Source organism: Equus asinus, chromosome 24 (assembly GCF_041296235.1).
Source record: "Equus asinus isolate D_3611 breed Donkey chromosome 24, EquAss-T2T_v2, whole genome shotgun sequence".
In the NCBI taxonomy this organism is placed as follows: domain Eukaryota; kingdom Metazoa; phylum Chordata; class Mammalia; order Perissodactyla; family Equidae; genus Equus; species Equus asinus.
In genome coordinates, this window is record NC_091813.1 from 52849209 (window position 1) to 53114928 (window position 265720).

General features: G+C 39.4%; 3 protein-coding genes across 17 annotated transcripts; 1 reads left to right on the forward strand and 2 right to left on the reverse strand.

Moving 5' to 3' along the window:
- Nucleotides 1-2875: 2875 nt before the first annotated feature.
- MCM9 (minichromosome maintenance 9 homologous recombination repair factor) lies at nt 2876-88203 on the reverse strand. 5 transcript variants are annotated; one of them, XR_011497900.1, is made up of 14 exons: nt 87866-87999; nt 84902-85220; nt 78349-78665; nt 71138-71219; nt 65864-66064; nt 61955-62080; nt 60162-60281; nt 43150-44493; nt 31928-32102; nt 13590-13792; nt 12774-12977; nt 11634-11716; nt 10796-10941; nt 2876-6293 (listed from the first exon to the last, which is right to left on the reverse strand). XR_011497900.1 is itself a non-coding variant. In XM_044757108.2 (13 exons), exons 2-13 carry the CDS (start codon nt 85203-85205, stop codon nt 4820-4822), a joined length of 3435 nt encoding a protein of 1144 aa, XP_044613043.1. In that variant the 5' UTR covers nt 85206-85220; nt 87866-88203; the 3' UTR covers nt 2876-4819. The 5 variants fall into 5 exon arrangements, 4 of the variants coding, with proteins under 4 accessions (XP_044613043.1, XP_070352897.1, XP_044613046.1 ...); XM_044757108.2 differs by lacking the exon at nt 43150-44493 and having other exon boundaries at nt 87866-88203; XM_070496796.1 differs by lacking the exons at nt 2876-6293; nt 43150-44493 and adding an exon at nt 8225-8366.
- ASF1A (anti-silencing function 1A histone chaperone) lies at nt 43243-57466 on the forward strand. The gene is made up of 4 exons (XM_044757112.2): nt 43243-43646; nt 49675-49790; nt 54220-54396; nt 55703-57466. The coding sequence occupies exons 1-4, from the start codon at nt 43538-43540 to the stop codon at nt 55913-55915; spliced, it is 615 nt and encodes a 204-aa protein (XP_044613047.1). The 5' UTR covers nt 43243-43537; the 3' UTR covers nt 55916-57466.
- Nucleotides 88204-104491: 16288 nt separating the features above from the next.
- FAM184A (family with sequence similarity 184 member A) lies at nt 104492-237875 on the reverse strand. Of its 11 annotated transcripts, XR_011497701.1 has the most exons (20): nt 237390-237703; nt 178209-179063; nt 177108-177243; nt 175284-175465; nt 172816-173013; nt 169282-169404; nt 157749-157910; nt 154550-154671; nt 153745-153895; nt 136433-136474; nt 128043-128255; nt 125584-125737; nt 121187-121314; nt 119614-119798; nt 118774-118920; nt 112552-112669; nt 110415-110519; nt 107214-107416; nt 106253-106347; nt 105277-105624 (listed from the first exon to the last, which is right to left on the reverse strand). XR_011497701.1 is itself a non-coding variant. In XM_070496379.1 (19 exons), exons 1-19 carry the CDS (start codon nt 237555-237557, stop codon nt 105543-105545), a joined length of 3474 nt encoding a protein of 1157 aa, XP_070352480.1. In that variant the 5' UTR covers nt 237558-237703; the 3' UTR covers nt 105277-105542. The 11 variants fall into 11 exon arrangements, 9 of the variants coding, with proteins under 9 accessions (XP_070352485.1, XP_070352488.1, XP_070352480.1 ...); XR_011497702.1 differs by lacking the exon at nt 136433-136474 and having other exon boundaries at nt 237390-237875; XM_070496379.1 differs by lacking the exon at nt 106253-106347.
- Between the last annotated feature and the right edge of the window lie 27845 nt (nt 237876-265720).

The following is a 265720-nucleotide window of genomic DNA, read 5'->3' on the forward strand; positions in this document are numbered from 1 at the left end:
TGCACTTTCACCCTGCCAAAAGGGGCTTGCAATCTCTGAAAAACACCTCGTTGCTGTCAGGCTGGGAATTCAATCTCAGTGCCTTTCGAGGCACGCTCCCTCAAGTTGGTAACCATTACAGAAACAACAAAGGTGGTAGAATTATGGAACCTGTAACCAAGACCCTCTCAAGATGGAAGAGGGGCAGACTGGCCAATCACCGCCTCCCACCTCACACCCTCGGAGACTCTGTCTCCACCCACAGCTCTGGCTGTTGAGTTTGTACCACGTGGCCACTCACCCCACACACACCTCCTCTTGAACCAAGGTGAACACAGCCTGAAGCAGGAAGACGAAGAGGGGTGTATCACCAGGAAAGATCAGAGAAAGGCACTGCTGGAGCCAGGTCCCAAAGCAGAGCAAAGCTACAACGTACCTGGAGCAGAGAAGCCCTGAGTGAGCATAGACAGCGGGGCTGTGGAGGGGACAGTAAAACCGGATCACACTCACTGAGAGGCAGCGCCAGGACCCAGGAGAGGCTGAGAGAACTTTCCGGTTCCAGGGCCATGTAGCCTGGTGAGACTTTGCTTCCCGTCTTTAGTGAGACTCCCCGCCATATCCTTACAGCAAATCTACTTTTATTTCAACTAGCCTCCGAGGCTTCCTTTCTTCTAACTCACCACCACCTGAGTCCGAAACCCTCATCCTTGGCTGCTATGGACGAGATCACTGAGGACAGTGAGGTCACACTGTCGGCTGTGATCAGTCAGTTCTAGGACCCAGTTTGCCTGATTCCCTGTTTTGCTGTGCTACCTGCTCTCCTTTATGTATCAGCGGGCCCTGAAAAAGTTAGATCGGAATATTAAGCAATATTTCAACACTGGCTTGGTTTATTATGAAAGCCTTAAGTTAAACCAAGTCTGTCCCCACAGAAAAATGCACCCAGTACAAATGCTTGCTTTCTGGCGGTTCGACTTGGCCAAGGCTTAACATTCCAAAAAGAAGAGTGGCCGAAAAAACCATTTACATTCACAACATAAATAACTCAGACCCCGCTTCTCGGTGAGATCAGGCCCAGCATGTGCACCCGTTTCCCTTCTCGGACTCCATCTTGCACTGGAGTGTTTACATAGACACATCAACAATTTAATTAAGCCAAATTTAACATTTCTGTCAAGTTGACTTTTACAAATATTACCTTTAGACATATCCTAAGCCTTTAAGAGGGAAGACAGTGGAAGTGATAAGAAAACAGAAGAATGTGTCATAGGGGGCAGTTCCACAGCTTCCTGTGTACGTCCTCTGCGTGACGGTGAAGGGGACGTGTGTGGGTGATGACTCCCCATATACCTGGGGGGCTCTGCCACCTGCAAGACGGGACGCAACAAAACCCCTCTTGTGAGCCAGGAGCCTTTTTAATCTTTCCTGAATGTTAACAATACGGAAAGCAGACACAGAAGATGTTGTTTTGAACACTGAGGAACGTGCACTGGCCTGGCCGTCGGCGCTGTGAGCCTTAGATTTGAAGCTGGGCTGTTTGATCAGCTGCATCTGGGAGGTTAACCTGGTGCCAGATGACCTAGACCGTCAGGGTAGGTTGGTTCTGAACTCCCAAATGTTGTGGATTGGCCAAAAGTGAGCTCTAGGGGTCTTCCTTGGGGTTGACCTGAGATTTTCTCTAGAATTGGTCTTCCAGTAATTCCACCAGCTGGGCAGCTTTAGCAGTTGGAGAAGGCACAGAAATGAAGTACAGTACACACATAAATAATATGTAGGTTTGTTAAAACTTGTCAACCAAGAATAGATCTCTATTATTAAAGTTTTGGTAAACCTTCAGAAAAAGTTTAAAGTTTGGTTGAATTAAGCCAAAGAGTTAAAGATATCAGAATAATATGTTTGTTTTTTCCGTATTTCTAAGAAACACTAAAAATTACAACAATAAAATCTCTATTATAAATTTTAGGATACCACATATACACTGAAGAGTATATCTTTCACAGTGTCAGAAAACCCAACTCTTTTACATAGTTAGAACAGAATTAAAATTCTGGTTTGGTTCTCTCACAAACAAAATTAGGTATAGCATTTATTGTGTTTAAATAGTTTTACATTATTAAAATGTTTTCAAGGAGTCCATTGGCCTGACATAAAAATGTTCTGACATGTTGCTTCACAATGAAATGTATTTATTACACTTTCACTTATTGATCAGAAGTGTGATTTCTGAGACTGTACCTATGTCCCCTCTCTGTGCTTCCCTGGTACACACATTACAGACCAAATGGGGAAAGTCTTCGTCATCGTGAAAGCACACACTGTAAGAAAAGTAGGACACAGTAGGATAAATGTGACCTCAGGACAGTAAACATTTCCCAGCCCTGAAACTATGACAAGGGACCCAACGGCAGTGGTAGTGCTCCTGCCCAGTACTGACCCCCAGCATCCCTGAGACCCGGAGTTCAGTCTGGAATACCAGTGGCCTCTAAAGGAAGTTGAGCGCCTTAGGGGTAGCAGATTCTATGAGTGGGGCAGGAAGAAAAAATCATAATGGGTCTGGAAGATGCAGTTGTTTTCAGATAGCATGGATGCTTTTAGAAACGTCAGAGTCCTAAAAGTACATGGGTGTCAACATCAAGGCACTTCCTACTGACCAAGTTGTGACATTGTGAGCATCAAACATAAGCATAGCAAAGTAGTCATAACTCAAAAGTGGGCGGTGATAGAAGTTTAATTTTTTAATAAGTAGGGGACCATTCATATTGAGTATTTTATTTCTTGTAATAATTATGTCTGTTTATAATATTTACATATATAGTTATTTCTATCTGGGTAAGCACTAAATAATATACACATGGAACTTGTAACTTGACCAAATGATCCCGGCAGAAGAAATTACTAAAATAAAAAATACGGTGGATTTATTAGCACAAATACTAGGATGTATGATGAGTACAATAATAAGCAGGTAGAAGGTAGCATAGGTGGTCATACACAGTAACCAAGGAAGAGAGACAACTCAACACCGCAATTTTAAAATATGAATTACTCAGTGTCCTGAAGAGACAAGTTAACTACATAAACTAAATTCCTCATTACTAAGAAATGAAAGCTCTAGAATCAAGATTCCCAAAAAGGAATACAACCATTTTAAATGATAAAAACAACAGATCAAAATGCCCTAATGACAAGCGAGTAGGTTAGGTACCGTCAGCCATGCAAAGCTTAATATATCATTACGGCAAAAGATACCAAGTTTCAAAGACAAAAATTTATAAGAAAGGGACTTAGAAGTTTACCATAAAAAAAAATAGCTCAACACTGTGGCTCAGGTTTGAATGACCACAGTCTACAGAATCAGATCATGTCCAGACCAAGAATCAACTGGTCAATGACCCAGATCCTTTCCTTTCCTCAGTTCTAGTAAGAACACTGAAACCCAGGAAAGTAGCAACACTGAAAGATTAGGAATATATCACCTTAAGAATCATGCTACACTGGGAAGTTACTAAGTAGAGAAATAATCAAATTACCCTATGTAAACCATACTCTTGATGTTTTAGAATGGGTGTAAGGGAGTGTGCAGTAATAAACTTTATAATCCTTGCTTACGTTTATCTTTTATCAGTTGTGTAAGATGTTTGAAGATTTCAAAAGACTCGCCCATACTAAATTTGCATCATAGTTTAAAATTTTTCAGAAAATTTAATTGGAAAATTCAATTTTGGAATTGATGTTTAAATGCTCAAGAAAAATTGTTTTTTTCTATATGAATTTAATGAAGTGATCATTAAACAGAGTACATATAGTTTTGAGTATTCTTCATGTCTAAAGGTCCCTCAATGAAAGAATCTATTATTATTTTACACATTCACATTTTAGAAGAAAAAGTGTAATTATGGACTCCTAACAGCCCCTGCTAGAATCAAAGGAAGAAGTGATTTTAAGAGGACTTAAGAAAGGCAAAGCTTGAGTCATCTATTCCTCCCAGACACAGTCATCTGCTTGGTTTTAAAGACAAATGAATCATAACTTAGTAGGAATCACGTTTCCATACTAACCACATGGGTAGATGCCACGACACATGATTGAGACTACTGCACACTCTCCTTCCAACCACAGGACTGAGGTTGAAGTTGAAGGTTGAAGGTATGTGGCCAAAAGATAAAAAGAATTGGAAGCACAAAATGTTGGCTCAAGAAAGAAAGGACAACTCAAAAGGTCAATACTTCAGGAAGCTAGTACTTGACCAGCTGCCAGATCTTTAGGAATACCATGAAACTGTGAGGATGCCTCTCAAAGAAAAAAACTTTAGTCACATTTCATCTGACACGAGAATAAACACAGAAAAATTTTAGAAAAATCACATAATTTTTGGCAAATCATGATAAATGTTCACCATACTCAGCACATCTTGGGTGAAAAAAAAAAAGGAAAAGAGTTCACCTGCCTTGTTAGCTTTATGAGCGCCACCTTCCTGGCATCTGTCCCCGACTGAATGAAAGAAGGGATGTAGGGAAGACCTTCCCCCTTAAAAAAGAAACCAAGCCAAAACAAAACAAACAGAAACATCTTTGGGAATATAAGGACTCCGTTTGCAAAATTAAGCACAACGTCAATTAATTCGATTCAAGTGCTGGTATCACACTGACCTACATTGATTATACAACTTTTCAAGTCACGAAGATAAACTTGACATTATAAAACCTGTTGGAGGAGCTGGTACTCAGAATGGCACTCAATGTGGCCAAGGGTTCTGTGCACATACAAACACCACGATGATGCCCTGAAGGCGCTGTGTTGAGTTGGGGAGGGTAAAATTTGACCAGAAAGCTTTTCATGATTATGGCTTTTTTCTCATTTCTTCATCCCAATCAAAATCTAACGTGTCATCATCTAGTTCTGGTAAAGTGAAGAGAGAGTTTTTGGGAAGACACAATCTCGCCGTGGACCCCTCCAGCTGAAATGTTTTCCTTCTCCTGCCGAGCAGTGGAGCTGTGCTGGTAGGAGGGGGGCTTGGGCCTCGCCCCCCGCAGGTCCCCCTTTCAGGAGGAGGAGGGGACTTGGATTTGGATTCAGAGGGGGAAGTGAAGGAGAAGTCTGCCAATCTGGCGAGTGTGCAAGCATGAACCTTGCTGCTCCTATCACTGCACGAAACCTCCTCCTTTTTGTCTCTTTCACAAGTAGGATGAAAACACCCCGTCTCATTCCCAAGCTCTAATTCAGGCTGAGTAACTCTCTTCTCCGGGGCACGGTCCCTCTTCTCTCCTGACCCGTCTCTCTCTGGAGGCTGCCGTGCCACCTCCTTTGTCTTACCCTGCAGCCGATCCGAGCTTCTGCTTCCTGAGGTAGAGGCCAACTTTTCTGGACCCTTCACAGGCAGAGCCGCTCCTTTTCTGGTTTCGTGGTGGGGACTTTTAGGACTCTGAGGTGCTATTTTAGTTGTGCCAGGAGACACTCGGCTGTGGTCTTCAGGGGAGTGGGTCAGTCTGGACTTCCGTTTGAAAGTAAATTTTGCCAGTTTGGCCACTGGGGGACCCGGACTCTCAACACTTTCAAGTTCAGGCTCTTCGGCCTGAGCAACGGCCTTCTGTCTCCTTCTTTTGGGAGTTTCCCGCCTTCCTTCTGGGCAGCGTACAGCAAGCGGCTGCGGGTGAGAAGGGCTTGCGGGCTGTGAAGGCGCCCTGGCGGGATTTCTGCAGGAAGCCTGGGCCCTCTCCTGGCGCAGCCTGTGCAGTTTTCTGGGGACGTGATGAGTCAGTACTGAGTCTGCTTCCTCAGCAGATGCTGCTGCTTCAGAAACCATCGCTGCCTGTTTTGCCTTTTTACCCTCACCGTTGTCTGGCCTCAATGGAGCTTCTGTCTCCCTTGGTGCTGGAAGCTGTTCAGTTTCCAGTTTGCTCCCTTGGCCTGGCTCACTCTTTTCCTTACCCTGAGATTTACTGTTGGAGATTTTCAAAGCCATTTTTCCCCCAGTTGTTTTGGGACGAGGAGACACAGGAACAGTGTTTTGAGGTTCAATCTGATGAGTTGCCATGGAGTCAAACCAGTCCAAACTGTCATCTCTGCTATTTTTGTGCTCAGCTGAATGTTTTCTACTTGCTGATCTATTGGGCCCCAGATGGGATGAGGGATCGAGAAGTGGGCTTCCCCGGGGACTGCCTCCCGCAGAGGGGGCGTGCGTGCCACAATGTATTTCCTGCTGTGTGGATGTTCTGAACTCGGGTTCTTCCCCTGGATCATTTCCCGAGGATCCTGGAGCAGTCTCTCCCTCCACTGCCAGTGGCTGGGATTGGCACGCACTCTGACTCTGTAACCTGCAGCAGAAACACAGAAGGAAAACACGTATTGAAGGGAAGAGCACTCGCTCCTTTCTTTAGTCTCTGAGATACCACCTAAAGGTTTATGTCCAACATAAGCCCAAGGTAACACCAAACACAGTTTCCCAGAGCAGCAGGGGGAAATTATCCTGTCATCAGTATAGGATTTAAGTGCTCTGATAATCACTCTCATTTAGCCCAATACTATAGTAAAATAAAGAAAATGAGGCAGCAGGTTTGTTACATTTTTAGAGCTCTCTGAAAGTCTATTTAATTCATTTAAGATTGTTTGAAGGTCAGTGGAAGATGCTCAGTCTTCTTTCTCATATTAAACGTTCAGCTACAACACAGCCCAGTAGCTGTCTGCACTGTAGCTGACTGCTGATCGAGAAAGTGGCTCTGGTTGTCTGGTAGCCAGTGTGCAGACCAGAACCAAAGTGAAAAACTAGAAACTGTGATCTCTCACCTCTTTCCCTAACCGAGGCACCAAATTTTAGCGCATCTAAAAAGTCACCTTCCTCAGGAGTAGCAGACTGATTCCTCTGTACAGCAGCTCCCGCTGCCCCCTCCGCCATTCACGGGCGTGGCAGACCTATCGCGGGCAATTGTGACATCTTTCATGCAAAGCCCAGCCATGTTTCAACCTGTGTTCTGGGCAGACGCTCTTCATCAAAACCGATACCGAGTTGAAACCCACTGATCCTCCCAGATTGAAGGATCTGATCAGTGATATTCATTTCAAATCTTGGGCATATTGGAAAGTGAAATAATGCCAGAGGACCCGTTTCTACAGGGACTGTAGTTTCTCAGAAGGAGCTCCTCTAGAAAGCCCTTCCTAACAACCTAGAAACGCCTTTTCAATAGAAGGGCAACACGACCCTGCTTCCATCTATGCACTAATACGACCTGCACTAAATCTGAAAAGAACTGCACCAAAAAGCACATGAGTAAATCAGTCTAAAAATCATGTGAAATCATAGAAAAAAGGAATACAAGAAAATACATTAAATTTACATGAATTTTAAATGTAAACATTTAAATACATTAAAATGTTAATGGTAAATCTCTCTGGGAAATAAGATTGTATGTGATTTTTGTTTTCTTAATTCATTACTTTTATTTTTAAAAATACTCTATAAAGAATATGTATTACCTCATAATCAGGGAAAACAAAAAATTACTGTAAAAATATTGGGTTATATTCATTCACAGTACACTTGGAAACATCAGCACAGTAAAATCCATGTTCAGTGTAGTCATAAGCAAACAAAAAACCCAAATACCTTTCAACATTACTACTATCAAGTATGTTTTCAGCATCAAGTTGAGGTCAGAGATACTCATAACTGTTAAAGCTCCTTAACAATGTGCTAAAAGATGGGGAATTTTAAGGGGTAGAATAAATTTAGTCCTAGTATTTCAGTCTAACTCTGACTTTGGGAATTAAATTGTCCCCTACATAAAATATCTAGTATTGGGGGGCTGGCCCACTGGCATAGTGGTTAAGTTTGTGTGCTCTGCTTCAGTGGCCCGGGGTTCACTGGTTCAGATCCTGGGCACAGACCTACACACGGCTCATCAACCTATGCTGTGGCAGCATCCCACATAAAAAGTAGAGGAAGACTGGCACAGATGTTAGCGCTCAGCGACAATCTTCCTCAAGCAAAAAGAGGAAGATTGGCAACAGATGTTGGCTCAGGGCCAATCTTCCTCACCCCCCCCCCAAAAAAAGAGAAAGAAAGAAAAAAGAGAGTCTAGTTTTACTAGACCTTCCTAAAAGACAGCATCTTTGCACTCTGTTTCGAGGTGGGTAGACTAGCCACCACTTGAGGCAGGCTGTCACTAGTAAAGCACTTTCCAGAATAAAAGTGTGATAAAAATACAAATGGTTTTATTATTAATGTGTGATCTCCTTCAGGAATAGAGAACTCTTTCCTAAGGGGATAAACCCACAGGCTGCTGGGGTTTTCTCACTTGATGAGATTAGCTTTTCGTGCTGTTGAGGTAATTCACTTTCACTTGCAGGGCACTGGGTTTTGCTGCTTCGAGGATCAACACCAGAACATGGCCCTGCATGACAAAGAAATACCAGAAGAAAGGAATATTTTAAGGCAGTATCCTATCTTTTAGATCATTACCTACCTTTTTTCTCTTCTTTCCCTCCTGGAGGGTCACTTTGAATCCGGTAAGTCCTATTGCTGTTTCTCTATCACATAACACTGATCTTGAGCCTCACATTCCTTCCCCCTTCCTGATCCAGCATGTCAGTTTCTGGTAGTCAAAATGACCAGTTTCTGGTCAAAGTGAGCAGCCTCTCCAAAAGCCAAGCCTAGCCCAGGGCAGGTGTGAAAAGGACCAGCCACATCAAACACAAAAGAACCAAAGGAACAGCTCTGATCTTAACACCATGTGCTGGATCACTAAAAAGCCAGGAGACCAAAAGAAAAGGGGGTTGGTTTTACACCAAGTGCAAGTTTACTGCAGGCTGGCACCTGGGTATCAGCAGGACAGAGGCAGTCTCCACGCCTCCCCAGGGAGTGCTGAGGTTTTACAAATTCAAAAGAGGATGCTGCTGGAGGAAGAGAGTGAGCAAACAAGAGAGAAACACAGGAAAAGAATACTCAGGGCTTTATTTAATACAGTCACTATCCCGGTGTGGTCCCCAAATCCTCCTGCAGCTGCTCCACTTCCACGGGCACTTGGCTCACCAGACCCCAGCTCCGAGAGCAACACCAACAACCAGGTTCAGGTCAATCATTAAGCCACTCGCACTGATCATGAAGACACCCAACGGATACACTTGCCGTTCCTCATTCCTGTTTCACAGGGACAGACTCAAAGCTTAGCCTTTTAGAAGCTCATGTAGTTGGGGAGCACGAAACACTAAAGTTCAGGGAAAAATTCTTTAGGTAATACACGTGCCATGGTCCTTCCCGTGTGTCCACATTTTAACAAGTCATTAGAAAGTTGAGTTGTGGACACTGCTTTTGTCATTCCTGAGTTGTTACCCTGGAGGATGAAAAACAAATTTCCCTCTTTGACATAAAATACATCGTTCTCACCGGGGATTTTTTTTAGTCTGTTAAATATGTAAATTTTTAAAAGTCATGAACTCGGGCATGTAGAGAAGGAAGATCAGGATGCTGACGGGAGGCTCAGAGCTGCTGCTAAGGAGCCAGCAGGGCCTTGCCCAGGGGAAAGCAAGGCCTGGTTACCTCTAACCAACCCCTAACTCCTCAGCTTACTAGCCTAGGCTGGCCAGAAAGCAGCCTGGGCCTGTCTTCTGCCTGTGATTTTCTGTCACCAGGGTCATATATAGACTACCGATAAATATTTATCAAGCTTGGAAGAAAGCTTTAAAAACAAGAAGAATAAAATTAAAATATTAATAAACACAACAATTCTTTATGTACACTCCCTTGTACATATCCTCTCCTGGTGAGGAAAAATGATAAAGCCAAGTTATCAAAATGTTTTGTGTCCAGGTCTGGCCTGGGGTAGATCACTCTTCTGGTGTCCAACTTCCTCTTTCGTAGCAGCCGTCCCAGCCACCTCTCTGAATAGCACTGCCCTGCTTCTCACACTGAGCCAAAGAAAGAGAAGAGGAAGAAGTGGTGGTAGTAGACAGGATAAAGCCCATTCACTCCGGTTTCTTGATGCTACGGAAACCGTGCATCTTGGGTGTGAACTGTGGGTGGCTGACCTTGGTGCTTCTTATGTAATCGGGACCCAGTGATACCAACTTACTAGATAGTGAATTTATATACAGCTTACTATATAGAGAGAAGGACCAGTCAGTCCGACTTCTCCACGAGGCTCACCAAACCAGCAAGCCAAGGAAACGCAGCTGTGGAAAGCAGTCTCCAGAGATGGCAGCCATCAATTCCCCTATCCTGATAGGTCTATGCCACTCCTCCCGTCAAGAGGTGGTGTCTAGTTCCCTTTATGTTGCATGTGGGCTGGCCCTCTTACTTGCTCTGACTTCCAAAATGTGGCAGAAGTGATGCTGCGCTAGTTCAGGCCCAGCCTGTAAGGGCCCTGGCAGCCTCTACTTTTGCTCTGTTGGAGCCCTAAGCTACCATGTCAAAGCTGTGACTACCCTACAGAGAGAGGGCCCAGCCAACCCCCAGCCATTTAAGCCACTCCAGCTAAGGCACTACACATGTGACAGAAGCCATCTTGGATGCTTCAATCCCATATGAGCTCCCAGCTAAACGCCGGTGTATGAGCGGCCCCAGCTGACGCCATGTGGAGCAGAGACAAGTATCCCCACAGAGCCCCCCTGAATTTCTCCCAGAAGAGCGAGCACTAAAATGGTGGTCGTGTTTTTTTTTAAGCTGTCGAGCTCTGGGGTAGTTGATTACACGGCAAGAGATAACTGAAACAATCCCCTACAGAGAGTACAGACAGATTTTCCATTTCAGTTACACTTTCTGTGTTTCACTAAATGCCAAGCAAGGATTTTCTATTATATGCCATTCTTGGTTTTCTTTTCTCACCTTTCGAGTCTTCTTAGCTCTTCACTCAAGAGGCTGTGCAGCTCCAGCTTTTCCAGAATAAGTTCACACTGCCTCTGGTACTGCTCCAGGGGGTTTTCAGGAAAGGAAGTGTGGAGTGCATTCACACCTCCCAGCAGCGCACCTCCCTGAAGGGGTGAGAAAATGGAGAATACCAGACCCGCCTGCAGAGAGGAAGGACACACTGGGGACCCCTGACCCGGATGGCTAAGACTAGCCCTCTACCCCTCTTGGGTATCGGAATCACCTGGGAGCCTTTTTCAAATTTCAATAGTCCTCTCCCCCAATTCTTGGTGGCAAGCATTGCTCTAGGAAGCCATGTTGTCACTAGTGGGACCATGAGCATCCTTCAGGTGTGTTGAGGAGAAAATGGATTGAGACCCACTACTTCACACCAATGGGCAAAATCAATGCTATTAACGTAGAGAATGTTTCCATGATGATTTTTTCCCTTTTTAAAAATGGTCTCCTTGGGGCCGGCCCCATGGCCGAGTGGTTAAGTTCGCGCACTCCGCTGCAGGTGGCCCAGTGTTTCGTTGGTTCGAATCCTGGGCACGGACATGGCACCGCTCACCGAGCCACATTGAGGCAGCATCCCAAATGCCACAACTAGAAGGACCCACAACTAAGAATATACAACTATGTACTGGGGGGGCTTTGGGGAGAAAAAGGAGAAAAAAAAAAAAGGTTTCCTTTAGATATTTCCAGGAATTATTAGCTCTAGAATATGATCATTTTTATTACTTCCGATATGCTATAAATCATCTTTTTTTCGATGCTTATAAGTAGGGTTCAAATATGAGGTTCAGAATATCCTTACCTGCATCGAGGACTCCATTACTGACACCACTGTAATAGCATCTTCCAGAGTCACAGTGTCACGAAACATCAGGCGAGCATGAGCTAAGAAAGTAAGACACATTTGAAATTTTGAAGATAGGAGTTTTTTAATGAGTATTTGAGGTGATAAATGTAATACCTGATCCTGTCCAAACTGTATTTTATAAATGAGCTACTAATAACAAACTAATTTTACTAGAACAAGCACAGAAGTCGAAGTTCAACTGCCTTTAGGGTTGTTTCTCTAATAATTGGCCTAATCCTTTTGCATAGCCCACGGCAATTCTGTGTACATAGTTTTATATGAAAAAAGTACTCTGAACCACTGAAAAGAAAGGGGCTATATAAACATATATTTAATATTCAACAGCTTTTAATCCTCATTTTCTAGTCTATTATAGAAATACACAAAACTAAAACTCATTTCTCATCTCTGGCACTTCTCTTTATCTGTGAGCTTTTCAAAACTACCAAACTTGCAAACCTGAATTTTCAGTATTTCCTGTCCTCATATTAGCTATAAATCCTTGAAAAATTGAAGTGCATTTGTTTTAAAGAACTCTTTATTAAGCATATGTCATGATATGATACAGTCAGTTCATATGAATTTTTTTTTTAGAATTATTTAAACAAGGGCTAAATGTAAAAGCCAATGTTAAAAAAAAAAACTCTTGAGAGGCACGTGAATTCTGTGTCTCTACGTAAGTCTCATGCCTTGGGGATGGGATAGGGCATGGCATTATTTCGGTGTTGTTACCTTAGCAGCAGGTTGCTATACAGGAAACAATTCCAAACAGGGAAGCATCCCACCCAAAATGCTGATAGACTGCCCTTGAGAAACAGAACATCACTAAGACTTCCAAAATGAATGTTTTAAGTTATAGGAGGTCTTGAGATATCACGAAGATTCCTCTTTCTTAATGACACTACATTTCACTTGACACCCATAATCCGTCCCCAGAAGATGGGGTTTCGTAGCTCAGAGCCTTTACTTTTCAAGCGACTGCGAGCACCTTAGAGTAGGGATTATCCTTCTCATCTCTGAATTCACGGTGCCAGGCCCTAGGCCCTGCACTTATTGGGCCCCCAATGAAAATATTATTTGTTGGATGAAATGAACCTTCTGCTAATCGGATCAAGCTTTCCAGCAGGCGGATGGTTGTCCGGGCAGCGTTCCGGGAATCACTCTGCCTCTGCATCTGGTAGTACCGGAGAAGAACTTGATTACCCACGTCAGACAGCGTGGGCTGCAGGTTCCTGATGAGGCAGAAGTAGGTTTTCATTTTTTCCATGCTCCAGAGTTTCTCTGATTTGCTTGGGTAACCTGTAGAAATCAGGCGTGGGGTCAGTAATTTCTAAGAACAGGTAAACATTTCATTTTAAGGGTTTTGATAAAGCTCTTGTACTAATTTTTAAAAAGGTAACCTTCAGGTTTTGTGGTCATTGAAAGCGTAGCATATAGTTTGAGAATAAGCAGTCTTAGGATCTAAACTTAATAAAGGTAAGCTTCCTATAGGGCTTAGAATTATTCAGAAAAATTCTGGTCTGCCCTATTGTAATAAAATAGTACTTGGGCAAACCTAATTCAATTGAAAGAGAAGCACACATTTAGAGATTTCCGTTTCATAATTCAGTCCAGTTTTCCTTGCATGCAAGAGGTGAGTGGTAATTATATATCGTAAGGTTGCCCCGTTTCATCACAAAGGATGTATTTACCAACTACAATCTCACCCATGGCAGGTAGAGAAAGGCCCTTCTCCTTCTGCTCATTGTTCTGGGCCCACTACCTGCCTCCTCTCACTGCTCCCTGTCTAGGCATCTCTCCAGTGCTCATCTGGTAGGGTACCTTTGGTATTTACATAATCTTCTTCAAGGAGAACTTCATTTGGTTATGTCTATTCTTTCTTTGTCCGTTTGAATGATTGTCTCCACATACCTTTGTTTTCTAGGATAAAGGAGGAAATTATACGATCCCAGTCTTCATTCTTGGTATCAAGCAAAACCAGGATAAGGTCAAAACGACTTAAGAGTGGGCTGCCAAGGGCGATATTCACAGATACGGACTCGCGGGGGTCGTACTGGCCTTTGGGGTTGGTTGCTGCCAGGATGGTGGTCCTTGTGTTCAGCTTGCAGACGAGGCTACCAGAAGAGAGGATACAATTCACTGACCATTGAGATTCAAATAAAAAGCAAGATGAAACTTGTTAATAAAAGGGGCTGTTCTTGCACCTTGAAAATCTGGAGAAACTCGTGTGAAAGAGAATGTGGAATGATACAAGGAGGTGTCACAAACACCAACTTTGACAAAGTACATTTACACTAGCCTTTCTTGAGGAGAAGTAAGTGTTCAACACACACTTCTTACACCCCTATGAGAAGACTCCTCTGCCGAGTGCTAAGAGGCACACAAAATTACACCAAACACGGACACTGCTCTTAATGAGCTTGCAATCCACTAGCGACAATGGTAAGACAAGGCGGAATATGGTAAGTCCTAGAAGTACGAAGTTCCCAGGGGAAGTAAAGATGATGTGTATTCATCTATGTGGATGGAAGAGATGATCAGAGAAACGTTACGCAGTGGCTTTTGAACTGGCCCTTCATGACATCTGGACTTTTTTAAGTGGCGAGAAAGACGTCTTTGCGGAGGAGGTGAAGGTGGGAGTGAGGGTGACTTTGGGGAATGGGGAGTGGTTGAAGCCAAAAATTTCTGTGTTCACTTATTTTGATGTTTCATTGTGAAAGAAACGAGAGAGAGGGAGAGAAAGGAGGAAAAGAGGGAGAGAGGGAAAGGAAATGAGGAAAAATAAGGATTGATTAGCATTACGTTTTTGAGGAGGAACAGTGAAGGGAAGGCTGAAGGGGTCTGGGCATTAGATGAGGATGGACCGAGGACGGGACACATGGGGAAGCTGAGGGCAACAGTCCAGGGAGAGGCAGGAGAGTCCCAAACAGGGCAGTGGCAGGATACATGTGGATGTGACAGAACCTAGATATTGTCTTTAAACTTATTAATGATGGGCAAGTCCTCAAAATAATACAGCATATTCATTGACAATAACCAATGTAAAGTTTTTTTCTCTGTAAATTTGTATGCTTTCCACTCGACAACTGTTTTCAGTAATAGTGGCATGTCTGCCTCTCAGCAGTCACAGCCCTGTGACATCAGCAAACATGTGCCACCTTCGTTAATCCCTGATCTATTTTCAGTTGGCTCTAGCAATTACCTCATGCCCTGAAACTAAAGAAGTTTAAGAATCTTTATTTGTGCTAAATGGCACAAGATGACAATCATTAAAGAAGAGAAAGATAAACAAGCCACTTTCACTGAAAACGAAATCTCCTTTTAAAAAAATTACTGAAAGGGAAAAATTCTGACAGGCCACATCTTATAATTTATGTGCCAAAATAGCTTTGTAAAGGTAGTTGTTTAGAACTCAGAATCCAGTTTGCCATAAAAACAATGTAATAAATGGTTCCTAACTAATTTCACAAAAGCATATTTAATCCATACTCAAGTGAGGCTGTTTGCATTTATCATAAAAAAGGAATATTGCTGCAATACTGGCAATGAAACAAAATACAACTGCATATGTAATAATTTTTAAAAAATTATTTTCAATGTGAGGTAAAATTGTTTTGCCTCTCTCTGATTAGCAAATATTTATAAGCCATTTCCTGTGTGCAAAGAACCGTACTGAGAATTCAGAAAGGTATATGGCTGGTCCCTGCCTTCAATTCGTTTACAAAAGAACTGCTGGAGGATGGGGGGCCCAACACAGCGCCTTCCAGACAGCACGGGTGCAGCAGATGAGGGCGTCAGTATCAGCATTAGTATCAGCAAAGAGAAACTCCTGTGGAGACTCCTGGACCTCTATAAGGTACATAATCTTCAGGCTATCCACAGTATGAGAAGGGAAATGAACAAGCAAAGACAGAAAGAAGGTGGTGAATTATTCCTGACGTAACTGGAAAAAAATGAAAACAATCAGCTTAAGGAATGGGGCTAAGGAAGATTTATACGTGAAGAAAAAAGGCTGCCTGAGGGTCAGTTCGTGGAAATGTGAGCAATGAACAACAGAGGAGCAGGGGAAGAGGAGACTGTGAGGGATAGTGCGTCAGGCAGCTCCCGGCAGCAGAAGAGGAGGATGGACGGTACCAGGAGGGACAGAGCAGTCTCTGGTCATTTGAAAGAGGATATTCTCACAATCCATTATATATTTTTTGGTAAACTTAAATATTAGGTACACACTCCCTCTCTCACTTTTCAAGGTTGATAAAGTCAACAAATTATCTTTCACATCTAGATTGACTCAATGAGCAGTAATGAGATATACAAGCAGTGGGTATAGGAAAGAGGAAGGGGCGAAAGTATTGGTCATATATATTATCTAGAAAGAACAGAAAACTCTCTAAGTGCCCGCTGTGAACTCACGCTTTCACATCCTGGTGGCAAGATTGGATGCCTCTAAGGAACACTTGTCAACCTGTTCCACAGCCCTTCAGGCCCGTAGTGGTCAGAGCCCTCTCAGTGGGGTTGGGTGGAAGGACTTGTTGCCTCCTTTCCCTGCCTCCCCCTCTAACCTGGGGCGAGTCTGTGTAGGATGCCATCAGAGATGCAGCTTCACAAGATCCTGGGAGGAAGAGGCAAGCAGGGTGTGGAGCAATCTTACCCTGGAGCAGCGGTTCCTCAGCCTGGCTTGGCAATGAGAACTGAGGTGACTTTTAATGATACAGATTCCCAGCCTACCTCAGAGATCCTGATCGGCAGGCCTGGTGTGGGCTAGAAATCTGAATACCAGTAGAGAGGGGATCTATGGCTGTTAGAATCGCAGTGTACAATAAATGTTTACCTGTCTGTCTCGCTACTGGGTTGTGAGCCTCTTGAGAACGAAGGCCTTGTCTTTTCATCTTTGTGGTGTTAGTAGCCAGCAGAGAGCATGACGTTGCTTACTGCTACTGAGCAAAACAATAAATTGCCATCTTGCTGTTTTTAAATCTTAGACTGTACTTCCTACCTAGGCATCTGAGTATAATTTAGTAGCACCAAATATATAATTGCAATGTCAAATTTTCTCCTAAAAAGTGTCCTCAGTAAATAGCAAAGGTATCCTCTATTATTTAAGAATCTATGATACCCGGTCCTTGATGAGATGCTATCCTTGTTAAGTTTGAAAAGAACCTTGGAAATAATGAAACATTATCTTTCCCAAATCATTAGTTTAGCATTCCACAGCCTTTAAGATCATCATCAGTGAAAGCTCTCTTACATGACCACCCTGTTGTGTGGCACTGCGCAGCCATTCACCAGGCACATGGAGTGATTCACACAATTTAACAAGGTAGGTAAACTCAAATTTTGTGTGTGAGGAAGACTTGCCCTGAGCTAACATCTGTTGTCAATTGCCAATCTTCTTTTTTTTTTGGCTTGAGGAAGATTAGCCCTGAGCTAACATCCGTGCCAATCCTCCTCTATTCTTGTATGTGGGATGCCTTCACAGCATGGCTGATGAGTGGAGCAGATCTGTACCCAGGATCTGAACCTGTGAACCTGGGCCACCGAAGTGGAGCATGTGGAACTTTAACCACTCGGCCACAGGGGCGGCCCCTAAATTCAAATGGTTTTTAAGCTCATAGTGCATCATTTGCTTCTTGGTTTCCTCCTCTATTTCATTAAGCAGCCAAGACAAAATGTAAGGTATTAAACTCCCAAACTGTAAAAATGTGTTCAGATTTAAGTAACATAAGCAAAGGTCAACAAAATTATTGGTCATCTCAAACCTATACTGATTCAATAAGACCTATATTTTGGTTACGACACCCTAAGTTACATTTTAGTAGACTCTAGGCATCCTGAGTGTTTTAGCATTTTTTTTCTGACTACCCATAACAAGCTTTTATATTGCAGAAATCATACTGACTTGTTCCCTCCCAGCCACGTATGTATCTGAATGGTGGGTGTGTGGCTTACGACATGCCTTTGCAGGCACTGTTCTTATTTTTTAAAAGAATTCTCTCTCAACAATTATATAAAGTGACACATTGAAAAAAATCTGAGAAATTCCCTGCAGCATTCAAGACCAGCCAGATATTCTGATCCAGTGGTTCACACTAAATCCTTACGGAGATTATAATTCAAATCAAAACTCCTCCACAAATCAATCAGACTTTAGTTACTTGAGACATGAAAGAGAGAAAGTAAAAGCAGACATATTCAAGAGTTCCTGAAAACGATGGTATCAAGCATCTCAAAGAAAAACCTGAAGTGGTTCTAGAGGAAGGACTCTGGAAGATCTGGACGATGATGGCTCAGTGAAAGACTCCTATTCTAGGGTATATAGTCATGTGCCACATAACGATGTTTCCGTCAACGACAGACTGTGTATACTATGGTGGTCTTATAAGATTAGTACCACAGAGCCTAAGTGGGTAGTTAGCTATACCATCTAGGTTTGTGTAAGTATACTGGATGATGTTCGCACAATGAAGAAATTGCCTAATGATGCATTTCTCAGAATGTATCCCCCCTGTTGACACGTGACTGTAGAAGCCTTTGTCTTGTTGGCCAAAAGAAAAGTCTTTGAACTGGGGAGTGAGGAGTAGGTAAGGTGTTTTCAGGGTAAAATTCAGTGTCTTTATTTTATTTTGGTAGAATACATGATTAAGTATTCCTTTTTCACACTTAACCCTTCTTATCTGCTATTAATTAACGTCTTGATATGCTTTATGTCTCTAGTGACATTTCCTCAAAAGTCCTGTGTTGGCAATTAACTGCATACTTTGCATCAGGAAGATTAACAGGCTTCTAATTAAGGAGAATGAACTTAAGATTATGAAAACTGTTAGTCAAAAAATTGGATGAGGGGCTGGTCCAGTGGCACAGTGGTTAAGTTCGCATGTTCTGCTTCGGCGGCCCGGGGTTCGCTGGTTCGGATCCCAGGTACAGACCTACGCACCGCTTGTCAAGCCATGCTGTAGCAGGCATCCCACATACAAAGTAGAGGAAAAAGGGCACGGATGTTAGCTCAGGGCCAGTCTTCCTCAGAAAAAGAGGAGGATTGGCGGCAGATGTTAGCTCAGGGCTAACCTTCTTCTTAAAAAAAATGGATGAGCTATTGTCAGAGGCAGATCCAACTTTTTCTAAATTGTCAAGTGACACGCAGAGTAAGTGCTATGAAAAACAAACACATGAGCTAAAGTGGAACTTAAAGAGTGTTTCCATTGGTTCCCACCACACGCAGATGACAGATCTAACTATTAATTGCAGACACACTTAACTGCTGGCCCAAGATCAAAACCAACATACTATTCTCGCATTCTTGCACTTTTCTGTTAGTGATATTATGTCAAAATAAAAGATAAAAAATAAAAAAAAATTAAGAGGACAATTTGGATGGAGGAAAAAAGATCACATACTTGATGGTAAATATGGCCTGGAGAGAAATTGTAAAAATTACTACAGAGCTTGACTAAGAGTCTATAGCTTACGCGTGAGTAAGTACTGTCTTTAAAAACCCTGCCATCCTTTTTGTCTGTCTCTTTGAAACCCACTGAGCTAAAGATTTTTCTCATAAAGAGCTACCTCCTATTTAGGCTGATTCACCATGCCATTCCGTTTGTCTAAACTACTGTTTCTCACCACTGACAAATCTACCAGCAGTGACAACCACTGTATCACTTGTTCTTTGGTATATTCCTTAAGTGATTCTTTTGTCCTCATTATAGTCCTGGACAGGTCAACCACTGGAACCTACCACACACATAACCCCACAATCCCTTCTATATAAACTGCCATACAGGAACAGCTGACAGGACCAGAGATTGGAACATGACCCAAGAGCAGTTGATCCATAAACTGGCCAGAGGCCTCTGAGCTGGTCTTGCATAAATCTTCTCATAGGGACGATACTATCTAACTGGGCCTCTCTTGAGAGTGTTTGAAATGGACACAAGAGGGAGAGCTGAATGAGTCTAAAAGACCCACAAACACACAAAAAAATCAGTGACACAGAAAGTATCTGCATCACAACAATGGAAGAGCAAGTTTGAAGATGAATGCACTTCTGATGCTGAAGTGGGAATGAGACAATATAGCTTTTATTTTATATCTACTTTGAACAAACTCCCATCCCCCAAATTATGTTTCAGTCACCAAAAGATGCAGCTTTTGTGATCCTGCGTACTCAAGCAGACATGGCTTAAGGCCTACTTCGGGAAACTTGAGCTAGTCTCATCCTAACATTAAAAAGCCTCTACACTTATTCCCCCTGTAGCATTCACTACTTCATCCTGGAGCAGAATCGTGTTTGGGCTGACTGCTCAAGGTTCCTAGGATGCAGGAGCCTGATGATGATGATGATGATGATGATGATGATGATGATGATGATAATGGGCCATAGTCACTTCTCACAATTTCAAAATCTAAAAAGCTCTGAAAAAGCAAGTTTTTCATAGTTAATTTGGCAGCAAAATCTGACCTAAATCGATGTGAGTCTTTATCCCACCTAGTGTGAAGTTTCCTAAGTTGCACCACAAAATAATTAAAGTGTTTGATTACAGGGTGCTGCCTCAGACACTGCCAGGAGGTTTCATAACCAGCCAACAGCTGAAATTGTTCGTCAGGGCTGAGTTTGTGGGCCAGCCCAGGGGCACCTTAAAGCTTATTCATTTACTCATTGGATGCTAGAATTCCTTACATACACATTTTCTAGTCTAAACCTGAAGATCTCAGTGACCCTGTAGGCAGTCTACTTGATCTCAAGGCAGCTTTAATCACTGAGAAGTCTTCCCAATGCTGATTCTAAACATGCTTCCCTGGACCTTCCAGCCATTGGATTCTAAAGGACACAGCACAAGTCTAATTCCATTTCTGTATCCGAACCCTTCAAAATAATTGTAGAAAATTATCTCTCCAATTACTTTTTCTAGAAATGGTTCAAGGAAAACATGGGTAATGTTTTTAAAACACACAGCAAAAGTTGGTATTAGAGTTAAAAAGAAAGAGGTTTCCATAGGATAACGACAGCTGCTTGTAGCCAAACCTCTCAATGTATCCTCCAGACACTTTGTGGATAAACAAGGAGAGCAAATAAACCCATAAAACAAACTAAAAGATAATTGAGAGTGAGAGAGAATCCTACGAAATTCAGTTTACATGTAAGTAGATAGACAAAGCGAATCTAGAGCCCAGACAGGAATGGAAAGATCAGTAGAGCCTCAGTGAAAAGGAGGAGAGAGCTGTGGGTCCCTTATGATGTTGGAATATAGACAAAGTCACCCCTGGAAGGAGAGAGTCCCACACGGACTGGGGAAATACTGAGACCCCATAAATCAAGGCAGTGACTTCTGGGGAATAGAAAGAGGGACCTGAAAGTTCCTGGGACCCCAGGCAGCAGTCTTGGGTAGGGTCCTGGAGTAGACGGAGGTGACCGACAAGGGCAGGAGTCCCTTGGAGTCCTGGTGATCAGGGGAAGGAGACAAGCAGTGGACATTAAAGATCCTATGAAACAACTGAGAAATACAAAATCAGAAGACACATCAACCATCCCCCTTAAACCTTAGAAAAAACACTATCTATTAAGTAAAATGCACTCAGCTGAGATTACTCTGAACTAAAAGCTGGTAGACCACCCAAACTTCTGACTATCACCTTACTAGAATAACTATTATTAATGATTCAGAAAAAGATAAGACACTTCAAAATGAATGGAAATAACATCCACATAAAACTACTACAAGAATGAAAATACCTGATGAAACTCCTATCCCACTTCCTCCCCCCAAAAACCCCATAAAGCGGAAGAAATCTGTATATAATATCCTCACTTGAATTAAATATCCTTAAATATTTGCATATGTGAAAAACCACTCCAAATCAGAAATTCAAAAACTCAGAACAGAAAAGTATGAAAAAGAGGAACACGTAGATCCAGAGATGATTCAGGGAAGAAAACGGGGAGAGGGAGGGAGACAAAATAATTTCAGAAACGAACATTCAAATCTGAGGTGCCAAAGAGAGAACAGAAAGGACTGAAAGTACAATAAAGGGAGCTAAGCAGAGGAACAAAAATGCCAAAAGTATAAAAGAAAAAAAATGGTTGCTAGAGAATCTAAGCAAGGAAGACCTAACATACATGTCATTAGAATTTCTGAAAAATAAAAACAAAGAACAGAATATATAATGCAAGAAAAATTTCCAGAAAGAAAAGAAGACTTCTACATTTCAAAGGGCTCTCTAACATCTAGAAAAACTGACCAAGGATAATCAACTGAGACATAGCCTAATAAGAATATTATACTTAAAACACAAAGAAAAAAATCCTTTTGGGCCTTCAGGCAAGAAGACTAAATTACCTACAAGGTGAAGGGCATCAGAATGGCATCAGATTTGTCAACAGCAATGTACAAGGCAAGACTGAAAGGAAGTGTAAAGCTAATGCTTTATAAAACCAGCCAAGCTGTCCATCAAGCATCAAAGCGATGAAAAATAGTTTGAAACACGCACAAATTCAGTACAGTGTTTAGGAGCCCTTCCCAAGCACTTCCCAAGGAATCTGTTAGAGGATGAGCTTCATTCAACTAAGAGATGAAGGCGCCGCTCTGGCAAGAGGACTGATGGTGAGCACTGAACACACTTAACTTCAGATCTAAGACCAAAACAAAGGAAAGGATAAAAGTGGGAGAAGAGTATGTAAGCGCTATTTGTCCTGACAAAGTATACATAATACAACCACTAATAGTAAAGAGAAGGGAGAAAGGGGAAAGTAGAACAAGCCATTGATTACCACACGGGTAACAGACCAGAGTCAAACAGCATTATTTAAATCTCCCAAGTGAAGATGAAGGGGGCTGCCGGCACTATAAAAGGTATTTTTAAAGGTAAGTCCTAGAGCAGGTGTTGTGAAACTACAGGTAGCCCTCAGGTGACATCCAGCTCACCACCTGTTTTTGTAAATAGTTTCATTGGAACACAGCCACGCCCGCTCATTTACATATTGTCTATGGCTTCTTTTGTTCTGTCCTCATCACAGACACACTGATGCAATCATATTGTCTATATCGGCAGAGGTGAGTAGTTGCAATGGAGACTATACAGCCCACAAAGCCTAAAATACTTACTCTCTGGACCTTTATAGAAAAAGTTTGCCAACCCCTAATGTATAACAAAAATGTAAACCTCCCTAAATGCCAAACACATAGAAAAAGAAACATAGTAAATTTTTAATAATGAGACAGTTGACACGAAGCATATTGGTAATACCAACAAACCTAAATGTGCTTAACTCATATATGAAATGAAAAAGATTTTCAGGTTATTTGTAAAGCAAAGTAAAATAAAATAAAACGATGTCTATGCTGTATACAAGAGAACAAACTGAAATAAAAAGGCTAAACATAAAGGAAAGAGAAAAGATATATTAGGAAATGCAAATAATATGAAATCAGGAGCTGTGATCTTGAGAACAGGCAAGGTAAAATTCAGGCCACAAAGCATTGAGAGAAAGAGGCGCAAATGCCAACAACGCCACAGCAACCACCTTCATAAAGCAGAAACTACGAGAAATGAGAAGGGAAACCAACAGATACACAACTTTAACACACCACTCTCAGTCTAAGACACATCAAACATGCAAAAGGTAAGTAAAGATACAGAAGACCTAAACAATATTATTGATAAGGTACAGTTTATGAGTGTGTGTTTATGTGTGTGTGTTACATTCTGATTATAGAGAATATAAGTTTTCAAGTATTCACGGGCCAGTCATGAAATTGTCCTTATATTAGTCCACAAAGAAAAAACCTCACGAAGTTCCTTAAAGTAGAAATAATACAAACAAAATTCTCTGACCACAATGCAATAAAACTAGAAATTAGTAACCATGTCAAAAAACAAATAAATAAAAAAGGTCCTTCTACCTGATGATTTTGGGGGCCAGACTGGTGGCGTAGCAGTTAAGTTTGTGCACTCGGCTTCAGTGGCCCAGGGTTTGCAGGTTTGGATCCCAGGCACGGACCTACACACCGCTCATTAAGCCATGTTGTGGCAGGTGTGCCACATATAAAATAGAGGAAGATGGCTATGGTTGTTAGCTCAGGGCAATCTTTCTCAGTGAAAAGATGATTGGCAGCACATGTCAGCTCAGGGCTAATCTTCCTCAAAAAAAAAAAACTAGTCTTTAAAACAACTCTTGGGAGAAAGGAGATGTACAAACCAAAATTGCAGAATTTCTAAAAAATATATGAAGAAATGATAATGAGAATACTACATATAATAATTATGGGATAACACTGAAGTAGTGTCAAAGAGCATATACACTATGCTATGTTTTGCCTAAGAAAGAGGGGAGATGCATACACGTGTACACACACACACCCCACCCCCTCTGTGTGTTTCTGCTTATTTTTGCAAAAAAAGAAACATAGGAAGGATAAATCAGAAACCAATGAAAAAGGGGATGGGAGGCAACAGAAGGGAAGGAGTAGAGATACGAGTGTGATTTCTTTGGTGTATCTTTTTACATAGTTATGACTTTTGAAATGTTTTACAAATTCAGAAAATAAAATTAAATCAAAAAGATTGAAAAAAGCAAACTCTAAAACTGAACACAAATGTAAGTTTAAAAACTTTTTTCCTAACCGTATACCAAATCAATAATAAGACCACAAAAAGAAAATAATTAGTTCAAATAACCTTTTGGAGTTTAGGTCAGCACTCTGACCATACATAACCTGAGTGGAATATATTCTAAACATAAAAAGAACTGCAAAGGAGGCTTGAATACTACTCAGTTTTTTTTGTGGTTGTTGTTACTAGCAATGCTGTTGGTCTCATAATTTTGAAATTATTCTGGAGACTCAAATGAGTTCAGAAACACAAGGAGTCCTGTGAATACCTTCATATACATGTGAAATAAAATACTTTTGGACAGTCATAAGTATCTTCTCACCCTGGCCTAAGAGGATATGGACTAGAAAACACAGTCTTAAAAAAAAATACATAAATAGTTGCATAACAATGTGAATGTACTTAACACTATTGAACCGTATGCTTAAAAACGGTTAAGACGGTAAGTTTCATGTTATGTTCATTTCACCATATGGCAAGCACTGAGCCAGGACATTGACATATATCAATTCTAAGTTGAGAACCTCCCTGGAAGAAGGATATTGTTATCTTCATTACACAGATGAGTGAACTGAGGCTCCGAGATGACAATTATCTCACACAAGATCAGAAAGTAGTAACAGAGGCTAGAAGTGATTCTGGGTCTCTCTGACCCCAAAGCTTATTCTCTTCCCCTCATAACCACACTGACTTTTCAACAATTTAGCAGTTTACAATTAACTGTACTAACTGTTAATGGATATTAACAATTTAGTTTTGCTTTATTTTATTTTTACACTAGTAAATGTACATTTAATTAATTTTTTTTTATTGAGGTAGCAGTGGTTTATAATGGAAATAGAACAAAGAATCTTAAAATTTATATGGAACAACAGACTGAATAGCTAAAGCAATCCTGAGGGAAAAAAAGCTGTAGTAATCAAAACAGCATGCTTTATTTTAAAAGAAGGAATATTCACTGCTTTTGATATTATTGGATATTTGCTGTTACTAATTAGTGATGGTCTCAGTTGTAAGTAATTTTACCGAGATTTAACAAAGAAGAAAATAATTTCGGAGGAAAAGTGTTTGGTCTCTTGGACAGCAACATGCCCTTCCTGCGGGTTCTTGTTTCAGGCCACATCCTGGGTGTGGAAAACACGGAGCTAACCACTCAAGGTAGAAGAGATTCAAATCCAAGTTGTATGCCTGCTGTTTATAAATAAAATTAAAATTTTTGAAGTGTGTAAGAAATGTGAAGTTTGGCTGAAATACATTTTCAGCCCAGCATGCATTAGAAACGTTATGTTCAGAAGCAAAAGCACCTACGACTAGATGCTTATCAGCATGTGGTGGCCTTGTCACCCTCGGAATAGGCTGGAAGTCGACTGTTAACGTAAGTTCAGAGACCACAGAGACCAAGCTCTGTCGTTACAAGGTACTTAAAAAACATCTTCACAAAATTGACCAAGAAACCCTTTTAAGATGGAGAAATAAAAGGAGCAAATCACTGGATAACATTACATAATAATACAGTTATGCAATGTTTAGGAACTGTGTCTTTAAAAATGCATGATAAAAATAAATGGTATAAATGTCTTTATGAATCCAGAAATAGTTATCTTGGGGAGAGGGAAAAATTGGAATGCCACTAACATCCACACCTTACAGTCAATGGACAAGACCTAGTTTAATGATAATACCTAGAGGGGCACAAAGATCCTATAATTCCTGGAATGCAGTAAATTACAGTATTTTTTTAAATGAAATATATATGCTAAAATGTTTTGCAAAGTAAAAACTCTTACATAAATATAAAGGAGTTGGAAGGCTAATATACTGGTTGTGATCCATGCCACAGTTCAAAGAAACATCAAACCCTGGATAGCGGCCAAGACAAATGAGAAATATTTGAAAAATTTTATCTTGAAAAGATAATTATACAAATGTCTACCATAATAATAACCATGATATCAATGCCTGCTATGGTGCAATGGTCTAAAAAGTAAGCCCTTGAGAAAAGTCCATTAAATCAAAGCATTCAAAGTGCTTCTCAGGCAAAACTCCTTTCCATACATATTATACATTTGATGAATGGTTTAAATGAGAAACAATGAAAAACTGACTGTTACTATGAGAAGCAAACTAAAGTTCAAATCTCTGGTCTCCTAGCACTTCTTTCTCCTTTCTCAATAGACAAAAAATCCAATCTGAAAATTATTCTTTAAAATTATTTCCTTTGGAAGATGTCACTCCAATTTAAAAAAGGGTTTCACTGACAATAAACGTATCCTCTCCCCAGGCACTGTGACCCTTTCCAGCCCCTTCCCATCTATCCTTAGCTGGTGTCTTACTAGGTAAGTCCACCACCAGGGGCAAAGCTTGGGCTGTGAACCTGTACCTGTTTAGACATTGTTACCAGCCAGGGAGGAGATAAGTACAGAAAGAGTTAAGTGTTTACAAACTTCAATAGCAATTTGACAGAATAATTTCATGTCTTTTGCATCTAAAAATAAAGTATATGGGTTTATCAATTTTTTTAATTAAGGATTATTGTGGTATAATTTATGTACAGTAAAATTTAACATTTTTAGGTGCCCCTCTGCAGTCAATTCCCTCCCCTGACCCCAAACCCCTGGCAACCACTGATCTGATTTCTCTCCTTATAATTTTGCCTTTTTTAGAATTTCATGTAAATGGAATCATAAACTATGTAGTCTTTTGTGCCTGGTATCTTTCATTTCACATAGTGCTTTGAAGATTCAGTCATGTTGTTGCATGTATCAATAGTTTGTTCCTTTATATTGCTAGTAGTATTCCATTGCATGAACGTATCAAAATGTATTTATCCACTCACCAGTTGATGGATTTCTGGGTTGCTTTCAACTTGGGTGATTATGAATAGAGTTGCTATAAGCATTTATGTAGAGGTCATTTTTTGTAAATGGATATCCAAGTGTTCTACCACCATGTTTTGAAACGACTATCCTTTCTCCATTGAATTACCTTGGCACCATTCTGAAAAATCCATTAACTTTCTATCTGTGGGTCTATTTCTGGACCTGTATTCTCTTCCATTGACCTATATCTATCCTTACACCAATGCTACACTGTCTCGATTACTGTAGCTTTATAGTAAATTATGAAGTAAATTAAGTCTTCTAAATTTTTCTTTTTCAAAGTCATCTTGGCTTTTCTATTTCCTGTGCTTTTCTATATAAAATTTAAAATCAGCTTGTCAATTTCTGCCAAAAAGTCTGTTGGGCTGTTGATTGGAATTGCACTGATTCTATAGATCACTTTGGAGAGAAGTTACATCTTAATATTAAGTCTTCTGATCAATGAAACTTGGTAGCTCTCCATTTATTTAGATCCTTTAGTTTCATCAATGTTTTGCAATTTTTATCATAAAATCTAGAACATTTTGCTAGATTTATCCCCAAATATTTTATGTGTTTGGATACTATTATAAGCGATATATTTTACTTCAATGTCAGTTGTTCACTGCTAGCAAACAGAAATACAATTGATGTTAATACAGTGACCTTGTATCCTACGACTTCTTAGTTTACTAGCTTATTAGCTCTAACACCTTTTTCAGTGATTCTGAGATTTTCTATGTAGACGATCATGTAGACAGTTTTAACTTCTTCCTTCTCAAACTGAATGTTTTTTATTTCTTTCTCTTGCCTTACTAAACTGATCAGGACTTCCGGTACAACACTGATTAGAAGTGGTAAGCCTGGACATCCTTGACTTGCTCCCAATCTTAAGTGGAAACTATTCGATCTTTCACCATTAAACAGAAGATGTTTCTTGTGCGTTTTTCACAGATGCCATTTAAACAGGCGGAAGGACTTCTCTTCTGGTTTGCCGAGAATTTTTACCATTAACGGGTGTTTATCTTTGTCTGATAATTTTCCCGCATCTATTGGGATATGTTTTTTCTTTTTATTCTGTTAACATTGTGAATTACAATGATTGATTTCAAATGTTACACCAACTTTGTATTCCTGGGATGAGCCCCCACTTGGTTATAATGTATATCCTTTTAATATACTGCTGGATTTAATTCACTAAATTATTGTTAAGAATTTTCGTGTCTCTGTTCATGGGGGATGTCAGTCTGTAGTTTTACTTTCCTGTGATATCTTGCTCAGGTTTTGGCGTCTCCAAGGAATATTTTCCCTTCCTTTTATTTTTAACTTACCTGTGTGTTTAATTTAGTCAGTTTCTTGAGGGCAGCATTTAGCTGGGTCTTGCTTTTGTATCTAGTCTTACAATCTCTTTTAATTGTTTACACGGTTTATTATTAATATAATTATTGATATGCTTGAATTTAAATCTCTCATCTTGCCAATTGCATTCTATTTGTCCTGTCTATTCTTTGCTCCCTTTTCTCCTTTTCCTGCCTTCTTTTAGATTTTTTTTAATGATTCCATTTTATCTCTATAACTGGCTTTTTAATCGGGCCACTTTTATTTTCTAGTAGTTGTTTCAGAGTTTATTAACTTATCATAGTCAACCTTCAAATATTACACCCCTTCGTGTAGAGTGTAAGGCCATCACAGGCGATCCAGGTATTAGCAGTGGGTCACCTTTAGCCTCAGTGCCCACTTCAAATTCTTTCAGTGTCGAGCTGCCCCTTGTGCCTAGTGTGGGGTTGTAGCGCGGGGCTGGAAGATGATTCTCAGCATTTCTGTTCTGCTTCAGCAGTCACTCACACCTGCACCACAGAGGGGCTCTCTTTCACACTCCTGCGCCTCTCCCAGTGGCAGTGCTGTTGGCTGCTGCTATTCAGTGGCTTATTTGGGGGCCAGGTTGGTTCTTGGTCTCCTGGTCTTAGGCAGGGTCTGTGTGCCCACTCTTGGAGGGACGGGCTGGAGAGTCGTAAGCCTTTCTATCCCTCCCACTTGTGTCAGCTAGACCCTGCCAGGTATCTGTGGTGGTTCTCACGTGGGAGGGGTTTTTCTGTCCCTTTCCAGTGGTACAGACCTCTGCTTTGTGATGGCTCAGGGTCCTGGACCTAAGGGCATTTCTCACCCTCCCTTGGGGGGAAGAGGGCTTTTGCTAATACCCTTCTCCTTCTCCGGATGCAGCACTCTGCCTGGCTCCTGCAGAGGGAAGGAAGATTCCTCGACCTTCTCCTGAGGCAGAAGGGCGTGTTTGCCTCTACCCATCCCCCAGAGACCCTGGGGATGAGAGCACTATTGCCCTGTCCCCAGGGATTTAAGGCTTCTGCTTCAGAGGAGAACTGTGTCTGGGGAGGCAGCAGTGTTTCTCACCTGCTCCCCAGCAGCAATCACTTCTCAGGCCTACGTGAGAGATGCGGGCAGGGGAGGGTCTCTCCAGTCTTTTGCCCTGCCCAACTTCTCTTGTGACAACCTTGTGGAGGTCCGTGGAGAAGGGTTTGCAAGTGAGAACTCCCCTTGTGTGGAGCTCCCAGTTATTCTAAATTGATATGTGAGCCCACACTTGGACTTCAGGGAATTTAAAAAAATTTCGTTCTTTCTTCTGATTTGCTTCTATGGCAGCCATGTCTTCCTCCTATCTCTGTCAAAGGTGAACAGTTTGTGTGCCTCATCTCTCCTTGCAAGGGCTTGTCACACTTTGGAATTAAGTTCCCTTGATTTCCCTGTAAACTTAGCTCTCTGATAAGTTTAAGGAAAGTTATGATTTTTGTGAGCAATCTGGATTTTTCTTGTTAGGATGGGAGTGACATGCTCTTACAGCTTTCTACCTCCCAAGTAGAAGACAAACATAGGCTTATGTTTTGTATGTCTTTGCTTTTTAATTTCATTTTTTAAATAATTCTTATTATATTTTATAAAAATATTGATCTGTGACAGATTGGAAAAAAGCATTGTAAAGTAGTTATAGTTCTGACAAGACTGTCTAACCTGCGGGTGCCACAAGAACATTTCTTTTGGAACTTACGGCTACTTGTGGATAGCACAAAAGGTTCACACTGATTCACACTTAGCAGAGGGTAAGGCAGTAGGGGTGGTTAATAAAATATTTTCACTTCCAAAGATTTATTAGTAGCCATGTATGATATAGTGCAGCTGACTTTCTCCCTTTCTTAAAGAGATTCACAGCATTTGTCCCAATTCTCCCTGATGTAAGGGTTAATTATTTAGGAATCTTTCAAAATGTCCCAGATTTCCCCTGGAAAAGGCTTATCAAAAGAAACCACAGATTCTACCAACCAGCAAAGGTGCTAACTAAATGGAGACATAATGAGAAGAGAAAGCAGCCTTGAAGCCACTTAGCAAACTATATCTCTAATTTTCCCTGATAAAGAGTTTAGAAGCAATAGTTATTTTAAAGTATGTTTCCGCATTAACACTTTTATTATGGACTTACCACTTTGTTGCTCTTTTGTCTATCTTTCTCAACAAAACAGTGAACACCTAAGGATGGTGTTGTATTCATCTCTGTACTTCTCAGTGTCTAGCACAGTGCCTGCCATATAGCAGCTCGGAATGAACACATATCGAATGAATACACACTGAATGAAACGAATAGATTGCACAATGGTTCTGCCTAGCATTTTCTTAGTATGTTTTTCCTCTGGGCTATATCTTGCTCTTACCTCCCTCTGCCTTCCTTTTTGGTGAGTGTATATCAATAGATCTCATGTAATCTATATGCACCCAGTGTCTGCCTGGCTCCTAAGTACCCGCTACTGTTTGAAGACTCTGCTAGCAGCCCTACCTACCTGATCAGCTGGCCTTGCACCTGTACAGAATCAGGGCTGAGACAGTTCGGCTCTGTCCGTTGTTTGGATGACCTGGCTGGCCTGGCGGTCAGCCTTTGCAGCCAGATAATTTCCCATATCCATCTCAGGGCCTGGGGTGAATGATTTCTATCTGAACCTGCCTATTTTTCCTCTTTATTGATCATGCGTACAGGGACTCATATACCTCAATCCCTGAGCCTCTTTGAGTCACAAAAGTACTTCATCTTATGCTATTATATGTTTTTTAAGTTTTCACATGCTGTGATCACCCTTCCATTATGATATATAAGGAGAATGCCAACAAAAGCAGAAATTATGTTTTTCCGTTTTGAATCTTTAAAAATTCCTAAGATAGTATTATGCCTAGAGTAGACACACAATTACTGATCGAGACAATGAGCTGAACCCTGTATTGAAAGCCCTTCATAAGTCCCTTCCATGAATTAAGTCAACTGACTTCTATACATTAATTTTCCTAACCACTCATTTCTATTTTCTCACATACCTCCATGGGAAAACTAATGTATGTCTTGAAGGGTGAAAATTTAATACCTAAGAGGACCAAACATACTTAGCAGTTCAATAAGGTTTACATTTTTCCATAATCATATACTAATCTTACTAGTCCCACATATTTTATTTTTTATTTTTTTAATTTTTTAATTAATTTATTTTTTTAAAGATTTTTTTTTCCTTTTTCTCCCCAAAGCCCTCCAGTACATAGTTGTATATTCTTCGTTGTGGGTCCTTCTAGTTGTGGCATTTGGGATGCTGCCTCAGCGTGGTCTGATGAGCAGTGCCATGTCTGCGCCCAGGATTCGAACCAACGAGAAACACTGGGCTGCCTGCAGCAGAGCGCGTGAACTTAACCATTCAGCCACGGGGCCAGCCCCGAGTCCCATATATTTTAAAGAAGAGAAACTCTTACCCAGCCTTAGCAACACTTATGGTTTGTTGCTCCATTGCTTCATGGATACTGGTTCTGTCATGCTCTTTGAGGCTATTAAACTCATCAATACAGCAAAGGCCTGCATCTGCGAGGACTAATGCCCCAGCCTCCAAATTCCACTCTCCAGAGTCTTTTACAGCAGTCACCGTCAGACCTAAGGAAACAAGTGAGTTACGTCAGCGTTTATTTTCAAAAGCATGTCTTATACCTATGAAGGGAAATAAACACCTCTATTTTAAAGGGAAGGACATAGAGTAAGGGTTTTATTTCTAGTCTACAAAGAACGGATAGCATCAGGACAACTACTTCAGGTATCCAGTCACTGGAAGGTCAGGAGATCCTCTGTTCCAAAAATCGAGTATGTGTTACAGAGTATTTTGTGGCAATCAGAATTTCCCAAATTTTCTGTCTCTCCTTGGTAGGTTACCTTCACTGAGTGGTCTACACTTTTAGAAGAAGCAAACAGATCTTCAGAGATCTTATGAGAAGTGCTTCTGTACTATATGCTATTTACAGAGAAGGGGCCAAAGACAGAGAAAAGTGATACTATAATCCAGTGATGAAAATGAAAATTTTGCTCCCCATCACAATGTGAGGGAGAGGATTTCCTTCATATTTCTTATCTGGTTTTGATTCATCCTTTATACCAGTCAATAGCGCAGTGTGGTCAAAAGCAAAGGCTCTAGAGTCACCTAGACTTGGATTTGAATCCTGGATCTGTCATTCTGGCAGCCATATTGTAGGCAAGTTTCCTAATATACCCAGGTCTCAGTTTAATCACCTATAAAAGGGGATAACAATGGAAAATATTTCATAGATTCTTGGATATTCAAATAGAATATAAATAAAGCTCTTTAAAAGGTATATGACACATAATGATTATTTATATTGTTGATAAAAATTGATAAACCTCTGGCTAGACTGATCAAGGGGAAAAAAAAGAGGAGACACAAGTTACAAATATCAGAAATGAAAAAGGGGACATCACTACAGACCCTATAGACATTGAACTAATAATACAGAAATACAATGAACAACTCTATGTCCTAAGTTTGATAACTTAGACAAAATGGTCAAATTCTTTGAAATATGTAAACTGCCAAAGTTTATCTAAATAGGCATAGATAACCTGCACAATCCTATATCTACTTTGAAAATTGACTCTATAGTTAAAAACCTTTCAATACAGAAATTTACAGGTTGGGATGACTTCATGGTGAATTCTACCAAACATTTATTGAACAAATAATACAATTCTACACAAAATTTTCAAAAATATAGGAAAACAAGGAACACTTCCCAACTCATTTAATGAAGCCAGCATTATGATACTAAAAAGCAGATAAAGATATATTAAAAGAAAACTACAGATCATAAACACAGTTGCAAAAAATAAAAGCAAATCAAACAATACATAAAATGATAACAACATAACTAAGTGGGGTTTAATTTGAAATACAAGGCTAATTGAACATTCAAAACTTAATCAACACAATTCACTATATCAACAAACGAAGGAAGAAAAAGCAAATGACCAACTCAATAGATACAGAAAAAACATTTGACAAAACTCAACAATCATTCATGATAAAAACAACTCTCAGAAAACTAGTAATAGAAGGAACTTCTTCAATCTGATAAAGGATATTTATAAAAATCCTACAGCAAATATACTTAATGACAAAAGACTGAATGTTTACCCCCATTGCCACCCTCACCCCCAAGATCGGAATAAGGCAAGGAGAGCTGCTCTCATTACTCTTATTCAAAATCATCCTGGAGATTCTAGCTAGTGGAATAAGGCAAAAAAAAAAGAACAACATACAGATTGAAAAGGAAAAACCAAAATTCTTTATATTTTCAGACAATATGATTATGTAGGAAATTCCAAATAATTTACAAAAAAAGTTACCAGACACAACTAATTAGCGAGTGTAGCAATACTGCAGGATACAAGTCAATATGCAAAAATCAATCATATTTCTATATATTAGAAAAAACAACTACAAATTGCAATTTAAAAACAATACATTTATAATAGCACCCCAAAATATGAAATACTTGCATATAAAGATTAAAGATGTGAAAGATCTGTATGCAAAAACTACAAAACATTGATGAAGGAAATCAAAGATGACCTAATCAAATTGAGAGATATTCTATGTTCATGGAATGAACTGAAAAACTCAATATTTTTAAGATGTTTCCCCAAACTACTCTATAATTCTCCCAAAACTGTTCTACAGATCCAACGCAATTCCAAACAGAATCCTAGCAGGATTTGTCTTTTTATAGAAATTGACAGGGTGATTCTAACATTTATATGCAGAAGAGGGCCGGCCCAGTGGCACAGTGCTTAAGTTTGCAAGTTCCACTTTGGCAGCCTTGGGTTCGTGGGTTCAGACCCTGGGCACAGACCTACACACTGCTTATCAAGCCACGCTGTGGCAGCATTCCACATACAAAATAGAGGAAAATTGGGACAGATTTTAGCTTAGGGACAATCTTCCTCACAAAAAAATAATAATAATCTATGTGCAGAAGCAAAGAAAATAGAAGAGTCAAACCAAAAAACAAAGTAGGAGGTCTCACATGACCCGATTTCCAGATTTACAACAATGCCACAGTAATCAATTCAGTGTGGTATGGGAGAAAGGACATAGACAGAACAATGGAATACAACAGAGTCCAAAAACAGGCTCACACATATATGGTCAAGTAAATTTTGATAAAAATGCAAAAGCAATTCAATGGAGAAAGGATAATCTATTCCATAAATGGTGCTGGAATAACTGGATATCCTTATATCCAGAAAAAAAATCAATCTTGATTCATATCTCGCATCTGATACAAAAATTGACTCATAATGAATTAAAGACCTAAATGAAAAATGTAAAACCTATAGAAGAAAAAACATAGGAGAAAAAGCTATGTAAGTTCTTCTGGTTTCTGGTCCAGCATTTAAGGAGCTTGGAAGTTGCTGCTCTATCCTAACAACAAGTAAAAACCTGAACAAACTGAAAAATCAACAATACTTCTAAGATCTATCAGAGAAATGAGGTCACAGAACAAACCACTGCCCTCAACATTCAAAAGACAGAAAAGGCAGAGAAGCACAACTTACCAGAGCAGAAACCTTCATGGGAACCAGTACTGGGATAGGAAAACCTGAACTGTAATTGACAAACTGCTGGAGACTCTGAAACTCTGAAAATTAAAAACTCCACAGGAACCCAGCCACAGGAGGGTCCCCACACTTTTGTGAGTTTTACTTCCAGGAGCTCTACTAGGTTCTCACATTGAATATAAACAATTTTTCTCTGACAATGTAAGAAGAGAGATGGAAAGTTTAAGGAAGAATTAAAAAGAAATTCTAGAGACCAAAAACACTGAGAAAGAAATGAATGCCTTTTATGGGCTTATTAGTAGACTGGACATGGCTGAGGAAAGAATGTCTGAGAGCAAGAACAGTCAATAGAAACTTCCAAAACTGAAAAGCAAAGGAAAAACAGGATGGAAAATAACAGAATAGAATATGTATCCAAGAACTATGGAAGAACCAGAAAAGGTGTAACTACATGTAATGTATGTAATGAGAATACCAGAAGAAGAAAGAGAGAAGGAACAGAGCAATATTTGAAACAATAATGACTGGGCAATTTCCTAAATTAATGTGAGACAACAAACCACAGATCCAGAAAACTCAGAGAACACAGAGCAGGAAAAATGCTAAAAAAACTACACCTAGACATATCATATTTAAACTTCAGAAAATCAAAGATAAAGAAAAAATCTTGAAAGAAGCCAGAGGAATAAAATACCCTACCTATAGGGGAGCAAAGATAAGAATCATATCCAACTTGCCCCAGAATATTTAAATGCAATCTTAAAAATACGTTAATGCAGGGCCGGCCCAGGGGCCGAGTGGTCAAGTTCATGTGCTCTGCTTCGGTGGCCCAGGTTTTTGCCAGTTTGGATCCTGGGTGCGGACATGGCACCACTCATCAGGCCATGCTGGGGCGGCGTCTGGCGTGCCACAACTAGAAGGACCTACACCTAAAAATACACAACTCTGTACAAGGGGGCTTTGGGAAGAAAAACAAAAAATAAAAAAATCTTTAAAAAAATACGTTAATGCAAGAATAGCATTCACAAGTGAAGATATAATCATTCTAGGTTCTGCACTGGTTAGATAACTTACAGAGCAGGAGTCAGCAAACTGTAATCTGTGGGCAAAATCTGGCCTGGCCACCTGTTTTATAAAAATAGTTTTTTTGGAACACAGTCATGCTCATCATTTACATATTGTCTACGGCTGTTTTCACACTACAATGGTAGAGTTAAGTAGTTGTGACAGACACTGAATGGCCCTCAGTGACTGAAATATTTATATCTGGCCCTTTACAGAAAAAGGCTGCTGACTCCTGATCTACAGTATTAATGTCTACTACAAGATATCAAATTTTAAAAGAAATACTAATTTAAAAAAAGAGTAAACAGGTAATGAAGAACATGGACATAATGCCATTTAAAGGAGAGTTTATAGAATGGGGTATGATTAGCCTGAAGGAAAGATTTGGAGAAGAGAAAGTAATTTTTATGTATTTAGGGAACTATCCTATGGAAGAGGAATCAGACCAATTTGGGGCAGCTCCAAAAGAAATAACTGAGACCAACATGTAAAATTTTACAAGGAACTGATGAATACCTTGAGGTGCTTAAAAAGCAATGGGCTACCTTACAAAGTAGTGAACTTTTCATCAAAGTAACTAGTTGAGCAAAAGTGGAATGTCTATTTGAAGAGAGAGTGTAAAAAACATTCATGCCATGAACAGGTTGCTGGACAAAAGAGAAATTCGAAAACACTGAGATGAAAGAAGAGGCACATACAACATACCACAACTTACAGGAGGCAGCTAAAGCAGTGCTTAGAGAGGAACATAGCAATAAATGCCTACATCAAAAAAGAAGAAATATCTCAAATCAGTAATCTATGCTTCCACCTTAAAACACTGGGAAAAAAGGGAGAGCAAATTAAACTCAGCTCAAGCAGAAGGAAGGAAGGAAATAAACATTAGAGCAGAAATTATTGAAATAGAGAATATAAAAACAATAGAGAAAACAAATGAAATCAAACATGGACAAACTTTTAGCTAGACTGACCAAGCCAAAGAGAGAGAAGAATCAAATTACTAGAATCAGGAATCAAAGATGAGGCATTATTATTGACTTTACAGAAATTAACAGGATTATAAGAGAACACAAAGAATAACTGTATGTCAACTAATCACATAACTTAGATGAAACTGATAAATTTCTAAAGACAATATCAAAACTGAATCAAGAAGAAGAAAACCTGAACAGACCTATAAGAAGTAAAGCGATTGAATTAGTAATTTAAAAACTAGCCACAAAGAAAAACACACACACACATAGCTTCACTGGTGAATTCTACCAAACATTAAAGAATTAAATACCAATTCTTCAAAACTCTTCGTTAGAGGTAGAAGAGGAGGGAACACTTTCTAACTCATTCTATGACAAGAGTATTACCCACATTCTAAAAATCAGACAAAGACATCACAAGAATACTAAAGACTAGTATGTCTTATGACTACAGATACAAAAATCTTCAATATATTAATAAACCAAACCCTGGTAGTTCTTCATAAGGAGTTACCATACGACCCAGCAACTCCACTCTTAAGCATATACCCAGAGAAATGAAAATATATGTCCCCCACAAAAAGTTGTACACAAATGTTCACAGCAGCATAGCTGTTATTAAAAAAAAATCACTGTGTAATCATATCGGGGGTACTCGGAGATGGATTCTTTGTATGCTGGATTCAAGGCCTTAGCAGGCACAAATTGTACCAACCTAAAATCTAACAATGAATTACCTATTAGTGCATTTGTGAAACTTTTCCCCTTCCACTCCTTTCTAGTTTTTGACCTTTTCTAAATGACCCTGCATATAAGGCGTCCAATCTCATGAAGCTTACTTGCCTAGCTTCTGTCAAGCGTGACTCCATCTAATGTCTTTATCTCTATAGTAACCAACTAAAAAAGGTTGCTACGCTTAGCAGTGGTTTTGTGCAAGCAGTGGTCTAGGCTAGAGATGTTTTAAAGATTTGAGTTCTCTCTCTACCTATCACCACGTTTCTCCTGGTATCAGGAAAAGGAGAGAGCCTCTAATGAATGGGAGCAGTGGAGGGTCAGAGAGAAAAAGACGGAATGAAAACATGAAGGAGGGGCCGGCCCCACAGCCCAGTGGTTAAGTTTGTGCACTCTGCTTTGGCAGCCCAGGGTTTAGATCCTGGGTGCGGACCTAGCACCGCTCATCAAGCCATGCTGAGGCGGCGTCCCACACAGCAGAACTAGAAGGACCTACAACTGGAATATACAACTATGTACTGGCGGGCTTTGGGGAGAAGAACAACAACAACAAAACCCCCCAAAAAACCACGAAGGGAGATGGACTACAAGTGGAGACCGAGTTCAAGAGGAAAGGAGTTTAGAAGGAGCTTCATTTACAATAGGACTAAGAACACATGGTACAAAACTAGATACAAGAAACAGAAAATAATTATTAAGCATTTCCATTCATATTCTTCTGGTGAGAAACAACATAATGACATTAATGTCAACAAATTGTCAACAACAAATGTAATTATGGTGCTTCAGAAAGCTGACTGATATCAGTGATAGCTCTCCAGAGGGTGTTTCACAGGATAGTCCAGCCACGGATAAGAGATCAGACACAGCTTGTATCTTCAACAAACGTGTAACCTAATGGTGGGCAGCAACAAACAAAACAGTGAAACTGTTATTAATGAGGTAGAGCATAGAATGGAGGAGGAAGACACATTTCATGTAACAAATATGGTAACCTTATAAAAAGTAGAAGGATGCATGCCATGATGTGTAGTGCCTTCCTCCCCCACCTCCCAGTCATCTCTTCTGCAACAAGAAACTTGACATCTGTAGTGCCTCGATGGGGCTTTGCCTTGGCTGGGGCCTCCTCTAACTCCCAGTATAAACCTGGGCCAACCTCATCCATGGGGCTTTGTTCCTCAAGAGCTCATTATCAAGGCATTACTGCAGTGTCTGTCAGCCTACGGGTTCTTCCAAGAAATGATACCTATTGCTTTTCTACACACCAAGTCCACTATAACTATTATCTGACATAGTGAAGAGAAAGTAGAGAAGCACTAAGTCAGCAAATAAAGGAGTGGGTTTCTGAGCACCAGGGTCCTCATTTGTCATAAGGGGAAGATAAAACCTCTCACCTCTCACCATGTTGCAAAACTCAAAAATAGGTTATGTAAAAGTTCTTTACCAATAGTAAAGAAAACATCATAGGATGTATATATATATATACACACACACACACACACACACACCATATATATATGCATATATAAATATACACACACACACACACACAGAGTCTTTATTGTGGTACCATATTTTGCCTCCCACACAACTTTAATCATAACTAGTTAAAGCTGCATCTAACACTTTCTATTCTGTATCATACTAACTTGATTACAGAGTTTTCTTTCCTACTAGACCATAAGGTTGCTGAGGATAATATCTATGTATGTTTGTCTTGGAATATTCCACAGAGCCTAGCACAATAATTTCACATAATAAATGCTTTTTCTCTACATATAATGAGTTATTACTAAAATCATTACTATAGGATTATTCCTTTTAGAAATGTCTGTAAACTCCAGCATATCTCTACATTCTATATTGATACAGAAAATCTTACTCAAAACTATCATTAAATTTCGACATCCTATAACTAATAATAGGGAGCCCTTTAACAAAAGATCATATTACAACAAGCCTTAAGTGAGAATTTTTTTAAAGATGATGAAAATAATGCAAATGATTCTTCAAAAAGAATTCAACACAGTGATAATGTACCTACAGCAGGTGGAATCCAGGATTGAACAGAGGCAAGAGGTTGACACTGCCATTCCTATGAAAACTTCTGCAGCAGGCAGGGCCTGGGACTCGATTTAATTCTTAGTTCTAACACATTTTAATTCAGTGTATTTTAATTTAGTCCAATTTAACTCTAGTACACTTTAATTCACTCTTTCATCATGTTTTGTGTGTGACCTCAAATTAACTTCAACTGCAAGATTCTTAGAAGTCCTCTGTAGAGGAGCTTTGGATCACAGAAGCAAGCTGCGTCTCGTCTCTTCAGAGACTAAGATGTGCGCCCAACAGTGGGTACTTCCTCTGAAGAACAGCTACAGGACACTGGCAGAGCTCCATAACCACCTCATTTCACACCACAGAAAGCACTCAATAAATGACCGATAATGGATTAAATAAACTTAGATTACCAAATAAGCTTAATTCTGAGGGAAAACAATTACAGCTGTATTAGTTTGCTAGGGCTGCCGTAACAAAACACCAGACTAGGGGGCTTAAACAACAGAAACATCTTTTCTCTCGGTTTGTGGGGGCTAGAAGTACAAGATCAAGGTGTCAGCAGGGTGGGTTTCTTTTGAGGTTTCGCTCCTTGGCTTGCAAATGGCTGCCTTCTTGCTGTGTCCTCACATGGTCTTTCCTCTGTGCATGTGTGCCCTTGGTGTCTCTTCGTATGTCCAAATTTCCTCCTCATGTTAGGATACCAGCTAGATTATGTTAGGGCCCACCCTAAGGGGCTCATTTCAATTTAACCACTTCTTTAATGGCCCTGTCACCCAATACAGTCACATTCTGAGGTACTGAGGGTTAGTGCTCCCACATATGCATGGGGGGCGGCTACAATTCAGCCCATTAACAATAGCTAACTAGGTTCATGTATCTTTGTCCCAGGCACTAATTTAGGCTTTGCTCATCTTAGAGCCAAACAACCTCTTTCAGCTGTCCTTCTCCTCAGTAATCTGAACAGAGAGAAGCCTTTTGGGACCACTCTCCATGTAGCCCTCTAAGCATCATGTGGGCCCCCCTGGGCACTCAATACATGAAGACAGTCATGGTGACCTATCTGTTGCAATATGGTTAGCTGTTTGAGTCACCAAAAAGTTGTTCAACAACAGACCCTACAGACTGCCTCTGAAACCAGAACGATGCTTTTACAATTTTCTCCCCCTATAGCCTGCTGGTTAATTCAGAAACATGCCAGGGCACATCTTGGAACCCCTTTGGTCTTTCCTGTAAAGTAGTGTCAGTGGTGAGGAAACTACTGGAGAGAGCGCTCAAAGGCTCTTCAATATTCTCAAGGAGCAGTAACTAAAGAGCTAGGAGAGGCAATATGAGAGGCCTGGAGCCAATTCTTGTAGTTTCCAGCGAAATATTAGGGAGGGTTTTTCTCCTCTTAAATACTGTTGTATATGACAGTTAAACAAAAGATGTCAAAGAAAATAAGCCAAACTGGTGGTATCTAGGTAGATCTTCTCTGTTCTTGATGCCTCATATTTACCAGAAGTGAGTTTTAGGTAAGACGCACCTTATTACGACACACCTATGGTCAGAATGCAAAGCGCACTTCATTTTACCAAGCTTATACTGCCATTTTTATAAAGCAAGTGAATTAGCATCTCCTCTTAAGAGTGCCTGCAATAATCAGACAACTGCATAAATCATTCTCAAGGGAGTCATGTTTTAATCTTTAAATGGTCATTTATCTTATATATTCAGTGTGTCTTACAGCATACAGCAATTTACACTTCCTCTTAGCTAGTGTTAGGACCAGCACTAATAAGAGTGAACAGAGAACACAGTTTACCGGTGATAGTAATCTGTGTCTATCACCACAATATGACTCCTGTACTCTAATGCATGCAAACAACAGGGCTTGAGGAAACCTTTCCTGGTAGGTTCTACTGACTGTTTAATCCACTGACAATAAAATGGAACCTCCACTCCAAGTAGTTTTCCTAAATGCGGGGAGGCCTGGTATTAGCTGTCCCATATTAACTTTCAAAAGACCATCAGATGAAAAAGTTACATCAAAAGCAACCTACTTAAGTACGAACAATGCCCAAAGAATGCCAACTCAAAATTCTGGGCACCATACTCAGAGAAAACTCTTCCAGCACAGATGATGCTTAACAAGTAATTATTTCTCTGAAATTAGTTAGCCAAGTTGTGGTTCCTTTCACAACACTGAAGGAAAAAATGATGGTTTACGAATACCAGGTAATAAAACAAACCTTTATACCACCCTTACTTAGTAAACAGAAACAGCTCAACCACCTCACACATGTGTTAACAAGCTCTCCCTCTCCCCACAATGCTAGTCAAGCAGCATACGTGAATCGATATTGAATGTTGGTGAATCAAGGAATGGCTCCTCCGAACTTGCTGTGGTGCCCTAAATTTGTACTTACTAACGGTTTAGGTCATGAATTTTTTGAAAATCACGTGTTGATTAGCCCTTGTTTGCTCTACTCTCCTTTTCCTTTCTCTATTGTATCTGTCGCCTTTTGGTCTCCTGACACTTTCATTTTCTTTTTTTCCGTTTCTGCTATGCCTACCAAACGGCAGAAGCCTGGGGTGTAACTGATCAGATCTCTAATAATCTTTTCCTTATTCTAGGACTTTCCAGATGGGAATGGGAGGAAGAAGACCCAGGTGCAGCCAAATATTACCTATTCGGATTTTCCAAGCAAAGTGGGTGTGGAAAAGCGTCTCCTCACCCTTCATTTTCTATGTTTAACTAACGGCGTTGTCGTGCCCAAACGCAGACATTGGCCAAGAACTAGATTTCCAAAATGGCTTTGCTCCTTTCGAGCTGGCATCGGTCTATAAAACGCAATTTATTTCCACTGCAACCAACCCTTCTCTCTACACCAAAATATTACCCAATGCATAGACAGCTGGACCCAACCTAGTGTAGACAACTGAATCACATCTGCTAAATTCAGTAGAGAGGCGCCATAGCCGTTGGACCGATGTAAAAAGAGCGCTAAAAAAAAAAAAAAAAAAACCACACGAAGCAAACGAGAGGCGGCTGTCGCCCGAGATCACGCCCTCCCGCCGCCGGGCCCGCCGCGAGCACGCCTCCAGCAGCGGCCACGCCCCCTCCGCCCCCCGCCCAGCCCCGCCGCGGCCACGCCTGACGTGAGGCGCGGGAGCCGCCGGCCCAGGGGCGGGGCCTGTGCCGCCCCTCCCCCCGCCGGCGGCGGCGGCGGCCTCCGCGCGGGCCTCCCAGCCCGTATTCCACTCACTTTGTTCTCCGCCTTTGTCCTAATCCACACCAGCAGGTGGAGCCGCAGTTAAAGTTTCCGAGTCCATTCCGGGAGCAGGAGCCCATCTTGCTCGCCGCCGAGGCCCTCGCTGGAGGAGGAGGGTCAGAGCTCGGGTGCAGCCAATCGCGGGCAACGCTGCTAGTTATCAGAGCAGAATGGGCTGTAGTTTAGTGAAATAGGAAAGCTGCAAAACACTGTGGAGTGTTCCCGTGTAAATAAAAAGAGGAAAAAAAAGTTTCTCAAGTCGCCGCTGCACGACGTCGGGCCGGCGCCGGGGCGGGGGTCTGCGCTCTCCCGAGCGGCCGCGCGCTGGACTTTATTGTGCCGCAACAAGCCCCGTCCCCATTGTTTGTGTTTTTTTCAAAATATGGCAAAGGTTCAGGTGAACAATGTAGTGGTGCTGGATAACCCTTCTCCGTTCTACAACCCGTTCCAGTTCGAGATCACCTTCGAGTGCATCGAGGACCTGTCTGAAGGTGAGTCGGAGCCAGCCCGCCGCCCGCTGTCAGTTGCGGGCTGCAGACGTTAAAGTTTCCCGGGCCCGGCCTCGCGGGCGGGCGGGCGGGCGGCCGGGACTCAGCGCCGGGCGGCGGGCTCGGCTCGGCGGAGGGAAACTTGAAGTTGATGGACGCCGGCCGCGAGGCGCGCGCGGGTCGGCCGCAGCCGGGGCGCCACCGCAGCTCAACTTGCGAGGAACTTGTGCGAGCGGAGGTAGCCATGTTGTCAGCTTTGTCTGGCGGGCGGGCGGGTCGCGGGACCCGCACTCGCGCCCGCGGCGCCTGCAGGGGATCGCGCCCGGCTGGCCCCGCGCCGCGAACGGCCTCGGCGGCCCCGGCGCGGAGACCGGGAAGGGAGAGGCTCGCGTGTGGTCGCGCCGGCGAGGTAGCAGCGGAGCCATCTTACCCGGAGGAGAGAACTGGGCCACCGACCCGGCGTCACGCCGCCTCCTCTCGGCGGGTGACGAGCGCGGCGCTCCGCCTGCCCACCTTCCTGCCCCCGAGCGCCAGGCAAATCCATTTTTAGAGCTGACGCCGAGCGCAGTCCTCTCCCGGTGGCCGAGCCCGGCCGCGCCGGGGAGGGGAGCGAGCTGTCCTCGCGCTGATTTCTGGCTCCCTCGACCAACCAGCGGGGGAGGCGGGCGCAGGCTCGGCCCCTCGGCGCCGCGGGCCGGGCGCCGACGCTGCCGGGGGCCGCGGGGGCTCGCGGGCCGGTGCTGCTCGGCCGGCGCCCGGGATGCTCGGGGCGCCCGCGGATGCTGGCGCGCAGGCTCGCCCCGACCTGCGTGGACTCCTTTTCCGTAATGACTGAAATCTTCTCTCTTCTCTCTCAGGAAGAAAAATATTGCTAAGCTAGAAAGTTACATTTAACCCAAGAGCAGAAATAAGTAAAATACTTAAGTATAATCACTGACTTCTAAGTAGTCTGAAAGAAGACTTTCTTCAAGAACGTGTTGAAATCTAATTAAAATAACTCCACATCCAAACACCCTGAACATAAAACACAAAAGTGGGCTAGGAAACAAAAGGTAAAGTCCTCATGGCAATGCAAAAATTTTTACTATTTTTTCTAACTTCATTTTAAGGTCTTCACAAAGATAAATTTTTTAATACGTGCAGTAATAAATATTTAGAAAGCTCAAACTTGCCAAGGTCTTATCTTTGCTTCTCTTAGATTTTATTAAAATACTCCAGTGCTTCATTTTTAAAATTTGAGGGGAAAAACGATTAACTTCATCAATGGTAATTTTACAATTAAATATGAAACATACTTCTTTGGACTTACAAGTATATTTAACAAAGTGCATTTCAAATTATTCTAATGGCATGTAAAGCATTTTCACTTTAAAAATTAGTTTTTAATCTCTATAAAATGTATTTTATGTAGGGTAGCTTCTTAAGTTATAAAAGCTATACATGCTCATTGTAATAAAGTTTTTAGAAGTTGTACAGACATATATAAAGTAACAGTTCTCTGTACTCAGTGCCTTCACCCATCTCACTCCTGTATGTAACCATAATTAATACTTTGTGCTCTTCTCAGTTTTAATACATATGTAAAGCATATATGCACATATATGTGGGGCACATTTTGAAAGAGGATTCACTTATTAAACTAATTTCTAAATAGGCCATTGATAATAAAATTGAACGGGATTTTTCTTAGCACTCTGAAACCATTTCATTACTTTCCCATAGTACTACTATAAGAATTTCAGCTACCAGGCCCATTTTTCATACCGAACAGTCAGTAACTTTTCCTTTTGATTGCCAATTGCATATAAAAATGGGTGACTGCAACAGAAACCACTGAATGAAACCAGTCCATTCTAACTTATACTATAGTGTTTTAGGTACTGGAAGTTCTTCAAATGACAGATGTTTCTCAAGTGATGCCTTCCATTTTAGGGGGTAGTTCTGAACAAGGATGACATGATTCAGGATGTTGTTACAGGGCGTCAACATTGGATGGTTGAAACCCGCCATTCATGGAAGCAGAACTGTGTTCCATTTTTAACGGGGACCTATTCAGAACTCAGCTGAATCACATGAGAGTTTTTACAGTACTAATGTCAAGAATATAGCTAGTTCTGCTTGTACACCTCACTTTCCAGGGCATTTATACTGGTCATTTATTTAGTATTTTTGGAAGAGTTTAAGCTGAGTCATACCGAAGCTGCAAAGGAATCTTCCAAAAAGGTGCTGTGCTTGTGTACTCCACCTAGAGGCTGTGTGGATTAAGGAAGTTGAGTTTACTTAGCAAAGGCTTCTTATAGGTTCCATACTTTTATACTGCAGTTCATTTAAAAAATCTGTTCTTGAGATGAAACTACAGAACATTCTGAAGAGAAATTCTCACTCGATAATTTTGTCTCAAGTCCCAAACCAGAGGTGGGCCACTATTTTTCATACTTGTCAAAAGCCCCCCAATATTTCACTTTCCTTTAAAAGTGGTGTAGATTTGCTTCAGAAAAAGCCTTGAGGAGTATTTGCTCTTCAGGTAATTTAGTTTTTTCTAATATAAGGCTTATATCAGTGGCTTGTTGTCCTATCCACTGATTTAAGGAGAGGCTTTCCTGTCGTCTGGGAGATAGGAGACCCTGGATGTGCTGGATGTGATGGTCACCAACCCTGTACAAGCTCTGACTGACCTTCCTGCTACCTTTGTTATACCTTCTGTTAATTGCTGCTTCTCTGCTGAAAGGAGCCGGTTTTTGTTTTTTAAATTGATCAGTATCAATAATTATCGCTCCTGTCAGTTGAATACTTACAATGTACCAGAATGGAGTGTGCTGCTTCATACTTTCAAACTTCAGGCTTGTTCTAATCCTCAAAGATTACATACTTTCCACCAGACCACAGGTCTTCCCAAGTCGTATAATTAGTTTACAATTCCCTTGGTGACTTCCCTCACTCCCACCACAAATGGAGATACTTGCAGGCTGGGATTACCATGATTAAATGAAACAATTAGTTAACTTTTTAAATAAATGAAGAAACTCCTTCAACTGATAAACTGTGTAAAGCACCTGACCCTACCCCTTCCTCCTTCAAATACATGGGGGCAGGAGAATGAAAGCTGGGTTTGAAAAAAAAAAAGTTAAGAAAACAACTGATGCTAATTTATAAATAAGGACTGAGGATTTTTAACTTGGTAGCTAAAGCAAGCATGCCATTAGCATAAAAATTAAGGTACAGGTGCCCCCTGAGTTACAACTTGTGCATCATCTCGCCATGGCTTCTGCACTCTCACCAGCATCCCCCCTGCAATGAAGCTCCTTTATTCCACTGTTCATTTGAGCACTGGAAAGGGAAGAATTAACCCTCCTAGTTATGGTTTTGCAAAGCGCCTAGGCTTAGGAATTGCAGAGGCGTAGCCTGCATTCTGACTCAGATTTATCAGCTGTGTCAATTTGGGTTGATTAGGCTCTCAGAGCCTCAACTTCCTTATTTGCGTAATAGGTATAATTAAATCCATCTGATAAAGCTGTTGAGGTTTAAACAGCAAGTGTGAAGTGGCAAGACCAATGCCCAGCACATAGCAGGTATTTCATAAAAGTAGGTTTACAAATCCTCACTGTTCCTATGCCAGACCACAAATGCCAACTTAACTTACACCGATTAGGAGGCCAAAAGCACTATACATAGCGGTACAAATACATATAAAATGACCAAGATATTACGCAAACCTCCATGTGCCGATTCCCAGTCTTGTCCTCACTTGGCTAGTTCAGTAGTTTCCATTCTCCTTTCTTAAAACAGTTTCTCCACTTGGCTTTTGGGTTACCTCCCTCACTGGCCACTAGTTGTATAACCTAGTTTTATTGATTCTTCCTCATCTTCCTAACCTCTTCACTTTGGAGAGCCCCAAGGCTCATTCCCTAGGACTCTCCCCTATTTTTAAAGCTTTACGTATTGACAGTTTCCAAGTTTTTACCAGACCTATTCGTTATCTCAAGATTTCTAGTAGATATCTCAAATTTAACATGTCCCAAACTAACTCCTGATTGTTTCTATCCCCCAACCCCTGCAAAAAAAATGACTCTTGCTGCGTCTGTCTTCAGGATTTATCTGCTTCTCACCCCCATGGCTCCACATGGTCCAAGCCACCAGAATTTTTTGCCTCAATTGTTGAAATATCCTGTTTCTTCCTCCCTCTTAGTCTATACTGAACACAGCAGCCAAAATGATCCTTCTAAAGTGAAAGTCAGATCATGTCACTCCTCCACTTGAACCAGCCAATGGCTTCCCATGCCACTCAGTGTAAAAGCCAAAAGTCTTTATGAGAGCCTTCAGAGCCTTGCATAATCTGGCCGTGCCCCCCCCAGCGCCCCCAATCTCACAGTTGGTTATTTTCCCCTTTGCTTAGTCTGCACCAGCCCTGGCTTCTTTGGTTTTTCTTGAGCGTGCCAAGCATGGTCCTACCTCCGGGCCTTTGAATTTGCTGTTCCTTCTGACTAGGTATTCAAACTGCTTGTTTCCTCTCAGTCTTCATCAACAAACAGATGATATTGTGAGATGTCAGATCGAGGACCCTACATCTGGAAATGTGCTGGAAGCTGGAAATATAAGTGGTCTAGGTCTAGGACAGAGCCATGACATACATAATGGATCCTCAGAAAATGACTACGGACTTAAAAAGAGAAAGTATAGGGGCTGGCCCGGTGGCGCAGCAGTTAAGTGTGCACGTTCCGCCCTGGCGGCCCGGGGTTCGCCGGTTCGGATCCCAGGTGCAGACATGGCACTGCTTGGCACGCCATGCTGTGGTAGGCCTCCCACACATAAAGTAGAGGAAGATGGACACGGATGTTAGCTCAGGGCCAGTCTTCTGCAGCAAAAAGAGGAGGACTGGCAGTGGATGTTAGCTCAGGACTAATTTTCCTCAAAAAAAAAAAAAAAGCATAAACCTTAAGGATCTCTTAGTTCAATAAACTGCAGCTTAGAATGCAGTATGAATAAGTAGTGTCTGTACTATTTCTGTTACCTTTTTATAGAACAGAAATATCTACACAGTTACACAAAAATAGGCAACACATGGTGGCACTAGCTACCCAGAAGTGCGGGTGTTGTCTTGGGAGTGAATCCAAGAGGCAGACCGCACAATGCTCAACAGCCCAAGGGGACCCGGAGGTCTCAGAGATGATCTGTATTTGTAGAGTTGTCTTCCTGCCCTACTAAAAAGGATGCTCCTTCACAAGAGCAGTCGTTTTACTCATCTCTGGTTCTTTTCAAAGAGCACAATGTAAAAGGTGCTCAATAAAATCTGAATTTCACAGAATGCCCAAATTACACAGTGTGTCTTGTGTTGCACTTGAGAGTGTCTTGTTCCTCCTTGTGCCTGTTCCCACTGTTTAAACTCTATTGTGTCAAGTGGTATACGGATCCTTGGTTTCCTCTTCCTGATTTAAAGATTGTACAACATGAAGTGGTACCATGAGGAAAAAACCCAACTGTGGTCCTTTAACAGTGGATGAGCTGAAGCCCCTCTGAGCCATGAGGGAAGTTTGCTAAAAATGATTTTTCCATGTTGGAGCTCTTTGATGATCTGGATCTGTGTAACATAGCATGGGGCAGCCCTTCCAAAGTGTGTGTTTAGTAGGTTGTTAAGACATGACATATGAAAAAAGGGGGGAGGGATTGTACAGCCAAATAAATTTGGGAAATACTGGATTAACGTTACTGGTGTTCTTTACTGAAGGATGTCTCAGAACACTTACTTTGCCAGTGTGCTTTCTGAATCCTTAAGACAAGGCATTTCCCAAGTTTTTGGTTTCTTTGTGAGGAGACCTGCCCAGGGACCAGTTTTTGACAGAAGAGCACTTTGAGAAACTTTGGTATGAAATCTAAAAATTTTTAAGGAGCAGTTTAGTGCCTTTTTGGATTTTCTGCTAGGAGAAGCCAATTTTAGCAGCCAGTAAATGGTTAAGTGGACATTAAAAGGGTCTTTGATGTCATCTCGTAATGAAATTACTGAATATGAAATAATGTTTTGGTTTCTAACCCCTAGACTTGGAATGGAAAATTATCTATGTGGGCTCTGCAGAAAGTGAAGAATACGATCAAGTTTTAGACTCTGTTTTAGTGGGCCCTGTTCCTGCGGGAAGGCATATGTTTGTATTTCAGGTAAGATTATTCTTGGTAAATATGTATGCCAAATGTGTTTCTAAATAGACTATCTATCATGGTCTGAATCCCCTTCCTTTTGGGTTAAGTCACTCCTGTTCTGCTGCATTCGCTTTTTATCTGCTTCTATTATGTTTGAGGAAGTCTTCCTGTCATAAAGGAGCACCACCTCTTGATTTGTGTGCTGAGAGATGTTAATGTGATGTTTACTACAGGGTTTGCACGGTGTGCAGTAAACCTTATACTGGGTCATGGCATACATGGTGGTTAATTTGGGGATCTTCCTGTGAATAGTCCCTTAGTATCAGACTTTCGGGGTGGCTGTGCAGCAGCGCAAAACATGGATTCAAAATGCATACTACTAACTGATATAGTTAGTAATATGCACCTTCAGTTTATCGTTTCAGCCGCTAGAAGTGATGATGGTATAACAAACAACAGCAGCATAATCAGTAATTAAACCTAGGTTAAAGTTTATATGTATAGATAGAGATTTACTGCATGATCTCGGGTGATTGGAATTGAAGTCCAGTGGTTTACTAAAGTATCTAAACCATACATTTTATAGAAGACTACTGTTACAAATCCTCTACTGTATTATTTGTGAGGGGGAATTCTAATATAAATTATGTGCTTGGATACTACAGACAGCATTTGGGTCTGTGCCAAGGCTTCAGACATCGTCTTCTGTATTCAAAAGTGTTAACTTCTTTTAATCCATATTACATTTTGTATAAAACTAGTGTCACTTCCCAATTATCCATGCTTATTAGAAGGAAATATAATAGTCCAAAGAGTAACTAGCCGTTGGTTTTTAAAAACCTATTATTAATTTCATTACAAGTCTTTCTAGACAGATTCCTATCAGTTAAGTAGAATTCACTGGAAGGACTCCCTCCAGAAAGAAAATAAACTCTTCCTATCCCTGCTCTCCCTTTTTCTTATATCACCCATGGGACCAATTTAAATGAATCCTGTTGGTCAGATAATCCCATCAGATACGGGCCAAGAACCCCTCACATGTGCTATCTCTAGAGCTGCTACTGTCCCTCCCCTCTCCTAAATAGAGAATTCAGAGTCTTGGTCTCCTAGCCTTAGTGCTTTTTACTAAAGAGTAACAAATAATTTACTCTGTCTAAACAAATGGTTAAGGAGAGCTCAAATACATTAATTAGTAAAGTGCTATTAACCTGAGTTGTGCGCGTGCATAACCTTGGTGAGAAAGGTGGATACCAGAGACTGCACAGGTAGACCTGGTTCAAATTCTCCACTGCTTACTAGGCACACGTGACATTGGACAAGCTCCTTAACCTCCCTCAGTCACTCAGTCATCTGTAAAATGTGGATAATGTCCTACCTCCTAAGAATGTTTGAGGAATAGAGCAGTTAAGTACAATTCACTGACAAACAGTGCCCTATTTCTATAATTAGAACTTAATTAGAACTTAATTTTTATTCTCTTAGCTTCTTGAAATTCTTTCATAAAGAAGCAGTTTTTGCGTTGTCCTACAAGCCTGGAGAACTTCACTGATGATAATTCATGATGTAGTAAGAAACTTGGTTTGACATGTAGTAGTGATGTACCTTTTTATGCTACTATAAAAACTTTAACCTAAATCTCATTTTTGAAACAAATCTTAAAAGTTTTGTATGTGTTTGTGTTATTAAGAACACTCCTTATGTTGTAGAAAAAAATTTTATTCAAGAGTATTTCCCTCTAGTGATTTTCCAGTGGTTTTACCTTGGTATCAGTGCACGTTGCCAAAGAGCGCAGAGGAAGCACAGGGTGATTTAGATCATATGGTCAGCCTGTGCAGTTCACAAAGTCCACCGCTATCAGCAGAGAGGGACTAAAATACAGTTCTGTCTTGTGCTTTAAACAAACTGCTGTAGTATTCTCCTGGCCTGCCATGATTTTGCCTCCGAATAAACATGGCTTTCTCATGAGTATGTCAAAGGCTAGCAGGAAGATGTCCAGACATCTGCCTGGTATTGCTGGTTGGAGTCAGATCTCTGCCTATCACTTCTTCATCCTGAATGATCTGAGAGGCCTGCAGGTTTTTCTGCTTGAATTTGCTCAAGCCAAATCCTTTGGCAAACAAATTTTAAAACACAAACATGCCTAGAATCAATTTGCTGAGGGGATGGGAAGCAATATGGGGGAAAAGTTCCCACAGCAGTACTGATTACCTCTTTCCCTTCTCCACCCACTTCTGGGTACATCAGAATCTCTTTGGGTGCCCTGGAAGTAACCTAACCCCCCTGGGGAGGGGTGCACAGGATCTCTAAGACAGCAGCATATTCTCAGGGCAGGCCCTGTGTCCCCATTCTGGTATCTCTCCAGAGAGATTGTAAACCACTCCAGGACAGGAACTAAGTTATGAATGAATTTCAAAATACTAAGTATATACTGTGTGCCCAGAGCTGTGCCAGACTGAAATTAGAAACTGGATGGGACTCCTGCCCTGGATGAGGCTTAGAACTGCAGGGAAGACTGAAGGATAAACATTTACTTAGATTGTTGGACATACATCAGCAGAGGATTGGTGTCAAGTAATATGAATGCATAAAAAAGTGCTATTAATTCTCCTTTCTGAATTAGAAAGGGCGTCTAAGGAGGATACATTTGATGCAAACCTCAAAAGATGGATTTTTGAGCATGTTAGGGAAGGACCTTTCGGGAGAAGGGAACAGTATGTGTAAGGCAGAGGTAGGAAAGATTATCACTGCATTGTAAAGAACCTGTGTAGGGGCCGGCCCCGTGGCCGAGTGGTTAAGTTCACATGCTCTGCTTTGGCGGCCCAGGGTTTTGCCAGTTTGGATCCTGGGTGCGGACATGGCACCACTCATCAAGCCATGCTGAGGTGGCATCCCACATGCCACAACTAAAATATACAACTGTGTACCAGGGGGCTTTGGGGAGAAAAAGGAAAAAATAAAATCTTAAAAGAACCTGTGTAATTGTAGAACAAGAGTAAGAGGTGTGGAATTAAAGGGAGTGAATGGAGATGTTTGGTTAGAAACAAATTGTGAAGGGCCTTGTAAATAAGTTAAAGAACTGAGATTTTTATCCCTTAGAAATGGACTAATCATCTGAAGTTTTAAACCTGGGGAAGGGGAAGGGATGGATCTGTACTTAGATAGCTTATGCTGACAGCAGTGCAAGTAATAGGCTAGAGCTGGGGGAGACCAGTTAGAAAGTTTTAGCAATATTCCAGATAAGAGATGAAGAGACAAATTCAGCCTTCAGAGATGAGAAATGCTGAGACTGACTAGATGCGGGAGGTAGGGAAGCTGAGGGGGACTGAGGTTTTTAGCCTAGGTGACTAGGTAGATATTTTATGCCGTTTCATGTCATCTACATGTGGTAGGTCTACAGTATTCATTAGTCTTTGATGATAATGGCCTCATTGAGAATGCCAGCCAGGGGTATTCCCAAGCTAAGGCACTGGCTGAAGTGTTCCTCCAGGCTCGGGGATGTTCCTTAGTGTCTGGGAAGGAGTAAGCTGATCTGCTAAGACTTCATGCACTTACAACTCAGAAAGGCTGCCTCAGGTCACACTCAGATGCCTCACCATCACCGCCCATCCCCTCAGTCTATGCCTCCTTCCAACCCTCCTCCTCACCGTCCTGAACCCGGCCATGGACAGGTCCCTACCCTTCACTCATGCTCTTAGCCACCTCTAGGTCACTTAATTCACCTTCTGCATTTCTCAAGGTTCAGCTTAACAGTAGCTTGATTCAAAACAGTGTCATTGATTACATCTGCCTAACACAATCTTTACCTTCATTGACTTTCCATAGTATGTATGGTGTAAACAGCTAATGCTATATTTTAGTGCCCAGCAAAGTCGTTATTCACAATAGGGGGATTACTATTTTTTTGAAAACATATAGCTATTTCCATTCCACTTTTCGTTTTCTATTTACTCTTGGAGTATCTGTGAGGGGTGGGTGAGTAGGTGTGAGAAAGGCCATCCTGGGCAGAAGAGGGGAACTGGGATAGTAAACATTTGCTGCCACTAGGCTGCATGGAACAACTGAATATTTACTAATTTAGGTCTGAAAATTGTGACTGGAAAAAGAACCAATAAGACTATTGATCTCTTTGCTTTATTTTATAAAAGGTTTTGTAAGTGAATAGTGCATACCCATGAACAACCTCATGCTGTGGGCAGATCTGTTTTCCTCTAGAAGCAGGGATGCTTTCAAGTGCCCAGGGCACTGAGGTATACTGTGGAGAAACACAGGAACTGTATTTTCTGCCTGTAAGTCAATCTCAAAAATAAGCATTTGCCTTCCTTGTATGATTTCCAAATTTTTGTTGCTCTGCCCTTAACTGATGATGTTCAATGTAGTCAAAACTCCAGTTGCACTTGCAGTTAACAGCCTTTTGTGATGTGTTTCTTTTCTTTCTAAATTATTCTAGGCTGATGCACCTAATCCAGGACTCATTCCAGATGCAGATGCCGTAGGTGTAACAGTTGTGCTAATTACATGCACCTATCGAGGTCAAGAATTTATTAGAGTTGGCTATTATGTAAATAATGAATATACCGAGACAGAATTAAGGGAAAATCCGCCAGTAAAACCAGACTTTTCTAAGGTAATCTTCTGACTGTTCCTTTTTCATTACTTTTACTATACAATTTTTTGAGCAATTGCCATTTCATGGTATACCATCAAAATGGCTTTCAGACAAAATAAATTTGAGGTCCTTGTGCCAACTGGGCAAACGAATCACTGTTCCATCACTATGGATGACTTCAAACCTCACCTCCAGGTGAGTCCTTAGTAATTAATGTTGGTCAGGCACCTTCAGAATCTGGTGATTTAGAAAACTGAAAGGGCCTCTGGTAAGAAACAGGACTTGCTTTATGGCTGTCTGTATGGCACTTCCCAGACATCATGATTCTCTTCATTTCAACCGTTAGGACTTCAAATTCATGTTTGTTGTAATGATTATTCAATAATATTTTTGTCTGTAGCTCTTCCCAAAATCGTAGGAGGAAGCTTTATGTTTTGCATATGTACACTGTTATCTCAGAACACCTATATGCCTTGCTTTACCTGCTATTCTTAGAGGTTAAACTAAAGGTCTGAAATATTTCTGGTGATGGAAGACAGCTTAGCTTCTGAATGAGAAGCTGAAATCCATCAGTATTCTGAAAAATACTTAGTAGTTCATGATTTTCCGTTGAGAACTGTAACAGTTTAGTTACTAGTGATTTTTGTGAGATTGAACACAGTGATCTATCTGCCAGACCATCCATGCAAGAAAAATTACATGGGAGTAGAATGGAATGTTCTCCTTTGTGATAATAAGACTGGAATGTTTCTTATCCTGGTGTGGGACTTTCTCTTGATCCAATTTATCAGTTACCTGTATGGTACCTTATATAGTAAAAAGAGAAGAAACTAGAATACTCTCTTAAGAATGAGTCATAAAAAAAGGTAGGAAACCACTAATAATAAGAGGTTATACTGGGGGAAATTTTTCATTTTGCTTGAAAATATTACTGAAGAGATACCACATCAATCTAAAGAGCATATTGGTTTGTCAGATAAAGCATCCTCTGAAGCCTTTGCCTTCAAAAAAGAAGATTCTCTCCCTTGTAGGAAACAGAAATATAGAGGAGTTAGATATTTTGTTGGTTACTAAAAGATCTGGTTGAATTGCCTCAGATTCTTCATATCTTGTTTCCATTAGGCTAAAATAATTTCTTTGCTGCAGCCCTAGTCCTTGTTTATTAGTTATGTTCAAGATACTTTATTTGACTTATACCTTTGTATATGAACTTAGCCCTTTAGGAGTACTAATATAAAGAATCCTTCTGTGAAGCTCCTATTTCTATATGGTGATCTAACTTTCTTAGTGATTACCATTTATATATTTTTCCTTCTTCCTTTAGCTTCAAAGGAACATTTTGGCATCTAATCCCAGAGTCACAAGATTCCACATTAATTGGGAAGATAACACAGAAAAACTGGAAGATGCAGAGAGCAGTAATCCAAATCTACAATCACTTCTTTCAACAGATGCATTACCTTCAGCATCGAAGGGATGGTCCACATCAGAAAACTCACTAAATGTCATGTTAGAATCCCACATGGACTGCATGTGACCACCTGCCATCCCTTTAGTAAAAATTAAGCTATAAAAACACACAGAACTATTTCCCTGAAATTCCGTAAGTACATAGTCAAGACACAATGTGAAGAATTTGTTTAAAAAACATCCTGTAGAAAGTTTATAAGAAAACCAGTATTTGAGCAAATTGTGGAATATAAATACAACTATTTTTAAGTAATTTTTTTCTCTAATGTGTTATTTTATTTGTTCAAAACTAATCTGATTAAAACATATATATTATTTTCTTCTCCTCTATATGTAATTAAAGCACTTATAAAGAAAAATACGAATCATTAGGCCAGGTTGTAAAGATGTCTTAGCCTCTTGGACAGTAATCTTTGGACCACTATTTAACGGGCCTTTGAAAGAATAACGTTCACTTCAACTAACATGTTTCTTCCTGTTACAGCATATATTTTGGTCTAATTTAAGGGACAAATTTCCATTCTTTTTTGGCATGTCCTTAGAGAAGGGATTTGAAGTCGAGTGTATGCTACCAAGAACTTTGGGATCTGATTTTCCAGGCCACCTTGAAGCCTCTTATGGCTGCTGTTACAGTTCATGTAATGTTAGCATTCAGTGTGGTTTCTAAGATAATAACAAATGTGGTTAACTGTTTATAAGGTCCTCTGGCTATGGTTTTTGTTTTTATAACAGTTCAGGACCTCGGAACACTCCCTGAATCATACATCATTATTACCCACTGAATTCAACAGGTCAAAAGCAGATTTGAACTCCTTAAGTTTAAGAATAGGGGATTATAATGACTTAGATCTGTTCATTAGATTTATAAAAACACTTATGAACTTTTTAAAATTCTTTCGACAGATCATCTGTTGTTGGCAGCATTTAAATAAAAACAGTGGATTTGGAAAGGTATATTTAGTTTATCATAGTAGATAAGTTACTATTTTGGAAATATATGTATTTTCACACATATAGTACTTTTCTCCATATCCCCTGACACTCATGCAGAATAATATTAAGCATATTTGTGGTTGACATATTCTAGATAGCCTTTCCAGATAAGTTTTTTAAAAGCAATCTTGGAAAGGAATGCATTAAATAAATGGGCCAAAAGGTTCTTTTTCTTTGATGAGAGCTAGGTCCTTCCTCAAAAAGTTACTTATGCTCCATTAAATTAAGTGTAGAATATTCTCATTACTCTTGCTGCTAAGCAAGACATCAGCCATATGATGCAGAGTTATGCAGTGCCTTCATATCTAAAACTTTTATACTGCACTTTTTAAAGCTTTTATTTTGAGGAAGGGAAAAGGGCATTTGTCTGAATGTGGATTCTAAGTTGTATATATTTCCTGTCATTCTAGAAAAGTGAATTTGTGAAGCAAAATTTTGCTAAATGTTAAACTCTTAAATTTAATATACCAAGATTATTAAAATACTGTCCACTAACTAGTCCATAGACTTTAAAAGTAAAATACATCCGACTGTTAAAACTATATGAAGAACATTTCATTTTTGTCAAATTGCAATTAAAAGAAAATGTTAAAATATGAAAATAAAAGTAAAACTTTCCAACAAAGAGCTCAGTGATTAATATAATAGGAACAAGGTATGTGCTTATTAGAAATAAAGCATATATAAGCCAAATTACCAAATAAAGCAATTCACTGCTGAGTTTTTATTCGGATTAATTATGATTGGTTTGTATTGACATCAAAGGGTTAGGTTTTTACATCAATTTATAAATGGACAGCCAATTTTCACATAAGTTTGAGATTTAAAAACTTACCTCATTTAAAATTTTTATGGTACTATAATTTTTAAAAAGTTAAAATTAAAATAGAAAGGTTTAGAGTTCAAACATCAGGAACTAAGAAACTGTAGCACCTCGGTTTTTTTCCCTGTTTATCCTCATTAACAGACACGATCTGGATTATAGCTAGAAGGTTTAAAATTTTTTTTCCCCCTTTTTGACCAAGTAAATAGCTGTGTCCTGAGAAGTAAACATGAACAAATTACTTAGGCCATGGAAGACACAAGCAGGTAAGCGAGGGAGTGAGGATATCACTGGAGCTGACAACAGATGCAGGAAGTCTGAGAGGCGTTCGCGCTTTTGTTCACTTAAAACCTTATGTAACCCTAGGCTTCCATGTGCTCTTACCCTCTGGTTTTAAGATTTGGGGTTTCTGGTTTTACCAGGAAAGTCTATAGCAGCAGTTTTCAAAAGTTTTTACTGTAATCCATAGTAAAAAATTTTACTTGAAAGAAGTTAAGTATGAGCCCGTAACACAAGTATGTGTTTACATTAACAATTTTCATGAAAATGCACCTTATAGTGCGGCTTTACTGTGTGTACTATATTCTGATATCTTTTATTGTATTTCATTTGAAAGTGCTGGTTTTGACTCACTGAATTGACGTTTATGACTCGAATGGGTTGTAATACACAGTTTGAAGAAAGGCTCTAGTCTGGCCTTTTGGGTAGATGAGAAGTAGCAGTAAGTTTTCTACAGTTATAAAACTTATATTCCCTTGATCTGTCTTTTCTCTCATATCTGGATTATTGTCTGGGCATTAAAAAAAGAGGAGAAAGTGCTAATAACAGTGAATCAGCAGCCATTCACTTTAAAACTGTCCCAGTACTCTGAAATTACTAGTAGCCCACAAGTTAGCTAGGACTCATTTCTTGGCATTCCATATAATTAATTTAGGAAACATTTCACATAATTACTTGGGAAACACCTTTATTTGTTGTTGATATCATTTTATACAGAACTCTAATAGTGGGTCATAAGAACTTTAAAGTGCACGTCAAGTGTTCTTTATAAGTTCTTGTCTGCTTCCCTTCCAGTATGCTAAAGCTGTCCACTCCTCTCAATCCACAAACCCCTTCTTGTCAGTGCTTGATGTATTGTTTAGTTATATTTCAAAACCTGCGAGCCCCTTAGAACGGGGCTTCTCATCATGTAGGACCATTAATGGAGCATTTGCTGCTTTCTGCTAAGTTTTCAGGTGTAAGCTTCTCATAAGAAATCTGAGCACAGGCCATGGACATTAGGTATCCCTAAGAAGTAGCAAATAGCATTTGTAGAATGTGTGAAACCAAGGGCCTATTACAGAAGAGTAAGGGAACTATTTCCCCAATAAAATGGTATAAAAATACAAAATGGCATCAAAACAGGTTTTTTAACTAATTTTTTCCTAAAATCACTTTTTAATCAAATCTTGACATTCTATCTGCAAAGGCTGTTTTATTAAGGAAGATTAGCCCTGAGCTAAGATCCGTGCCCATCTTCCTCTACTATTTTTATTTTTATATGTGGGACACCTACCACAGCATGGCTTGCCAAGCAGTGCCATGTCCACACCCAGAATTCGAACTGGTGAACCCTGGGCCGCAGAAGTGGAACGTGCAAACTTAACCACTCCACCACCGGGCTAGCCCCTGCAAAGGCTTTTACAGTTACTTATTGAAGAATCATTACAATGTATGAATGAAGCTCCACAATGATGAAAGTATGCTTTCCACATACTGAGACGAATTTTCAGTAGAGCTACTGTTGCCCACCAGATCTATGAGCATGGAAATGCCTTAAGCTCTACACCTTCTATCTACTTCTTTTTTTAAAGATTGGCACCTGAGCTAACAACTGTTGCCAATCTTTTTTTTTTTTCTGCTTTTATCTCCCCAAATCCCCCAGTACATAGTTGTATATCTTAGTTGCAGTCCTTCTAGTTGTGGCATGTGGGACGCTGCCTCAACGTGGCCTGACAAGTGTTGCCATGTCAGCGCCCAGGATCTGAACCGGCGAAACCCTGGGCGGCCCCAGTGGAGCGTGCAAACTTAACCACTCGGCCACAGGGCTGGCCCCTTCTATCTACTGTTGTAAAGTGAGATTTCCCCCTATTTAATTTCTTTCAGTGCTCTGTTTGCTGTGTCTTCATCAAATGCCAGATAATACATACTTTTTCTGGCATAAGTATGTATGATGTTGATCACTGGAGAATGGGAAAATTGAATAGTATTCAAAACTAAGATGCAAAAGATAATATGGGATAAGTTTTTGGAAAATAACTTTAACTGAAGGTGGAGCTTTTAAAATATTTTTGTAGAGCTACAAAAGTAATGCTACATATTCCCTTCAATTTTTGGCAGTAACTCAAAAATCAGCTTGAAATTTATCCTATTACAGGTACTGATTTTCATAAGGAAAAAAACATTGTGTTAGCTTCTGTAGTCATCTTTAATTAATTGTAATTGTCATGTAAAATACCTGCACTAGTAGATCCAATTCCTGTGGTGAGCACAGATCTCGGTGTAATCTTTGCTGCATATTTGAGGAATTGAGATTTCCCTGTGCCAGGATCCCCAACCAATAAAAGATGAGATTCACCTAGAAAAAAGTAAATAATGTAAAGTTTTACATTTCTATGAAAAGACTCATGAGTAAGTATAATTAATCAAAAAGAAAATGGTCCACTTGGAATGCCACCACAATTTATATTTTATATAATGCTTTTGTTTAAGGTCATTTGAGGAAGGCTTTAACTAGAATATCTTTAGAAAAGTTAACTGTCATCATAAATAACAATCTTTAATTGATTTCTGAATATGACACTTAAAATCTAAATTCTTTTAATAGATTTCTGTGCCATTTCCAGATGTTTGGGCCTATGTTTAACATTTTTAAAAATTCTGGCTTATAATATTACTGATTTTATTTAATCTATTTTTAAATACCAAACTGCTGTGATTAAATCTTTCCATACTAGCCATATAAATATTTTATTGTTTTTACTTAGGCACTTTTTTAAGTGTTCGAAACTTTGTAAGGGCTTTATAAATATCAAATCACTTATGACTCCAACAGTTAAGTGAAAACCTTTTCCTTTTATGAAAATTTTGGTAGTTTAATGAAATATCTATCCAAGTACTATTATTTTTCCTTTTTTTTTTAAAGATTTTATTTTTCCTTTTTCTCCCCAAAGCCCCCTGGTACATAGTTGTCTATTTTTTCAGTTGTGGGTCCTTCTAGCTGTGACATGTGGGATGCCGCCCCAGCATGGCTTGACCAGCGGCGCCGTGTCCACGCCCAGGACCCGAACCAGTGAAACCCTGGGCCACCAAAGCAGAGCAGGGGAACTTAACCACTCGGCCATGGGGCCAGCCCCTTACTCTTATTTTTCAAATGTAACATAAAGTATCTATTATCTCACTGATCAAATTTATTCAGTAATATTTGAGTATTTTCTAAATATATTAATAAACGCCCATTTAAGCTCAACATTTAGCAGCATGCCTTGCAAGCAGCAGGTGATCAAAACATACAATATACAAATACACATAAACTTTATTATATTTACTATTCTATACTCTACTCTATGGTTTTAGAGTCCCTACTAATAGCCTGATTTACAATAATGTCCCTTTAGTCTTTTGGTTTAGACTTTGGTTATTATAGGCCACATGAGGGCCACAATAAACATACTCTATGCCAGATTCAGGTCAGTTAAGTGTGTTAGCCACAAAAAAGCTTTCTGCCAGCTGGACATAATTACACACTTAGAGTGATCTTTGCTTGAACGCATGACCTTGAGCAGCACCTCAGGGCAGATGGCATATGTGCTACCTACCCGCAGAAGGGGAACCAGCAGGCAGATGACTGAGAGCGGCAGTCTGAGAGAAACACACTGACACTCACAGATGGAGAGACGCTGACTTGGACACACTAAAAAGCACTCTTTCTAATCTTTTCCTCTTGAAGAGAGACAGGGGACCCAATGAAAAATATAGACAGTAATAGAAACATAAAGATTTTATTTTGTGGCACCCTTATAGGCTGGTGCAAAAACACACACTCATTGAAAAACTTAGGACTTCTTTTTGGAAAGACAAATTCTAGAAAGTAGCTCCTGATGCTGGACTAAGTATTAGACAGCTTTCAGCTTTAAAAGATAACATTTGGAAAATAAAGCTCAACAAGAAATTTTTATTCAGGAAAGAAGAATTCTGGCTTCTCTCCTTGTATGTGTTAATATTTCTCAAAATTTTTAAATAGGTACTAACCTCTGACTCGTGTTCCTGTAGCATCGGTCCTTTGAATCCCACCAGCCAGCACCATGGCCACAGCAAGCTTTACTAGATACATCCCAAAAACTTGAGGGCACAAGCTGGCCAATATTTCATTCCTTCCTAGGAAAGGCAGAAAGGTCAGAAATTACCAATAATTTTCAAGAAATCCTAACTGAAATGTCCCTTCCTATCCTATCTTCCTAGAGACACACTCCCATCTAAAATGATCAAGAGGACTATTTCCAAATGACTAAAAGGAGTGAATACATTTGTTTTGCTCCTAAAAGTCCTTTTCTTATTAATGCGCTGGGATGAAACGTCTGCTTTTTATTCCTGGGTGCTACCTGCTTAAGTTTCTATAAGTTTATAATACTTTAGAAGGGACAGAAAGGAATCTCTTTTTCTACCTGAATAGGCCAACATTATCCCTCAAAAACAGTACCAGCTGCAATTTTTGTGCAGTAATTTCAGTAAAATTACTCCACTGCCTAAATAAAAGGAAGGTGCTCGATCTCAGAATAAGTCAGTAACCTTTAAATACAAGAGGTACTTGGAGCTCATGGAGCTTCTCCAGAGGTAGAAGAGAAGTAAAATAAACCCACCCTGCAAAGCCATTCAGCATTTGCTCTGAGCTGTTTGGTAAATTCTGTTTTATTAGAATAAGTTACTAGGATATCAGAGTATTAAGATCATTATAAACTACAACTCCAGCAGTCCAAACTGGAGGTCTTAGATCCTTCTGATCGTGTGCTTTAAATAAGAGAATATCCCTGTTTTAGATTCTGTTTTCAGAAATGTCAAAACACCAGATCTGAGAATCTGCCTATCCCATCCATGACTAAGGTAGGTGTTTCATTTGGTCACTGGCCTAATCAACCAAGAGAGGCTCTTGGAACCCAGGAGGTTCCAACAAGCCTTTCCTGAGTCTGTCTTAACTTATATGGAGTTCACTACTCTGATGGCACTCTGTATGTCTACATTCATGTTACCAGAAATTAGTATCCACATGCTGGTAATGAAGTTGTATGATTCAGGACGTTTATTTTTATCTCTGAGTTGGTATTCATGTTTCAGTGATAGCTCTTTCCAGGAGGAAGATAATTGTACAGGTACTACTTTAGCTGATGATTTTATTTCCAGAAGCTTTTCTGGTAAACCATCAAAGGCTTGAAAGGAAAGGGCCTTCCTCCACAATTCACAGCCCTATACACAAAGGCTACTTTTTGTAATGAATCAAAATTGACTCAGTGGCAACTAAGCCATGGTCATGTGACCTGGGATGGCAGAAATGGTGAAGAAAGCAAGCCTTTTAGTAAAAAGGGACCATAAAAAAGAATAAGTAAATCCTGAATGGAAGTTCACTAACTGCTGGAGGGAATCCCTCCCTTTCCTGAGGTAAAAAGCCAGAGAAAAAAGATGAAGAAAGTTCTGGGATCTAAGCAGCTAAGAAGACCTGCCAGCAGGTAGGTAAATTCTGATCAGAATCGAGAGATTACACATGAAAAGAAGGAAGGAATAGGCTCAACAAGCAAGTTTACCAGTAGGCCAACTGACCTGGGACATGTCCAAGCCAAAACTGTTAAAGAGCCGGCTTCCCTGAGTAAAGGTGGATTCAGTGACTAACGTGCTGACAGGAAGCATATCTCAGTGGTAAAAAGCACAGGCTCTGTCAGATGCCTGGATTCAAATCCCAGTGCTACTACTTACTAGCTGTCTGACTGGGGCCAGGTTTCTTAACCTCTCTGCCTCCATTTCCTTATCTGGAAAATGGACATAATAATGGTATTGCATGGAATTGTTGAGGATCAAGGAGTTAATCGTACAGCATATAGAACATACAATACCTGGTACATAGTAGGAGCTACTTAACTGTTAACTATTATATTACCCATATTACTTGTGCTTATTTCTGATCTTGGTTTCCTTACATTGTAGTCAATACAAAAGATACTATGAAGGCAGGTCTAAGGTACCAGAGAAAAGCAAAGGGAGAAGGGCCATTACCCTAAATTTGTTGTCTAATTTTGAGAAGCTCAATTCCTTGGATTGTGGCAAGAGAAGTTCCCATGGCTACTTCGGGGCAGAGACTGCATTAGACTGACTACTACCCCTACCCCTCCCTCCCAAATTTCTGGTTCTAGACCATGTTAAAAGTGTGGCTACGGCCTAGTCACCCACTCTTGTGGCATGGCCCTCAGTTACCCCAATGAAGAGAGCTTTTCAGATCTAAGATAACTGAGTCACTCCAGAGTGGGTTCAGAAGGCCCAACAGACCCCAAGCCCTATGTTTGGGTTTCTATCCAGCATCTAAGTGCCAGGGTCAAGGGATCCCTGAGGTCAATGTAGATCAGAATAAAACCTTTGGCTCCTCCTAGTCAATAACCACAGTATCAGATTTTAATGAAGCAGGTCAACCTCCAAGAGCAAAGCAGTGAAGTAATCTCTGTCTTTAGCAAAATGAAGACGCCCTGTTGGATCCAGTTCCCCACCTTCACCCACCTCACCCCATCCCCAACACACACACACACACACGCTTTGAAATGGTGAAGCGAGTGTGCTGATACTGGTACTTAAGAAACTAAGAAAGCAGAATCCCTTCACACTAAAACAAAAAATGTTGTCTCATTTTCTCCTTATCTTCCTACTTAGATTTCTCACAAGGGTATTATATTTATTTCTTCCTTTTATCCAGTAAATGAGCTGGGCAGCTATAGCCTTCTAATTAAAACGAGATGGACTCTTCAGTCACCAGCACAGAGCACTTCTGATGGTCTGGTTAGAGCACTGGATGATGACCGTCCTTCACTGTTACTAGATGGAGCTGAGCTGTGGCACTGCAATTAATAAGAAATGACCATGGTCCAAGGAAGAGTTGCAGATTTTGTAAGGACCTGATCATATGAAACAATTTTAAGTAAAAAAATTCATTTAAAAATACATATGATTTTCAAAGGGCTTGCTTAATAAAGTCACAGTGGAGAAACCTTTGGTTCTCTCTGTATAGATCAGATAAATGCATGATCAGGAACCACTACATATGTGCTACACACACAAGCAAAAACAAAATCAACCCACGAAATAAAAGCAAACTGCCTATATTTAGGCAAATGAAAGCCTTATTCTGTGAAATGGTATCTGTCCAGTTCTGCATGTAATTTAAGAATAATCACTATGTATTTGAGGTAAAGTTTATTAGAAATAGTCTATTACTGGCTTCGGTTTATTATTCTCAGAAGATGCCTCCAAGAAAGAATGAAAACAGACATTTGAAGATTTAATTGGTGTTTTATACGTTTGGGATTTTTAAATAAACAATAGTCTATGAACCCAAAGGCTGTAATGTTTTCATCTGTGTAATTACCTCTTAGGGTCACTGTCAAAAATTTCTGCTGCTATGACAAAGCTTATTTTTTGCATCTTTCTAACTCTCATCTCTTTCCTACTTATTCCATATTTTTAAATCTTCAGGTGATAACTGAAAATAGTGTGAAGCTGTCTTTATTATCTAAGGTACACCAGAAAAGGAAAACGGCTTTAATAGGATGAGATTTCATAATAGAATGAGTTTTGCTTATATAAGGAGGAACTGTATATTTGACTGGTAAAGAAGGTAGAAAACTCTGAAATTATTTTGGCAGTATTAAAGACGTTAAAATAATAGTTAGAAATGGAAAATCTCTTGGAATTCAGCCTAATTTCCTAGTAAGATCTCTAAATAGAAACGAGTGTGCCAGAAAAGGGCCTGAAAGGGAGACTGGCTAGAGGTCCTAATGCTACTACTCTTCTAACTCAATCATTGAGTTATGCAGCATGTAAGCTGCCCCCAATCCCAGATGTCATATTTAACTGTTATTGAACAAAATGCCATTAATAATTATCAGTTTTATACCTTTAATCACAAACCTGCAAAAGGATCAGTCTTATGGTATTCCCAAAAATCTTCAAATTCCTTTCGGACCTCCTCATCCATGATGATCCCTGCAGACTGCTCATTATTTACTTGGACATAATTAGCTTTCAGGACTATCTCCACTTCACAGCGCACATCTTGCTGGAAGGGCTTCCACCGTTGCATTACGACCCCATAAATAGTGAGGTCATCGCCTGGGAAAAAGCACCAAGTGAGTCCAGCAGTAGCATCCTGCCTCTAGGCACAGACTCGCATGACAAAGGACCAGAAGTGAGAAATAAACCACTCTCCCACCAGGGCTGAGTGGTGTATACTCATCCGGAAAGCAATTTGGGGGCAAAAGAACATCACATATTCCTGATTTTTTTTTTCTTTACAGGCACTTGTATCTGCACAGCTAAAAGCTAAAGTCAGCATTTTTATTTTTCTTAATCTGCCATATGATAATCACATCAAATTATTACTCTTCCTTGGGAAAACAGTTTACTTAATGGTTTATTCATTGTTATTATATTGGGTGAAATGCTTGTCCTCTCAGAATCTCTAACCGTATAGTTCTCATTTAAATAAGAGGTGGGGGGGCCAGCCCTGTAGCTGAGTGGTTAAGTTCGCGCGCTCTGCTTTGGCGGCCCAGGGTTTCACTGGTTTGGATCCTGGGCGCAGACATGGCACTGCTCATCAGGCCACGCTGAGGCGGCGTCCCACATGCCACAACTGCAAGGACCCGCAACTAAAAATACACAACTATGTGCTGGCGGGGATTTAGGGAGATAAAAGCAGGGAAAATAATAATAATAAATAAATAAATAAGAGGTGGGAATTGCAGCCAGAAGGTTAAACTATAATCAATTTGGTGTCAGGAAAGGAGAAAACCTTGTGCTAACACCGATACTAGTTTTAGTTTCTTACATATTAATTTTTACTTACATTTCTTAACATTTTACTCACTGCCTTTTTTTTTAATGAACAAAAGAATGAATAAACTAAGAAATCAATGAATACGTGTTCTACTTCAAAGCTTGTTCCATAACCTATGAAAGCACAAGACACAACTCTGCTTGTTCCTTCTTGGTTTGTTCCTTCCCACCCAAGGAAACTCTCCCATTCCTGGTGTGCAGAATATTAAACTTTTACAGATTTTCCTAAGAGGTCGAGGGTAGTTTATAGGCACATTCTCCAAACATTGCTATCTCTGCTTATTATTATATACAGTTTAATGCATCAATTAACAAGCATATATGGGTGCTTGGCATTCAATATTTTGGCACGGAAGAAAAGGGGGCCAAAAGAAAAAAGACATAATCCTAGTCCCCAAAGATTTCACTCTTGTTGAACATAGGATGTTGGACATACCCTAAACCCAATCCTGGTATTTATATTTTGCACAACAAATATTGTCTCTGAACTAAACATGCAAATCTTCATTTCCAAACCTGTGTCAAAATATATGATATTTGCTGATGCAAAATGCTTTTTACTCTCTAAATTTCCATGTGTAATGTGTAATCTGCAGAGCTTTTGATTTTCAAGAAGAGAGTTCTGTAAATGCTAAATGCATGGCACTGGTGGCAGCAATTCACAATAGAAAGCATATTTCTAGCACAAGGCGACTTCATCGTAAATGGTGACAAACACCTTAAATAAGTGCTTTACACATATTTTCAAGATCCTTCCTAAGCCATTGCTTGGATGGTTTTCAAACCCAATCAAGAATAATGAGCATTTACTATACTGTCTGCCTCTAGTTTTTTAGATAAAAAGGACTGGGGCAACTCTCTAAGAGCTCTTGGAACAGTCCTCTACCATGGCGATTTTAATGGGGAACTTAACTTTTAGATATAGCACCCACTAGTAAGAATCTGACTTTAATAAGCAGTGATAATTGGAAAATGTAGAGGACTAAAGAAGGGCCAAGAGCACTGACTCGTCAGATTTGGATTCAAATCCCACCTCCCCGACTCACTGGCTATGTGACCTTGGCCAAGTTACCGAACTGTACTGGGCCTATGTCTTGACCTACAAAATGGGAATAATTATACTTACATCGTAGGACTATAGTGAGAATTAAGTCAGATAACGTTTGTAAATTACTTAATACAGTACCTACAATTTAATAAGTGCTCAATAAATATTAAGCTGTATTATTATACTACACCTACATTTGTAGAGCAACTAATATCTTTATAAAGCTTTTAATATATACATGTTTTTATTTATTCAAATATTTATTGAATGGCAGATTCATGTGGTCATCAGAATAATCGTGAGGTATATGATAGTCCAAGGGAAAAGATAGTCATTTAAAGATTTCTGTAGTAAAAGTGATTAAAGACAACGTTATTTTCGGGAAGCTAAAATCCTTACTTTTATACAATCCAATCTCTTTGTGCTGCTCTATCTTCTGAAGCATATGTAAAGCTGCAGCCATTCCCAGTCGGACCCATCTCCGAGCTCCTGCTGCACTGACAGTTATCAGCACACAACCTCCAACTTTATTACTCTGCAATGTCAGACTGGGGTTCCTAACTCAACTGTAAATTCCTGAAGGGCAAGGATTATGCCATTTATGTCCTTTGATTCCCAAAGAGATTCCTAGCTATGGATAAATGAAAAAATAGCTCTTGACAGACTGCGTCCATCCATTCTTCATTACTAGTGACACGTAAAAGAAAAATAGCTTAAGATTTTTTTCAGTGCCGAAAAACTTCAGTTTAGATGAACTGCATGGAAACACCTTATTCTTTATCAAAGGATATTTTCATGTTCAGGCTAAGCTCATATAAGCACTGCTTTGCTGATCCAGGTATGATAGATTTTGGTAAAAATCCAGAGTCCTATATGAACAAGGTACTCTGACACAGCCTTGTCCTTTTGGCAGCAATCTATGATCAGAGCTGTTACTTCCTAGGGTACTGTTTAGACAACTATAAACTATTAGTATATTTGACATAAATTTCAAAATATGGGTTGGTGATTCTTGGGTGGATGAGGGGACTTCTTTGATAAAGAATTATTCTTGACTCTAGATACTGAACTCTTTTATTTCCAGAGTGTTTGCCTCATCTTTTTAATGAAATGTCAGCTCAGTAAATATTTTATAAATGAGACATTTGGAGAATTTTAGGGTTAAGAAAAGGGAAATGACAGAATTGGGAGAAATAAAGTACTTTTGATCTGCCCAGGAGGGGACAACTGGGATGTGGAATAGCAGAGTGGACATACCTGTTCCTGCCCGGTGGACACACTTGTGCTGTTTGTTTTATAGAGATTAAGGGTGTTTGAGTGAGAATGGGAAATATTTAAAGCAGGGAATGCTGACGTGACTGAAACGCAATTGTTGACAAATTCAGCTAAGGTTTAAAAATCACTTCCATTTTCTGACCCATCTTCAGTTTAACTAAAATGTTGAATAGCAAGTTGAAATTGTTAGGCAAATGGTAAAAGCAAGAGTTTTAAAGTTATTCAGAATAAGAAAAAGAAAGAGAATGGATAAGCTCTTATATCCTCCTCACAGACAAAGGTCTGGTCAAGGCTTGGGAATGTGTGTTGGGGGCAGAAGATGCTGTCTTTACGAAAACAAGTTTCCATTCGCCTTTTCTTGGGCTGGAAATAGTAGCCTAAGAGATGCTGATGAAAGCTTTGCAGCTCTGAGGATAACTGTGCTTTGGATTGAAAGTCTGTAAACCCAAAAGACTGTTAAGCTCTACACTATGAAAGCAGTATGCTTCTGTCTGACATCTTCACCCTGAGCTGACCAGTGCATGTAAATGTTACAGCCCTACCCTCTACCAACAGCTGAAGAAAGCACCCTTTATTCTCTCAGTCTCTCATTTTGCATTATATATGCCAACGTCACCAACACATCCATTTAAAAAACCTATCAAATTTTATTAAGAATCTCTCTTATCTTTAAATGTGGTTACTGCAGAAGAGAGAATAGTATTTAACCTCTTGGGCTACACTGCTGATTTACAAAATCTCCTAATATCTTAATTTTTCAAACAAAATATTTCCTTACTGTTTTCTCTGTAAAAACAATGATTTTAAAATTCAGTGGAGGGGCCAGCCCCGTGGCTGAGTGGTTAAGTTCCCGTGCTCGCTTCAGCAGCCCAGGCTTTCACCAGTTCGAATCCTGGGCATGGACATGGCACCGCTCATCAGGCCATGCTGAGGTGGCATCCCACATGCCATAACTAGAAGGACCCACAGCTAAAAATACACAGCTATGTACCGGGGGGCTTTGGGGAGAAAAAGGAAAAATAAAATCTATAAAAATACCAAAAGAATTCAGTGTAGAACACTTCTATTCTATAGATGTGGCTGATACTAATCCTCAGCCTTCCACAAATACTTCTAAGTTTGATTTCTTCCCTGGCTCCCCAATGAGGAATAAAAGGGACAAGGTGAGTTGAGAGGGGCAGAGGAAAGCTTAGGAGGTGCCTGGTTGGCCTAAATATCAAAGTATAACTCAGAATGACATCGCAATGACTGGGCTTCTGGAGCCCTTGGATTTCCAGAACAGCTCGGAGGCTCAGCTCTGAAGGCTGAAACATTGTAGATCATCCAGATCAACTGCCATCATGAGGCCTACATCACGAACAAGATGCTGTACATCCTCTGCTTGACTGTCTCTAAGAAAAGAAACTCACCATCATCCAAGGCCCATGTTGGACACCTCTGATTATTAGAACTGAGTCAAAATCTACCTTCCTGTAGCTTCAACCCACTGAAACCCAACAATATCTTCTGTAATTTCAATTCTATTTCTATATGACAATCTTCCAACTAACGTAAGTTGGCTGTCATGTCCTTCCTGAGGCTTCTCCATGCTAAACACTACAGTTCTTCATTCAGTATGGTTTTGAGTTCCCTCCCAATTCAGGCAATTGGTCAATGGAAACACTGCAAAATTAATGTAACTCCTGCAGTGGTGTCACCTGCACAGAGCAGAAACAATCACCTCCTTTCTCTAGACACCAATAAGAGTGCCAGTAGCAACTGACGGAGTCACATCCTGTGATGCATTTTATATAACTGCCCACTAAATCCACTACATTTTTTTAACTTGCTGCTATTAAGCTATGGTGCACTGAAGAGAGTCCTGAACTAGCAGTCAGTAGATCTGGGTTCATGTTCCAGTTCTGCCACTTAACTCTCCAAGTGACCTTGGGCAAGTCAGGATCTTCATCTATAAAACAAGCAAAAGTGGCTTCTCCTAATCAATACTTTAGGACCTGCTACATGAGCTAACAAAAGTTAATTCTTACCAGATTTGCAACTGTCTACTAAGTCATCTTCCAGGATAACCTTCATAGATCGTGGAATACTTCCAAGAGAGAGCCTTTGAACCTAGCAAGAAAAGAAAACAGATACTGAGTATGCTGAAATACATGCTAAGTATTCAGAAGTCCAGCAGTTTTTGAAATTACTGTTTCCATTTCTCTGGTATTATCATACAATTTAATCACGATGGGAATTTATGAAATTTTCTTAAAAACTGTGCCTACTATCAATTTAAGGATACACTAAAAATATAGTAAAATAAAAAAACCAATAGGAAAATATCCCCAAATATAATCTACCTTGTGGATGGTCAAAATAAACACATGCTCCAAATACTAAACATAATAAAATTACTTATCTAGAAAATAGAGGCAGTTCCTTCCCGATCTCTAGTCATAAGACCCAGAACAAATTACTCAGTTTCTCTGATATTCCTTAGTAATAGAACCCTGGTTTTATTCCATGTGGACATGTGCCCAGTAAAAAGACTCTCTCCCCCAGACTCCCTTGCAGCTAAGTGTGGTCATATGACTAAGTTCTGGCCAATGAGATATAAGCAGATATGCTGTAGGAGACTTCAAGGGAGATTACTTAAATGGAGACTTGGTTTAGATGGCATTCCTTCCTCCTGTTCTCTGACTAGGATACAGATGCGACGGAGTTGGAGTCACCTTCTTGGACCATAGACAACCATAAGAATAGAAACCATGGGTTAAGAATGGTACAGAGGGGGGAGTGGGTGGAGCAAAATGGCGGGGTGAGCTGACCCGGGATTCTCTCCCCTCCAAAATACAGCAAAAGATTGGAAGAACTGAATTTCAGAGAATAAACATAATGCCAGCTCGTTAGAGACCTACAATACCAAGAAGGCGGAGAACATAAACCTAGCTTTACACCTTCGGAGGCACTGGAACAGCAGGAGAGAACATCGCTCCCTCCCCTAGAGTCTGCGATCGCTGTGGCGCGGGTCGGGAAGGAGCGGGGGAGGGGCCGCGTGACCGGGGGATCATCCAGGACTCCTGGCGCTGATTCGGTGGAGACTCACTGATGGGGGAAAGCTTCCGTCCGCGGGGACCCTATAAATCAAAGGCCTTGGGAGACCAGAGAACAGAACTGATCTGAACCCAGACCGGTGCGTGTGAGTAACAGCCCCTCCCCCACAGCAAAGCCAGTGGGCGCAGCCATCTTGCCCCGAAGGCGGAGAGCTAACACGCCGCTCTCGACCCCCATCAAGTGGCAACAGGCTGTAACTGCAACTGAATTCTACCACCATGAGAAAAAACCGCTCCTCTACCATCCAGCAATTTATAAAAGCCCCAGACCAGAAGGAAAACAATAAAAACACAGAATTAAGTCCTGAGGACTTGGAATTAGGTAAACTAAGTGATAATGAATTCAGAGCAGCTATAATCAAAACACTCAATGAGGTAGAGAGAAAGAGAAACAAGCCGAGTTCTGGAGTTACTTCACAAAAGAGATTGAAATCATAAAGAAGAATCAAACAGAATTACTCGAGATGAAAAACACAATGGACCAGATAAAACAGAATATGGATTCCCTGAATGCCCGGGTAGACAACATAGAGGAGCAAATCAGCATAATAGAGGACAGACAGGCTGAATGGCGCCAGACAGAGGAAGAAAGAGAACTAAGAATTAAAAAAAATGAGGAAAATCTCCGAGAGATAATGGATTCAATGAGGAGTAAGAACATAAGGATCATAGGAATTCCCGAGAACATGGAAAAGGAAAATGGAGCAGAAAGTGTGCTTAACGAAATTATTGAAGAGAACTTCCCAAATCTAGGGATCAATGGAGAAATGTGTGTAGAGGAGGGTTTTAGATCTCCTAGATTTGTCAATGTAAAAAGACCCACCGCAAGGCACATAATAGTAAAGTTGGCAAATAGGAATGATAAGGAAAGAATACTCAGGGAAGTAAGAAAAAAAAAAGAGAATAACCTATGAAGAAGCCCCTATCAGACTGTCAGCGGATTTCTCTACAGAAACCCTACAAGCTAGGAGAGAATGGAGTGATATATTCAAAGCTTTAAAGGATAAAAACCTTCAGCCAAGAATACTCTATCCAGCAAGAATTTCCTTCAGATATGAGGAAGAAATTAAATCTTTTCCAGACAAACAAAAGTTAAGGGAATTTGTAACTAAAAGCCCTCCACTACAAGAAATCCTCAAGAAGGCTCTCATACTTGAAAAAAGAAAAAAGGGAGAAAGGGGACACAATCCACAGACTAGGGAGACCGATGGATAGAACCAGAACAGGATAGCAAATATTCAACGATAGCATTAGGGTAAAAATAAGGAAACTACCAAAATAAGGACGATCTTAGCACTCTAACTACAAATTAATAAGTCGAGTTGGAATAAAAAATGAAAATAATTATTTAGGAGGGGAAGAGCAAAGGGTCTAAATCAGTACTGGTCGAGTAAGTAAGAGACCACCAGAGAATAGACTACATTATACACGAGATTCTAAATACAAACTTCAAGGTACACACTAAAATAAAGTACAGAACAGAGTCACAAATCATAGATAAGGAAAAATCTAAGAAACCCAGCATAAGAAATTGCAGTATTAAATGGGTAGTCTAAAGCACACAGGAAAAGAAACACAGGAAAACAAGATAATGAGCGACAGACTGACAGCATTAAGTCCACATGCATCAATAATCACTCTCAATATGAGCGGATTGAACTCTCCAGTAAAAAGACACGGAGTGGCAAAATGGATTAAAGAACAAGATCCAACAGTTTGTTGCCTCCAAGAAACACACCTCAGCCCCAAGGACAAACACAGTCTCAGGGTGAAGGGGAGGAGGACAATACTTCAAGCAAATAGCAAGGAAAAAAAGGCAGGTGTTGCAATTCTCATATCAGATCAAGTGATTTCAAAATAAGACAGGTAAAGAGAGACACAGAGGGACAATATATAATGATCAAAGGGACACTTCATCAAGAAGAAATAACGCTTATAAATATCTATGCACCCAACACAGGAGCACCAAGATTCATAAAGCAACTATTAACAGACCTGAAGGAAGATGTTAAAAACAACACAATAATAGTAGGGGACCTCAACACCCCACTCACATCAATGGACAGATCATCCAGACAGAAAATCAACAAGGAAATAGTGGAGCTGAATGAAAAACTAAAACAATTGGACTTGATAGACATATATAGATCACTCCACCCTGAAGGAGCTGAATACACATTCTTCTCAAGTGCACATGGAACATTCTCTAGGATAGACCATATGTTGGGAAACGAGGCAAGCCTCTACAAATTTAAAAAAATTGAAATAATAACAAGCATCTTCTCAGATCATAGTGCTATAAGGCTAGAAATTAATTACAAGAAAAAAGCTGAGAAAGGCACAAAGATGTGGAGACTAAACAACACACTACTGAACAAGCAATGGATCATTGAAAAAATTAAAGAAGAAATAAAAAAATACCTGGAAATAAATGAAAATGATAACATGCCATACCAACTCATATGGGATACAGCAAAAGCTGTATTAAGAGGAAAATTCATCGCAATACAGGCACATCTTAACAAACAAGAAAAATCCCAAATAAGCAACCTTAAAGCACACCTAACTGAACTAGAGAAAAAATAACAAATGAAGCCCAAAGTCAGCAGAAGGAGAGAAATAATAAAAATCAGAGCAGAAATAAATACTATTGGAACAAAAAAGGCAGTAGAAAGGATCAATGAGACAAAGAGCTGGTTTTTTGAGAAGATAAATAAAATTGACAAACCCCTAGCCAGACTTACAAAGAAAAAAAGGGAGAAAGCTCAAATAAACAAAATCAGAAATGAGCAAGGAGAAATAACAACAGACTCTGCAGAAATACAACAGATTATAAGAGAATACTACAAAAAACTATATGCCAACAGAATGGATAACCTAGAGGAAATGGATAAATTCTTGGACTCCTACAATCTCCCAAAGCTCACTCAAGAAGAGGCAGTCAATTTGAACAGACCAATCACAAGGAAAGAGATTGAAACAGCAATCAAAAACATCCCAAAGAATAAAACCCCAGGACCAGAAGGCTTTCCTGGGGAATTCTACCAAACTTTCAGAGAGGATTTAATACCTATCCTTTTCAAGCTATTCCAAAAAATTAGGGAAGATGGAACACTTCCTAACACATTCTATGAGGCCAACATCACGCTGATACCAAAACCTGACAAGGACACCACGAAAAAAGAGAACTACAGGCCAATATCACTGATGAACGTAGATGCAAAAATTCTAAACAAAATTTTGGCACCAGAATTCAGCAATTCATCAAAAGAATCATACATCAAGATCAGGCGGGATTCATACCAGGGACACAGGGATGGTTCAACATCTGCAAATCAATCAACGTGATACACCACATCAACAAACTGAGGAATGAAAACCACATCATCATCTCAATAGATGCAGAGAAGGCATTTGACAAGATCCAACAGCCATTTATGATAAAAACTCTGAACAAAATGGGCATAGAAGGAAACTACCTCAACATAATAAAGGCCATATACGACAAACCCATAGCCAACATCATACTCAATGGGCAAAAACTGAACCCCATCCCCCTGAAAACAGGAACAAGACAAGGATGCCCTCTATCACCACTCTTATTTAACATAGTACTGGAGGTCCTGGTCAGAGCAATCAGGCAAGAAAAAGGAATAAAAGGAATCCAAATAGGGAGGGAAGAAGTGAAACTCTCGCTGTTTGCAGACGACATGATCTTATATATAGAAAACCCCAAAGAATCCATTGGAAAACTGTTAGAAGTAATCAACAACTACAGCAAAGTTGCAGGGTATAAAATCAATTTGCATAAATCAGTAGCATTTCTATACTCCAGTAATGAACCAACAGAAAAAGAACTCAAGAATACAATACCATTCACATTCGCAACAAAAAGAATAAAATACCTTGGGGTAAATTTAACTAAGAAAGTGAAGGACCTATATAATGAAAATTACAAGGCCTTTCTGAGAGAATTGGATGATGACATAAGGAGATGGAAAGACATTCCATGTACATGGATTGGAAGAATAAACATAGTTAAAATGTCCATTCCACCTAAAGCAATCTACAGATTCAACGCCATCCCAATCAGAATCCCAATGACATTCTTTACAGAATTAGAACAAAGAATCCTAAAATTCATATGGGGGAACAAAAGACCCCGAATTTCTCAAGCAATCCTGAGAAAAAAGAACAAAACGGGAGGCATCACAATCCCTGACTTCAAAACATACTACAAAGCTACAGTAATCAAAACAGAATGGTACTGGTACAAAAACAGGTGCACAGATCAATGGAACAGAATTGAAAGCCAAGAAATAAAACCACACATCTATGGACAGCTTATCTTTGACAAAGGAGCTGAGGGCATACAATGGAGAAAAGAAAGTCTTTTCAACAAATGGTACTGGGAAAACTGGAAAGCCACATGTAAAAGAATGAAAATTGACCATTCTTTTTCACCATTCACCAAAATAAACTCAAAATGGATTAAAGACCTAAAGGTGAGACCTGAAACCATAAGGCTTCTGGAAGAAAACGTAGGCAGTACACTCTTTGACATCAGTATTAAAAGGATCTTTTCGGACACCATGCCTTCTCAGAGAAGGGAAACAATAGAAAGAATAAACAAATGGGACCTCATCAGATTAAAGAGCTTCTTCAAGGCAAATGAAAACAGGATTGAAACAAAAAAACAACCCACTAACTGGGAAAAAATATTTGCAAGTCATATATCTGACAAAGACTTAATATCCTTAATATATAAAGAAGTCTCACAACTCAACCACAAAACATCAAACAACCCAATCAAAAAATGGGCTGGAGACATGAACAGACATTTCTCCAAAGAAGATATACTGATGGCCAATAGGCACATGAAAAGATGCTCATCATGGCTGATCATCAGGGAAATGCAAATCAAAACTACACTAAGATATCACCTTACACCTGTTAGAATGACAAAAATATCTAAAACTAATAGCAACGAATGTTGGAGAGGTTGTGGAGAAAAAGGAACCCTCATACACTGCTGGTGGGAATGCAAACTGGTGCAGCCACTATGGAAAACAGTATGGAGATTCCTCAAAAAACTAAAAATAGAACTACCATACGATCCAGCCATCCCACTACTGGGTATTTATCCAAAGAGCCTGAAGTCAGCAATCCCAAAAGTCCTGTGCACCCCAATGTTTATTGCAGCACTGTTTACAATAGCCAAGATGTGGAAGCAACCTAAGTGCCCATCAACAGACGAATGGATAAAGAAGATGTGGTACATATATACAATGGAATACTACTCAGCTGCAAAACAGAACAAAATCATTCCATTTGCAATAACATGGATGGACCTTGAGAGAATTATGTTAAGTGAAATAAGCCAGCGAGAGAAAGATAATCTGTGTATGACTCCACTCATATGAGGAATTTAAAACTATGGACCAAGAACAGTTTAGTGGATACCAGGGGAAAGGTGGGGTGGGGGGTGGGCACAAAGGGTGAAGTGGTGCACCTACAACATGACTGACAAACATTAACGTACAATTGAAATTTCACAAGATTGTAACCTATCAATAACTCAATAAAAAAAAAAAGAATGGTACAGAAAGACAGAAGGAGTCTGAGTCCTCAACACTGAGGAACCTACATGCTAGCCTTGGACTGCCTATCTCCTACTTATTTTAGATGAGAGAATAAACCTTTGTGTTCAAACTGCAAGTAAAGGCAATCAACCTCACTCTCATTTGTTGAAGAGTGTTTACAAATACTTGACTTGGCACAGCAAATAAAATTGGGCCAAAACCCCAAATCCTGTTTGACAACCAGTTAAACCCATTTAATTTTCTCCTAACCATTAGTTAAGAACAGCTACTTTGAACTACTTAAATACTCATTTCTTTAATTTTAACATAATTATTAATTTATTCCACAACCCTCTTGCCTATGCTCTAGCTAAAAAGATGATTATTTCATGGTCTCTAAAAACTATACTGACGTATGTGCAACAGTTTCATGCTTGATCTTTCACAAAATGATGACACGAGTTCCATTTGTAATCTGTTGTGTTCCCTAGTCCTAAGCAGTTTGCCCACAGCTGAAAAACACTTCTTCAAATTTGTTATTTTCCTCATTTATTTACTTACCTGTTCCTGAATTTTGATTTCCTGATAATCTCTACAGCTGGTTGGAGATGAAGACAAGCCTGAGAGGCAAGTGAATTTTGAAGAATCACAGCCCTCCACGCTGGGGCATGAGGACGGCCGGCAGAAAGTATAGTACTGCTCGAAGTCAGCCTTGACCACAAATACGTGCTTGCATTTGTTACACATGTAATCCCGCTCAAATTCCAGCACCTTCACCGGACTTGTTCGAATCACTGTCCCAGTGACAGATAAAAAGTGTCCCACATCCTTAGTTTTAGGGATGTGCTCCCTCACCAGCTCAGGACAGACAGGCAAACCTGATGAAGAAAAATCAAAAAAAAAAAACCACATCGACTTATACTTTGGAATTTGATTCCAAATTCCAAATTCAATATATTCTTCTCGTATTTCCTGAAGGAGAAAGTATAATTTCAGAAAAAAATCTTTGTGTTTTACTTTAGAAAAAATCTGATCAACTCAATTAAGAAAACAGAAGAGAATTATTTCAAATAATTATCAATGGACTCGTTTTTGAAAGTACATATCTAGATGATATAATAACCAGGGTTAAAAGAAGGACTGATTCTCATTTGAGGTCTATCTCAGTGGGATCTAAATACAGTATACAACTATAACCACATTCAATCAAGAATATACTGCCACATGCCGCACATAAACTGATGTGTGATGACTTTCTGAATAAACCACAAAACTGAGTGATAAAGAGATGGTAGCATAATGACCACAGAGTCCACCAGTGCTAGAAGGCTACTGCTTTTTTTAGTTAGGTTCAGAATTTATTAATACATAAATCTGAAGTGTTTTCAAGCCTTGAATTACCTAGAGGTTTACCCATAGCATCACTTGATCCTTTAAAACCCTTGTGTTTTTCACAATTGATAAACATGTGCAAAATGCCAAGGAAAATTTTTATGCGGAAATATCCTCTTTCTCATGTTTGGCTACACTGCACCATTGAGTAGAGAGATACTGGCTGTGCTGGTCAAAGGCTGCCTCCTAACAGTTTTATAGAGGTAGCATTTGTTACTGGTTCCTGTCCCATAATCTATTGTCTTGTCTTCAGAATTTCGTAGCTCCAAAACCTGATAAGCGTGCACACTGAAGACAGATCTATCACATTTGCGAAGCTCATGAGAAATAACCACAACAGGTATGATTATACTTTAACTTTCTTCTCCTGGATCTTGCATTCTCTTTCTGACAGGGTGGCCTCCATCCTAGGCTTCAGCTGCCATGTGTATAGCAACAAGCGCCAGGTCTATTTTTTTTTTTTTAAGCCAGAATCTGTCTCTTAAGTTCTGTATCCAAATATCCTCTTGTCTACCAACTGTCTCAAACTAGATATCATCTTGCAAACTCAGTATATCAAAAAGTGTAATCATGGGCTCGGCCTGGTGGTGTAGTGGTTAAGTTTACATGCTCTGCTTTGGCGGCCCGGGATTCACTGGTTCAGATCCCGGGAGCAGACTTACACACTGCTCATCAAGCCATGCTGTAGTGGTGTCCCACATACAACACAGAAGAAGATTGACACAGATACTAGCTCAGCGACAATCTTCCTCAAGCAAAAAGAGGAAGACTGGCAACAGATGTTAGCTCAGGGATTCTTCCTCAACAACAACAACAACAAAAAAAGTGTAGTCGTGATTTCCCTCCACTCTCTGTGCCCCCCTCTATCCAAAAATGGTATTTCCTTATTTATTCTTTCAACTGATATTTACTGATTGACTACCATGTGCCTTGCAGAACTGACTCAGTTAATGGCTTACCCATCTCCCTATCTTGGACACTTTTCCATCCTCACTGACCTCAGGATGCAGGTTAATGTCTCATCTAAATCAAGGTTCTTGTTTAGAAGCCTCGGCTGGACTTTAGGAAAGCCCTGAACCTCTCGAAATTCAGGCAAAAATTTATGTATATACACATATCTGCGTTTTCTGCATGCTATAACTTTCTCAACATATAACCTAGAAAAACCACTTATTTAATCCTCAATCCCATAGTTCTATTAATGTGTATACATCATTACCCCAAGAATAGAAAGGACTTACATTTTGGGAACAGTCACCAAACTTCCCATCCCCTCCTCTAATTTTATAGAAATGCCCTAACCTCTCTTATCACTGACTCAGGCCTCTGGTCTTAGATCACACCCTACAAGACCCTCTCCAATGCTATGGCAACATGACAGGGACATTCGTAATCACTTTCTGCCTGTGCCACTCATTCAGGGCCTTAGTCACATACTGCTTTGCATTGCTGCTTAACCATTTTATACCTGCAGGGAAGGGTCACTTCTTGAAATCCTTCTCATGCCCTTCTATGCCCAGCCCAGTGCTTTATTGAGCACTTTGAGATAAGGAAAATATTAGTGAATAAAGGAGACGGGGGAATGGGCTTTCCCTCTCTCTCTTGCCTCACCTTTACTGTATCTGGCCTCCAATCTCCCAGTCCAGAGCAAAATGCTTTAATTTTTCTGTGCATATCATGGGGTTCCTCACCTCTGTACCTTTCCTTAGACACTCTTTCTACTTTGACTGGAGAACTCTCCCCAGTTCACTCAGCCAGGAAAAGTGTACTCAAGTTTTCCCTGCTGCAAGAAAAATTCCCTAAGTCCAGGCTAGCACCGACATACATACACATATGGAATAGTCAAGCAAAACGGTCAAATGAATGCACCATTGCATAAATGACGTCTTTTATGTCGGAGGAATCTTCTGCCAGGAAGAGTAAAAAGGAAGGTACTCCTTGGTTCCAGGGAGTTCTTTTCCTTGCAAATGATGACCGAGGCCTATGCGTGCTGGGTCATGACAAGTCTACACAAAACTGGCTTTATTTCAGTCTGCATAAGGTGATGTGCTGGGGAGAGATTATAAACTTGGGAGGAAGGCACGTGGGAGGGGGAGGGAGGCACGGCTCAGTTTCAAGGGTCCCTCACCTGCTCACCAACTCTGTGTTCCTCCAGAAGTCTGGCCAGGATGAGTGAAGCCCTTGCTGCTCAACCCCAGCAAGGGTCCTGTGTCTAACGTAATTACAACCAATTTTCCTAAGAAAATTAGCTTTTAATTATCTTCTATACTTTTATGGTACAGGGCAATATGTCATCCTTAATGTTCTCAAATTAGAAACAAAAGAGCAGTTTACATCTTACTGAGTCATGTATCTGGTACCTTTTAGGATAAATTTTTTTTCTTAGCATTGAGCAAATTAGTCTAAAATGTGACAGATTAACTGGTTGTTTTGTATAGTAAATAACTATTATTTTAAGAAAAGAGTAATAGAGGTGAGTATATTTCTTGCTCTTCAGATTCTTTTCTTTCATTTCATATTATGATTTTTAAATAAACTTAAAAGGACAAAGATAAAGGCAACATAATGTTAAGCAAAACTGACCATATACAACTGAAATCCTAGCACTAAAAAAGGCTAAGAGAAAGGGTTTTGATAGAACTGTCAATTTATCTTAATCTTTCCATCTTACTATAGATATTACTAGTGTGCTCTTCAACTATCCTGGTGAAGCTCGGAATGCATCAGACACTAAGCCACCATTAGTGCTGAACAAAAAACCTTTATCATTCTCTGACTCATTCACGGATAAAACAAAGAAATTTTGAAATGGACAGAGATATGTCCATATCTGTGCTAGAGGTATGCCCATATCAATTACTTCAGGTCCGTGGTTTTCAGCGTGTAGTCCCGGGACCTGCAGCAGCAGCAGCAGCAGCGGGAGCTGCTAGAAATGCAAATTCTTGGGCCCCACGCCAGCCCTCTTCAATTAGAGACTCCGTGGGTGAGCCCAGCAATCATTGCTCTCAGTAGCCCTAAAGGTGATTCTGATCCCCATTAACGTTTGAGAACCACTACTTGAAATAACACAGGAATGTTATTTTTTTCTTTCTCATTTACTTTGATGCTAACTGTGTATTTGAACACCTTTCATCAAAACCATTGGGGAGGGGGCTGGCCCCGTGGCCGAGTGGTTAAGTTCACGCGCTCCACTGCAGTCGGCCCAGTGTCTCGTTGGTTCGAATCCTGGGCGCAGACATGGCACTGCTCATCAAACCACGCTGAGGCGGCGTCCCACATGCCACAACTAGAAGGACCCACAACGAAGAATATACAACTATGTACTGGGGGGCTTTGGGGAGAAAAAGGAAAAAAAAAAAACCATTGGGAATAGTAAGTAAACTATAGGCTAATCAAAATCCCAGGAGACAAAGAACAATTCATATCCAGGAAAAACAAACTGGAAAATGTCTTACATTCCAAAGGAGGCTGAACCACAGAGGCATCCTGGGCTTTAATAACTAAATGCCTTGCCTGGAGTCCAAGATGGAGGTGCAATATACTAAAAACTAGACTATTTCCATCACTGGTTCAGTCTGTTTGGGACACCCCCACCTCTCCCTAGCCTTACCTTCTCCTCTTGAAACCTCCAGTGAACTCCCTAGGAGAATTCACTCCCTGTTCTGTGAGCTAACATAGCTTGCACGTATCTTGAGTGAGGCATGCATCACAGAACACAAAAGCTGCCATTAAGCAACTTTACCATTATGTGGTGGGTTTTTTTTTTTTTGTGAGGAAGAGTGGCCATGAGCTAACATCTGTGCCAATCTTCCTCTATTTTGTATATGGGATGCTGCCACAGCATGGCTTGATGCATGATGTGTAGGTCTGTGCCCGAGATCCAAACCCATGAACCCCAGGCCACTGAAGCGAAGGGAGCAAACCTAACCACTATGTGACTGGGCCAGCCCCTACAATTATGTTTAATATGCACATATACACATATCTCTGGACACATATACCCCAACTGCTAAGTATTTGACTATACAGGTATCTCCTCTACAGCCGTGAGTTACTTTAGATGAGGGACTATATATACCATATTCTTTTTGGTTTCCCGAGAGTCTAGGAATGGCCTACACACAATATGTTTGTGGAATGAATGGTACCATAGTAGTAACATAATTTGCAATTTACCATTTCAAAGAAGAACTGAAAAAATAGGCTAAATTCACTGAAACCAAGAGAGTCACCTAGACAGACAAAATTTTAGTATTTACACTGAGCATGGAAAAGTACCTAAACATAAGGACAACCTAAAACCATTTTCTAAATACCATTTCAACAACATTAACTAGAGCCCTTTTAACAATCCTTTTGCAACTTTATTAAAAGGGAACATTTCTTCTTGATCCTTGCTAGAGAGTATCTAGTGTCCTCATGCATAAAGATTTATAATCTTCATAATTTTATTCCAGTAAGTGTAATTGCAGATACTATTTTTTAATTAAATCAAATGCCTGGTCTTTTTCGGAATCTTAATCTGTCTCCAAGGAGTTCTACTATAGCGACTCCTAACTTTTTTGGAATTGAGGGGAAGCAGAATATGTGATCCCAAGATATGCTGCTTTGGCAAGTGGATCACTTTGAGCTGAAGGCAATCAAGACCCAGCAGAGTCAAGAGAAACTTTTACCTTCCTCTTAAATACCTAAAACAATTTAGATAGGGGGCCTGGCCCAGAAAGAGAGTTGTTATCAGAGAAAACTTTCTATCTGAATGATCTATCTGTACAGCAGGACAAACACCTAATTACCAAACACCTGCTCTTCCTATTGTTCTGTGAATTACTCTCCTCCCCGTGGAAGCTCCAGGCCCTTATCCCACTCCGTAGCTCAGGATGCATACAAGTCTCAATTGCTCAACTTGTCCTTGAGTCTCATTTTCTTACAGGGCTCCTGTATGTATGTAATTAAATTTGTTTTACTCCTGTTAATCTGTCTCATGTCAACTTAATTATTAGGCCAATCAAAGAACAAAGAAGGGTAGAGGAAAATTTTTTCCTTGCCCACAGAATCACAGTGTTTTGTTAATTATAAACCCCCACCTTTCTGAAATGTACTACAAGATAAATACTTATTTTTAAACAAAATGGAACATGTGTTCTCCAACTTAATTATAAACTGCAGGAATTCAAAGACACAGCTTTGCCACCACAAGTTGATTGCTCCACTGCAGTTTCTTAAAAATTAAGATGCTTAATCTGTCATTCATTCAACAAAAAGTTACTGAGTGCCTAACAGGTGGCCAACACAATGCTAAATTTGATACATAAAAATAATGAATTTCCCATAATAGTTCTGAAGATCACTGGCTATCATCTACCACTTTTCTAGATCTTTGTATTATCAATTATTTTATTGTTACCAATAACAAAAGCTCACAAAGCTGCTTTAATTACAATTTTATACCCACATGTGGGTATACGTGCACATAAATATACTGTTGTCTCCACATATTCTCCCTCCTCTCAGCTGGCATGGCTAGTACCCCAGCTTTCCAAATGTCCAGAGAAAACAGTATAAAATCACTATTTGGCTCTAAAAGTGACTATCAACTACACAATGGATATATTTTTAAGTGTAAATATCAATTATTTCTTAGTGCTCTGAATTCAATAAGTGTTAGGATTTCTCAAAATCTTCCTAGAGAATAACATGGCAGTAAAATCCTTAAGTGATTCACCTGATATCCTGGCATGAAGATTCTGCTTCATAGAGACACCTTCAGGCTGAGAAAGGGACTGGAGGATTGTCAAGGCTGATCTTTGCAGAGCGCTGTCAAAAATAGTTAGTACTTCATTAGGGAACACGTTGAAATACTCTCCAATTTCCATGTTGGTCTCAAAAAGTGTCATTGCATTAACCACAACTGGGTAATGAGCGTCTTCATCTCTTTCCTTCAAGATTAGTAGAATATCATTCTTGTGGTACTCCGAAACATACGATTCAAACACTTGACCAACCAGTGTAACTTGATCAATATTCATCTTGAATCCAGGTAACTAAAGAAAGAGAAAAGATCATATTATACTTTGATATTGTAGACTTAGACACAAGTTAACAAAAAAGATTATCTGGTTGCAAATCATCCTGACGTTGGGTCACCATAATCTCAAAATATTATCTGAATTCAAACGTTTATTAGATCTGAATTAGCTGTTATAGTCACTTAGTAAATTTTTTTTTTTTTAAAGATTGGCCCTGAGCTATCATCTGTTGCCGACTTTTTTTTTCTTCTTCCCTCCAAAGCCCCCCAGTATACAGCTATATATTCTAGTTGTAGGTCCTTCTAGTTCTACTATGTGGGATGCTGCCTCAGCATGGCTTCATGAGCGGCGCTAGGTCTGCTCCCAGGATCCCAACCAGTGAAACCCTGGGCCACTGAAGCGGAGTACATGAACTTAACCACTCAGCCAAGGGGCCGGCCCCAGTAAATGTATTTTTCAAGTGAGTGAAGTTAAATCTCAAAGAATTATGTTGGTACTGACTAATGAAATCCAAAACAGTCCAATGCCTTTCCCACATCTTTTCCCAAAACTTCGTCCTCATTAACCCTATAACATATTATATAAAAGGCCCTTGCCTTTTCTATAACCACATTCCATATACACATACACTCTCAAGTATAAAATCTTAAACGTCAGTCCTGGATAAAGTTACTCCTGCTAGGGTTCTTTGCAAGTGTCATGGTTCTAGGTTTGATTCACACAAAGAACATACCTTTCTCTCTATTCATTCTCTTTCTTGTTACACGCACACATATTCACGTGCATTCTGCTACATAAATGGAATACACACTACTATTCAGATTGCTAGCCAGGTTTGACTTGATTAGTTGAAAGACTGGCTTCAGAAATTTACATTTGGCAGTGAATTTGTTTCCTATTTTCTCTTCCTAACCTAGGAAAACTATTGGCTTCTGCAAAAACAGCTGTCAACAGTGTGAAGAAACCAGACAATTAAACTGAGAGGAGGAAAGGAAAATTGGTCTTTAAATGATAAATAACTAGGATTGAAAATAAATACAGTATATTACATTACTTCACCTATCTCATTCCCTTGGCAATATATTTTTTTTAAATTGTATCAACAGATTAAAAGGGCCTACCCCCATTCTACTTTCACGTATATACGCAGATATCTATCACACAGAAGGCATGATGCTGGGAAATGAAAAGCACAATAAAAGGCCCTTTATGCCCCCAGAGAACCAAGGGACAGATCAAATGAAACAGTGCTCCAACAGTGGTAAAATGCAATACAAATAGGAGCACAAAGGAGAGAAGGATTAAATTTAAATGGGGTGACAATCCCAAAGATGGCAATGGGCAGTTACAATAAACTGTCCAAATCAATCATCTAAGAAACTCTTACTTGGTTTGGAAACAGAGAGGGCACCGGAGGACTAGTGTACTTCAATCTGACTTATTTCATTCAACCAACATTTATTGTACTAGGCTCAACAACTAGAGAGATGATTAAAGAAGACTGTTATGAAGGTCACAGGTAGCATCCTAAATATGTCACACTATTTATTTAGCAATATTTTGCCTTCTCCAGGAATGACTATTCTGGAAGATTTGAAAGGAGTATGGAAAGCATACCACACTGAGGCCAAGAATCCTAACTACAGGATGCCAGTGTGAGATTAAGAGGTGAGTATCTCTATATCCAGGAGAATGAGTGTACGTCGATTATGGCCTCTACATTAATAAGTAATTTGTTTTGGTTAGGTAATACAAATTCAGCCAAGTGTAAAGCAGAAAAAGCACTTAGGAGGGAACTAATCAAAAGATATTTCCAGGATACGGCCTTTGACAAAAACAACAAACCAACCTGCACTTCCAAGAGTGGCTACAAGAGAATCTCTAAGACTCTATAGATGCATATTGAATTTGGGCAGGAAGGGGGCAGCTGCAGAATTCATGGTTCAAATTAGGGTCAGATTAAATTTCACCTCGTCTTTTTTGAAACAGCATCTTCTTAAAAACAGCATTCACTTTCAGTATCTGAGCAAAACTGATCAAAATGTTTCTGAGCAGTTTGCTAACCCTATAAACATGCCCACAATTACTGTTTTACGACTTCCAAGTTCTTTCTTTTTCTTACTGAATATTTGAGGTCAAAATAAAGTCATGTTGTGCTACTTTACCCTCTTGACCAAAGGGAAACGCCCACAAGAAATGCTAGGCGGACGGATAAGCGGCGACTTGCAGATGGCTGAGCGGAGACTTCCAGCTGGCTCGCCGGGAATCGCCGCCCGCCCCGCCGCCGCCGCACCTGCCCGGAGCCCCGCCCCCTCCTGGCGGCCCCGGGGCGCCGCGTCCCAGCCCCACCCCGCCCTCACCCGCGGCCTCTCCGCGCCCCTCCCGCCCGCCCACCAGCCGGCTGTCCCCGGGCGCTGGAACACAAGGGGACAGACGTGCTCAGAGGACTGCTCCCCCAAACTCCCGACTCCGGACGCAGCCCGGCCCTCACGCCTCGCAGGGCTCTGACCATGCCCGGCCTCGGCTCCCGGGCAGCACGGCGCCGGGCCGGCCCGGGAGTTGAACAGTTTTGGAACTCACCAGATGTGGGCGAGACTTGGGACGAATGGCGGGAGAAAAAAAAAAAAGAGCGGGGAAACGAGGCAGCGGCTGTCACTTACCGGCGGAGGCGCAGGGTCAAGTCCCCGGGGACGCGCTGCTCCCGAGGTCGGGGGGCGCGGAGAACTCTGGTCGCGCGGCGGCCCCAGGGGCGCGAGGAGGCCCGTGGGGGCGGGGCGGGGCGCGTGCGCGGGGCCGCCCGAGGCGCCGTCGGCCGCGGGGGCGCGCAGGCTCCGGCGGGCCCGCCTCGCGCCAGGGCGAAATAGGCGCCACACGGGCGGCTCAGCCCGGCGCGGGCTCCCGACGGACGCCGGGCCGCGCACTGCCTCAACTTGGCGGGCGGCTCGGGCGGCTCTTCCGGGTGGAGAAGCTGGCGGGCGCGCGCCCAGCCAGGCTCGGCGCGACGCGAGGGGAGGGGCCGGGGTGAGGAGGGGCGGGGCCGGGGTGAGGAGGGGCGGGGCCGGGGCGAGGAGGGGCGGGGCCGGGGCGAGGAGGGGCGGGGCCGGGGCGAGGAGGGGCGGGGCCGGGGCGGGGCCAGAACGGAGCGGGCGGCTCCAGGTGGAATGGAAAGAGCAGGCTTGTGTGGCGGCTCAGGGCGCATGTATGGATCCTGCTTTTGGTCTAAGAACTGCCAAACCCAAGACCACAAAGATATCCTCCTATGTTTCCTTCTAGACGTTTTAGAACGAAGATTTTATATTTAGGCCTTTGATCCATTTTGAGCTAATTTTTGTATATGGTGCAGTGTGGATCTTGAAACTTTTTTTGCATATGGATATCTAGCACCGCTTGTTGAAAGAGCTATTCTTTTTCCACTGAATAGCCTTTACACTTATGTCAAAAATCAGTTGTCCTTGTATGTGTAGGTCTAAGACTTTCTATTCTGTTGCCAGATCTCTTTGTCTATCTTTATGAAAATACTACAGTATCTTGATTATTGTAGCTTTTTAATGTCTTGAAATCAGATAGTGTTTGGCGTCCAGTTTTTTCTTTCTCAAAGTTGTTTGGGCTCTTGTGTTTCCACATGAAGTTTAAAGTCAGTTTAAACTTAGAGCCAGCTGGAGTTGGAGATTTCCTTTCCCCCAGGTCGATTAGGCCCTGATAAAACTCCAGCAGGTTAGACTCTGGTTAAATAGTTTCACCTGAGGGTAGACCATGTTAAGAAGAGCAGAATGCCCTGGTGTATTTCAAAATGGTTCCAGTTCCCTAACATCTGCCAGAAGCACAAAGGAATTTTTCTTTAATATTCACCGTGAGGACCTGGTGAGACTCACAAAAGTGTGAGTGGTCCCTCTGGAGTTCATCTTTTCAGACGTGCCCACACTGAGTCTTCAGTAATTTGTCATTACAGTTCAGGTTTCCCTGCCCGGGCACCAGTTCCTGTAGGGGTTTTCAGCTCGTGAGTTTCTGCTCTGGTAAGTTGTGATTCTCAGTATGAGCCTTGTCTCCAGTTTGTGGGGTAGTAGTTGGCCCTGTAACCTTACTTCTCTTATGGATCTAAGAAGAGTTGTTGATTTTTCAGGGTTTCAGTTTTTTACTTGTTCTTATAATGGAGTAGTGACTTTCAAGCTTCTTACATGCGGGACCAGAAACCAGAAGTCTCAATTATCTTTTAAAGAGGTTTAAATAACAAGAAAATAGTCATACATGTTTATTCATGTAGTTACAATTTCCAGTGCTCTTCCATGCACATTTTCTCTTTACCACTGGGTTGAACAGTTTATGATTCGCCTTGATGTATTTCTCTACATATTTTGTGTGCTTTGGATTTGTTCAGTTTCTTGGATCTGTGGGTTTTTAGTTTTCATCAAAATTGGAAAATATTTTGGCTTTCATTTTTTCTGCTTCCCTCACCCCTGTCCTTTGAGGACTCCAACTATACATATATTATGCTACTTGACATTGCCCTCCAGAGCTCACTGATACTCTGTTGAATTTTTTAGACTCTTCTCCCTGTTTCATTTTGGATAGTTTTTATTGCTGTGTCCACAAATTCACTCACCTTTTTTCTGCAGTGTCTGATCTGCTGTCAATCCTATTCAATGTATGTTACATCTCAGCCACTGTAGTTTTCATCTCTAGAAGTTAGATTTGAGTCTTTTAAAAAATATTTTCTATCATGTCTCTACTTAACATGCTCCTCTACCACTTAATCTTTCATATTGTTAATTATGTAGTTTTGAATCTTTTATCTTGTTTTATTTTGTAAATGTTTAGTTGTGTAGTTTAAAATTATTGTAAATAAGTTAATATTTCGATATATTTAAAATAATTCTTAATTTTTAGGTTTGTTCTATTTAGTATTCTCTTCTTTTATTCCATTTTATCTCACAATTTACATTCTGCTAAAACACGAGCAGGACTTTTTTTTGGTTTTGAAGCCCGTAAAACAGTGCCTTCTATACAGTAGACGCTGAATACTGTTTGTTGAATTGAATTTTTGTCATATCACTGAAATGTTTGTTTTTATGATTTTGTTTTAGTCTTTAAGCATCTTTTTAAGCTTTTAAAACTTTCATCCATTTATTGCATATCCCACTTCTCTCTTCCTCTGCTCGCTCCAATGCAGCAACAGTGCTGTTCCTCAGACAGTCCTGGTTCTCTTTGGCCATAGCACTTTGCACTGGCTGTCACTCCTGCCTGGAATGCTCATCCCCCAGTTATCTATCTGGGTCACTCCCCTCATAGCTGCTCCACACCCACTCCCCGCCTTGTACCCCTTGTCTTCCCTCCCCTTTCTCTGTTGTGTTTATCACTATCACCATCTGACAATATACATGTGTTTTTAACTTATTTTTATCTATCATATATATATGTGTGTGTGTGTGTGTATATATCTTCCCACAAGAATATGAGCTCCACAGAGCACACAGCTCAGGGATTTTTGTGGGGTTTTTTTTCCCACTAGTATATCTCTAGTCCTAAAACAGTCATTGACACACTGTAGGTATGCAATAAATGTTGGAAATGTTAGTCTTTACATGACTTTAATTTTTAAAAAATTCAATTCACCTTTTGACTTTTTATTTTTACATTTTTTTATTGCGAGACTAGTTGGCAAGGTTCACAGATCTCTTTTCAATGTTTCCTGCCCTGTGAACTCAAACCATGCTACCTAATAGATTCTAGGTCCCTCCTCAGAAAAGGATGGGCCCCTTTTAAACTGAGGGAGTGTTCAGAGGACCATACTGAACTCACAGACCCCTTCTGTCTAGATTTGGCTTCCTAACAAGGATATTTAATATGCCTAATGTTTATATCCTTCCTTCCAGAGAGCACATTTATTGTTTTGATGCCTGCTCTCAATTCAACAAATAAAATATGTCTTTTTCTCTTGATGATCTCAGTGCCAGGGCATGGTGTTGCTAAATCCTTCATAAAGAGAATATGCTTTGGAAGAATTTTTTCCCATGGATCGCTCTTCAGTGAAGCAAAGAGAAAATTTTGGACTCCAATAATTTATAATCTATTATTTGGAAGAGCAAGTTATAGGAAAAGTCCTAGGGAAACTTTTATTTGTACTCTGAGGCAGCAGTGTTCAACCTCAGGGGGTGTGCAAGATGAACTCTCTGTGATGCAGAGAAATTTATTAGAATTGCTCTTTATATTCTATTTTTGAGTCTAACTAAAGATAAGACATTTAAGGATTTATTATAAAAATTGCCACTAGATCCTTATTATATCTATGTCAGACAGACGCTTGACAGGCACAGTTCTTTTCTTTTTTTTTTTTTGCTGAGGAAGATCCTGAGCTAACATCTGTGCCAGTCTTCCTCTATTTTATATGTGGGATGCCTCCACAGCATGGCTTGATGAACAGTGTGATGAGCTGTGTGTAGTTCCATGTCTGGGATCCAAACCTGCGAACCCTGGGCCACCAAAGCGGAGTGCACAGATTCAACCACTATGCCGCTGGGCTGGCCCCATGCCCCTCAATCTTAACTTTCAACTTAAGAATTCCTGAGCCCATTGGTAACTATATTGGTGAAATTAAGGTATTATAAAAAACTAAAATGAAGGCAGCTGCCTGAAGATCTTTTTGAACACTCCCAATTTCTCATGAAAAAGTTTCCCTCTTCATCTCCTACTAAAAAGTTGTCGACAGAAAGAAATCAATCTGTTTGTCATATTCTTGTACAAATGGGAATATCACATTGTTTCAGCTTCTAGGTTACCTAAAACTCCTGGGAAGTGAAAAGACACCTGGCTAAAGTCAGCAAGACAATATGCAAAACTGAGTGTGATGGAAACTATTCATGAATGTAAGTTTAAATCTTAATACAAACTTAGCTTCAGCATAACGAGTAAAATAAATGCCATTACGAGGGTACGGTTTTGGCTGGATTAATAAAGATAAATCTGTGGATATTATTTCCCAGTGTACGTGTTTTTAAGGAGTTCTTGATTGCAAGTAACAGAAACTAACTCAAAATAGCTTAAGCAACATTACTATAAGGATGCTGAGCATCTTATGGAGCCAAAACAGGAGGAACACAGCCAATCCTCAGGGAAGAGCTTAACCGAGGAACTGAAAGCCATCGGGGATCTCTGTGTCTTTGGTCTCTTCTTTCATACTTATTTGCTCCATAGTTTTCTTTCTGTGGGTTGCTGTCTCTACTCCTTGGTTAAGTTGGACTCGGTGGCCTTGCAGCTCCAGGGTTACATTTTGCAGGTGCAGCTATATGATGAAACTAACTCAACTTTCTTTGCACCTAATTCCAAATTCTTTTTTTTTTTTTTTTTTTTTTGAGGAAGATTAGTCCTGAGCTAACTACTGCCAGCCCTCCTCTTTTTGCTGAGGAAGCCTGGCCCTGAGCTAACATCTGTGCCCATCTTCCTCTACTTTATACGTGGGATGCCTACCACAGCATGGCATGCCAAGCGGTGCCATGTCCACACCTAGGATCTGAACCGGCGAACCCCAGGCTGCGGAGAAGCGGAACCTGCAAACTTAACCACTGCGCCACCAGGCCGGTCCCCCAATTCCAAATTCTTGATGAGAGGATCAGATTTGCCCAGTTAGAGCTCTGTGCTGATCTCCAGTCCAATTAGCTGTAGTCAGGTCATATAGTTCAACATGAGCTCCAGGGGCCAGCCCAGCGGATCAAGGGGTGTTTGTAGGGGGAGTTTTTAGAGGAAACAAAAGTGTTGCTGATTCATTCCCTGGGCACAGATCCCTGTTAGTTCTCAGGAGCCCCCAAATGCCTATAATTTTGTGGGGCCTATATACCCACCCAATTCTGGGGCCTAGAACTCCTCTTGCCATAACTCATTTTATTAAACATCTAACTTGAGTAAATTACAGAGTAAAGATCTTTTATTACCAGAGCACTTTAAAGCCTGTTCTGATTGCTAGATTATCTTTGTGGATGGATATCAACCTGATGCATGCCTAGCTGTCATAGTCAATAGAAGGACAGATTTCCCCTATTGATGATAATGTTTTGTTTGGTTTTTTTAAGATTTTATTTTTTCCCTTTTCTCCCCAAAGCCCCCAGGTACATAGTTGTATATTCTTCGTGTGCGTCCTTCTAGTTGTGGCATGTGGGACGCTGCCTCAGCGTGGTTTGATGAGCAGTGCCATGTCTGCGCCCAGGATTCGAACCAACGAAATACTGGGCCGCCTGCAGCGGAGCGCGTGAACTTAACCACTCGGCTGCGGGGCCAGCCCCAATGATAACGTTTTTTTAAGAAACATGAATTGTGGTCCTATTTTAAAATCATTAGTAGAAAAAAGTGGCTTCACATAACTACAAATATATTTTGAACAGTAACTGGCACATAGTGGTTATTCAATGACTGAATATTCAGTGACTTTTCTACAATATGTAATTGGTTTATAACATTGCTACACAGAAAATTTTCGTTTTCTGGAAGGACATTTTGCAGTTAAATCATACACGAGGTGGTCATGTAGCTCTAAAGAGATGCTTCAGGGATGCATGACTGTGGCTATTCTTTGGCCATTGTGGGTGATAGCAACAGCTGCTTTGAAAGTGTTCCAGCCAAAATTACTTCAGCTATGCTTTATGACATGGAACTCTGGAATCCTAGTCAAGAATGATTTTAAAAGTTAAAATAGATTCAATTAAAAGCAGCTTTCTGAGGAAATTTTTCTTTTTCTTTTTTTTTTTGAGGAAGATTAGCCCTGAGTTAACATCTGCTGCCAATCCTCCTCTTTTTGCTGGGGAAGACTGGCCTTGAGCTCACATCCATGCCCATCTTCCTCTACTTTATATGTGGGACACCTACCACAGCATGGCTTGCCAAGCGGTGCCATTTCCACACCTGGGATCTGAACTGGTACCCAGGGCCGCTGAAGCAGAACGTGTCAACTTAACCACTGCGCCACCAGGCTGGCCCTGGAAATTTTTCATTTTGTTTGAAATGAAATGGTCAGAGGAGATGACCATAACATAGGTTATCTCAGATTTCATAATTTGATGTCAGTTTGTTACCAAAACCACAGTGGGTTCCCTCCTGGCGAGTTAAATCAGACTCTCCACCAGAAGTGGTTGTCTCACAAAGTAAAGTATATTTGCAGCAAATAGGAGACCATGAGGAATCATTTCCAGAGTCATGGCGTCCCCGAACAAAGGGAAGCAGGGACATTTATTTTGGATGGGGAATGAATATTCAAAAGGGAGAGGTGGGTATTCGCTTGCACAGGCTCAGATGGAAAACATGCTTCCACATACACTGCAGGTTACAGGTAATAAGGCATAAGCTCCTCCTGGAGAGATCTTAGGCCAAGGTCATAGGCGTGGCTCTCTGATGAGGCTTGGTCTGGTTCAGGTTGGTGATTGCATCTCATTAACATAACAAAAGGGAAAAGAACAATTTGGAAAAAAGAGTGAAAATATCCAAATCTACCATTGTGTTCCTCGGGGTAACAAGTCGGTGACAAATTCTGTTATTTCCAATACATATGGTTCTATCATCAGTTAGAAATATAAAATAGCAGCGTTCCAGGTCTTGTCATTAGTAGCTTGTCAGATTACAACCTCTTCCTGCTAGCCAAGAGCCTAGCTGAGAGAAATTATATTTAAGGAAGGTTGTCCAAGGGACTTTTCACTCCTTTATTCTGTTTTTTCCTAGAATTAAGTTAGACACTAGACAGCTATTACTTAGTATTCTGGCACTTTTTGCAGAATTTCTTACATTGTTATTCGTAAATGCTATAACTTCCCTTTTTATCAAAGATTACTTAAAAAAACAGCTTTGTGAAATTCACTTGTTTTCTTGTAAAAATAATTAAGAACACCATTCACTATTCTATCCAATTGTCTCCTATACTGAAGTTCTACAGGAATTCCTCCCAGAATTCAGGCCCAGGGAAGCTTTCTCCTCCTGAGAAGGCTTCCTCTTTTCCCATAGTAAGAATCATACAACCGTGCATCCTTTCACCCAAGCTCAGAGAGGCGTCGGGCAGACACTGAAGTTGCAGCCCAGTTATGTTGGCCTTCAATTACGTGTTTGTGTTCTCTTTTCAATTAGTCCTGATTTTCCACTACTATTTACTTAGTAGCTTCAATAAAAAAAATATATTTTTATTGTGTCTTCTTTGGCCTCACGTCAAATCCTTTTTGAATGAAGCAGTGTATGTATATATTAATGTATACATATAAATATAAAATGGCAATGAATTTAGAATGTAAAAGAATTTAGGTGTATATATACAATCATACACACACGTGTGCGTGAACATCTGGACACACACATGGAGTCAGTTTCTCTTAAAGATACAGATCTAGTTCATTCAGTTCATCCAATAACCTACTAGGAGTCAGGCATTGTAGTAGCAAGGAAAACTGAAAGATAAATTACAGATCTTCTCAACTTACGACGGGGCTGCATGCTGATAAACCCATTACAAGTTGAAAATATTGTGAGTTGAAAATGCATTTAATACACTGTAGGTCCCTGCTTGCTCAGCAATAACCTATGTGCACTATTACAATCATGTGTCCTTCTGGCCCCCTTCTGAGCAGGATGCCAACCGTCTGGGATTTGTAATAATCCAGGGCCTGGCCAACCTGGATCTTATGGGAAAGAACAGCATGTCTGGAAGGGATGCAGAGCCCTTCCACGTGAGCTACTGTTCCTGGGAATGCTGGTTGTACCAAGGACAGTCCCTCTTTGCAAGTACATAGCCTTTGTTCCCCTGCCTACATAAGCAACCCCCTCTCTGCCTGTGGTAGCAGGTGCACCAGTCCATCCAGGCAGCCGCCCCTGGACACTCCCTATACGTAAGTCCCAATAAACCTACATGTCTCCTATGCCCTCTCTGGGTCATTTCCTCTGTCTTTCTGCACCCTCTCCTGCACTGCTTGCTCAACTGGCTGTGCAGGCAAACACATACCCTACCGAATAGCATAGCTTCGCCTAGCCTACCTTAAATGTGCTCAGAACACTTATATTAGCCTACAGCTGGGCAAAATCATCCACCTCAAAGCCTATTTTACAATAAAGTGTTGAATATCTCATGTAATTTCTTGATTACTGAACTGAAAAACAATGGTTATATGGGTACGGAATGGTTGTAAGTCTACCGATCAGTCACTCTCCTGATCGTGTGGCTGCCTGGGAGCTGCGGCTCGCTGCCACCGCCCAGCATCATGAAACACTGTCCAAAGAGTATCCTACTGCGTAGGGCTAGCCCAGGAAAAGAGCAAGATTTAGACTTGAGTACAGTTTCTACTGAATGGGTATCACTTTTGCACCATTGTAAAGTTGAAAAATTCTAAGTCAAACCATCGAAAATCGGGGACCATCTTACATGGTAATTGACTTTAAGAGCATTTGGGGAGACAGAAAACAAGTCCTTGCTCCTGTATCACCTTTTAATGAGGCTAACCAGGACATTCTGTTTAATACTGCATCACGCCCATCCCTTCTCACCCCAGCTCTCTTACCCTACCATCCTTTTTCCTTTTTCTATAGCACTTACCAATTTCTAACATTCGATGTATTTATTATGTTTATTGTTTATTGTCTATCTCCCCTGCTTCTAATCTAAGTTCCATGAGGACAGGGATATCTGTCTGCTTTGTTCAATGATATATTTATCCCAGCTACCTTAAGTAATGCCTGGCACATAATAGGCACTCAATAAGTATTTGTTGAGTGATGGAATAATTGTAATTTAAGTGCTATGGGTGCACCTAGAAAGGAACATCTAATTCAGTGTGAGGGTGTGGAAAAAGCCTTCACAGAGGAGATGACCAGAGAGGCTACTGGGTGGCAACAGAAAGGTATTTAAGGCACAAGCCCAGAAAACTCATATAAGAAGGGTAAATGCCTTGGTAATACACAAGGTGAAACCCACGAGTTGGTCTGTACATGACATTCCCCTAGCGTCTGAAGTAATCTTCGGTTGTTCTCCATCTCTAACTATATCCTCCAAGCATCTTCTGTTCAGATGCTGAGGCTTAAACATATGCTGAAGTACCAAATAGCAGCACATTCATGTAGAAAATGGCATGTAGAAAAAAGCAAAAGGAATGAATCTTATTTAACAGAAGAGATTTTGCCTTAAATAATTTGCAAATATAGTGATTTATAATATAATTTAAGTACTTTTATTTGGAAAACAATACAGAGTCACTGGGATAGGACTCTGCTACTTAATCTTTTTGTTAATTTATTTTTTAAATTGAGAGAATTAACATGTAACATTAATTTCAGGTGTACAACATAATGATTTGATATTTGTATACAATTCAAAATGATCACCACAATAAATCTAGTTAACATTTGTCACCTTACATAGTTACAAAAAATTTTTTTCTTGGGATGAGAACTTTTAAGATCTACTCTCTCAGCAACTTTCAAATATGAAGTACAGTATTATTAACTATAGTCACCATGCTGTACATTACATCCTCATGACTTATTTATTTTATAACTGGAAGTTTGTACCTTTTGATCCCCTTCATCCATTTCTCCCACACCCTAACCCCCACCTCTGGCAACCACCCTCTCTTCTCTGTATTTATGAGCTTGGTTTTTTTAAGATTCCACGTATAAATAAGATCACATGGTATTTGTCTTTATCTGACTTACTTCACTTAGCATAATGCCCTTGAGGTTGATCCATGTTGTTGCAAATGGCAAGATTTCATACTTTTTTATGTCTGAGTAATATTCTACTGTGTGCATACTGCACATTTTCTTTATCCATTCTTCTGTTGATGGGCAGTGAGGTTGTTTCCATGTCTTGGCTATTGTAAATAATACTGCAATGAACATGGGGTGTCCATGTATCTTTTTGAGTTAGTATTTTCATTTTCTTCAAATACTCAGAAGTGGAATGCTGGATCATATAGTTCTATTTTTAATTTTTGGAGGAATCTCCATACTGTTTCCCATAGTGGCTGCACCAATTTACATTCCCACCAACAGTGCACAAGAATTCCCTTTTCTCCACATCCTTGCCAACACTTATTTCTCGTCTTTTTGGGAATAGCCATACTAACAGGTGTGAGGTGATATCTCATTGTGGTTTTGATTTGCATTTCCCTGGTTATTAGTGATGTTGAGCATCTTTTCATGTGCCTGTTGCCCATTTGTATGTCTTTTTGGAAAAATGTCTATTCAGGTCCTCTGCCCATTTTTTAATCAAATTGTTTGTTTTTTTGAGTTGTATCAGTTCTTGCTATATTCTGCACATTAACCCTGTATCAGATATATGATTTGCAAATATCTTCTGCCATTCAGTAGGTTGCCTTTTCATTTTATTGATGATTTCCTTTGCTCTGCAGAAGCTATTTTAGTTTGATGTAGTTCCACTTGTTTATTTTTGATTTTGCTGGGTTTTTTTTTATTGTGGTAAAATATGACATAAAGTTTAGCATTTTAACCATATAAGTGTACAATTCAGTGGCATTAAGTATATTCATAATGTTCTGCAATCATTACCACTATCCATCTCCAGAACATTTTTATCATCCCAAACAAAAACTCTGTACCCATTAAACAATAATTCTCCTTTGGGACCGGCCCCATGGAGTTGTGGTTAAGTTCAGTGTGCTCCACTTCAGCAGCCCAGGTTCATGGGTTTGGGTCCTGGGTGTGGACCTACACCACTTGTCAGCCATGCTATGGCAGCAACTCACCCATAAAGTGGAAGAAGATTGGCACAGATGTTAGCTCAGGGTTAATCTTCCTCAAGGAAAAAGGATAGGAAGATTGGCAAGAGATGTTATCTCAGGGCTAATCTTCCTCAGCAAAAAAAAAAAAGTTAAAATAATTTTCCTTTACTTCCTTCCTTCAGTTCCTGACACACTCTATTCTGTCTTTATGAATTTGTCTATTCTAGGTACCTCACATAAGTAGAACTGTACAATATTTGTTCTTTTGTCTGGCTTATTTCACCTAGCATGTGAATTTCATTCCTTTTTAAGGCTGAATAATATTCCGTTGTATGTATACACCACTTTCTGCTATTGTGAGATGATAAAAAATAAATATATTGGTCTCTGCCCTCAGTTCCTGGCACAAAGCTCCTAAAACTCTTGTAATTTTCTAAGTGATAAGAACTCTAGAAGCAATTTTGTTCTAATATTTGTCTTTGACCCCATCCCTGACACAAGGATCCTAAAATCCTTGTAAATTCCTAAGCAATAAGAACACTACTGGGGCTCCTGGATGGCGGCTGGTCACCAGAAAGATGAAGCCATGATTAGAAGCTTGGAATTTTCAACCCCAGCCCCCATTTTCTTGAGAAGGGAGAAGGGCTGAAAATGAAGTTAATGATTGATCATTTACAATGAGGAAGCCTCCATTAAATCCCAAATGTCCAGGATTCGGGGGGCTTCCAGCTTGGCAAACACATCCAAACAGGGAAGGTAATGCACTCTGACTCCATGAGGACAGAGGCTCCTGTGCTCGGGATCCTCACAGACTTTGCTCTATGTATTTCTTCATCTGGTTATTCATCTGTATCCTTTATATCTCTCAACAGACTGGTAGACATAAGTGTTTCCCTGAGTTCTATGAGCTGCTCTAGCAAATTAATTGAACCCAAGGAGAGGATCATTAAAACCTCTGGTCTACAGCCAGTTATTCAAAAGGACAGGTGATAACCTGGGCTTGCGACTGGCATCTGAAGCATGGGTGTGTGTGGGGGCAGACGTGGGACTGAGCCCTTAATCTGTGGGATCTGATGCTATCTTCATGTAGACAGTGTCAGAATTGAGTTAAATTGTAGGACATCCAGCTGGTGTCAAAGACTTGCTTGTTGTGGGGAGAATCTTCCATACATTTGGTGACCACAGTGTCAGAAATGAAGTGTTTTGTATGAGTAAAGGAGTCACACAGGAGATAGACTGAATGGAGGTTTTTCCCTACAACAAGAGAGAAAGATTGGGTTTTTCATTTTGTTTATCCCTTCATCTGTTGGTGGACCTTTGGAGTGTTTCTACCTTTTGGCTATTGTGACTAATGCCTCTACGGCCATTGGTGTACAAGTAACTGTTTGAGTTCCTGCTTTCAATTCTGCTTTCGGTTATATACCTAGAAGTGGAATTGCTGGATTATATGGTAATTCTATGTTTAACTTTTTGAGGAACCGCTAAAGTTTTTCTACAGTGACTGCACCATTTTACATTCCCACCAGCCATACACAAGGGCTCCAATTTTTCCACATCCTTGCCAACACTTTTTTTTTTAAAGAAAAGCCATCCTAATGAGTGTGAAGTGGTAACTCATTGTGGTTTTAACTTACTTTTTTCTAATGAATAGTGATGTTGAGCATTTCCTGTGCTTATTGGCCATTTGTATATCTTCTCTGGAGAAATCTCTAAGCTCTTTGCCCATTTTTGAATTGCGTTTTGTTGTTGTTTTAGTAGTTCTTTATATATTCTGGATATTAATCCCTTATCAGTATATGCTTTGTAAATATCCTCTCCCATTTTGCGGGAGTTGCCTTTTCACTCTGTTGATAGTGTCCTTTGATGCACAAAAGTTTTTAATTTTGATGAAGTCCAATTTATCATTTTGTTGTTACCTGTGCTTTTGGTGTCATATCCAAGAAATAATTGCCAAATCCAATGTCATGAAGGTTTACCTTATATTTTCTCTTAAGAGTTTTATAGTTTTAGCTTTTATCTTTAGGTCTTTGATCCATTTTGAGTTAGTTTTTGTATATGGTGTAAGGTAAGGGTCCATCTTTATTCTTTTGCATGTGGATATCCAGTTTTCCTAGCACCATTCGTTGAAAAGACTGTCCTTTCATAATTGAATGATCTTGGCACCTTTGTCAAAAATCATTTGATCATATATGTGAGAGTTTATTTCTGGGCTACCTATTCTATTTCAAGCAGATTTTGACTACGAATAAAAGTAAATTAAAATTATGGTTGAAATTAAATATAGCTACATTCAGAAAATTACAGAGATATTTATATTCCTGGAATATAACTCCATCAATTATGTTGTTGACCTTTTATTTGAAAGATAAAATGTTCTCCGTTTCTTATGTGAAAATAAATTAATACTTAAGAGACTTCATATGGATTTTGAGCTGGGTCCACAGCAGGATACTGCTCTCAAAATATTTTCATGTGCTTTTATCGTTAATACATTTTTGGAATCTGAATACTTAAATAAGAAATGTGTTTCTGTTATATTTCTAAGTATCTCATTTGTATTGCTTTTTGGCAAACTTTTGCATATGGTTCCTGTGGACACGAATGAAGCAATTCCAACCATAAATTTTTTCTTCTCCACCCCCAACCCACATTAATACTCTCTACAATATGATGAAAGATGCAGCAAAACAAACCAATCATGGTTCCACTGTTCAAGAAGCATTTTTTCTGTCCTAGCTCTAGTACAGAGTGCCATTATGCAAAGAAAATATTCCTTATAGTTCTCCTCTTAAGGCCTATCTCTTCATCTCAGACTTAAAATCAGAGTGTTTGGGTAAAAAGCTACAAGTTAGATACTGTTTGATGATGATGAAAAGCCTTAGGTAAATATTTTAAGATATGGTGTTAAGAATAAAAACACCAAGAGTTTTAATCATACCTACATACGATTGGCTATGAAGGAGGTGACAGAATGAGGTAAGAACAAAACATCTTGACCTAGATGTAAAAATCAGTCTGACATCTTCTAAGGTAAGCGTGATACCGTGATCTATTAAAGTAATACATCTTCGGCCAGTTTCTGGCAAAGAGCTCCCCCTAAAACCGTTGGAATTTCCTACAATAAGAGTGATAAAGGTGTCTTTTGTTATGTTAATGAGGTGATTTTTGGACTCCACCTAAGGATGGGTCAGGAAGGGGAGACGGGTTGGAGATTGAGTTCAATGACCAATGGGCAGTGATTTGCGCAATCTTGCCCATGTAATAAGGCCTCCATAAAAACCCAAAAGGGCTGGGTTCAGAGAACTTCCAGGATGGGGAACTAGAACGCTTTCACGTGCCACTGTACCGAGCCTCAAACTCCACAAGGAAAGAAGCTCCTTTGTTTGGGACCCCATCCCGTGTATGTTTTCATCTGGCTGTTGATTCATACCCTTTAATGTTCTTTGTAATATCCTTTGTAATAAATTGGTAATCTAGTGAGTGAAAGGGTTTACTGACTTCTGTGAGCCACTCTAACAAATTAATCAAACCCAAGGAGGGGTTCGTGGTAATCTCTGATTTATAGCCAGGTGGTCAAAAGCACAGGTAACAACCTGGGGCTTGTGATTGGCATCTGAAGTGGAGGGCAGTCTTGCAGGACTGAGCCCTTAACCTGTGGGATCTGATGCTATCTCCTGGTGGACAGTGTCAGAATTAAATTGAATTGTAGGACACCCAGCTGGTATCCGAGAGATTAGAAGAGATGGCCTCTAGGTGTCCACGTTGCTTTATATTCTACCAAAATAAATGTCTTGCTGAAACTTTATTTTTTCTTCAATCATAATGTTAACCATTTATATATGACTTCTTTGACTGTCTCTTTAATGTTATTACATATAACCCAGTGACAGTTGAAGTTTGTTATAAAACTTTTGGTCTCTTCTCTTTCTCTTGTCCTTTTAATCCCTCTCCTTCTTTCTCTTCTCATCACAAAGAAATGATAAACACAAATAAAACCCACCTTGACCTTGCATCTCAGTGTCACTATCACCTTCTCTCTTTCCTCTTCCTTGTATAGCCAAGTTTCTTCAAAGAGGGGTTTTCACTCACCGTCTCAACTTCCTCCCAACTCACTTCCCTGGGATCTAGCTTTGGCTGCTACCATTACCCTGAATCTGCTTTTGCTAGGTCCATTTTCTAGTTGTCACAGCCAATGGACACTTCCCGTTATTTCCCTTTGATCCCTACAGCACTTGACATTGTTGGTTGGCTGCTCTTTGAAACATCCTTCTTGCACGACATCATGCTTTTGTGGATCTGTAACTCTACTTATTCTCATTCAAGCTCTGCCTGCCCCTTAAATGTTGGTGCCCCCCAACATTCTATCCACAACCCCATTTCCTGTTTGCATCCAGACCCTTGGCTTTATCAATCTCATATATGCCATGCTCCAGATCCTTGCATTTAACTGCCTATTAATTATTCCAGAGAAACTTTAATTTCAATACATCTGAAATCAAACTTCATCTTTTGCCCATACTTCGTTTTCTTTCATGTTCCACACATATTTGTCACCAACTCCCATCAATTCTACATTTTCATTCTTTATCCCCTCCTCTCCATTCCCATTAACAATTCTTTGGTTCAGTCCTCATCTGAATGAATTCTCTAAGTCTTGAACTGGTCTTGCTGTTAGTCAGGTCTCCATCTTTTCTGAACAAATTGCAGCCAATATAGTGATTTAAAAACTCTTTAAATCTAATCATGTAATTTATTACCTGCTCCAAATTCTAGAGGATCAAGTTGAATTCCTTACTAAGCATTTCAGGCCATTTGTAACAATGGAAAGAGCACAGGTTTCAACCTTTACCAGTTGTATGATTGTGTGTGTGTTGAGGGAGTGTTCAGTTTCTTCATCTGAATTGTGGAGGGGTTCAAATGTTAAAAGTGTACTATCTAATACAAGATATGTGCTCAAGAAATGGCTGCTGTCTGATGCCACATTGGTCCTGCAGGACTGCTCTGAGTTCTCTGGAGGCAGCCGGTCTCCTCTATCCTGACTTTCAGCTTGTGCCTGGAACAGCCCTGCCTTTGGTCTATCCGGTTAATTCCTATTCATCTTTCAATATTACACTTGGGTACCACTTCCATGTCGAGCTTAGGTGGCTTCACACCTTAGTTAGGTAGCCACAATTATCACTTCCTCCTCTCTGCTCCTATTGTACACTCCATAAATCTTATTTGTGGCTCTTCTGTTAGTGCTGTAAAAAAAAAAAAAAAAAAAAAGTTTGGTTCTGGACTATTTCAGAAAGTGTACAGCGAGCTCCTTGAGCACAGGTGTTCATCACCTTCGTATGCTCATGTGGAGCACAGTCACCTGCATGAGTGCTAATCATCAGATACTTGGTAAGTAGTGTCCAAATTATGAGATATGTATAAACTAGGGGCAAGACAATGTGCTCATAACTGTTTTTTATTTTTTGAAATACGCGTGAACCATTTTTCTTGAAAAATTCAATCTCTTAGTTAAAGGAAAAAGAAATTCAGACCAAGTATTTTGTGGAAACTTTTTCTCAACTTAAAGATAACTTAAAGAACATGCTACCAACTGTGCGTACTCATATGCAACGGTTTATTCCTTGAAGATTTTGTGAGGATTCAATGAGATAATCTTTCTATTGCCCCCTTAGCACAGTGACTGACACATAATAACCATTCAAAAAGTTGGTCTTTAACATTATTACAATCATTCATAGATCATGTATTTGCGTTTACCTTGTTCACTCAGATTCCTCTAAAATCTACATTACTAAATCAACTAAATTGGGCGCAGGAGAAATGGACACATTCTTTCAGGCCACAGGATAGCAGCCTGCCCACATGGACTGAAAGCTTACAGAGCAAGAGGGCTCACTGAGATGTGAGAGCGGTTAGCTGAGTCCATGTTCATGCGTCAATACTTAAAGCTAACTGGCTATTAAGACAAATTAAGATAGAACTGATTGTCTCTTCACCCAATAACTTTTGGCCACAACGCATAATATTAATCACAGATACTAACTATCCTAGAAGTTCTAGAGGCTCAGCTATCAGAATAATTTTAAAAAACACTGTAATCAGCAGTATTTTATATACTTCAGTCCAGAATTTCCACAAGGGTTTTCATTTCAGCCTTGTAAGTTTAGAGAACACAGTAGTTATAGTTATACATGGTCATGGAACAAATTAATAGATTATAACATATTTTCCGAGGCTGATTTTCTTATGATTATTGAATATCCAATAATTTGATATTTTATGATTATCAATAAAACTTTTTTGGCAAGTCTTACCTGTAATTAAAAAGTATTTCAAAATTTAAAAAACTTACTAGAAAAGAATGAAAAGCATTATTGTTTGTTCTAACAAAATTTATTATGCAGTAATTACAAAGGTTAAAGACTCTTCCATCTCAAATAAAAATAACTGTTATAATTACACATATAATATAGTACCTTATAGAGTGATTCCAATAAATATCACAGGAAATACAGTGCATTTTTAAATTGGAGAGACAAATACTTTCTCATTCACAGTGTTTGACATAGGAAAGCCTGTTCACATAATGATCTGTATAAGGTCATGCTCTTAGTAACAGTCCACACAGAGCTGTGCCAACACAATTCTTTCAGAATGTGAAGTACCGGGCAAACCACTCCTGGCGCTGGGGATCTGGAGAAGCCACCGGGGAAGCTTCACTCTGAGGAGGACTGAATTCATAAAAAGAGAGACATGTAACCCAGCATTACGCTGTTTTGCAAAATGAAGGGAAAAGCACATAAAACATCAGTCTAGGTAACCACGACTTGCTCCCTATGCTAGAAGATGCACTTTAAAGCTTTGCTCCTTCCTCTGCACTACATGGGGTTCTCCACTCCATGAGAGGGCATCAGCAGCTCAGATGAAGTCAGGTAAGGAGGAGTCACATGGCAACAATTACACAAAACAAACATCAGACAGTTGAGAAAAATAATGTCACCTTCTTTGAATAAAGAAATTTAGGAGGAATTGTGGGAAATGAGAGAACAAGATAACATTCCTCTCTTTCAGCACCGTTTTTCTTGTAGGTAATTAAAATTTTAGAATCTGACACAGCATTTGATTCTTTCAGATGTGTCCTTAACTATAACTAAATTAAGTAGCTAAACCATGGTATTCTATTTTACCATATGTATATTTATAGTAAACTTTCATAATTCCATAAGCAAATACTCTAGGGGAAAAGGAGCACGTTAAAAAGCCAATTTCCCCTCCATCCTCAAAGTTCTGTAATTTATACATATCTTAATTCTAACTAAAGATTCTTTGGGCTAGTTGAGAAAACAAGAGAATCCCTACCGTCTCTGGGGGAAATTACAAGGCATGCAACAATGTGTAATGGAAACTCCAGTAGTCACGTTCCTTGAGCTCATGCACATGCATCCTACTGATACCTGAATATACCCATGCACAAGGGAAAATAAGCAACACAAAAGATTTAGCAGGAGACACATTCAAAGGTGTATGTGACTATTTTCCATTCTTGCTATCTTTTTCTACTTAAAATAATTACTCATTAACTATGTCATTAACCACTTAGCCTGGAAAAAGATAGTCTGCCTGTAAGACTATTACTAGTGACACCGCTTGAGATTTACTAAGAATAAGTTAAAAATAAATAAAGCAGCACAAAATAGTAAGGTAAGCATAACGACAGTATTTTCTGACTTTAGTTATTTAATGGATAAACAACTGGATGTTATTCAAATTTTACTTGTTAATACATTTAATAAACTGAGATAAATTAAAATTGGAATGTTAATTATAAAAATTATTTTTTCTAAATTTATTTTTGCTTATGTGTATCATTAAGTTCCCAGAGATTATGTATTTTTTATTTTGGCAATAAGCATGGTTAAACAAGAAAGGGGAAAAAAATAAACATATAAGAAACAGAAACAAAAGCTACTTAATTAAAGTATTTTTTTAAGTTCTGTAATAAGGATGGATTATTACTGAAAAATTGGTGACAATAATTAAAAACAAAGGTTTATAAATATTAAAATCCTAAGCATATGAATTACATTAGCACCTCTTTAAGCATTTAGAAAATTGACAAGAAATTAGAAAAAATCTTTTAACAGAGTCAAAAAGGAGTGCTCTAGAGAGGGGATAAATATACTTTGAAAATATTTCACAGTAATATATCTTTTCCTAGGCTGTTCTTAAAGCAGTGGATTTCTACAATGTAAGAAGGTAAATTTCTCAAGTTAAAAAAGAAAAGAAAAGGAAAAAAAATCCCTGGTGAGACGGGGCTCACCTCAAAAATGTCTTGGGCTCTTTGGGTGGCACTGGCTGTGGAAGTGGTTTGCTGCTGTTGAACTCAATATCGTGGACTGGAGAATTAGGAATGGGATCCAGGCGGTTAGGATGTCCATTGCCCACTCCACCAGATTCCAGAGCACTTAGATTGGGAACACTCACAAACCTGTTTGTTGGTGATTTATCATTCTTCTTCTTTTGCTGCATTAAAAATAATACATGTGAGGATAGTCCCTGCATAAGGACACATGAGAAAATAGGAATAGTAGAAGATATAAATTTGGCATGGGAAAATTTTAGAAGTTTTCTGTTAAGTTGGGATGTTAAAATGAACCAGTGTTACCCAAAGCGTGGTCTGGTGATCCTTGGAGGTGTTCTTTATCTACATGGAATCCTCACAGACAGACATGCTGCTAGGACAGAAGGAATGAGGAAGAAACATTTAGGAATAGTTCATGGGGGGTGGGGGGGGAAAGAATGCCAAGGGGTAAAGAATACTGGGAGGAAAAGGGAAAAGAAAGGGGGAAAGAGTAGGTCTTGCAGATACCACAAGGTTAAATGGATTTAGGCTAAAATTAGGAGAAGGGATAAAGTTAAAGTAATTAAAAGAAAGGTCCATGAACTTTAGCCATCTGTCAAAGGGAGGCAGTCCTTGCCTGGAAAAAAAAGGAACGAGAAAATGCTTGGCAAAGTAGTTTGAAACAAATCTCACATTTCTACTTAAGACCTAAAGCTGACTCAGAGAAATAATTTGGTTTTAAATTCACTGCACCATCTTTCTGAAGAGAGAAAATTAAATCTGCACAATTAAGCCTTATTTCCCAATTAATTTGTAGTATCATTAATTGGCTCACAATAGTTTTAAAAAATTTACAAGTTTTAAAACAGAAGTGGTCCATGTTAATTGGTCTTTTGTTTTTCTTTTTTTCTGAGGAAGATTAGCCTTGAGCTAACATCTGTGCCAGTCTTCCTCTACTTTATATGTGGGTTGCCACCACAGTATCGCTGACAAGCGGTGTAGGTCTGCGCCCAGGATCTGAATCCACGAACCCAGGCCACTGAAGCGGAGCACACTGAACTTAACCACTAGGCCACAGGGCTGGCCCCTGGTTTTTAAAATTAACAGATAAGAAGAAGAATACAATTGCAGATTATCAAAATCTATCAATCAGTTTGCAAATCATTAACTTTAGTCTATTTTATTTACACCTCTAGAATCAATCAGCATCATCTTGCTATGAAGAATAAAAATTATGCTGTAAATATTTTGAATATTTCCATATTTTACTAATAAAATGGACGCTAATTAAATTTATGAAATAATTTTTTTGTAAACTGACTCCAGAGTTTAGAAAAAAATACCATTAATAGACAAGACGGCCCTTTTCCTTTACTTTTAAAGTAATGATGTCACTACCCAGACGTTGTCTTCTATGTCATATTCTATGAATCAGAGCCTCTGACAAGGAGCCTGTTTTAGCATTACTGAAAAAAGAAAGGGAGAATAATGTCTTCTTCAGAACTATTTGTGAAAACTGAAGTCACTACTAGGAGTCAAAAGTAGTTTGAAAGTTCTTGAAGAGATGTATCTTTTGCATTTTCTTGTTCTAGTCACCAGAGGGATAATTAAACTTCCTTAAAGTTTCTATTCTAAGAAATCAAAAGTATCATTGGTAAAGTTCTACAGTAATGGTTTTGTAGCTAAAAATGTAATTCCGATAAAATAAATAAAAAATAAAAGGAAAATTTTTCTAGGATATCTTGTTTTAATAAGTCTCATAATCTGCTTTATAATTAAAAACTTATTTCACCCTAAATTATCAATTTAAAAACTAAAACTATATTCATTCATTCAGCAGTTGTTTATTGAGAGCCTTCTATGTGCCCGGCAGTACTGTAGGCTCTGGAGATACAGCAATGAGCCTGCCTACTACAGTCATTCTATTTTACAAAAGATTTAAGTCATTCTTTTCTTCCTGAGGAAGATCAGCCCTGAGCTAACATCTGCTGCCAATCCTCCTCTTTTTGCTGAGGAAGACTGGCCCTGAGCTAACATCCGTGCCCATCTTCCTCTACTTTATATGTGGGACGCCTACCACAGCATGGCTTGCCAAGCGGTGCCATGTCCACACCCGGGATCCGAACTGGTGAACCCCAGCCTGCCGAAGCGGAACGTGCACGCTTAACCACTGCGCCACTGGGCTGGGCCCTAAGTCATTCTATTTTATAAAGTAATTAGTTTAAAGTTTGAAGCACTTTAAACTGTGAAAGAAAGAAAGATTCCATGTTTTTAACAGAGAAGCTTTATGAGCTTTGAAAGCAAAAATTTCTACTAAAAGCTTAACAGAAATTAGGCATGATGTGCAAATTTACTAAATTTGACTTAAAAAAATAGCTTTAGCACTAGCCCTTTTATTTCTGCTACTGATTTCTGTCAAAAGATATGTAATCCCTATGAAGCCAATATACATAATTATTTATTACTTGCTTTAATCATTAGAATAATACGTGGTGGCTTATAGAAAACCTGATGAAATTTTGCAACTGAACAAACATTTATTGAATACCCACTATACCCAAGGCACTGCGATGGCAGCCCCAGGAAGCTGGGGTACAGGATGTCTAAGACTTAGCCAGGGCCATTTCCTTTGTCTACAAGGCTCTTCTGTCTAAGAGAGTAGCGAAGTATCAGAATAGGTCATGTTCAATTTTAACTGTCAGTAAAGAAAGGTTGCAAGACTGAGAAGTAAAGCCCTTCTCTGAAGATTAGTAGGCAACAAAATAACACGTTCAACCCAAGGGCCATTAAGATGGCAGGCCTTAAGTTAGGGAGAGCTATGGGGTCCCCTGCAGGGCTGGAGTGTCTTTCAGGACCCCTTGGAGGATAGTGAATACTAAGGAAATGATGAGAAATTGTCTTGAGGAGATTTATAAGTTAGTTTTCTTTAGATACATGAAAAACAAAATGGTAAGGTTTTATAATATTAATAAAATATTATTTTAAGGAGTATGAACAAATGACTGTTATTAGAGTCTCATTCTGAAAATGAATGAAAAAGTCATAGATTTTAGTCCTAGATCACTAAATTTAAGAAAACATTTTTTTGGAAGCTTTATCCTATGCTTCTCTAAATATTTTATAAAAATTTTAATCAAGTTTTAAACGATATCCCTATTTTACAGTGTTTACAGCACATACCTTAGTCAATGGATTAATAACACCAACAGTAGGACTTGAGTTAAACACTTTGTTGAAGTTAGTTTCTCGATTGACTAATTCCAGCTGATAAAATTTATTATCCTCCTATGCAAAAGAATTACAAACATCTCTTAAACATTTTCTATTGAATATTTAAAAACTTAATTGTATAAATGCCATTTCATTCAAAATTTAATACAAAACCTGAAATGAAGACTGATATACCTTGTTCAAAGATTTCTGGACCTGACTGCCAGTGCCTTAAAGACCACTGATGGGTAAGTTTTCAACACTGTCAAACCCTTTGCTCTGGGACTCTGCTCTACCCCTTAATACCTTTTCCTTTTGAGACTGGACCTAAACATTTTATTTGGTCCCATCTCTGTTCCAAAGAGCTGACTGTGCAGTTTGAGCAGGCTTAACTTGCATTCACAGGGCCGTGTACATGGCTGAGTTGTTTCCACGTATGAAGAAGACACTATGATATAGCATTATTCTTGACTACTAGAAACATATTTGATCTTGCCTAATCTTCTCTCTGAGACATCAACGTATTACAGCAATGGTAACCACAGAACAGAGGAAAACTGAACAGCCCATCCAGGGATAAACTCTTTGCCTTTGGCCTCATCAACAACACGTGCTAACTGAACAACCAGACTGCAGGAAGTAAACACGTAGGGAAATGGAACAGTGTGTGCAACGCATGGCGGTGCTCTAGTAGAACTAGATTCTTCACCCCCTCTTAGTTACCACTGACTGTAATTTGCCTCGTTAATCTCAGCCCATGTGTCTCTCAGTCCACGGAATCAGGGTGTAGTGGACAAGGTGTGGAACAATCCTTGGCTGGATTCCTGGCCCTGTCACCGACTAGCTGTGTTGCTTTGGAAAGTTACTTCACTCTTTGAAGTCTAATACCTATCCTGTTGTGAGGAAAAATACAATTATATATCTGTAACACCTGCTTAGTAAAAACCAGAAAATCAGTAGCTATTTCTATGGACCATGGATGAAATACACTGAATACATTTGCTAATTTCATGTGTGGGACGTAAGGTAATTTTCCATCAGTCCACTGCTATCAGAGCAATCTATGAGGTCAACGCTCATGTTCACAATGCTTGGAAAACTGTGTGGTCAGTAGATTGAAGCAGCACACACTCTTATCTTTCCAGTGCCTGCTCCTGTGTTCCATCTATGAACTCCAATCTACTACTTGTTGCTTTTGGCATGAACTTCTAGTCCCAGACAACAGGAAGGCTTTCCTAAAGGCTAAAAGAGATAGGTTAATTAAAAAGGACTTCAGAAATAAACGTTCTTATAAAGGCTCTCTTTGCATGCCAGTGTTCAAAGTTTTCAGTTGAAAAAATCAATGAGCAAATAGAGTGATTAGCATTCTATTTCTAGTTTTATTCTGAAAGGTTTTCATTTGATAGTGGCAGTAAAAAGCAATATTTTAATTATCGATCAGGACACAGAATTTTAGAAGACCTTGAAATGTTTTATGAATTTTAAAACATTTGTGAATTTTTTATTCTTGAAGAATAATGGCTTTAATGACGGCAGTGTATTTCTTGTTAAATCTCTATTTTCTTCTCTGATGGACTTCTCAGAGCCCCTAACACCTCAGTGTGAACATGAGACTCTCCAAGAGATAGCCTGGAGCTTTCCTTAGGCTAGATCATGGACCTCTTTTCCCTGCAGTATCTCCTTGGATCAGGGTTCAGTGGAGCACACTTTAGGAAATTAACATGACTAACCTGCAAGTGTACAGTGCAGGCCAATGCCTGCATATGTGGACTGTTCTTTCCTATCCCATTCTAATTCTACATGTGCAACACACACACTTCAATAGTACATTAACTGTACAATGGCAATGACATGCTAAACATTCAGTATGTGTTAAAAAAAGTTCTTTTTAAAAAATATTAAAAAAGAGGCACAAGTCCCTTACCCTAATACCAAATTTAACATTTCTTTATATTTCTTATCCTCACTCATAAACATTTTAATAAACTTTCAATCACAATGCACATATTTTGTACTTTCAATGTTCATTTAGCATTACTTAAAAATACTTTCCCAACCAACAGTCTATTGATCACCACACGGTTACACCAAAAACAAAATTTCTTACAATTAGTTTCTTTATGACCTGGTCTCTTTCTGTAAGCATGGCTTTTAATTCTGTAATCATCTGGATATCTTCCGGTTTTGATTCTCTCATTAGATATTTTTCTTCCATTTCTTCTAGTCTGAAAACAAGAAAATCTTTAGCTCATTGATATGACTCAGACACATTCTTCTGAAATACCTACATTTTTCAGATTAGTCCAGCTGGACACACATAAAAATTTAAAACCAAACTTTTTTCCTTAAAACTTTTGAGCGTAATGACCTGATTGCCTCAAGAGCTACAGTGTTGTTAAAAGCTCTCCAGAGGTAGATGATGTTATCAAAAGCCTTTGCAGGTTACTTTTTCAAGAATTCACTCATTTTTTGCCATTCAAGACTATACGGGGATGAGGTGAGGTAAGCTCTGTAGAAGAAATGATATGCTGAATGATACTAACCCAGTAAATACAGGTTTGATCTGGAAACGTAGGCTTACAATCAGGAGAATTTACCACACAAAACTGTGTGATGACATAAGCCTTGGTAACATATATAAAATGGACAAGAAAAGAGAGAGGAAAGGGGAACAAAGGACACACATATATGACATCATTCTTTCCTGGTTTATGGGAAACGCAATTTACAAATTCTCTATTATCAGCTAATACATATAAACTGTAAAAAAACTGGTTCATCAGGTAAGAGAAGTTTATGTCCTTCCAGGCCTATTCTGCCCTGAATGAGATGAGAAGGAAATAGGATTGAATGCCACTGAAGAATACAGAACAGAGGTCACTTGTTATGAGCAGGGGCGACATGGACCCTGCAGAGTCTAAGAATATAAGACAGGGTAGAATGAAGAGGATGCAAATGGACACTGCTGGCTTAGTTTGAAAAAAAAAAAAAGCATTTTCAATTTTAGAAAATTTAAATAATTAGGACAATTAAAAAACATTGTTTTTAGACTATAAAGGATAGAACTTAAGCTTAACACAACTGTGGTTAATGAAGATTCACAGGAAAACTTAATTCACTCTACAAATACTGAGGAACTTCTAGATGATCTATCCTCTAGGAATCAGAGACCCATGCCCACCCCTCCGTCCCAGAGAGGTACCAGAATCTCTGTGTATTTTAGCAATTTTAGTAAACTCCTCTCCTAACTCAGCCCAAGCTAAAGATCTGGAGGTAACATATTTTGCTCCCTCCCCAGCCCCACAGCTAAATCTGGAGGTGAGGAGAAGGGTGGCATTAGGAAGTGACTGTCTCAGATCATCTGGGACTTTGTCAGCTCATTGTGAGGTTGGTGTCACTATCTTTACTTTTGTTCTTTTGTGACAATGCAGATGGAGTGAAAGATAACGTGATTCACCGAGCTCACATCAAGGGACCTTGCATTTTATAACGATATGACATTTTATGGGCAAAAGTTTTAAGCTTGATAAATGGTCATCTAGTCAAGGAAAAGGCGTTTGGGTTCAATACTGGAGTAGCCACAAGGTGTCACTGGAGTAATACTCTATCATTAAAAGCAAGGTACAAGATTTTTGAACTGTCTTCTGCAGCCGAACAAGACTTGGTAATAAATGGTCACTAAAAACTAAACTTAAAGCCATATATGAAACTATTATTTCTCTCTTTTTGTTCTAGTACAATGAGAAGTTAAGATAAACTTAGTCTAAAAAAATCAGTTACGATCCCTGAACCGCCTTTTTCCATAATAAAGGTCTGCTCTGAACCTAAATTCTAGTGTATCTTTTCATTTAGGTTAAACATTCTTTACCTACAAAATTATTATCACTTAATCCTCTCCACAAAATACCTTTACATCACCAAAAAAATTTAACAGAAATGATACCTGGATATTAAAGGGAAAAAATAATTAACTTGAAGAAACAGAATCCATATAAACACAAATGGGAAAGCATTAAAGGAGAGAACAAGTAAGTAATATGATATAGATTTAACTTGCAAATATATTTCCAGAATTATTAGTCTTTTGAAATGCTCATAGGAAGAACATTGGTACTATTCCAATCCACTTCCAGCTCACACTAGTCAACACTTTCCCCACGCAGCTCTCTAAGCCAGCACGGCTTCCCAAAGACTAGTGTGAACGACCGGTGACACAGGAGGTGATTTGTAGTTTGTTCTCCTTTAATCTTTCTGATCACAAGAAGGGGAAAGTCTTGGGTGGTTCTATGTATCTTAAATGGCCCTCATAACATATGCTCATTACTGTATTTCACAACACCCAAGCAGGCCTTGAGCATAATGCTAGCTGGGCTCTAATAACATTGTTTTATTTTCATAGAATTTACATTTATGTAATTATAGCTGAGCTTCAAGTTAGAATAATGGATAAGATTTTTCAGTAGTGATGTTTTACTGCAGAGATAATAGAGTTTTCCTGTTAAAATTTTAAGGTAAAATGAGTCAACTAAAAATATTAAGAAAATAATATCATAGGTAGCCAGAAATGACCAATTTCTCAAAGGCTGTATAACAATTAAAGCCTGGGAAGCACTGCCTTGAGGGAACCACATGAGGACACACAGCCTTTTACTCCAAATACAGATTCCCATAAAAAGTAATGTGAAGAGAGAACAGACAGAAGTAGAACATAGAAAATTACTAAGCAGGGTCGCTGTTGCATTCTCCCTAGGCATGCATGCCCAGGTATGTTTCGGCTCTCAGAGTATATAGGTCAATGTCTATGGTTCATGGCTAATACAAATCTAAAATATGAATGCCTAAAAGGCTGTATAAAACTGCATAAAAAAGTTTCCAAGTTGATAGTCCTCCCATGCTGTTTTTTTAATGTAAATAATTGACAAAAAAAATCAGTAAATTGAGATTTCAGAGCCAAACAACAGTATTATTAGGCACACATATATTTTAGAATTTTAATTGTATAAAGTGGAAAGAACTCTTTACACCGTCCTTCTCTACTGCCTGAAGAAAGGAATAGAGTGACTGAAGCAGTTCAATGTTGAATGTTTCTTTTCCATAAATTATGGGCACAGATTCTGACTTGTGACAGCAGGGCTACTACACTCTTATTCACAAAGTGTATGAAAATAACCTGAATGGTAATCTAAAAGGCAAATGACAACAACAACAAACTATTTGGGCATTATAGATAAAAGAGCTCAAACAAGTTTTGAAGAGTAAGTAACCCTGGCGTGGTGGAGTGCTCCTTTCCAGTGAGGCTTACTGACCTACTTCAACTCCAAGAACAGAGACGCAGGATTCCCCTCAAGAAGAAATCATCTTTTTGCTTCAGTACAGTGAGAAGTTAATAGAAAGTAAAGCTAAACAATAATCTCTGAACTACCTTTTTTTTGTAATAAAGATCTGCCATGACCCCAAATTCTAGTATATGTTTACCTTTAGCTTAAACAAAGTTCTTTAAAACAGCCCATACTCTCATTTGTTTCTAAAAGAAATTAAAACCATCACATTTTTATTAGATACAAGGTTTTGTACTAAGATACTGTATCACTCAAGAAAATAAAATTTCTATAGAATATCTGAAAATCTGAGACTTTAACACCCAGCCCTAGAGAAGAGGATCTCTGGCAATCATTTCATAAGAGATACAGAACTTTACACCATTTCTACAATGTTTACAGGGTACTTGCCATCCTTGAAATTTCTTGCCCCCTCTTCCCTGAAGTCCAACAGGGTTTGGCGCAGGAAGAGAAAAAAGCAGCTTCTAGCTGCTCCAGAGGCCCCTTGGCTCCAGGCTTCAGCCTGGCAGGCTGATCCATGTTCCTCCAGTCTCTCACTACCATCCACTTCCACGAATCCACAGGGTTTTTCTGATTTTGAAGCTTTCGAGTCAGCAGGCAGTTGAATAGGAACTTCAATAGGGTACCCTTAGTCCTTTGGAACATGCTGGGAGTAATTCAAATGTTGTCCCCTCAGCTCCTGAAGCTGGAATGGATTCTCCCTGCTCATCACATCTGTCTACATCCAAACCATTCAGCAGATCCAAGCAAGCTGCATTTAAGGATATGGGCCAGGAATATCCAATAGTCTAAAACTATGCTTTCCAGTATGGTAGCTACTAGCCTACATGTGGGTATTTACATTTAAATTAATTAAAATTAAACGAAATTAAAAATTCAATTCTTGGTCACACTAGCCACAGTTCGAGTGCTCAACAGCCCTTGTGGCTAGTAGCTACTGTACCAGGCAGAGCAGATACAAGACATATTCGTTATCAAAGAAAAACCTACTGGACAGCACTGGTCTAAAATACATTTGTATGTGTGTTTGTTTTTAACTAAAAGAGTAAATACCTAAAGCTGAGGCTAATTATACAACAGCAGCAGGTTTGTGGTGAAAGAAGAAATACGGTTGGTTAGCATGGACCCAGGTGAAGTATAAAACAAATGGTAGATCTAGAAAAGTGATAAAATATTTGACTTATGAGTAATACTAATTCTTCGATTATTAAAAATGATAATATAGAAAAATCAGATTATTTTTTACTATCTACTGAAAATTCATAATGTATAAAACAGAATAAAGTAAAAACAAAGACATAACCTTTACTTGTTGTAAATTAACATTCCTAAGGAGACAGGACACACAGACAGACGTAGGTTCTTTTTGTGAGCCTGTTTCTTTAGAGTATGAAGTGGAGGATGCCAGGATTTCAGCCTCTTCACTGAGGCCAGGAGAAGGCAAAGCCAAGGCACTGGGGTTTACTGGAACTCATTTTTGCAAGATGCCCGAAGCTATAAGCTGTTCCACATGGCAGATACCTGAGACATTGTTGTGGCTCAAAGGGATTTAAAAGTTACCTCCTATAACAGCAAACACCAAAAATCACTGTGACTGGGGAGATGATCTTATGAGTCTCTTCACCATTTCAAGGGTAACTTCATGAAGTGGTGAATATTATAGGGAATCTTCAAAAAATTCATTCATGAATTCATTGAGTGCCTACTGGTGTGGAAATTCTGCATATGTCCTAGAAAGAGCACCTCACCTCAGAGGCCGCTGAAGTAAGTGCTAACAACTGGGGGGTCTGTTTTCTGTTTCAGCTTAAGTGAACACATCTAACAATATTTACTGTGAGACCTAATTGGGTTAAATGGATGAAACCTGAGATGACTTTTAGACAGGGGGAAGGTAACTAGGTAGTGATGACGTAAGAAGTTATTCCAGATGGTAGAGGACAACACAGGACGATCTCAGGAGGAAACTGAGGTCAATGTGGTTGACAGAAAAGCAGCAGACAGGGAATAAGCGAGGCTGTTTGATAGGACAGGACGAGGCTACTGGAGCTAAGGGTTTGTTTTATTTTGAGACTGAGGGTGACGGGATTAGCCACTATTTTAACTTGATTGAAGTATGTGAAGATATTTATATATTTTTTATGAAGCTTTTTGAGTTGATTGAAAGAGGAGAGACCGAAGGTGAGTAAACCATTTGTAGCAGCTTAGAGTAGATTAATTCTGAGATAGTTAAGTTGGGCCAGGGTTTAGGCTACAGAGATGGAGTGAATGCTAGGTGCATTGGCTATAGCAGCTTATAAGTGTGTGTCTAGGAAAGAGAGGGGCTAATATTTTTTTAAAACATTAAGCAATAATTAGAAATTTTGGTTTTAACAATATTGGAGTTACTATGTATGAGTAGTAACTTTATTTGTGATGGTTTACTTTTATTGATTTTTAAAATCATAAAACAATTAAATGCTTGCAGGAATTCAAACAGTATCTAAGTAAGGTATACAAAATAAAAAAGAAGTCTTTGTTATTCCCCACCCCCAATATCTCCTAATCCACTTTCTAGAGGGAACCGCTATCACTAAAATTCTGTATTTTTTTTTAAGATCTTTTGATATTTTTGTAAAATATGTATTATTAGTGTACATATAGGATCACAATATTCCTATTGTCACAATGTCCTCTTTTTACTTAATATTATATAACGGACATCTTTGAGTTTTCACCACGGCATGATAGTTCATGATCCCAAGGGACAGTCTGTAGACAAGTATTGTCCTAGCAGAGCTGTAGCAGCAGCAGCTGATAAAACAATCATTCAACTGCCTCATCTTAAGTAAAGAACATATCACACTACAATTACCATCTGTTATACAGCACTTAAGTTTCCTTTTTTAAGTATCATTTAATTAGATTCAAAAGAGTAGCTAATCTGAGCTTAGACACAGTGGTCCCCAGTTTATTATCTACATACGAATTTTCTTTAATATAATATGACTTACGACACTTGTAAAGCTGCATTTATTTCCTTGAGTAGCTCGTTAGTCTTATTAAAATCTGCCCGCATGATATTTTTCTCTCTGAGGTGGTCTGCTGTCATGACATCCAGCTCTTTTTCAAGTCTCTTGTTTAAATCTTGTTCATGCAACCTGTTTAATTTATTTTTAGTTAAGAAAATGTTATTCTGAAGTCAAGCTTTCAAAACTTTCTATATTCTACCAGATTTGAAATGGCTTTAGGTATAATAGATAGAAAATTATTGGAAACAGCCTAAAATAAGTTACTTACTTTGCTCTAATCTTTGAGCTTGTTAAAGTTGTCTCCTTTAATGCTTTTTTTTTTTTTGAGGAAGATTAGCTCTGAGCTAACATCTGCTGCCAATCCTCCTTTTTGCTGAGGAAGACTGGCCCTGAGCTAACATCCGTGCCCATCTTCCTCTACTTTATATGTGGGACGCCTGCCACAGCATGGCTTGACAAGCGGTGCGTAGGTCTGCACCCGGGATCCGAACTGGCGAATCCTGGGCCGCTGAAGCGGAATGTGTGGACTTAACCACTGAGCCACTGGGCTGGCCCCGTCCTTTAATCTTTTTTAAATGACATTTTTAGAAGATCTTAATTATACACAATTTCCAAAGTTAATGAAGGCAAATACATCATTCAAAACAGAAACATCTCATCTATGTTATAGATTATAACATAGTCAACATATAAAGTAAAAAGTGGTCTTCAACATCTTACTAGAAGGCAGTCCAGTCATAGAAAAGGCACATATGCTAAATACCATTGTAACAGTCTTTCAGATAACACTGTGTATTCCTCCTGCTGTAATCAATGGCATACCTCATCTGTTGGTTAGATTCACTTCGTATTCTGAGAATTTCTTTCCCCTTAAATTCCAATTCTTTGGTTAAGGCACTTATATTTTCATGAAGGTGCTGTACCTCCTTATCCAAGTCTGAGATGTGATGCTCTCTGTGCCTTAACTCCTCTTGTAGATCTGTTATTCTACACATGTGCTCCTTACTCTGCAAAATACAAATCATTCTTAACAGTTTTCTACATATTTGCTTTCTGTGTTTATCCGAGGGAAAGAAAATGACATACTGGAACGTCAAATGGAATAAATCCGACGTGGCTTCGACAGCAAACTGCTGAAATGAGAAAACCTCAAGGCTTCTTCTCTTTCCATACATCTAAGAAGAGTTTATACTGATACAGCTTCAATAATGACGGGGCTACAAGGAACCCAAAAGACCATGAAAGCACATCTCCCTCATTTTACAGAGGAGAAAACTAATACCCAAGAGGTGATCTGTCCAAGGATGACGTACAGTTAATGGCAGAGCTGAGATCGGAACACAGGGCTCTTACATATTCAATAAGTTATATGTTCTTGCAGTAAAATGCTGGTTCCATTTCTTTTCACCTAAAAATAACCTCTATCTGTGGAGGCCATCCAAGCACACACATACATCCATGGCTTAGAAGCAGACTTCATCTGCTTAGTGCTGGTCTAGCAGTTATCTTGTTTGACAGATAAGCTCCCTTCCATTTTCCTAGAAGTTACTGATTTTTACAAGTTCTGTAGGCTAAGACGTTATCAATTTCAGTGTCAGCCTAGCTGAAGAGAATGTAACTTCCTTCCATGGTTATAAGATCCTCATTTAAAACTTCCTAGTAAACAGAAGAGAAAGGTTGATCATTTAATACAGCTGAAGACTAACAAAGTGAAAGTCAGAAGTCTAATAAACTGATAAATAATAGCTCTCATAACACTATGCCTAAAAATCCATCCATCTAGACATACCTACATTCAAGATCACACACTATCTAACTAAAAGAAGTACACCTGGCCAAAGGGCCAAGTTTAAAAAGTGTAAATAGTAGCTGTGCTAGTGATATGCAAATACAAATTTTTTTCATCTTGAGGCCCTGCTACTTCTGTAGCTATGCTATCTAATATGGCTGTTTAAATTAATTAAAATTAAATAAAATTTAAAATTTAAGTTGTTGGTAGGACTAGATGTATTTGGCCCATGTGGCTAGTGACTACCATATGGATAGAACAGATACGGAAAAGATCCACCATCACGCAAAGTTCTACTGAACAGTGTTGTTTTATAGTATTCTGTCTTCACTCTTTATATTATTTATATTTCATTGTTCACTTTCTCAAGATGCAAGTAAAATTCAAAATATTCAATTAAAAGGTCATAAAATAAAATGTGATTTTATGACCAGTATACTAAAGTCTACTTACCTATTTCCCTGTAAAAATAAAACTGTTTAATATAAACATTAAATAATAACCAGTGAAAATATTAGTTATTATAAAATAACTTTCAGAAACTTGCGAACATTCAAATCTATTTGCATTTACAAAATCATCAAAGAACAGAATGTTCTTCTTTACCTGTCTTCTGCTGATGTCCATGCTCCTCTCTAATTCCATTTTAGCAGCTGCCAATTCTTGATGATGGTTATGCCGTAACACATCAATTGCAGCTGCATGTTGATGATTTAGTTCTGAGCGTAAGGAAGCTAGAATCCAAAGGAAAAAGAAGTTAAGCACATTTAAAAAATACTATCAATACTTTAGGTAAAAATTATAAGTCACAGAATATTATTTCTTAAATTAGGACACTTGGATATGCCCACTAAAATACCATTCTTAAAATATTACAGACTATCATAGAATATCATGAATTTAGAAACCATCTAACTTTGACGAGGATAAGAAAATTTTCAGCTGCTCAAATAGATCAAGGTATTTCTATACATGCTTTTAGTTTGCAAGTAAGCTGCTAATGGAGATGAAATATTTTTAACTCTTCTCATTTACTATTAGAATAATAAAATTTTAGAGTTAAATGGTACCATAATGTATATTTAGGAGGCAACTTCCCACCTAGGTAAGAATTTTTCCACAATATCCCTGAAAAATATTAAGCACTGGAGGGTGAATGCTTTTAGTGATGTAGAAGTCATCATTTTCAACTGAATTTAAGATTATTTCATACAATCCATATTTACTGCATGCCAGGTCCTGTCCTAAGGAGAATAAAATAGGACGTGTCCTTATAACTGTGCAGGCTAGAAGAGATAGCATCATGCCAGGAAATTAAGTGGGATATCAGAGATGTTTACTGGTATCATGAAAGCACAGTGGTGGAAGCACCCACATTTCCTAGGAGAGGGAAATTGGGGATGCTATCTCAAAGGAACTGTCACAGTAACTCAGTCTTTCTCCAAGTGGAGAAAGACAGTGTTCAGGAGGAAGGGTAACACGCAAAAGCAGAAAGAAGCTGATCTATCTGGACGACTTCAGCAGGTTTGGTGTGGCTGGAACCCACAGTGCGCGCAGTCACACTGGAGAGAAAACGGAGCCCAGTCTGAGGAAGTTTTAGGACAAACTGCTTTTTACTTAATGCCTAGACTCATGGTTCTCAAGCAGCACGTGTGGCAGTATGCCTGAGGGACTTGTAGAGTGCACACAATCGTCTTCTGAAACATGACTTTTACTAGAAGATTTTTGGTAAGGGCATTATTTTTATATTAATACAAAGAGATATAAATGAGTAAAATACAAATTATACTTTTTAAAGCTAAAACATGAGACTTCAAAGAAATGCTGTGCTCACAGCTAGTCAATCTAGGCTCCTCCTGCCTTCTCCACATGGGACATAAGCTCAGTCTCCCGTGGTGTTAAGGGCCTCTTCAGTGGAAAACTTGCCAGGCCCTGGGGGAGGACAAGGAGAATCACGGAAGGATTTAAAGTTGAGAAGTCACATGGTAAGATCTGAGTCTTATGAAGGTTAACCGCCCTGGAGTCTGGAGAATGGACTGGGGAAGGGGGATCAGAGAGACGGTTATGGCAATAATCCAGCTGAGAAATGATATGACCACGAACTAAGCATGGCAGAAGGACTAAAGAAGAGGAAACAGATAGAGGGGGTTTTTAAGAGGAAGAAGTAACAGGATGTGGAAGCTAAAGAAAAAAAGTTGAATGTGTCTCCCAGAATCCTGGTTTTGGCAACTGGGGAAACAGGGATACCATTAGTTAAAGTGGGAGGTACAGGAATGGAATCACATTTTGGACCTGAGGGAGACAGTGATCTCATATTTAAAAATGTAGAGTGTAAGTTAGAGTATCTAACTGTCTAAAATGCAGTAAGAAATATAAATCTAATAGAAATACATATTTGGAGTCACTAGCACCACAGAGAGTAGTTGAAGGCATGGATGTGAATCCGATCAACAGGAAAAGCTTGAAGGCTGAAAAGAGACCAGAAGGCTGGGGACTGAATCCTGGGAAAGAGCAGTATTTAACAGACGCACAGGGAAACGGGACTGGTGAAGGTGATTAAAGAGCAGAGGTCAGAAAAGTAGGAGTACAGTGAGTACAGTATATTATCATGGAAACCAAGGGAAAAAAGATTCAAGATCAAAGGGGTCACATGAGACAGATGGGGTCAAATAAGATGAGAGCTAGTAAGTGCGAATACTTTGGATTTGGAATCTCAAAATTCAATGGCAACCTCAGGGAGAGTAATTTCAATGAAATAATGGGGGCAAAATGTAGAAGTGAGGGATCCCAACAAAGGACTGGTATCTAGAATATATGAAGAACTCTCAAAATTCAACAGTAAAAATACAAACAACCCAATCAGAAAAGAAGATACACAGATGGCAAATGAGCACAAGAAAAAATGTTCAATATCGTTAGCCATTAGGGAAATGGAAAGTAAAGTTCACAATGAGATATCACTACACTCCTTTCAGAATGGCTCAAATAGAAAATAGTGACCACATCAAACGCTGGTGAGGATGTGAAGAAACTGGGTCACTCATATATTCCTGATGTGGACGTAAAATGGTACAGCCACTCTGGAAAATAGTTTGGCAGTTTCTTAAAAAACGAAATATACAATTATCATGTGACCCAACAACTCCACTCCTGGGCATTTATCCCAGAGAAATGAAAACTTATGTTTACACAGAACTGCAAACACCAAGATGTCCTTCAACTGGTGAAGGACAACAACTATGGTATGTCAACACCATGGAATACTACTCAGCAATAAAAAGGGACAAACTATTGGTACAACAACCTGGATGAATGTCGAGAGAATTATTCCGAGTGAAAAACAGCCAATCCCAAAAGGTTACATATTATTATGATTCCAATTATAACATCTTTAAAATGAAAAATTATATAAACGGAGAACAGATTTACAGTTGCCAGGAGTTAAAGGAGGGAGGAGAGGAAAGTAGGTGTGGCTATAAACGAGCAACAGGGATCCGCATGGTGATGGGAATGTTCTGTGTCTTGACAGCATCAATGTCAATGTCCTGGCTGAGATATGAAGTATAATTTTGAAAGGCGTTACCACTGGGGGAAACTGGTTAAAGGGTTCAGAGGATCTCTCTGTTTTATTTCTTACAACCTCATGAGAATCTACAATTATCTCAAAATAAAATGTTTAATTAAAAAAAGCCCCACGAAGTCCTTCTGTCAACAAAGAGGTATTTAAATCATGTTTCAATGGAGTAAACAACAACAGTTCCAACACGTGGCCCATTTTTACCTCTCCTGGCACCGCTGTGGAAAGTGTGTGCTCCCTTGGGCCACAATTCTACAAAGGCTACCTTTGCATTTGACTATAAGCTACTTGAATGCAAAGAGAGAGAAGCAGTTCATTTCTCAGTTCTCCTTGCTTAGCAGAGTCTCTAGCACATAAATTGGTATTCCACAAATGTTTGATAAATCATCACACTTAATACGATTTTCATCCTAGCTACGGCAGCGGCTTTTTAAGGAGGAAGAAGAGAGAGTTATAGAGACTGGGCCCAGGACTCCCAGCAACAGTAGAGATAATGAACTGGGTCAAATGCCTTTCCCTTTGAAGCCCAAAATATTCACAACACTGTGGTCTTCTTTGTTCCCAATTTCTACTTGTAAAGAGGGTGCCACTGAAGTGTGAAAATACACATTAAAAATATTAGGAGACTAAGCTCACATGTGAGGGGATGGACTATAATTAGTTTTTGGGCGGTGAACATGATGTAATTGACACAGAATTCAAAATATATTACAATGTACATCTGAAAGATACATAATGTTATAATCCAATGTTACTGCAATTAAAAAAAATCAGGAGAATTTGGGAAAAAAATCAAATAGAAGGGAAACAAGGTGGTAGGAATTAAAAGTTACTGAATGACACTAAAAAAAACCCCAAAACCCAAAGAAACCCTTTAAATATATATCCAGTTTTTCTTCAAAACTCAACTGATCTCCTCATAAAAAGGGATAGTGATGTCAATATCTCAAAGATAAAAATCTCATTAAAAAAAGAATCTGAAAAATACCTAAACAAAAAGTCAGACCTAAACATGACTTTTCTCATTAAAAGAAAATCCTGAAGTGAAAAAACACAATCTGACTACCTAGTCTAAGGGCATGTGGCTTCCTGCCTATCTTTCCTTTCAGCCACTGGACAGTGGGAAGCCTGGATGTCCCGAGTCCATCCAGTCCCTTGAAGACAGATGGGAGCACCAGTGGGTGTTGCTTACAGAGCAGAGCATGGGGAGAGATGGAAGGACCTCACTTCACTCTTTCTGTCTGACCCATTCTGCTCCACCACACTCGGCTCTTCATCTGGTAACTTCAAATAAAATATGCAAACCACTTCGACATTCATTTTGATGTTTCGAAAATTAAAAATAAAACTTTGTGATTTCCTGTTGAATTTTAAAGAAGAAGAATGCAGAAATAAATATGACAAGATTATAATCCTTTCAAAATACCAAGCATAGCCTTTCCTTCGTCTTCTAATTCAAACCGAAGAGTCTGAAGTTCCTGCTCCATTTCTATCCGGAAGCCCTCCATGGACTCTCTGTGGGCATCCTTTAGTGACTGAAGCTCTGCAGAATGTTTTTGTTGTAAATGATTTTCAAGAGCCTAGAACAGGAGAAACGTATTCATATTATTATGCTAGAGTACAAGAAGGAAAATTCAAACAAAACAGAAATTACTAAAACTCAGTTATTATTTAAGGAAAACAAGATGTTTTAAATTCATTTTCAAGAAAATTAGATATAAAATAATCACTATTAGGAAATAACTCAGGAGAGTCACTTCAGTAGAATAAACGAATCATCATGAAACCAGTTTGACTCAATATATTGTGTGTGAATTGGGATACGGACCCTTTACCTAAGGCAGCTTCCAAATAAAGTCATTTTCTAAAGTTGCTAAGGGGTGGGAACGAGCTAAGTTAATGAATAATTCCTCTGTGTGCACAGACTCAGACTTAGGACAGAAAGCAGGAGGCATTAATAAGAATGAGGGGAGAGCTGAGGGCTTTTACAGCTCTGACCTTGTCAAGTATTTGGTAGCTACCTTCTATAGTCTCTCTTTGCCCCTGCATTTGTGAACGAAAGCAAAAGTCCTGGGAGAGCGCAGCTGGAGGAGTAAACAGGCCTTCCATGGGATCAGTTTGGAAAGCCTGGCCAGAGAGAAGGCCGCAGGAAGCTAAGAGGAAGAGAAGATCCGCGGCCGCAGGAGAAGAGCAAGCCCCGGCTACTTCACGTTTAGAGACTGAGCTGTGCTTGCAGGGCTTTCCCTACTGTAATCCATAACACGAAGCGTTCTGAGAAAGATTAACTAGGGCTCTATTTCTTTAATCATTACTCCAAAACGCTGTTTTAAAAAATCAGTATTTGGCTACTTATGTCCACTGTTTTATTTCTGAAAAATAAAGCACAGGTTGCTTTGAATATAGGTAAAATAAAGGACTTTTAGTTGAGACAACATTACTTAGGTGGCTTGGTTACCTAATGATGGATAATAAAATTGCAGGTTCTGATTTCTTTTGAAAAATGATTGAAGTGTTGAAAAGACTGAAAGTGTAAAATTAAAGTACTGATACGAGAGCTCATGTGTTATTCCAATTCAAAAATGGTATCCAATGAATAGATTATTTGGCAATGCAATCAGGCCTAGATTTTAACCTGGACAAGATCAATAGACTACAACTTATTGTATAGGCCAGTTAATCGCTTTTAAAGGAAAATGACTTTTTGGTTTTAAGAATTTCTTTGTAACATACCACTTCTTAAAATAGTGTCCGCACCCAAATAAAGGATTAAAAACAACCTATATATCGGGGGCGGCCCTGAGGCTGAGTGGTTAAGTTCATGTGCTCCACTTCGGAGGCCCAGGGTTCGCTGGTTCGGATCCTGGTGCGGACCTAGCACCGCTCATCAAGCCATGCTGTGGTGGCGTCCCACACAGCAGAACTAGGAGGACCTACAACTAAGATATACAACTACGTACTGGGGGGCTGGAGGAGGGGGGGGAAGGAAGATTGGCAGCAGATGTTAACTCAGGGCTAATCCTAAAAAAACAAAAAACACAAAAAACCAACCTATATCTGTAAAGACTACATATGGTGAAAATTATTGTTAGTAAAACTGTATTTCTCTATTAAATCTTTACCTTAATTATCATAACAAGGTCCTTAGAAGAAATTAAAAAAATACAGTGTTAAGAAATGAAATAAACCCAAATTAATCACACTAAGACTATGTCAAACTAATGTTTTAACACAGCACTAAGTAATGGATATGGGGAGATTCTGGCATATAATATGATTAATCCAATAATGTATCTATTTCATTTAAGTCTCTTCCAAGGGATTTGTTTCTATCACTACTTTTCATATAGTTTTTGGGGCTATGTGTAGGGAATTATACTATTTTACGTCTCCAATTTTACTTTGTTGTGAATTCTGTACATAAGAAGAAAATGTGAGGAAAAAAAGTGGGATTAGAAAATACATATATTCCTTGGACACGTGTCTGTTGTAGGTCTAGCCTGAAAGACAAACACTTGATGAAGACTATTATAAGTTCAAGATAGTATTAAGTGATCACAGTGGTTACTGCTCAGCAGGACCAAGAACAATAAATAAATTCATTTAACCACTGTTAACCACAGGACAAACCAGACGGGGTATTAGTTTCATCATAACTTGGCATCATGATGGAAAATAGAAACAAAATGTTGGCCCCAGTCTAATTTGTCTGCTATAGTGCGTAACTAGTGTATATGTTTAATCACCATGACCCCTACAAGAAGTCATATCCTAGAAAACACACTGAAATAAAGCAATACATATTTTTTTGGAGCCAAAAAATAAATTCTTAAGAATTTGAAGGATTAGGCTGTTGGATTCCATTTGAACACGTCACACTAAACTTACTCTTTGTTCCTTTTCCTTTTCTTCCTCCATAGTTTGAAAGGCAAGGGCATGTGCTTCTTTTACGGATTTATGTCTCTGCTGGTGGTGTTCCTCTAAGTCTTCAAGCTCCTGAGTGAGTCGCTGTCGCTCTTGTGTAAACTGGGCCTGCAGTTGCTGCAAAGAAGTCTGGGACTGGGAAAGCTGCATCTCCAGGTTCTGTTTCAGCAAGGAAATCTACGCCACAGAATGGTACACAATGAGGAATAAAGACAAGGCATAGCTCACAAATTGCCAGCCTAAGGAAAAAAGCACTCTGAAGATATTAACTACAGTAAAACAACTGCCGTAACAAAGTACCCGCTTAAAATGTTTTGCAATATATCAGAGATATCTAATCTTTAGATATTACCATTTTTAATTCTATTTTCAATGATTACCCAAAGAAAAGGACTGTTTTGGTGGCATTAAGTTTGCAGACTCTCTGAAGAACACTGCAGGCCACATTTAGAAATACAATGAACACCTATGTTGCATTGCAATAAAAATTCAGAGTATGAAATAAAAACAGAAGACAACTAATGTATTCATTAGGTTATAGTAACTCTAAGGAGACAGTATGACAAGTTAAACTCCTTATCTGTGTGGCAGTAAAGTTGAGGAGTGACGACTGTGGGCTCTGAGTTAAAATGCCAGCTCTGCCACCAGCTAGAATCAACTCCTCACCCGGCTGTGTGAGAATTGTGTGTGTTACTATATGTAGTTCGCTCATAACACCCCTGGCATACAGTAAGCACTCAATAAATGTTAGCAAAGATTATCTGAGGATTAAAAATTATTCTTTAAAAGATTTATCAGTTTATAATTTAGCATCCTTGAGTTAAAAAATATTTTTATTTTTAAATTTTGATTTAATTCAAAGGACTTGCAAATCTTCAAGCTTTTTAAAAATCACAAACCTCCCACAATCCTCTAGTTACATCTTTACAATAATGACAGGAGCATTTCATCCACTTTCATTGTGGACAATTAATTTGTCAATCCTTCTGAAAACAGACAACTTCATCCTTAATATGTCTGCATTACTTCTGGGTATCTTAAAATTAAGTCCTTTCCTAAGAATAAAAACATAAAACATGTGTATATGTATGTATATATATATGTGTGTATATATATATGTTCATATATACATTTGATGAAACCATTCAATTTGATCCACTTGTCTTCTCATATACAGGAGACTATAACTTGAAACTGGATAATTCAACCATCTTCTAAAAGCAACCAGGTGAAAAAAAAGTTGTCAAATGCGTTCCATTAAGCAAATTAAGATATTGTATGTGTTTACATGCAAGTAAAATGGCGTCTGTGGCCAAGAAAGCCATTGGAAAGAGAAAACTTTAAAGTAAGTCTTTGTAAAGGGGTAAAGACTTTCTTTTGATGGATGGAAGGCAGATATAGGCTGCCTCAAAAGTCTCACAGAGGAAGGTACCTGGGAAAGAAGGAGAAAGGGTGGCGAATCGGCAGAAATGGAAAATAAGAAAGAAAAATAAGAGAGGAGGAACCAGAAGACAGGAAAGGTCAGAGGCAGGCATCAGGAAACAGTGCGACTATGGTGAGCTCAGGGTGGATGACTAGCTTGTGGAAGGGTTCTGGAGAAAGTAATAAATCAGGATTAGTTGTAAAGGTTAGCACATGCCTTCATGGAGACAGTCAAGCACTGGTGAGAAGTGATACAACTGACACAGTGTTCAATCTGTTTTAATCTATTTCCCAAACAGGGTCTCTATATATTGAAATTTACAGGAGTTCTACTTGTTAATTTCTACACAAACCTAAGGTTTCAAAGGTTATTTTATATGTTTGAAGCCAAGGTGGAACCACAACATTCTGACTCCAGGCAAGGCAACTCCCTATCCCTCCAAATGGCAGCAGCACCCATGATTTACGGACTGAAATAAACGCTGCACATGTGAAAATCACAGCAGAATGTCACAGCAACGGCTGACGCCATACCTGTGGAGTAGGATCCTAGGACAAATTATAGCATGTGACTTCTCAGTATTTAGGCAAAGAAAATCAGAATGAAATGAATACTAAGGACAGCCTTTAAAGAAAAAAGGGTAACAGGAAACAAAAATGTGTCTTTATGAATATTGATGTTTAATTGCTAGAGTCATTTTCTTGCCAGCTAGCTGGTTCTTGAAGTAGAGAAGGCACCTACCCATTCTCTTCCCAAGTTCAGCCCTAGTCTCAGACCCAGCAGAGGCTCACGTGACTGACTATCCTGTCTCGAGTGACAATTTGTTAGAACATATATAGAAACATTAGGAAGAGACTATGTTACATGTAGAATAATGATTGGTATTGTCAAAGCTATTGCTTGGTCCCTGGCGAAGTTAGGACTAAAATCCACTCAGCAAATGATCTGCTCACCAAGCCATCTGCCCTGGTGCGAGCCTGTGTCCGGCCAAAGAAAACGGGCATGTTCTTCTGATTTGCACACATATGGGCTAGCAGTGGCCCTGGATCTTGTCCTCCAATTAAGTGTACACTTGGGTTTGTAAGAAGCCAATCAGTTCATGGTAGCGTATCTTATTCCCGCAACGTCTACAAAGTCCGCTGTATCAAAAGAGCTCCCATATGTTCATTTGACTACAATTTGACTCACATTTGTACTGTTTAAGGATGAAACTTATGAAGAAACACAACATTTAAAATGCATAAAGTACAACAGTAATATGATAGTTATACACTTAAAATCTAAGCACACTTTCAAACCTCTCCAGCTTAAATAAAATACACTTAAATATTTTACATCATAATATACTTTACCTTGAAAGAACTCCAAAGTAATATTTTTCATTATAGGATATATGATTAATCTTTGTATCTGTACTCAAGGAAATATAAAGTATATGCAAGACATTATCATGCAATTTAGTGTTCAAATATACTTAGCTTAGATATTTTCTATTCTTTGAAAGCACAGCAAAATAATATTAAGGCTATCTAAAATCTTTGGATTCATGCTCAAGACAGTAACATGGATTATATGCAGAAAGCCTTTTTCATGCAATGCAGCATAAAAACTCATTTTTTCTTTTTATAAATTAATTAGTAGAATTACATTAAATTGTCAGCCTTTATTCAGCATGAAAATTACATGGCACTTTAAAGACAGAAATAACGAGCAAAGCAATGTAAAATGAACTAATGTTTTATAGCTATAATTTAAGCAGAGTTTAGTATACTTTATGGAAATACATATTAATATAAAACTTCATTAATTCAAAATAAAAGAGAACAAAGATAGACTTTGCATTAAATAGTTTGGGCAACCTTGATCAGTACTTTTATTACAGAATTATAGAAAGGCATTTGTTGAATAAACAAATGAGAAACAGTAGTTGCTTCAAATTATATTCAAATTATGATGTATATGGTATTAGTTTCTATATATTTATAAATTTCAAATTTTAATGTTTTTATTTTGTTGATTTTAAATAAACCAAGGAGAATTATTTCAGAAAAAAATTTTAACCCTCATTTAAAAAGTTCTTACCAGTGCAGTTTAGATATGAATTATATAATATATTCTACTGATCAATAGGTACCAGATACTTTGAAAACAACTTTAAAGGCCAAACTGCACTCACAGTAATTGCCACCTTCTGATCTCTACTACTTAAAATACTATTGTCCTTTTGAAAATAAAGAGTTGTAAAAATTCCAAAAGGATAAAAATGAAAAACATACGGATACATTTTTCTGAAGAAAGGAAAACTTTCCCTATTTCCTACAGAGGTGTTTCACAAGGTTCAGTGGTGCCTGAAAGAAGAATCAGAAGAGAAACTGAAACATCAAATCTAAGGGACTGGATATAACAGCATATCCATATGGGACATGTCGTTAATTATGGACATCCTACCTACTACCTTTGGTTTTTGATACACTGTTGGTGTTTTTTCTCCCCAGAAAATATGCATCTTGTTACAGAAATGAAAATATACAAAAAGTATAAAAATAATTTGTCCTCAAAACAAAGCATTTCTTGAGACAGTAATCTGTGGTTCTCAAACCTGGCTGTGTATCAGAATCATCTCTGCAGATTTTAATAAATATACTTGCCCAGGCCCTGATCCTTGATATTGTGATTTAATAGGTCTGGAATTGGGCCTAGGCCACCTAACATATTTTTATTCCAAATTATCAAACTAGTAAGTGTTCATTGTGAAAAGTTTTTTTAAAAATATAGGAGTTTATAAAATAAAAGGGAAAATCTGCATTCCCTTTCCTTGCCAAATCCCAATCCCTACGGGTAACCTGGATAACGCTTTAGTATTTCCTCAGACTCTCACGACTTCTCTGTGTCTTGATACAATTGCCTGTTTTGTTGTCTTATGCTTTTTTTACTACATCACGTGTAACTGGCTGAAAGATTTTCACCAAACACAGAGAATACATCTGCCATGATATAATAAAATACGGCCTATGTCTCACCAAACACAGAGAATACATCTGCCACGATATAATAAAATACGGCCTATGTCTCACACACACAAGTTACTTGGAGCCCCAGGACACGCCTCAAGAGATCAGTGCTTACTGTCCAAAGGAGCTGAAACAGGAGGGACCCACGGGGCTGTTGAGTGGCACAGGCGTTCCACGTATCTTAGAGGAATAAGCATCACTTCACACATGAAACCAAGAGGGTGTCCTGACCTGCAGGTGTTGCTATGTGATGGAGTCGCTTTTCACTCACACACAACTCTATGTAGCTTCCTCTAAGATGAGTACACCTATGGATTTACTTAATGACGGCTAACGATTTTTCCATTAGGGAGGCCGATTGAGTTTGTTTTTTATAGGTTTGTTTTTCCCTTCATAGTGGTATTTATAGGGTGCACATATCCATGATATTTAGGTACGCCCCATTCTTCTCAATGACTACACAGACTTCCTAACACAGGCACTGTTCCTTGCTCCCCAACAGCCGATCTCTCTCTTTCCTTTCTTCCCAGTTAGCTGAACTCTTGAGTTTGTTCAGGGACTGAATGGAAATCCCTATCTTAGAGAAGGTAGGCCCCTCTCCTAGCAGCACAGGATGAATTATGACTAGGATAAGAAAGTCACAGTAATCTCATTCTAAGGACATGTCACCCTGTGTTAATAAGCTAAAAGGAAGTATGTGAGAACATTTGGGGGAAAGATTTTATTTCCTGATAAGAGCAAAAAATTCTTTAGGAGAGCCTCTTGTATTAGCATAGTTGTTCAAGAACATGATAGCTGGAGCTTGGCAACCATGTTGCAACTATGACATGACAAACCTAGGGTCAAAAAGTTAACACACTGAGCGTGGCAAAGCAGAAAATACCTGAGGACTTAATTCAATGTCCTGACAGCTTAAGTCACTGTTAACTGGGTGGTCTGCTGCATAGAGCCAAATCCCTCCGAACACACACAATTCCAAGATAGAAGTACACTACAATTACTTTAATCCTTCCTGATGGGAATTGAGATTGTCTCAACTAGTTTTGCTATTACAAATAGTGCAAAACTCCCGGCCAAAACAAAAAACGACAGGTCTGAACATGCACACGTGTGAGTCTCCTGGAAGGCTGCACACTTCTCTTTGTGCAAAGTTTCATAGATGAGCTCAACACACAGCCGCAGTCGAGAAGCAGCACACACCATAAGAAATCGCTGGAGTTCACAGAACAAGAGCAGCAGCCAAAATCTTTAATGATAATCTCATAGGCAATGTCTAGAAAAGTCTTTGAAGCCCTGGACTTTTACTTGTCCTCTGCTCTCAGTTCATTTCATGAGATCAAAGAGGAAAACAAAATGAAACATTATTCTCCTCAAGTAGTATTACCTACGGCCTTCTCTACTGTAGCTTTTATCTATTTATCAAGATATTGGTGAACTCCTTATCACTGTGCTTCTCTGAGTATTTCTGAAGGCAAAAACGATACAGTGTGTTTTTGGAAGAAGGCTGTATATAAATTATTATTTTTATAAAATGATTTGCTTTTTAGCATAGGGATTTTGTGAGAGGGCTCATTCATTTCTGTAAAAACAGAAAACTTAGTAAGAAAAAAGAGATATGCAAATATAATTTTGTTTTTTGATAAATTGTAGGTGCAAAATTGTTTTGAGCCGGAATACTATCAGTTTGACAAGAAATGTCAACACAAATTATCAGAAAGTCTCAACCATATGATATTAATATTCAGTTCAATACTTTCAAATATATAAAGCAATATTAAAAATTGCTAACATAGGCTTAGTAGAAGAGACTAAAGATAATTTATCACTATGTCAACAACTTATGTAAAGGCTCATGTAAAATGTTTGAAGGTGCTTGAATATTTTAATTCTTCCTATGGCTTTTTTCTTTTTTTTTAGCCACTAATTTGCTATTTTTAAAGAGTTTAGCTAAGAAACGTAAATTTAAGCTTGTGAAATTATGACCATTCTAAATTGTTTATAACTTTTTGGTATTTTCTAAGACCTATAAACTGAATTTATTGATTAAGAACTACAATAATGCCTACTTAATATCCTTAAGATATTTCTGGAATATATTCCCAATAATCCTCTCATTGTTAGTTGAAAAGAATTAGGAAGTTTTTACAAAGGACAGAGGTATCAATAATCACGTTTTTTAGACGAACTCATGTAGTATACAGCAGAAAACTTCTTGCATGGAAGGCTGGGGAAGGACAATGAGAGGAGCGGGTGGGTAGATGCTCCCCCAGCTAAGCAACACGCTTGCAAGGTCATGTTTTGTTTGGATGACGACAGAGTGAAGAGCTGATCCTCTGTGACTATGACGTCACAGAAGAGAATTAATTAATGGGGATTTCAGTGTGTTACCAACCACTTTTACTTTTTTTGTGGGAGATGAACCAAGACATTCCCATTCCACTCACTAACAGATTTAACTTCAATAAGGTTGTTTTTAATGGACTCCTTTTCATTTATAACTATTTAGGAAAAAGTAACTATGTTGTCATAAGTATTCTGAAGTACTAGAAAAAAGTTATTATGTTGTCACAAGTATTCGGAAGTACAATTCAATTAATTTTGACAAGAATCTTATCTTACTTGGGTTCTTATTTCTATCCCAATTAGAACATATGTCAAAAAGTCTATATTAATATAGCAACCATGACCAAATTCTTACTATGTTCTAAGTGACTGTTAAAAGAATTTCCAAAGGTAGCCTTATTTCACCAACATTGAGATAAATCTTTGCTGCTTATTTTTAAATATATTAAAGAAAATGGTATTAAATGTGTTTGTGTATTTCTAATTATTTTTATGTAGAAAGAAAAGTTGAATATGAAAGGTAGATAAAATTTTTCTTTTCTTGCATAGTAGAAAGGAATTAGGGAGTTATGAGGAAATAGTTTCACTCTAGAAGTATCAAAATTTCAGAGGACATCTCTAGACGCAAGCTTTGATTCCTCTGGGACAGGAACCGGCAAGGTACAGTCTGCTTTTGTAAACTGTTTTACTGGAACACAGCCACATGGACTCGTTCATGTATTGTCTGTGGCTACTGTCACACTACAGTGGCAGAGTCCAGCAGCTGCCACAGAAACTGCATGGCCACAAAGCCAAAATTATTAGCTATCTGGCTCTTAACAGAAAAAGGTTGCTGACCTAGGCCCTAGGGTATCAAGAAAAATATTTAAAGATGTTCAGCTCCCTGTTATCTTATTTTAATGAACAAGCTGGGTATGTGTTTGATGTGAAAATAAATCTCTTTTTTCTCTTCATATATAAAGAAAAAATGTTCAAATGGAATAATACTTTGAAGCTTAATTTCTGCATACGTGAGTGTACTTAAGGAAAAACAATAACTTTGCCAATTTTTAGCAAAGTAGTTTACTCCATTTCACTTTAAATCTTTTAAAAATGATAACGTTAAAATGAAAATATGTCCTGAATCTCATGAACCTTCACAACTAATACTTTTAAATAAATCTAAATAAATAAAATCCACTTTTTCAAAAAAATAAACTAATTTAATAAAAGAAGAAATACATTTACATTTATTTCCACTTTTATGATAGTCAACAAGTTAATAGTTTTTCAAAAATATCACTATATCTTTCAAAGTAAACATTAAAACAATGAATTTTATGTTTGAGAGGTAAAAGCTTGTTTGGGTTTACAATAGCATATCTGCTTACTAATGCAACATGGTAGATGTATGCACATACACAAATGAATGGCTGAAAGTTAGAAGCTTTTGTTACCCATATACAAAACATAGCTTATTGAATGCCAAAGTGTATTTTTTACATCATAAGTTAAAGCTTTGAAGCAGTGATGATGTTTATGCAAAATCAAAAGTGCAACATGCCCTTGTGGACAAACTGTAAGTGCCGCTCACTTACATTGTTGATAGATTTATGCAAAGCTTCACCCAGAGAGTGCCGCTATGAAGACAAAATCACAGCAATAAAGGGAAACGTTCAGAAACCAGCTTAGAGAAAGAGGGAGAAAAGGGGGAGTAAAACACAGAACATTAATTATAATATGCTCAAGAAAAAATAAGTTGAAAACGGCTCTGAGAAAGAAATTAGACAAAAAGAAATTTAAGACACACAGTCTAAATTGTCGATAGTCCCTTAAGACAGAGTCTGCTATTTGAGGGCTGGCAGACTTACCTATGCAAAATACCAAAGGCTAGAACAGAGAAATCAGAGCTCAGTTTGAAAGATAATGGTTATTGAAAGACCTAGAAGGAATATTACTGTTCTAAATTCCTCCTGGAAGCCTACAATATAAAGCTGCAGCATTACACTCGGTACTGGTGCAGGCTCACGAAGGAGTTCTCTCAAGAGAAATGAGCAGATGAGAAATGAAACCCTAACTTGACTGACTACCTAATTTGGGGGCCAGAAATAGACAATCACTGAAAACATGAAGACTTCATAACCTGCTTTGGTACTTGGGGGAAAGGAAGAAGAGGTGCCTTCATATCTTTCCAATCCTACTTCCACTGGAAATTTCCATTGGAAAAACCTACAGCCTCTCTCCCCCCAAAATATGGGGAAAAAATATGACTTCATTTTCAATTGCCTTACTTTTTTGCCTTCTAAAAATACAGAACAGTATTTTAACTTTATATTATTAGTTAGAATAGAAAAGTTCCTGTAAAATGGTTTTTACTTTGAACACTAAACAAATTTTCAGACAGAACATAATTATCTTTTTTTTCCATAATGTGATTATTCCTTGGCATGTCATAAACTAAAGCTAGTTTTTATTTGGTAAACAGTTTCTTAATAATAACTTAGACTAATATAGGATATAGTTTAGGATACAGTTGACTAGAGGTGAAAAATAAGCTGAGAAAAAAAGATTGACTTTCTATTTGATTATTCCATAATTTCTCAGTTTAAATTTTCTCATACTTTAAATTTTCTCATACTTTTCTATATATTAATTTTATTTTTTACTTTTTTCTTATGCTTTCTCACACACAAAATATTCTTTATATACTAATGAGACAATTCACTTCTCCAGACTTCACAAAACTTGTGAAAATCTGAGGAATTTTTAGTTGTAGCTTTTTTCCCTCTTTGTATTTCTCAGAACTCATGTCCTAGTACTAGAAGCTGATCTGAAATGTAAGGGGGAGGGCACAAGGGATAAAAGAGCACATGTGTACAGTGACGATGGCAATGAGACTTTTGGTGGTGAACACAATGTAGTCCACACAGAAGTTGAAACATAATGATGTACACCTGAAATTTATATAGTTATAAACCAATGTTACCTCAAAAAAATTAATAAAATAAAAAATGAAAGTAAAATAAATGGCATTTACTTATGAAGCAGATTTTATTTCTCACTCTTTAAGGTGTCATCAGACAAAAATACGTATGTTATTTAGGATTCCTAAACTAACCAATAAACTAGACCAACATGACAGATCAGAGTGGCCTGCTAGGTCTTCCCTTAGGAATTCTAGATTTTAGATTTTATACGACAGGAGTATACTTGAACATGTGGAATCTAACTTCATATGGTCACTACCTCTGTCAACATACCTCTATCAGGCTATGGAAATATCTAAACCAGTAGGCATGGTCCCTAAGCTGTGCCTTGGGGTGACCTACGTCACAGACCTAGCTATGACATGGATGTTAGCTCAGGGCCAGTCTTCCTCAGCAAAAAGAGGAGGATTGGCAGCAGTTAGCTCAGGGCTAATCTTCCTCAAAAAAAAAAAGAAAGGCACAACTAGTGCTGCTGGGTCGCAATACCCTTACTGGTTAACACACAAATTAAGTAAGACATTTTTTCATTTAAAAAATATTTATTAGAGTACTACTAAATTCCAGGAAATATGATATTGAAAGTTGAATAAGATAGTAAAAGAAACATATGAAAAACAAACAAGAAAAAAAATGAAAAGTTCATAAGTATTATGATAAAGAAAAGGTTGCATGATAGGAAATGACTGGAAGTTATACTGGGCTGATGGGAAGGACAGATAGATCTTTTGGAAGAAGTGACATTTAAACTCTGAATCAATGAAGAAGCCAGCCACAAAATGAGATGATCTTGGGGGAAGAGTCAGCTCGCACAAAGGACCTGAGGCGAAAGTGAGCTGGGAGTGACTGTGTGTAGTGTGTAGTGTGTGTGTGTGTGTGGGGGGGGTGTCTGTGAGGCTGAAATGAGATGGGAGACATCTCTGCAGGGGCCAGATGGCTTAAGGTCTTGAAGGACAATGAAGGAGTCAGAATGAGAGCCTTAATTCAATGAGATGCCCTGAGAGAATTTTAAGAAGGGGAATGGCGTGATCTGATTTACATCATAAAAAATCACGTTGAGCGTTGTGAAGGAAAGTGAAATTGGGGAGGCTAGATAGGCGGCTATCGTAACGGTGGCCTGGACTAGTGTTTACTAGGGGAGATGGAAGCGGATGGAGCTGAGGTATGCTTTGGAGGTGGAATAAACAGGATTGACAGTTACATGAGAGATAAAGGAAAGAGGGAAATGAAGGATGACTTCAGTTTTTACTCTGAGCAATAAGCACTGCCAAGAAGTCAGGATGATGGGATGGCGGATGGGGATTGGGAGTCAATACTTCTGAGTCAGACGTGCTAAGTTTGAGATGCCTATTAGCCAACCAACGACTGGGAGTTCGGGTGAAAACAGCAAGTCTGGAGATTTAACTCTGGAAGGCACTGACATATGGATGGTATTTAAGGCACAAGACTGGATGAGATCCCCCAACTAAGTGCCTGCTTGAAAGCATACTGGAGGAACTAAAAATCTGTATGCAGAAATACTCTTTGGCAAGCACTCTATATGAGCAAGACCCATCTTGATAAAAACTGATGTCCTATATAATAGTTTATTTGCATGAAAGCATCCTAAGTTTCTTGTTAGTTTCTGAGGTGAGTGAAAGGGGCCTCATGAGACCCTCTTTGACTGAGAGCACGCAGATGCTGCAATGCGGACACTTACTGAACGTATTTTGGATTCCTATTCTTGGAGGATGAATATAATTAGACTTTCAGATAAGTGAGGAGGAAAATGGAAAATCATTAGAAAAGTTGCTGCCCTTAATTAGAAATTTAGAGCTTTGTACATAAGAAACTATGCTCTTAGGACTAATGTCATGGTTCTAAGCCTCAGCGTATTCATTACAAGCTTCTACAGGTTTGCAATTTGTAAATGTACCAGAATACAAATATTGAAAGTGACTCAATTACAAGCTTTTAGAGGATGAAAACCCTATCTTATTCATATTTTTGTATCCAAAGTGCCTAATTTGGTACCTGGCAAAGAGTAAATGGTCAAGAAATCTTTATTTAAAGACTAAATGAATATGTACTTTTGTTACTGAGTTAGGTTTTGCTACTCTCTACCTTACTTCTCCCACAATAACAGAAGCAGTAAGGAGAAAATTCTAGATAACTAAAAAGAAAGAAGTTATTTAGAAAAAAATATATATATCATGCAAAAATCCTCTCAAAGCCACCAGATTCTAAGACTTAGAAATGTACCCTTTCAGAGAAATGAACTATTGAGGATACTGAATATTTGTCCAGAAAAATATTAATCTGAACAAAGAAAGACTGCTGAAAGGGAAGCAATATTCGCTGAATAGCACCTATTCCACTCTATCGTATTTTCTATACTGCAGCCAGAATTTTGAAATTACAATATTTGAATATTTCACACTTCTGATTCAAACTTTTCAGTAGCTCCTCATTGCTCTATCAAGGCAAAGGAGGCTCCACCGGTCTGACCCTGCCTCCCAGCTCGCTACACTCCAGAACAAAAGTGTTTGGGGGCTGCCTGAGGGCCTTTGCACTGACTTCCCCTCTGCTCAGAATGGTGTTCTCCTTCTCCTCTTGGCCTGACTCCTGCTTCTCTTCCAGGTCTCAGGTAAAGGATCCCAGACTCAGAGAAGCCTCTGCCGAGTTCCCAGACTCTGTCAGGTCCCCATGGTACACATGCTTGTGTACCACGGTTGTAATGAATTGATGTGTCACACTGTTATTTCTACCTGCCTCCCTTTCCAGACTGTAAGCATTGGGAAGGTAGAGATCACTGTGACCCATTACTGGTCTGGCACAGTGCCTGGCATATCAGAAGCAGTAAGTTTTTGACAGATGTCAAATGTCATCAAACGTCAACAGATAGGAAAAAATTCTCATTACTAACAAAAGAAATGGCATTTATTAAATTTCTAATTTCCTTGAAACAACATCTAAACTAATCTTACATTGTGATTCAAGTAAAAAATGTTGACGCTTAATAAAATATTCCAGAATTCAGTATTTAATATATAATATTGTAATTTCTTAAAGCAAATTTTGTAGTCCTTTTTCTAATATTAATTTCAAGTATACTGATCTCTAGAGAAAAGCAACTAACAACCCAAGATTTAGAAGCAAGAGTCACAGCTTTAATAATTCTCTTAAAGCAAAAAATAGAAGAGGGGCTGGCTCAGTAGCGCAGTGGTTAAGTTCGCATGTTCTGCTTCTTGGCGGCCCGGGGTTTGCTGGTTCAGATCCCAGGTGCAGACATAGCACCGCTTGGCAAAAGCCATGCTGTGGTAGGCAACCCACGTATAAAGTAGAGGAAGATGGGCATGGATGTTAGCTCAGGGCCAGTCTTCCTCAGCAAAAAGAGGAGGATTGGCAGTAGTTAGCTCAGGGCTAATCTTCCTCAAAAAAAAAAAAGAAGAAAAAGTCATGAAAAATTGTTCAATATTTAAACCAAAGTCATAATAACAGGCATATAAATGAAATTAAGGTGGAAACAAGCTAATGTGTTAGGTCATTCTTAACACTTTTCTCAGAGATTCAGTCTTAAATAACTTTATAACGATATGTCCATTGAACACTTTCAGATCTAAAATACTTCAATTATTTTTAGTATCTTGTCCTATGAAATAGGAATGGATTAGTGGATTTGTTACTACAATGCTATCTACATGTTCTTAAGTGTTTTTCGGGTGTCTGGGCCCCAGGACCTCTGAAGGCACACAGTGTTGCTCTGCACGTCATCACAGGCCTTACAGTATTTTGCAGCACAGATATATGCTCAGCAAACATTAATAAAAACTCAGTATTTAAACATCTCTTTTACAGCTGGGTATAGATATCATAGTTCCACCTCTTCACTCTCTTCTCCTACAGGTGCCAATTTAAGAACTAGACAGAGAAATTCTAAAAAGGGAGGTTTTGGTAGGGAAAAGAAAATGAAATACTTTTAGATTTGCAAATTAATTCAGAAAACAATTTAGTACTGTTTATCTTAGGAGAAAAAAATCTCAAGAGGAACAATATTATCAACGTAAATCCGATAAAAGAGAATATAAAATAATAACTTCATTAACTTTTTTGACTGAAGAGAAATTAAAAACAAACTTCCGTATTTACCAAGGCAAATATTGCAAACTAACTTTGAATCCAGGAACTAAAGTAGAAAGATTCACGAATAATGGACATTGGCTGGTTTCTGGTAGACTTTAATTCTATTCTGCATTTTCTGAGGAAGAAAAATTGAGTCCTGCCTGCTAGTCCCACTCTCTGTTTTACCTGGCTTTCTCTCTTCTTCACAAGTTATTTCTCTGCTTCCTCTTCCTTTGACTTCCCTTTTCCTTGCCCCAGTCAGCTCTTTTCCCAGGGTTCATGCTGGATCTCTGGTGTTTACTCTACAGTTTCCTGCTCTCTTGATTTCTATGGAGAGGATTCAGAACCTTCAGGGTAAGCTTAGCTGACCTGTCACTGCTCAGGGCTTCTGTCAAGCTCTTAGTCTGAGCCTGGAAGTGATGATTATTGCAGGCCCCTTTCTAGTCCCTTTACCTCAGCATCCACTCACATCTATTCTTCCATTAAAAGGTAGTATTGTTATTCATTTAAAATGGCATGAAAATATAATTGTTTTACAATAGGCAGAAAGAGAATTTTTAAAGAAGAATCCCTTCCTCACTGACATAAAACTTCTTAATTTAACAGTGATGAGAAGGAGATAGTAGAATGAGTACTGAGCTCTAATGCCAAATTTACTCAAAACTTTTGTGATCTAACTTGTCTAGATCAGTGCCGTCTAACTGAATTATAATTGAGAGCCACATGTGTAATTTTAAATTTTTTAGTAGCCATATTAAAAAAATGAAAAAGCAGATATTAATAAAACAAGATGGAGAGGTGATGTCAGTGTCACCGCCTAGTGAGCTTGCCTGGGACTCTCTCCCCTCCAACATACAAAAAAGGGAGCAACCATATTCCAACAAAAAATATCCTAAAAGCTCAGGAATCCTCAGAGACCCACAGCAGCCAAACAATGGAAGGCAGAGAGGCTGGAGCCCCCCTCGGAGGAGCTGGAATGGGGTAAGAGAGATCTTCGCTCCCTCCCCTAAAGACTGGGATCACTGCCGCGGGAGGCTCCAAGAGGGGAGGAGTGGGGGAGGGGCTGCACATCTGCAGGATCACCCAGCACTCCCATGGCCGTGCAGCCCGGATGGAAGCCCTCTAACGTGGGAAAGCATTCGCATGGGGTGACCTCAGCAAGCCAAGACCCCAGGAGAGCAGATAGCAAGAGCTGATCAGGAAACCAGGTCTGCGCACAAGGGAAAGTACCCCTCCCTCCCCCAACACGCACTGTGCTGACCATCTCCGCTGAAGGCCAGGGCTCAGAATATGCAGCTCTTGACCCCCATCTAGTGGCAACAGGCTTTAACTGCAACTGAATAATAGCACTATGCACAAAACCCATTCTTCTGCCATCAAACAATTCATAAAAACTCCAGACCAGAGGGAAAATAAGCACCCAGAATTATTCCCTGAGGACTCAGAAATAAGTAAACTAAATGACAATGAATTCAGAATAGCTATAGTCAAAAAACTCAATGAGGTAAAGGAAAATATAGAGAAAAAGTCAATGAGTTCTGGAGTTACTTCACAAAAGAGACTGAAACTATAAAGAAGAATCAATCAGAAATACTAGACATGAAAAATATAATGGAAGAAATAAAACATAATACGGAATACCTGAATGCCTTTGTGGATGCCATAGAGGAGCAAATCAGCATAATTGAAGATAGAAAGGTTGAATGGCTCCAGACAGAGGAAAAAAGAGAATTAATAATAAAAAGGAATGAAGAAAATCTCTGAGAAACAGCCAATTCAATGAGGAAATGCAATATAAGAATAATTGCAATCCCTGAGGGTGACGAAAAGGAGAATGGAGCAGAAAGTGTGCTCAAAGGAATAACAGCAGAGAACTTCCCAATTCTAGAGAATGAGAGAGAAAATGTGTGGAGGAAGCTTTCAGGTCTCCTAGATATGTCAATATAAAAAGACCTACTGCAAGGCATATAGTAGTAAAACTGGCAAAAGTGAATGACAAAGAAAGAACATTCAGGGCAGCAAAGCAGAAGAAAATCACCTCCAAAGGAAACCCTATCAGACTTTCAGCAGATTTCTCTGCAGAAACTTTACAAGCTAGGAGAGATTGGAATGACATATTCAAAACTTTAAAAGATAACAATCTTCAGCCAAGAATACTCTATCCAGCAAAAATATCCTTGAGATATGAGGGAGAAATTAAATCTTTCCCAGACAAACAAAAGCTAAGGGACTTCGTAGCCATGAGACCCCCACTACAAGAAATCCTCAAGAAGGCCCTCATACCTGAAAAAAGAAAAAAAGGGAGAAAGGGGTCACAAAACACAGAGTAAGGAGACAAATAGATAGAATCAGAATAGGATAGCAAATATACAACTATAGCATTAGGATAAAGGGAAGGAGAACACCAAAAACAAAGACAATCTTATCACTTTAACCACAAACTCACAACACAAGTTGGAATAAGAGATGACAATAATTTAGGAGGGAAGGACGAAAGGGACTGAAGGAAATAAGAGGCCACCAGAAAATGGACTATGTTATACACGAGATTCTGAATACAAACTTCAGGGTAGCCACTAACCTTAAAAACAGAACAGAGACACAAAAAATAAGTGAGGAAATAAGAAACTGCAGATGTCAATGGGTAGGCCAAAACACACAGGACAAGAAACAAAGGTAATGCAGGAAAACTGGAAAACGAGCGACAGAATGACAGCATTAAGCCCTCATTCATCAATAATCACCCTCAATGTAAATGGATTGAACTCTCCAGTAAAAAGACACAGAGTGGCAAAACGAATTAAAGAGCAAGATCCAACAATCTGTTGCCTCTAGGAAACACACCTCAGCTCCAACAACAAACACAGGCTCAGAGTGAAGGGGTGGAAGATGATAATCCAAGCTAATGGCAAACAAAAGAAAGCAGGTGTCACAATACTTATATCAGACAAAGTAGATTTCAAGATAAGGCAGGTAAGGAGAGACATAGAGGGTCACTATATAATGATCAAAGGAACACTACGTCAAGAAGATATAACACTTATAAATATCTATGCACCCAACACAGGAGCACCAAAGTTCATAAAGCAACTATTAACAAACCTAAAAGAAGATATCAAAAATAACACAATAATAGTAGGGGACCTCAACACCCCACTCACATCATTGGACAGATCATCCAGACAGAAAACCAACAAGGAAATGGTGGAATTAAATGAAAAGCTAAAACAGCTGGACTTAATAGACATATATAGAACACTCCATCCAAAAACAGAATACACATTCTTCTCAAGTGCACATGGAACATTCTCAAGGATAGACCATATGTTAGGAAACAAGGCAAGCATCTATAAATTTAAAAAAATTGAAATAATAACAAGCATCTTCTCAGATCATAGTGCTATAAGGCTAGAAATTAATTACAAGAAAAAAGCTGAGAAAGGCACAAAGATGTGGAGACTAAACAACACACTACTGAACAAGCAATGGATCATTGAAGAAATTAAAGAAGAAATAAAAAAATACCTGGAAATAAATGAAAATGATAACATGCCATACCAACTCATATGGGATACAGCAAAAGCTATATTAAGAGGGAAATTCATCGCAATACAAGCACACATTAACAAACAAGAAAAATCCCAAATAAGCAACCTCAAATTACACCTAACTGAATTAGAGAAAGAAGAACAAACAAAGCCCAAAGTCAGCAGAAGGAGAGAAATAATAAAAATCAGAGCAGAAATAAATGCTATTGGAACAAAAAAGGCAGTAGAAAGGATCAATGAAACAAAGAGCTGGTTCTTTGAGAAGATAAATAAAATTGACAAACCCCTAGCCAGACTTACAAAGAAAAAAAGGGAGAAAGCTCAAATAAACAAAATCAGAAATGAAAGAGGAGAAATAACAACAGACTGCAGAAATACAACAGATTCTAAGAGAATACTATGAAAAACTATATGCCAACAGAATGGATAACCTAGAGGAAATGGATAAATTCTTGGACTCCTACAATCTCTCAAAGCTAAGTCAAGAAGAAGCAGACAATCTGAACAGACCAATCACAAGGAAGGAGATTGAAACAGTAATCAAAAGCATCCCAAAGAATACAACCCCAGGACCAGACAGCTTTCCTGGGGAATTCTACCAAACTTTCAAAGAGGATTTAATACCTATACTTTTCAAGCTATTCCAAAAAATTAGGGAAGATGGAACACTTCCTAACACATTCTATGAGGCCAACATCACACTGATACCAAAGCTTGATAAGGACAGCACAAAAAAGGAGAACTACAGACCAATATTGCTGATGAACATAGATGCAAAAATTCTCAACAAAATTTTGGAAACTCGAATTCAGCAATACATCGAAAGGATCACAGATCATGATCAAGTGGGATTCACACCAGGGACTCAGGAATGGTTCAACATCTTCAAATCAATCAACGTGATACACCACATCAACAAACTGAGGAATGAAAACCACATGATCATCTCAATAGATGCAGAGAAGGCATTTGACAAGATCCAACAGCCATTTATGATAAAAACTCTGAACAAAATGGGGATAGAAGGAAATTACCTCAACATAATAAAGGCCATATATGACAAACCCACAGCCCACATCATACTCAATGGGCAAAAACTGAGCACCATCCCCCTGAAAATAGGAACGAGACAAGGATGCCCTCTATCACCACTCTTATTCAACATAGTACTGGAGGTTTTGGCCAGAGCAATCAGGCAAGAGAAAGGAATAAAAGGAATCCAAATAGGGAGGGAAGAAGTGAAACTCTCGCTGTTTCCAGATGACATGATCTTACATATAGAAAACCCCAAAGAATCCATTGGAAAACTTTTAGAAATAATCAACAACTACAGCAAAGTTGCAGGGTATAAAATCAACTTACATAAATCAGTAGCATTTCTATACTCTAATAACAAACTAACAGAAAAAGAACTCAAGAACACAATACCATTCACAATTGCAACAAAAAGAATAAAATACCTCCGGGTGAATTTAACTAAGGAAGTGAAGGGCCTGTACAATGAAAACTACATGGCTTTCCTGAAAGAAATGGATGAGGACATAAAGAGATGGAAAGACATTCCATGTACATGGATTGGAAGAATAAACATAGTTAAAATGTCCATTCCACCTAAAGCAATCTACAGATTCAACGCCATCCCAATCAGAATCCCAATGACATTCTTTACAGAAATAGAACAAAGAATCCTAAAATTCATATGGGGCAACAAAGGAGCCCAAATTGCTAAAGCAATCCTGAGGAAAAAGAACAAAACAGGAGGCATCACAATCCCTGACTTCAAAACATACTACAAAGCTACAGTAATCAAAACAGCATGGTACTGGTACAAAAACAGATGCACAGATCAATGGAACAGAATTGAAAGCCCAGAAATAAAACCACACATCTATGGACAGCTTATCTTCAACAAAGGAGCTGAGGGCATACAATGGAGAAAAGAAAGTCTTTTCAACAAATGGTGCTGGGAAAACTGGAAAGCCACATGTAAAAGAATGAAAATTGACCATTCTTTTTCACCATTCACCAAAATAAACTCAAAATGGATCAAAGACCTCAAGGCACGACCTGAAACCATAAAGCTTCTAGAGGAAAATGTAGGCAGTACACTCTTTGACATCAGTATTAAAAGGATCTTTCTGGACACCATGTCTTCTCAGACAAGGGAAACAACAGAAAGAATAAACAAATGGGACCTCATCAAACTAAAGAGCTTCTTCAAGGCAAGGGAAAACAGGATTGAAACAAAAAAACAACCCACTAATTAGGAAAAAATAACTGCAAGTCATATATCTGACAAAGGGTTAATCTCCATAATATATAAAGAACTCACACAAGTCAACAACAAAAAATCAAACAACCTGATCAAAAAATGTGCAGGAGACATGAACAGACATTTCTCCAAAGAAGACATACGGATGGCTGATAGGCACATGAAAAGATGTTCATCATGACTGATCATCAGGGAAATGCAAATCAAAACCACACTAAGATATCACCTTACACCCATTAGAATGGCAAAAACAACCAAAACAAAAAGTAACTAGTGTTGGAGAGGTTGTGGAGAAAAAGGATCCCTCACACACTGCTGGTGGGAGTGCAAACTGGTGCAGCCACAATGGAAAACAGTATGGAGATTTCTCAAAAAATTAAAAATAGAAATACCATATGACCCAGCCATCCCACTACTGGGTATCTATCCAAAGAACTTGAAGTCAGCAATTCCAAAAGTCCCATGCACCCCTATGTTCATTGCAGTATTATTTACAATAGCCAAGACATGGAAGCAACCTAAGTGCCCATCAACTGATGACTGGATAATGAAGATATGGTATATATATACAATGGAATATTACTCAGCCATAAAAATGAATAAAATTGTCCCATTCACAACATGGAGGGACCCTGAGGGAATTATGTTAAGTGAAATAAGCCAGATAGAGAAGGACAATCTCTGTATGACTCCACTCATATGAGGAATTTAAACATGTGGACAAAGAGAACAGATAGTGGCTACCAGGGGAAAGGTGGGGTGGGGGGTGGGCACAAAGGGTGAAGTGGTGCACCTACAACATGACTGACAAATAATAATGTACAAATGAACTTTCACAAGATTATAAACTATCATAAACTCAATAAAAAAATAAAATAAATGAAAAAGCAAAATTATTTTTAGTCATATATTTAATACAATATATCCAAAACATTATCATCTCAACATATAATTATATAAAAAATACTAGTGAGACATTCCATATTCTTTTTTGTACTAAGTTTTTGAAACCTGTGTATAGCTGACTCTGACATCTCAATTTGGATGAACCTCATTTCAAGTGCTCAATAGTCATACGTAGCTAGCAGCTACCACAGGAGACAGACTGGTCTAGAAATCAGAAAGCATCCACTACAGCCTTAAGAAACTGGCTTTTCAGCTGCTCTTGATCAACAGGATTTCTTTTAATGTTCTATTTCTTACTCATGACATTGCTCTTTCCTACTGAGTGTGAAAATTTCTAAAATATCTTGTGATTGCAAAATCAACACATTAAAACCAAACTTACCATCCCACCCCCCTCAATTAAGTAGCTCATTGTTACTTCCCTGTCTCAGATGATGATCTTCTTTTCATTATCCTGGCTTTAAATCCTGAGGCAACTTTAACATTTCCTTCTCCTTTACCAAAGCAGTCCATCAAATTACACGATTTGTTCCTTTATGGTTTCTCTTGTATTCTCAGTGAAACAAACTTAATTTAGGTCCTAAGTGGGTGGACTTATTTGTACTTCATATATTTGACAACTTCCTCTTTGGCTGTTGTGCTCAGTTTTTGTTCACTCTATTCAACAACTATTGAGTGCTTACTATATGCAAGGCATCGTTTAAGCTGCTAGAGAGTCAACACCACAGATAAATATCCAGCTCTCAAGGAACCACATTCTAATAGGGAAAAGAATCAATGCGATACCATGTGGTAACAAGGTTTTAAAGAAACACAAAGCAGAATAAGGGGACAGAGAGTGATGGAAGGTGCTATTTTAGAGAAAGTGGTCCAGGAAGATCTTCTTGAAAAGTTAAGATTTGAGCAGAGAATTGAACAAAGTGAAGAAACAAGCCATGCAGATCTGAGGAAAGTGGGTTCCATGGGGAGGGACTGGCAGATGCAAAGGCCCTGAGATGGATTAAGCTTGGGATGTGTGTTCCAAGAACTCCAATAGTCCAGTATGACTGTGAAAAAGAAAGGCAGAGAGTGGCAGAAGATTATGTCGGCAATGCAGCCCGAGGGCAAATCATGAGGCTACTGCAGGCCATAGTAAGAGTGTGGATTGTACTCTAAAGGTTATAGGAAGCCACAGGAGGGTTTGAAGCAGGAGAGTAACATAATTCGACTTCACACTGAAGAGCATCACTTTGGCTGGTTGGATAATAAATTGCAGGTGGGCAAGAACAGAAGCAGGGAGAGCACATGGAGGTTCCAGCTGCAGTGCAGGAGAGAACTGCAAGTGGCTTGGACTAGGGGGGTAGCAGAGGAAGTGGTGAGAAATGAGCAGATCCTGGATGTGCTCTGAAGGGAGGGCAGTAGGAGATGCTGATGCACTGGCTGTGCAGAGAGACAGGAGTCAGAGATGGCTGAGCAGTGAGCAGACAGCAGTGTCTAGGATGAGCAGTCTGGCTTAGGTTGAGGGGTGATGGAGGGGTGTGTGGTGTGATGTGTATTCAAGAGTTCTGTTTCTACCCTTTAATTTAGATATCTATATTGAGACGTCTCTATTTCATTGTCACTTCAATATTACAGCCATACTAAGCTTCCTAAAATAAAATTGTCAGCATGTTATTCCCGTCCATAAACCTTTGACAGAGTCTCAGTTTAATCAGTACACTTTGAACTCCTAAGCCTGTAAGTCAAAGTTTTGCATAATGACCTCTCTCCCCAACTGTCTCCACCTCTTGTTTTTCTGAATTCCTCACAGTGCCTTGGAGGTAAGAGTATTCAACAAAATGTTTGTTGAGTGAATAAAAATATTAGTGTTCATCCTTCACCCTGTCCAAGAGTCATGCTAGAGCTGACCTCCTCAATGAAATTGTTCCCAATCACATTGGCTATATCGCTCTTTCTCCACCCCATACTCCTACCAGTGATATGCTGGTGAATGTGTACCAGCTCTCCAAAAAAGAAAGGCCTGGTGTGTAGCATTTGCTGATATCTGTGGTGTCAACACTCCCACCATGGATGACTGCAAGCCACCAACATGATGTCCCGAACATGCAGCTGGGAAGACATGCACACAACAAGCAGCGACCGTGCGCTGGCAGGAGTCACTCCCAGCCACCATTGCTCCACGGCGCAAACGGTCCAGACCGTTTATAAAGTCGCTTACTGCAGTGACTTTTATTGTAGGTATCTGTATACAAATCTTCCTCCTATTAGATTATAAATCTGTGGAGGGTAAAAATTGTGTCTATACACAAATGGCTATAACCAGTTAAATGACCTCAGGGCTTCAGAGTTCAAAATGGAGAGTCAGACCCAAACTAGGTAAATTCCACAGTTCTATGTCTGATCTGTGTGTCTCCTAAATTTCTCAGTCTGCTGCTCTGAACGAGGGCATTGGAATATGAAGTCATATTGGACCCAAAATAAAATCTGCCTTGAAAAAGGTGAAGTAAAGGAATATATGGTGGCATTTTAGGATCACAGATAAAAAATATGATCACAGAGGATTCTATATGACCACTTTTCTTTAGACAGAGTTGAAGAATAAGACAGTAGCTCTTTTGCTGTAAAGGAATTCCATTAGCTCAGAAGTCTTGGACTAAAGTGTAATCACTGGAAAGAAAAAAGAGCACAATGAGATATTAAAAGAAAACTAAAATAGTGAAACTAAAAACCAAAAGAAATCAGACTCTGATTGGAGCTGAGAATGAAAATAGTAGCTTTTGGAAAATTTCGAAAGTAAACAACATCTGATTCAAGAAAAGTGAAATTCTTAAGCTTTTCTATGCCCATTTTTTGATAGGTAGCCATGAGGGTTAGTTTAAATCAAATTGAACTCTCAAGAGTTTAAATTCACATGAAAGGCAAATTCTATTCAGTTTTTGCTCTAAGTAGGATGAAATACAGGTAAGCTACGGCACAGAAGGAGACTTGTGTCAGTTCACTCAGAAATAGTTAAAATATGTGAAAACACAGGTCCTATGATACTTTTCATAATATATGCTTCTGCCTAAGCCCTGGTTGTTTCAATTCTATTCCCCACTCTTACTCCTTTAATATCACAAACTCCAAGCCAGGTCTGTTTTCCCAGTGTGGAGCAGTGTGGGCAGTGCTGGGGGTCAGGGGATGAGTGAGGCCAGTAGCAGCGAGGACAGTGAAATGCTGTAGGGTCAGGGCTGTCGGGGGAAGGCCACGAGGAACAGGGCTTAGCAGGAGTCAGGCAAGTGGAGGTGGCGGAGTGGGCGTCAGAGCACAGGCTCCAGGAGTCCATCCGAAGGGCCAAGAAGGAGGTGCGCTGTGTCCCTAACAAAGTTCCATTAGAAAGTCTGTTGGTCCTGCTGTAACTTTTTGTCATCTCACATGCCTGGAAAGAGTGAAACCTTGCTAACATAAGACCCACTTTCACTTTAAGGTGGAATCCTTTGTTTAGTTTTCGTAACTTTCCTCAGGCACAGATCATCTAGGAGTGCAGCCGTTATTTGACATTATCTACGGTAATGTGTATGCCTGTACACCTTAGATGCGGGGAGAAAGGAAGATACTGTGATTTTGGAAATGGCCTGATGGCACGGAGCATCATAGAATAGTTTTACCTTTGGAGGCAATTAATTCCTGGTAATCTTAATATTTATAGTTAAACTGCTTTGAAAACTGACTAAAAAGCTGGCAAAAATTGGAGCCAATAGGTAATACATTATTTTATAATACAGAGAAACACAAGACGTAAAGTATTATGTCCTCTGAGGAATGAACAGTGCAGAATAGACATCCAAAGAGAAAGAAAGAATATCAGAGAAGCATGGATGAAATCTGACAAGAGAGATTAAATGAATAATGAATAAAATAATTTAATAGAAAACAGGTGGGAGAAGAGGTGGGGGCTCCCTTTCCAGTGCCGAATCCAGCTAAAAATCGTCTATGTTCAATACTTTCTCATTGAAAAACACGGCAGACTTTTAGGGATGATTTTCATTTTTATCATATAAATGAACTGATTAAACCTTCCTAAGCACAGAACTTCATAGTGGAGTAGCACCACTCTAGCCAGTAAAGTCTGTCCTTCTAGGTTCCTAAGTAGGTACAGAAGGCAACTCATAAGCAATGCTAACATGGCTGGCACTGTTTCCTTGTTCTTATTTTTGTCAGAGTTTCAAAGGTTTCAAATTTATTCACAAAAACTCATATATATACATGTATGTATATTCCCCTTTCAGAGTAACATTATAAATGATTATGAAACACCAGACACAAATTGGCAGGCCCCGAGTACTCTTAAACGACACTACATCGATGTATCTATGTAACAAATTGTCTTACAAGGAGCCTATCCTGTTTATTTTGAAATTCATTATGATCAAAAATAGAAAGATAATAGTGGATTTCTAGCACTAAATTACCAAGCTGCTTCTTATCCAAGCTCTGCACTTGCTTGTCAACTGGTGACTCATACAGTAAGTCCCATTTAATTAGTGGCTCTGCAGGAGAATGCTAAGAATTCATAAATTTAGAAGTTGTGTAAATGGGTGAAAATTCTTTTAATTATAGTTATAAATGCTCTGGAAATAAGGAAGCATGACAAAGAAGACAGATGAGGAAGACCACCACCTTTCACTTACGCCATTTTGAAGCATAGCACGCAACATCCTATTGGTGAAAAAGAAGTTAAACTGCTCACTTCTGGTAGGTGGTTTTGGGCAATCACGGTACATATGATAACTTTTACCTTCCGTTGCCCAAATGGTATCTAATGGTGTGAAAAAAGATTTCATACTTCCAAAAGATAGGTACCATTTCCACTTAAACTCTCTAATGTGTTCAGTTCAAATATTAAACCAAAAAACTGTAAATTCTTCTCAGTATCTAGGACTGCATATTTAACAATTATTTAGCACAGTTTCCTAAGTTTATAAATATGTCTCCTTGCTTTTACACACTTAAAAAATTTTAAGTTTGCCCTATGAAAAATAACTAAATACAGTGAATTAACGTACAATGTTTTATGAGATTTCCCTAGCTAGAGAATGTCAAGGAAAACAAACCTTAATCAAGTACAGACTAGTAATTACCTGGTTTAAGAGATCTTCCACTTTCTTCTGCCATGAATCCCTGGCTGCATTTTTCTCTCGCTCTTTTAACTGCAAAAGTTGAGACATTGCTGACTTCTTATCCTCTTCATGTTGAAGCCTTAACTCCTCACGAAGTTTAGAACACTCCTGTCTAAAATAAAACAAATGCATTTACTTTGTAAAGAGAATTACTCCTCTCAGTAATTGCAGTACCATCATGCACTGCATAACCATGTTTTGGTCAACGACGGGCCACATAAATGACGGTGGTCCCATAAGTACCATATGGCCTAGGTGTGTAGTAGGCTAGACCATGTAGGTTTGTGTAAGGACACTCTATGATGTTTGCACAATGACGAAATTGCCCAACAATGCATTTTTCAGAACAAATCCCTGTCATTAGGCAGGTTTCCTAAGCATTTAACTAATCCTCCTCAAAACTCTGTGACTCAGAGTAAGAGTAGATTATTTTATAGTTAAGGATTATAAGGTAAATTGGTAACTAACCCAAGATCATTGATTTATCAACTTATCAATGGCAGAATAGGTACCAGAACAACTAAGTCTTCTAACTTCAGGTTAGTGCTTCGCCTATTTTATATTTAAGAAAATGAAATCAGAAAAAAGTAAATCTATATTCAAGCAGAATAAAAGAATTTCAGTTTCTCTGTATCTAATCACAGGAAAAATTCATTAAAAATGCTGCTACTCTGCTTTAATAATAAGACAATATAAGCCATATAACAGAAAAACATATTCTGCACATCTGTATTGGTAAGATGACATTACAGAGTAAAAAATGTACCTAAGATTTTCAGTCCATTTTATTTCTAAGTCGTGGGCCATCTTGTCCACTCTGAGCTTCTCCTCTTCCTTCATGGCAGTAAGTGTTTCTTCATACTGTTGCCTTTCTTGTTCTAGCTCACCCTGAAGAACAGAAACTTTTCAATGAAGACTAATCACCAAAAGCAGTCACTCTCGTTGTTTCAAATAAGAGTTCTTGCACCATGACTTTGAAATTCTTACAGCACCATAATTAATAGTGCTGTGAACGACCATTGCTCGAAATTTTCTGACAATAAAATGCCTGGAACATGTTTTATATTTTAAATGTCTTTGTCTAAACTATTTAAAATAATTTGTAAAATTATAAGCCTTAATAAAATATAGTTTGAAGTCAGTATAATTAGTCATCTTAACTAAACCTTCCATGTCATGGGTATCTAACAATAGATTGATTATCATCAATTATCTTGACAGGTACACACATTACATAGACAGATATGATATTCAATCTCATTCATCTTCATGTTTAAAAGTATGCTATTTATTCAGCGCTTAAGAATATAACTGTACCCCACTGACATGACTGAAATAATTATGAGAAAATTAGTCTATTTTTATTATGTAACTTCAAATTAGTGCTCCTTATGTTTATCGTTATAGTACTATGATATGATATATATGAAATCCCTGTAAATTGGCATAAATCAAGTGGCTCTCTGGAGCCTGGGGCTGGTGGTGACCTGTTTGGATAGCAATGACAACCATTGGTCCCCGCCGGCAGCGTAGATGCTCTGCGGCTACAAGAGAAGAGGAACAGCTCATGGTCCATCTTTGTGTTACCACGGTGACCCTTTCTGGATCACCCACTTGCTAGCAGCATGTGTCGTAGCAGTTGCTGAGGGGTGTTATCCAGGTTAGTGGGAAGGAAGAAGTCAATGCTGAAATTGCCATTCTACATCGTTGACCCGGCTATTAGACAGTAAGCACTGAAAACTGAATTCAACCATCTTAGCCAACTGTCCTTTTCTCTAAGTATTCAGCTCTAGGAACTATGTTCCACCCAAGGCAACGTTAAATGCAGTAGAATTACTTAAAAAGCATTTCTTTTACTGAATGTCAAGCACTTTACTAGACATTATTGGGGCAGGAAAAGAGGTAAAGAAAACACTTGCTCTTAAGGAGCTTACACAAAGTTGTGGTAAACCGTGACGTAGCACCGATACTTTCTCAATCAAAACTGTCCAGGAGAACAGAAAATGAATAGTTGATAAGGTTTTGCTTGAAATTTTTTTTTTTTTTAGGAAGATCAATCCCGAGCTAACTGCTGCCAATCCTCTTCTTTTTGCTGAGGAAGACTGGCCCTGAGCTAACATCCATGCCCATGTTCCTCTACTTTATACGTGGGACGCCTACCACAGCATGGCTTGCCAAGCGGTGCCACGTCTGCACCTGGGATCTGAACCAGCAAACCCTGGGCCGTCGAAACGGAACGTGTGCACTTAACTGCTGTGCCACTGGGCCGGCCCTTGAAATATTTATTATGTTCTGCTATTTGACAGAACAATGTAAATACGAGCAAGGACCTTAAAGAAATGAAACTGAATCCACAAGCCTAATTCTCAGTGCCAGGCTGGGGGTGGGGTAGGGGGAAGCAACCCGGATAAGACACCTGATGGCAGGAGGTGGGCATGCACCAAGGAAAGGGACACACAGCCTCTAGGCACCATCTCAAAACCACTTATATTCTACCCACATTCGTTAGAAACATTTCCACTGTTTATTTTTAAATCTATTTTTCCACCTTGACAATATCATTTTCCTGTTATTTTGGACAATGGAAAAAACACCTCTTAATGCAGTTTGGCCATACACTTCAGCTTCATGCCACAGTGCTAACACTGAGGTTATAGTCGATATGTTTGGCATCACATAGATTATATATATCATGTTGTGTATTATACCAGCACTAAATTCCAACCTATCCCTTGTTACATCTTAACATTGTCATATCACATAGCAACTAGAGACAGGTACAGAGAAGGAAAAGAAGACTCAAAGAAAAGGAAATAATCTGTTTATTTTGTCACAGAATTTAACAACAGAATATAATTAGTATTAAAAGTATACATATAGAGAGAATATAATTGTGTCTTATATAAAATAAAAGTGGAATTAAATATGGACCATACACACCAGGTACACCTCCAGTAAAGTGTCCTTAATTACATGCTTTTGAAATGTTACCAATTCTAAGCTCAAAAAATACAGACTAAAATAATATTAAATAAAAGGCAACATATACTAAGTGTTTATTTTGCTAGCACCATGCTGAAATGTTTTATCTCACTGAATTGTTACAATTGTGGTGTGAAGTGTGTCATTATCTCCCACCCCTCCTGCATTGTTCACATGAGGAAGTGGAGGCTTAGAATAAAAAGTTACACACTAGGTCGTGGATCCAGAATTCACACCAACCCATCTGACTTCACAGTCCACTTTCTAAATCACCTCTCTGAAAGAACCCCTGGTTTTATGGATTCTTTTCTCTGCTAAGGTAGTGTAAATATTTGCTCTGCTCCATGGGAGTGGAAAGAGAAACACAGAGCCTTTCTGAAATTTGTGGTCTCAGAGAACCGCTTAGTTGCCATACATGAGAGGTCCAGCTCTTCCCAGTAAAAGAATTGTGTATGCTAGTTTTTATGGGTTGAACTGTGTCCCCCAAAATATATGTGGCAGTCCTGACCCCCTAGTGCCTCAGAACGAGACCTTGCCTGGAAATAGGCTCAGAGCAGCTGTGATTATTTAAGGTGAGGTCACGTTGGAGTAGGGTGAGCCCTTAATCCAACATGACTGGTGTCCTTATAAGATGTGAGGACACAGGGAGGAGGCCATGTAAAGACAGGGGAAGACAGTGAAGTCATGCTGCCACAAGCCAAGGAATGCCTGGGGCTACCATGGGCTGGAAAAGGCAAGGAAGGCTCCTCAGAGGTTTAAGAGGCAGAATGGCCCTGACAACACCTTGATTTTAGACTTTCAGCCTTCAAAACTGTGAGGAAATAAATTCCCGGTGTTTTATGCCAGCTAGTTTGTCGTATTTTGTTACGGAAGCCCTAGGAAACTAATACACTAATTATATACAATGTGGTGTTTATAATAACCTTTAAGCAAAATGACTAACTTATATTTTTACCTTGATTATAGCAGGATTATGAAATTACCTCAGCATTTAATAGAGCATCCTTGGTGTCCTTCAGCCGGCCTTTAGTCAAGTCAAGCTCATTCTGAAGTCTTTCCTGCGAGTCCTGAAGACTAGCAATGAGTCCTTCTGCAGAGCCAAGACCCTGTTCTCTCTTCCTTACCAGATCCTGGAGGCGGCCGATCTGCAAACAAGCAGAGTACTTTAACACACCTCATTGTAACTGACCAGCACACAGTCATGTTTTTCTTCTTAAAGTCTTTTCTTTAGTTGTAATTTTACTAAACGGATCTTTTTTGATGAATCTGGAAGAAGCACTCAAATAATTACGATAGCCTTCATCTGCTGATTTTTGAAAAAAATCTCTATATTTATGATTTCTCTTTTTCATGACAACCACATAAATAAATGGATATACTTCAAGCTCCCAGTTTAACAAAGAGAATTCCTGGTACTATCATATAATCAAATACCTATAAAAAGGAACTGATGCAAGATATAGATTGCAACAAAGATTGAGAAAAAAATATTTTTCTAAGTAAAAATATTTTTAAAAGTGCCCTTTAAAATTGAACCACTTAGGGGCCAGCCTCATGGCGCAGCGGTTAAGTGTACATGTTCCGCTTCGGCTGCTGGGGCTCGCCGGTTTGGATCCCAGGTGCAGACACGGCACCGCATGGCATGCCACGCTGTGGTAGGCGTCACACATATAAAGTAGAGGAAGATGGGCATGGATGTTAGCTCAGGGCCAGTCCTCCTTAGCAAAAAGAGGAGGATTGGCAGCAGTTAGCTCAGGGCTAATCTTCCTCAAAATAAAAAATAAATAAATAAATAAATAAATAAAATAAAATTGAACCACTTATATTTCATTTGAGCCCAGTCCTCCTGTTATTTATAAAGGTGATTAGTTTCAGTCAATATTGATAAGCTGGTAAATGTATCATAAATTAGAATAAGTTGTGATTTCTGTGTTTTTATACAAAACTTGTCTCATGAAATTGTTGAGTTGAATTCATACACTCTTGAAATTAGGAGAAAAGAGACAATTTGTTGATTAAGCAGATTCATACCCTCAAATTATGAGAACTAAAATCCATAAACAAAATACTTTAAAATGTCTAGGAAAATGCTATGAAGTACAAATCTTGTTTTTATGAAATGGCAAAGCCTACCAAACTCCACAAAATGAAAACTTGTAATTCAAAAATACTATCTGAATATTTCTCACTGTAAACACAGACATCACAAAGAAAACTACGCAAATTCTCCAACCCTGTCTGACTCACAATGCCGCACCCCACCCCCCCATGGCCTTCCTGTCCCCTCTCCGTGCAGGTGTATGCTGATCAATTCCAGTGATGGTAGGACTTATCTTGTTAGCATCTTTAAAGTGATGCTAAACTAACCACATAAAATGAGTGAGGAGCCCCCATTTTTTCTGTACACAGAAATACTTTCATAGCAAAGGATTTATCTGTTTCTTCAAAGTTTAGTAAAATTGATCCATTAAAACCCTCTGGGCCTAGAGCATTACTAGATACATGTTGGACTGGTTTTTTTAATATTTGCCATCTTAACCATTTTTTTAATAAAGACTGGCACCTGAGATAACTTCTGTTGCCAATCTTTTTCTTTTCTTCTTCTTCTCCCCAAACCCCCCCAGTAAATAGTTGTATATTCTAGTTGTAGGTCCTTCTGGCTCTGCTATGCAGGATGCCACCTCAGCACGGCCTGATGAGTGGTGCTAGGTCCATGAGCAGGAACCCAACCAGCAAAACCCTGGGCTGCTGAAGCGGAGCACACGAACTCAACCACTCGGCCACAGGGCTGGCCTCTGTTGGACTGCTTAATTTCTTTCATGGTTATAATTAGTTTGGTCAGGTTGTTCAAGTACTAGCAGTCATTTTAGAAATTTAAATTTTTATACAAATATATCTTCTTTTCTAATTTTTAAAATTTACTGGCATATTTGTATATAGTATTTATTTACAATGTTTTAAAATTTTCTCTTTCACTGTATTTATGTCCCCTTTTGCTATTTTATATTGTTTACTTGCATCTTCTATATTTTTTGTGTTGATCTGGCTTGCCATAAATGTGTATTATAGGGGTGAATGAATGAATGTAAGGAAAAGCAGCTGTAACAGAGTTGAAAGAGTATTGAACTTAGCAGAAAATCTAGTTTCAGGTTCCTAGTCTGCCACTATAAAATTGGAGTAAAAATACCTACCTCACAGAGTTATTATAATAATTAAATTCAAGGATATATGGGAAAAGATTCTTTAACTGGAAAGCAACATACAAATGCTAGGTGCCAAGCAATAAAGAAGGGACAACCAAATTTATCAACATAGAGAACTTTCTTCCACAATCCAGAAAATTTTCAGAGGAATAAGAGTTAACTGTACAAATACAATACACAAAAAAACTTAGAACAGTATTCTAGTTACTACATAAAGAATTAACAGAGAGGATCTGTTCAAGAAACTGAGAATCTAGAGACAAAATGAGTATGTTTAAATAGGCAAAAACTTTAAAATTCTGCACAACTAAATATAATAAGCAAATAAGTGATGAGCACAATGATGAAAGTTTGTTTTCTAAAATATAATAAAAATGGATATGTGTGGAACACATCTGTTGTCTGCCAATATCCAAATCTCCTTTAGTCTTTTGGGGAATCTCCCCTTCTTCCCTATTGGTCCATGTGGTCTCAGTGTGGCTTCAACCCAAACTCACCTAAGTGTAAACCAATAACGTCATCTCATTCTGTTGGGCGTGGGGATTGGATCAGGGCGGGCACATGGTTTAAGCCTATCTACTCACAGTGATCTCAGGACTTTTAAAGGACTTCCTAAAAAAGTTTTTTCCAGTTGCACATGTGCTAAGTGAATGTATGACCAAAGCATGAAGTCAACACAAAGAGAACAAATCCAACTCAACAGAAAAAGAGAAACTGAATTCCAATGTCTCCTATTTCAATTCTGAATCCGGTCACGCCTGATGCGAACATTACCCTGGGACTTCTCAGTCATATGATTCAATAATTTCTTTAGGCCAGTTTGAGTTAGGATTTCTGTCATTTGCAATAGAGATCAATACTCAGATTCTTCTTGATAGCGGGCACATTCAGGAAATACAGTTAAGTAGAAACCTCCTCTCTGGAATATCCATCCACACTTGCTCTTCTCTACTCCATTATTCTCCTTGCACCATCGGAGTCATTTTTTAATAAATTACAAACATGGACGTGAGTGTAAGTCCCGCTGCCAAGAAGCACCCACGTATTTTTACTTAGAATCTTCCAAATGCTTCCCGTTTCCCTCAGGATAACGTCCAAAATCTTTCATGCGGTTTACAAGGCCTCCATGGCATAGGCCCTGCCTAACTCCCCAGCCTCAGCCTGGCAGCTCTCCTCCTTGGTCTTTACACTCATTGGGAAGCTGAGTGGCACTGTGGTTGAGAACTAAGTTCTGAAGTCACACCTCCTGGATAGGAATTCTGGCATCACCTACTTACTAAGTTACCTGGGCAAGTTACATAAATTTTTTGTGACTTAGGAACTAATATTTACTGCATAGGGTTATTGTGAAAATTAAAGGACCGAACACTATGAAGGAGAGACGATGCCTAGGACACAGTAAGAACTAACATTTATTATTATTATAGTTGCTATCACACTCCATCTATACCAGCATCCCTCCAACTCCTGGAAACTTCTCATGCCTTAAGGCCTTTGCATAAGCTTTCCTCAGTTTATTCTTCTGGTAACTGTTTAATCATTTACCACCATTTTGCAATATGTCAGACGTGTAATTACTTGTTTCCATATCCATCTCTCCATGAAGGCAGGGACCGTGTCTTACTTATCTACCAATGTAACCACACTGCCTAACACAGTGCTTTGGTGCCAAAAACCATTCATTTATTGAATAAATGAATGAGTTAAGAACAGAAAAAGTTCATATATACTTAGTACAAATTAAGAAGAACTAAAATCTCTTTACCATCTCAAGCTGTAGGTGTTCAAGACCTCAATGCCTTCACTTTCTGGACCTCGTATTGTACCTGGGTGGTTGCTAGGCCATATGCCACGTCTAAGCAGAAAAAGGCAATTCCCCTCAGCTCTGGAAGCATCTCCAGAACATGAAAAGAGGAACAAAAAATGCTTCTGTGTGAATTAGAAAAAGACGTCCCATTCTTCTAGGCAGACAGAGTTCTGTGGACATTTAAGTTACATCTAAATTTCTTCTACTACAAATGACACTGAAATTCTGTCAGTAATCCTTAATTATTTGCTTAGGTTAAATACCCAGAAATGCATGAGTCAAAGGACATGCCCATCTTTAAGGCTTTTGTTTTTTTGTTTGTTTGTTTTTGCTGGGGAAGATTCACCCTAAGCTAACATCTGTGGCCAATCTTCCTCCTTTTTCTTTCTTCCCCTCCCCCCAAAAAGCTCCAGTACATAGTTGTGTATAGTTGCAAATTCTTCTGGCTCTTCTATGTGAGCCACCACCACAGCATAGCTACTGAAGACAAATGGCGTGGTTCTGCGCCTGGGAATCGAACGCAGGCTGCTGGAGCAGAGTGTGCCAAATTTTAACCACTAGGCTATCAGGGCTGGCTCTTTATGGCTCTTACAATTGCTGCTAAATTCCACTCTGGGAAAATTCCACCTTTTTATATTCCCATCAGCAGCTTTTGAATGCTTATTCCTTTACCCTTATCAACACTGCACGGTCTCACTTAATTTTTTATCACTGTTAATTTTATGGTCATGGAAATGGTGTCTCATTGACTTCATTTCCAGTTTTTAAGTTACAGTAATGTTAAAATTGTTTTTTCATGTTCTTCAGCCTGTTAAAAAAAAGTTAGGGTGTCTCTATTTTTCTTATTGCTTTGTAAACACTCTTAAGGTGTTAAAGACATGAATTTTTGTTACTCATACAATTTGCCAACCACTTATTCCACCCTTCCTGGTTTTTCCTCTCTCATAATTTTACTTACATTGTGTTTTGATACACAGAAGTTTTAGCTTTAACTGTACAAACATTCTGTTGTTTTTCTTTTTTTGAGGAAGATTAACCCTGAGCTAATATCTGCCAATCCTCCTCTTTTTGCTGAGGAAGACTGGCCCTGAGCTAACATCCACGCCCATCTTCCTCTACTTTATACATGGCATGCCTACCACAGCATGGCTTTTGCCAAGCAGTGCCATGTCTGCACCCAGGATCCGAACTGGCGAACCCGGGCCGCTGAGAAGTGGAATGTGTGAACTTAACTGCTGCGCCATTGGGCCTGCCCCACATTCTGTGTTTTTAATTCATGACACTGCCATCACGTTTCAAAAGGCCTTCTTTGTCCTAAGGCTTATCACTTTTTTCCTAACCCTTAGCCCCATCTGGAACTTTTTTGGTACGAGGTTGAAGAAGGAATCTAACTTCATTTTTCTCTCCTTTTCCATTTACATATAGTCTTAGAAGAGCAGTGTCATCCACTATGATTCAGATTAAACCTGCTAACTCTGGCTTCTATCCTACTTTGCTACTGAAATGGTAGAAAGGTCCTCAGAGAACTTTTGAGTGCATAACCTTGTCAGGCCTCAAATTCTCACTTCTACTCACTCTGACATCGAGGCACTTCCACCCTGCTGGAAGTGGCTGCCTTCATGGTTTTCTGATATCCATTAATCCCTGTCCTCCTGCTTCCGCTTCCTCTTCCTTGATCTCTTTCCCCGGCTCTATGAATTCCATATTGGTGCTCTCCTTCGCTACCGGCAGTCTTCCCACGAGCTACCTTTCGGTGAGCTCTTCCACTGAAATGGCTTCAAGAAGCACTTCATCTTTAGCTCCAAGCCTCAACTCTCTACTTATTGCCAGCCTAGATGTCTTACAATGACCTCAAAGTTAGCACATCCAAGCAACTCAATGCCTTGCCATTCCAGTGTATTTTTCCTCCTGTAATTCCTATCTTCCAATGGTGGCATCAGCATCTGTCCAAATACCTGAGTTAGAAACCTGAGTCACTTTCCACTATTCACCATACCAAGTCCTATAAATTTTATCTTTGAATAATCTTCACTGCCTGTTTTACTTTCCTAGTCAGAATGCTAATCATCTCTTGCCTGGACTAATGTAACAGTATCTTAACTCATCTATCCAACTCTGATCACCTGTCCCCTCCCCACACAATTCATCCTCCTACTGCCACCAGAATTCTTTCTCTAAGATCATCCGATAGTATGGTAGTTGCTGTTCTGTTGCTATTACTCTATCATCAGGATAAACTCTAACGTCTTTATCATGGCACTAGAGTTCCTCACAATTTAACTGCAACTTTCCTTTCTACCCTATCTTTTGAGAAGCCCCAATGGTATCCTGGGTCAAGTGCCCTAGTTCTCAACCAGGGTCGATTTTGCCCCCAGGCAGTGTCTGGAGACATTTCTGCTTGTTACAACTGGAGGGGGAGGGATGGTATAAGCTACTAGTATCCAGTGTGTAGAGGCCAGAGATACTACTACACATCTTAAACAATTATTTGGCCCAAAACTGTCAATAGTGCTGAGGTTGAGAGACTCCAGTGTAGTGACACAAAACTTTCTATGGTTCACTGAGACATTATAACTCCCATTGTCTTACATTATAACTGTATTTACATGGTTCTTCATACCTATACTGTCTTCCGTCATTCCTATATCCGGCAAATTTTTTCAAAGACAGTCTCCCACGTCACATTTTTAAATTCTCCAATATCACATTCTCCAGAGCTTTTATGAACTCTATGGTCAGAGAATCACTCCCTCCTCTGGACTCTAAAAATATATTGTATTTATCACCCAATCATAGCAGCCACTTGAAAGAGTTCCCTGACATTTGTCAAAGTGTCCCTACCACCTAGAAGGTATCATGCAGGCCACAAATGTTTCCTAAATCATAAAAATATGCAAATATTACTGATGCTACTGGACTCTAGTTCCAATTTTTCTGGGGACCAATCTAGTAAAAAGTAATGAGAACTACAAAATTGTTCCTATTCTTTGGCCCATAATTTCATGTAGGGCAAGAGCTAGACAAAAAAAAAAAATTTTAATGAACAAAAGTATTTATAGACCTGAGACTTTATCCTCTTGCCAGTAAAAATAAGGCCCTGATGAGCAGAGTTGAGAGAAGACCTCACTAATCCCCGGGGCTCCTGAGGGTCTCGGGCCCGTGGCTGAAAGATGCCTTGGTGGTCACTGACCAGTACACATACCTGGCCTTAGGAAAACCCCATCTTGCTGCTGTGGCAATGGCCTTTGAATGACAACCCGCTCCCCTCAAACAAGAGGGGGCAACTCCTTAAAATTATCACCATTTATAATAATAAAAAATATTAAAACATTAAATCTTCAACAAAGAAAATGTTTAAGCAACTATGGTAAAGATACATGATGGAATACTATATGAATATTTTAAATGACTAATATGTAGACAAAGTTAATACATGAAAATATTTATATGGAATGAAGTTTTGTAAATCAAGTACACAAAGCTTTTGTGAATACAGATTATAACTACATTAAAATGCACATATATATATTAAATTCCATTAGAAAATCTGGAATTTTGAAAACCTTTTTCATGTTCTTAGTTTTTTTAATTGCTTAAGTTCATAAAGAGCAATACTCAGAGGTTTCAGCACCCACCAATCAGTGACTCTGAATGACATATAGATATCCCAGAATAGAGTTTAGAAACTCAATCACTGTGCACCCACTACAAGAGCCAGAGAAGTGAGTTATTTGCTTGTTGTAGCAGGCAGAATTCTAAGATAACCCCTGTTTGACTCTTGCTTTCCCTGGAACCCATGAATATGACGGGACAGCACTCCAATGATTGTGTTACATTATTTAGCAAAATGGATCTTGCAGATCCTTGAGTAGTTGACTTTAATGTAATCAAAAGGCAGACTATTCTGGGTGGGCTTGACCTAATCAGATAAGTCCTTAACAGAAGTCAGAAAAATTCAAAGCTGCAGAGGTTTGCCTGTGAGCCTTGGACGAGTAAACTGCTATGTTATGAGAGGATGTAGCCACGTAGCAGAGATTGGCCGGGTGGGGCTCTAGGAGTTGAGAGAAGTTTCTGGCCAACAGTTAGCAAAAAAAATGAGGACCTTAGTCACAAGGAAATGAACTCTGACAAGAACTAGTAAGCTTGAAAGAAGATCCTGCAGCACACATAGAATTGTAGAGATGTCGTGATGTCTGGGCTGTCACCTTGATTTCAGCCTTGTGAGATCCTGAGCAGAGGACCCATACTTTGACTCCTGATCCACAAAATTGTGATATAATAAACATGGGTGTTTGTGTGTGTGTGTGAGGAAGATTGGCCCTGAGCTAAGATCTGTGCCAATCCTCCTCTCTTTTATTTTATGTGGGATGCTGCCACAGCATGGCTCGACAAGCAGTGCTAGGTCCGCACCCAGGATCTGAACCAGCAAACCCTGGGCCACTGAAGCAGAACACGCAAATGTAGCCACTACACCACCAGGCCGGTGCCATTATGGGTTGTTTTAAGTCACTCAGTTTTGTGGTAATTTGTTACACAGCAATAGAAAACTAACACTCTTATTTATAGAAAGCTGATTTAGTTTTCAATGATGAGTTTTAATCATTCAACAAATATTTTGTTCACAAATATTTACTGATCTCCTACCATGTGTCAGGCAGTATATAAACTGTGATATAACATTTTATAATAAACAAATCCAAATGATTTTCATTTTAACAAAATACTAAACTATATATATACCTAAAAAGCTTATGTCCAGAAGAAAAGGTACAACTTAAATGTTACAAGAACTTCTAAAAAGACCATAACAGTCAGATATATTGATCATTCAGCCTAGTATTTTATCTTTGAAGGGTAGCCCAAATAACATCTCATAGAATAACAGGGATATTCTCCACCTAAGATTTCAGACTCATGAGCTTCCCTTAATATCCTATTATGATTCTGGCATTCACGAATTTATCATCTAAATCTACAGTTGACATATTTATATTTTTAGGCTATATCACCTCTAAGGGTATCAACATCCATCAACTTAGAAAGATAGTATGTTCTTTAATTTTTTCTAAAACAATCATTTTTAGTCTTTATGAAGTACTCTCTAATTCTTTCCTCCTGTTTTTCCATAGATATATCTACTTTCCAGCCAATAAATGTAAATAAAATAAATTCTCTATTTAAAAGACACAAAGTTTACATTAGATATTTTTAAAAGCAGCTATATGTGGTTGGCAAGAGGCAGACATTAACATAAAGATGTAGGAAACGGAAAGTCAGTGGATGGAAAAAGCCCTATCAGTCATATCAAACTAAAGAAAGCTGGATGTACAATGTCAAACAACACAGACTAAGCCAAAAAGTATGACTCATTATGTAGCTAAACCAGTTTTATATCTGTAAGCACATCACAAAGCCTCCAAATAAAACTGACAGAATATAAGAAGAAATAAGCAACTCACTATCAGAGTATCAGTTTTTAGTAACTGATAGATCAAGAAGACAAAAGTCAAAGAGAATACAGAATATTTGAAGAAAACAGCTTAAAATGTTGATTTCATGGACCAGCATACAGACTACATTGCATTAAACAACTGGATGCACCCAGAACGTTACATTTCTTCCATGTGCTGGGTCACAACACCAGCCTTAACAAGTTTCAAAAACTGTTTTCATGCAAACCTCCACTTCTAACCATGATGCAGTTAAGACTGAAAAAGCACTCCATTTTCTCACAACTCTTCCAGAGAACAGAAAAGGAAATAAGTCCTGTTTCATTTCATGAGGCTAGTATAACCATGGTTCCAAAACAGTAGAGGATGGTAAGAAAAAAAAGTACAAAGCAATCTTACTCAAAGCTAGGATCAAAAATCCTAAAATTTTATTAAAAATAAAAATATCAGAAAACTGAATCTAGTATTATATAAAAAAGATATATATGTATAACCTATCATGACTAAGTAGGACTTACTCTAGAAATCCAAGGTTGATTTAGTATTAGAAAATTGATTAATATAAGGTACATCAAAAAATTAAAGAAAAAAAAGTATGATCTCAATAGGCATAGAAAAATTAACATCAATTTGTGATTTTTTTAAATTAGGAAACTAGAATTATAAGAGAATTTCCTAAACCTGATAAAGAGCACTGACAAAACGAAACTTTACAGAAGCATCATAATTAACTGAGATATGTTGACATCTTCACTTTAAGAGCAGGAGACAAAACAGGCATGCTTGTTATCTCTGGTGATCCCAGCCAGAAAGCAGGATGGGGAAAAAGATGTCGCAGGCTGAAGGGCAGGCAGGTGTGTACAGAGGGATGAGCCGGGCAGATTCTCAGGGAGCCATTCTAACGCGGCACCAAAACAGTGCCAGGGTGCTAAAACATAACTGAGAATGTATCCAGAAGGAAAATCAATGACATATTTATTAGAATTCTTCTCAGTGAGATTACAGCATATAGGTTGGAGAAATACTTAAACCACCTGGAACTGAAAGTAGAACCCTGGGGGACCTGGATGAGAAACACAGATGGTCACTAAACTGCTTTCTAATGAGAGTGGGACACCATAACTACAAGCACCGTGTTCTGCCAAGAGAGGTATGCAAATGTGAAGCCAGGGGTAGAAGAGAGGCTGAGCTAATACCAATAACAAACTCAATTCTCTCTCATTTCCAAATGTAGTGCTTGGTACCTTCTCTGGATAAATGTTTAATCCTGAGTGCAAATGGTGAGCCGGCCCAGGGGCACTCACGTGTTCTGGTGTGGTTTCTGTGAACCGCAGAGCTACGAGAAAGCAGGACTTAGAGACTGCTGGGGAAGGTGATGCTAGCAGGTGGGAACAGCTGACAAGATGAGAAGTGTCAAGACAAGAACCTGATTTAGGAAGATCACTCTACAAATCACATGAAGGGTGAACTGGAACGGAAAAGAGGACAGTGAGGAGGCTGTGCTAGAACAAAGCTGAACCAGGACAAAAGACAGACAGGGATGGAACAAACAATATTATGGCTTTTAAATTGTCTTTGCTTTTATTTTATTCACAACTCTTTGATTTATAACATTTTTATTATATTCTATTCTTAGTCTTTTCTTTTCCAGGCTAAACAATACTATTTTCATATGGAATTTAAAAATTATTTTAGATGTCACTATCTAGGACTTGTACAGTCTCTCTTTTTTAAATGGAGATGCAGCGGAAGAATACTAAATCAATGTTTTGCAAAAGCACAGAGAACCTCTTTCGTTTCCTTTCCTGTATGGTGATGTTCTCCTTTGTTTTGCTTTTCCCCACAAAAGCACCATGGTCTGATGTTTTTGCTAGTAAATGTTTACCTGGTGAGATATAACAAACGTACTATGAAAAATTCAGCATCAGTGAAAGTTTTTTGATGATTTTTACTCTGAATATGTTACCTTCTCTGAGGCTCACCTACTTATACAAGGTTACCAAAAAGACAGTATCATTAAGATGTAACACAGGTGACAGGCTTAAAGAATTCTTGCCTCTTGATTGGCTGTATTCAGCTTGTCTTCCAGCTCTTCCTTCAGGTTTTCTAGCTCTTGTTGAAGCTGATTTTTATCCTCTTCCAGGCTTAGCTTCTCCTTTTTATATTGCTCCTCCAATTCCTTAGGAAAAGAAATTTTAAAAAATTAACAAAATTGCAAATATTGTATACTTTGAAGCCTCCAAGAAAAAGACTATTCTGTTTTATATTTTGACACTTTGCTCTTCAAATTAGCCTTATCCTTAATTAATAATATCATAATATCAGAGTTAACGACAAATCTTATTAATCCTAGGGGCTGAGATTCTACCATTCTGAATCACTTATGATGTAGTGGATAAATTTCTTTAAGTAGTGAGAATATCTGACTGGTCTAGATCAAGCTGTAGTCAAAAAACAGAAATGTGTGATACAAATGATAAGTTGGTGAGGCAGAAAAAATTCTAACCATTTCTTGAATTCAGAATTCTTTTATATTTACATAAAAAAACAAAATCTGGTAAACTTCTGGAACTCAGTGGTCTAGCACTGGAATGTAGTCAAGAATTAACAAGTACAAAATTAAGGGATCTAAAGAGCAATACCAGTAAAATTGATACTTACTGTACACCTACTATTTGCCAGGTATGCTACTTAATACTTGGGATACAAGGGCAATAAGACATGGTGCCTGCCCTTAATAACCTCAGGGTATCAAGCAATTAAAGAACATGTGATGAAAATTAGACATACATGGGGAGTACAGGAGTTGATGGATGAGGAGCTGGTAAGTTCTAGCTTGGTAGGTAAACCTTCACGGAGAAAGCAATTCCTGGGTACAGTTTGAAGGGGAACACCAGTAAGAATAGATGGTGAAGCTAGAGGGAAATACAACATTCTAGGCAGAAGAAAAAGCATGTGCAAAAAACATGGAGGTACAAAAGAGCATGGCATGTTACAAGTAATTCAATCTTCTATAGTGTAAGGTGAGAAGAGTAATATACAGGGTTCTGTGTTGGGAGTCCCCAAGCCAAACTCCAGGTATGACGATTTTCTGGGATGACTCAAGGACTGAGCATACAGTTGTTCTCACAGTGATGACTTATTACAGCCACATAATCAGCACAATCAGCCAAGGGAAAAGGCGCATGGGGCCAAGTCTATAGGAAACCAGGCACGGGCTCACAAGAGTCCTTTCACACAGGACTCTCCAGCAAGCTCTGACAACACATGTGAAATGCTGTCTACTAGGAAAGCTCATGAGAGACAGTGCGCAGATTTTTTACTGGGGGCTGGTCATGCAGGTATCCCCTGACCAGCATTTACGAAAATTCCAGACTCGAAGAAGGAAAGCAGATGTTTAGCATAAACCATATTGTTTGCATAAACAGTTTAGGCACAGTGAGTCATTTTTATCATGGAATGGTGGGACCCCTCCTGAAATTCAACTTGCCAGGTACCAGCCACGGGCCGACCTCGCACCAGCCCTTTCTAAGGATGGCGGTTTCAGGCCTGCTATGTTACCTCTTTTCTGCATGGATTCTCTGTGTATCCACTTTCAAATGGGGTGAGTGAACTAGAGTTACGAAGGAAAATATAACCCGTTTTGATAACTAAGGAATAAGGAATGGAAAAGTCACCTTTAGCTAAATGTTAATGAATTTGACATTGAGAAAGACTATTCTGGAAAGAGGCTGGTTTTAGCCTGGGCTCAGACATAGCCAGACAAGAAGGAATGATGCAACAAGTGATAAACAAGTAACTCTGAGAGAAGAGGAGGGTGCAGATAAGAGGTTCTGACTATGTTCACATACAGGAAATTCATGTCATCTGTCATATGGCAACCATGTTTCAAAGAAAGATTGTAAGAAATGAAAGTGGCTTAAAGCAGATCTTTACGTGGCTCAGAAACTGAAATTTAGTGGGTCAGGGGATGATTAGGAGGGAAGGAATGAGGCAAAAATTGTATTGATGAAAGATGCCTTGATTCTAGCACTTAGAGCTTTATATAGGGGAATAAAGAGAGGCAGAAGGCAGGACATCTGCAATTTAAATATTCCAATAAGAGAGGGGAAGGCTAAGGTGAAAAAGGGATGTAGAAATGATAAATAACAAAAAATTGTTACAGAAGAAATTACTGAAGCAGCTACTATGAAATACTTTACTATAAGACCTGGAACACTTGGTACACACATCTAGAGTTGGTGTAAGCACATGCCACGTGTAATTAAAGCTGTACAAACTGGTCATGGAATACTGAGCAGGCACAGAAAAAATGACAACCACAATTTTGAGAAATAACATGCCATTAAGTTCTGTCTCTGGGTACGTAAACATACAATAGTAAGTTTAGATAGAAATAACATTCTCACAGCAAATTTTATTTGAATTTTTAATTAAGTAAGTTTAGGTACTGAATATTTTTTCCAACTAGTTGTATCGCAAAAAGAAGGGACACAGAGGCGGAAGATCTCAATTCACATCCTAACTCTTCTATCTACTAGGTTTGTGGCTCTGAGTAAGTCCTTTAGGTTTATTAAACCTATTTCACCATCTATAGAATAAAAATGACCTTAATCACCAAGTCTTAGGTAACAAGGAATTTATAAGAAAGTTCTTAGTAAGCTGTAGAGTGCTATTATATAATAAACAAAGAACAACCATCATTAATACATGCCTACAGGATGTGGTGGTTAAACACCTTGAGGTGTGATAATCTGAGACCTGAGTTCAAGGCCTGACTGATTCTTACTAGTTGCATGTGCGTGCACAAGTGTTTAACTTCTCCTTGTCTCTAGCTCCCGTTAAGTAAAATGGGTCTAACAATCGAACCAATAGCTGTGTTGTCAGGATTAAACGAAAAAATAAATGTAAAACATCACTGCAGTGTCTGATGCACAGTAAGAAATACTAACAGCTAACAATTATTTATCACTATACGCTAGGACATGTCTGGGTTCTCAACACTTCACCTCACCTAACCCTCAAAGGAACTTTACAAGATGGATCCCATCTTCATCGTCAGGAGCGGAGCCTGAGGCATAGCTTTTGGGGTCCTAAGATTCAGCAGCTAGTAAGCAAAGAGCTCAGGGTAGGGCCCAGATCTGTCAGATACTTTGCTTTTTCTACTATGCAGTACTGTCTGTCATGTATTTCTATTAGCAAGCTGATTACCTAGTTGAGGGAGAAAAACAAAACAAATCAAAAATCATTTTCCCTGGGAAGGAAACTGTCCACAGGAGGATGAGTGCTTCCCCTAGCGAGGCCTCCTAAGGAGCACACCCATGTTGTTGTCTCACAGGAGGCCACTTGAGATCAAGGGATTGTTTCCAGTATGGCTTATACAAAGGAGAAACGCCTGGTATCATTTAATAAACTACATCCCATATCAAAAACTTTTATGTATGTTACTCTTTGAACCATGATCTAAGGTGATTACAAGACAACAGTCACGGAAATGAAGCAACTCATTACTCCACAATATAGGTCGTGCTGGATCATTACAGAAACCCCACCAACGTACAATGCGATGCTAAGCTGAATTTTTACTCACCATTTGCAGTTTTTTCTTATCCTTAATTGCATTACTGTGGACAGCCTCAATCGCCATATGGTGCTTCCAAGCTAATTCTTCCAAAGTCTTAGAATGGGCCTCGTTTAATTGAGCCAACTCCCCTTCCAATCGATTTTGCAGGTTTTTTAGCTCCATCTCATAATATTCTTGCTGAGCTTTCTTTGCTTCATTTACTTTCTGAATTAAAACAAATAAAGGTCAATAATGGCACCTGCTTTTTTCATTACTGCTATTAGTATTTTGAATCCGCAGTAAATACATAAACTCGAATGAACTGAGTGCTATAGAATTTAGACTACAGAACATGAGAATACACCATTGGTGTTCTCAGAAAATGACAGGGTGGCAAAGGCAAAGTGCGTAATCTTAAAGCAGGTGATAAAACAGATTATGATTAAGATAGAACCAAGTATGAGTTAGCACATCTGTGAGCTTAAGGGAGAATGGCCTTCTGGACGTCAAAGGGGCACACAAAATGGCCGACCAGTTTACCCCGCAAATGGTATGACTCCATACCATTTTACTGTGTGCCAATTAAATGCTTTTTAAATATACACAGTCTAACGATGAAAACAACTCAAAAGAGAGTGGCAATATAATTTTATAAGTTCTATGAAAGGAGTGCATACAGGAAATGAGCCTAACCTGGAGTGGGTGAGAAAGGATGTGTGGGGGGTGTGTGTGTAAAAGAGGGGGGGAGAGAGATCAGGGAAGGCTTTCCAGAAGAGAAAATATCTGAGCTGCTGCTGATGACACATTCTCTCATTTAATTCTCACAAGCCCATCAGTAAATGAGGGATGAGAACATTTCAAACCTACATCTGATGTCAAAAGCCGCACTCATAACTATTTCCAGCATTTTGAAAGATGAGAGGTAGTTAACCAGACAGCGAAGTTTAGGCAGACAGGAAGTCCATGCAGCTAAGCAGTGTGGATAGAACACAAGATACAAGGCTGGGAGTGGTGAGGGGCGAGGCTCAGAAGTAGGCAGGAGTCAAATGATGAGAAGGGGTTTTTTATGGTAAGGACTCTGGATTTTATCCTGATGAGAATGAGAAATCATTGAAATTTAAGTAAATGAAACATTTTTAAAAACAATCATCTTGGCAGTAGGCCAGAGAGTTGACTGAAGGCAGGGAGAGCAGTTATGAAGTTGTGACTATAATCCAGGCACGAAATGACAGGTGCCTAAACCTAGGATCCAAGAATGGCTATGAAGAAGAGAGGATGGAATACAAATATATGAAGGGAGTAGAAAACCGATAGGACTTTGTAAGAGACAAGGGGGTTAAGGAAACAGAAACCAAGAATGACTCCCAGGCTTCCGATTTACCAAACTAGACAGACTGTAGTGCTATTGGTTGAAAAAAGGAGTAAAGGAAATACAGTGCTTTTGGGGGGAGAAAGTGCTAGTCATGCTGATTAGACACGTTTGTGAGAATGAGGTATCTACTGGGAGTTAGACACAAAGGACTCAAGTACAGGGAAAAGATTTGGCCTAGACCGGCAGATTTGGGAGCTATCACTGAATAAGTGACAGGTGATGTTACTGGAACGGATGAGCGTGTGGAACGAGATGAAAATGCTGGGGAACATCAATGGTGACGGAACAGACGGAGGAGAGAAGCTCACAAACAAGACTGCAAGGCCAGGGAGACAGGAGGAAAACACGAGAGAACTGAAATACCAAAAGAGAGATGTTGTAAATCAGAGAGGAGTAAGTACCACAGGGAGACAAGATCCACCAAGTTCAGCAACCAGGATGCCACTGGAGGCTGAGGCAAACACTGATCCCGTGGAGTGGTGGTAAGAGAACCCAGACCGCACCTGGGTAAGGAGTGAATGGGAGGTGAGCAAGGGGCAAGGAGAACAGACATTTTTCAACAAGTTTGGTTGTTGAGGGAAGGAGAGAGAGTGTCCAAAACTCCCACTTAGTATTGCAGATATCTGAAAAATTGGAATAAATATTCAGCAATTATTCTACAAATGATATGTCTTATTTGTTTAATCTAGAAATTCAGTATGTTGGTGTATGAATTTTCAGAGCTTGATGCTTGTCATCTTCTTCAGCTTTATAGAAATGTCCTAGGTGTATATGCAATAATACATTTATCAACAGAAAAACAAATATGAGTAACTAGAAATGTGCATTCCACTGAAATAAGAGTTTATTCAGTTTCTGGCTTGAGATAGGTTGAAATGTCTTAAATTTTTACGTCATAAATTGCTATTGAAAATATTTTGAACATATACACAATATGAGATAGTCTGGCTTTATACCTTTTTTCCTCAAAATAAAAACAAAAAATTACTAGACTTAAGAAATAGACTATTACTGTGCAACAGGAATAAACACTCTAAAGAAAATCTGAAAAAGAGGAAAACTGAACTTGTGTTCCTTTCCTTTCTTGGTCGGGGCAGAGAAGGGGTCCTCCACTGCTTTTTACCTTCTCCAGTTCCAGAATCTGCTGCTTCTGCTCTTCATCCAGACTCTGAGTTTTGCTTTGCAAAAAAGCTCTTTCTTCTTCAAGCTGAGATAATCTCTCATTGGCCCTTGATTTTTCTGATTCTAGATCTTTAATTGTAACCTCCTGGGTCATTTGAGTTGCTTGAAGCATTCCAATATGACCTACTCCCCAAAAAGAAAACCCCTTCAATTTAAAATTTGTTGCATTGTGGTCTAAAACAGTTTATATTTTATGACACAATTGTACTTAATACCTCAGTAAAATAAATGGTCCGCATGTACAAATAGTTCTTTGGTTTCCCCACTGTATGAAACAGAAACATTCACCATGGAAATACTTCTTACCCAAGTAGAATAATTTAAATCAGAAGGAAGTCTATTTTCACCTTAATGATGTTGCTCCCTGAACCCAGGACCGTTACACTTTTTTTTTTAAAGATGCCAAGCTATACAGGTTGAAGTGGAAGCAACTCCTCAGGGTGTGGATAAAAGTCTTGGGCGTAAAACAAAGCAAGAGAGAACACACTGACTAATACTACGGTGCGAAAGTCAGTAATTTTTTCATTTCTAATCTCTCCTTTTTCAAATTCTCACATAAAGAGGAAGAATTCTGCATGCAGGGAGTAAAGATGGCAGGGAGCTGTTTGGTCAAAACTGAATTTATTTTAGACAAGAGATCTGATAAAGAACAAAGGGGGGGTAAGAGACAGATGACGGCAGGTTATGAAATAAGAAAATAAATGACAACAGCAAAAAGGGGGAGGGAGGATGAGAAGAGACAGAGAGATGAAAAGTGAATGTGAGAAAAAGGTCTCAGAAAGCATGCGTTAGGGCAGCGGCTCTCAGAGCCCCCTGACCAGCGGCACCAGCAGCGCCTGGGAACTCTAGTTGGTCATGAAGCTGCCCTAGACCTACTGAAGCCGAAGCTCTGGGGCTGGGCCAGCATCCATGGCTGCACAAGCCCTCCAGGTGATTCTCATACACGCTAAAGTAAAAAAACTACTGTTTTAGGGGACAGGTAATCTGGGATTCACTGGTGAGCCAAACAAATCAGATGACACCCTCAAAGAACTAGCTCAAATGGCTACACCTGGCACACTAAGCACTCAGGCAAAATGTAGAACTGACACGGGTCACCCACTTCCTCTACTGCGGGCTATGAAAGGAGCAGGTCAGCCATGTCAGAAGGAGTAACCCAGTTTTTTTTTTTTTTTAAAGATTTTATTTTTTTCCTTTTTCTCCCCAAAGCCCCCCGGTACATAGTTGTATATTCTTCGTTGTGGGTCCTTCTAGTGGTGGCATGTGGGACGCTGCCTCAGCGTGGTTTGATGAGCAGTGCCATGTCCACGCCCAGGATTCGAACCAATGAAACACTGGGCCGCCTGAAGTGGAGTGTGCGAACTTAACCGCTCGGCCACGGCAATGGGGCCAGCCCCAGTAACTCAGTTTTTAATGCAAAATGGTCTTTATCAACAAGCCAAAAGAAATGAGGTGCTATAATTTACATATAGTTCCACTAATTTACATGGCTTTAAAGAACGAAGTCTAGAAAGAGTGCCTCGTCTTTCTTTTAGTGAATGATTTATTGGTGCTATAATATCTGCTAACTCAATTTTTCTATAAAACTATGTTCCTAAAAATAAGTTATCATTTGCTTATCTTATGATTAATCGACACTGGCGTTCTTTGCCATTAGAGTCTAAATAATTTTAAAGCATGGGACGAAAAGAGAAGTTTTGTTTTGAATTAACGTTCAGTGTTGGTGTTAACTGAGGAATACACCCAGAACTGGAGCCAGACATACTCGCTTTGAGGACGAGGTCTGAAGCCTGCTGCTGTAAACGCTCCCTGGCTGCTGCCAGCTCACTCTCCACTTCCTTGTGCTTGCTTAACAAGGCCATCTCTCCCTCTTTGGTATCATCAAGCTGTTTTTGAAGAACCTAAGAAAGATCAAATAGCCATTATTAATATGCAAGAATGACGCTAAGCTAAATAATTCCTTTAAACTATGAGCACAAACTTTCTCTGATTCAAAAGTTACTTAACAATATACCTAGTTTCAAATCAGTTTTGCTGACACTTATAACATGTTATCTTCATAAATCACATGACCCAATCACGAAAGGCTACCTCTAACCCACTCAAATCCTGCAGAGATATTAAAAACACAGCTATGAAATTTTCTATGCCAATAAAACAAAACTTGTAGGCACTCTTTTTCAAACTTGTGCCATACCCCTATTTAATTCGCAGGTTTATAAAGCAATCAAATTTTTTTTTTTTTGAGGAAGATTAGCCCTGAGCTAACATCTGCTGCCAATCCTCCTCTTTTTGCTGAGGAAGACTGGCCCTGAGCTAACATCCGTGCCCATCTTCCTCTATTTTATATGTGCGACGCCTGCCACTGCATGGCCTAACAAGCGAGGCATAGGTCTGCACTCGGGATCCAAACCAGTGAACCCTGGGCTGCCAAAGAGGAATTTGGGAACTTAACCACTGTGCCACCCAGCTGGCCCCTGAAAGCAATTAATTTTTTGTTCATTGTCTGGATGTCAACTGATGCACAGCCCATTACTAATGATGGGAAAGGAAAAAACATAATTATACCCAAAACCCAATATTTTAACCCTCCCAAACCACTTAGGAAAATATTAACATGTTCTTTAAATAAAATCCGTTCATAAATAATCAGCAAGATTTTAAGTTATCTTTTTGGGCCTTTAATGTCTGAAATTCTAGTAGGAAATAATAACTACAGAGTAGTAAAAATTACCCCTTCACTGATTTTCTCACAAAGTAGGAAAAAGCACAATGGGGAAAAAAACTTAAAGTGATCTAATTGAAAATAAAAAGATAAAACTGGAAAAAAAATATCCATGTGTTGAAGGCAGCATTCTTTACTGACCTGAACACTGTTCTCTGCTGCAACAAGTGCTATCTGAAGCTTCTGGCATTTGTCACGAAGACTTCCAGCTTCATCCTGTACCATCTGTAACTCTGTCTTTAGTTTTCCTATGGTTTTTCGTAAAATTGCTTCTTGGCCCTGAAATTCTTTTCTAAGATCAGCTTCCTTCTCTTTGCTAGCCTGCAGGCTTTCCGCTGTAAAAAGCTGTGACCTTTTCAAAGTATCCAGCTCATGCTCATAAAAGCACTGAGCCTTATTCAACTTGCCTTCATAATCCTCAATGAGCTTCTTCCGCTCCAGTCTCAGCTCTTCCAGTGTTTTGTTTAAGGTCTCCACCTCCCTTCTGCGCAGCTCCTCCACCTTCTCCTGCCCTTTGTTGACCGAGGCACCGTGATCCTGCTGTGATTTCAGCAGCTCTTGGATCTCCCGTCTGTGAGCAGTTCGCAAATCTTCCAATGCCAACCTTTTGTCTTTTTCAAACTGTACTTGGAGTTGTCCAAAACTCCGTAATCTTTCCTCAAATTTCCTTCTAATCTCTTCAACCTCTCTAGACATGGTTACTATGCGTTGGACATGCTGGGCTTCTGCACAAAGCTGCATGTCCTCTACTCTGTGCTTATACGCTTCAAATTCTGTCAAAGCCTGCTGCTTCATTTTGATGTGATCTTCTAAGGATGCTTCTAAAACCTGAATCTTTCTCTTGAGGTCTAACTCCTCTGTTACTCTGCTTTTATATTGCAATATTTTTTCTCTTGTTTCTGCAAGAATTTGTTGGATTTCTTCTTCATGAGCATCTTTGAGGGCTTGAATTGCAGATTCATGCTCATCATTTTTAGTGTTCAAAGCATATATTACCTGCATGGTTTTAAAGAAGGGAGAAGAATTCAATAAACCATATTCTTTTCTAACTTGAAGTTAATTCTTTCATTTGGATTGATTATTTTTCTATGCACATAATACTGCCTATGGTAAACATTAAGTATTGAAACTTCGTGCATTGTTTTTGTATTCATAGACTGATTTAGTTAGTAAATTTTTACCTTAATCTCAAAATTTGCATTTGAAGATTTTTTAATTAAGATTTTAAATGTTTAACTACAAATGAAACAGTGAGGAGGAGACAAAGGAGGCCACCTGGCCTACGAGAGAAAGAAGTCTTCCGTATGGCCCGGTCCAACTTACTGGGGGCAGTGGTGGGGCTCAGGAGGAAAGCTTCATAGTAAGTCTGCCCTACACTGGTGTCCTAGAGGTAAGAGAGGCTTTGCATGAGTGGAAGCTCTAGGCCCTAAGTCTTCTCAAAGCCCTCTTTCAACTGTTTAATGCCCAGTATATTTTAAATTTAGGAATTTCCTTTTCTAATTCCCCTATGGTCTGTTTATAAGGCTGATCCTCTTCTCTCCTAAGTTCCTAATGGTCTTCTTACAGAATCCACTTAGTACTTTCTGCTCACACATCAAATGTTGTAGTTTTATTCATTGCCTAATTTGCCCTCTGCCTCTAAGCAAGCTAGATTCCTAGAGCCAGACTGTTCTGGGTACAGGTCTTTATTTTCATTTTAGTCCTTGAGTTTTAATGATTCCATGGAGATTTCCCCAACCTTAATTCCACATGACAACTATGCCTTTTATAGTAACGCTCCCACTCTTGTATGTTCCTTGACGCCCTCCATCACACCACAGTGGTCAGACAGTGCAATATTCATGACTGATACTTAAGGATTAGAGATGTGCCTGTTTTCTTCTGAAGTAAAAAGAAGTGACCACTATACAATTCCACAATCCAGAAGCTAAAAAATCAGTGTCCCACAGCTTTGCTCATTTTAATATGATCTTACTCTGGCTTTAGAAATAAATTCCTGCACCAAACATCAGAAACTGCAATTAAGATGCAAAAGTTGCCATTTTTATAGAGCACTTATTCACGTAGCCTGAGGCAACTGAGACAGACCACCAGGCTCTCCACATATCCTGGTAACTCCAGATCCTACAGCTAATTCTAGGCTGTCACCGCCAGGCCTGCAGCTGCACTTGCAGAGGGAAGAATATACATTGGAGGCCTAGGACCCTACAGGGGCTCCACTCTCTCCACTCTGGAAGGCTTGTCTTCCAGATCCAGTCCCCTGTCCATGTACACACTTGTGCGCTGTAACTATCTGCGAGATGTAATCATACCAAAGATAAAAAGGCTGAGACATGTCAGGACTCCAACTGTGTTGAAGAGCTATCCCTTCTCCTGCAAGGTCCAAAGGAAAATATGTGCACAGAAGGGAAAGAAATGCTTATTCACAGTTTCTCTCTCTTTTTTTAAATAACCCTAATTCCTAATCTCAAGTTATGTCCCTCCTGAGCCACAGAGATTTCCCAGGGAGGATTCCTTTCATTTGCACATTTAAGCTCGAAGGTAGCCTATAACCCAAGAAACTTGGGTGGCTTCCTGTTCCCTTTTCCCAGGATTGTACCTGCCTACCACGTCGAGGGCCAGAGAAGACGGGAAGGGCACTAAGGAAAAAGATGACAAGCAGCCGGAGAGAAGTCCATTTGCCAGAATGCCTAGAGCAGAGCTGGTCCAGGCCACAGGTCTCAGACCTCCCCAGGGCAGGTCTGTGTGCATCCCTTTTTATCTTACTAAGCATGGGAGGAAAACAGATACTCCAAAGAGAAGGAATCTCCAAAGAAAAACAAGTCACACTATTAGTACCTTGCTCAGGAAATGATCTTGAAAAGGACCCATCCACAGCGGGATTCCATATAATTGGGGATGAAATGAGGGTGGGGGTGGGGGGTGGAGGTGCAGGGCGGAGAAAGCACATGTAAACTTCCCCTTGACAATTTGTTGAAATACGCTTCTCTTTTTTCTAATATTTAATTTCCCTCCAGTCTTTGCAGAGACAGCTCTAGTCCTGCCTACTTTAATAAGTCTTCCAAGACCACCCAAATTCATGGGAGTCTATCTTTTCTCTATACCCAGTACCTCAATTTCCTTAACACCACTCATTCCTGAAACTCAGTAAGCATTAGACTGATTAAATTTGGCAGGTCTTGACAAGAAGGTTGTAAGGCTGTGTGAGAATGTTAGAGAGCCTAGAAAAATAACTGAAGATATAAAAGCAGAGTAGCACACCAAAAGGTGAATAAAAAGGTGAAATTTAAGGGGACATAGGAAGGAATTAACACATTAAGTTAGAAAGAATGGAATTTAAGAAAAGTAAACAAAACATCTGACAAATAACAGGGAAATATTTTGGTGAGGAGCAGTACTTCATTTTATAATTCTAATCCAGAGGTCAGCTAACTACAGCCTGCAGGCCAAATACGGCCGCTGCTTGTCTTTGTAAATAAAGTTTTCTTGGAGCACAGCTATGCCCATTCGTTTATGTATTATCTATGGCTGCTTTCCGACGACCGCAGCAGCGTTGAGTAGTTGTTTTAAAGACCTTATTACCGACTCCCGTTCTAATCTAAAGACAAGCCAACTTAGCCAAAATTGGCAGCCGGAAATTAAAAATATCTGAATCTGAGCTAGTTTTGTTTACTCTCTACTAAATAGTTCAGGGTTCTTACCACAAAACTCACACACTGAGAAAACCAATTATGTGATTCTGAAAGTATATTATATCAAAAAAATACAATATCATACTGACCATATATTATTTTCCCGGAAAGCAATGTTAAATTTCTAAAAATTTAAACAGGAACAACGAAAGAATGCTAAGTGTAATAACAAATTAATAGTGCTCTTGTAAATTACCATTTGAAATACATCACTATTTAACTATATTTTTAAATGAGAATGCTATATATGAATTTTCAAGTTAACTAGACGTAGTATTCTCTAACTGTTCACTTTTCCACATAATTACAAAGGTAATCATTTATTAGTATCTTTCTCTGATTACTATTTCTCAAGGTAATATAAATGTTCTATGTTCTATGAACACATAAAAGATACGATTTGAAGTAGCAGAATGGAACCAAACTGGAATTTTGACCTTAGGTAAAATAACTTCTCCATGCCTCAGGTTTCTCAATATTAAATAAAGATCATATTTATTCTACCCTAGTGACCTCATTGTTATAAGATCAACCCATCATTAACATTTTAAAAAGTGATTTTATATAAGGGCTGGCCCAGTGGCATAGTGGTTAAGTTTGTGCTCTCTGCTCCGGCAGCCTGGGGTTCCGCGAGTTCAGAATCCCAGGTGTGGACCTAGCACGGCTCGTCAAACCATGCTATGGCGGCATCCCACATAATAGAGGAAGATTGGCACAGATCTTAGCTCAGCGACAATCTTCCTCAAGTAAAAAGAGAAAGATTGGAGCAGATGTTAGCCCAGTGACAATCTTCCTCAAGCAAAAAGAGGAAGATTGGCAACAGATGTTAGCTCAGGGCCAATCTTCCTCACAAAAAACAAGATGTTATATAAAGATTTTTTAAAAAATATAAAGCACTAAGAGGTAAGGCTTCCTTATTAGTTGTATCATTTATTTATGGAGAGAATGAGACTAATTTTAAAAGAAACTTCAGTAAGTGATCATAAGCATCCATAAAACTGGTTATTATCTTCCACATAGGAAAAGGAAACTCTCTAATGTCTCTTTCCATAAACTATTGTAAAAGACATCGAGCCATCTGCAGTTTTTCTGGAACTTTGAACATTCATGGAATGGGATAGTACAATCATTTCAGCAATTTTACACAATTTCACAGTTCCATTTCATGCCAATAATGCATAATTTAACTATATATTCCATGATGAATAAGCAATAATAATTTTTATTTTTTCTGTGAAGATTTTCAGATAATCTTACAGATAAAATGAGAACAACTCTAGATTCTGGTTTTAAAAATGCTACTTAGGTAAAAACAAATAGTTTCTTTTTTATTTTCCTAAGATTGGCACCTGAGCTGACAACTCTTGCCAATCTTCTTTTTTTTTTCCTGCTTTTTCTCTCCAAATTCCCCCAGTACATGGTTGTGTACTTTAGTTGTGGGTCCTTCTAGTTGTGGCATGTGGGACGCTGCCTCAGCACGGCCTGATGAGTGGTGCCATGTCCGCACACAGGATCTGAACCAGCGAAACCCTGGGCTGCCGAAACGGAGCACGCGAACTTAACCACTCGGCCTTGGGGTCGACCCCCAAATAGTTTCTGAAATAGTTCTCATTGCTGGCTGTTATGGACTGAACTGTCTCTCCCCTCACGCCCAAATTCATACGCTGAAGACCTAACCCCCATATGATGTATCTGGAGATGGGCCTTTGGGAGGTAATTCAGTTTAGATGAAGTCACGAGGCAGGGGCCCTTGTGATGGGATTAGCATTCATAAGAAGAGACACCAGACAGTTTGCTTCCCCTCTTTCTCTCCGCCATGTGAGGACACAGGGAGAAGGTCTATGGTATTTTGTTATGGTAGACTGAGCTAATACGTTGGTAATAGAAATAGGTTCCCACCAAAATCTAACTCATTAGTAATAAAGTACATTCACTGAAAAGTATGTGTTAGATTAGCTTAAATATTTTACGTGGACCTCAACTGTTGCATAGTATACCAACAGGTTTAATGCTGCTGAGGTAAGGGAATAGCTGAATAAAATGATTGTCCTTTCATACAATGCAATACCGTGTAACCATTAAAAAGCACCTCTCATTTAGGAGAATATTTTGTAATATAAGAAAAAGCTTGTAATATAAGGCAAATACATTATACTATATACAATAGGATCCAATCTCATAGAAGGGAAAAAAGTGAGTGTGGGTGCATTTGCAGATACATATTTAAAAGCGTGTAAAGAAATAAACCAAATTCTAACTTAAGATTTCAGTATTTTTAAACCTTCTGTAATGAATGTTTATTACTATTAAAATCAGAAAATGTTAAATTCTTTTAAAAGATTAACGTTAACTGTCCTAAGAGAATCAATCAACACTCAAAATGCCTTAGATTTAGAAAAACATAACAATGAAAAGGGAAACAGAAAATTAAAGGACCTTTCATGAATTACCAACAGATACCCTGCAAGTTTCCTTATAAAGAAATCTAACTGATTTATAAAAATTAAACTTTTTCAAGAATATTGAATATTATTATATTTTAAGAAAGAACATATATTTTGAGGAAAACGTAAAAAATCCAAAGACCTAGATAAAATTTGATAGCTTACTAGCAAACCTTTAATGGTCAATTTCTACTTCATTCATTCTTCAACAAAATTTACTGCACACCTGCTATGTACTAAGACCTATAATTGGCACAGAAAACACAATAGTGAACTAGATGCATAGATGTGTCTGTTCTCTGGCAGCTTAGCGGAGACTGAAGACTTACAGAAATACTTACTCAGTTAGTCAAAGTAAGATTTTGGTAAGTCTTGCAAAGGAGTCTTTGCAGGCAAATACACAATGCTATATACAATAGGATTTAAATATAAGATGAGTCTTTGCAGGGAGTGGGAGAATGCACTAGTTTTCCCTTATTCTGAATAAAATGTTTATCTTAACCAGAATCTTAATTTAGTTGAAATGTTAAGGGGAAACATAGAGAAAGAAAATTCCAGTCTATAGGAACAGTGAGGGCAAAAGGCCCAAAGATGGGAAAGCGCAGGACTCTGAGGGGGAAGGTGGCTCCAGAGCTGGAAAGGTGGATGTGGTCCACACCACAGAGGTGCTCGGAGCTGTTGGGCTGAACGAAGTCCAGAAGGGAGAGACTACTGAGGAAGAGTGACAAAGACTGAGACTGAGGAGTGGGCAGGGGGCAGGGCGCAGGGAGGAGGCTAAGGACCCACAGACAGAGGCAACGTGCTGAGAGAGATGAGTCAGAGTGTAATGCAGGCAGGGCATCAAGGTCCAAGATGCAAGGGATGGCCAGTGGGTCATGTCAAAGGCTGCAAAAAAATCAGGAAAAATGAAGACTCAAAGACCCTACGTTCAGAATCTAAATCACAGAAGTCACCTTTGAGTACACATTCAACAGGACGGTGAGCGCAGAAGCTGGAGGACAGTGGCAAAAGTGGATGAGTGGATGGGTGGCTGAATGGAGGCAGTCAGCTGGTAGAGAAAAACTCCAAGAAGTAGTTGATAAAAGGAAGGAAACAACTAGGATGATGGCCTAGGAGGCAGCAGAGTCCAGGGAGAGCTTTTTTTAAGAGAGAGCGAAAATGTAATCCAAGGAAGGGTTCATTGTTGCACCAAAGTCATGGAGAAAGCTGGAGACCAGGACTGCCTAACACAGGTGGAAAGACTGGTGTTGGCTGAGAGTAGGAAAAACTCCTCCCAAGAGAGTGAGGAGAAAAAGATTTGAGGTGGAGATGGGCAGCTCCTGTCTGACTGCTTCATACTCCTCCATGATGGGAGATGAGCTCATCATTGCAGAGTGCAGGAGCCATCAGCAGCCTCTCTCCACTGTCCATAAACGATGCTATAACCCTGGTGAGGCCAGCCTCAGCCTTCCCAGTACGACGGACTCATGACAGACTCAAGCACACAGCACCCACAAGCAGACCCTTCTCATCACCGCTCCTTCAGGTGATGCGTTTCCTGCCACTCTCAACCTTTATTTTTTGCTTATTTGAAAATACTGGGTGTTTGTTCACTTTCCTTTTCTGATCAATGCCAGAGACAGACAGACAGACAGACCAACAGTAGAGAGAAAGAGAGACAGAGGACTCACTCCCAGAGTCCATAAGCACTGCATGAGACACAAGGGAATTAAAAAGCATCAAAGGAGCAATCTGATTCAATAATAAAAAAAAAATCTGGAACACTTTAAACAAAGGAAGAATATATTTTTATTATTGTTTTTATTATTCAACTCTCAGTACTTCTACTTGAGCTAGTCACCAAAAGGTTACTTGGGCCTTAAGGCACCACAGTGAAAGAATATTAAAGAGTCTCTCAAGCTGCTCAAAAACAGTGGGTTACTGACCTCTGCCATGTCAGGTCTATTCCATCTGTTCTAGAGCCACAACACAGACACAGCTCTGCACCTCCTAGATCAGCCTTATAAGTAAAATCTTCACAAATTATCAAATATTTCTGATGAGCTATAAGTGGCTTACTCAGGGAATCTAACTTTCCTTTAAAATGCTTCACCTTTTGGAGCCTGAATATTATTAGCATCCTTAAGGGCATGTTAATAAAATGTGTTTAAAACTGTTTTTCTTTTTTTTCTAAGATTGGCCCTGAGCTAACATCTGTTGCCAACCTTTTTCTTTTTTCTTCTTCCCAAAGTGCCCCACTACATAGTTGTATATTCTAGTTGTGGGTCCTTCTAGGTCCTCTACGTCGGATGTTGCCTCAGCATGGCTTGATGAGCAGTACTAGGTCCATACCCAGGATCCTGCGGGGGACTGGAATTGGCTAACCCAATATATGTCTCTTTGGCATGAGGATTTTGGGCTGGTTACTTTTAAAAACTGCAGACACGAAAGAAACTCTGAAAAGTAGAATTTACTTACCCTTTGTTAAGAGACATTTACATCATAAAGGAAAGATCCATCTGTAAAGGTGTCTCCCTCTCTGTACCAGGAAGGAGGGATGACCTTATCTCTAGAAACTCTTATCAATGTGGAAGGCAAGGACTCAAGTCTGCAATAATAACCTGACTCTTGTGTACTGTACTTGTGTGGTAACCTCCCATGATCGACTCCCCCTCCACCCCCAACATCCTCCTTTGTCTTTAGCTGAAGATGATATTTAAGGTGGTGGCTTCAGCCATTCTGGCCAGTTGCTCAGGTTGTCTGAGCCTCTCCCACATATATATGTTATAAAGCTTTGTTTAATTTTCTCCTGTTATTCTGTCTCGTGTGAATTTAATTCATTTTCTGGCCAGAAGAACCCAGAACAGGTAGAGGAAATATCTTCCTCCCCTACAATCCCAACTCACGAAACCCTGGGCCATCGAAGCAGAGTGCATAGAACTCAACCACTTGGCCACGGGGCTGGCCCCTAAAACTGTTTTTCTTTTAAAAATAAAGAAATTACACAAATCCCTCCATATTTTCTTATTTTTTTCACTGGTGATTAATAATAGCATATATTTATGCAACTGAGGTTTCAGGATTAATCACTGTAACATAAAGAAAGAAACTTAGTTTAAAAATAAACTAAAAGTTTACAGAACTGAATCTAAGAACTAGCTCCAAGTAGTTCCATGCTAGCAAAATGAGGTGGGCACAAGGAAAAAAATTAAAATGAGAAGGTTACAAATGAGCATACATCCTAAAGAAAAGAAAAGCAAGAAGCAAAACCCACAGAACATCGTTTAGCATAAAATAAATGTCAGAAAGAAAAAACCCCAAAATCTTTGAGCACCAAACATGTGCACTCACATGTGTGCCTGCAAACATACAAACATTTTCTTTTTTCTCAACCATATGAAAATAAGTTGCAGGTATGAGGCCTTATCACCCTTAAATACTATAGTATATATTTCCTAACATCAAAGACAACAGCATTATTTCACCCAAGAAATTTAACCTAATGGAATATTACCTAAAACACAGCCTGTATTCAAGTTTACCAAATGATTCCAATAGTAAAATTTACAGCAGCTTTTCTCTATCAATGCAGATATAACCAAGGATCCCACATTGTATTGAGTCTTCAGTCTCCTTTAATCTGAACAAAAAGAAACCTAAGCTTTTTTTTTTTTTTACAACATTGACTTTTTTTTAAATGATTTTTTTTTTTTTGAGGAAGATTAGCCCTGAGCTAACATCTGCTGCCAACCTCCTCTTTCTGCTGAGGGAGACTGGCCCTGAGCTAACATCCATGCCCATCTTCCTCTAATTTATATGTGGGACGCCTACCACAGCATGGCTTGCCAAGCGGTGCCATGCCCGCACCTGGGATCTGAACTGGCGAACCATGGGCCGCTGAAGTGGAATGTGCGCACTTAACCACTGTGACATCAGGCCAGCCCCACAACATTGACATTTTTGAAGAGACCAGCCTGATTGTCTTGTAGAATGCATATGCATAACAACTTTTATAGAATTACGTCAAGTTCCTCTTTGTGTAAATTTTATGTCGTGTTTTCTCAATCCACCCTATTGGTCTTTAGCACACCCAATACCACAGGAGGGCACATTTATCAGTTCTGCTTCTCAAATACTACTCTGCCCCCCAGCTTCTTCCAATCCACTGTTCCTCCTTTAGGGTGTCCTACTCAGTTTAAAGCCATTAAGAGATGAGGAAAAAACTTACAAAATGAATTTAACTTTGTTTACAAAAGGTTTGGTCCTTAAGAAAAACCATCCTACCTACGTGTGGCAAGCCCTGCAAGGGGGCTGCCTGAATAGTAATTGCTGTCCCTGTGGGCTGCTTGAACAAAGGCCAGGCTTGAACCGCTCAGAACTATGGAGGGGATTCTTTTAAGCGGCTGTGAGAACGGTGAAGAAACAAGGCAGCTGGCAGGCTAGATATTTAAAGAGGATTTTAAGTCTTTTGCAATGTTTTAAGCCCTTTAAACCCATATTCTCACAAAAATGTTCAGCCACATATTCATTTGCCATCAATGACTGCAGAATTGGGTCTACTAGGGAGAAGCACGGAAGATCTGCAGTTCAAGGTGAGTGGAAGGGGAGGAGATGCTGCCCACAGAGAGGCGTTTAGTCCTAGCAATGAATTATTTCCAATTTTTTTCTTTTCTTGGTCCAGTTCTTTTGTTATGTCAGAAAGAAAAATAAAAAAACAAAAGCTGTTCCTCATACATTATATAATCAAATTAATTCCAGCAATACACTTATGTCCAAATGAAACATTTGCAAGGCAGTTAACAAAAAAAGCTCATTTGGATTTATTTAAGCCAAGGGCACTATAAAAACCTAATTTAAAAAGAGCTTTAAACTCCAATAGCTTTGGGAAAGAATTACCTTTAAAGACATGTTTGCTCTCTATGAGTTTCTAAAGTTATTGTTGGAAAAGTCATTTGAAAAATATTTATAAAGTCTAATAACATTGGAGGTATTTTCCTCTATGGTAATGTAGAATACCTCTGCTTCCCCAGAAGATTTAACTTGATTTCTGAAATAGCAAACAGAAGTCTTATTATAAGGCTTATTATTTAGGGTCCGTGCGATGAGATCTGTGCTACCAAACTTTAACCAAAAAAATCAAACAAACAACAAACTTTTAGCACGTGCTCAGTACATTTTTTTTAAGGTCATATTGGCTTATGACATTCTGTAAATTTCAGGTGTACATTATTTCTGTATAGACTGCATCGTGTTTACCACCAACAGTCTAGTTTTTATCCATCACTATACACATGTGCCCCTTTACCCCTTGCCCTCCCCCCACCTCCTTCCCCTCTGGTAACCACCAATCTGTTCTCCTTAGCTATGTGTTTGCTTGTTTATCTTCCACATGAGTGAAATCATATGGTATTTGTCTTTCTCTGTCTGACTTATTTCACTTAGCATAACACCTTCAAGGTCCATCCATGTTGTTGCCAATGGCACAATTTTGTCTATTTTTATGACTGAGCAGTATTCTACTGTGTGTGGGTGTGTGGGTGTAAATATATATATATACATACACACACACCACATCTAATTTATCCATTCTTCTGTTGTGGGCACTTGGGTTATGTCAATGTCCTGGCTATTGTGAATAGTGCTGTGATGAACATAAATCTCTCTGAATTGTTGATTTCATGTTTTTTGGATAAAGACCCACTAGTGGGATAGCTGGATCATATGGGATTTCTATTTTTAGATTTTGAGAAATCTCCATACTGTTTTCCATAGTGGCTGTGCCAGTTTGCATTCTCACCAGCAGTGTATGAGGGTTCCCTTTTCTCCACATCCTCTCCAACACTTGTTATTTCTTGTCTTGTTAATTATAGCCATTCTGACAGGTGTAAGGTGATATCTCATTGTAGTTTCGATTTGCATCTCTCTAATAATTAGTGATGTTGAACATTTTTTCACGTGTCTCTTGGCCATCTGTGTATCTTCTTTGGAAAAACATCTGTACATATCCTCTGCCCACTTTCTGATCGGGTTATTCTTTTTTGTTGTTGAGTTGTATGAGTTCTTTATATATTTTGGAAATTAACCTCTTGCTGGATATATGATTTGCAAATATTTTCTCCCAGTTGATGTGCTGTCTTTTCGTTTTGCTGATGGTCTCCTTTGCCATACAGAAAACTTTGGTCTGATGTAGTCCAATTTGTTTATTTTTTATTTCCCTTGCCTGAGTAGACATGGTACTCAAAAAGATACTGCTGAGACCAATGTCAAAGAGTGTACTGCCTATATTTTCTTCTGGGAATTTTACAGTTTCAGGTCTTACATTCAAGTCCTTAATCCATTTTGAGTTAATTTTTGTGCATGGTGTTAGAAAATGGTCTGCTTTCATTCTTTTGCAGGTGACTGCCAGTTTTCCCAGAATCATTTATTGAAAAGACTTTCCTTTCTCCATTGTATATTCTTGGCTCCTTTGTTGAAAATTAGCTGTCCATAGATGTGTGGTTTTATTTCTGGGTTCTCAATTCTGTTCCATTGATCTGTGTGTCTGTTTTTTTGCCAGCACCATGCTGTTTTGATTACTATAGCTTTGTAGTATAGTTTGAATTCAAGGAGTGTGATATCTCCAGTTTGCTCCTTTTTCTCAGGATTTCTTTGGCTATTCAGGGACATTTTTGTTCCATATACATTTTACAATTCTTTGTTCTATTTCTGTGATGAATGTCACTGGGATTCTGATCAGGATTGCACTGAATCTGTAGATTGCTTTAGGTAATATGGACATTTTAACTATGTTTATTCTTTCAACCTATAGCATGGAATAACTTTCCATTTCTTTATTACTTCTTTGATTTCTTTCAATAATGTCTTACAGTTTTCAGTGTATAGGTCTTTCATCTCTTTGGTTAAATTGATTCCTGGATATTTTATTCTTTTTGTTGCGATTGTGAATAGAATTATATTCTTGACTTCTCTTTCTGCTAGTTCATTATTAGTGTATAGAAATGTAACTCATTTTTTTCAGTTGATTTTGTACCCTGCAACTTTGCTATAGTTGTTGACTATTTCTAATAGTTTTCTGGTGGATTCTTTAGTGTTTTCTATATGTAGAATCATATCATCTGCAAAAATGACAGTTTTACCTTTTCCTTTCTAATATGGATTCCTTTTATTTCTTTTTCTTGTCTAATTGCTCTGGCTAAAACTTCCAGTACTGTGTTGAATACGAGTGGGCACTCTTGTCTTGTTCCTGTTCTTAGAGGAATGGCTTTCAGTATTTCCTATGGGTATGATATTGGCTGTGGGTTTGTCATATATGGCCTTTATTATATTGAGGTACTTTCCTTCTATACCCATTTTATTGAGAGTTTTTATCATAAATGGATGTTGGATCTTGTCAAATGCTTTCTCTGCCATCTATTGAGATGATCACGTGATTTTTATTCTTCATTTTGTTAATGTGGTGTATATCACATTGATTGATCTGTCGATGTTGAACCATTCCTGCATCCCTAGAATAAATCCACTTGATCATGGTGTATGATCCTTTTAATGTCTTGTTGTATTCAATTTGCTAATACTTTGCTGAGGATCTTTGCATTTATGTTCATCAGTGATACTGGCCTGTAGCTTTCCTTTTTTGTGTTGTCCTTGTCTGGTTTTGGTAGCAGGGTAATGTTGGCCTCGGAAAATGAGTTAGGAAGCAACCTGTCCTCTTCAATATTTCAGAAGAGTTTGAGAAGGATAGGAATTAAGTTCTGTTTGAACGTTTGGTAGAATTCACTAGAGAAGCCATCTGGCCTTGGACTTTTGTCTTTTGGAAGGTTTTTGACTACTGTTTCAATCTATTTGCTAATGATTGGTCTATTCAAATTTTCTCTTCTTGATTTAGTTTTGGGAGGTTGTAGGATTCTAAGAATTTATCCATTTCTTCTAGGTTGTCAAATTTGTTTAGCATATAGCTTTTCATAGTATTCTCATAATCTTTCGTATTTCTGTGGTGTCTACTGTAATTTTTCCTCTTTCATTTCTGATTTTATTTATTTGAGTCTTCTCTTTTTTTTCTTAGTGAGTCTGGCTAAGGGTTTGTCCATTTTGTTTATCTTCTCAAAGAACTAGCTCTTAATTTCACTGATCCTTCCTAACGTTTTCTTACTCTCTATTTTGTTTATTTCTGCTCTGAGTTTTATGCTTTCTTTCTTTCTACTGACTTTAGGGTTTGTTTGTTCTGCTGTTTCCAGTTCTTGTAGGTATAGTGTAAACTTGTATATATGAGATTTTTCTTCTTTGTTGAGGTAGGCCTGTATTGCCATATATTTCCCCCTTAGTAGCACTTTTGTTGCATCCCATAGGTTTTAGTATGTTTTGTTTTCACTTTCATGTGTCTCCAGGTATTTTTTGATTTCTCCTTTGAGTTCTTCATCAATCCAATAGTTATTCAGTAGCATGGTTTTTAGTCTCCACATATTTGTGACTTTCCTAGCTTTTTTCTTGTAGTTGATTTCTAGTTTCACAGCATTGTAATCAGAAAAGATGCTTGATATGATTTCAATCTTCTTGAATTTAATGAGGCTTGCTTTGTTTCCTAACATATGGTTTATGTTTGAGTGCTCCATGTGCTCTTGTTAAGAATGTGTATTCTGCTTTTGGATGGAAAGTTCTAGATTTGTCTATTGAATCCATCTGATCGAGCATTTCATTTAAGGCCACTGTTTCCTTGTTGACTTTCTGTTTAGATGGTGTAGTCATTGATGTAAGTGGGGTGTTGAGGTCCCCAACTATTATTGCGTTGCTGTCCATTTCTCCCTTTAGGTCTGTTAATAGTTGCTTTATATACTTTGGTGCTCCTGTGTTAGATGCATATATATATATTAATAAGTGTTATGTCTTCTTGGTGGAATGTTCCTTTTATCATTATATAATGCCTGTATTTGTCTGTTATCTTTTTTATCTTGAAGTCTGCTTTGTCTGATATAAGTAGGGCTCCACCCACTTTTGCTTGCCATTTGCTTTGAGCATAATCTTCCATCCCTTCACTCTGAACCTATCTTTGTCTTTAAAGCTGAGATGTGTTTCCTGGAGGCAGCATATTGTTGGGTCTTGTTTTTTAATCCCTCCAGCCACTCTGTCTTTTGATTGGTGAATTTAATCTATTTACATTTATAGTGATTATTGATATATGAGGGCTTAATACTGCCATTTTGTCCTTTGTTCTCTGGTAGTGTTCTCTATTTTCATTGTTTCTTTTTCCTTGTATTTCTGTCTGCTACTTCAGGTTGGTGGTTTTCTGTGATGGTTTTCTCAGTTTTCTCTTTATGATTTGTGACTCTGCTCTGATTGTTTGTTTTGTGGTTACCATGAGGTTTATATAAAAGATCTCATAGATAAGACAATTCTTTTTCTGATAGCTTCTTACCTCCATTAGCCTATGCAGGTTCCATCCCTGTCTGCTTCCTGTTCTATGTTTTTGTTGTCATAAGTTATTTTTTGTTGTGAGTTTGTAAGCAAATTGAAGTGTTTATAGTTATATCTGATGCTTTCTTTCCCTTTATCCTTTAAAATTGTTTGCTAATTCTCATAGAAACCTGCGATTTTCTGATTTTGTCTATTTATCTCCTTGTTCAAAGTATTGTAAATCTTTGCCTTTTCATTTCAGGTAGGAGGGCTCCCTTAAACATTTCTCATAGGGCAGGTCTAGTGGTGATGAACTCCCTCAGCTTTTGTCTGGGAAAGCCTTAATTTCTGTCATATCTGAAGGATGATTTCACTAGACAGAGTATTCTTGGCTGATAGTTTTTGTCTTTCAGTATTTTGAATACATCATTCTACTCTCTCCTAGCTTGTAATGTTTCTGCTGAGAAATCCACCGTAAGCTGGATTTGGATTTCTTTGTAGGTTATTTTCTTCTCTCTTGCTGCCCTTAATATTTTTTCTTTGTCATTGACTTTTGACAGTTTTAATATTATATGTCTTGGAGAAGGTCATTTTGCATTGAGATAATTAAGAGTTCTATTAGCTTCATGTCCTTGCATGTGCAGTTCATTCCTCAGGTTTGGCAAGTTCTCAGGTACTATTTCTTTTAAGAAGCTCTCTGCTTCATTCTCCCTCTCTTCACCCTCTGGGATACCTATAATCCTTATGTTACTTTTTCTAATTGAGTCAGATGTTTCTTGAAGAATTTCTTCATTTTTAAAAAATCTTAGTTCTCTCTCCTCCTCCATCTGAATCATTTCTATGTTTCTATCTTCAAGCTCACTAATTCGCTGCTCCATAAGATCAACTCTATTTTTAACGCTTTCTACATTATATTTTACCTCATTGTGTTTTTCATATCCAGAATTTCTGTTTGGTTTTTGCTTTTAGGGCTTCAATCTCCCTGGTGAAGTATTCTCTCTCTTCATTAATTTTATTCCTGAGCTCATTGAGGTATGTGAGTTTTCTTGTAACTCACTGAGTTTCTTTATCACAGCTATTTTGAATTCTCTGTCAGTTGGATTGTAATCTTCCGCAGCTTCAGGTTTGGTTTCCGGAGAGTTGATGTCTTCCTCCTGTTCTGCTGTATTACTGTAGTTCTTCATGGTGTCTGAAGAATTGATCCTCTGCCAGCACATCTGTGGTACTAATCACCTTTTCTTATTTGGGTATAGCTTTGGTTACTTTAGTTCTGAGCTGCTTCTAATTGTATTTGAGAGCCTGCACTTTACACCCTCCACAGCTTCTGCCAAAAGCATCACGAGCACCCTCCTTGTGCCACTTGTGCTTCTGGAGTTGTTGGTGTCTTGCTGCTTAAATGTCACTGAGGTCTCCAGTGACACCATTTGGGTCACTAGGCTCTGAGCACTTCAGCTGCTTCTGGGGTCACCTCGGTCTTGTGTTCCTCCACTCGTTCTCTGCAGGCTCAGATGCTGCTGTCCCGTGCATCACCTGTGCGGCTGTTCCCGAGGTGTCTGGGAGTTCTGGTTGCACTGCTGCCAGGGGTGCTGGGTTAACAGCTGTTGCTGGCAGGGGCCCAGGGATCCAGGGATTATGTGCAGCCCTTGCTGCTGGTGGAGCTGGCGTCAGGGGTACCAACACTAGGGTCTGGGTCACTGGTTCTACTGTGGTTCCTGATGTTCTGGTTGCAGGTTCCACCTGCCACTGCTGGTGGGAAGGCAGGGGCTGTTTTTTCTGCTCCTGCCCTGTCTGCTCACAGTTGTGTGACTCAGCTGCCACCACTGCTGCTGCTCCAGCAACCACTGCATGGGTGGGGCTGCCACTGCTCTACAGGCATTCACGTGTGTGCGGGGCTGCCACTGGCCACTGCCACTGCTCCACAGGCGTTCGTGTGCACACAGCCAGGCTGCTGTTGCTTCCACTCACAGTCACACAGGCCACTATATGAGGATCCGCACCCTGGATCACTGCCACCGGGGAAGAGGGAGGGGGTGCTCCCCTAGTTCCACTGCTTCCTGTGAACCCACTTTCAGATGTATAGCTGCATGGATCTCTTAGGTGTCTTGTTAAGCTGTGTAGGGAATCCTCTGTTGGTCAATGGATGTCTGTTTGGTTGTAAGTTAGAGGGGAGAGACAAAGAGAACAACTCACTCTGTCATGATGCTGATGTCATTGATCGTTCAATATTTTTTATATGCATTCTGGCAAAGAAGAGTATAAATGTTCCTACTTAATCTTACTTAAATAGAACTGATTAAAATAAAACATACACAGAGTAATGGCAGACAATTTTAGATAATAAAGTGTCAGGCTGTAAAGTAGAGAATACTGTATACAGTGTGAAAAGTCCTCAGAGGAGAAACTAGATGAAGACTGCAGTAAAGAGGTTTGAAAGGGGAAAGGCAGTCCTAGAGAACTATGAGAAAAGCCACCTGAGCTTATGCAGAAGACAGGAATGGTTTCAGTGATTGTTGTGGTTAGATAATCTTGAACAGAGAGAAGGGTGAGTGAAAGCCAGTTATGGCTCAAAAAGTCCTAGTGATTAATTTTGTCCCTGCAATTTAATTGGGAAATGAGTTTCTCTAGGAATTTTAAGAGATTTGGAATTTATACATATTTTTTCTGTTTGTATGTTCACAATGGTGTTGGAAAATGATTCTAAGATATACATTTTTTCACATTTAAACATTTCTTAAATCAAGATGAATCTTACAATGGTCTTTCATAGTTTGACAGCACTTTTTTTCCCTTTGTCATACATAAAATAATGATGCATCTTAAAAATCACCCACTACTATGAACTCACTGTGCTGTGAAGCCATTAGGAAGAATGGACAAGTAAAGTGTTTTATGTTTAAAGTGGAACATAATCAATTCTCAACTCTACAGAAAATTGCCTGCTCTACAGAAAACTGCCTGATCTACAGAACCTCTTGCTCACAGGGAACAAAAGAGACCATGTGATCTGCAGCAGAAAGGGGCAAGGACATGTCTAAATTGAGTCCTTACAGAAAGTGAAGAGTTCAAGCCACCCAGACCAGAGGATAGAAAGCAAATGTAGAAAGAATAAACTTTTTGTCAGAGAAGAAGTTGTAAAACCTCAGAGGTGAGAGAGAGAAATGCCACTGAGAAGCAATGATTTGTCCAGCAGAGTGCTGAAAAGCACAGGGTAAAATCAGAGGCTGATGATAGGGAGGCTATTTCCAAGTTCGTCAAAACCAGTTAAGACCCCAGGTCACCATTTGGATCAAGCTGACAGTTAACTCTCCCCTATGCTGGGAAAAAACAGAATGGAAGTGATAGAAAAAGTGACCTGGAGCAGATCCAGGCTAGAGGACACTGGGCACAGAGGTAGGAAAGAGGCAAGAGACTAAGAGCAGAGGATTCAGTGAAAAATCTAAGAAGCCACAGAATGGGAGACAATATTAGCAAAAGACATATCAGATAAAGCATTGTTATCCAAAATATACAAAGAACTCTTAAAACTCAACACTAAGAAAATGAATAACCTGATTAAAAAATGAGCACAAGATCCTAACAGACAGCCCACCAAAGAAGATATGCAGACAGTAAATAAGCATATGAAAAAATGTTCAACATCATGCCATTAGGGAATTGCAAATTAAACAATAAGATACCACTACACACCTGTTAGAATGGCCAAAATCCAAAACAATCACAAATGCTGATGAGGATGTGGAGCAACTCCCAGCCTCTCACTCATTGTTGGTGGGAATGCAAAACGGTACAGCCACTTCAAAAGACAGTTTAGCAGTTCTTACCGCACAATCCAGCAACCTCGCTCTTTGATATTTACCCAAATGAGGTGAAAACTGATGTCCACACAAAAACTTGCACACGTGTTCACAGCAGCTTTATTCATAATTGTCAAAACTTCAAAGCAACCAAGTTAGCCTTCAGTAGGTGATTAAATAAATAAATTGTGGTATGTCCAGACAAGGGAATATTATTCAGCACTGCAAGGAAATGAGCTGTCCAACCATGAAAAGACATGGAAGAAGTTTAAATGCATATTGCTAAGTAAAAGAAGCCAACCTGAAAAGGATACACACTGGATGTATATGACATCTGGAAAAGGCAAAACTATGGAGACAGTAAGGAGGAGGAAGGGATGAACAGGCGGAGCACAAAGGATTTTTAAGTCAGTGAAAGTATTGTGTACGATGCTATACTGGTGGATACATGTAACTGCACATTTGTCAAAATCGATAGAATGTACAACACAAAGAGTAAACCCTAAAAAATTAAGGACTTTGGGTGACTACGATGTGTCACCGTAGGTTACTCAATGGAACAAATGTACCTCTCTAGTGCAGGATATCGATGGTAGGGGAGGCTCTGTCTTTTGGGGAAGAGCGGTATATGGGAATTTTTTACTTTCTGCTCAAGTTTTCTGCGAACCTAAAACTGCTCTAAAATATAAAGTCTATTAAAAAAAAATCTGCATCCTGAACAATGAGTTCCCAGATCCCCTCCTCCACCCAGATTCCAAATGCCAGGAGTCAGGTTTACAGATCCCTGACAGCAGATTCAAGGTTCCTCTGGAGGAGATAGATGAACTGCTCAAAGACCTAGTCAAAGTGACATTTGGGTATGCGCAATTAAAAAAATCAGCTGACGGGCTTCCAGTTCCCACCTAGGACATAGAAAGATGGAAGGGGCAATCTTTTCTTGAACCCATCAGAGAGCTGGGATCACAATGCAACCTTTTAATCTAAGACAAGCCTCCAAGGACACACAGGACATATGCACTGCCCACCCATGGCAGAGCACAGTGGGAAGATGAGGATCTCATACAAGTGGGTAAGAAGAATTCAGCTAAAGTTTATAATAAATTGTTAAAGGTAGAGCATGGGTTTAGCTAAACTACCTGATAATACTGTTGCCTCAGTATCCATTTTGTCTGGCCAAGCAGCCTGCAGGGGACCTTGAACTGACACCAGCACCCCCATGGAGCATGCAGGCCCCAGATGACAGCCCCAGAGTCAAAAGTAAATGAAAGTTCCTGATATGACTCCCCCGAATGCCCTTGTGATCATCATCTCCCCCCGCCTCCCAGGGCCTTCTCCTTGTGCCCCTAAGACCCCCTAGAAACTTACCAAAACCCTTGCTCTTGTTGGTTTGAATTGATCAATCTGGCCTTAGCCTGGGAACCCCAAAGCACTCCACCCGTTAGACACTAATAGAGACATGCGCCCCAGGCCTCGCCCAGATCTCTCTGCCTGCACCTTGCCTTGACCTTCCCTCGTGGCAACCTTGAGAAGCGCTGTGTACCTCCTCCAGGACCTGTGAATAATCAACCTATTTCAATTCCCTTGTGGTCTTTTATTGAACCATCCATCATCCCAAGGCCTTACTTAACAAATGTTAATTTGACAAACACAACAATGGGCAAGTGTGAGAATACAGAACCCATGGATGCTGCAGACACAGGGGAGTGGGCATCCTCACAGTCTCTTTGCCGTGACCTCAGTGGGTGACCACAAGAAAGACTGGAGACAGAGCAGGAGACTAGAGAAAGCCTCCCTCAGTGCGACAGGCCAGCCAGCCTCACAGAAAAAGCACAAAACCCTACCCAGATTTTCTCACCTAAGGAATAAAAGCCATAATTACTGGGGCAAGGGCAACAAACCCTGTTTCCTACCCCAGCCCACCTCCCTAGCCCAGGGCACACGTGATAACCAATTGAGGCTTGGGGAAGAGAAAAGAGTGCAGCCCTTTGGGGAAGGGGCAGGATGCCATTGAATGAAAAGGAAAACAAGAAATATCAAAATTTGTAGGATGCAGCTGAAACTGATTGACAAACTAGGTTTGAAGCCTGTTTGCATAATGAGACTCAGCCATTCCCATTCATTTACATATTGTCTATAATTGCTCTCCCACTATAATGGTAGAGGTGAGCAGTTGCTATAAACCACATTGAAAAAGAAAGATCTCAAATCAATAACCTAAATTTATATCTCAAACAACCTGAAAAAGCAGCATAAACTAAACCCAAAGCTAGCAGATGGAAGGAAATATTAAAGATTAGAGTGGAGAGAAATTAAATAGAGAATAGAAAACAATAGAGAGAATCAACAAAACCAAAAGTTGGTTCTCTGAAATGATCAACAAAATCGACAAAACTTAGGAAAGTTCATTTTTACCACTGCTATTTAACATTGTACTAGAAGTCCAGCCAGAGCAATTAAGCAAGAAAAAGAAACATAAGGCATCTAACTTGGAAAGGAAAAAGTAAAACTATCATTATTCACAAATGACACAATTATATAGGTAAAAAATCCCAAAGAATCCACAAAAAACTATTAGACCTAATAAATTAATTTGGCAAATTTGTAGAATGCAAAATCTGAAAGGGAAATCAAGAAAATTCTATTTACATAGGTCCTAGAGATGTGACTTACATGCCCCAAATCATGCAAATGTAGAGAAAAAGAAAGTGTTATGGTCCATACTCTGGGAACTGTGTACAATTCTTGGTTTATCTCATCTATGTTGTAATTTCTAGAGGGACAAATACTGATATCCTTAATGTGTGCAGTGAATAGGAATTACAAAGCTTTATTTTCTCTCAAAATTTAATGGAGTTGGTCTGAACTTGGCTCTGTACATTGAGGTATATTACATAGGTGAACATCATCCATCATGCATGTCGAGATAGAAAAGGGGTTCACAAGGACCACGATTCTAACGATCTCTTCTAATCTAAAATACTATGATGGTTGCTTGCTCTCAAAGCCCTATGGGTTCTCCAACCAATTCCTGCCCCTCCATCCATTCCAAGAATTACTGATATATTCTCAAGAGGAAGGGAAGTGAAACCAGAAGTCACATTCCTTCTTTCATCTACTCATCTAGTCCATGGCTTTATGGCCAAACAACCATATCAAAGACCTTTGAAAAAGAAAATTAGCTCCTAATTACAAAGAAGCTGGGAAACCCTTGCTATATTGATAAAAATAAATTAAGAGAAAAGGAAGACTTGTTCCTCTCTCCCGCCCACCAAAACAAAAGGCTATAACTAACTTTCTATGAGTTTCTGAACACATCTTTGCTTTTTTGTTGTTCTAGTCTTCTAATCATATCAAGGAAAGGGACCCTAACAGGAACTAGCCTCTTTTTGTTAAACACTTACTGGCTTCTAGTTTTCCCTCCTGCTCCTGGCTGCTGAGCAGCTTACATGAGCATCATCCAGGGCTCGCTCTGACCCAGGTCACATGCAGGCCCTTCAGAAAGTCACTCTGGCATTACTCCCTTCCTCCCCACACCCTATCTCTCCAGAAGAATCACCCACAAAGCAACAGTAGGGCAACGACTTAACCAAACAGGAGACTTGTATTCTTGGTGACTGCCCCTCAGAGTTGGAGGAGGCAGAAGAGTAGTGGAGAGGGAATGTGGCGGAGGCTACCAGAATGGCTAAAGAGATCAGATGCCTGCCATCCTCACACACAGATGACACATAAGGCACCACAATGAATTCAGTAATGAGAGCAGCAAATACCCAAAGCTGCAGTAACAAAGATTTCCTATATTTTCATGTTCAACTCAAACTATCTTCTCAAATACCATTAAGACAATTGTTTTTTAAAATATTTATACTGCAAAAATCTGGATTAGGGAAGTACAATAATATTTCATAACTAATTATGCTTTTATTTCTCTGCACCTTTGCCAATGTTAGTGTTCTCCCTGGAATGTCCTCCTTTTGTCACATGCAGTTATCAAAAACTATCTTTTAAGAAAGTTTTATGTTTTACATATTTTCTGATTACTAAAGTAATCTTTGTCTTTGCAGAAAATTTGGAAAATAGATAAAAACAAACAAAAAAGGAAAAAGCATGTCATTCTTTATCTTACTACAACTGTTATCTTTTTTTCTTTTTGCCTCCTTCTCATTATAATGAAATTTAATAAGAGATTGGATATAGGGAAGAAAGTACAAAGAAGAATGAAAAACCACACCAGTATTTGTAATCTGAGAAGTAAGAAAAACAGTTGTGTCCATGATGGAAAAGGTATACTTTGGAAAGTTAACTGCACCATGTTGATCCTCAGATGAACAGACAATTTTTCAGTAATTGTTATGCTCACCAAATAAAAAACTATCGAAATATGCACAATAATTTTTATCATACCCATCCAATTTCCTGTCAGTATTATTGCTATTCTCCATTTCTATTTTTCTTCTCAAAGGAAATTCAGCCAGAGAGATGCATGATATATAATTATGCTGATCAATACTGCAAAACTGAAACTGTAAGACCATGTAAAAATATTTTTAAAATCTACCATAGCATCATCTCTGTTCCAACCAGCATTTGAACCCTAGGGAGATCCACATATGTGGTTCCTATAATACTATTTAAAGTGACATAACACAATTCCATCCCCATATATATATTATCCTATATTTAGTGTCTTTGCAAGAACTGGATATATAAGATATCTTACATGTAAATATCTATTGGGCAGTGTTAGTGAACTGTCAACCAACATTTTTACCCATGCCTTAGATTCTATATCAGATAAACAAAACAGGAGGATAATAATATTTCAAGATCCTATGCTGTTGAAACAGGATAGACAGTAAAGTGTCCTCAACCAGGAAAAAGGAAGATGGGGCCAATGTAACGTTCCAGCAGCTGACTGGGAAGAAGCCCAGGCAGGAAGGTCATGGTAGAATGGCTCCCTGCCTGGGCTTCTTCTATGCCTACCATTCTTCTATGACCTTCCTGCCTCTGTCTTCAAGAGGCAAGTACATCAAAAGCATGAATTCCCTGTGCCATATAAAGTAAGTGAAGCCATTATCATTGGCATTTCTCCAGTATTTGGGAGAGGCCGTATCAGACCCAAGCCCTGCTCTTACATACCCCGAAACTGTGCCTCTGAATGGCCAGGAATGCAGAACAGATATTAAGAGCCAATGTCACTACGACAATTATCTGGTATACCACAGGATCCACAGGACTAAGAACTTTTACGTAAGGATATCCTGCCATTGGACCGAGAGGTGGAGTAGAATGGGAAGGCTATAAAGTGTTATCTTGTGTGATCACAGGACTCAAATAAATAGGCTTCTAAATAAGAGCTTGGATGTCGGCAAAATTTAATGAGGTGAGTCTGATAGGACTGGGAAAAGACTACTCTATGCAACACACACTAAGCTCTGCAGACTCTGGTTGAATGTGGTGAGATACCCTCCTTGAAATGTCAGAACCTTTGGAGCCAGTGGCCACCGAGGCCCAGGTTCCCAGACACCAGTATCTAAGCAGGAGACTCAGGTCCTGAGCCAAGATGTGGACTCCCTGAGTATCTCCTGAGGTCCGACAGCAGTCTCTCAGATAGCGGCTCTAGTACGTCAGCCCGACTAGCCCCTATATTCTCCAAGTGCATATTCCCCTCCAATCCCTAATGTTAACCACCTAACTCAAGCATAATTCAAAGGCTTAAAATAACTTTAATGATCTGTTTTGGATACAGACACTCATATTCTAATTTTCTCCTTTTACACCTAAATATGCTGTTAAAGAATGAAAATATATAAATGCGTCACCTAAGAGTTCTTCCTGCTACTCTTTTCCTCTCCTCCCACATGAAGCCATTATTAGGTACTACCAGTTATCCTTCCAAATTGTATCATGAACCTCTGCACTTCTCTCCATATCCACTGCGACGATCCTAGAGCAGGACACCGTCATCTCTGGCTCCCGGGCCAGGACCACTGCAGTGCTCTCCCAGCTGATCTCCCTGCTTCCACTTACGCTGTGCTGCAACCCATCCTCACTCAATGGCCAAGGTGGCCATCTCAAAATAGAAATCACAACATAACCCTTGCTTACTACCCTTTAATAGTTTTCCATCACATGCACACAGAAAAAAAAAAGCCAAAATCCTTTTTGTGGCTTTCAAAATTGTACCTGATCTGGTCCCCATTCCTGAGCTAAGCCTCAAGCCACTTAAACTAAATGAATCAGCAAACATCCCAGCACTAGCTGAGGGAGACCAGTATCACTCAGGCTATGTTGAAAGAGACTTTGTACAAAACTCGTGAGGCATTTGAATTTGTATCTATTGAGTTTTCTTAAAGGAAGTATCCCGGTATAATGAATCAATCAAAGGTCAAGGTACCAGGACCTTTTACGGAATTCAATAAACATACCTTTCTTCGTAGGTAATGGAAAACCAGTGAAGGGTTTTAAGCAGAGAAATGACTTGATCTGACTTGCATTTTAGAGATTAGAATTCTGGTTGCATTGTGGAGGATATATTGGATGGGGTGAGACTAAAGATGCACAGTCAAAGTGCATCAAACTAACTCAGGAAACAGCCTGAGGTTCCTAACGCGAACCTTGACGGGAGCGATGAGACCTGACTGAAGAGGTATTTAGGTGGTCATACAGAGAAGAGAATCTGGTAACGTTATTTGAAGTGGGAGGAAAGAGACTCTCTCCCAGTTGTTTAGTCTGTCAAGGATGTTATGTATCTCTACAAATTTCATTCTATCTTTAACCAGGGCTCATACCTTAGGAGTTACAGGGGACCTGCAGACCTACTAACAGAGATTACTCACGTTGTCCCCCTTGACTGTGACCTGCTGTTTCACACAGACCTGGGCTTCTCTAGCCTTCTTTAAGGCTAATTGTGCTTACGCATTTTTCTGCTCAACAACCAGAGGGATATTATACTCCCACTAATAGCTTTTGATCACTATAGCAGACATTCTCATTTTGATGTAAGGGTAAGACACAGTATATGAATCACCAAGTGGCCTTTTAAAAAACTACACACTCATTCCCCTCCCCATTTCTGATGGTCATCCACATACCCACCAAGGGGAGTGATTGAGTGGAAAAAAGATTGAAAACCACCTACTGCTTTACTAAATGCAAAAATAAGGGCCTGTAAAATTAACTCAGTAATTAAAAAGAAGAAATTCTATGCCACCCAATTTTATAATAAAAATTCTGAAACATCACAGTAGTATCCCAAATTGAATTCTAAGAGAAGTTACTCTGTGTTTTTGAAATACTTTTTCTGTTGTTTCCTACGGTGATAAACATTTTCAGGCCCTAATCTACTTCTCAGCAGGAACTACATACAGTTTAATGAGACGAATATTATGATGCACTCCCTACTGAGAAAATCTCAGAGCCATTCTGAAAGGATGTGAAGTTAGGAAAGGTAATGAAATTCTAGGAAAGAGCTTTAAAGTTGTCAATATTCAAATTCTTTAGAGAAAAAATTCACATTTAAGACCAAAACCAAAAAAAACCCCAAATAGTCCTCTTTCTACTATCCCATCTCTACTTTTTTTTACAGAAATGTTTAAAGAAAATACTGTATGCAACCCTGAAAAGGAAGCTAAGGTAAATGAGTGAATTACAATAAAATAAAGCATGCGAGCTTGGCAATTATATAAAATAATCCAGATTTTCCCAAAGTGCGGCACAGGAGGTGACTTTAATCAATATATTTATTTTAATGGTGACTAGAAATAACACAAGTGGCTCATCAAATCTGTGACACCATATATTATTGTTTAGGATAAGAGTAAAGCAGGCAGAGGAATTCACACAGACTCCTTGTCTTATAGGCCCTATCCTCAGGAACGCTCTTGTTTTGAGCCTTGAGTGACTGAACATTGTGACAACTCTTTATTTTTTTTTACAATAACAGCTTTGAGATATAATTTACATACCATAAATTTACTAAAGTGTGCAATTCAGTGTTTTTGAGTATATTCACAGGGTGGTATAAACATTACCCTATCTAATTCCAGAACATCTTTATCACTCCAAAAAGAAACCCATAACCATTAGCAGTTACTCTCGTTCCCCCCTCCACCCAGCCCCCAGCAACAGCTAATCTACTTTCTGTCTATATGGGTTTGCCTATTCTGGACGTTTCAGAGAAACGGAATCACACAACATGTGGCCTTTTGTGTTTGGCTTCTTTCACTTACATTTTCAAGGTTCATCTATGTTTTAGCACGTATCAGTACTTAATATTCCATTATATGGATATACCACGTTTTGTTTGCCCCTTCATCAGTTGATGGACATTTGAGTTGTTTCCACTTAGCTATTCTAAGTACTGCTGCTATGAACATCCGTGTACAAGTCTGATGTGGACACATTTTCAGTTTTCTTGGGTATATACCTAAGAATAGAACTGATGGTAACTCTGTGTCTGTTAACCTACCGAGAAACTGAAAAACTGTTTTCCATAGTGACTGCAACATTTTACAATCCCACCAGCAATGTATGAGGCTCCAATTTCTTCACATCTTCACTAATACTTTATTGTCCTTTTTTTTAATTCTAGCCATCCTACGGGGTGTGAAGTGGTATTGCACTGTGGTTTTGACTTGCATTTCCCAATGACAAGTGACAGCAACCTGATTCTTTGAAAGTATACATGGCACAGATAATACAAATCTCTGGCACTATATCTCATATTCTGCATTTCTTTTGGCATGATGACATGCTTTTTTACCTTCTGTTACTCTCTGCAGCGGGTGTGGTTTTTTATGGGCTCCTTCTACTTTTCAGCTCCTGGTTACCTCACCAAAAGCCATGCCCTTTGCCTAATAGGCCTACTCTTCCTCCTGTGAAGTCTGCAGTCTCCACTTCCTCTCCGAGGCCCGGTCTTTATCATGTTCCTGCTCCCACCCTGACAAGACATATTCAGCTTTACCTCACGTGGCCCTGCTCTCACCCCAGGAGCCTCTGTCAGCCATACCTCAGTAGACTTCAGCTTTTCCCTCTCTCTCAATTCCCTTTTCCATTTCCCAGTCTCACATTCCACATTTCCAAAGTTCTTCCTAATTTTTTCACATTCCAAACCACCTCTCCCTTTGACTCCAGCCTCCTCTATGCCTCTCTGGTCCTCTCCATATCCTCCCTAGTACATCTTAGGCTACAAGCCCTACAGACCTTTCTCCGTGGCATTACTGAATGTTAGCCCAGTTGCTTTCTCTACCCCCCAGTTTCTCACTATAGTCTGGAGTCTGTCTGCCATTTGACTTATAAGTGAGTAAAAGCAATGATGGCAGAAAACATTTTCCAGTTGCAGTTCTGTGATGGTTGATTTTATGTGTCAACTTGGCTGGGCCATGGAGTAACCAGACATTTGGTCAAACGTTATTCTGGGTGTGTCTGGTGAGGACGTTTCTGCACGAGACTACATTTGAATCAGTAGACTGAGTTAGGCAGAGTGCCCTCCCTAACGTGGGTGACCCTCATCGAATCAAAGGAAGACCTAAATAGAGCAAAAAAGGCTAAGTAAGAGGGGACTTCTTTGTCCTGTCTGAGCTGGAATGCTGGTCTCCTGCTCTGGAACTGGAGCTGCACCACCAGCTCTCCGGGGGCTCCAGCTTGCTAACTACAGACCTTGGGACTTTTCAGCCTCCATAACCATGTGAGCCAAGACCCTATAATAAATCACATTTATATATCTTACTATATATTGCTAAAAGTAAACTGGGGCATATTTAAAATTTTAAGAGTTTATTTGTGTAAAAATCGCGATGAATTGGGCAGTGCCAAACTGAAAGTGGTTGGGAACGTCCCACCAAAAGGAGTTGGGGAGAGACTTGTATAGAAAAGAAGTAGAGGAGAACCAAGAAAACCATTGACTGGGGGTAGCTTAAAGCCTGGTTGGCTGTTTGTGACTAGTTGTCCTTAAGTTTAGATTTCGTAACCTCGAGGCATTTACAGGCTTAGATTTTGGTTTGCTTATGTAGGCCGCCACGGCATTAGACACCTCAGCCTAACGGCCTCCTTGTTTAACTAGTTTAACAAGCTACATTATATCTATCTAATATATACATAACATAAATATATTATATATAACATATACAATATAAACATATATACATATATATCATATAGACATATACATATGAGTATAGATATACACATATGTCTATCTCCTTCTGGCTCTCTTTCTCTGGAGAATCCCGATTAACATAGATGCTTAAGCCCTGGAAGCCCCTTAACCCCACAAACAATTAGGCAAACAAGTAAAAAACATGCAGAGGAGTTTAGATTTGGTCTAGTGAACAACAAAATGAGTACTGATGCGGGGGTTCACACTTATTTATAGTGCCATAGCACTAAGCAAGACAAACTGAAACAGGGAAAGTATGAAAGTCAGAAGACTACAAAAACAAGGTCTACATCAATTCCTACCTGGGGGAATGCAAATGAAAAGGAAAATCTGAAAGAAACAAAAATATTTAAAAGAAAAAAGAGAGAAGAGGAACATTTAACTCCAAAGTTCCACTCTAAAAGGAGGGTAGGGTCAGACAGAAATGCTAGAGTTGAGACAGGAAACTAGGTTTTTTCGGTGTATTTATTTATTCTTTGGCATGTGGGAGATATCTGATGGAGAAGATGATTAATTCAATTTTGGACATCTGGCATTTGAGGTGATGGCAGACATCCAGGTACAGATGACTGTCTTAAAAGATGAAATGGACAGAAGCTTCCTAAAATTAATTTAGGGTTCTACCACCCCACAGCAACATTTTTTGCTCAGGAATACATCTCTTGTCTTATTCAAGGGCATCATTTGGCAGTGGGCATCAAAATAACTGGCTACTGAATCACGGTTCTACCATGCATTTAGTTTATCAGCTCCACCACTAAAATCTTCAAATATCTCCCCAACTAAAGCTACTCACATAATCGACTAAGAATTTCCTTCCTTTCCAAAGTGATGTAAATTTGGGCACTCACACATGCTGAGCATTTAAATTATGATAAAATGAAGCCAAGAGACAAAATCAGAAGAGCTCAACTCTCATAAATATTCAGTACTCCAACCACAAGATCACTAAGCCCTGTGAACCCCACTAGATGGGACTATGTCTTATATAAGCCTGGTCTGGGGGGCACTCACTAGTGTGCTAAAGATTTGGGTTTCTTCCTTCCCGATACAACCACTACTTATGTCAGTCTGCCCCCTCTCAAAGGGCCTGAGAGGACAGAAATAAGAGCTTAATCAGGCTGAGAAATTTCTTTGATAATATTGTTAAAAATTAATGTAGCATAACTTGAATCCAATAAAGGCTGCTGCTGCCCCAAAACACACATATACACTATTACCACCTGAAGCAAAGATCAAAAATCTTGGAAGTAATCTCCAAAGGCCTTGAAATTATGGTCCTCTTGCTTATTGTCCCAATAGGTAAAAGCCTGGCAAATGGTTAAGCAATGACAACATCCAAAGTGTAAGTTTCAGTGCTAGTTCTAACTTTCTCCTATGCTTCTAATAAAAGAGCCCTTCTCATTACCATATATTACCATATATCTAATAATGTCTTTGTTAAATGCTGAGGGGAAGTATCTCTGCTAATCTGGAGATTCTATATTTGTCTTTAAAATAGCAGGAAGAACTCATTCCTAATAATGCACATTAGGTTACCAACTCTTTCTTTTATTTATTTATTTATTTATTTATTTTTGAGGAAGATTAGCCCCAAGCTAACATCTGCTGCCAATCCTCCTCTTTTTGCTGAGGAAGACTGGCCCTGATCTAACATCCATGCCCATCTTCCTCCACTTTATATGTGGGATGCCTGCCACAGCATGGCTTGACAAGCAGTGCATAGGTCTGCACCCAGGATCCGAACCGGCAAACCCCAGGCCACTGAAGCCGAATGTGCAAACTTAACTGCTGTGCCACCAGGCTGGCCCCTCTTTTTTTTTTTTTTGACTCCCTTAAAAGTTTGTGGCTAAATCACTGAAAAACCTGTAAATATTGGTTTATTTTTTTCCCCTGTTTCAGAAAGCATATGTTTTGGCAACTGTATTTTCCCAAAATGGTCACAATAATATTTCCCATCCCAAACGCTCTTCTGCAATGCCACCTTGCCACTCCCCATCAAGAAGCTGAGTCCAATTCTCCTCCTCTTAAATCCAGGCTGGCCTTAACGGTTCACTTGTAACCAACAGAATGAGGCAAAAGTGATACTGAATGACTTTGAGCCTTGCAGCTTCTTTCTCAGTCTCTGGAAGACTGTCTCCAGATGCTGCCAGGCTGTGAAAAGCCCAAGCTACATGGAGAGGACACGCAGGCCCTCTAGTCAACTGCCCCAGCCGAGCCCAGTGCTCAAGCCCTCCCAGTCCAGCGCCAAATGAGCAAAGAAGTCTTGTTGGAAATGGGTTCTCCAACCCGTTGTTTCAACTCCCAGCTGATCAAGTCATACCCATCCACTCTAGTCTACCCACCTGAAAACCCAAACATCACAGAGCAGACAAAGCATCCCCACTGTCTCTTCTCTGAATCTCTGACTCAAGAATTTCTAAGAATAAAATCATTATTGTTTTATACAAGATTTCTGGGTGTTGTGAAAGGCAGCAGTAGATGACTGGAACGTACACTTGGGTAACACAGCCATCCCCTCACTTTAATGACTATATTTCACGTTTTTCTTCCCCTTTATTGAAACATTCATTCCCAAATAACTTTTTTTTTTTTGCCAATGACAAATGTCTACTGTTAATTTCTACATTTATTTTGACAGTTCAACTTTAGAAACCATCACATCCAATAAAACCATTTACTGGGGTTTGGTTTCCAGATTACTTGTTTTAAAAGCTTCTTTCTAACATCCTCTCCACTTACTGGAATTATTTCAGTTTTTTTCATCCTTTTATTCTAATCTATGTTTGAATTAGGTCATGACTACAGACATAATTACTTGAAGCAAGATGCCATGCACCCAATTATCACTATGATAAGTAAATACTCTGTCAGGCATAAGAATTATTCAGCACTTATTGTAAACAAAGCTCTATACTGGGGCTTCAGATGTGTATCATTATAAATGCTTTATCAATGAGAGTTGACTATAGGAAATTTTATATATCTACTCTCATCCACAAGTATTATTTTGCCAGAAAAGCACATTTTACTGTTTTTAACAAAAGACTATTCTTGTTCAAAATATAATCTTAATATAAACTCTTCAAACCATTGCATTTTTATAAATAGAGTCTATTTTATAACTTGCTACTATCTTTAATAGGTATAAATCGGTCACTCACAAATCATAGCACAAATTAATCAAGCCCTTCATTCTCCTGAAAGAACTTCATTTTCTTTATGCATCTTTGTAACTATGTGACAGAGAAAAATTTAATCCTGTTGCTTCTGAGTGTATAGTCACTTATACATGAAAGTTTAGACTTTTTACAAGATAGTCGGTTAAAGTCAGGTATCATCATCTCGGTTACAATTCAGAGCTCCCTTCTGGAACTCTTTGGCATCCAAGGATCTCCCACCTAGTGTTACTTCTGCTTTCACCCTGCTCAGCTGCGCCCTCCCAGGGTTGTCTGCACGGAGATTCTGCTTTTTTACTGACATTTATTAAGGGTGAACAAGCTGTACGTCTGGTCAACATTATCCTCCTTCTGGTTCTGGAAGGTGTAGTGGAAAAACACTGGGCAAGGCAGATATAGGCAATGGCAAGACAGTGGCTGGAGTAATAGCCCAAGCTTTCTAGGACGGACAAAGAATGAAGTGAAGAAGAGAGGGCTGATGGACAGGGAGAAAATGAAGGGCCAAAAGATCCAAAGGGACTGGAGAATGGGTAAAATCTGAAAAAAGAAGGGAGAGCTGGTCGAGAAGTTCATTCATTTAACCAACAGATATTTACAGAGACTCTTCCATCTGGTTATTCTGGAATTTAAGACTGAGAGGAAATGTACTAGGAGCTTGAGCAAAGGTAAAGATCACAGAATTTGAAAAGGTCAAGAACTATGAGACCAGGATGTTAGAGGGCCACTGACGGATGGTGACTCTCTGTTGAGTGTCGGAAGCAACAAGGAGAGGTGTGTGCAGAAGAGCCCATTGGCCTGAATCTCAAGAACTATATTTACATAAGAGTCTTGGAGTGATGGTTTCCAAGTTGCGGTGAGGGCTAGAAGAAAGAGATGTTATCTCTAGGACCTCTGGTTGATGACGTGTGAAAATGAGTAGGGATCACCTGCAAAGGCAACAGAAAAAGCAGTATCCTGGGGAGACAGTAAGGTTTTCAATTAAAGTAAGAAGACAGAGGATTTTATGAGGAGATGTGACTGCAGAGACATTTGGTCTCACCATTTTGAACACATCAGACTGTGGATTTTACACAGGATTCCAAACACGCTGGAGAGAGGTGACCAGGGTTAGTCTTCTTATTTACAATTGTAAAACTGGAAGAAAGTTACTGTAAACATCTCTAAGCCTCAGGTTTTTTCTGTAAAGTGAAGAGAATAATATCTACTTCATAAAGTTATGATGAGAAACAACAATGTATGTAAAGTGCCAGAGACAGTGCACAATACACTTTTTGGTTTAACTGTTTTTGTTGTTATTGATATGGCCATCCCAAAAAACTGTAACCAGGCACACAGGGGACAAGCCTGGTCAGCTCCACTGCCTCCCAACCTGTGATAAAAGCAGTTGTGTTCAGCAGAGGCAACGGAAGGACCCAGAACGCTCTTACTGAGCTGGCCAGAGTTTCACTCAGATAACACAAACATGAAGAGGCTTGCCCAACACTGCTTTGTCTCAGGTATTTTCTGTCTTGTACATTTGTTAGATTGCAAGCTCCTGAAAGACAAGCTCCTCAACTTACGTGTGTCCCCCACAGTGTCTACTATTTACTAGCTACTCAAAATGGCTGCTGAATGACTATCCATATAGGGATACAGTAAAACAGGCAAAGTTCTATGCAGCAGAGATGCTAATCCTAGAGGCTATATTTGGCACAATCCCTCTTCTTTTGTTAAATACCTTCTACACTACTTTTCTAAAAGATGTCTAGATTTTATAAAATGTCATTTTCAGATTTCAGATTAAGTATCAACCAACAAAAAGGTGACAACCTAAAAAAAGAATCCCATACAACCCGTAAATAGGAGAATTTTGATATTTTCATTTACACCATTCATTATTTTTAGGATGCCAAACTATGCAGGAATTTTGTATAAACAAAATAATCAAGTTAGAAAAGATGGTTTGATCAAATAATTCACTTAAATACACCACATTTTTCTTAAAAATTCTCATCTCTTGTTTAACATGTATTAAATACCTATAATTTCCTAGTTGCTACTAAAAAAAACTTAAGCACAATAAGATTCTGCAGTCTAAGACCATACATTCTACCTTATTTAGCCATATGACTGCAGAATGGATACATGTTAAATTCCAGTATCCATCTTCATCTCCCGGTTCCTCCAGCATGGACCCCCTTTCTTACGTACTCCTTGTAATCCCTGAGTCGATATTTAAATACCAAACCAAACATCCACACCCACAGCCACCCACACAAATAAACCTTATTCCTTACATCCTCAGAACCCATTTCTGTCCCTCTCAGCCAAAGATACGGATTCTCTTCCAACAGAAGCCATAGTTTATGTAGCACCTAACCCATCATGGGATCTAGAATTGACTTGGGCATTCACCCAGACACCCAGTGCTGCCTTCTACAAAGGGCCACATGGCCCAGTCAGACAAATCCCAGTTCACATCCCAGCTCTTCTAGCAGCACGGCCTAGAGCAAGTCATTTAGCCCCTTTAATACTCAGCTCCCTCAGGAAGTCTAACATCAGCCTCATGGGGCTATGGTGAGAATTAAATATCGTAAGAAAACAGCATGTAACGGTTGCTTAAAAACATACTGTGATTGTTCCAAGTCACTCTTTTTCACCCATAATGAAAAACACCTCCTGCTTTATGACTTGTCCTGTTACTTAGTTTTATCACTCAACCTGCCTCATCACAGTAACAAACCAGCCTCCAAATTACAGCCCACATTCAGTGTAGATTTAGGCCTGGAACTCACAAATTTCCCTTCTATTCCAACTCTGCCTCTATCTTTGGAGATTTTAAAGATGCGTGAACCAGATTTATAGTTCTTTGGGATTCCTAACTCTAATAACATTCAGTCCCTTATAAACATTCTCAAGACTGTACCCTTGTTAAAACTTATTCCACCTCATAAGTCTTAATACAGTCCCCTCTCATGCTCCAACTCCTTGCTGTCATCCCTCAGTCTCTGAGCATTATCTATATACACACCAGTGGTCTTCTCAATTCCTAAAATTTCCTTAATCTATTAGCTCCATCCTCACCTCCTTCCCTATGCAGCACATAACTAACGGCAGATTAACTGAACTACTCTCTACCGCAGCTCTTTAACTCTCTTAAACCCCAGTTCTTCTGCTACACCTATCAGGCAAAACTCAGACCCTGGATTAATCCTTTAACATCCCTTCTCTCCTCCATTTGGTGAACAATGGTCCACTCCACAGGACTGCATAAGACTTTGCAGAAAACTGTGAAGCATTCAAATTGATAACAAACATCACATCTAATTTGCTCTTGGGACAACCTCACGTCTTACTGATCCTTTCGCTTGTCTCTGGTCAGTTATTTTCTCCTCCCTCCCCCAGCAACTATTTTAAATGTTCCCTACTCTGCTTAAGGCCCCAACCACTCATGATTTTTTTTGGGTGGGGGAGGAAGACTGGTCCTGAGCTAACATCTGTTGCCAATCTTCCTCTATTTTGTGTGTGGGTCGCCGCCACAGCATGGCTGATGAGTAGTATAGGTTTGCACCCAGGATCTGAACCTGTGAACCTGGGCCACCCAAGCAGAGCATATCCAACTTTAACCACTAGGCCATGGGGCTGGCCCCCACTCGTAAGTTTCATAACTATGTATATACTAACAACTTTAAAATTTCTATTTCTGGTATTGGTCTCTCCCTTTGCTTTAAGATACAGATCCAAATGTTTGCTAAATACTTCTGATACCTGGATATATGTAGCCATCTCAAACTCTGTGAGCTCATTATATCTCTCCTATCAATTCTGCTTCTCACCTGGGGTAACCAGCCTCCAAAATGGCCCCCAAAGACCTCTGTCTCCTGGTAGTCAATCTTTGTGTAGTCACCTCCTCATTTATACCATGGTTGGCCTGTGTAACCAAGAGAACACAGCAAAGATGATGATATGTCAGTCACTCTAAGATTATGTTATGAAAATACCGTAAGCTTCTATCTTGGTCTCTCTCTCCCCCCTCAACCCTCTTGAATTACTTGCCATGGAGAAGCCCAAGTGGAGAAGAATGAAAGTCTCCCACTAACAGCCATATAAGTGAACTCAAAAGTGGAGCCTCCAGCCCCAGTCAAGTCTTCAGCTTAACTGCAGCCTCACAAAAAGCCCTGAGCTAGAACCTCCCAGCTAAGTGACACCTGGATTCCTGAACCTCAGAAATTGTGTGAGATAATAAATGTTTGTTGTTTTAAGATGTTAAATTTGGGAGTATTCTGTTACACAACAATAGATGTCCTTCCTATATGTCTATCTCAGTTAACATTAAAATCCATTTACTTACCATTCATTTAACCAATATTTGAGTACCCATTATGTGACAGAGACCTGTTATTCTCAATCTTCCCTACAATGAACTGTCACAGAGTCTTGACAAGTTTATCTCCAAAATGTTTCTTGAATCTGCCCCTCAGATTTGAGGTTTCTCAAATCTCCACTCTCTTTCAGCCACCATAGTCCTAATGCATGCCCTCATAATTCTCACCAATACTATATTACTGGAGATTCCCAATTAGTTTCCTTAATTCCCATCTGTCCCTGTCAAGTGATCTATTTAAGACAGAGAGACACAGCATATACTCAAGAGTCAAGGTGGCAGGACCAGTAGAAAGTTCTGTCAAGGAATGAATGACCCTATAATCTTTGTAGACAAGCAACTTAAGCTTGATAGTCTTGGTAGTTTTAGTAAAATAGAAAGTAGCTTATCTACACAGTGTATAAACAGAAAGAAGAGAGGAAACAACTGTGGACAATTCAGAGACAGTGCAGGAATACTGAGTGATCAGATAAAACTGGATTACATGATGTTGTAGAGAACCATATAAGTCCATGCATTTGTTTCCTGTTGCTACCATAACAATTTATCACAAAGTTAGTGGCTTAAAGCAACACAAATTTATTAATCTTATAATTCTTGAGATGAGAAGTCTAAAAAGAGTTTGGGCTACAATCTGGAGGCTCTTGGGGAGACTTCATTTCTTTGCCTTTTCCAGCTTCTAGAGGCCAGCTGCATTCCTTAGCTCTTGGTCCCTTCCAACTTCAGAAACCAGCAATGTCTGGTCAAGTCCTTCCCACATCCCATCACTCTGACATTGACTCTCCCTCTTTCACTCGGAAGGATCCCTGTGATTACACTGCCCCATTCAGGTAATCAAGGATAATCTCTCCATCTCAAGATCTGTAACTTCACCATATCCGCAAACGTAAGGCAACATATTCACAGACTCCAGGCATTAGGAGCGTGGACGTCTTGGGGGGATTATTCTGCCACAGCCAGTCCCATAATTTTCTCTAGCAGTCCTCCACAATCCATAAATAGAAACAGAGAAAACAAATAGCAAGGGTGACTCAGAACTGAAGGTGAAAGATGTGTAGGGTCCTAGAGAGAGCAATACTAAAGTGCCAGGCCATGCTTCAGATCAAATTCTTATTTTTTTTCTAGGCCAGTTAACTTTGCGAATTCCTTTACAACCATAGAGTGCTCTTGTCTGGGCTCCTTTTACACCAGTTATCTTCTGATAATCACCAGGGGATTGGGACAAAGTGTGCACAGATATGAACATACTGCACGATTAACAACATTGAAAGTATACATTCTTCTGGGTCATTTAAGGAAGGTTTATGTTAGGATAGAAACCAGTAAGACTAATTATCTGTCAAAGACATTCTATATTTGAATAAATTGTTTTTTAAAAGTTTTCTGTATGTTGCATAAAGTTAATCCAGAAACATCCAACCAAATGTGCTGTAGCCTCGGGGGGTATAAGATTTCTAGTTATCTTTAGGTACCTAGACAAAGGCTTTTAACAAAACCAACTCCCACAATGACAGTCTTACTGGGAAGGAGGTAGCTGCAAACATACTTTAAGCAAATAATGAACATAAAAAATAAGACTTTATTTTAATTAAATTAAAATAAGTCAAGATTATATTTTTAAAGATTTCTTTCTATGCCATGGAATAATTTATACATTTTATTCCTTTTCCTAACCTAGGGCACGGAATAATTTATACATTTGATTCCTTTTTCTGACCTACGGCAATGTGGTAGAGTCAAGTTCAGATTATGAAGATGATAATTTACATACAAGGAGAGAATCTGACTGTAATTTTATCCCATGTTTATGATTGTAGGGTGGCTGCCAGGTGACTGGCAACTCATACAAAAGATGACTATTCCCGCCCCCACGATCCCTCCCACTCCTCTCATCTGATGGTGTTTAGGGAGATAATAAGAGTCAAAGTCACACTTGTGTGAGGGTGTTTAGGGTGGTAATAAGAGTCATAGTCACACAGGCCCCTGACAACCCAAGCAGGGGCTAAACAAAATGAACGCAAAGTTCTGCATCCATTTTTAGATACAGTGGATCCTCATTATTCACGGACTACATATGTCCAAATTCACCTACTTGCTGAAATTGATATGTAACCTCAAAATTTAACACTCACAGTGAGTTACAGTGCTGTTGGCCGTGAGTTCACTGTTGATGAATCAACAATATGTATTAAATAAGGTGTCACTAAACACCTAAAACAAGGTTATGTATTGATCGGTTGATGAAAACGTGACCAAAGGGTTTCAGGAACATAATCCTGTATTCCGCTAGAACAGAATTGACTCAAAGAAGGAGAAACGACTGCATTTTATTTGCTGTTCAACCTTTACTTTTAAGAGTTGTGGTCCCTAATGATGTAGACCATATCTCCATCAGAAGAGACAATATATACAAAAACATACTTAGGGGCTGGCCCCATGGCCGAGTGGTTGGGTTCGCGCGCTCTGCTGCAAGCGGCCCAGTGTTTCATTGGTTCGAATCCTGGGCGCGGACATGGCACTGCTCATCAAACCATGCTGAGGCGGCGTCCCACATGCCACAACTAGAAGGACCCACAACGAAGAATATACAACTATGTACCGGGGGGCTTTGGGGAGAAAAAGGAAAAAAATAAAATCTTTAAAAAAAAATAAAATCTTTAAAAAACATACTTAATTGTTAGAGACTATGTCAGCAGAGGCTGAACCAAGGGGGAGGGGCCTGGAGAGTGGGTAGAAATGCACATGTATTCACCACCTCTCCTACACAGATTATCTCATTTAATCTTTACAATAACTCTATAAGATGGGCTTTGTTATTCTCATTTTACAGACAAGGAGACTGAGGCTCTGAGAGGTTAAAACACTAAAGGTCACACACTAGTAATTGGTGAAGCTGAAATTCAAACTGGGGTCTAACCCACTGAACCACCCCTCTGACTGTATGATGGCACTGCTGCCTCACTGGGCCGTATCGCTTTGGGACTGTGGTTGCCCAGACCTGCCCATGAGAGACCTAAACCTACACAGATCCATTAACTCCTGGGTTTCAGAAGACTGAAATTTCCCTTTACCCCCTGGACAAATATGTTACAGAGATTTGTAACCAGAGACTATGTCAACATTATTCTTTATTCCTAAAAACCTTATAAAAGAAGTTGGAAGGCACTAGCATAGTTTATCTAAGAAAACAGGATATATAAATTCTACCCAAAACAGAAAAATCAAACAGAAAAAGTTGCCCATAATTAAACATTTAAAATTTGTCAGATTAAATTAATCTGTTAATTAGAATGTTCACCTACTTTACTCTGGTCACATTTTTTCAAAAGTCTACTGGAAAAAATGAGAAAAATATATAGTCTCAAAATGGAACAGTAAATTAATAGTATTAAATAATTAATAGTGCCTAGCACAATATCTTCTATAGACTAAGCATTCAATAAAAGTTTACCAACCATATGGATCAATATGCTCTGTTTTAGTCATATTTAAGTGTATCTTCTTTTGCTACTATGAGTAGACTATTATATTAAACACACACAAACAACTTCCCCTCAAAATTACACGTATTTTGTTTATATAGTATTTCACTAGACAAAACACCTAAGAATAAGCATGGAATACTGTTTAGTACTTTGGTTATGAAAATTTTCCTGAAAGAAATGAGACTCTCTTAAGACTGTGCTTCAGGAGGAACAGGATGAAAAATGCAAACACCTGTGAGCACACAGACACACATTCAGCAGAATAAACTAAATCTCCCCAACCAGAAAGTCAATGTCTAGAATTTGTGCATACTCAAACTTTGCACTTCATTTTATAAAAGAGAGAGAGACATGGCAAATAAAAAAAGAAGTAAAAGAATTTATTCAGAAATAAAATTTCAGAATTTGCCATGAGATTGGTGTAGGTTTGGCCTAATCTCCTGTGCATATCCTGATGATCGTAACAATGCTCTGGAGGTAAGAAAAGATTCCGTGTAATTTATGAATGGTATGGTTTAAATGTAAGTATATTATTTTGGAAGGTAGAATACTATTAATCCCTATGGTAACCTTCTAGTTAACTAAAATAACTCATTCTCCAACAATTTCAAACAAATAGGGATTTATCTTAATATTTTACTAAAATTATCAATAAAATTGATAAATTAAATAAAAATAAAAAATCAATAAAATTTTATTGATAATTTAAACATTAGGAATATACTTTATGAACCAAATTTTCATTTTCAAACCTTCTGAAACCTCAGAACAGAGATGGTACATATAAATAAGGACATATAAATTAGTAACTTTTAAAAGTCGTTAAAAATACTATCTCTTTTATAATAAATGAGGTGGCATATGGTAGCTGAGTCTAAAATATCCAAGACCCAAGTATTATGGCTGATCATTTATTTTGTTCTTCCATCCACTATAGGTCCTTTGGTAGTTTCAACCTCCCTTTATATCTCAAAATGACAGTAGTAAAAAACATAGGACAAAAAATTTACATATTCAACCTCACTACTTTTTATACATTCTTGTTAAAAGTTTTGGTAGGCAAGAAAGATGTAAGAATAAAGGAAACAAGTTTGAAGCCTACAAATGATAGTACTCACTGCTGTAGTTCAATAGAAAACTAAGAACACAAGGTTTATTTTCTAAGATGTCAGCATTATGAGTGACTTACTGGAATGAGTTATTCCCTTTGTCTCTCCCCTCTGTGTTACAACCAACTGGACAAGCATTCACCAACAGAGGATTCCCTACACAGCACAACAGGACACACATAAGATTCATGCACCTATACATCTGAAGGTAAGTGGACTGGATCCCCGGGAGGCAGTGGAACTAGAGGATCAGCCCCCTCCCACTCTCCTGGCAGCATGATCCAGGGTAAAGATTCTCATGCCAACGCATGCACCTGCAAGCAGAGCAGAAACAGCAGGTGCTTCAGCTCGCATGACTGCAAGCAAGGTGAAAACAGCAGGCGGCTTGTGCAAATGCAAGCTGGTGCCGTGGCTCAAACAACTGCAAGCAGACATAGCGTAGGGGCAGAAAAAATAGGTGCAGCTTGCTCCCTGCCCATCTCCCGGCAGATCTAGCATGCTAGGCCCACCCTGAGAAGAGGCCAGGTTTTTTCAACAGTGGGGACAGTAAAAAACTCAGATTTTTCCAGCTAGGGCAGGGTGCCCTGACCTGAGTTTTCAAAACACACCAGGCACTGCCAGAGACCAGAGGCTGAACAGTGAGCAGTAACAACAACCTCTCCCTGCTTGGGCCCTGCTCCCCTCCAGCAGTGGCAGGTGGAACCTTAGACCAGAGGCTTCAGGAACCAGAGCAGAACTGGTGACTCAGCCACCAGTGGCAGCACAGCCCACCAGCAGCAGGGGCTGCATACAAGTCCCTGGGTCCCTGACAGCAATAGTGACAATCATGAACCCAGCATCCCTTGCAGCAGTGGAACCAGCAACCCCAGACAAGGGGGGAGCAGCAACAATTGAGCAGCAGCATCTGAGTTTGTGGAGGAACACAAGACCCAGGCAACGCTGGAAGCAGAAGTGTTTGCAGTCTGGTGACCCCAGCAGCAACAACATCATATGCAGCAAGGTACCAGTAAACTCAGAGGCAGAAGTGACACAGGAAGGCACTGATGATGCCTCTAAGAGAGGCAGTGGAGAGTGAAGTTCAGGCTCTCAAAAACAACCAGAAGGAACTCAGAACCAAAACAGCCAAATAATAAGGGTGGTTACTACCACAAATGCCCTGGCAGAGCATCAACTCATGAAGTACCATGAAGAGCTACAGTAACAAGGCAGAACAGAAAGAGGATGACAACTCTCCAGAACCAAACATTAAATCACAGAAGACTACAACCTAACTGACAGAGAATTCAAATAGCTGTCATAAAGAAACTCAATGAGTTACAAAAAAACTCAGAAAGACAAATCAATGAGCTCAGGAATAAATTAACAAACAGAAGGAGTACTTCACCAAAGAGATTGCAACTCTAAAAAAAGCAAAACAGAAATTCTGGAGATGAAGAACACAATTAATGAGATAAAAAGTAATGTATAAAGCATTAAAAATAGAGCAGACCATATGGAAGAGAGAATTAGTGAGCTCACAGAGGAAGACTGGCAACAGATGTTAGCTCAGAGCCAATCTTCCTCACACACACACACAAAAAGTCCATGACCAGACAGCTTCTCTGGTAAATTCTACCAAACATTCAAATAATATTCAATACCTATTCTTCTCAAACTCTTTCGAAAAATTGAAGAGGACAGAATGCTTCCTAACTCATTGTATGAGGCCAACATTGCCCTGATACCAAAACCAGGCAAGGACAACACAAAAAAGGAAATTTACATGCCAATATCGCTGATGAACATAGATGCAAAAATCCTCAACAAAATATTAGCAAATCAAATACAACAATGCATTAAAAGGATCATTATACCCCACGATCAAGTGGAATTTATTCCAGGGATGCAGGAATGGTTCTATGCCCACGAATCAATCAATGTGAGATGACACATTAACAAAATGAAGAATAAAAATCACATGATCATCTCAATAGATGCAGAGAAGGATTTGACAAGATCCAACATTCATTTATGATAAAAAAAAAAACTCTCAATAAAATGGGTATAGAAGGAAAGCACCTCAACATAATAAAGGCCATATATGACAAACACACAGCCAGCATCATTTTCAATGGTGAAAAACTGAGAACAGCACGAAGACAAGGGTGCCCACTCTAGCTACTCTTATTCAATACAGTACTGGAAGTTTTAACCAGAACAATTAGTGAAGAAAAAGAAATAAAAGGGATTTAAATTGGAAAGAAAGAAGTAAAACTGTCACTATTTGCAGATGACATGACTCTATATATAGAAAACCCTAAAGAATCCACCAAAAAACTATTAGAAATAATTAATGAATACAGCAGAGTTGCACAAAATTAACATACAAAGTCCATTATACTTCTATACACTAGCAATGAACTAGCAGAAAGAGAAATCAAAAACACAACCCCATTTACGATCACAACAAAAGAACAAAATATCTAGGAATCAATTTAACCCAAGAGATGAAAGACCTCTACACTGAAAACTATAATACATTATTGAAAGAAATCAAAGACATAAAGAAATGGAAAGTTATTTCATGCTCATGGATTGAAAGAATAAACATAGTTAAAACGTCCATTATTACCTAAAGCAACCTGTAGATTCAATACAATCCCAATCAGAATCCCAATGACATTCTTCACAGAAACAGAACAAAGGATCCTAAAATTTATACGGAACAACAAAAGACCTCAAATAGCCAAAGCAATCCTGAGAAAAAAGAACAAAGCTGGAGGTATCACACTCTCTGAATTCAAAATATACTACAAAGCTACAGTAATCAAGACAGCATGGTACTGGCAAAAAAACCCAGACACACAGATCAATGGAACAGAATTTAAAGTCCAGAAATAAAATCACACATCTATATATAGCTAATTTTTGACAAGGAGCCAAGAATATACAATGGAGAAAAGAAAGTCTTTTCAATAAATGATTCTGGGAAAACTGGACAGCCACATGCAAAAGAAAGAAAGTAGACCATTATCTAAGACCATACATAAAAATTAACTCAAAATGGATCAAAGACTTGAATGTAAGACCTGAAATCATAAAACTCCTAGAAGAAAACATAGGCAGTACACTCTTTGACATTGGTCTTAGCAGTATCTTTTTAAGTACCATGTCTACTCAGGCAAGGGAAACAAAAGAAAAAATAAACAAATGGGACTACAGACCAAAAAGCTTCTGCAAGGCAAAGGAAACCATCAACAAAATGAAAAGGCAACCCACCAACCGGGAGAAAATATTTGCAGATTATCTATCTGACAAGGGGTTAATTTCCAAAATATATAAAGAACTTGTACAACTAACAACAAAAAATGAACCCAATCAGAAAATGGGCAGAGGATATGAATAAATATTTTTCCAAAGAAGATACAGAGATGGCCAACAGGCACATGAAAAGATGTTCACCATCACTAATTATTAAGGAAATGCAAATCAAAACTACAATGAGATATCACTTCACCCCTGTCAGAATGGCTATAATTAACAAGACAAGAAATAACAAGTGTTGGAGACGATGTGGAGAAGAGAGAACCCTCATACACTGCTGGTGAAAATGCAAACTGGTGCAGCCACTATGGAAAACAGTATGGAAATTTCTCAAAAAACTAAAAATAGAAATACCATATGACCCAGCTATCCCACTACTGGGTATTTATCCAAAGAACATGAAATCATAATTCAAAAAGATTTATGCAACAAGATGTTCATCACAGCATTATTCACAAAAGCCAAGATTTGGGAGCAACCCAAGTGCCCATCAATGGATGAATAGATAAAGAAAATGTGGTATATATGTACAACAGAATACTAGTCAGCCCTTAAAAAAGACAAAACCATGCCATTTGCAACAACATGGATGGACCTTGAGGGTATGATGCTAAGAGAAATAAACCAGATGAAGACAAACACTACATGACTGCACTCATATGTGGAAGATAAACAAACATATAGATAAAGAAAACAGATTGGTGGTTACCAGAGGGGAAAGGGGTCAGGGAGGAGTGAAAGGAGTAAAGGGGCACATATGTATGCTGACAGATTAAAACCACACTACTGGTGGTGAAGACGATGCAGTCTATAGGGAAACTGAAATATAATAATGTACACCTGAAATGTACACAATGTTATAAGCCAATATGGCCTCAATAAAATAATTTTAACAAAAGATAAAAATCCCCCCTTGTATGGTGACAGACGGTTACTGGGCTTATTGTGGTGATCATTTTGTAATATATATAAATATCGAACTACCACGATGTACCCTTGAAACTAACAGAATATTGTATGTCAATTACACTTCAATAAAAAAAACCACAGTTCATTCAAAAAGGTATATTTTCTAAAATATCTGCTTTGGTCTCAAATGTTAAGTACACCAAGATACTGACTATAACTAGCAATCTACAACCTGCAAAGATTGGTGTTTCCCACAATCATTTTTATATATTAACTGACTGGCAGTCAGGGACTATTTTCCAATAATATTTTAAAGCATCATTAAGTTCCCAGGTCAATCTAAAAAAGCCTCTATGGCTCAGATCACACTTGAAATATAAAATATAAATTTTTTTTTATTGTAAAATTTTTTTTATTGACTTAATGATAGGTTACAATCTCGCGAAATTTCAGTTGTACATTAATGTTTGTCATTCGTGTTGTAGGTGCACCACTTCACCCTTTGTGCCCACCCCAGACCCCACCTTTCCCCTGGTATCCACTAAACTGTTCTTAGTCCATAATTTTAAATTCCTCACATGAGTGGAGTCATACACAGATTATCCTTCTCTAGCTGGCTTATTTCACTTAACATAATTCCCTCAAGGTCCATCCATGTTACTGCAAATGGAATGATTTTGTTCTGTTTTGCAGCTGAGTAGTATTCCATTGTATATATGTACCACATCTTCTTTATCCATTCGTCTGTTGATGGGCACTTAGGTTGCTTCCACGTCTTGGTTATTGTAAATAATGCTGCAATGAACATTGGGGTGCATGGGACTTTTGGGATCGCTAACTTCAAGCTCTTTGGATAAATACCCAGTAGTGGGATGGCTGGATCGTATGGTAGTTCTATTTTTCATTTTTTCAGGAATCTCCATACTGTTTTCCATAGTGGCTGCACCAGTTTGCATTCCCACCAGCAGTGTATGAGGGTTCCTTTTTCTCCACAACCTCTCCAACACTTGTTACTATTAGTTTTAGATATTTTTGTCATTCTAATGGGTGTAAGGTGATATCTTAGTGTAGTTTTGATTTGCATTTCCCCGATGATCAGCGATGATGAGCATCTTTTCATGTGCCTATTGGCCATCCGTATATCTTCTTTGGAGAAATGTCTGTTCATGTCTCCAGCCCATTTTTTTGATTGGGTTGTTTGATTTTTTGTTGTTGAGTTGTGAGAGTTCTTTATATATTATGGAGATTAACCCTTTGTCAGATATATGACTTGCAAATATTTTTTCCCAGTTAGTGGGTTGTTTTTTTGTTTCAATCCTGTTTTCATTTGCCTTGAAGAAGCTCTTTAGTCTGATGAAGTCCCATTTGTTAATTCTTTCTATTGTTTCCCTTCTCCGAGTGTCTGAAAAGATCCTTTTAATACTGATGTCAAAGAGTGTACTGCCTACGTTTTCTTCCAGAAGCCTTATGGTTTCAGGTCTCACCTTTAGGTCTGTGATCCATTTTGAGTTTATTTTGGTGAATGGTGAAAAAGAATGGTCAATTTTAATTCTTTTACATGTGGCTTTCCAGTTTTCCCAGCACCACTTGTTGAAAAGACTTTCTTTTCTCCATTGTATGCCCTCAGCTCCTTTGTCAAAGATAAGCTGTCCATAGATGTGTGGTTTTATTTCTTGGCTTTCAATTCTGTTCCATTGATCTGTGCACCTGTTTTTGTACCAGTACCATGCTGTTTTGATTACTGTAGCTTTGTAGTATGTTTTGAAGTCAGGGATTGTGATGCCTCCTGTTTTGTTCTTTTTCCTCAGGATTGCTTTAGCAATTCGGGGTCCTTTGTTGCCCCATACGAATTTTAGGATTCTTTGTTCTAATTCTGTAAAGAATGTCATTGGGATTCTGATTGGGATGGCGTTGAATCTGTAGATTGCTTTAGGTGGAATGGACACTTTAACTATGCTTATTCTTCCAATCCATGTACATGGAATGTCTTTCCATCTCCTTATGTCATCATCCAATTCTCTCAGAAAGGCCTTGTAATTTTCATTAGATAGGTCCTTCACTTCCTTAGTTAAATTTACCCCAAGGTATTTTATTCTTTTTGTTGCGATTGTGAATGATATTGTGTTCTTGAGTTCTTTTTTCTGTTAGTTCATTATTGGAGTATAGAAATGCTACTGATTTATGCAAATTGATTTTGTACCCTGCAACTTTGCTGTAGTTGTTGATTACTTCTAAGAGTTTTCCAATAGATTCTTCAGGGTTTTCTATATATAAGATCATGTCGTCTGCAAACAGCGAGAGTTTCACTTCTTCCCTCCCTATATGGATTCCTTTTATTCCTTTTTCTTGCCTGATTGCTCTGGCCAGGACCTCCACTACTATGTTAAATAAGAGTGCTGATAGAGGGCATCCCTGTCTCGTTCCTGTTTTCAGGGGTATGGCGTTCAGTTTTTGCCCATTGAGTATGATGTTGGCTATGGGTTTGTCGTATATGGCCTTTATTATGTTGAGGTAGTTTCCTTCTATGCCCATTTTGTTCAGAGTTTTTATCATAAATGGCTGTTGGATCTTGTCAAATGCCTTCTCTGCATTTATTGAAATGATAATGTGGTTTTTATTCCTCAGTTTGTTGATGTGGTGTATCACGTCGATTGATTTGCGGATGCTGAACCATCCCTGAGTCCCTGGTATGAATCCCACCTGATCCTGATGTATGAGCCTTTTGATGAATTGCTGAATTCTGGTTGGCAAAATTTTGTTGAGAATTTTTGCATCTATGTTCATCAGTGATATTGGTCTGTAGTTCTCTTTTTTCGTGGTGTCCTTGTCAGGTTTTGGTATCAGCGTGATGTTGGCCTCATAGAATGTGTTAGGAAGTGTTCCATCTTCCCTAATTTTTTGGAATAGCTTGAAAAGGATAGGTATTAAATCCTCTCTGAAAGTTTGGTAGAATTCCCCAGGAAAGCCGTCTGGTCCTGAGGTTGTATTCTTTGGGATGCTTTTGATTGCTGTTTCAATCTCTTTCCTTGTGATTGGTTCAAACTGTCTGCCTCTTCTTGAGTGAGCTTTGGGAGATTGTAGGAGTCCAAGAATTTATCCATTTCCTCTAGGTTATCCATTCTGTTGGCATATAGTTTTTCATAGTATTCTCTTAGAATCTGTTGTATTCCTGCAGAGTCTGTTGTTATTTCTCCTCTTTCATTTCTGATTTTGTTTATTTGAGCTTTCTCTCTTCTTTTCTTTGTAAGTCTGGCTAGGGTTTGTCAATTTTATTTATCTTCTCAAAAAACCAGCTCTTTGTTTCATTCTTCCTTTCTACTGCCTTTTTCGTTTCAATAGTATTTATTTCTGCTCTTATTTTTATTATTTCTCTCCTGCTGACTTTGGGCTTTCTTTGTTCTTTTTTCTCTAGTTCAGTTACGTGTACTTTAAGATTGCTTATTTGGGATTTTTCTTGTTTGTTAAGATGTGCCTGTATTGCAATGAATTTTCCTCTTAATACAGCTTTTGCTGTATCCCATATGAGTTGGTATGACATGCTATCATTTTCATCTGTTTCCAGGTATTTTTTTATTTCTTCTTTAATTTCTTCAATGATCCATTGCTTGTTCAGTAGTGTGTTGTTTAGTCTCCACATCTTTGTGCCTTTTTCAGCTTTTTTCTTGTAATTAATTTCTAACCTTATAGCACTATGATCTGAGAAGATGCTTGTTATTATTTCAACTTTTTTAAATTTGTAGAGGCTTGCCTTGTTTCCCAACATATGGTCTATCCTTGAGAGTGTTCCATGCGCACTTGAGAAGAACGTGTATTCAGCTCTTTTAGGGTGAAGTGATCTACATATGTCTATTAAGTCCAATTGTTTTAGTTTTTCATTCAGCTCCACTATTTCCTTGTTGATTTTCTGTCTGGATGATCTGTCCATTGATGTGAGTGGGGTGTTGAGGTCCCCTACTATTATTGTGTTGTTTTTAACATCTTCCTTTAGGTCTGTTAATAGTTGCTTTATGAATCTTGGTGCTCCTGTGTTGGGTGCATAGATATTTATAAGCATTATTTCTTCTTGATGAAGTGTCCCTTTGATCATTATATATTGTCCCTCTGTGTCTCTCTTTACCTGTCTTATTTTGAAATCCATTTGGTCTGATATAAGAATTGCAACACCTGCCTTTTTCTCCTGGCTATTAGCTTGAAGTATTGTCCTCCACCCCTTCACCCTGAGTCTGTGTTTGTCCTTGGGGCTGAGGTGTGTTTTTTGGAGGCAACAAATTGTTGGATCTTGTTCTTTAATCCATCTTGCCTCTCTGTGTCTTTTTATTGGAGAGTTCAATCCGTTCACATTGAGAGTGATTATTGATGCATGTGGACTTAATGCTGTCAATCTGTCACTCATTATCTTGTTTTCCTGTGTTTCTTTTCCTGTGTGCTTTAGACTACCCATTTAATACTGCAATTTCTTATGCTGGGTTTCTTAGATTTTTCCTTATTTATGATTTGTGACTCTGTTCTGTATTTTATTTTAGTGTCTACCTTGAAGTTTGTATTTAGAATCTCGTGTATAATATAGTCTATTTTCTGGTGGTCTCTTACTTACTTGACCAATACTGATTTAGACCCTTTGCTCTTCCCCTCCTAAATAGTTATTTTCATTTCTTATTCCAACTCATGTTATGAATTTGTAGTTAGAGTGATAAGATCATCCTTGCTTTGGTAGTTTCCTTACCTTCACCCTAATGCTATAGTTGAATATTTGCTATCCTGTTCTGGTTCTATCCATCGGTCTCCCTAGTCTGTGGACTGTGACCCCTTTCTCCCTTTTTTCTTTTTTCAGGTATGAGAGCCTTCTTGAGGATTTCTTGTAGTGGAGGGGTTTTAGTTACAAATTCCCTTAACTTTTGTCTGGAAAAGATTTAATTTCTCCCTCATATATGAAGGAAATTCTTGCTGGATAGAGTATTCTTGGCTGAAAATTGTTTTCTTTTAAAGCTTTGAATATGTCATTCCATTCTCTCCTAGCTTGTAAGGTTTCTGTAGAGAAATCTGCTGACAGTCTGATAGGGGCTCCTTTATAGGTTATTCTCTTGTTTTTTCTTACTTCCCTGAGTATTCTTTCCTTATCTTTCCTTATTGCCAATTTTACTACTATGTGCCTTGCAGTAGGTCTTTTTACATTGACAAATCTAGGAGATCTGAAAACTTCCTCCACACACATTTCTCCGTCAATCCCTAGATTTGGGAAGTTCTCTTCAATAATTTCATTAAGCACACTTTCTGCTCCATTTTCCTTTTCCATGTTCTCGGGAATTCCTATGATCCTTATGTTCTTACTCCTCATTGAATCCACTATCTCTCGGAGATTTTCCTCATTTTTTTTTAATTCTTAGTTCTCTTTCTTCCTCCGTCTGCAGCCATTCAGCCTGTCTATCTTCAATTATGTTAATTTTCTCTTCTATGGTGTCTACACAAGCATTCAGGGAATCCGTATTCTGTTTTATCTGGTCCACTGTGTTTTTCACCTCTAGTAATTCTGTTTGATTCTTCTTTATGATTTCAATCTCTTTTGTGAAGTAACTCCAGAACTTGGCTTATTTCTCTATCTTTCTCTTTACCTCATTGAGTGCTTTGATTATAGCTGCTTTGAACTCATTATCACTTAGTTTACCTAATTCCAAGTCCTCAGGACTTAATTCTGTGTTTTTATTGTTTTCCTTCTGGTCTGGGGTTTTTATAAATTGCTGGATAGTAGAGGAGCGGTTTTTTCGCATGGTGGTAGAATTCAGTTGCAATTACAGCCTGTCGCCACTAGATGGGGGTCGAGAGCCACGTGTTATGAGCTCTCTGCCTTTGGGCAAGATGGCTGCGCCCACTGGCTTTGCCAGGTGGGAGGGGCTACTATTCTCTTGCGCGGTCTGGGTTTAGATCAGTTCTGTTCTCTGGTCTCCCGAGGCCCTGGGTTTATGGGGTCCCCATGCACAGAAGCTTTCCCCCGTCAGCGGGTTTCCACTGAATCAGTGGCAGGAGTCCTGGATGATCCCCCGGTCGTGCGGTCCCTCCCCCGCTCCTTCCCGACCTGTGCAGCAGATCCCAGACTCTAGGGGAGGGAGCGATGTTCTCTCCCACCGTTCCAGCGCCTCCGAGGGTGTAAGCAAGGTTATGATCTCCGCCTTCTTGGTATTGTAGGTCTCTAACGTGTTGGCATTAGATTTATTCTCTGAAATTCAGTTTTTCCAATCCTTTGTTGTATTTTGGAGGGGAGAGAATCCCGGGTCAGCTCACCCTGCCATTTTGCTCCACCCCTCGCTATAAAATATAAATTTGATAGTAATATTTCCTCCACATCCAACTACCATTTATAACATTGTTTTCATTTACAAAAAAAAAGATCCTGAGTTCAGTTATCAATTGTCTCCCACCTCTCTTCAGGTATTTATCTCCAAAAAGGGCTGGGGGACACCAATTCTGACAGACTCAATGTCCTTGTCACTCATAAGTGGTCTGCAGGATAGAAACTTTCTGCGGTTTCTATCCTAAAACAAGTGTGGCATTATGAATTTCCATTGTTCACATCAATCCCATTTCATGGCATAATATTCGATTTTATTTGAATGCCCACAGATAAGACATTTTTTAAGTCCCATAAGATAAACTGAAAGAGCAGACTATCAGTATGTTACCTCTCCTCCTCACCCCCACTACTTCTTTGTGTCATTCAGAAGTTAACAGGCTTTACAGATCCAGGCTACTCTACATCCTCATCTCAAATTTAAGAGACACACTATTTTCAGAAATATTCATAATTTTAAGAATGAAAGTATAGGAATTTTTTTATTAACTCAACTAAAATAAACAGATGTCTTCAATCACATTTAACTGAACCTTTATCCTTTATACCACTTTTTAAGAGACTGGCAATTAGAAGACACCAAAGATTTTCCTAAACAAACAAACAACACAGAGAGAGGGATGGGGGGAGAAAAACTGGAAAATTTCCAACTTACTACCTCCAGGAATGAGGCCTAAGCAACAATCCAGTTAAGAAACAGGCAGGCAAAGGAAAAACATTTAAAATAACCACACAGTAATAACTTTGACACCAAGTATGACAGTCTCCAAACTGAAGTAATTAAAAAATTTTTTAAGTCTAAAGACTAAAGCTGTCAATAAAAACATGAAAATATTATGACATTTATCTGGGAAGACAAAAAAATAGCTCTGTTACAAATTTGCCAAAGCCACAGTCACAAATTGTACAACCTGTAAGTCCAGAGATTGTTCAACAGTGTATGGGAGAGGCACGCTGGTTCACACTCATCAAAAGTCTGTGATTCAGGAGGTAAGCAAAACATGGTTCCAACATCAGGAAAAAGCCACCACCACCAGTTCTGTGGCTTCTTAGGAACTGAATGGGCAGCACCAGTTAGAAAGAAGGCGGACATAGCAAAGGGACCTGTTAGTACAGCTGTACCTCTCCTAGACCACTCCAGAGACCTGAGCTCCTATTCAGGTTCTGCCAGTGACAAGCTGTGTAATCTTCAAATGACTTTGGGCCCTCAAATTCCACATCTATAAAATGAGAGGGTCAGGCCAGAATTTATAGTTTCTTCCAACTCTAAACCTTTTAACGCTAAAGGCAGTCCCTTTATCAGTTTTTGGACAATTGATAAATAGTATATCATGCTTTTGTGCCCATTAGTAAATACAAGAAATTAATTCAAACCACTCAACTATGACTAAAAGATGACATCCAAGCTACCATATAGTAGAATGTCAAAGCTGCAATGTAACAAAGGAAGAAAAAGGATGCTGGATGTGGCCTGTGCCAAGCTGAAACAAGTCATAACCAAAACTGAACATCATTATGAAACAGTATCTAGGTATTTCAAACAAACCAACTAGTAAAAAATCAGTTGTCTTTAATGTGCAGAAAACAGGAATGTTTGAAACTTTCACTGGTTTTGGTATTATATAAACACATTCTGGTTTTGGATATAGTACAGGCAGAGTTAGTATTAAATAACTGATCATAAGACTACTTTTTTATTTGCTAAGAATCTGGTACATCAATTACCTACCTTTTGAAATAACAAATATCTATATTTCAGACAGAGTACTTTATATTTTTATTTTTGCATCAAAAATAAGCATACTATGAAATAATATAGCTTTTGGAATCAGTTTAAGGAGAAACCAATAAATATTTAGATATTAATAAGTAATTTAATGCAGGTGAAATGATCTAGCATTAGCCTAGAATAGCAAATAAAATTCCTCAGAAATATTTATAGACTTTTTCTACTATATAACAAAATTACTTGGTACAGCATCATCACCACCACCCCCATCATCATCATCTTCAATAAACATTTATTAAGGTTTTATACTATGTATAAAGCATTCACATTAAGGTTACATGAAATATAAGATACACTCTCTGCAGCTGAGGAACTTACAGTCAAAGTAGATAAACAAGATACATTTATAAACACAATAAACATTATTTTGCAAATCTGTATTATTAAATATCAAATAAGACAATAAATGTTACAGTAATGTAGTTCAGAGTAAGGGAAACCTAATAAGGCCTAGGTTGCTCAGGGCAGTTTTCCGGGAGGAGGGACATCGGCTGGGTGTTAAAGAAGACTTTTAAGAAGGACTCGATGCTAAGCACGGAGAACACAGAGAAACTATTCCCGCTCTTTGGAACATTAAACCTTACCTTATCCTAGTTATGTCTGTAAGCAACAGCTGGCCTGAATTGTATCAAAAGTGCAATCAACTAAAGAGGCAAGGGATGAGCAGCCAATATAACAGGATATTAAAAGGGAAGTTTCTATTGAGAACCAAAGACAATCGACATTCCAAAGAAGGTGTCAGAATATTTTTAAAATTTCCAAAAGAGGCAGTCTACAGAGAAGATTGTTGAGGTGTGTCACCTCCTCTCCCCAACACTAGTGAGAGAAGCCACAAAGGGACTGCAGAGGGGTGTGTGGAGGAGGTTTCCTTGGAAAGAGCTACAGGAACAAGTGCCCTTCCTTGCCTTTGAGGGGGAGGGTAGAGGGGCATGCGTGTTCCTCACCTGAAGCCCAGGGGAACAGACTCTGATGGGAAGACTTGAAGAGCCTGATACGTGTCTCAAGCACTTTAAAGAACATACTGAACTGGCACCTGATTCATCCCTGGAAAATCTAAAGGATGAGAATTGCTGGATGAAGAGGCATGTGAGAGCAAAAGAGATATGGCTGAATTGGGACCATTTCCAGAGTCTGTCTGGACAAAGAATGAGTGTTTCCTAGGGACCAGTGAAGGTCCTATGGGACAGAGACAGAGAAAGCTGGGGTGGGTCACCCGAGTCCATCTACGAAGGTTACCTGGAGCTTGAATAGACCTCACTCAGCAAAGTGAACATGAAGGTTCTGCCAGATCCAAGAGGCTGAGGAAGGAGTAAGCAACCAGCCAGAATACAGATGCATTCTGACTGTCAAGCTGCTTCAGGTCAGGAATCTCAAGCAACTGAAGTGGAAGGTGGAGGATCCACAAGTGAAAGAACGAGCTTTAAACGTCTGCCAAGTCTACAACAGCACTGAAGCTACAGCACCGGCACTAATCGAGTCAAGTGTGCAGCTCACCTTTCCTCTCTTCCCTTCTTCCTTGTCCAGCCTGGGGGGAGAGGGGGTCAGAAATGAGGACTGGCAAGACAAGGCAGAGGTAGAAAAGCCAAGTCAGAAGAAAAAAGCCAATGATGCCTAGTCCCCGATTACTGGCTTCCCCCATGCAGCAGGCAGAGCAGGGGAGTGGGCATAGGGGTGAAGCTTCATCCTTAATTCAGGTTTGGTTTAGGGTCTTTATTTATTGATACTGGACATTTTAATAATCAAACTGAGACTTCCGCAACTTAGTTACTGAAGGACAACTTGCCTTATCAAAAAGCAACCTGAAAAGTCAAGTTTATCCATGGGCAGAGGATGAGCCTATCTCACAGAGTAAACCAAAAAAGACAGTGAGTGAGAAAAATAAAGCTGTTTTATAATTACATCCCACAAGTCCTGCTTTTCAACCAAATGCACTAAACAGTCAACACAGTGGAGAGTAGGGAAGTACACAAATGTGATCTTATAAAACATAACTCAACCCACCCAGCTTCTCTGCCTATCCTGAGATGGTTCAGCCATTAACAATGCCAGAAATTTGCCACAATGTGACTCACGAATCTAACAGTAATTCTTAAAATTCGACACAACTAACCTAAATAATACTCACTTTAAAGGGCAGAGCCTGTCTCTTGCTCCCGCTGTATCTCTGACACTTAGCAAAGTGCCCCTCACAGACAAGGTGCTCAAGAACTGCTGCTCTTCCATGAGACGGCTGCAATGGGAGGTTCTTAGGAAACAGAGTCTGAACAAATACAGCTCCAGCAAGACTGCCTTTTAGTCAGTTAAAAATATACGGACTCTTCCTATGTGCAAAATTATAATATAGCTTACCTTCTTCTTTATCCTCGCATAGCCAGCCAAATCTCTGAAAAATGCATACCGTATTTTCCATATAGTACTATAATACAGAACAAATGTGAAAAATTTGAAGTCTGATATTCAAAAGAAAAATTACTGTATACATTTTTAAAGAGTTTAGTAGAAAACCCTCCAACGAAATGCATTATCACATAACGCTATTAAATACCGAACAGTTTATTTTAAAAGGAGAGGAGCATTTAAAAAATGAATTATCTAGTATTTTACTAATACTTTGTTTGTTGGCATATAATATCTCTTTTCAGTGACAGCCTGAATTAAGAGTCTGCTATCCTAGAGACAGCATCCCTATTTTAAAGCGCCCCTATTTTAAAGATTAAGAAACTGAGGCTCAGTGATTAATGACTCACTCAGGGTCATACCACTAGTTAGTGGCAGAGCAGGAGTTGTAACTCAAGACACTATGTCAGATTCCCGCACCATGCTAACTATAACACTGAAGAGTTAGTTCTACTGACTCATTCCAAAAGAAATAAAATCCTATTTTAATGGTTATCTCTATAATGTCTAATTTTGAAATGTAAGCTCCTGTCAAGTCCCCACCATAGTTCCATTAACGTACCTCTGCCTTTGTGAATTTATTAATGAACTCTTCATGAGTTAAAATTCCAATGGCAGATACCAGTAAAGTTTCTAACAGTCAATATCTTACTCATGATGTCATCCTTACGGTAAAGTATTTACAAGAAGTGTATGTGACTGTAAAATCTGACAGTTTCTAAATGGCATATAAGGGAGGCAGATGGTCTTGCAAGTTTCAGAAACTGAAGGGTGTTGGCTGCACCAGAGTCCTACCAGCACATTGTTTCATTCTCAGGCCTTATCTTAGTAATAAAGGCAAGAGACTGGGGTGGGAGAAACTCTAGATATTTCACCTGGGATGACTCCCCCACCCCAACCCTGGAAACATTTGGCAATGTCTGGAGACATGTTTATTGTCACAACTGTGTGTGTGTGCTGGGGTGCTGCTGGAATCTAACAGGCAGCACCAGGGATGCTGCTAAACACATCCTATAATGCACAGAACAGCCCCTCCACTCCCTGGTTCCCAACCAGGAATTATCCAGTCCCAAATAACAATAATGCCGAGGTTGCGAAACCCTAGTATGAGGGATCACATGTCTGAGGCACTTGGCAGAGGGGGTGGCACGAGTGTTTAAAGACTGTAACTATAAACACTGAATCAGAGAGTCCAAGTGACGCTCAGGCAGGAGTAGGTGCAGCCCTCAAAGCCGTGATGAGAGCACAGGCGTGGGGACAGCCTCCTGTCTCAGTAGGTTCGAGGTGGGAATGTGAAGACAAAATGACAGCCACTTCCCTCTACTCCCACCTGGAACAGCTGTGCTGCATTTTTCTTTTCTTTTCCTGACACAAGAACAGAAAATTGAAAAAGCAAAAATAAAAGGAAAAGTAGTTCTCTGAAGAGACGATAAATTTTTTTTATTAAACTGTACACAGTTTCACTACCAACTTTCTGAGTGCTTCTATTACTTAGAAGCACTCCAAAGGGTTACAATCTAAAATAAGAAGGACAGATGTTCTGGACACGGCAGAAAAGAAAATCAGAATAAATATATACTGATGGGCTTCATTCTGGACATCAGCATTCTGGAGAACAAACACGGTTTTAGGAAGCCTGGCTTTTAGTTCCCAATGTATAAATGCTCTGATGGTATACTACTGAGTGCCTTCTTGGATCTTCCTTTCTCTGAATTTGGGGACCCTCTGTCACAAGAGGAAACAGTAAAAACTGGACCCATAGCAACCTCCAAAAACAGCGCTGGCATAAAACAAAAACAGAGCTTCCCAAACTGCTGCCTTGCCTGCCCGGCTGAGTCTCCCATCATGCACTCACAGCTTCTCCTCTGTTCTCGCATTGCTCCCTCAATTCTTCAGTCCTTTCATGTTAATTTTTCTTTCTATCTTCAACCACATATCTCCACCAAAATCTTTTTACCCCCTTGCATCCCATTTCCTTCCTCTCTTCCCACTGTGTCTTACTTTACTCTCAAAAGTGCCAACTCGTAATGAAATTATATAACGAGAATTTTGGTGTTGAAAGACTCCGACCTGAGAGGCTATCTGGGAGTAAACCCCCACCTCTCTTCTGCTACCAACACTCTGAACAAGTGGTTAGCTGACTCAGCTTAAACCATTAAGGTCTGTCACCTCTACTCACTTCCAGAAACCATGAATCACTTCTTACTTAATGGGTACAGAAAGATGGCTCTGGATATCTAAACGGAGCAATATAACCCATCTGAGCTGCTCTTGCTTCACAGAGATACAAGCTCTTTCTCATTATCAACGTTTACTAAACTAGAAAAAAGCTCACCATCCAAGTACCATCCGAAACGACAGTTGGCCAAATTTGCAAGCTATTTGCTTTTTGAAAATTATCTGGGGATAGATTGGAACACAACTAAATGCAGGCACATGATTGACCTAATAAGCCTTGTTTGACATTTTGTCAGGAGGAGGAATGACTCATTAAACCCCCAAACTGGCACGCAAGGTATGTTTTACCCTCCTACATTGCTCAGAAGGTTTATTCACCCCTTAACGAGACAGTCAATCAAAGGTACTGCTCACTTCCGAAGATTCCGGGTCATGCTGGGTAAACACGGTACTGTACTTCATACAGCACTGTAGTGTAACGCCTCGTGGAGCCTCGGCACACGTAGGAGAGCAAAACTAAAGGGATTTAGTTATTGTGCAATAAAGGAAGTAGATACTAATTTGTTCTGTGCAGGCTTACCCCTAAAGGGCAGCGGGGCGCAAGTCCCATAACCCGAGCCGTGCCGTGGAGCGGGCAAGTGGAAATTAACGTCGCCGGTGTCCCCCGAAGTTTGAAGGGTTCTTGGAGCTAAGTCTCCGGCTGTTGCTTCCCTAGAACAACCCCCTTCAGCGCGCACGGGCGCAGGGCGCGCAGGCTCCCGGCCAGGCAAGCGAGCCGGGGGACGCAGGCAGGGACCCCGCGGCCGCGCCCTTACCTTGGTGAGCTGGGCGATTTTCTTGCTCATTTTCAGGTGCAGGTCCTGGCTGTAGTCCAGGCTGTGCCCCGCCTGCTGCGCGGCGGCCGGTGAGGGCGCGAATTTGGCCGCCCCGGCCGCCGAGCCGCCGTAATAGTGCTGCTGCCAGCTCATCCCCGGGGTCGCCATCTTCCCGACAGACCCCGGCCGGGACACCTGTCCCAGCGCGCGGGGGCGGCCCGCGGAGCAACGACGTCTGGCAGGCAAAAGCCCGGCCGGCCGCTTCCCGACCTGACACCCGGCGTCCAACAGCCGCGGCTGCAGGCGTCTGCCCGCCCGCCCGCGACCCCCTGGTCACCCCCGTCCAGGGACCGGGCGGCCCCGCCGGCCCGAGGCCGCAGGCGACACCGACGCGGGGCAGATGCCCGGGGTCCGGCCCGCTGTCGCCGGCCCTTCAGCGCGCCTGGCAGAGGCGTCGTGGGCAGCGCGGCCCGCAGCTCCCGCTCCCACCGGGCACCAGGGCCCCAGCGAGCCGGCCGCAGCGGGGGCTGCGGAGGGAGCAGGAGACGGGGCGGGCTGCTGCGGGAGGAGGCGGGGACTCCGAGCGGGACGCGGGAGCCGCCGAGCCGCCGTTACCAGGGCGCGCGGCCCGCGGAGCGCGCGGGGGCGGCGACGTCATTTCCCCGCAGCCAAGCCCCGCCCACGCCGCCGCCAGCCCCGCGGCCCGTGCGGGCGCCTCGCGGAGGGCTTGCGGGACCCCGAGCCGCGGCCGGAGCGGGAAGCAGCGAGGTGCGCGTGCGGTTCGAGGTCAAAAATTCGCCGGGAGAAGATGGGGCCCTGTCGCCTCGGTTGGCAGAGCGCGTGCAGTGTGCTGAGCCTTTCCACGTGCATCATCGCGTGCGCTGGGCCGGGGTGGCGCTCCCCCGCGAAGAGCGGCAGGCTCCTGTCCAGCGACGCTGGCCTCCGCACCGGAGACTTGGGTAACGAAGGAGCGGGGAATCCGACCATCCCTGCCCTGCCCCTTCCTTCCAGACTCACACACATAGGAATGTTTTAGTGTCTTAGGCTGACCTACTACGTGCCAGGCACTGTCCCTCATTCCATGCCAAGTGTCTCTGTGTGGAGAGAGCACACGTCATCAGTCAGTGGGTATAGCGCTGCGCCGCTGCTTTTTCCCGGTCGAATGGAGCCCGAGACATTTACAAATGAAATCTAGTTGGCTGGAAGTAAGGGGGAAAATAGAAGATGGAACAAGGTGTCGGCTCCTTAAAGATTTGGGGCTGGGCCAAAATGGGTCATTACTTGTACATTTTCACCTTCCTAAATGTGTTATTTCTTTACTCATTTTCTCCTAACATCTCTACTTCTGCGGGTCAAATGATTTTTTTTTAACGTGGATCCTGTGTGGAGGTAAATAAGTCATTTTAGGGCAATCTTAACACAAACTTTAAAAATGTAGAATTGTGCCTATTTTTTAAAAATCTGTTCTCCACGGAGTTTTGCAGAACTGAATTCCCCCACATTATGATATGTGATTTCTGTTTAGCATGCAGCTCTAACCACCATATAAATCTGAGATTATTAACAAATCCTGTTGGGGGCCAAATTAACATAAAGTATCTGATTGTGACAAAATCTAAACCAATAAGGTGAAGACTGAATAGGAATTTGAAATTGAAACTGAAATACTTTGAGAACGGTTAGAATTCCAGAAAGGACACCTGAAACTGGCTATGTATTTTCTCAGATGCTAGGTACTCAGCCTACTCCCTCCCCACAATAGACCTTCCAGAAAATGTTGTCTAGTTCCAAGGTTCTGAATGGAGCAGATGGCCAGAAACAAATATTATGCAAATTTTACTCCCTTCCTAAGCTCTAGTAATTAAATGAAATTAAAGAGAATTAGGAACTAGTGTTATTTCATTAAATTCTAGACATGGAAGGTTCACAATCATTTTAGAACTCTCCCATCCTTTGTATTCTGAGCAGAAGTATGTGCTCAAAAGGCTCCCTAAATTTTTATAGCTAAGTCTTGCTAGGACAAAGAAGGTCTTTTTGTTTTTGTCTCTATGATACAGTGGAAAGAGTATAGGACTGGAAATTAGGAGACTGATGCGTAGCCTCAGCTGAGTCACTGACCCTGTTCACCCCTCAAGTTCTCCTCTGAAAGGAGACAGTGTTGTCAGTCTCTACCCACCATAACTTGGGAGTTAGAGGTTGTGGCCCTGGTCCACTGGTAGTTCACTCTGAACCCCATCATACATGAGTTCCTGCAATCACTATACAGCATAGCCCAAGAGGAATATTTTCCTAAGTCTCATTACATGAATTTGATATTTTTGCTCTACGACAATAAAACAGATCATCTGATATAGAATTCTATTTAATTCTATATAGAATACATGTAGAATATATGAATAGAAACATAAAGAATAACATAATATACCTATAATCCCATCACCTAGAATCTCACTTTTTAAAAATCCATTAAAGAAGCTATACGATAGGAGAGGAAAACGGGAGAGGCTAGTTAGGCAAGAAATCTTTATTTAGTACCTGTTTCTCTCATGAGATGGTTTATGCAGAAATATTTATCGAATGCCTGTTGTGTGCCAGGTGCTGCGTTAGGTGCTGAGGCTGCAGTGATGACTAAGAATCAGTCTCTGTCCTCGAGAAATTAGCAGTCTTGTGGAAAAGAGAGACAAGTAAAGAATAAGGTGCAACACAGTGTGCTAAGTGTTAAAAGAACTCACAAGAGGGGCACTTAAGCTAGCCTTGCAGTGTCAGAGAAGACTTCACACACACAAAAAGATAATAATTGGACGGACTTCTGAAGGATGAGTTTTTAAGATAAAGAGGAGTAGGGAAAGCGGACTACAGGCTCTGAGGGTAGTGACGGTGAAGCCCTAAAGATGAGAGAGAACAGAACCCCTTTAAGGAACAGCAAGGGATACAACATGGCTGGAGCGGACTTTGGTGGGATGTCAAAATAGGAGGTAGAGCAGGTATCCAGACTTTTCATGGGGAGGGATGCTTCTTTGCCTTCATAAGGGTTTGGGTCTTTATTCTGAAAGCAATGATGAGCCACTGGAGCGCTTTAAGCAGGTGAATGAAATAATCAGATTTGCACTTTAGTACTGTAATTCTTGTGACTATGGAAAATGGATTACAGGGGCAACTTTATAGACAAGGAGACTAGTTAGTTAAGAGGCTATTACACTTATTCAGGTGAGAGAGGATGGACCATTGACCTAAAATACGGCAGTGAGAATAGAAAGAAATGGATGTATCTGAAACATCCATAAGGTAAAACAGACAGGACTTTGAATCTGAGGAAGTGAGAGCAGTCAAGGGCTTCCCCCAAGACAGGGACTAGAGGAGGACCGACAGGTGGGGGAAGGTGATAAGTTCGGTGTAGGACACGTTCCCTTTGAGATACTTGCGGGACATCTAAGTGGGGATGTTCAGTTGCAACTGAATATAGAATAGGAGAGGTAGTACAGTAATCAAATTTGAATACAACAGGATAAGGTAAATATTGCTTACAAGAGGAGACCAGAACCTATCAGTATGTGAAAAAAAGCATCTGTGTACGCAGCTTCTCATCTGTGATATCCTAGAACTTCTCCTTAAGGAGGAGTCATAATCCATGGACGGAAGCATCAGGCCCGAGGGAATGATACCTGAGAAGCGGGCTCATGGGAAGGCAGAATTTTGGCACAGCAGGGGTAGAAGCTGGTACAGGGGGATGGTCACTAAAAGCAGGTAAAGGAATGAGCTGGAAGTAAAAAGAATGATTAACTATTGGAGCTGGAACAGAACTGCAAATCCAAACCTCTTATTTTATGCATATTGAAGATCAGACAGTTTGAGTTGCACAGATTTTCAAAACCAGTTAGTAATAGAGCTAGAATTATGACCTAGGTACTTTAAACCCCAGTTCTTTCTGGGGTTTAAAATTTAAAAAGTAATGGTTTTAAGCTATTTATAGGAGAATTTCTGTTCTGATATTCTTTGACTGGAAATTTTTTATACTAATACTTCCCTTCACTGATATTTCAATTACAATTTATAGTTGGAATGAGTCTCACAGGCTCTCAAATTCCCTAGACGCTTTCTGAATTGTTAGAAATGGTAGGGGGAGGGAAGAAGAAAGTGGTAGTGGTGGTTATAAAGGCTGATTAAGGATGAGGCTAATGAAGCTTACATCACTCCTTCCAGGAGGCATCCTAACTAGTGATAACATGGTTATAAAGTTTAGTAAAAATTTATGAAAGTAACATCTTTTGTACTTTTCAACCTCCCAAATTGCATGTACTTCAGGCCCCAGAAAACCTAAGTTAACCCCAGGCAGCAGTACCCAAAGTCAAGAATTAAAATTAGGATTGGAGTGTGAGTTCAAAAGTTAATGGACCAAAAGCATAGGCAACAGAATGAAAAATAGATAAATTGGACTTCATCAAAATTAAAAACTTTTGTACACTGAAGGACATCAACAGAGTAAAAAGGCAACCCACGGAATGGGAGAAAATATTTGCAAATTGTATATATCTGATAAGGGATTAATATTCAGAATTTATAAAGAACTCCTGCAACTCAACAACCAAAAAACAACCCAATTAAAAAATTGGCAAACGACTTAAATAGACATTTCTCCAAAGAACATATACAAATGGCCAATAAACACATGAAAAGATGCTCAAGATCATGAATCATTAGGGAAATGCAAATCAAAACCACAATGAGATACTACTTTACAGCCATTGGAATGGTTATTATAATAACAAACAAAACAAATTATGCTAAGTGAAATAAACCAGTTACAAAAGGACAAACGGTATGATTCCACTTGTGTGAGGACCTGGAGTAGTCAAATTCAGATACAGAAAGTAGGATGGTGGTTTGGAGGGAGCTGGGAAAGAGGAGTTACTATTTAATGGGCATGGAGTTTCAGTTTGGGAGGATGAAAAAGTTCTGGAGGTGGGTGGTGGTGATAATTGTACAGCAATGTGACTGTACTTAATGCACTGACTTGTACTAAAAAATGTTAACATGATAAATTTTATGTTATGTGTATTTTACCACAATAAAAAATGAACACTGATTTCAATGAAAGATACCCTCGATACTTAAGGGAAAACCATTCCAGAGAACAGATACTCAGAGAATGCTGTTCTATCAGCCAATAAGTATTTATTGAATGGTTCCCTTGTGGAGGTTCAACAGTCATTTCCTGCTCAATGTTGTGGTTAACTATAGAGAACATCTGGATATGAAGTGTTAAAGAAGGAAGAGATGGGGAAATTGTCCTTCTTTCTCCATTATTCTTTTCCCCTCCTTCCCATTTGAGCCAGAAGAGTCATAGAGCTCAAATCAGACAGTCAATTGAGAATGATGCTAAATGTCTATAAAAATGCCTGCCTGGTGGGGTTGGCCAGGTGGTCTCCAAGGAACCTTCTAGCTCTCTTCTGTATTACATTGTTAAGCCCCTTAGGAATATTCAGTACTTGAATGAGACTTAATCTGAGGTCATGCAACAAGGCTTAATAGCATAAGGAACTCAGAATCAATAGAGACTGTGGGCAAGCAACTAAACTCCAGAAGAATCAATAGACACACTAGATCTGTGTAAGACTTCACACAAATACAGTAAATATTTTGTGTTAAACGTTTTCCAAATGACAACTATTCCCTTGGTGCAAGTCTCCAAGTATAATGGAAAGAGTATCAGAATCCTGATATTCCAGACCTGATTGTCCCACTAAGCCACCTCTTTTTCTTCATCTGTAAAGCTAGGACACTGGACTAAATGATCTTGAGGGTTTCCTATGTTTCTCACATATTAAATGTTGAATTATTTCATATTTTTAGAGCATAATTTTGTTGTACTTATTTGCATATACCACAAATCAGTCATGTCCCCACCTTCACTTTCACCTCATAACACACCCAAAGCGTGGTACACAGTATAATCCCAAGTAATTTGTAGATTTGTCTAGATAAATGGTAAATACAGATGGCTGTGAGATGATAGACATCACTATAAAAGAGATTGACTGTCATTCATTGATGTCTTGTTATGTGCTCCTTTTTTCTGTTTTCCTCTTTTTTTTATTCCCTCCCCATGAGTTCAGAAAACTCATCTGTCACATCAAGCAGTTGAAAATGGTATTGAATACCTTCTAAAATACTTGATACATAAAAATGCTCAATAAATGTTTGTTTCCAAATTTTAGTTAACTTCACTTTCTCCATCAAAGCTATTAGCTTTTCCTTTATTAACAAAGCCAACCCTTTCCATAAACATCACGATCAACTAGCAGCTAACTGGTTTATCCATCTACTCTGTTTGGGTTCCTCTAAAAGCAGAGACTGAATCACATAGTTTACTTGGGAAGCAGAGAAACTGAGAGAGAAAGAAGGAAAAGCCATTCGAGGACACATCATTGAGCTGGCTACGGCTTTGATCAATTGGGACTCACTCCCACTAAGGACTCTCTGAGGAACGGTATAGAATGTATCTTAGAATTTTCCCACCCAAATATGAAAGGCTGATGCGTTTATCCACTGATTCTCCTCACTCATCCGTTGTGGGTGGCTTCCAGGTGAATCAGCTCTCCAGTCTGTCTGGACATTCACTGTAGGCTTAGTGAGCTCCTGTGGCTTTGGAGAGTATGGTGAGTCAGGAAGGCAGAGAGATGCAGCAGGCGCTTAAGGGGTATCTGTGGCATGCATAGGAACTGTCCAGCACCTCTGCAGCTGAAGTCAAAGGAAGTGACATGGGACACATGCTACAGTCTATCGCTTTCACTTTTCGGATCCATTTTTGCCCTATATAGAATTCATTCTGTCATGAATTCTTTAAGGTCATGGCCAGCTGCTAATCCTAAAAAGGACTTAAGGCAAGAAAGTTACTGTAGCAAGCAGATGTCGCTTGTTGCAACTGGTCCAAAGACCATAATTGATATTCATCAGGTCCCTTCTCCACCACCCATTCAAGATTTTCCTTGCTCTTGACAATCGCTTCAGTTAGTCTCTTATTTGCTTGGTGGGGAAACCCAGACCTTCATCCTGGAGTCTAAGCCAACCAAGGGCTTAGACTCTTGGTCAAACTGAGGTTGCTACAATTTTTCTCAATGCTATCACCGGACGTGGAAGAACAAGGGGAATCCCAGTGAATCTTTTGAGGTCTAGGAGTACTCCTCTTTGCCTCCATTATTTAGCAACAATCCCAGACGTTCAGGCTAATCTGATCAATTACCTTGCCAGTATAAAATATACCTTTCTTTATCCACAGGTTCTTTGGCATAAAGAGCCAAAGTGAGCAGGTGGTAGTCATAGCTATAGGTTTTGTGAGACTTGCTCTGTCCCCTACTAGAAGTGATTTTCTCCCTCCCACCCCCAATGGTAACCAAGACCTATAATCTAACAGAGCTTAAGGACATGGGAATAGGAAACACAAATTCTGCAAGTGGTTCACTGGATATGATGGTGAGAGGAGCCATTCCTACCTTCCCGCCTTGGTTTCCAGACTCATATATTCTAGCTATTGAGTATACAGAGCTGTATATTGATCATTAGCTCAATGCATATAGCACATACTGTTGGACAACACCCAACCATGCAGGGTATTGTTCTCAAACTAACAGAGCCCTTAACAGTTCATTCCAACATTCTATCAGACCAGCTTCATATGGTTAATGTTGTATGTGGTAGGAACAGTGGGTCCTATGGTTTTGTGTCCATTGTTGTCTTATCGTTATATCTCCTTCACTATGGGTCCTTTGGTCCAAAGTGATGTTATTCAGGATACCATGTCAGTAAAGAAATCATTCTGTAAGCCCTCAGATAATAATCCTGAAGGAGATACTATGGCCAAGGAAGCAAGCACATATCCAGAATAGGATTTACTTCCTGTAAGGATGAATCACTTCCTCCTCCAGAGGGGGTGGTGAGGGGTCTGATGTAATCAACTTGCCACTAAGTCCCTGCCTGGTGTCCTTGAGGACTGGTACCATATCAAATGCTTGGTATTGGTCTTTGCTGCTAACAAGTCAGAACTTCTGCAGAAGCAGTAGCTATGTCAGTTTGGTAAGAAGGAGCTGATACTATTGGGACTGTGCATGGCCTTCATGCCTGCCAACAAGGCTGCTTTGTACATGGGTCCACTGCACTAGCATTGGGGTGTCAAGAATAGAGGCTGGCTGAGATTTACCCAAGAAGAATCCTGTCTACCTGGTTGTTAAGAGCCTCCTCAGTGATGGATACACTCTGGCAGACATTAGTGTGAGATATGAAGATATGCATATTTGTTTCTACTCTTGTAAGTATTTCCATATACCTCTCCCTCACACCTCCTTATACTCGATTATAGTCTTGCCCATCCTAGGCCCCTGACCAATCAGTCAAGTAATTCACCACTCACAGCAGAGCATATGTATACATCCTTATGTCAGGCTAGGTCTTCCTCCATACGCCAAGTGCCTCAAGTGCCTGTTCCAAGCTCTGCCCGCTACAAGAGTTTCTCCTTACCACTGTCTTTTAAGGCTACCTATGAATGGAATATAGTGCAAGAGCAGACCATTTTCTCTTGTACCAAAATATTGAGCTGAGCCATCTTTAAAACATGCTTCAATTTTTTTCTCCTCTGTCAGTTGGTCATAGAGGCCATAGGTTGCAGACTGATAGAGAATCACTGATGTAACAGAGGGTGGTGACCTGGAAGTCTGGTCATCCACTTATGAAATTTACTTCTGCTCTCTGGAATTTTTCAGGCCTGATCCTGTATGTATCATTACCATCATATGATGGATTGCTGCTTTGCAAGTTCACCTTATGACTTAGATGATTTGACAATACACTCCTGGTGGCAGTCACTTGATGTCCCATGGTCACATGCTTGGTCTTTACTAGGACCCTTTAGTATACCAGAAGCTGCTTTTCAAGCAGTGAGTGATTCTCTGTGGCAAGAGGCATGCCTTGATTCAGAATTCTGGAGCTCTGAGTTGCCACTCTCCGTTGAACACCTCTAGCACAACTGAGTCTGTTGGGTCATGTAGTCCTAGCAACAAGGAAGCTTGCACCATTGCCTGAGCCTGCTACAGAGTCTTCTCTTGCTTTGGGCCTCACTTTAAATTGGAAAATTTTTGAGTCACTCAATAAATGGTTTGAAGCAGTATCCCCCGTGTGGTATCTGCTGCCTCTAAAAATAAAGAGACCAAATTTGTGGTGTACTTCTTTCAAAGGGTTAGAAATGCAAAGTTCAATAACAAAGTATATCCACGCTAGTTATGCACTTGGGTCTTGGGAGAGTGACCACAAGATGGGCTGTAAACTCACTGGAGATGCCTTATACCAGGACTCCACTTATTTCCTGACCTCCTTAAGCCCCCACTTTATTGATGGGGTCATGATGGCATTTGGGTCTCCTATTATGAGTGTCACCATACATTCTGTATCTAGCAGCCCTTGAAAGGTATGGATAAATAGCTATAAGTCCCTTTGGGGGAAGAATTGAAGAGTTAATGTATATATTTATGATGGAGCTGCATGGTCTTTCCTTGAGGGGATCGAGTTTCCCTTTCAGTCATTGGGCTCTGAGTCTGAGAACTGTCTCAGATCTGGAAACTCAACAAAGGATTGTCATTTCCTATGTGATTCCTGATCCTAGCCTGCTGCTCATCTGCTTTAGATTTTTTTCTGATTATGAAAGTCAAGTAATACTTTCACAGGCTGCTTGTCTTTTCTATCCCTAGGAACACAAAGGTCCACTAGCCATTATTCCAAACCCTTGGGGTCCAGGCACCCTGGTTACCCCTCCAGCCTTGCTGCCTATTACAGTAATTATGCCTTTGATGTTTAAGTGCAGCTACCTGGCCTCTAATATCATGAAATTATTTCATTCTGATTTACCCCAGGGAACTCAATTCTATGGCAGCATTTTCTTCTAGGAACCCTGGTACATGGAGGACACTGCCACTGAGCTTCTGTAAAATGCTAGTGCATTTCTCACTGCCCTAGTGAAAGGAGTATCCTGGGGAACATGGTCAGGCAGTGGGTCTCACATAAAAACCTCTTTATAATATGCTTACTTCCTTGTGCCTTCTGACCTGTTCCTTAATACTCTGAGAAGGCAGTTCTGGCATTTCCACATCATTGTCATGTTCAGCCTTCAAGGCACCATCTTAGCAGTGTGTTGGGACAAGCTCCAGGTGTCCTTGACAGGATGTAAACCCTGAGTCACGTTATATGTTCTAATAAACTCTTCCCTATTCAGCCTTGTATCTCACTCACCTTATTTTATTTAACACCTTCAAATCTATTCTCATAGATCTTTCCCTTGTTCCTCTTAGTACATATTCTGTAATTCTTTCAGTAAGTTATTTCTTCCCATAGTACAGACTGTACCTCCCCTCTTGTGCTTTTCTAGGACCTTACTCTCATTACCAATCTGCAGGCAATTGAGGGAGTCAGTGGAGGGGATTCCAAGGAGGACAAGAATCATCTTGCAAGGCATTCAACTCAGGGACATGTTCATCCTCTCCAGGCAAAGGAAGACTGCTCTCCTCTAGCGAGGGGGAGAGAGCAGCTTCTACAGCCTCCATGATTCAAGAGCATCCAGGGTTTAAGGTCCTCATACGTATCCTCACAGTTGCCTTCATCCCAAGGCTTGGAGTCCCAGTCTTTCTCTGTCAAAGCCATGACATGAGCATAGATCTTTAACATAGGAGACCTGTGTGTTCAGTCTCCTTTGCCATTCTACTCTTCCTAAGATTAAATTCTGAACCTGATATTTAGCACAGTCTGCCCTTTTGCCACAAGGTCTCTTACCTTCTGTCATGGAAGACTTCTGACTTTCACAGAATGCCTTGAGTTGATAGTTGGCTGAACTGAATTTGTCTCTTTCTTTAAGGCATTCTTCAAGGCTTCTAAGGCAGCTTACAAAAGCCGGGCAATTCCACTACTCATATGATTATCCTGACTCTTTTCATTCCAGTAATAGACATACTAGATAAACAAAGCTTCCCCTGCCCCCACATCCTATTCATTGCAGTTGAGAGTTTGGTATTTATGCCAGAGGTATGGACAATACAATTACTACCGACATAGAGTTTTTGTTTCCGTCTGACTGATGAGTAAACCATTTCCAGACTACTATCCTGAGGGTTCACTTATTTTAGAGTTATATCTGGTATTACTGTCTTAGTTTGGGTCCTCTTAAAAGCAGAGCCTGAGGTTAGGATTTGAATTTACGTAACTTATTTGTGAGATGACTCCAGAAGGTAGGAGGGAGGAAGGGAGCTTATTGAGAGAAGGGAGATGGAATAGTCAGTAAAAGGTATGTTATTGAGCTAACCACCATGGAGGGCAATGGGGCTCAAGTCTTCTGAGGATCCTCTGAGGAACCGTGTAGAATATTCCTCAGAATTGTCCCTCTAAAGAATGGGGGGCTTGAGCGTTTATCCTCTGGCATGCCTGCAGGTATTTCTTCCCTACACTTTGGGCTTGCCCTACATGCAGCTATATAAGCTTCCACTGCTTCAGAGAAGGACTTGGGAAAGGAAGTCAGAGAGATGAAGAGGGCACTTACAGTGGGACTCTGTGGGCATGCATGGGAAAGCCCACAATAGCTGCAGCGAAAATCAAAGGGGAGCTGAGTGGACGTAGCACAGGTTACTAAGAGCATCTGCTACATCACCAAAGCCAGTCCCATACACCAGTCAAAGGTCTCCTGGTCTCCTTTAATTAAATGTTCCCATCTCTTCCTTGTTAAGAACCCTAATTTATAAGTCCCATCTATTCTTACCAGAATAACCTTTGTCTCTTCAAAGGCACTGAGAGAGAAGAAACAATCCATGTATTTTATAAAGTTGGTGCTGAAGCTGGGAAAGATCCTAGTGAGAGGAGTTGTGTGATTATGTGTTTTCCTGTCAGGGGGGTGTGTGTGTTTAACCTGTGTTAAGTTATCGGGGGAAGATCTGAAGCAAATTCTCGATTGTCCAATCCCTCCATCCTGGCTCCAGAATCTGGTGCTCAAGAGGAAGAACTTTGCTTTACTTTTCATGGCACTCTCTGGGTGGGTCTGTCCCAGAGAAGATGTTAAAATATCCAGATGAGAAATAATAAAGTTTTTTCTATTCTTTTGTGAACTTTTGGCCCAACTTCTATCCTTCCAGAGAATGGGAAGAACAGGAAGAGAGAAAAGGACAATGAGAAAGAATATTATTAATGTTGTTATCTTTTCCTAGGCTGAGATTCAGTGTGGGAGGGACAGCGCCTCGGATAAATGTTTGGATACACTCCCGTCCTCCTTTAGCCCCCTTCACATACAGCCAACTCTTGCTCCCTCATGTCCCAACCTGTCCTTGGCATTGGTAAATGTCTGCTGTTCTCAAGGCAGCCCATCCAAGTTCAGAACTTAGAGGCAAAGCATTGCATTTTGGCACAGTCTTGCTTGAAGCTCCTTCTCTTTTCTCATCTCAGGATTTTATTGTGCCACCCTGGAGAACTGGGGTTAAGAAGGAGGAATTCAGGGAGTATAAAAAGGGGGGACCAGAAGAGGCAATAATGAGAGGAGTCCATTTAGAAAAATTATATCTGAAGGAACACTGAGGTCAGAACAATGACGACATCATCTTCCATCCTTTCCATCCAGTGGTTCACACTGTTCTCTCTCACCTCTGCCTCATGACTGGTTTTATTCACAGATTGAAAAGTGCTACTTCCTTTCTCAAAAATGTTTATTCACTTAAGGAAAAGAGTTGACCTTTCAATTCTCCACCTCTTTTCCTTTCTTCTTCCTGTCCTACTCTCCAATTTCTCAGGCTACCTTTATAAAAAGAACAGTGAAAAGCAAAGACTGAAACAAAATGAGAGCCATAACAAACATACACCTGTAACACAAGTTTTACATAACTGAATTAAGAAGTGAAAAGTTGAGATGTCTTCCTTTGGGTTTTACCCGAAGCAGATTCTGTGACAAGGATTTGGATACGAGTAGTTTATTTGGAGTGATCGCAAGAAGCCCAGTGAGGGAGGGAGGAATTGAGACAGGAAATAGAGGGAGACAGGGCAAAAGATAGTGCATTGTTACTGTGCAGGTTACTGATGTGAGAAACCACTGTGGACCCTCTGAGAGACAGTGTAAAACACATTTGAAATAGTCCCAACAAGGGACAAGGAAGTGGGAGTATTTACCCATCAATATCGTTGGCTGAAGTGTGCTCCTGGGGGTTAGCACTCCAGGAGCCCTCAGACAGAGGGATGCTTAAGGTAAGAAGTCATTGGAGGTGAGCAAATTGTTTCCCCAAATGTCTGACCTCGAGGGTGGGCTGAGGGAATGTGAGCAGGGCATTGATGTCAGAGCTGCATATTTTTGTCTGAAAAAGCCACCTGCTAATTTAGCTTTTCTCCTCTCTGTCTTGACTAATTTTTTTAGTTTTCTTAAAACATTAAAACTACTTTCTATATCCTTATTATGTTTTGGTAGGCTCTAGGATAATAGAAATACCGTGTAATGTCTCTGTTTCTCACAATGCACTTTCATATCAATGATCTCATTTATTATCAAAATAGTCTTTGAGATAAATATTATTAGCTTCACTTTACTATAAAATAACTTTGGCTAAGTAAGTTAAATGTTCCCCCCTAAGGCCATAAGGCAAGTTAAGTTGCTGATGCTCAGACTTGGCTCTTTCGATTTTAACATTGGTGCTTTTCCCACCATACCCACATTTGTGTCCTATAAAAGCACAACATTTCTTGAGCATGAGCATGGGATGTAGTATACTAATAATACTTAAATATTAAGTATAAATCATGTTAATGTCCTTTATTTGAATCTCTCATATTCATATCCTTAGCTGGTGCACCTGGATATATAATAGAAGACAGGGTACCACAATAAAGATACAAATGAAATTAAAGAATAAAGGGTATAAATCCATTATAAATAGAGAAATACTAGGAAGAAACTGAACAATATTCTAACATGGAATGGATGTCAGGGCAGGGCAAAGGAAGGAAGCTGAAGATCATTTTCCTTCCCACATCAGAAGATCCCCCAGAGTTTAATTTTCATGAAAAGAGTGAAGTTGATTGTAAACATAAGATATTGGCCACTTAGGATTTGCTGTAGGCCAACAGTCAGTGGGACTCTTAATTCCTCCAAGTATGACTAATAAGTAGGGGAGAGAATTGCTGGAGTGAGAATTGTCGAGGTCAAGGAGTAGACTTAGTAGGTGACAATGCGATTTCTATGTTCTCAAGATGGTTGTGGCTTGCCTACATTGAATGCCTAAGGCAATGTTAAGAAAGTACATAAAATTAAGAAGGTGTAGAGAGTGGTCTCTGAAAGTATGTAACGTAAAGGATTTCATGTTTCACTGTTGAGTATCCAAAACACCTCTGTCACCCCAGATTAGAAATGCTCAAAGCGTCTTTATACTTCAATTCTGATCATGGTAGTGGACTACCTTCATGGAAGACAGAACACAGAGGGAGTAGGTCTCATCTGTGAGATGCTAAAGAGAGCTGGCTCCTTAGAATACGAAGCAGGTAACTTTTTCTCAGCTGAGGTGAAGGGGAAAAATTATCCAAGAAATTATCATATACCAAATACCAAGAAGACAAGAGAAAAGAGGACTGTGCCTAAAATCATCTCTATTTAGAATCAGGCTTACAAAGTAAAGGGAATTATAGCAAAAATGAGCTTGAGTATGTATCAGGAAAGCAGAGAGCTATTACCCTGGAGAAAAACTTGATTTTGCAAATATCATTAAGAAAAGGGGAAGAGTAGCAAAGTCAGAGAAAAGCAATATGAGCTCTAAAAACAGGTTTCAATCAATGCACCTGCAAGGAAATACTGGCTTGGTTTCCCACACAATATCCATTCTACCCTTATTCTCTCTTAACAGGACCCCTATTTTGTTTAGATACTCATCTATCCTGCATGTGATTCTGGAGTAATCCCCAGCTCAGAGGTCAATCCTAATTGATCTGAGTCAATTATGGTATTTCTATTCCCCTGCCAGGAACTGATTTATGAGCACGTGGTTCAGGGACCCGCTTCTTACCCATGAAGAAGTGAAGGCTTCTGGGTAAGGCTCCCTTGCTAAGACACAGCCCCTCTTCTGTCTCTGGACCTTGCTGTGTCTGTATGTGATGCCTGGAACCGCTACACCCTCCGCATTACCACACCCAGCATGAAGCCAGGACACACTAATCATGGTAGAGTGGAGAGATGGAAAGAAGCTGGTTCATGATGACATTGGTGAGTAGCTGTATCAACCCCCTGAAACCTGAATGCTTTAGGACTTCCTAATATATACATTAATGAATTTCTATTATTTAAGTCAATTTGGCTGAGGGTTTTTTGTAACTTGCAGCCAAAGACACCTTAGCTGATGTACAAGCGAGAGCAGTGGTGGTAGATCTTCCAGCCTGCAGACTCTGCCCTCTCAATTATAGAAGAGGAGCAGGACAAAACTCGGAGGCTGCAAAATAGTATGTGTCCAGTTCATTCGTTAAAAAAGATTCCAGGAAAGTCCAAGAAATCAAATCCATGTTTTCCTGAAGCAGGAAAAAAATGTTTTTAGAAAAGAGGAGGAATGTTAGTTCTTTTCCAGTAATAATGCATTGTGCCATATATTTGAAAATGGGGATAGTTTTTTTCTCCTCAGATTTACTGCAACATAATTGACATATAACATGGTATATGTTTAAGGTGTATACTATAGTGATTTGATATATGTGTATATTGCAAAATGATTACCACAATAAGGTTAGTTAACACATCCATCATCACAGTTACAATTTTTTTTGTGTGGTGAGAACTTTTAAAGTCTACTCTCTTAGCAACTTTCAGTATACAATACATCATTGATAACTATATTTACCATGCTGTACATTACATCCCTAGGACTTATTTTTCTTATAACTAGAAGTTCATACTCTTTGACCACCTTTATCCATTTTCCCCACCCCCTACCCCCTGCCCCTGGCAATCACCAATCTGTTCTCTGTTTCTATGAGTTTGTTTTTTTTAGATTTCACATATAAGTGAGAGCATTCAGTATTTTTCTCTCTCTACCTGACTTATTTCACTTGCATAGTGCCCTCAAGGTTCATCTGTGTTGTCACAATTGGCAGGATGTCCTTTGTTTTATGGCTGAATAATATTCCATTATATACATTCATTTTTATCCATTTATCCATTGATGGACACTTCAGATATATATCCAGAAGTGAAATTTCTGGATCCCATAGTAGTTCTATTTTTAAGTTTTTGGGGATCCTTCATACTGTTTTCCACAGTGGCCGCACCAATTTACATTGCCACCAACAGTGCACAAGGGTTCCCTTTTCATCACATCCTCGCCAACATTTGTTATCTTGTCATTTTTTCTTTTTTAAAGATTGGCTCTGAGCTAACATCTGTTGCCAATCTTTTTTTTTTCTTCTTCTTCTCCCCAAAGCGGCCCAGTACATAGCTGTATATTCTAGTTGTAGGCATAGGTCCTTCTAGTTCTGCTATGTAGGTCACCACCTCAGCATGGTTTGATGAGTGGTGCTAGGTCCTTGCCCAGGATCTGACCTGGCGAAGTGCTGGGCCACCCAAGCAGAGCGTGAAAACATAACTACTCTGCCGTGAGCTGACCCCTCTTGTCTTTTTGATAATAATCATTCTAACAGGTGTGAGGTGATATTTCATTGAGATACTGATTTGCATTTCCTTGATGATTAGTAATGTTGAGCACTTTTCATGTGCCTGTTGGCTGTTTGAATATCTTCTTTGGAAAAATGGCTATTCAGGTCCTCTGCCCATTTTTAAATTGGATGATTTATTTCTTTGCTATTGAGTTGTATGTGTTCTTTGTATATTTTGGATATTAACCCCTTATCAGATATGTGGTTTGCAGATATTTTCTTCCATTCCATAGGTTGCCTTTTCATTTTGTTGATAGTTTATTTTGCTGTGCAGAAGCCTTTTGGTTTGATATAATCCCACTTATTTATTTTTGCTTTTGTTTCTTGTGCTTTGGGTGTCGTATCCATATCCATTGCCAAGACCAGTGTCAAGGAAATTTTCCCTTATGTTTTCTTCTAGGATGTTTATAGTTTCAGGTTTTATATTTAAGTCTTTAATCCAATTTGAGTTAATGTTTGTGAATGGTATAAGATAGAGGTGTAGTTTCATTCTTTTGCATGTGAATATCGAGTTTTCCCAGCACCATTTATTGAAAAGACAATCTTTTCTCCATTGAGTATTCCTGGCTCTTTTGTTAAATATTAGTTGACCATATATGCATGAGTTTATTTCTGACTTTTGATTCTATTTCATTGACCTATGTGTCTGTTTTTGTGCCAATACCATACTGTTTTGATTACCATAGCTTTGTAATATAGTTTGAAATCAGAAGTGTGATGCCTCCATCTTTGTTTTTCTTTCTCAGGATTGCTTTGACTATTTGGGTCTTTTGTGATTCCATATGAATTTAGGATTACTTTTTCTATTTCTGTAAAAAAAAGCCATTCGGATCTTGATAAGAATTGCATCGGATCTATAGATTACTTTGGGTAGTATGAACATTTTAACAATCTTAATTCTTCCAAATCATGAACATGGGATATCTTCCCATTTGTTTCTGTCTTCTTCCCTTTGCTTCATCAATGTCTTATAGTTTTCAGTGCATAGATCTTTCACTTCATTGGTTAAATTTGTTACTGAGTATTTTGTTGTTTTTGATGCTATCGTAAATGAATTGTTTTTTTTTTTCTTTTTTGGATAATTTGTTGATAGTGTATAGAAATGCAACTGATTTTTGTATAGTGATTTTGTATTGTGCAACTTTACTGAATTTGTTTATCAGTTCTAACACTTTTTTGGTGGAATCTTTAGGATTTCCTATATGTAAGATTATGTCATCTGCAAACAGAGACAATTTTACTTCCTCAATTCTGATTTGGATGCTTTCATTTCTTTTTCTTGCCTGATTGTTCTGATTAGGACTTCCAGGACTATGTTGAATAGGAGTAGTGAGAGTGGGTACTTTGTCTTAATCTTTCAGCCTTTCACCACTGAGTATGATGTTAGCTGGGGATCTGAGGATAGTTAGTTTTCAAAGATATTTGAATTTGCAAATATTCCAGATACCATAGCAAAATAAACGAGGGAAGTATTGATTTTCAGGATGTGGAATCTTTAGGATGGGAACTGTAAATATCTTGAGGGCAAGGTTGATGTCTCAGATTTGTATTCCCAGAGTTCAGCATAGTGCCTGATAAATAAAGGCTTGTCAAATAAATAATTTGAAAAACTGGGAAAGTTTGGCAACATACAGATAGCATCCAAATGGTATACACAGAGAATATGCCTGTAAAGATTCCAAGAATAGGATCTGAACTGTGCAAAATTTCAAGTTGCCAAAACTCACCAGGACTTTCATTATTTCATTTTTTTAATGATGCGTGCTTTCAAAATTATAAATTCCATTTTATTTACATGTAAAAAGTACACAGCTCTCTCTTCCTGAAGTGTGGACTACACGTTTCTTTCCAAAGAGCACTATAGAAATAAGGGAAAAGAGTAATTTTAGAGTACAGAAACTGACAAACATTACCTCAGCCAGGTGGTCAAGGTCAACATTAACATGATAAGGCATTTCGATAGAATGTACCCTTGATATGATGTGATGAAGTGGCACTTTAGCTCTGTGGTCTTCCTCCCTAAAACTCATAAGCCCAGTCTAACTATGAGAAAAACATAAGGCAAATCTCAGTAGAGAGATGTTCTACAAAATACTGACCAGTACTCCTCAAAACTGTCAAGGTCACCAAAAAAAGGAAAGTCTGAGAAACTGTCACAGCTAAGAAGAGTCTAAGGAGACATGATTATTCAGTGTAATATAGTATCCTGGATGGGATCCTGGGACAGAATAAGACCATTAGGTAAAAACTAAGGAAAACTGAATAAAGTATGGACTTTACTTAATGATAATGTAACATACATTAATATAAAATGTTAATAGGAGAAACTGGGTGTGGGATGTTGGGAACTCTGTATTTTCTTCAGAATTTTCATATAAATCTAAAATCGTTCAAAAAATAAAATTTACTTAAAAAATATATGGTCTACAAATATTCAAAACAAAAATATTAACTTTCTAGCTGTTTCCTGTATTTCCAATAATTTCCATCTGATACAAAGCTGTTTTTGCCCTTTCAATAATAGAAATAAACATAAAAGCATGTTCACGTTATAATCTGTACTTTAACAGCAAATATCAAGTACATTTATTGCCCAGATACACAGCAAGTTATTTGGCAAACATTAATTTTAATCAACTGTGTAACTAACCTAAAGACATCAGTCATGAACAGCCAAGTGTCAGCAAGTTACCAAGGCTGTACTTAAACAAATTGCATCACTATCCAGCGTCAGAGAATTGTCTTGGATTTTTGGCATGCTTTTTATAAACTATCATTTGTGAATTGCACATTACCAGGAAGAGAAATGCTGTTAAAAAATCAAACTGACTTATTTGAAAAGGGAAGATATTAAATAATTTATATAGCTATTACTCAGAATGGGACCTTTTGTCTTCTCATCTGTTTTGACAGTCTTAAGATTTTGAAAAAAAGCAAGCCAAGTATTGACTATGCCATTAGGTTCTGTTTACTAATTTAACTTTTACAACTAGAGCTCATAGGAATTATTCAGAGTAAACTCAGTGTATCCACTTAATTGCTTGGCTCTCACCTTGGTTTTGAGACTAATTAACTTGACAGACTTTGGTAAATTACTTAACCTTTTTGTGTCTCAGTTTCCTCATCTCTAAAAAGGACGAATAGTAATTATCTCATATGATAATATGTAAACTAATAAGGCTTAAAAAGTATTTGGTAGCTAAGGTATAGTTCAGATTACTAAAAGTTCTTTGTAAATGCAAACATTCACTGAAAAAACTGTCAGAAGTTACAGTGAATGGGAAAGATTCTGTAAGAAGAGAGATTGGTAATTGGGAGTAACTTTTTCCAAAAATGAGAAAAAAACCTATATACATTTGTTATACTAATTTATCCAGGTTACTCACTTCATGAAATATTTTTGTAGGCCATATATCCCTTTCACAGCTCTCATGGGAATATCAAAATTTTGGGATAAATCTATTATCCTAAAATTGTAATAAAAGTTAATTAATAGAAAATGCCACTTGACATACAGTAAACATTAAATGTGTGAACTACATATGGAAAATAATTTCTGCATGATCTCAGTCTGCCAAAGCCAATAAGCTCTCTCACAGATACTTACATTCATACTGCTTCCTTAGGTTGTCATGCCTGCAAAGTTGTTAAAAACTTGTATTTATTAATATTACGCTGAATGTGAACTGAAAGTTTCTGACGCAGAGCAGATTATTATTTGCTTACAAAAATAACTGTGCCAGTCTCCCTTTATCCCAATTCTTAACCCTACAGCAGCACAACAAGAGGTAGATCTGATGTCATCCCACACACATCAGAGTTCATAATGTAGGTGAAGAACCTCAAAAAATATAAATCTGGGGTGGGACAGCTGTCTTCCCTCACCTCCTGAAAGGTGGAGACAAAAACCTTTGTGCCTTGAGAAGGATCCCAGCTTCTTTCTCTTACCCTCTGAAATCTAAATAAATCCCTGCAGGGGAAGACAAGACTAGTATCTCCATGGAGGGTTTTATAGCTGCCCCCAAAGTGTTGAGTTGAAATGTGAAATGCTAAGCACTCCACCAGTGCAGGCCCCAAGGATAATGAAGGGCATATTTTTAAAGGGATGTTGTAGGTGGAATTTCTCTATTAGGAAGGATGATGGAATAGAGAATCTCCAAACTTTCTTCTTTTGAGTTTGCAACATAAATAAAAAGGGCATTGATTTTTTTTTCTCCTGCTATTAGTAGGCTGAGGAAATTTAAGACATAGGCATTAGGGAGGAACATTCTTTACAAATATCAACTGAATTGGAATAAAATGTCAATCAGGCCAGGTTCTCCAGAGAGCAGAATCAGGATTTCCGGGAGTGAGGTCCAGAACCTGTGTTTTAATGAGCTCTCCACATAATTCTTATGTACTCTAAAATTTGAGAAGCACTGATGATGATGATGGTGATTTTTGGTATAAAGTTCTTGCATGATTGCCATGACATTCCTTTTCTTCTTATTTCTGATTAATATAGGTAGCTACTCCAGACTTTTTGATCCCTTGATATAGGATGGGCAAATTCCCCTTGACATCCTTATCAAATAGTTACTTTTTTGTTGAATGAGGATGTGGAAGTGGGAGGAACTGGAGAGCTTGCCTAGAAGAGAGTGGAACCATTGCCAGGGACCCAGGGTCTCTTCTCTTTTCTGAAACACTCTTAAGTGCCCTCTACCCCATCCACGCTCTATCACACTCCTCCAGGCTTCAGCTTGCTCCTTCCAAGGCAATGGCTCTAGAAAGTGGCAAGCTTGGTGGCTATTTTTGCCTCTGCCAAAGTTCCATAGTGGTGTTCTGGGGTTGCCACTCTTGAGAAGGTTTTCTTGATTCGTTTTAGGACTCCCTTTCTATCTTTTCAAGTTGTATACTACTCTTCAAATTGCAGAAACCATCTGGTTTCCTGGCCCCTTCCATGGATTGGAAATGACAGTACCCTCTGGACGTTTGGTGGCTTCTTCTTTGGGAAGAGTCACCCAAGCCTTTATGGATGGTTTGATGGAGAGTGAAGAGAGCTGCTGGTCCACGAGCTGAGACTCAGTACAAGCTGGGCACCCTGGAACGCTGCTAGGTTTTCCAATCATCAAGGGCTTGAGTGGAGTTGGGAATGCTGGAACCAATAATCGCTACTCTCCAGGAAATAGGATTGATCCCTCTTAGTTAGCTTAGTTTTCTTAGTTTTTCTTCCCAGCTTTTGAGGGCACTCGTGAGGTGACCCAATACTACAAATCTAAATCTACTCCCCACTCTTTTCCAAAACAAGCTTTCCTTCCTGTCCCACAAACAAGTCAGTTGTGTTCCTACCCCCTTGTCTTTCTTTCCTTTCTGCTTGCAAAGTTCTTTTTTGTTGTTTTTTAAAACCTTCTTTCTTCATAAATTTTTCCTATTCCCATCTCTTCCATAAAACCCTTCTCAACTATTCTTGGTCTTATGTTCTCAATTTCTGTAGCACTTATCCTCTGAACCGTATAATGTAGCCATTAATTACCTACTGTGCCACGTTATTTGCTCTAGTGTTAGTGTCTTAGTTTTGTTATTTTCCAACCAAATTATAAGTGTCATGAGACATTTCACATCTCTCACTTTACAATGCAAAAACCTGCTCTTAGTAAGGAGAAGAAATTAAAGTCACAGATTTAGAACTGGTTTTAGCTCTTGAGCCTCTGACCCCCCTCCCTGACCCTTGTCCTATTTAGTTCTATTCCATTGGGTGCTCTGATTCTGGAGTATTTTCTCCAAATTCTCTCATTTTACTTTTTAAACGAATCCTTCTCTTTCTCTCTCTTGGATGTTGATAAATATTCATTTCACGAGATGAGTACATTAGCTATGTACACAGACCACCAAATGTTCTCATAAAATATAATAGGATGTGGATGGGAAAAGGATTATCTTGACCTTGTGGCATTTCACAAATGAGTTATTATAGCACTGTGGTAAAATCTGACAAGTTGAACTCTTTAATGAATAAGGACTCCCACAGTCATAAGGATTTTTATGAGAAATGTTAGGAAATTCAACTCTACACTTCTTATTTTAAAAGTCATTCTCTTCTGTTATTTCCACTCCTAAATGCCATTCCTTCTTTTATCTAAAGGCCTACTAACTGGTTACTTTAAATGTCACGCAACATCTGCCTTAGTTTATTTTTAGACACACATCTGATTAAAATGTAATTCTGCACAGTATTTTAGGCACTTTTTCTCAATTAAGAAAAACAAGCGTATTTATTGTTTCTGTCTCTAAATACACCTTTAAATCATCTACCCATCTCAGAGAGTGTCCATCCATCTCACTTAGGGGTTGGGTTCTGCTTCACCTGACGTGAACCTGACTATGGTGATTTAACCAAATAAGAGAATATTTTTCTCCCATACTAGGCAGTAGGGCATCCAACAGAGGTGGGTAGCACCTCATCTGGGTCATCTTCCCCAGAATCCTTTTTCTACTTTGCAGTGTTGAACGTGTGGCTTTTATTTTCCTAGTAGTGTCAGAATTACAATTTAGCTGCCCCACATTTTTTTTTCCTATCCAAGTTTTAGGTAGGAAGTGACCAAATCAAACAAAAAGAAAACAACAACAAAAACAACCGGGAACAGAGAGGAGCCTACACCAGGAAAGTAAGGCTTCTGATCTCTAGCAGACTTAAGCCTCCATCTCAAGGACAGAACTGTGACATGGGGTCACCTCTGCTTGCTATGGCGGTGAGGAAATTTAATCTTTTTTTAGTTGGGTACCCTATGGCCTACTAAAAATTGGGAGTTTTATTATTAGGGAAAAAGGTGAGAAGGCTATTGGATAAACAGTTAGTGGTGTCCATCACAGAAAAGCCAGAGGCAAATCACTCAGGAGTGATGAGAACCTACTTTCAAAGGTCCAGGATGCAGCAGGAGGTTATAATGCAGATGTGGGGCTGGCAGAGGTTTCAGGCAGGGTTGCTGAAAGCTCTGAGCAGAATTTCAGGAGCTCAGATCCTGCTTCCACCGATTCATTAGTCTTTTCTATTTCACAATTAAAGCACTCCTTATTAGTTAAACTCCAATAAATGCTTCAAGCGTTCCTTATGTTGAATGTAGGAGACCGAGAGAAAAATGTTGATTGTTCTGTTTGAAGGAGCAAAATTTCACACAGTGCAAGGCAGCTGTGCTTTTGGCCGGTGTTGAGTCTGGTTTGTGGATATTTGCTGCCACCTGCAGGTTAAATGTGATATTCACAGTGTTCGTCACCTGTTACTAGAGCATGACTCGGGAGGTGAAAAAGAAAATTGCAATAAGAGCATCCTTGCCACTGCTGCAGCCATGTGCTTACTCAAAACTGAATTTCCTATTTGCACACCTGTGTTCATAGCATAATTAGGTAAAATAGCCAAAAAGTGGAAGCAACCCAGGTGTCCATCAACGGATGAACGGACTAACAAAATGTGGTGTATATGTACAATGGATATTATTCAGCCTTAAAAAAGGAAGGAAATTCTGACACATGCTACAATATAGATGAATGTCTTTGAAGACATTGTGCTAAGTGAAATAAGCCAGTCACGAAAGGACAAATACTGTGTGATTTCACTTGCATGAGGTTCCTAGAGCCCTCAACTTCATAGAGACAGAAGTAGTAGGGTGGTTGCCAGGGGCTGGGAGAAGGAGGGAATTGGGAGTCAGCATTTAATGTGTACAGAATTTCAGTTGGGGAAAGATCAAAAAGTTCTGGAGTTGGCTGGTGGTGATGGCTGCACAATGTGAAAGTACTTAATGCTACAGAACTGTACACTTAAAAATGGTTAAAATGGTACATTTTTAAAAATTATTTTAAAGTTTTTTTTTCTTTAGGAAGATTGGCCCCAAGCTAACATCTGTTGCCAATCTTCCTCTTTTTTTTTTCTCCCCAAAGCCCCAGTACATAGCTGTATATCCTAGTTGTAGGTCATTCTAGTTCTTCTACGTGGGACAGCACCACAGCATGGCTTGATGAGCGGTGTGTAGGACCGCACCCAAGATCCAAACCAGCGAACCCTGGGCCGCTGAAGTGGAGGGTGCAAACTTAACCACTTGGCCGCGGGGCTGGCCCCTAAAATGGTAAATTTTGTGTTGTGTATATTTTACCACAATAAAAAGTTAAAAAAAATATATTGAATTTCCAGGGACGTGAGTAGCTGATTCCACAGAGAACAGAAACTGAGAAGTATCTAATTTATATCACCAGGTAGTAACAAACTGGCCCTAAGTCTTTTGAGTTTCTTCTACTCCGAAAAAGTAAGTCCTTTTCCTGTTGATGAAGAGACTGTCATTTTCTAATTACTGTGCAAATTGTTTTGGTATTATCACGGATACAGCAATTTAATGTATTACGAAAAAGCATGTAGCAGATCCAGCGTCAGGTAAGAAGGCAAATAAGGATGATTTGGAAAATTCATATTTCTCCACAAAAGCAATTTCTTGGTATATGGAGCTGAATATTTTCATTATAAGAAATAGTTTTTGGACTGTTTAACAGTCCTAGAGAAATTTTTGAAAATCATTTCTATGGTCTTTTGGTAGTTTTAGAACATAGCAAAATAACAAGACCGTGCATATGTGTATATTATTTTAACTGTTAAAAAACTATATAATCCCTGAATTTTATTTATTCTGGAAGGAAAACAGGCGGGGACCTCCCATGTCCATGAAATGGTCTGTTACATAGGGTTTCTGAATGGTCATATTTCAAATTGAACATGTCATATGTAATAACTTCCATCCAGGTTATGTTTAAATCATTAAAAAATATTTTAAGATAATATTTTTAGCTTTCTGATCGCTGGAAGTTTAATGAGTTTTACAATAAAGCAGTTGCCTTATTCCTTCTCCTATTTCAGTTATGGGTTTCCACTCTAACACTTGTGATTCAGATGGCCAGAAGCTGTCACCTCTTGTACCCCTGAAGAGTGGCATCATTCTAAAGAAAAAATTGAATTTTATTCTTTTAGAAATAAAATTAGTAAATCAGGAAATCAACTGCAACCCTTTTTCATTATTCGAGGCACACTTTTTTTGTGTGTGTGAGGAAGATTGACCCTGAGCTAATATGTGTGCCAATCTTCCTCTATTTTATGTGGGATACGACCTTAGCATGGCTTGATAAGCGGTGCTACGTCCTTACTGGGGATGCAAACCTTCAAACCCTGGGCTGCTGGAGTGTGTAAATTTAACCACCATGCCACTGGGCCGGCCCCAGAGTCACACTATTTTTTTGAAAAGGAAACACATTTAGAAAAGATAGAAGCTGAATTGAGAAATATTTAAAATATCAGAAAAGATGAAAAAGGATAGATTCAGAATTTGGGACATCCATGGAAGATTTCTCTGTGTGGGATAGAGGAAGAATGACTTTTGCAAAGAACAGCAACCAAATTACTAACTGCCACGAAAGGCCTTTAAAATACATATTTCCTTTTTCGAAATGCTAAGTGGAGTGGTTGGAGAAAGGAGCGGGGAGAGTTTTATTACTCATCTATGGTGACAGAGGGAAGGATAGTTGACTGACAACCTGGCTCCTACCCCTCTGGGTCCAGAGTTCCCCAGGTTGCTTCAGCCAATGGCTTTGCACGGCAGAGGTACAGTTCCTGTGGGATGGGGCACCGCTCTCAGGGGCAGCTTTGGCCAGCAGATCCCCCCTCGGCCTGGAGGAAGCTTCCTTACAACTGTGGTGCATTCTGAGACACCTACGCAACTCGAATTCTCTGCCCTCTCCTTTCACAGGTGTTCCACCTGCATCGCAGGCGAAGCCTCCCCCTTCTGCTCCTGCTTTCTCCCCATTATCCTTTACAAGCGCTTCCCCTAATAAATCCTCACATGTCTAATCCATCTTGGTGTCAACTTCTTAGAAGTCCCGGTTTACACACCAATAAACACACCAATTTACCAAGCTAAGTATTGAGGACAGTAATGCTTGAGTCTGCCCTTCCCCTGAGAGAAAACAGATCTGGTCATCAGGACTTGCTTTCCGGTTCACCTCAGGCAGCCTCAGAAGCCCCACTCCCCACATCACTCATTTCCAGCTCATCTCACTCAACTCTTCCCTTTTAAACACACTCACTGAACCCTTTGAGATTCTAGAACTGTGATCAGCAAACACTTGTGCAGGTCCAACCTGACATACATTCCCCCAGATGCCTCTGGATTTCCACATCCTTCCCCTTCATTGCTATGATGAGACCTGGCTGTGTCCCGAGGCCATTTCGCAGGTGCCCACTAGGCCTCAGTGCCCGGATATGAGGTAAGCGTCCTACTCACTTCCCAGGCACACTTCGGAAACTGTTTTCTTCCTTTCTTTCTACCCCTTACCCTCCTATCATGACCCTTTGAAGCTCATGCCATATAGCTACACTGTGCTGCCCGCATCTCTTATTCATGGAAGGCCTTAGCTTCCAGCTCAATATTTCTCTCCACCTAGGCATGTCAGATTAAGCAAATAAAAATACAGGATGTCCAGTTAAATTTGATTTTCAAACAATGCATAGTTTTTTATTTGGCAGTCCTCTCTCCCCCCTTACTCCCCTCATCAGCTTCAGTGTTTCAGTATCTATGTGGATCATCCTGCTTACACTGGCCTCTCGTTTACCAGCCTCCTGACCTCACATGATCTCTCCTTCTACTATTCTTCAGCACCCATTTCTATAGTCACACTCAGAAACTCTACCCCCTCCAAATCTCAACTTAAAACATGCACTTTCTTCCTTCTGCCTTCTGGTCTTCTAGCTTACATGCTCTAGAACAGGGGTGGGCAAACTATGGCCCACGGGCCACATGTGGCCCAAGGGCAGTTTCTGTACAGCCTGTGAGCTAAGAATAGTTTTTACATTTTTAAAGAGTAGTCAAATTAAAAACAAAGAAGAATATGTGGCAGAGACTGTATGTGGATCACCTGGTTTAAAATATTTACGGTCTAGTACAGAAAAAGTTTGCTGACCCTGTTCTAGAACCTTCCCCATTACAATCTTTTGACCTTATTTAGATCTGTAATTCATTGACCTCTCTTCTTTCTTAACATCTACCAGTTCTCTCCTGACTTGACTTTCCTCTTTTTCCGGCCCAGATTTCCTGCCTTTCTCCCTCTAGCCCTCTCACTTATCCCTAACTTAACCAAGATGAACCCAACTCCACTCTTTGTGCTTGCATCCCAGCAGCTGAGTTCTGCTCAAGAAAAATCAGAAAACCAGGCTGACAAGGATCATGTGGTCATAAATCTCATATGGATATTCGACATGGCCAGGAATTCTACCACTTTGCCCTCAAAAACAGACTTTCTTACGCTCCGAGATCACCGCTTCATAGGTTCTCTCTCATCAATGCTCCTGTAGATGTTGCCCCATTTCTCTGTTGCTTTACACCCAAACTTCTCCAAATAGTTGTCTACACTCCAAAATGATTCTTGAGTTGTGTCCACAAATCTATTTCTTCCCATTTTAGTCAAACTTCGCAAGAAAACAGAGCCTGTGGCAAGGTTTAAGGCTAATGCTATGAGATGACAGAAGAGGAATGTGAGGCCAGGGGCAATGGGAAGCAATGTCGGATGATGTACTGCTGCCTGGGCCACAGTAAAAAGCTTCGCCACGTGGAGTTCTTTGGGCAGGCCAGATGGAGAAA

Coding starts and splice junctions, on each gene's coding strand:
- ASF1A (XM_044757112.2), top strand. CDS start 43,538: ATGGCAAAGGTTCAGGTGAACAATGTAGTGGTGCTGGATAACCCTTCT. Junction 43,647..49,674: donor CATCGAGGACCTGTCTGAAG/GTGAGTCGGAGC, acceptor TCTAACCCCTAG/ACTTGGAATGGAAAATTATC. Junction 54,397..55,702: donor TAAAACCAGACTTTTCTAAG/GTAATCTTCTGA, acceptor TTCTTCCTTTAG/CTTCAAAGGAACATTTTGGC.
- FAM184A (XM_070496379.1), bottom strand. CDS start 237,557: ATGGCGACCCCGGGGATGAGCTGGCAGCAGCACTATTACGGCGGCTCG. Junction 157,911..169,281: donor TGAATACAGCCAATCAAGAG/GCAAGAATTCTT, acceptor GCTTGTTTGCAG/ATCGGCCGCCTCCAGGATCT. Junction 121,315..125,583: donor CGAAGGAAAGGCTATGCTTG/GTATTTTGAAAG, acceptor TTTGGATTCTAG/CTTCCTTACGCTCAGAACTA.
- MCM9 (XM_044757108.2), bottom strand. CDS start 85,205: ATGAATATTGATCAAGTTACACTGGTTGGTCAAGTGTTTGAATCGTAT. Junction 66,065..71,137: donor AGTAGACAGTTGCAAATCTG/GTAAGAATTAAC, acceptor GCTTTTTCCCAG/GCGATGACCTCACTATTTAT. Junction 13,793..31,927: donor ATAAGTGTTGCTAAGGCTGG/GTAAGAGTTTCT, acceptor CTCTTCTGGTAG/CCTCGTCTGCAAGCTGAACA.